This window comes from Lucilia sericata, unplaced genomic scaffold (assembly GCF_015586225.1).
Source record: "Lucilia sericata isolate MDLA Ls3-8-SP2 unplaced genomic scaffold, ASM1558622v1 Contig000079F_arrow, whole genome shotgun sequence".
In the NCBI taxonomy this organism is placed as follows: Eukaryota; Metazoa; Arthropoda; class Insecta; order Diptera; family Calliphoridae; genus Lucilia; species Lucilia sericata.
In genome coordinates, this window is record NW_023994112.1 from 187,689 (window position 1) to 447,088 (window position 259,400).

The 259,400-nt window shown below is 28.7% G+C and overlaps 7 protein-coding genes across 12 annotated transcripts; 3 read left to right on the forward strand and 4 right to left on the reverse strand.

Moving 5' to 3' along the window:
* Positions 1-19,866: 19,866 nt before the first annotated feature.
* Positions 19,867-20,470, forward strand: LOC119599532 (the record flags this gene model as incomplete). The annotated part of the gene is made up of 2 exons (XM_037949310.1): positions 19,867-20,304; positions 20,368-20,470. Coding segments are annotated over 2 exons (453 nt in total), but the record flags the coding sequence as incomplete, so codon positions are not given.
* A 64,041-nt stretch (positions 20,471-84,511) lies between these two features.
* On the reverse strand, positions 84,512-86,522 carry LOC119599534 (E3 ubiquitin-protein ligase RNF113A). The gene is made up of 3 exons (XM_037949313.1): positions 86,338-86,522; positions 85,560-86,283; positions 84,512-84,777 (listed from the first exon to the last, which is right to left on the reverse strand). Exons 1-3 carry the CDS (start codon positions 86,441-86,443, stop codon positions 84,606-84,608), a joined length of 1,002 nt encoding a protein of 333 aa, XP_037805241.1. The 5' UTR covers positions 86,444-86,522; the 3' UTR covers positions 84,512-84,605.
* Positions 86,523-87,407: 885 nt separating this feature from the next.
* LOC119616558 (S-formylglutathione hydrolase) lies at positions 87,408-88,600 on the forward strand. The gene has a single exon (XM_037972980.1). It carries the CDS (start codon positions 87,543-87,545, stop codon positions 88,398-88,400), a length of 858 nt encoding a protein of 285 aa, XP_037828908.1. The 5' UTR covers positions 87,408-87,542; the 3' UTR covers positions 88,401-88,600.
* On the reverse strand, positions 88,436-90,454 carry LOC119616557 (zinc finger protein OZF). The gene is made up of 6 exons (XM_037972979.1): positions 90,121-90,454; positions 89,661-90,059; positions 89,278-89,600; positions 89,086-89,220; positions 88,908-89,018; positions 88,436-88,844 (listed from the first exon to the last, which is right to left on the reverse strand). The coding sequence occupies exons 1-6, from the start codon at positions 90,256-90,258 to the stop codon at positions 88,658-88,660; spliced, it is 1,293 nt and encodes a 430-aa protein (XP_037828907.1). The 5' UTR covers positions 90,259-90,454; the 3' UTR covers positions 88,436-88,657.
* Positions 90,455-93,962: 3,508 nt separating this feature from the next.
* LOC119616553 (zinc finger protein 771) lies at positions 93,963-95,691 on the reverse strand. The gene is made up of 5 exons (XM_037972970.1): positions 95,383-95,691; positions 94,601-95,325; positions 94,404-94,538; positions 94,236-94,346; positions 93,963-94,175 (listed from the first exon to the last, which is right to left on the reverse strand). Exons 1-5 carry the CDS (start codon positions 95,539-95,541, stop codon positions 94,013-94,015), a joined length of 1,293 nt encoding a protein of 430 aa, XP_037828898.1. The 5' UTR covers positions 95,542-95,691; the 3' UTR covers positions 93,963-94,012.
* A 2,750-nt stretch (positions 95,692-98,441) lies between these two features.
* LOC119616554 (probable 39S ribosomal protein L45, mitochondrial) lies at positions 98,442-99,801 on the forward strand. The gene is made up of 2 exons (XM_037972971.1): positions 98,442-98,618; positions 98,687-99,801. Exons 1-2 carry the CDS (start codon positions 98,574-98,576, stop codon positions 99,701-99,703), a joined length of 1,062 nt encoding a protein of 353 aa, XP_037828899.1. The 5' UTR covers positions 98,442-98,573; the 3' UTR covers positions 99,704-99,801.
* A 5,260-nt stretch (positions 99,802-105,061) lies between these two features.
* Positions 105,062-201,733, reverse strand: LOC119616555 (limbic system-associated membrane protein-like). 6 transcript variants are annotated; one of them, XM_037972977.1, is made up of 6 exons: positions 201,416-201,733; positions 160,634-161,112; positions 109,794-109,948; positions 109,500-109,710; positions 109,123-109,380; positions 105,062-105,963 (listed from the first exon to the last, which is right to left on the reverse strand). In XM_037972977.1, the coding sequence occupies exons 2-6, from the start codon at positions 160,716-160,718 to the stop codon at positions 105,674-105,676; spliced, it is 999 nt and encodes a 332-aa protein (XP_037828905.1). In that variant the 5' UTR covers positions 160,719-161,112; positions 201,416-201,733; the 3' UTR covers positions 105,062-105,673. The 6 variants fall into 6 exon arrangements, with proteins under 6 accessions (XP_037828905.1, XP_037828903.1, XP_037828902.1 ...); XM_037972975.1 differs by having other exon boundaries at positions 160,634-161,246; XM_037972974.1 differs by having other exon boundaries at positions 200,868-201,733.
* Between the last annotated feature and the right edge of the window lie 57,667 nt (positions 201,734-259,400).

Sequence of the window (259,400 nt, forward strand, 5' to 3'; positions counted from 1 at the left end):
TCATTATAAACTTTGTGTATTTTTATTAGCTTCAACATTTGTATTTCAAACTATTAAAATAAAACTTTTATCATTAACCCTAAAACCTGATTTCTGTTTTTTTTTTTTTTTTTTTTTTTTGTAAGCAATCCTATAATTTTAGCATTATTCCTGTTACTCCTGATTTTTATGTTAATTTTCTCTTTCTTTTTTCCCAAATGCCTTTGTAAACCATCAATTTATGTTTATTTTTTATTTGTTTTTTTACAATTTACCATTTTATTATTATTAGTATTCACAACTTTGAAATTTTACTAATCCCTTAAGGTATACTTAACTTTTGTTTCATATTATTATACCATAACATACAATGTTATTAGCGAGAAAATCGTAATTTTCCAAAGCGTGACAAATACTGGTAAACTTTTGACTTTTTAATCTCTATGACAAATGCAGTTTACTCTGATTCCAATGCACATTTTTTAATTTGATGCTATAAATTATGTATGGAAAAAAAATAAAAAAAAAAAAATATTAAAATGCTGCAATTATAACATAAAGAGGATTTTACAACATGAATTAATTAAAAATTGTAAAATTAATTGAAATTATAAAATGGATTATTAAATAATAGGTAAGTTTTGTTGTTAACTCGCAAAAAAACACAATTTTGTAATTATCAATTTGGAGAAATACATAAATATTAAAATTTATAAACTAATTAAGCTTTGGGTTTATAAATCATTAAAATATTATTAAAAACATAATACTTTAGTATTTGTAGTTTAAAGCTTAAGCGTTTCTCAGGGCGTATGAGTTACAAATTAATTATGGAATATTAATCATATACCCTATATGCACTTGATATTGACTTCTATTAGCACAAGTCAATTGATAAGTAGTTAGTTATTTAGTAGTTAGTTAGGTAGTTAGTTAGTTAGTTAGTTAGTTAGTTAGTTAGTTAGTTAGTTAGTTAGTTAGTTAGTTAGTTAGTTAGTTAGTTAGTGTTAGTTAGTTAGTTAGTTAGTTAGTAGTTAGTTAGTTTAGTAGTTAGTTAGTTAGAGTAGTTAGTTAGTTAGTTAGTTAGTTAGTTAGTAGTTAGTTAGTAGTTAGTTAGTAGTTAGTTAGTAGTTAGTTAGTTAGTTAGTTAGTTAGTTAGTTAGTTAGTTAGTTAGTTAGTTAGTAGTTAGTTAGTTAGTTAGTTAGTTAGTTAGTTAGTTAGTAGTTAGTTAGTTAGTAGTAGTTAGTTAGTAGTTAGTTAGTTAGTAGTTAGTTAGTTAGTAGTTAGTTAGTAGTTAGTTGTAGTTAGTAGGTTAGTTAGTTAGTAGTTAGTTAGTTAGTTAGTTAGTTAGTAGTTAGTTAGTTAGTTAGTTAGTTAGTTAGTTAGTAGGTAGTTAGTAGTTAGTAGTTAGTAGTTAGTTAGTTAGTAGTTAGTTAGTTAGTTAGTTAGTTAGTTTTAGTTAGTGTTAGTTAGTTAGTTAGTTAGTTAGTAGTTAGTTAGTTAGTAGTTAGTTAGTAGTAGTTAGTTAGTTAGTAGTTAGTTAGTAGTTAGTTAGTTAGTTAGTTAGTTAGTTAGTTAGTAGTTAGTAGTTAGTTAGTTAGTAGTTAGTTAGTTAGTAGTTAGTTAGTTAGTTAGTTAGTAGTTAGTTAGTTAGTAGTTAGTTAGTTAGTTAGTAGTTAGTTAGTAGTTAGTTAGTTAGTTAGTTAGTAGTTAGTTAGTTAGTTAGTTAGTTAGTTAGTTAGTTAGTAGTTAGTAGTTAGTTAGTTAGTTAGTTAGTTAGTTAGTTAGTTAGTTAGTTAGTTAGTTAGTTAGTTAGTTAGTTAGTTAGTTAGTTAGTTAGTTAGTTAGTTAGTTAGTTAGTTAGTTAGTTAGTTAGTTAGTTAGTAGTTAGTTAGTTAGTTAGTTAGTTAGTTAGTTAGTTAGTTAGTTAGTTAGTTAGTTAGTTAGTTAGTTAGTTAGTAGTTAGTTAGTTAGTTAGTTAGTTAGTTAGTTAGTTAGTTAGTTAGTTAGTTAGTTAGTTAGTTAGTTAGTTAGTTAGTTAGTTAGTTAGTTAGTTAGTTAGTTAGTTAGTTAGTTAGTTAGTTAGTAGTTAGTTAGTTAGTTAGTTAGTTAGTTAGTTAGTTAGTTAGTTAGTATTAGTTAGTTAGTTAGTTAGTTAGTTAGTTAGTAGTTAGTAGTTAGTTAGTTAGTTAGTTAGTTAGTAGTTAGTTAGTAGTTAGTTAGTTAGTTAGTTAGTTAGTTAGTAGTTAGTTAGTTAGTTAGTTAGTTAGTTAGTTAGTTAGTTAGTTAGTTAGTTAGTAGTTAGTTAGTTAGTTAGTTAGTTAGTTAGTTAGTTAGTTAGTAGTAGTTAGTTAGTTAGTTAGTTAGTTAGTTAGTTAGTTAGTTAGTTAGTAGTTAGTTAGTAGTTAGTAGTTAGTTAGTTAGTTAGTTAGTTAGTTAGTTAGTTAGTTAGTTAGTTAGTTAGTTAGTAGTTAGTTAGTTAGTTAGTTAGTTAGTTAGTTGTTAGTTAGTTAGTTAGTTAGTTAGTTAGTTAGTTAGTTAGTTAGTTAGTTAGTTAGTTAGTTAGTTAGTTAGTTAGTTAGTTAGTTAGTTAGTTAGTTAGTTAGTTAGTTAGTTAGTTAGTTAGTAGTTAGTTAGTTAGTTAGTTAGTAGTATGAGTTACAAATCATACATTACATATTACTCATACGTCCCATATACTCTTGGCATTGACTTCTTACAAGCTTCTATTGTCTTATATCAAAACAAGAACGTATGTATGTATGGTACATCATGTATGGTACATGCCTTTTTGGTAAATTGATGTTTTATTATGCTTTAGAGAACAAATTAAGTAAATTATTAAATTAAGTTAAAACAAAATGATCATAACAAGGATTCATAAAGCAAAAGTCTATAACATACAGCTAATAACTAAGTTTCTAAATAAATCGATTACATTCCCTAAACCATTAAGCAACTACAGACAATGTTGCTAAACAGTTTAACTAAAATCTGCTTTTGGGTCATATCTTTGCTTCTCAGTATCAATTTCATATAGAAGCATATAAGCACTAAACATACAAATAGAAAATTTGTCTTATACTAAATGGTTTGTAAAACAATTGGCTGAAACCACAATATTTTAACTTAGAGTAAAATCTAATAGAACATAAGCTAATTGTAAGCTTTTCATGCATTCCAAATATGTACTATAAAGGCAATAAACGTTAAGTGGCAACACTGGCGCCACATGTATAACATAGAATCCTTTAAAAATATACATGAAATTTTCCTCTAAAAATCACATACATATTTTTAAATACAACAAAATCCAGTCATACACGCGCAAACATAAAACAACAGCAACTAAAGAAAATTCCACATATAAAATGGAATAAAACAAAATACATTACATTTTAACTATGATTCCTTTACACAGACACACACATATATAAAGAAAGTACCAACAAAAAAAAAGACATTCAGCAAAATGCTGCTTAATGGGAAAACTTAAAACAAATAAATTTTACGAATTGAAATGAACAAAAAATATAAGGAATGTAGTACATACAAACATATTGTATGTATGTATATGAATTTGTATACAAACAATTCCTTACATACCAATACAAAAATACTCAAATACACACATCAAAAAAAACCTTTAAAATGTTGTATGTATCGATAAACGTTAAGAGAACGAGAGCGAAAGAAAAAAGGATTAAAAAATAATAATTTCATTTTGGTACACAGCTGGAAAAATGTTTTATATCCAATCAAACATATGGGGCCAACATATATTACATTTTTTTTATATACTAACACAATTATAGCGAAACACATATACACTAGCACTTTTGTATTTTTTTTCTGTTTTTTGTATAAGAAATAAAAAACGACAAGATTTTTCGTATTCTGAACATTTTTATTCGTAATGGTCATACGTTAAATTATAATTGATCACATAGCTTATGAAAAATAACGAAAAATGTTGGAGTAATAATATATATTTGTTTTTAAATCGGCATAAGAAAATATTTATGACCCCTAACCGATCAGTGAATTACAAAGTTTTATGAAAATAAATACATAACGATCAGTAATTGAAAATTTTGTCAAAATGAAAACTAATTGATCACAACCTAAGTTTATCCTGGAATGAATTAAGAGCTATTGCAAATAACCGGGTCCGTTGGCAGTCGGCTGTTATTGCCGCCCTATGCTCCAATGGAAGTTATATATAATTGATCACAAATTGAAAATTTCACTAAAGAATAAATTTCATATAAAGAAATCCATGATCGCACACCTCACAAAAATTAAAGTTTTGATCAAATGAAATAGATAGATCATTGATCGAGGAATGTGTTATTGAGATGAAAATTATAATAGGGAAACGAAATTAACTAAGGATCAGTAAATTAAAACATTACTCAATCATAGATATAGTAAAGAGAAGGTGTTTTGATATACATAATATTTACCTTCACTAAACGAAGGAAAATCAATTGACCGATTAGCAATCATCAAATTTTGCAATAGAAAATAAACCGATACATCAGATACAAAAAACTGTTTGTCTATGAAGCACAAATCCATTCGTTTTTCGCAATTCCAAATGTAGAGCTAGCAATTTGTTGGTCAAGGAATTTCAAATAGATTTAAAGAGTTTTTCAAATACTTCAATATGAACCAACGTTTATTACTCTATTTGTGCAAAGTACTACATAAATACATACATATAAATAAATCTTTGATTTTACACACTTACACCAAACCATAGAAAAAAATTGTCTACAAATATAAATGTCTATGTAGTGAAATGTATGTATGTGTAAAAAAGGGGTGTATTTTTGTAAAACACATATATACAACAGCAGCAACATAACAGCAAAAAAGTAAACTCGTTAAGTGACAACATTTATTTTAATGGGTTCATGGGTACACAAGTTGTTGCTGTGGCAAGGTAAATCACAGCAACAACAAAAAACACAAGTCATATAATGGTAATTGCTATTGATTTTATTTCCGACTTTACGTTTTATTTTTATCATATACCTAAGCCTTACTCCTTTATCCTATATAGCTAGCAGCTGTTACCAATAAAGGCGAGACTATAGAAAATATTTAGTCAATTGTGGAAATTAACAAAAATTGTTCTAATATTTAACACATGTTGTTACAACTGGAAAATTTATTAATTTTTATCGAGTTTTTTTGTAACTTTTTTTGCAAACACGCTTTTAAAATATATGAACTTCTATAAGGATTCCATTAGTTGTTCACATAAATAAAGTTTATTTTTATGAACAACATTTACTTTTAATGTTATATTATTTTTTTAACCAATTTGTTAGTATTTTTGAGTTGCTTATTTTAAAGTATAGAGTATGTTTTTAATGTTTTTACCAAAAAGTAAAATTCTTAAGCAAATTGTCATAAAATCAAAAAGTATTTTCAAAACTTACTTCTGTTACTTTCTTAAAGTAACTTTAGATTCATAAAGGAATATAACATGTTATGAAACCAACAAAAGATTTAATTGATATATCGGCGATCAATGATCTTAATATTTGAACGAAGTGAAAATTTATCAGAAATCGGAAGTTTAATGATTTAATGTTTGATTAATTCTAAATAAAATTATGCTAAATTATAAATTGATCAACGATCAATGATCCAACTCCTTACAAATGTAATGAATATAATGTATGAACGATTACAAAGTTACAACGAAATGAAAACTTTACGATCGTCTAAAGTTTAATTGATCAGTGATAGAACAGCTGAAAAAAGTTGATGGATCAATGATTAAGAAATTTTGTCAAAAGGACTAAACTGATCACACACCTTACAAATGGGATGCGCGATTACAACGATTTATCGAAATAGAAACTTAACGATCAGTAAAAAATTTTTCTAAGTTTAATTGAGTAGTTATAGTACATTTGACAAAAGTGTGTCGATCAATGATTCAGAAATTTCATCAAAAAGACTTTACGATCAGTAAACACAAATTTTACTCGAAATGTGATTGGAAGTTTAATCAAAAGATTGAATCAAATCAAGTAAACTGATCAGTGATAACACTCTTGGTGATGAAGCTAATGCATGAGCGATTACAAAGTTTAATCGAAATGGAAACTTAACGATCATTAATTGCAAATTTGTCTAAAACTTGATTGATTAGTGACAGTACAGTTGACAAATGTTGGTCGATCAATGATTAAGAAGTTTTGTCAAAAAGACTTTACGATCAGTAATTAAAAAATTTTACTACAGATTTAATCGCATGTGACCATCTCACACGATAATTTTTTAGTTAAAACAGTCTTGCAGTAAATGAGCAATATGTATAAACGGTTTTTGTACACGTATGACTACATTTAAATAAATTAATATAAATATACTTTTCCATTAATATTTTTGTATGCGAATCCCCCAAAATAAAGTCCACTTAACAAGTGACCATAATGACCCTTTTATATTTCGGTATATGCTGGTGTACATATGCAACAAGAACAACTTTTTAGTAATTTTTGTTTTACATATTTTTTTGTCTGGTATTTGAAAAACTTTTATTTTAATTTATGTTAAAATTGTTAAAAATTTTATTTACAAAAATACTTTTGCAGCCAGCGAGTAGTAACAATTTTAAAATGTATTTGTCTGTTGACAAAAATTATTACTGCATGTGTTAATATTTAATGTTTCTAATGGAAGTTTAAATTACAAAAACATTATTTTTAAAAAACAAGAATAATAAAGTTTCAAATAGAATAATTCAACAAACTTAAAGCAAAAATATGAAACTTGCACTAAAATTTATTAAAATTAAGTGAAATTTTTAAAATTTAAAAAAATATATATTTATACACATATTTTTATTTTCTTTAATTTCATTGAAATAAAAACCCTTTTCAAAGTAATTTGTAAAATTTATTTAAAACAATTTAAGTTGCCATTAAACTCATTATTATGCATTTACTTTCCACTTTTTTTGTTTTATTTTTAATTTACATTAATTTCCTTATAGCTCCTCTGTTCATTTAGAATAAATTAAAACTTCTCTACTAAAAGAAAACCCACGTGTCTTTGAATAACTTAAAAAAGTCTCATTCCTTTAGAAAATTATTTAAATGATTTCCAAACATTCCGCTATTTATTTCCGCATTTAAACAACAATGCCCTACATAAACTCTGAAAGAAAAAAACACACACACATACATAAAAATCTATAAATAAATTATTTGAAATTAATCAAGGTAGAAATTTAAATTTATTAGAAAATTGACTTAAATTATTCTGAAAGTGACACGATTGATTCTTAAGCCAAGTAGAAAAACAGCATAGTGTTTATTTCTAGTCCAACAAATTCTTTGAATATTCATTATTATTAATATTATTTTCATTTCCTTCAAGTGTTTTATATGATTGTATGAACTTCTAACTAGAAAATGCTTGTTGTGTCTGTCTATTGGCATATACAATTATTTTATTAATAACAATTATAATAAAATTTCTTACAAATTCATTAACGTGTGAATGAATATTGTTTTCAAATTACTTACATTTTAATTATTTTCTAGTTTATGTATGTATATGTAAAACTAATGAAAGACATTCATTAATTATGTTATAAATTTGAAATAATTTCAAAATATCTTCAAAGACTTAAGCTACGTTCAGACCTGTAAAATATTTGGTCCAAATATTTGTTATAAAATATTTATAAAGTTGCGTCAAACAAACGCAATATTTATTTCATGTTCAGACTTGAACAAATATTTGATGGTATTGTTTTATCAAACAGTGCAAAAATAATTTGGTTCAAACACACACATGTTTTGCAGCCACAGTATATCGTATATTTTCATGCAAGAAAAAAACAATTTGGCAATTTGTTTTAATTTTAACTATTTTTATTAGGTTTAAAATTAAATTTTTATAATAAAAGTGTATAATATTAATATATAACACTATTGAAAAAACTTTGTTTGTCGAATCTGAACATAAAATATTTCATGTTAACAAACAGCAATGCGGATGATTTTCATAAAACAAATTGATTTGCTGGCAAATAAATATTTTCTCATTGTTTCATCAATGTGAACACCAAAAGTCAAATAATTTACGTCATTTTGGTAAAATAATTATTTGATCTTGCAAACCAAATGTAAGATCAAACAGCGTCAATGACAGCTGTTCTTTGTTTATTTTCTGAAAATGAGTGTTATCACCTCATACAAAAATGTAAATAGTCGCTTATATGACTGGTTTTATTTTATTTTTTATAAAATATAAATCTGAGACAAAGTTGTGACATTTAATTGAAATTCAAGCAATTGCGTAAATTAATGATAATTATTATTTTTGTTGTTTGTTTTGTTATTTATTGGTTGGTAACAACATACTATATATAGTTATGTTACATAATATATGCATCTATAGTCTAGTTTGCAGTCTAGTCCAACGGTTCCCAAATTACAATTAAATAAGAGATACTGTTATCTCGGAGTATGAAGTTAGGCCACATTTCATAATTCAAGGACAAGCTTATCACAGATTTAAGTTTGTCAAATTGTAAACAAAAGTGTTCTTGTTTGGAAGGACTAAAATAATATATTTCCGAAACAGAGGTGACTCTTTATTCGTTTTCAATACGTTAATCCAGGTAATTTTATATATAAATATTCCATTCCGACGTGATACACAGATTTTAACTTAATTTTGTTGACCAATATTATTAAATTAACATCAGAAAATGCGTAAATAGTCAAAACCATGCAGTAAAATTCACAGTACTTTCGCAAAGAGTTCAAGTCATATATTATGCGGATAACGCATTCCGCAACAATATCGAAGAAGTTCAACTTTCTTATATTATTTTCCCGAAAAATTAGCTAACATACTTAGTTCACCCGTCTGCAATCGCAAAAAATTTTTGCAACATGACTCTTTAAGCACATGTCGACGATATTTGATGAAGAAACCTTTTCGTTACTTTAAAGAAAAATGAACGTGAAAGATCTCACGATCATAAAATTAAACATCATGTTAACATTTCAACAATGAAGTCATTCTATCTTAATAAACAATTCTCTATAATTTTAAATTTTATAGATATGTAATTTAATGAAAATTATTTATAATTTGGTTATTTCCGGGCTTATAGCGATTTTTTTGAAATCGCTATAAACCGTTCCAAACAACCAAGGTTTTTCGCTACATTGACTATACTAAATAGCAACAACATGACAGTAAAGATCCATTATCTATCTCTTTTCCACTTGCACAAGGTATTGAAGTGTAACTTCAATACGTTGTGCAAGTCTATCTATGTCTTTTCCACTTGCACAAGGTATTGAAATGTAATTTCAATACCTTGTGCAAGTCCATCTATCTCTTTTCCACTTGCACAAGGTATTGAAATGTAATTTGTATTTTTTTGTTGTAAAATTTTGATGAAAAACAATATTAAATGAAATTTTAGAATATATAGAAGTTATTATTCAATGATATAGCTTTTTAGTAAATATAAACACATACATATATTTTTGGCTTTTGGTTTGGTTGCGCATTAGCTGTTCTTGTTGTTATGTTCCTCTTTGCCTGCAAACAAAATCTTGTTTTTTTACTGTTTTATCCGTCAATTGTTTTACGAAATTATTTGTTGTAATGTGAACACCGGGCAAACAAACTTTTACTATTTGTATTGAATTGTGTTTGGCTTTGTTTCTTCAAACAAAACGTCAAAATAGAAATACTCATTTTAAGCACATTATGAAATAAAAATGTATTTAATTTTTTGTTTTTAGGCAGAAATTTCTATGAAATCGTAAAAAATATTATTAAATAGTTTTTTTAACGTTTAACAAAAATGTTTCATGTTTGGTGTTCACATTGTGTTCACATTAAGAAAATATTTGTAGGTTGACATATAAAAATGTTTCAAGAAAAACAGCTGATATTTTGTTTGCTCTTCAAAAATATTTTGTGTTCACATTACAGCCAACAAATATTTGATAAAAAACGTCAAATATTTGATAGGTGTGAACGTACCTTTACTCATATAAATTGAAAATAATAAATACATTTAAATGTTTTGGTATTTTACACAAACTTCCATTTGAACTTTATTTGAGTTGATATTTATAAGATAAATTTAATTTAATTAGTCCATTGTGTAGTAATAGTATAGTCTAGTCTATAGTCTAGTCTATAGTCTAGTCTATAGTCTAGTCTATAGTCTAGTCTATAGTCTAGTCTATAGTCTAGTCTATAGTCTAGTCTATAGTCTAGTCTATAGTCTAGTCTATAGTCTAGTCTATAGTCTAGTCTATAGTCTAGTCTATAGTCTAGTCTATAGTCTAGTCTATAGTCTAGTCTATAGTCTAGTCTATAGTCTAGTCTATAGTCTAGTCTATAGTCTAGTCTATAGTCTAGTCTATAGTCTAGTCTATAGTCTAGTCTATAGTCTAGTCTATAGTCTAGTCTATAGTCTAGTCTATAGTCTAGTCTATAGTCTAGTCTATAGTCTAGTCTATAGTCTAGTCTATAGTCTAGTCTATAGTCTAGTCTATAGTCTAGTCTATAGTCTAGTCTATAGTCTAGTCTATAGTCTAGTCTATAGTCTAGTCTATAGTCTAGTCTATAGTCTAGTCTATAGTCTAGTCTATAGTCTAGTCTATAGTCTAGTCTATAGTCTAGTCTATAGTCTAGTCTATAGTCTAGTCTATAGTCTAGTCTATAGTCTAGTCTATAGTCTAGTCTATAGTCTAGTCTATAGTCTAGTCTATAGTCTAGTCTATAGTCTAGTCTATAGTCTAGTCTATAGTCTAGTCTATAGTCTAGTCTAGTCTAGTCTATAGTCTAGTCTATAGTCTAGTCTATAGTCTAGTCTATAGTCTAGTCTATAGTCTAGTCTATAGTCTAGTCTATAGTCTAGTCTATAGTCTAGTCTATAGTCTAGTCTATAGTCTAGTCTATAGTCTAGTCTATAGTCTAGTCTATAGTCTAGTCTATAGTCTAGTCTATAGTCTAGTCTATAGTCTAGTCTATAGTCTAGTCTATAGTCTAGTCTATAGTCTAGTCTATAGTCTAGTCTATAGTCTAGTCTATAGTCTAGTCTATAGTCTAGTCTATAGTCTAGTCTATAGTCTAGTCTATAGTCTAGTCTATAGTCTAGTCTATAGTCTAGTCTATAGTCTAGTCTATAGTCTAGTCTATAGTCTAGTCTATAGTCTAGTCTATAGTCTAGTCTATAGTCTAGTCTATAGTCTAGTCTATAGTCTAGTCTATAGTCTAGTCTATAGTCTAGTCTATAGTCTAGTCTATAGTCTAGTCTATAGTCTAGTCTGTAGTCAAGTCTATAGTCTAGTCTATAGTCTAGTCTATAGTCTAGTCTATAGTCTATAGTCTAGTCTATAGTCTAGTCTATAGTCTAGTCTAGTCTAGTCTAGTCTAGTCTATAGTCTAGTCTATAGTCTAGTCTATAGTCTAGTCTAGTCTAGTCTAGTCTATAGTCTAGTCTATAGTCTAGTCTATAGTCTAGTCTATAGTCTAGTCTATAGTCTAGTCTATAGTCTAGTCTATAGTCTAGTCTATAGCCTAGTCTATAGTCTAGTCTATAGTCTAGTCTATAGTCTAGTCTATAGTCTAGTCTATAGTCTAGTCCATAGTCTAGTCTATAGTCTAGTCTATAGTCTAGTCCATAGTCTAGTCTATAGTCTAGTCTATAGTCTAGTCTATAGTCTAGTCTATAGTCTAGTCTATAGTCTAGTCTATAGTCTAGTCTATAGTCTAGTCTAGTCTATAGTCTAGTCTATAGTCTAGTCTATAGTCTAGTCTATAGTCTAGTCTATAGTCTAGTCTATAGTCAAGTCTATAGTCTAGTCTATAGTCTAGTCTATAGTCTAGTCTATAGTCTAGTCTATAGTCTAGTCTATAGTCTAGTCTATAGTCTAGTCTATAGTCTAGTCTATAGTCTAGTCTAAAGTCTAGTCTATAGTCTAGTCTATAGTCTAGTCTATAGTCTAGTCTATAGTCTAGTCTATAGTCTAGTCTATAGTCTAGTCTATAGTCTAGTCTATAGTCTAGTCTATAGTCTAGTCTATAGTCTAGTCTATAGTCTAGTCTAGTCTATAGTCTAGTCTATAGTCTAGTCTTTAGCCTTCTCTGCAGTCTAGTCTATAGTTTAGTTTAAAGCCTACTCTATAGCCTTGTCTTTTTGTTGTATATTTTATAAAGTAGAATAGTCCATATCTATAGTCCGGACTATTTTCTAAGCTATGGGCTTGACTATAGTCTAGTACATATGTAGTTTAAACTATAGTCTGGCATATTTAATTGAAAAAAACATTCTGCTGAGTCAAACAATTTTTACTACCTTTTAAATATTTCAATATCCTCTAGTAAATTTATCAAATCAATATAAATGTTAATGTTTCAAAAAAGAACTTAATTATGTATATTTCACTTCTATACTTTATAGCTAGAGTAAAAATAACACTAAACAATTGTAAGTAATTTTATGATAAAAAAAAGAAAATGTTACATTTCTCCCAAAAACAAAAATACTCGAAATAATTTTATAGATACTTGACGTTTTTTATGACCCCAAAGAGCAAAAATAGTTCAAGTGTAATGGAAAATTGTAATTTATAGTAAATTTTATTGCTAAGAAATTTGAGAGCAGTATATAAAAATGTTAATGTAATTATTTTATGGCACAAAAAATACAGGAAATGGTTTTATGAGGCTTTTTTTATAACATAATTTGATACCAAATAGTTTATTGAAATTATTAATATTAACTTTATTTTTATTTAGAAAATAATTGAAAATTTACTTTTTTCTGTGAAAAATGCTTCTTAAGTTTGCAACATATACTGGAAAATTTTGTCTTTAGAGAAAAAAATACTACCCACTTGATTAAGACTTTATCAGCATAAAGATTAATGTGACAAAAATGTCTTGTATTAGAAAAATAGAGAAATGTTGTAAAAATACAAAAATTTTAAGCATGTCTTTTCATGTTTAATTTATTCATACATTTGAGTTAACAGTGTTTTATGTCGGTATATTTATATTTATGTCTACATATATTATTTCATATGTTCTATATGTTTGTGTGTGTGTGTGTGTGTGTCTATGTGTAATAATATTGACATGTGTCAAAATAAATTTTATACATTGAAAGTCATTAAATTACATGTGTCATGTAATCGTCTCAAGTACAACATATTTTTGTTATTTTTTGTATAATTTAATACAAACCATACATACATATGTATGTATATGTATACTTAAATGGAAAAAAAAAGAATTTAATTTGCTCTTTTGCAAGGATCTTATTAAATTTGAATTGTTTTGTTTGTTTTTGTGTTCAGACTAAATAACTTTGTGCCTAAATGCTGTCAATATTGTGAAATTTAAATCAGAATTATTTATGTATATAGATATCGATTGCAAAAGGAAAATTTTATTTAATCAGAATATTGATAAATAATTTTGATGAAAAAAATTGAACAATATAATTTGACAATTTATAGCCTTATCTGTAATTTTTTTTAAATATACTTAGCTTAAAAAGTTTTTTTGTTTGCATTTTAATAAAAACAAAATAGTTTATTTATTAAAAAAAATTAAATAAAAATTATTTTCGAGAATATTCCAAGAATTGATTTTTCTATTGTAACTAAAATTCAATGTGCATGAAACTATAGTATAGTTTTATTTTAATTCCTTTTGAAAAGTATATGTAATTAATACCCAACATCTAAAAGTTATTGCGACACAATAGCAATACTAAACCTGATTATAGTCTGGACTATAGATACGACTATAGACCAGATTATAGACTAAAAATCAGACTTTAGACTAGCCTATTGACCAGACTAGAGATCAACATGTAGTGCAAACAGCAGTCAGTCTAAAGACCGGATTATAGACCGGACTAAAGTTCAAACTATACAAAAGGCTATAGATCAATTTGTAGTCCATACTATAGATCAGGTTATAAACAAACTATGCACCAGACTATAGACCAGACTGTAGACCAGACTATAGACCAGTTGGAGACCGGAATATAGAACAGAATAAAGATCAGGCTACAGACTAGCCACACTGTAGCTCAATCTGTAGTCGAGACAGCAGCAGTCTGTAGTATATATTATAGACTATATATAAGCCAGACTATAGTCTAGACTGCACTAAAGACCTGGCTCTAGACCACACTAAAGGCCAATCCATATACTAGACTATAGACCAGACAGAGTGTATTATAGACGAGTCTAAAGCTCAGACTATAAGTATGATTATAATCCAAACTATTGTCCAAATTATAGGCCAGAGTAAAGTATAGTGGAGTTTATACAAAAGTACAGACTATAGGCCCTATAATACACCAGACTAAAGGCTAAACTATAGTGTCAACATCAGATTATAATAGTACTACAAATATACCAAAATATGTTGCAGTTTCTGGAGAAAAAGATTATCTTCCCATTCGCAGGTTTCCTCTTACTTAAAGAACAAAAATTTAAATTATATCTTTCAAGTTAAACATTTGAAATAAATGCATTAATGACAATTTAGGAATGTAAATTATATTTTATATTAAAGCATTGATTTTTAAAACATTTGATTTAAAATGTTTGCTGGGTAATTTGTTATGAATAAAGCAATTGCAATTGTACTTTTTACAATCTTCCATATTTTTCTAAGAATTTCAAATATCACTAAAAAACCAATAAATTTTTTAACAATTTTCAGTATTTTTCACAAGAATTTTAACCAAAAAATATTTAATGCTTTTTTTATAACTATTTAAATAACTTAAATTATTATTTTCCTGTATTTAAGCAAATACTAAAATATTTATTTCTTTTTAAATCTATAATTTAAATGTATTTTTTATATTTGTTTTCTGCTTGAACAGTTAAATTAAAATAAATAATGTTTAAAAGAAAACTTAAAATAAAGAATTTTGTTAAAAAAAAGTAAATCATGGTAAATAAAAAATATATAAAAGCATATTTTAAATTACATTATTTCTAAAAAAATTCTATTTAAATTTTATTAAAAAAATAAAAATGGATTTTTTATGGATTTTTCATAACTTCAATTGTAGGTCAGCATTAGAATATCAATTTATTTAAAGTTTTCTTTTCAATTGTATATTGTGCAACAATGATAATTTTAATTGCAACATAGAACGTGTTTTTGAGGCACACACAACTAGTAGTAAATACATTCATACATACATATCTACCTAAATAATCAAACAAAAGAGAAGTAAACTAGTACAGTTAGTACCCTTAAGGCTTCCCAATGATTGTATTGTATTGTTATTTTACTTCGTTAGTTTCAACATGACAGTGATGGCTATTCCATAGTCATATTTGTTGCAATATGTTAATATTGTTGTATGATAATGCTGCAGCAGACTTATTGCTTGCAAGTAGTATGTATTTATGGGCATTTTATGTTTGATGTAATTGTTGTTCGGTGTATTAGTTTGTCTGCATTGCAACACAATTTGCAATTAGATCCTGGCTATACTTTCGCATTCAGTCTATATTTGAAATAGCTAAAATATTTTACTTTATGTGTTGAAATAAAATCATAAACAGCCAATGAGATCATGGTATATTCACACTTTACTCACCATATGTAAGTATAATGAAGTTTTCTAATTACAACTCTTTGTTATTTTGAATTTCAAAAGAATGTACAAATCAAACAGAGTTTGAAAAGTGGTAACCTTGTTAAATTGCTGTCTTTATTTTTTTCTGTTTGCAACTACTTATTATCAATTTTGTGTTTTTAACATAAATAACAAACATTTTTGCATATAAATTTATTAAAATATTTAACAAGTTGTTAGACAAAGTGACAAACAGCCGACAAATACTATACAAATTAGCTAATAATGTTTTCAACATGTTTATTTGATGTTGCCAATTTTGTTAATTTTACATTAAAATTTTAACTACACCCACAAGAAAATTTTAGTGAGCAAAAGAAGTTTTTGAACCAAAATGTTTTAACTGGAACAAAACACATTTTCATGGGCTACAGACATATACAGGTTTATTTTGACACTAAAGACTGGACTGTAGTCCAGTTATATTGCTCAGATTATTATAGAACAGTATGTATGCCAAACTTTTGACTGGACTAGAGATAAATACGTAGACCAGACTGCAGACTTTAGACCACATTATAGAGTAAACCATAGACCAGACTATAGACTAGGCTGTAAACCAGAATATAGACCAGATTTTGGCCAGAACATGCTGTAGAGGAATTTTTACACCAGACTGCACCGTCTGTAGACTAGACTACAGACCCTACTATTAATCACACAAGGGTCTAGACTATTAATCATGCTATATGTACTATGTACTATATATATAGATCAGTCTATAGAACAGTCAATAGACTAGACAAAATAACAGAATATAGACAGGACTGGACTTAAATTAGACTATATACCAGACAAGTCTATAGACTGTAATATAGTCTATTCTATAGACAGACTTTATACCAGATAAGACATAACTTAGACTAGACTATAGACCAGAATATAGGTGGGACATTGGCCAGACTGTAGATCAGACCAAACTAAAGATAAAGTTTTTATTTAGACTGTATACTATTCTATTGACCCAACTACAGTTCAGACTATAGACTATACTTAGACCATAAACCATAAACCAGACTACAGACTGGTCTATAGACCAGCCTATAGACCAGTCTATAGACCAGTCTATAGACCAGCCTATAGACCAGCCTATAGACCAGTCTGTAGACCAGACTATAGACCAGTCTATAGACCAGTCTATAGACCAGACTATAGACCAGTCTATAGACTAGTCTATAGACCGGACTGTAAACTTGCCTATAAACCAGAATATAGACTAATCTATAGACCGGACTATAGACCAGTCTATAGACCAGATTATAGACCAGTATATAGACCGCACTATAGATCAGTCTATATCGGACTATAGACCAGTCTATAGACCAAACTAGATCAGACCAAACTAAAGATAAAGTTTTTATTTAGACTGTATATTATTCTATTGACCCAACTACAGTTCAGACTATAGACTATGCTTAGACCATAAACCAGACTACAGACTGGTCTATAGACCAGACTATAAACCAGTCTATAGACCAAACTATAGGCTAGTCTATAGACCGGACTATAGACCAGTATATAGCTGACTATAGCACAGTCTATAGACCAGACTATAGACCAGTCTATAGACCGGACTATAGACCAGTCTATAGACCAGACAATAGACCAGTCTATAGACCAGACTATAGACCAGTCTATAGACCAGACTATAGACCAGTCGATAGATCCGTCGATAGATCAGAATATAGACTAGACTATTGGCGAGACTACAGATCGGACTACAAACCAAACTATATAAGAAACAATAGACCAGAATATAGACTAGACTAATTATATTTTCAGGAAATAAAATTTTCATATTAACCAAATAAAATCCTATACACAAATATTTTTATTCCTAATACCACAAGAATGATGATGTTAATAATAATAATATTGTTCCCAAATAAAATTTTATTAGTTACAACAACATCTAATCAAATTATAATTATTTTTAACGACAAAAAAATCAACAATAATAAAATTAACGTAATAACAAGCTAAACAAATTCTAACAAACAAGAAGACAGCAGCAAATGACACAAATAAAAATAAAAATAATTTGAAACAACAAAACATTTGTTAGTGTTCAATATGCATTTATTTATCATCATTGTTTTATGTTTTAATAGTACAACAATAACTGCCACATATTCAAACATACCACGTTTGTATGTAGATAGAAATTTGTGATAATTGGTATATCTTTAAAAATATAACTACTACTAATTCAAACAAAAATGCTTTCAGTAAAATCATTGGTCGTCACAGATGGAAAATTACTTGTTACACTTTCTGAAAAAATGTCTGCACCAAAGAGTTTTTTAATCTAAATCTGCAGATTAAAACTTTTTTATAGTGATTTCGTAAATAACTGATGTTTTTCATTCCCTTTTAGTTATAATTGCTGACCACTAAAGTGAACGTATGTAAAAGTATGACGTAGTAGTTTTAGTGTTATTGTTATAACACATCTATGTATATATAAACTAAAATTACTGTGAACGCATACATACATACGTACACATGTTTATTACATTAACCACTATTATGTATACTTAAACACGTATGTATGGATATTAGGGGAGAAACTTTTTGCATGCATCTAAGAATCTTATATAAAGTGTGTTTAATATAATATACATATATAATATAAATAATAATTAAAAATAAATTTTTTTTTTTTAATTTTTGAACTTTTTTATTTTTCCCATCCCTGCATAAATTCTCATATACAATGATTTTGGCAATATCAAAACTAGAATAACATACAGCTTCGTACGTAACGTGTTGTTTTTGCTCTGTTTAGTATTTTTAGTTATTTATTTATCGTTTGATAATAGTTCAGCCAATCATTAGTCGTTTATTAGTTTTAGAGTTTAAAGTAGAGCCGTTACTTTTGTACATTTTCATAACAACTTCCTGTCAAACTTTTTTCGCTTAGTGTTCTCATACATTTCAATTTGCAATTGTGTACATGTTTGTCAAATTGTAAGTAACCACACATAGTTGTAGTTATATTTCCCATTATTTTTCACATTTTAGGACATTTTATTCTTTTGTTATGTAATTACTTATGTTTTCATTCATTTCATTTCTGTTTTATTTTGTTGCTATTTTTGTAGTTGCTGTTGTTGTTTGGTGTATGTATGTGGTTGTTTCCGTTACGTGTTAAATGTTGCAACACATAAAAACACACAAACATAAAGATAAAACATAAACAAATATACATAAATATTAAAACATTTACAAACACATGCTCAAATTCTATGGACATTTCCATGCGTATGTATATGTGTGTGTGAAAATGTGTTTATAACCATGCCAATCCAAACATAGAAAATATCCTTCTTATACTTAAAACAAATAGTTCTACACGTAGGCAAATAAATGTAAATGCGTTGGTTTGTGTGTTTGAAAGTGTTACAATAATATTTACCATACAAAATTTACGTATACATATGTATATGTATGTCCTTTTGTGTGTTTATTACACACAGAAAAATGATTGGTTGGAAATCGGTCACAGTTGCAATTATTTATTTACTATAAAAGAATATTAGTTGTAGTTATTAAAAAACAATACTTTCAACATATTTTATATAATTACAACTGAAAAAACAAAACTGTAATCGAACTAAGGTACGCGTAACTATACATTCAGTTAATCTAACCAACTTGAGCTTTATAAACGGTTATTTTAATTATGTCATTTAGCAAGACCGAATTAAATATACAATTATTTGCTTCAACTGTTAATATCAGTACTTGTAATCACAATTTTGTTTACATCTTTTTATTAATGCCAAACATTTGTTTTTAGTTGTGGCACCCACATACTTCAATTAAAAGTATAGAAAGTTCGGTTATATTAATAAAATAGAGAATAATTCGGTACTTCCAACCGAAAAAATCGATATTTATTACAATAAAATCTAATTCGGTATTTCCAATCGAATTCAATATACAAATGGTTAGTTTACTTGACATTTAAAAATATTTAGTACTAAAATAATAAAGAAATAAAAAAGAACAAACATTTACAAATAAAATAAAAAATTGAAAATAAATAGAAGTTTTGCAGATTTTTAAAAGAAATTGTAAGTAAAAATTGTTTCCATGTATAAAATTTAAAAAAAACATCACATGTTTAATTTCAGAACGCTGTGTGTCCATACCTACAATCATTTTTTAAATATTGATAATCTTAAATTTCAAAGCCAACCGAAAAACCGCTGCCAAGCCTGGTGATAAGAAACAAGAGAAGAAGGCTTCGGCTACTACTTCTGCCGCTCGCAAAAAGGAAAGTGCAGCAAAGCCGGATCAAGCTAAAAGGTCTGCTGCTGCTACTAAAAAACCAGTTGTCAAGAAAGCCACTCTTACACAGAAAGTTGCCTCTAAGGCTAAGCCAAAAACTAAGAATAGCAAAAAGAAGGCTGCTGCTGGTAAGAAGCACAAATTCTCCTCGAAGGCTAAGGCTGTAGCTTTGCTAAAGCCTAAAAAGCCCCAGAACAATATTATCAAGGACGCTTTAAGTACCCGTGTACGTAAAGTAAGAACAAACGTACATTTCCGCAGACCTACGACCTTGAAATTGGCCAGCAACCCCAAGTACCCAAGGAAGTCTGTACCCAGAAATCGCATAGACGTTATGGTAAGAAAATCGAAACTATTTCTTTAAAAAAATTTTTAGAAAAATCCTTTGTTCTGTTTTCAGATACTGTGCAGATAATGTTTGATACAGTTTCGTCGTACATTTGTATGAGGGCATAATTTGACCATGCAGTTGGCAAAAATACAGGATGAATTTAGTAAACAAATTTCAAGATTATTTCAAACATCAAGATGTACATATTTGCATTTATTTTAGGAAAGCGGTAAATTGTATATATTAGTACAAGTTGCTTGATGATGTAGCCAATCACAAGGAACATATAACAGCTTATCACATATCTCTGCAAAATATGTATATATTCAAGATATATTCATATGTTCATATATGTGTAATTCAATTTATCGATAATATTTATACAATAGTAAATAAACAGTAAATACAAAAAAAAAAAACATAAAAAACATGTATTTTAATTGGTTCTTAATATTGATAGTTTCGGTTCCTATGACCGAATTGTTTTTAAAAATTAGTAGTTACGCTAACTAAAATTTCCCTGGCTTCAATTGAAAATTCGGTAGTAACAACCAACCTTTGTTCTAAAATGTAGTGTTATGGAACGAAATTTTCGATAATTACAATAAATTTTTGTGGAAGTACATGCAACCGAACAAATTCGATTGGAAACAAATTCGATTGTGACAACGAATCTGTTTTCTCTGTGTACCATATAATATTTCGATTTCTAAATAGTTACGTGTGTGTATTTGTAAATATTTAGTTACACATAAAATACATTCATATTTCTCTATTTATGTTTTAATTTTCAATACTTATTCTTCTATAAATGAACAGTATACTTCTTTCTTATTATTTTTGTGTCTGTCTGGTCTAAAATAATACTCGTAAATAGGATAAAAGCAGTTTTTTACTTATTTTCACACACACACTGTTCTATTTACATATATGTATGTATATGTATTTTAATTTATTTTAATGTATTTCTCATTTTGTATGTGTAAATGTAAATGCAAGTGTCCTGTGTTTAGAGCTGTATTTATTATGATATTTTACTATTTCCTTGTTCTAATGGTTTGTGTCCTTAATAAATTATAATAACTTTAATTCTTAGACAATTTTAAGGGACTATATAAACATTTGTGTAAACACGTTTACGTTTTTATGGTTGTATGTATTGCAGACTACTTTTAATTTGAGCATTTTGTTACAGCTGCTACATATTTTTATTTAAGTCTAAATGGAAATTTCTATAAAACTTAAACTATAGGAGAGCATGCATAAATAAATATTCAAAGTAGTCATTGGAATGAAATATTTGCTAAATTATAGGAAATCAAATTAATTAACAATAGGTTTTATCATTATGCTAGGGTTATTTATGAAATGTAAATTATAAAACTACTCTTCAGATACAGTTGGTGACATTTCATTTCAAGTCTGTAATTTATCAGAAGCAATATGTTTGCTGAAGATAGGAGAATTTCGGGAGAGTTCCAAGATCAAGGGAAGGGCTTGCCGTAGCTGAGGGGGACTAACTAACAACGAACTAACACTAACTAACGAACAAACGAACGAACGAACGAACGAACGAACGAAACGAACGAACGAACGAACGAACGAACTAACTAAGAACGAACGAACGAACTAACGAACGAACGAACGAACGAACGAAACGAACGAACGAAACGAACGAACGAACGAACGAAGAACGAACGAACAACGAAACGAACGAACGAAACAACGAACGAACGAACGAAACGAACGAACGAACGAACGAACGACGAACGAACGAACGAACGAACGAACGAACGAACGAACGAACGAACGAAAACGAACGAACGAACGAACGAACGAACGAACGAAACGAACGAACGAACGACGAAGAACGAACGAACGAACGAACGACGAACGAACGAACGAACGAACGAACGAACGAACGAACGAACGAAACGAACGAACGAACAAACGAACGAACGAACGAACGAACGAAACGAACGAACGAACGAACGAACGAACGAACGAACGAACGAACGAACGAACGAACGAACGAACGAACGAACGAAACGAAACGAAAAAAACGAACGAACGAACGAAAAAAACGAACGAACGAACGAACGAACGAACGAACGAACGAACGAACGAACGAACGAAAAAAACCGAACGAACGAAAACGAACGAAACTAACGAACGAAAAGAACGAACGAACTAAAACGAACGAACGAACGAACGAACGAACGAACTAACTAACTAACTAACTAACTAAACTAACGAACTAACTAACTAACTAACTAACTAACTAACTAACTAAACTAACTAACTAACTAACTAACTAACTAACTAACAACTAACTACCTAACTAACTAACTAACTAATAACTAACTAATCATGGATCCCAATTTAGAGCCACCCATGTAAAAATGATAAATTTATGATATTATGAAAAAATATATTTTTAAAAGGTGTCTGGGATGAAACGCGGATCAATTTCCCATACCTTTCAATTTAAATATCAACCACAGTACGTATAAGTAATATCAGTATAAGTCTCATGAAAATATCACTCATACGTACAAATACATATTTAAGAAAAATTTATTACATTCAGAGAAACTTATAATTATACAAGTAAGAGTGTTATATTCGGCTGTGCCGAATCTTGTATACCCACCATCAAAACATTGCCGAAAAGAAATGCTTCCTTATAAATAAACTTTGATATTTAAGAATCGATGCTTTTGTTATTATCAAAATAATTTTCTCATTCATTACATCTATGTATAATTTTACCATCATACATATTATGTATATCGATAGTATTTATCAATTATGGACTGATCCTCCTAAAATTTGGTAGAGAAATTTGTAACAAATTTTGTCGCTGTACTTGTATTTTTAAGGTAGTAAAAAGCGTTAAAGTCATTTTCTGAGAGGGACCTTATTAGGGGAGAGGTTTGTTCAATTATGGACCGATCCTCTTCAAATTTTCTAGAACGATTTTAGTTAAGGCTAGTAATGAACGTTAAAGCCATTTGTGAAGGGGACCTTATATGGGGGGTAGGGTCAATTATGAACCGATCCTTATAAAATTTTACAAATTTAGGTTCTCATAAAATATGTTCATGTAGAATTTCATCGCTATAGATGCTTCTTTTGGACAGTTATGAGCGTTAAAGACATTTTCTGAAGGGGACCTTATATGGGGGTAGGGTCAATTATGGACCGATCCTTATAAAATTCTACAAAGATTTTAAGGCTCCTATAAAATATGTTCGTGTCGAATTTCATCGCTATAGGTGCTTCTTTTAGTCAGTTATGAGCGTTAAAGTCATTTTCTGAAGGGGACCTTATATGGGGGCTAGGCGAAATCGTGGACCGATATTGCCCATTTTCAATACCAAACGAACTAGAAGTATCTATGCAAAATTTCAGCTCTCTAACTACTTCGGTTTGGACTCTATCGTGTTTTCAACAGACAGACAGACGGACAGACGGACAGACGGACAGACGGACGGACGGACATGGCTAGATCGTCTTAGAATCTAATAAGGACCCAGAATATATATACTTTTATGGGTCTCAGACGAATATTTCAATGTGTTACAAACGGAATGACAAAAACAATATACCCCCCATCTTTTTTGATGGTGGGTATAAAAATAATTATATCAATCACTGTACGTATGATTGATTTCAATATAAATCCCATAAAAATATCACTAATACGTCCGATTTTTTTTTTTTTTTTGCCTATTTAACAAATTATAAATTATAAAAAAATTGGTCAATCCCCGCTAACAAATATATAAAATTAAAATTTTTATTATTATTGCAAATTACTAAATCTTCAACATTTATAACTAACACAAGTGATTAACAACCCTGCTTTTTTATAGGGCAAAGAAATCTTTTATAATTGCAAATACTTTTTAACTGATTTCTTAATAATATTTTTAGAAAATCTACCATGTTTTAGTTAATTGTAATCCCTTTTTTTAAAGCCGTTTTACCTCCAACCCCTACTTATTTCATCTTATATTTTAACCCCCTGTCTTTTCCTATTTAAGACTATTTCCTTTCTCTATAGTTATTATTAAAGCTAAGTTTATTTTTTACTTACGTTCTCAAAGGTTTATAATGCCCTCACCAACTTTATTTACAACTAAAATCCTTTAACTTAATAAAATTAAAAAGAAAAAGAACACACATACAAACAAACAAAATAAACTCTTTTTCTTCCTTGAGGTTTTACACTTGGACACTTTTTGCTTGCCATGCCAATTTTCCATTTTCTATGCCCAACCGCTACGTAGCAACAATCTAATTCCTTGAAAAGGAAGCTTTCAAAATTCTGTTAAAGTTCTGTCATTTCCTTTAATAATAATTTTATGTGCGTATACTAGAAAAACAAGAAGAAGTAAGTAGTATTTTTGTTATTGTTGAAAAGTATCATCATAAAATGTTAAACTTATTCATTCATTCATCATTTGACATATTTGCCTTCGATATTATTTCCGGCTTTAGTTAATGTTTTTTTGTTTTTCTTGCTGTAGAGTTCTTTTGTGATGAATTTTCTTTTAAGTAAAAACTTGCTTACACAAGCATTTATAGAATCCTTTTTTTCATTGTAATTTAATTACCAGGACATTTTTTGGAGAGTAAACAGAAATGAGTAAACAAAATTGTAAATAGTACGAGGGTTGGGAACCCTAAGATATCAATGTTATCAAAGCACTTATCTTAAAGGTTCTAATTCATAAACTATTATCGATGGTTTATAAAACTAATTTTCCAACAAAATTTGTTCTATATGCCTTTGATAATTGTTTTGAATAAGGCAGAAAGTATTTAAAAATTATGATTTAAACAGTGACTGAAAAAACTAGTTTCTACTTTTTGTCCTACCCTCGTTTTTCGGACAGTAAATAATAAATTGCTCTTAAATTAGTGGGAAAAATTTGTTGATGATAAAAATATTCAATGTTGTAAAAGTTTTCCTTTTATTTCTGTTAAATGTGAATGAATTTTCAAATAAAAATACGAAATTTTTATGTTTTTTTAAGTTTTATTAGAGAAGCTTTTTTAAATAATAATTATAGTAAAAAAATTAAGAACTTTGGCTAAAAAGTGGAAGGACTATAAAAAGAGCATAATAAACAAGAAGAAGTTGTTACCAATTAAAGTTTACGTTGAAAATACATAAGTATTGAACATAAACAAACATATTGTATGTGATGGATAGTATTAAAATGTTTTTTCGTTAGAATTATAAAAAGTTGCACAATGGGTAAGAATAAAAGAAATAGAAATTGCACGCAAAAGCTTTAGAGAATATTTTTAGTTAAAAAAACACGAATCGGATACCCTGTTCTGAAGTAAAGCGTATCGCAGAGGAAGCATAATGCTTTCTATGGTATACAAGGCAAGGCCTGGACTACTTGTTTCTGGCTGTATATTCTGTGCGTTTTTCGCTAAATGCTCGCTTGGATTCAGTTTCTCTTTGATGATATGGTCATATCTTAGCAGCTCATAATTGACAAAACCCTTTTGTTAATACCAAATGGAGATCATTGACTTTGCATTTTGTATATTTGGCTTTGGTATTGATTCGACTACTTGGCAGGACTTTACATATGCTTCAGGTTATTAAAATGGATCAATTTTTCTTTGCAAGTAATGATTCAGTGCAAAAATGATTTTCTTTTATAGCTTTCAAATAGTATTATTATATGTAAGTGCAAAATCGTGATTTAAGGTCCTTCAGTTTCAATTCCTGTGCTGCCCAATTTCCAATTTTACTCAAACTTTTTGAAATTATTACATGAGTAGCTCCCAATGATTTTGCTACCTCTTATTGAGTTTGACAACAATATTTATGCAGTATTATCAGCAATTCATTAACGTATGATTGGACTTTCAGATGACATAACAAACTTTAAAAACAAAGGCCACTATACGCAGTTATAACGTCTCAAATAAAGCCAAAAATGGAATTTTCAAGCTTTAGAATTATATCGTATACTTGATGTGATGAAAGGTAGTATTCGGATTCAACTCAGTCCTTAAGATTTTGTTGACCTCTGTTATTAATTTTAAATTTGCTTTGCCTTACTTTATAGACTAACTAGACTATAAACTACAACATTCTTGAACTAAAAAAGTTTTCACATTCAAATAACCTTTGAAATTTCCAAACTATTCTATGGATTAATTGAAAAACTTCTTTTTGTTATTAATCCTTTTCCATTTCGAGTTTTGCTTGAATAACTTTTTTCAAGTCAAAACATTTATTAATTGTTTGTAATTTATAATTTTATCGTTAATGGTTTCTAACATTCATAATGTTCGAAAATTTACATAAAAACTTAAGATTTTCCTTTCCACCAAAAACGTAATTTTAACAATTAAGTTTTACACTTTCAATAGTTTTTATCAAAAATAAAAACTAAATATCAATTCATTATTCTGTTTGTAACAATTTATGAAGAGCTCTTCTATTTTCAAATCAGGTCAAAAAAAAAATTTGCTACTCTCTGCCGATTCCAACTTTAAAGCATGGATCTAAAAACTTTACATGGAATTCAAAAAGGTTTTAAAACAATCTCAAAAACTCAATAATTTTCAATAATTTTTTTACTCAACTTAAAAGATTAGTTAAAGTATATCTAAGATTCCGTATAGCCGATTATAATACCCTTCCTTATTTATTCACCTAATAAACTTGACTCATTAATGACTGGCTGTCAACTTTGATAAGTTCTTTACAATTTATTGAGTTTTCATTGCAACTAAATAAAGTTTCTGTGCAAAGAAAACCCATAATAAAAATAATGAAAACTTAACAGATCATTAATTATAAAATTTTATTATTCTATAGTATATTACAAAAACAACATAAATAAATAACAATGCAGTAAGCTTTACAAAAAGATATTAACGCCTGCTGTAAAACAATACTTGTACTCGTATTTCCATTTCCGTTTCCGCTTGACAACCTCTACGTTTTGGAATTTTTTTCTTGTTTTGTAAGCATTTGTTTTCATCAACAACTTTATTATTATTTTAGTTGTTGTTGTTGTTGTTGCTGTTATTTTCCAAAACTAATTTGCAAATTGATGACCAAAGACTCCTTTATTCATTTAGTACCAGCAACTGTTACCAACAACAGCAACAAAACAAAAACAAAAACAATGCATGAATAATAAAATATAAATAACTAAATACAAAAAAATGGAGAGAAAAAAAAGAGAAAAGACCTCAAAATAGTTGTGGCTTAATGTTACAATTTTTCATCTGTTTTGTTCGGTTTCACATTGACACTGTTAATTGAATTTCATTGATTTCATTAAGGCTTTTTTGACGTTATTTACGAGGGCAGAATCAAAAGAACACTATATGACGTTTTTTTCTCACTGAAACACATTAAAAATGTGTTTAAGTAATAAAGGACACTTAGCAAAATAAGTGAAACCTTTTCTAAAAAGTCTTTTCAGCTCAATTTCGTTTATACCACCAACAAGGGGAGTGAGTAAGCCATCAGCGGAGTGGGGAACACATTTACAGTTAAGGCTTATGGAAAACTTTATAGGTGTTTTCCAACTGTTTATTTGTTATATTGCTGAAGTAGGAGTGAGTGAGTATGATGATTGTAATTTGTTGTCAAAGTATGAGCAGATGGTTTTTGTATGTCTGTCTCATGCTCTCAGTGTGCTTAAGTGTTTTTTTCTTTTTATTTTCAACATTTAATGATTGTATGTATATGTGTATGTATGTGTATGGTCATGTCAATTGCTAAATTAAATTAATCGATTTTCTTTTTGCTTACAAATAAAACTAAATATAAATAAAAAAAATAAACAAAATCCTGCAACCGCGCTAAATCCCAATACAATGTCACAATATGTATCCACAGTAGCCAAAACAACAACAAACACACACAAAAACCTTTTCTGACAAATAAATTAATTTGTTATTTTTGTTAATTTGTTTTCACCAAATAATGACAATAATGATGATGATTGTTTTTTGTACTAAAAATACCACAACAGCAGCAACAACCACAAGAGGGGAAAATTATACAAACAAATAAAAAAAAAAAACAAAAGATTTAATTAATTAATCTTCTTATTTGTAAAAAATAAAACAAGTAAGCATTTGTTAAATATAATACAAATATAAATGAAGGATAATTGAAGGTCAGGATTAACTAATTTTATAAATTTTAAGAAAAAAAAATTTATGGAAATTTGACAAAAGCTTCTGGTAAGGCCATTAGGCCTAAGTTCAAATCCCAAACTGGGGAACACTTCCTTTTTACTTATGTTAAGTTTTATTCAAATCAGATTAACCGTTTAGATGTTACGCTGTGCAATCTAGCCATGTCCGTCCATCTGTATGTTTGCTGATTCCAAGGCGTTTGATAGAGTGTGGCATGGTGCACTTATATCAAAACTTATTACATTGGGTGTCGATAATAATTTCTCTAGATTTATTTTGAGTTTTCGGAGTTTCGGACTTTTTTTGTCCCGGTTATTGGTAAGGTCGCTTCAGGTTATGCGTGCTCGTTGTGGTTTAAACTTAAATTTGCGGGAGTAGAATGATGTACGGTAAAGTCTATAATTCGGTATAAGTTCGGTGATTTTGCTAAAACAACAGATACCCCATAGAGCAGTGACTGTGAGACTAAAAGTTGGAAATGGTTTAGTTTTAAGTCTATATGATATGCGGACCTTACCCACCCGTATACCTAGAGAGAGTGTGTCAGATGTTTTTTTTCAATGACTGTGCCGGATGAATGAGAAGTGTGCTGGGTTGAATGGTGATGGATGTAATGTACCATTGAAATTTCCTTCCTTGTCTGGGTATGTTCAGGGTTTACTCTGTTTATTCTAGATTTACCACAGAGTGTTGTAAGAACATATGAGTAAGAACAAATACTCGGCTTATTTGATGATTCGGTCTACCGATTACGGCTCTAGGTGCTGTTGCCGACTCAACAGAGGCCATCCTATTGGCATAGTTGTAAACGGAAGTGATCTTTTAACATTTCGGAAGTTAAGCGACGGGACAGCAATGTTCAGAGATGAGATGGGATCCCATCAAACGAATTCAAGATTAAATCAGGGGTACCGCAGGACTCCGTTCTTTCCCCTACTCAATTTCTTGTTTTCATAAACGACCTTCTATGTCAAACTTCCAACACTCTATACTCTTTTGCCAATGACTCTATTGATTCTCTGGAGCAGCATCGCAACGTTAGATGGATTTCATTGTTCCATATTACAATGGTATGTATTCCTCTGAAATTAGCTAAGTTTATCCTGATACCCGTATATTTTTACGCAACACATGTGTTTTATCAATAACATACATATAGCCAGTGGACCTCACAACACATTTCACAGTAAAGAATTCAGCCGCACCATTTGTATATGGAACAAACTTCCTGCAGAAGTATTCCCTGACAATTTCGATGTAAGAAGATTTAAATGAAATTTACACAAACACTACTCTCGCTATCCTCCCTCCCACCACCTCTTTTCCTACTTCCAACAAAATGCACTGCATAAGTAGGGGTCATGCCCTGAATGATGGTCGAATTCTGAAAATGTTGGTCCAAAATTGACGCAAATTCCCACAAAAGTACCGCTTTCGAAAATCAGCTCGATGCTCATATCAAAGTATTGATGATGGGTACATAACATTCATAATACTTGATGTTCAATCTTTTTTGGATTTTTTTAAATCTGTTTTATACAATTTTTTTTTTTTTAATATTAAAACTTTTAAACATTTGTATGCTCTTCTTTCTTTTTATGGAAATATTGATTGGAATTACATTTTTCGTTCTATTCATTAAGCAGTTTTGCAGCAATATCCTTTTTAGACAAAAACCAACCTTAAGTAATTTTAATCATAGTTATTTCAAAGAACTATTTTATTGATATATTCGAAAATACTTAGTAAATTTTTCCCTTGTTCACTGTAATAGTAGAAGTAGTTTCCTGCTATTGTTTTTCTAAACTTTTGTTAACACTCTCTCTCTTTCCATCTTTTATATAATTCTCCCAGTATTTCCAACTAAATATCAAAATTATATTTTTTTTTTTGCCCAAACATTATCCTTTGTTTTATTGTCTTATGATTGTCTTGCTGATTTCTCTAGTCTTTTGTAGTTGTTTCTTGTTATTTTGTTGTTCTTTTTTTTCTTCATAGTTTGGTCTTTATTAAAGCGATACAGTTTACACGGAAATTGTTATTATTTCCGTTAACAAGGCCGGAAGCATTAACTAGAACTATGATAATGTTGATAATGATGATGATAATAATGATTTAAAACTTAAGCATTACATTGCTTATTATACAGCTTAGTTTACAAAGCTAAGAAAGTTTGTTTAAAAAAAATAATTCTTTTTGTTATATACCAGACTTTAAGAAAAATACAATCTTTATATATTAAAGTTTTTCTTAACACACATAAGTTCACTTTAAGATTTTTATGGTTTAATTACAGTATTTTAGTTTATGCCTTTTTTTCTGCAAAAAAAAAAACCCTTAACTAATTCCTGAGAAAACAAATTGTTTTGGGTATGAGCATGTGAAAATAACCACCATTAGGTAAACAAACAAAAAAAATGTTTTAAGACAATTTATTTATGACCATGAAGAAAAAATAACTAGAACCATTACTTGTACTCATATTTCCCAGCAGCAACAACAACAACAGCCAACAAATTCAAAGGTATAAAAATTTAGAAAATGTAACTGTAGTAGTTGTGTAGTTTAGAGTTTTGAATATAAATTTAAACCAGCTCGTTTATTAAAGGTAATACAAGGCATGCAATTTCATGATTTTAACCCATTAAGGTGGCAAAGTTTTAAAAAGGAAAATTATACAAAGTTTTTGATTTCAAACAGATATCATTGAAAAAAAAACAGTTTCCAAATGAAAGCTTTCTTCTGTGAGAGAATATGTGGACTCTACCTTATTAGCGATTTCCTAAGAGAAGTATATATATTTCCTTATGTCCGCCTTATAAAGAGTTAATGTAAAATAGTGGTTAACAAACCACTTAAACCATATAGTGTCCTATAGTCAAATTCCTTGTTTTAAGCAGGCTTTCTACTTACGCTCCAACAAACATTAACAGCGACACGCTACTCATACATTTCAAAAACAGTAAACAGAGTTAGGGCACTTACAGTCAAACTTAAATACCATGTAAATTTACCACTGTAGCTGCAACATTTTAATGTTCACATGTGGCATTTATTTGGGGCATAATATGCATGCTTTCAGTAATTGATTATCAAAAATTCCGCATACATTTTCACCAACCACATACCCCAAACACATTGCCATGTATTTTAGAGGTTTAAAGCATTTCTTCTTTCATAGTCATTTATTCTAAGTTGTTGCAAAAAAAAAAAAACAAATGTTTTCCAAAAACTACAATTTTAGTCTAAGCCTTAAACCGACCTTATACCCGAGATTTTTATTTATGACGTCTATGGCAACATACAACATTAGGAAAGCAAGTGTTTAACATGTGTATGGATTTCCCTTTTTAATAGTATTTTGTGTATTTTACAAAAACGTGCAATAGTTTTTTTTTTGTGTTAAATGTATTGTATTACTTTTTATTTAGTCTAATAGTTTTTTTTCTTTTGGTTGTTATTGTTACTAGTTCGTTATTATTTTTATGTTGGTTACAGCCTTATTTTTATCTTTTTATTTACTATATATGAAGATATATTTTGACCAAAACCCTTTTTTGTCGATTATTTTCTAGGTTTATGCTTTTTGGTGGTGTTAACCTCATGCTATTCACTCATATATGAAAACTATTCAAATGTCTCTATATATGTGTATCTAGATATAAATGTTTCGTTTATTCACAGCGATATGTGTTTGGTGGATATATGTATATTTATATAGTAGATGTTATGTTTGTATGTATTTATTTTCATATTTATACGAGAATAGTCTCAGAAGGACCACAAAAAATAATTTAATAAATAATAAACTCTGCGTTAGTTGAGTCCAACCAAGTGGAACCTGCATTTCACCTTCTCCAGGATTGACCAGCTCGGCTGTTAAGAAGAATAGAGTCCTGAGCAAATGCATAATATTCAACCAGTCTCAACAACATATGAAGATGTCTCGTGTGATCTAATACCACATAATATAATATATCTGACAATTGGTGAAGTCCAAATGGAGGCCTTACTACTCTATCAAGTAGAGTCGTGCGTAGTTAACTACCACGTCAAACAACCAATAAACTCTACATACATACTACGGAACGTATAAGCAATAAACCAATAAACTCTACATACATACTACGTATAAGCAATAAACTTCAAAAATACTTCTAAAATATTACTCATACGCCACCAAGTAAAATAAATGCAAGAAAATGAGAAAAAATCTGTAAATTCTAAACGACCTTCTAAGGATCTGGCATATTAAATGACACTACTTATAACAATTTATCTTGTACAAATCAAATTTAAACCTACTTTTCGCATTGCCTCCCAAACACAAAAATCTACAAAGTGTTTGTGTTTATTACATTAGTAACAAAAAACAATCACACAAACAAATAATAACAACAAAAGCTACAAACTATAACAATAGCTAAACAAAACAACAACAGCAAAATAACCAATATTAGTGGCAATAGGAAATGTTTTGGACAAATGAACGTTTTCTAGTTGTTTTATATGTATATGTTTAGTAATGTTTGTTTATTTTTGTTGCTGCCGTTAGTTTTAACACATATACACAAACAAACACATAACTATATAAACAACAAATGTTTTATTGAACAAATTGTTGTTATCGCTTGTTTTTTTTTTTTTTTTTTTTTTTTTTTGTTTTGTTTTGCAACTTCCGTTCTTTGTTTTTGTTTAAAAGGCTTTACATTAAGCACACACTATAGAAATCAGCAAAAAAAACACACACATATGCCTACATATTATAAATAAATGTATATATGTGTTAATGTGTTATATAAATGTTTTTGTATGTAGTTATGCAAGTGTATGATAGAGTGTAATTTTTGTGTTATATATACGTTACGTATCAAAAATATGAAAATTGCCTACATATGTGTGTATATTTTTTGCTTTAAATTGTGAAAAACAGTTTTTAGAAAATCCTGGAATTTATTTTAACATTTTACACATATTTCAAGGAAAAGCAATTAGCTGGCTGAACAATAGCAACATGTAATGGTTAGAGCTAGAAATTATTATTCATTTTTTGCTGGAAATAAATCAGAAATTGAAAAATGTTAAGTGATTAAAAGGTCACTATTTTTCTAAGAAATTACTAATAAAAACACAAACAAAAAATTCATTAATTAAAATAATTTTGTAGTTTTTAGGTTTATTTAACTTTCCCTTTTGTCTAGCAACTGTTTAAACTAGTTTCAAAAATATATATACTTATATCAGTGTAATTATCTAAAATTAGTCAGCTGTTATCTGTTATTCTTGCTAATTGTAATAAAATCTAAACAATTAGTGTCAGCTAATTTCAAAATAAATAATTATTGCTAATCTTTTTCCCTACGCTCCCCACCCCTTCAAGTAATATTTAAGTTCTGATATTTTGTTCTTTTTTCTTTTAAAAAGACATTAACAATGGTAAAGTGAATATTTAATTAACGTTTGAACAAATTACCCTTTTGTGTCAAAGTTGCCATAAGTTACAGAACTAAAACTGGGGAAATTGTTTAAGGGAAAGAAATTTATTTTATTATTATTTAAATCGTCAACATTATCGTTTTGTCTGAATTCATACATATACATACATACATATATTTTGAACTTCGCAATCATCCGGGCGTATGATAAATTTAAAAAATAATGTTTGAAATATTTATCATACGTCCTGAATATAACTGACCTATGATTATTTAAATTGTCAACATTATCGTTTTGTCTGAATTCATACATATACATACATACATACATATATTTTGAACTTCGCAATCATCCGGGCGTATGATAAATTTAAAAAATAATGTTTGAAATATTTATCATACGTCCTGAATATAACTGACCTATGGTCAGTTCAGCAGGTCAGTTGTCAGTTCAGCTGGTCAGCTGTCTATAGTCTAGACCAGTCAGTAGTCTAGACTATATATTAGTATAAAGTCTGGACAATATTTGTCTATAGTGTTAACTATCCATACTCATGACTATATGTACTGACTGCAAATTTGCCTATAGTCGTGAATATACATATGTATGTGGAAACTGTCTAAATACAGTCTTGAGCATAGGTCAGTTATATTCAGGACGTATGAAAAATATTTCAAACATTATTTTTTTAAATATATTATTCATACGCCTGGGTGATTGTGAAGTTCAAGATTTGTCAATAGTCCAAACTATATTCTCATATATAGTCAGATTATAGACTGCTCTATAGTATATACTATAGACTGATCTATACTATAGACTGATCTTTAGTCAAGACTGTAGACATTCTGTACTATAGAGTAATATGTAGTTTGGACTATAGACTTATATTTAGTCCATACTATGGACTGATCTATAGTCCAGACTATAGGCTGATCGATAGTCTAGACTATAGATTGAACTCTTGTACTGAGTATATACTGTTCTATAGTCCAGACAATATACTCATCTATAGTGCGAACTATAGACTGACCTATACTTTAGAACTGACCTATACTCTAGACAGATCAAGAGTCCATACTGATATATAGTCCAGGCTATAGACTGGTCTATTATAGTCCATACTATAGGCTGATCCAGTTTATATAGTGAATTATAGGCCAAAATATATCCTTATTCCATATTACCACTAGTAGACTGTACGCACGGCTCTTACCTAAAACGGATTGCAAACTCAGAGTTTATCTGGCTACCCAAATTGAACTTTAACGCTGAAAGAAGTAATAAGCAACTCCCAAGAAAATGTGCAGAGTTGGAGAATTACAAATAGCTGGCTAAAAGGGAAGTAAAGAGTGAGTTATAATTTTTAACAACAAATTAAACATAAATAATGAGTTCTGGTCATGATATAGTTAGCTAGCTACCCATCCCTAACAACCCAACGACAAAAGTGATACAATTAAAAAGGAAATGCACAGAAAAAAAAGAAAACAACATTAATGTAAATAAATTAAACTAAAAAAATTATAATTTCATAAACATTCAATGGTTTTAACTTGGAGCAAAATAAACACCCTAAAATACAATACGAAATGATATAATATAATTGTGAGTGTAGATAGCATGCCGACAACTACTAACAATTAATGAGCCAACAGAAAACTGAAATTTTTAACCATACAATTATGTATATGGAGAAAACTACAGCAACAATAATAATTTTTTAAGGCAACAACACCAACACAAAACAGCTAGAGGAACAATAATAAAGGTGTTGCAAACAATGTTTAACCGTATAATATAAGCAAATATATACCAACACAATTATATACTAACACACCTACTCACATACAAACCTTTATTATAACAAATCAAATGAAGAAAATGAGCAAATATGCTCAACAGTATAAGGAGTCCATGTAAATATGTATATTGGAGTGTATGTGCATGCGTATGTTATGTTAGTATGTTAGTTAGCATGTTATTTTACGTTGGTTTGTTTGTGTGTACTGTGTGTGAAGTTATGTTGCAAGTCTGCAGTTAAAAAAGGTGTTTCATCATCATCAATATCAAATGGTAACACCAACATGCAATATGGCTTAAAGTACCATACCAATACTTACAGCACCAACCACCACCATCTCCACCGCTTTTCACATCTAACCAGCCACAACAACACCAATATCATACAGCCAACCCCTCTAAGGTATAATTTCAATTTCAACACTGTGGCATGTGGAAACATTTTGAAACTGCAAAATCTAACAATCTACCAACAACAATACTATTGTTGCTGCTGCCAAAAGCTTCAACATCACTACCATGAACAACATCAGCAGCAACATTTGAAACTTCAACATCAGTAGCAATACATTTATGGCACACATTTTAGAAACTACTTCCACTACATCTAACATTAGTATCGTTGTTGTTGTTATTGTAGCAGCTGCAGGAAGTTTAAGTTGTTGGGTTGGGGGGTTTATGTGAAATTTTACACATTGAATGCATTGCGTAGCATAAAGTTCGTAACGTTGCACAAACATTTATTGTTGATTTTTTCTCTCTGCTACTTTGTTTTCTTTATTTTTCACCTTGGCTGATATTGTTGTTACTGTTGTTGTTTTTGTTGTCAATATAACTCTGGCAATGTAAGTTTTTTTGATGTTACTAATATATTTTCAGCATCACAGAGACACAGTGGTTTTAAGAGAAAATTGGTGTACATAAGTATTAGTTTGTCATTCCGTTTAGTTAGTTAGTTAGTTAGTTAGTAGTTAGTTAGTTAGTTAGTTAGTTAGTTAGTTAGTTAGTTAGTTAGTTAGTTAGTTAGTAGTAGTTAGTTAGTTAGTTAGTTAGTTAGTTAGTTAGTTAGTTAGTTAGTAGTTAGTTAGTTATTAGTTAGTTAGTTAGTTAGTAGTTAGTTAGTTAGTTAGTAGTTAGTTAGTTAGTTAGTTAGTTAGTTAGTTAGTTAGTTAGTTAGTTAGTTAGTTAGTAGTTAGTTAGTTAGTTAGTTAGTAGTTAGTTAGTTAGTTAGTTAGTTAGTTAGTTAGTTAGTTAGTTAGTTAGTTAGTAGTTAGTTAGTTAGTTAGTTAGTTAGTTAGTTAGTTAGTTAGTTAGTTAGTTAGTTAGTTAGTTAGTTAGTTAGTTAGTAGTTAGTTAGTTAGTTAGTTTAGTTAGTTAGTTAGTTAGTTAGTTAGTTAGTTAGTTAGTTAGTTAGTTAGTTAGTTAGTTAGTTAGTTAGTTAGTTAGTTAGTTAGTTAGTTAGTTAGTTAGTTAGTTAGTTAGTTAGTTAGTAGTTAGTTAGTTAGTTAGTTAGTAGTTAGTTAGTAGTTAGTTAGTTAGTAGTTAGTTAGTTAGTTAGTTAGTAGTTAGTTAGTTAGTTAGTTAGTTAGTTAGTTAGTTAGTTAGTTAGTTAGTTAGTTAGTTAGTTAGTTAGTTAGTTAGTTAGTTAGTTAGTTAGTTAGTTAGTTAGTTAGTTAGTTAGTTAGTTAGTTAGTTAGTTAGTTAGTTAGTTAGTTAGTTAGTTAGTTAGTTAGTTAGTTAGTTAGTTAGTTAGTTAGTTAGTTAGTAGTTAGTTAGTTAGTTAGTTAGTTAGTTAGTTAGTTAGTTAGTTAGTTAGTTAGTTAGTTAGTTAGTTAGTTAGTTAGTTAGTTAGTTAGTTAGTTAGTTAGTTAGTTAGTAGTTAGTTAGTTAGTTAGTAGTTAGTTAGTTAGTAGTTAGTTAGTTAGTTAGTTAGTTAGTTAGTTAGTTAGTTAGTAGTTAGTTAGTTAGTTAGTTAGTTAGTTAGTTAGTTAGTTAGTTAGTTAGTTAGTTAGTTAGTTAGTTAGTTAGTTAGTTAGTTAGTTAGTTAGTTAGTTAGTTAGTTAGTTAGTTAGTTAGTAGTTAGTTAGTTAGTTAGTTAGTTAGTTAGTTAGTTAGTTAGTTAGTTAGTTAGTTAGTTAGTTAGTTAGTTAGTTAGTTAGTTAGTTAGTTAGTTAGTTAGTTAGTTAGTAGTTAGTTAGTTAGTTAGTTAGTTAGTTAGTTAGTTAGTTAGTTAGTTAGTTAGTTAGTTAGTTAGTTAGTTAGTTAGTTAGTTAGTTAGTTAGTTAGTTAGTTAGTTAGTTAGTTAGTAGTTAGTTAGTTAGTTAGTTAGTTAGTTAGTTAGTTAGTTAGTTAGTTAGTTAGTTAGTTAGTTAGTTAGTTAGTTAGTTAGTTAGTTAGTTAGTTAGTTAGTAGTTAGTTAGTTAGTTAGTTAGTTAGTTAGTTAGTTAGTTAGTTAGTTAGTAGTTAGTTAGTTAGTTAGTTAGTTAGTTAGTTAGTTAGTTAGTTAGTTAGTTAGTTAGTTAGTTAGTTAGTTAGTTAGTTAGTTAGTTAGTTAGTTAGTTAGTTAGTTAGTTAGTTAGTTAGTTAGTTAGTTAGTTAGTTAGTTAGTTAGTTAGTTAGTTAGTTAGTTAGTTAGTTAGTTAGTTAGTAGTAGTTAGTTAGTTAGTTAGTTAGTTAGTTAGTAGTTAGTTAGTTAGTTAGTTAGTAGTTAGTTAGTTAGTTAGTTAGTAGTTAGTTAGTTAGTTAGTTAGTTAGTTAGTTAGTTAGTTAGTTAGTTAGTTAGTTAGTTAGTTAGTTAGTTAGTTAGTTAGTTAGTTAGTTAGTTAGTTAGTTAGTTAGTTAGTTAGTTAGTAGTTAGTTAGTTAGTTAGTTAGTTAGTTAGTTAGTTAGTTAGTTAGTTAGTTAGTTAGTTAGTTAGTTAGTTAGTTAGTAGTTAGTTAGTTAGTTAGTTAGTTAGTTAGTTAGTTAGTTAGTTAGTTAGTTAGTTAGTTAGTTAGTTAGTTAGTTAGTTAGTAGTAGTTAGTTAGTTAGTAGTTAGTTAGTTAGTTAGTTAGTTAGTTAGTTAGTTTAGTTAGTTGTTAGTTAGTTCGTTAGTTAGTAGTTAGTTAGTTTAGTTAGTTAGTTTTAGTTAGGTTAGTAGTTAGTTGTTTAGTTCGTTGTTAGTTAGTTAGCGTTGTAGTAGTTAGTTAGTTAGTTAGTTTCGTTGTTAGTTCGTTGTTAGTTAGTTAGTTAGTTAGTTCGTTTCGTTAGTTAGTTCGTTCGTTAGTTCGTGTTAGTTAGTTAGTTAGTTATTAGTTAGTTAGTTAGTTAGTTAGTTAGTTTCGTTAGTTAGTTAGTGTTAGTTAGTTAGTTAGTTAGTTAGTCGTTAGTTCTTTGTTAGTTAGTTAGTATCGTTTTGTTGTAGTTAGTAGGTTTTTTGTTAGTTCCACTGTTAGTTCTTAGTAGTTAGTTAGTTAACGAAGTTAGTTAATTTCCTTTCAAACAACCATCGTTACATCTTCAACATTTTTTGATCCACTGTTCCACTTAACTAGTTTAACGAACAGGTAGACAGCAGGATTCTTTACTTCTACCGCTAACATTTAGCTGTACAGTTAATAACCCAAAGGAAATTGCATAAAACTTGATTGTTTTAAATTTGTATTTTTTATATATTTTACGTTCGCAATCCGCATTTTGTTACAGGTAGTTGGAGTACTTTTTTTCTTGCACACAAATTTCATAGAAATGGAAAAATTGTGGATATAAAAAAAGTTAGAGAAGTATATACATTGATATGTATATTTATACCGTACCCCTATATGTGTAGATATTCTTACATGTAAAGCTTTATTCATACAAGTAAATAGCGTTAAGGTATGATAAAAGTTAAGAACGTTAAGAACAAACCAAAAAATAAAAACTAAATAAAATAATGCTTCACATACTCCATCCGAGCGGATGCTTAGTTTTGCGTTTATTGAATATCAACCACAATATGTGTATGTGTGTAGTGCACACAAGTATAACGATGCAAATAGTTATTAAAAGTCACACAGATGTTGTTTATATACTTTTTTTAAACTGACACTTTCTCCAACTATTAACGTATATGTGTATTTAAAAACATTTATGTGTAAAAATGATTAAGTCCACATAATGTTACTGGCCCATTTTCTCAAATGCATCGAAAAAGCATTAAGTGATAATTATAATATTTCACAAATTTTCTATATATATAAAAAATAGTTTGAGTTAATCCATTTGGCAAATTAAACATTTATACAAAATAATTCAACATACTTTATAGGGGTAGCGGACACAGGATATTTTCAAAGTAAATTTTCAAAGGATTTCTTCCAAAAGATTAACTTTGGTCCCTAATAAATCTGCTAATTTTAAATCGTTATGATATTTTCAGGAACACTGTTGTATGAATATCTATGACTTCTTTAATAAATAGATCGCAATTTGCAATTCTGAACTACTAGTGTTTAATATTGCAAAAACATGTATGTTTAAAAATAAACCTGGGTCACCCTGTCTTCAAATATTTGTACTTTTACTTATAAATATTTTGCTTTTAGCTTTAACACTTTTAATTGGCATAAATATTTACGAATTAGGTCAGCGTCAATGAAATAATTAAATTCTGAAACTTTTTCTAGCAAAAAGAACAATTGTTTACATTTTTATTAGATATTTTAAAATTATTAAAAAAAGTTAAATATTTTTTAACCTAATATTCCAGATTTCTTTAAGCCCTCCTAATATACAAATATGTATTAACAACTAAATACATATGTATATATTTCATACCCTTATTGTTACACTTAAACAGCCACCAAATCCAATACTAACACCAACACTAAACACCAATACCGCCACTTTACCACAAACCTGAAATTTTCTGAGACCTTCAGATTTTTGTCTTGAGAGTAGCAGCAACGTCAGCAGCGGTGCCATTATTGTACACAGGTGTTGTAATGTTTTCTACTCTATTCTATAGTCTCGATTTTTCTCATCTTTTGAATCTTTAGTTTTGTTTGTTTGTGTTTTTTCTATATTTTAGTTTTAATACTCCTGCATATAGCAACTTCTATTTTATCTTTTTATGTATTTCTTTAGCACCATTATCGTAACCATCTTTACTTTTGTTTTTATTTCAAGAATCACTTTCGTTCTCTTAAAACGGCTTCAATGCAATTTGCAGTTGCAGGGTGTGAGGGAGCGTTTTTTATTTGATATGTGCACAAAGTATATGGTTATACACGATTTGAAGTTATATAAAGAAGTACCAATTGTAAATTTTGAATAAAGTTATTATTCATTTTAGATTTAAAGATTTTTAATCAAAGTTAATTAATTTAAAAATTTGTTCAAAATTCATTGAAATTTCAGATTTATTTGTTATTTTCTTATGTAAAGTACCATATTATTGTATGCATTTATAGTACGTATACTTAGATGTGTATAAATTTATTTCTGTTTGTGTATAATGCCAATTGGTGACAATTTAGCGGATTTTCTACAAAAGTATTGAATTTTAAAATATATGTAGGTATTTTTATTATATGTTAACAAATTACTAACTTACTAAATACCAACTTACAATTACCGAAGGACGATAACTGGAAGAACGGACCAACGGACAAACTGAAGAACTGACAAGGGCGGACGAACGGACGAATGGACGAACGAACCGAACGAACGAAGACTAACTAACTAACTACTAACTAACTAACTAACTAACTAACACTAACTAACTAAACTAACTAACTAACTAACTAACTAACTAACTACTAACTACTAACTAACTAACTAACTAACTAACTAACTAACTACTAACTACTACTAACTAACTAACTAACTACTAACACTACTAACTAACTAACTAACTAACTAACTAACTAACTAACTAACTAACTAACTACTAACTAACTAACACTAACTAACTAACTACTACTAACTAACTAACTAACTAACTACTACTAACTAACTAACTAACTACTAACTAACTACTAACTAACTAACTAACTACTAACTACTAACTAACTAACTACTACTAACTAACTAACTAACTAACTAACTAACTAACTAACTACTACTAACTAACTACTAACTACTAACTAACTAACTAACTAACTAACTAACTAACTAACTAACTAACTAACTAACTACTAACTACTAACTAACTAACTAACTACTAACTACTAACTAACTAACTAACTACTACTACTAACTAACTAACTAACTAACTACTAACTAACTAACTAACTAACTAACTAACTAACTAACTAACTAACTACTAACTAACTAACTAACTAACTAACACTAACTAACTAACTACTAACTAACTAACTAACTAACTAACTAACTAACTAACTAACTAACTAACTAACTAACTAACTACTAACTAACTAACTAACTACTAACTAACTACTAACTAACTAACTAACTAACTAACTACTAACTAACTAACTAACTACTAACTAACTAACTAACTAACTACTAACTACTAACTAACTAACTAACTTACTAACTACTAACTACTAATTACTAACTTACTAACTTACTAACTTACTAACTTACTAACTTACTAACTTACCAACTACTACTTACTAACTTACTAACTTACTAACTTACTAACTTACTAACTTACTAACTTACTAACTTACTAACTTACTAACTTACTAACATACTAACTTACTCTTACTAACTTACTTACTTACTAACTTACTTACTAACTTACTAACTTACTAACTTACTAACTTACTAACTTACCAACTTACCAACTTACTAACTTACCAACTTACTAATTTACTAACTAAGTAGCTTACTAACTTACTAAAAAGTTTTAGCCTACTTAACTTTTGTATCTAAATTTACGTTTGTTGATGCTTTTCAACATTAGCAACACTTAAAATTTCTCAACTGTCTCTCTTTCCTTCACCACATTTAATGTCTTTAATACTTCTTATACTAAACACTTCCAACAATAAAGTACAATATTTAGGTAAACAGCTACATCTAAACAAACAAACAAATAATGAAGGCAAACATATTAACAATTTCCATATTGAATTTTTGCATTAAACTTTCGTTAGTGTTTGTTTTTGTTGTGCTAGTTCTGGTGGCAGTTGTTGTTTTTGTTTCTGTTGGTGTTGCTATTTAGTTTTGCGGTTTGACGCTATTAATGCGGTTATTTCTATAAAACTTTATAACTTTAGCTTTACTTTAGTTTAGTTTAGTTCAGTTTAGTTGTGCACACATTTTTATACTCTTATTCAGTGTAAAAGTCTAGTGATCTGTTTGGTTACATTATAAACACAATATTCTTTATACTGCATAGAAAAAATTAAAACAAAAACAACCATAAGAACATTAGTTTCCATTTATTTTATTTCCGTTTTTTTGTTTTTTTATTTAACTCCCTTCTATTTTTCCTCTTGTTGCTGCTGATGGTTGTTGGTTGTAAACTTTAGTTGACTGGTTGTTTGGTTCGGTTGGTTTGTTGAATGAATGAACGGTGACTGTTTGTTTGTGTTTTAGTTATTTAAAGATTTACTGTTAGCGATAAAGTTGCAACACTATGTTGTTGTTAAGTTGCTGCCATTTAAACTCATGCTTTTGTGACTTGTCTGTATAATGTTGCCGCTTGCTACACTTTTGATTGTATAAAATAGTTAAACTAAAAAGTAGAAACTAGAAAAAGTACAAAACACCAAAACAGAAGCCAGGCGAGGCAAAATACACCAACAGAATACCATTTGCTTTGTTTTTCTCTTGACGCATTGTAACATGTTGTAAAAAACTTTTAATGGGAAAGACATTAAAATATTGTTGCAAGCACATTTTTATTTAACTGCATTTGTATTAAAACGCTATATAGTTAATTTGTAATTATAACCAAATTTTAACTTTACTAATTTTCTTTTCTTAAACATCTTACGTAGCGTATGAGTATTATTAAATAGTGTAAAATTAATAACACTTATACGCGCTCATGAAGTTGTCAACAAGAGTTGTAAAAAAATTATTATTTGAATTGCTTTTTAATGTTAAGAGCACATGTAGGAAATGTGTGTTTTGATCTAAGAAGAGGGCGAGATAATCAAATTTGAAATTTGATGAAATATTTTTATAATATCATCCTAATTTGATAGAAATTCTATAATTTCAGTTAAAATTTAAAAAAAAAAAAGATTTTTAGTTGAAAAATGTTGAATCCAATGTTTATTGAACCAAAAACCTGTGGTGTAGTCTTTTCATAGAAAAGTTTGGTGTAAAAATAATACTTAGCGATCAATGCTTTCATATAATTATCTTTCAGAAACTCAGTTTTATGGACATAGTTAGTAGTTAGTTAGTTACCAACCTGAATTTTTTACCTCTTAATATATTAATGTATTTCAATTTAATTTAATATTTTCAAATTAAGTTTTAAATATGTATAATGATTCATAAAATAATTACTCTCTACAAAATTTACCCCAACTTCTCACAACTTTCATACTAATTGACCCAAATTTGCACTTAGTAAGAAAACATTACAATTTCCATAAACTCTACTGAAATATCTGTTTACTTTTTATTTATTTTTCTTACTTTAGACATAAATTGGACCCTAATTTATACCTGCCTTAAAACATGCTTCATATTTTAAATATTATAACATACTTACAAGTACATACTTACATACGAGAATATTACTATGTATTTATGTATGTGAGCACAGCATAGGACATGAATCTTTTATAATAATTTATATTTCTAGGAATATGATCGTTGTTGTATTTTACTCCACAAGTTCCAACTGTGTATATTAGGATAGCCCCTATAAACATTCTTAAAAAACGTTTAAACTAAGCTACTGATCAAATTTTAAGCTACAAATTTAACCATTAAAACAAATTAGAGTTATGTTTTGGAAATATCACTTTAATACAAGCCACTCTTTTTTTATAACACCCCTAATATTTTCTATGCAAAATAAGATTGATTTCATTATGTGTATATGGGTAGTTTTACAATGTGTCTGTTTAAGTATGTGTAAATGTGGGTGTATGTATACATATGAGAGTGTGTTTGTTTTAACTGTAAATGTATCTAGGCTTTATTATATTTTATTTTTCTTTAATATTTTTGTATTTGTTTCGTTAACTTGATAAAATATTCAACAATATAATTTGTTATTTTTTATGACAGGCAAAAAAATAGCGTACACATTTTTTTAGAACAGCAAACATTTTCAACATCAGCCAACACCACCAACACTGCTGCCAACACCTCAGTTACATTTTTATGAACACATTTAACAGAACGACACTCAAAAAAAGTAAAACATTAGAAAAAGTTACAACAACATAAACATATACGACAGGCCTCTGAGTTTTAAATAAAATCATCATATATCACAAAACGTATGAGCAAATAGACGAGGGTAATCTTAGAATTAGATTTAGAAGTATATATTTATTAATTTTCTTACTTTTTGTTTAAAATTGAGAGTCTATTAAACGTTTCCAAACTATATTTCAAATGAACTAGTACCAAAAGAAATTGAATTTATTCTTATAACATTTTTAACATTTCTTCTCTTTACATCCATCTGGGCGTATGAGCAATAAATTTAAAAATATTATATTTGTAATAGTAAGTATACGCCAATGATAATATTGGTTATTACTTGATTTATAGCCTATTAACTCTTCTAATAGGCATAGTCCATACATAGTCCTGACCATGGAATTATCTACACTCCATACAATAGAGAGGCCTGTACTGTCCCATAGTCTGTAGTCCAGACTATACTGGCCTATAGTGCCGAATTTAGACTGATCTATATTCCAAACTATAGACTGGTGTATAGAACAATGTATATAATGGGCTATAGACAAATATATAATCTTGATTATTTACCAATACTCAAATTTCATAATTTGTGTCAAAATCTAAGTTATTTTAAGTTGTCCTTTTTTCTTTAAGCCACCTTAGTACACATACATGTATACAAATACTCGCACACATTAACATATCAAAAAAAAAAATATGTACATATCTATAACCAAATCTACAATAGACAAACAAACACCCACATGTTTTGTTTAAAACAACACATACATACCCCCAAAAATCTCTCATACTCATCATTTATATAAACAAAATATTGGTATAAACGGAATATTGGTATGTATGTAAGTATGTGTGTATTATAATTGTATGTAAGTATATGTGTATTATAATTGTATAAGTCTCATTGTTATTATTTTTTTCCTATGACAGTTAAAGGTTCAATGACTTTCTATCTCTCACTATTTTTTCATATTTTGTTATTATTTCAAAACCCGTTGTTTGTACTCTCATAAACACACATGCACACACATAACGACACAATTATATCTCTACCGTTATGGTTATATGAGTATTAAATACTCCTACTCATCATAGTGACTCCTTTACCTTTTGTCTCTTTAACTTCCTTTGTTTTGGTTTTCATAAATATTTTTTGTTGTCTCTTCTGTTCTATTGTCGCCGAAAAAGTAGTAAAAAAAAATACTCAAACGAAAAAAAAGAGTGTTTATGACAAAAAGTATTGTCACATGATTAATTTAAACACATGTGCTTGACTGACAGTTGGAGTCTTTTATAATCATATTTTTTGTTTATTTTTTTTTTCATTCGTTGTTGCTGGTTTTTATTGTTTTTCTCTCCCACTTCGTTTTTTTATTTTTTGGCTGAAATATGTATATAATAATGCAATGTTTTTTTTTCTATTCAGAGTTTGTTATATTTATTTGTCTACTTTGTTTTTATGTATTTCTATATATTTATTTGTGCCAGTGCACCTGTGGCTAGTTAAGAATTTATAATATTAAATATGTTTACTTGTGTATGTGTGTGAGTTTTCCATGTTTTTAATAAAGAATTTATATTTATTTTGGTTTAATGTTTAACGTGTTTCTCTTTATGAGGGCCAGACGTCTATTAGTCTATTTGTAAATGTTTATTGAAGTGTAGCTAATTTAACATGTTGTTGTTGTTGCTATTTTATTATTTAACAATATGTCAAACTTGTATACAAGAATGTCTTTGTTATTGTTTATCTTTATCTCTCTTTGAGTTCTTTAGCTTAATTAAGCTTTTTGCTATAAATGTCATTAAATTGATATTAAAAGTATACGTTATTTAAAATTAACTTATTTTATCTTTAAATGTTAAAAGAAAATTGTTTAATAAAATTCAAATACATAAAAATGTTGGAGATAAAGAAGTGTAATCTGTTGTGGGTTGTAAAAAGTTTTGTATTAAAAAAAAATACAAAATTTAATTAAAATTTTACTCATATACTTTATTGTATGCATTTAAGTTACTCTTTAATAATTTGTTAAGTGTATTATTCGAAAAAATGCGCTAGTCTATAGACTACAAGCTATAGACTACAAGCTATCAATAGATTAGACAGCAGACTAATAAATGAACTATTTTACTGCCTATTAGTCTATAGACTAATCCCTACACTACAGATTAGTCTATAGACTAGTCGTAAACTAATTAATGAACTAATAAATAAATTATTTATATAAAAACTAAACTAGAAAATAGATTTTCATCACAAAACCGTTCTTAACGAAAATATTTTTCGCAATAATATTGTTTCTATGTCACCTTAAAAATTAAGATTTGTAATGAAATAAAGAAAGTAATCATAAAAACTAATTTCTCTCCCAGAATCCTATTTTATACTTAATTAAAAAGTTTTTCATCTGTTATTTATAGACCAATTTTCAGATTTTACATAGGAAACTTTTTGAAAGCATGCCTGACAGAATTATTAAAGACTTGGATCCCAAAGATATCTGAGGACAGACAGACAGACAGACAGACGGACATGGCTTTATCTATAAGGATCCGGAAGATTTTTGTAAAATTATATTAGAGAAACTGCAAACGGAATGGAAAACTTCTGCATATACTTCTCACGAAGGTGAACAGTATAATAATCAAGTTTTAATAGTTTAAACCAAAATATCGAAATACCAAAAACCACATTTTTGTGACAAAATCAATTTTTCACAGCAGATTAAAATTTTTACCAAAAATTAAAACTTTCAACACAAACTCGAAATTTTAATAAAAATCTAAATTTTCATCATAAAAACAAATTTTTATGAAAATATTAAAACTTAAAATTTTTTACCAAATTCTCATGACAAAATACAAGTTTGACCATAAACTCAAATTTTTACCTCAGAATAACATTTTAAACATAAAATCAAACCTTCATCTTAAAGTCAAATTTTCATCACACAATAAAAGTGTTTCTATAAAATCAAATTTTTAAGTAATTTTTTCATCACAAATTAAAGAAGTTAAAATCCGAGAATTGAAAGCAATGCTTCATGAAGATTACTGTCAAATCCAATAAGAGCTCGTCATATAAAATAAGGAAAATGTATACCATTTGAATTAAAAAGATGATTTTACTATTCCGAAGAAAATAATTTGTTCACCGAATCGGTACGGTTACAATAACCCAAAGAGTAAGGGATCCACAGGAATCCACAGGAATCCACAGGATCCTGTAACGCAACTGATTGCAGCGGTTATTGGTCTTAAAAACGCCTAGAATATGCGGTCACATATAAAACTGTTATTTTCCATCATGGCAACGCTGACAAAGAAAAGATTGTAAAGTTTGGTATCACCCGATTTATAGGCCAGACCTAGCCCTATCCGATTACGATGAAAAACTCTCTCTCTCTCTCTCTGGGATACGTTTCACTTCAGAGCAGGGTAATGTAAATAGGCTTTATTCTCAGATAGAAAGATAGGAAAAGGTCTATGAACTATCAATTTCCAAAACTTAAATTTATTTCTCATTCAATTGAAGCCACCCTAATGTATTCATATGCATTTGTTAGTACCATACACGTAACAAAATACATAAATTAATATTGACCAGGAGCACGTACTAGTTGATAACAATAGTTTTTTGATTGGTTATTAAATATCGATTATTGATGAGAACCTGTACTAACAAATAATAAAAAAACAAAACAAAAACCGAAATAAAGATATGAAACTAGCAATTATAGATTTAATTACAACTTGTATTAAAAAAAGAAGGAACATGTAAATAAATATAAACTTTTATAGTTTATTTGAGTTTAATTAAATTTGTACAATAGCTTGTTTTAATTGATATTAAATAACGTTTTATTTAAAATTAACTAGAATTATTCAAATCTAAGGGGGCGTATGAGTAATTTTTGCAAACAAATCATACTGATATTAACTATACGTACCAAAGCACATATTTACTAATATTTAAAGGTTATTTAAAAAATAACTTGAAAATCTAAAAAAAGAACTTAATCTAAAATTTAAGATAATTAACAATACATTATTAACGAATTAGCTAACATAATGTTAACAACACATTAAACAACCTTAACATTACACAAAATGAAATTTAACAAAGATTGATGAAAAATTTTGTTTTAAAGGCCAATTGAAATTATTTATTTCGTGTGCCCATGAGATGGCAAATTAGTTGTACATTAACTTTTATATTGCTTTTCCAAAAATTGAGAAGAAAAAAAATCTCTTAGCTAAAATGTCAAGGCAGTCTGTCTGTCAAATGATAAAGCATAGCAAATGAAAAACTTCTAAAAATATGTTTAAATTAAAGTTTCATTTTACTACAACTCTTTAGACATTTGCCTAATTAAATGAAAAGTGCTTAAAGTTTGTGACAATAACCCTTAAAAACTAAGAAATTTCTCTACGGATTTCATTATAATTAAAAATTTTAATTTGTATTAACTTAAGCATACAAATATCTATAGAGAAATACTTATAGCTAGATATGTATTTTACTCTAAAGGCATTAACCGCAAAACAGTTGTTTAACCCCTTTTTACTTAAAAACCCTTTTACAAATAAAGTTTTTAAATATTGACTGGCATTTTAAAGGAAAAGTAAACCATCTACTTAAAGTAAAAATATATAACATTAAAGGACCTAGATATTTTTTATAATAAAAGCAATATAACATATATTCCTACTCCCAAAATCCACTTGTGGTTGCTAAACTAAAAGCGCAGGTTCCAAAGCAAACAAGTGGATTGTATTACTCTTAATTCATGCTCTTAATCAAATTCCAATCCAAACAATAGAATCCTCTTAGTCCTACATTTCAAAGCTAATTTATGGATTTTTATTGTGGATTTTATATTAAGTATTAAGTTTCTTTAGTCATGGTTATACATTCCTCTTCCTTTATTATTGTTATTATTTATTCATGAGTATTTTACACAATATTTGTATTTTGTGTTCTTTGGTTTTTCTTGTTCTAATATTTTAAATTAGCATCATCATTTAATTGTAATTGAAATGGCAGATTTACATCGAAGGTCAATTGTAGGTAAGACTCGTTTAATGACTGCTGTCTAAATTTATAAATGACCTTGTTATGCCAACAATGTTTTAACAATTATTATTTTTTTTACATTTTGCCTCCTTTCCTTTTAGTTAAATAAACGCCTGTGTCTGTGTGTCCATTTCCATTGCGATGTCTGTGTGTGTGTATGTGTTAAATTCAATTATTGTGTAATTTAACCTAAATTTATTGCCAATATCAATTAAGAAAATTAACAGTTTAAACTTTAGTTATTTACAATACAAATAAACATTCGAATAGATACTGATTAAGCAGACAAACCGAGCGACAGTTAGACAAATTAGTCTTGTAGGGGGTTATTGTTTTGTTTTTGAGAATAATGTAAACAAACTTGTTATTAACATTGACATGTCAATTTTTGACATTTGTTTAATGTTTACATGTGCGTATGTATATGTTTTATCAAATAGATTTATAAACACATACTAATAGACATACGTGTATTCATACATATGTACATAGTCACTTCGTTATGTTATTGTAGAGGGTGTTCCATTTTAGGTGAAATAATATTTCACAAATTTAAAACGGTTTCGTTTAAACATTTATTAAAATATTTTTAATAAACATTTTCTAAAAAAAAGATTGAAAATATTGTGATTCGCGAATATTCCGAGAATTTCATTTCTTAACTTAACATTTGCATTCAGAAACATTTCCCTTTAAAAAACAGTTTTTATAAAAGCAGAAAAAATATTTTTAAAAGCATGTTATTTTTCCAGAAAAGCTCTTCCACATATGACCTTTTGGGAAGACAAAAAGCTTTTTTTCACAAAAAAAAGCTTTTATTTCACAAAAATGCTTTTTCTTCAAAGATTTAAAACAAGACTTTAATAAAAAGCTTCTTAACTAGAAAAGGTTAAAAAAACTAGAAAAATTAAAAAAATAGATAACTAAGATTTCATTCTTTACAAAAAAGCTCATAAAAAGCTTTCTCCACATTTTTTTTTTCGAAAAAGAGCTTTTTGTAACAAGATATTAAAAAGACTGTTTTTCGCAAAAAATCATTTGCATTTCAATACTTTTTTAATTTTTTCTACCCAAAAGTTTTCATTATAACTTTTTAGATAAAAAGCTTATTCCACTAAATTTTTTTCGAAAAGAGATTTTCATAACACATAATTAAGAAATCTTTCTTTACCAAAAGGCTTCTAAAAAGCTTTCTCCACTAAACAATATTTTTCGCAAAAGAGCTTTTTTATAAGAAGATATTTAAAAAGCTGTTTTTCAAAAAGCTTTTTGTTATTTTGTAAATATTTTTTTCAGTTTTCCCAAAAAGCTATTTTCACCAAAATATATTCCCAAGACTTTTATAAAAAGCTTTCTCCAATAAACAATTTCTTAAAAAAAAAGCTTTTTTATAAAAAAATCTTTGTGAAGTTTTTATAAAAAAAGTGTTCTTACCAACCTTTTAAATACCTTAAAAAAGGCTTTTGTGAAGAAAGCTTTTTAATCACATTTTATTAAGATTATTAAATACTCTTTTAAAAGAGATTTATTGAGCAACATTTATTAATTTTTTTATGAAAAGCTCTTTTTCGAAAGCTTTTATTTAAGAAAGCTTTTTTTCTCCAAAGACTTTTTCAAAGAAAAGCTTTTGATAATGTACTTAAATACAAAACTCTCCCCATATAAAATACTTAAATACATTAATGGAGTCTTTTGTTACACTATCGTATTTCCCAGCTGAGTCCCGGTATGCACAAAATCTACAGAACTATTTATCTCAACATGTGCGTGTATAAGTTTCAATATGAGAATTTAAGTTAATATTTGCTACGCATTCATTACATTGACCTTTTTACAAGCGCGCGTGTAAATGTGTAGATTTACCTTTAACATACATACGAGTAAAACAGTTATTATGTGTGAGAGTTTGTATGCTTGTGTGTTTGTATTTGTGGGTTTATAATGTTAACAATTTGTTGACAATTTTAACGTCAACTTTTAACCATGTTGTTGTTATTGGTATATGTTCTTGGCGGTAACATCTCCAATTATAGACCTCGGCCCATTTAGTGTTAAATATATGGTCTTACACACATCCTCCCCTATACATACATACATTTTCACACTATGATTTCTACATTGAAAATGAGTTTAACCTCAGAATTGTTAATATTTTGTTATTATTATTTTTACCTTTTAATTTAATACGACTTGTAGATTTAAGTAGCTTTATTACAACAACAACAAAAAAGAAACTGCTAGTATGTGTGTGAATATTTATTTATTACGCTTGTGTTGTTGCTATTGTTGTTGTAAATGTTTATAACCTTTAAATTTGAATTGGTTGGTGGTATGTGGGTTAAATACACAAACACACGTACACCACGATGTCCCATAAAAGTAGCAATTTTTTCATATGACTGAATGTATTTTGTTTTCATGTTTATAGTTTTTATATTGAGTTTTTCATACCCACCATCAAAAAAGATGGGGGGTATATTGATTTTGTCATTCCGTTTGTAACACATAGAAATATTGGTCATAGACCCACAAAAGTATATATATTCTGGGTCCTCATTAAATTCTAAGACGATCTAGCCATGTCTGTCCGTCTGTCCGTCTGTCCGTCCGTCCGTCTGTCTGTCTGTCTGTCTGTCTGTTGAAAGCACGATAGAGTCCGAATGGAAAGAGCTAGAGGGTTGAAATTTCACATAAATATTTCTTATAGGTAAGGTTTGTTTGGTATTGAAAATGGGCAATATCGGTCCATGTTTTCGGATAGCCCCCATACAAGTGGCCCCTCGAAAAGCAGCTTTAACAGCCATAACTTGTTTAAAAATACGAATATAGCGATGAAATTCGATATAAGTAAGTTTCTTATGATCCAATATCAATATGCGAAATTTTATGAGGATCGGTCCATAATTGACCCTACCCTACTAAGCCATTACTGGCTTAAAAATACTAGTATATAGATGAAATTCGACATAAGTAAGTTTCATACGAGTCAAAATCTATCTAAAAAATTTTATGAGGATCGGTCCATGATTGACCCTACACCCATATAAGGTCCCCTTCAGAAAATGACTGCAACGCTCATTAATGGTTTAAAAATACGAGTGTAGCGATGAAATTCGACACAAATAAATTTAATACGAACCAAATTCTATCTACCAAATTTTATGAGGATCGACCCATAATTGACCCTACCCCCCTATACATGGTCCCCTTCAGAAAATTACTTTAACGCTTATAACTGGCCTAAATATACGAGTATATAGATGAAATTCGACATAAGTAAGTTTCATTCGAGTCAAACGAGGTTTGATGGTGGGTATATAAGATTCGGCATAGCCGAATATAACACTCTTACTTTTTCTTTTTGTTTTTATTTTATGATGATGACCATGGCGCTTTTCGGTTCACTGTTGCTGTTGAACGTTTATTAATTGTTCATGTTTTTCAGCAGTAATTTACATTTAAATTAAAAAGAATAAAAATTCCGCAGACAGTGGTGTGCTGAAAGAATAATTACAAGGCAATTTCTGGCGCGGTAAACATTTCTGTTCAGTTGTGTTCACCATAGTTTAGATCAGTTTAAGTTAAGTTCGCTAGTGGCAACTATTATTGTAGATTATAATTTACATGTGTATATTTTATATGCCTCAAGTGGCAGCTAATTAGTCATTTAGTTTATTTCTTCTTCGTTTGGGGAAAAATTATATTTGCTTTTTTTTTGTACTTACGCAATTTTTTTCTATTATTTCACCTAAGGGAAATGGATTTTTAGTTTTTTTTGTTGTGTGTATTCGAGTAGTTTATTTTACTATTTGAAAAATGTTTGTCGTTTTGTTGGGTTACGCTTCCTAGTCGACATTAATCATGGCAAATAGTGGAAAATTTTTAGAGGTGGTTTGGTTATATAGTTTGATTTATAACTTATTTTATGGCCAGATTGAAATCATTTGAATAATTGATAAGTGAACAAGTTTTGTGTAAGCTTTGAGGAAATTTTCCGTTGTTGTTGGAATGTTAGAAAAATGTTGAATTTAATGTTTGGAATTGGGCTGTAAACTTACTTTTTAATTTAACATTTTTATAAATTGAAAAGAAAATAATATTATTGTTAATTTTTCACCAAAAATTTTTTAACGCACAACATATTCCAAAGGCTTTTATAAAAAGCTACCTCCACTTTTTTACCAAAATGCTTTTACCTCTAAACTTTACAAAAAAGATTTTACAAAAAGCTATTTTTTCTTAAAAAACTTTCTTTACAAAACAGCTTTTACTCTACAATCATATTTTATTTTTGAAAAAAAAAACAGTTTTTACAAAACAGCTTCTTTTACTAAAAATAGTGTTTTCACAAAAAATTTTCTCTAAGCTTTAAACTCTGAAAAATGTTACTTCGAAAAAATGCTTTTCATAACAACATATTTTTGATAAAAAAGCTATTATATTAAAAAGCTTTATGCTTCTTTTTAGAGCTTTAAAAAAATCCTTTTTAGTTAAGAAAAATTGTAAGCTTCTTTAAGAGTTTTTTAAAAAGCTTTTTTGTACAAAAAGCTCTCTAACTAATTAACTAAAGAACCAACTAATTTGAATAAGAAAGCTTTTTCGAGGAAGCCTTTTTGTTAAAAAAACGTTTTATAATTTTTCATAAAAAAGCTTCGTTAGGAGTTTTTGTGATGAAACTATTAACGCTTTTTTTGTAAAAAAAGTCCACAAACTAATTAAAGAACTAACACTAACTTCAGTGACAAAGGCATTTTTGTTTAAAAGATTTTTAAGCTTTTTTACTACAAAGTTATTTTGTTAATAAGCTTTTTCCAAAACAAAAACTTTTTTAACAAACTCTTCCTTAAAAAAAGTTAAAAAAACAAAAATTTCTTAAATGGCAAAAAGTGAAAGATATTTTTTTTAAAAAAGCTTTTCCGTAGCAAGTTTCTTTTTTTAAGTTTTTATTACAAAGCTATATTAAGCTTTTTGCAAAAAAGCTTTAGAAAACAAATATTAGTTTTTAAAGTTTTTCTTAAAATAATTATTTTTGTAAGGAAGTAACTTATGCTTGTTTAAAAGCTTTTTTCTAAAAAGCTTTTTTAAGCTTTTCCGTAAATTAGGAAATAACCAATGAACTTAAATAGAAAGGCTTTTTCATATGAATTTTTTTGTTTTAAATAAGCTTTTTATGCTTACAAATTATACATAATTTGTTAATAAGCTTTTACTCAAAAATTAATCTTAAAACGTTTATGATTCTTTGGAAAAAAGTTTTTAAGTTATTAAGAAACTTTTTAAGCTTTTTTAATTTATATTTTTTTTCTTAAGAACCCTTTAAAAAAACATTTCCTTCTTTAAATGCATTTACTTAAAAAAAAAAGCTTCTAAAACAAAATTCTGAAAAATTAGAAAAACAATTTCTGGAAATGTTTCGACTCATTCTAAGTATTCCTTCTAATCAAAAAATCGAATACACCACTGTCCATTAATTCTTAAATATGCAGTCAATGTTTATGATTGTCAGTCACATCATTAGCTTTACTAAAACCCTTATCCATACTATCTATCACTTTTTCATCATGGTGCATACATATCGCAATAACTACAACAACAAAAAAGTACTTAAACATTTCTCCTCTTTTTAATCATAATTTTATGTTTTACATGCTCATTTCGTCCCTAAATACAACATCAATTCATTTTGCCATTTGGCCACTTTAATAAAGTGTTTTGACCAAACATCCAACAATCAGCCTCTCTATCACTATCATGGAATCGTTCGGCCATGTTGTTTATTTTCCATTTGTTTCAAAAAAACAAAAAAGGAAGAAAATTCAAATTTATGTCTAATTTGGTGTTAAATTGCTGTTGGCTTTAAAATTTATTGCATTTTAGCACTTTGGCTAAAAACAAAGTTGTGTCAAAGTTTGTTTTCTATTTCTGCTACTTTTGAATGAAAGTGTATGTGAGTCTCTCTGGGTTATTGGTTGTACTAAAGAAAAAAAGTGCTGGAATAAGCATCAATAAAGTGATAATGTCATCAACAAATGAAACTGTAGCAATTGTAAGAACAAGTACTGTGTAGAGTACACTTGAAAATTGTACAAAAGTCAATTGGGGTTAATTACACGACAACAGCAACCAACTCAACCATCACCACTTTGCATTAAAATGCTGTGAATCTTTTAAAGAAAAATTATTTCTTTAGTTTTTTTTTTTTTTTTGTTTAGCTTTGGAAAATGCTAAGAAAGAGAAAAGAAATTGCCATTGGCCTCTCAGATCCTTTTATGATGTTAATTTATTTTAATTAACTTTGCTCAAGAAATATTTTCCATTAATTTGCAAATAACTTTAATTCATATTTATACAAACTTGCAACTTTATGAGCATTTATCGTTCTCTTCCCCTTTTTTCCTTTGGAAAAAAATATTCATAAATATTTAGGGTCATTTAGTTGCCTTCCTCTGCCAGGCTTGTACTTATTAACAATTATATGAAATATGGTTTATAATTTGTAGACATTAATTAGTTGTATTCCCAGCTAACGAATTGTTTTAGCCATTGTTAAATAAACTTTTAAAATGTTTTAGATTTTAAGATTTTTTTTCTATTTCTTTGGACATTCTTTAATTTTGTGTTTGTTTTATTAATTTTTACACACATTCCTTTAAAGTTCACAGAATTGTTGCCTTCATTAAGAAACAAAACAAATTCATAAAGTTTTAAATAAGAACTTTATGAATTTCATCAAGCCCATGACTTTAAGTGAAAATAATAAAGAAAAATAAACCCAGACGTCAAAGCGACCAACCAACCGACCAGTCAACATCTGTTTATTCATGGTCTTTCGATAACAACAACAACAACAACCATCATTTCGCCTTTACTTTAAATACTTGATTGCCTACTGCTTTTAACTACAAACCCCCTCCTAAAAAAAAACCAACAACATTATTAGCATTCCTTTGAAAAATTTAAGAAAAACCAAAAAGAAAAGGGAAAAATATGCCAAACATTAGTTAAGCTTTAATTCATTCCATATGTAGGTTTTGGTAGGAGCAGTAGTTGGTAATATAAGTAGTTGTTAGTTCAAATGTTTAGGCATAGAAGAAGATGTTAACAATACAAATATTTCAACCATGTCCTGCCTGTTATTAAAACAAACAAAAAAACCCAAATGGCAGAAGTACTTAAAAAAATATCGAGTAAAAAAAAAACGAAAAACAATTTATTTGTTTTAGTCAACATAACTCGTAGTACCTCTTGAAAATGTTGGCAATTTGCCATTAAAAACTAAAAAAGTGAATAAAGTAGAAATGCCTAATAAATATAATTTAAACGAATAGTTTTTAAGCTACAATCGAAATAAGGAAGCTTATTTACCAAAAAGCTTTTAAAGCTTGCTCACAAAAAAAGCTTTTTAATAAAACAACTCTGTTCGTAAAAAAATATTTTTTAAACTTTTTCATAAAAAAAGCTTTTGTCGTAATAAAGCTTTTTTATACTTTTGCGTAAGAAGATTTTTAAGATTTTTCACAAAAAACCGTCTTCAAGATATTTTGTTGAATTTTTTTTTAACAAAAGCTTTTTTGCAATAAAAAACTTTTTTAAGATTTTGCGTAAAAATGTAATTTTTATTAAAAAAAATGTTTTTTTAAGAAGCTTTATTGCAAAAAAAAACACTTCTCGTCGAAAAATTTCAAAAGCTGTTCGTAAAAAGCTTTATTGCAAACAAAAATTTTTAAACATTTTATTAAATCTTATTCAAAAATAAGCTTTTTTGCATTTTTTCGTTAAAAAAAGGGCATTTGAAAGTTTTTCCAAAAAATGTTTTTTATTAAAAGTATTTCCTGTTTTGATGAAATACCCACTAAATGCTCTTTTATTAAGAACATGAAAAGCATTTAATATTTTACATAAAAATTATTTTCATGAAAAACGGTTTTTCATATAAAAGCTTTTATGTAAAACAGCTTTTTCATAAGAAGCTTTTTTAGGCTTCTCCGTAAAATAGATTTTTATGCTAAAATTTAATTTTTATTTTTATTATAAAGCATCTTTTTTAAAGAGCTTTTCCAATAATAAATAAAAATTCTATTTACACTAAATTGTTTACACTAAAAGCTTAACAAAAATTTTTTTAGTTTAAAATTTTTTCATTAACAAATTTTTCGTTAAAAAATTTAACTAATTTTCAAAAGTATTTTTAAAAAATAGAAACATTAAAGCTTTAAAGAAATTCAATAAATATTGTAACGTTTGAGAATATCAAAGCTTTCCTATAAAAACCTTAATATGCCTAAGATTTAAGATTCAATGCTTCTAAACGTAATTTCTATATTTTTTTTTTTTTTGCTTTTTTTTCAATTTAGATTTTATACTCGAAATTGCAATACTTATTCAAATACATTTTGCTATTTTTTCTAGTCTTTACCAATACTTTTATAATCTGCCGTTTGATATGCGATATCCTTGAATTATAGTTTATGTACAAGGCAAACCTCTAGTCTTAGTCTCTTAATACCCTTTCGAAAAATGTACAGCCTAAATGAAAAATACAAGAAAGGAGCTGAATAAAAAAACGAAGCAATGCAAACGGATATTTGCTGTTTTTTCATTTTTTGTCTTTATGCTTTTTATCTCTATAAACTTTGATTTTTTCACACAAACAAATACTCTAGCATTCTGATTATATATACATATACATACGTATATACTCAGCAACAATAATAATAACAACAACTATAAAATTTTTACATTTGTAATAATGTTGATAAATGTTCCTCTTTACATTTTGTCGTTTTGTAGCGATTTTTTTTTTGTTCTACCTCAACTCAAGAGACTTTGGGCTGTTTTTTTAAGAGGAACAATGTTTTATTTGTAGTTGTTATTATATTCTCTATTTTACTTTATAAAAGCTTGAATGTGTATTTGTATGTAACAATGTTTCCACTTTTCATACATGATTTGTGGTAAATGTTTTTTTTTCGCTTATATCCTTGCTTTATAAATGTGTCTGTGTGTTTTATATAAGGATGTGCTTTTTTATATTTGTGGTTGTGCTTGTGTGTCTGTATAAGTGTTTAAGTTCAACAATGTAAGCATGATATTGTCATGTTGATAAAAATTATTGGTTTGTCAATAGGCAAAACAAACAGTGATTCGTTTTTATTATTATTTTTTTTTTTGTTTTTATTATACCCTACAGCACTATGATAGGGTTACTGTAATAAGTTTGTAACACTTATTACACCTTAAAATAAAACTAAATTGGATCAATTTTTTGTTATTTCGCGATATCCATCTGAATAAGTAGTATGAAACTTATGAAGCTTGTGAATTAGGCCACTATTTTAAATATTTTTGAAATGCTTACAAAAGTAAGATTAATTCAATCAGATGGTGCTGTAGGGCACCATCTAGTCGGACTTTACGTACTATTTCTTCTTACTTGCTTATATTGTGTTTCTTTTTAGTTAGTTAGTTAGTTTGAAAGGAGGATGTATATACATCAAATCCGAAGAAATACACCTAGGCCTCTATCGGGCCTGTTGTGCGCTCCTTAACCAGTGCCTCAGGTGGGAATCGAACCCACCACCTCCGGTCTACCAGTCTAGAACACTAACCTACCGGAGGCCACAGTATTTATTTATTTAAGTCGTGTTTCTGAGAAGGATTTTTTAAATAATAGTTATCTAAATGAAAAAAAACTTAATAGAAAAGTCGTTATATACATTTTTTTGTTAAGAAATTGAAGTAAGCTAAAGTTAGTTAGTTAGTTAGTTAGTTAGTTAGTTAGTTAGTTAGTTAGTTAGTTAGTTAGTTAGTTAGTTAGTTAGTTAGTTAGTTAGTTAGTTAGTAGTTAGTTGTAGTAGTTAGTTAGTTAGTAGTTAGTTAGTTAGTTAGTTAGTTAGTTAGTAGTTAGTTAGTTAGTAGTTAGTTTAGTTAGTTAGTTAGTTAGTTAGTTAGTTAGTTAGTTAGTTAGTTAGTAGTAGTTAGTTAGTTAGTTAGTAGTAGTTAGTTAGTTAGTTAGTTAGTTAGTTAGTTAGTTAGTTAGTTAGTTAGTTAGTTAGGTTAGTAGTTAGTTAGTAGTTAGTTAGTTAGTTAGTTAGTTAGTTTAGTTAGTTAGTTAGTTAGTTAGTTAGTTAGTTAGTTAGTAGTTAGTTAGTTAGTTAGTTAGTTAGTAGTTAGGTAGTTAGTTAGTTAGTTAGTAGTTAGTTAGTTAGTTAGTTAGTTAGAGTTAGTTAGTTAGTTAGTAGTTAGTTAGTTAGTTAGTTAGTTAGTTAGTTAGTTAGTTAGTTAGTTAGTTAGTAGTTGTTAGTTAGTTAGTTAGTTAGTTAGTTAGTTAGTTAGTTAGTTAGTTAGTTAGTTAGTTAGTAGTTAGTTAGTTAGTTAGTTAGTTAGTTAGTTAGTTAGTAGTTAGTTAGTTAGTTAGTTAGTTAGTTAGTTAGTTAGTTAGTTAGTAGTAGTTAGTTAGTAGTTAGTTAGTTAGTTAGTTAGTTAGTAGTTAGTTAGTTAGTTAGTTAGTTAGTAGTTAGTTAGTTAGTTAGTTAGTTAGTTAGTTAGTTAGTTAGTTAGTTAGTTAGTTAGTTAGTAGTTAGTTAGTTAGTTAGTTAGTTAGTTAGTTAGTTAGTAGTTAGTTAGTTAGTTAGTTAGTTAGTTAGTTAGTTAGTTAGTTAGTTAGTTAGTTAGTTAGTTAGTTAGTTAGTTAGTTAGTTAGTAGTTAGTTAGTTAGTTAGTAGTTAGTTAGTTAGTTAGTTAGTTAGTTAGTTAGTTAGTTAGTTAGTTAGTTAGTTAGTTAGTTAGTTAGTTAGTTAGTTAGTTAGTTAGTTAGTTAGTTAGTTAGTTAGTTAGTTAGTTAGTTAGTTAGTTAGTTAGTTAGTTAGTTAGTTAGTTAGTTAGTTAGTTAGTTAGTTAGTTAGTAGTTAGTTAGTTAGTTAGTTAGTTAGTTAGTTAGTTAGTTAGTTAGTTAGTTAGTTAGTTAGTTAGTTAGTTAGTAGTTAGTTAGTTAGTTAGTAGTAGTAGTTAGTTAGTTAGTTAGTTAGTTAGTTAGTTAGTTAGTTAGTAGTTAGTTAGTTAGTTAGTTAGTTAGTAGTTAGTTAGTAGTTAGTTAGTTAGTTAGTTAGTTAGTTAGTTAGTTAGTTAGTTAGTTAGTTAGTTAGTTAGTTAGTTAGTTAGTTAGTTAGTTAGTAGTTAGTTAGTTAGTTAGTTAGTTAGTTAGTTAGTTAGTTAGTTAGTAGTTAGTTAGTTAGTTAGTTAGTTAGTTAGTTAGTTAGTTAGTTAGTTAGTTAGTTAGTTAGTTAGTTAGTAGTTAGTTAGTTAGTTAGTTAGTTAGTTAGTTAGTTAGTTAGTTAGTTAGTAGTTAGTTAGTTAGTTAGTTAGTTAGTAGTTAGTAGTTAGTTAGTAGTTAGTTAGTTAGTTAGTTAGTTAGTTAGTAGTTGTTAGTTAGTTAGTTAGTTAGTTAGTTAGTTAGTAGTTAGTTAGTTAGTTAGTTAGTTAGTTAGTTAGTAGTTAGTTAGTTAGTTAGTAGTTAGTTAGTTAGTTAGTTAGTTAGTTAGTTAGTTAGTTAGTTAGTTAGTTAGTAGTTAGTTATTAGTTAGTTAGTAGTAGTTAGTTAGTTAGTTAGTTAGTTAGTTAGTTAGTTAGTTTGTTAGTTAGTAGTCTAGTTAGTTAGTTAGTTAGTTAGTTAGTTAGTTAGTTAGTAGTTAGTTAGTATAGTTAGTTAGTTAGTTAGTTAGTAGTTAGTTAGTTAGTTAGTTAGTTAGTTAGTTAGTTAGTTAGTAGTTAGTAGTTAGTTAGTTAGTTAGTTAGTTAGTTAGTTAGTTAGTTAGTCAGTTAGTTAGTTAGTTAGTTAGTTAGGTTAGTTAGTTAGTTCCACCCACAAACAATTTACATTGATTTGCACAAAGCCCAAGTGTACATAATTAAATTGAAACCATTCGTTAAAAAATTTTCAATAAAACAAAAGTAAAATTTAAAGGATACAAATATGTATTTTAGAATTTAAGAAGACTAGCTGCCACATAAATATGTGCAAATTAGTTTCGGCTCACAAATAGAAAAATATGCTTACAATTATGTTGAATTTTAATACCTTAACACTCCAAAAACCCACACAGACAACACACTGATGAGAACATCCTTAAATAACCCATCAATTTTGTCAACAAAAAAAGGTCCTACATAAAAGCTGGAGAAGCAAAACCATACACAAATAGTGTTTTATAGACAGTATATATATGTCTTTGTGAATATTTTTCATACCCATACATATTAATAAAAGCTTCCGGGTTTCAAACAATCGAGAACACCTGTGTGCAATTGTAACGTTATTGTTTTGATTGTATCCTGTTTTTGTTTAGCTGTGTATGTATGCGAGTGTACATTGTTTGTTTGTATTTATATTTTTTGGGTTACTGCTTCTCTGATTTTCTTAGTTTGTCTAACAAAACCGCTGGCAAACCATCTCAATGTACCAAGTTTTTTTTTATATTTTGAAGGCAAAATAAGGAAAAAAAATATTAAAGAAAGGATAACAAATTTTTGAAGAAAATTTATAAAACTTAGAAATAAGGAAATAAAAACCTAACCAACAGTGGTATAAGTTAAAATAAATTTATGTACAAATAAATATTTTCTTTTTACATTTCTTTTACTTTTTATAATTAGAGATTAGGTTATTATTATACATTAATTATTATTCTAGAAAAAAACAATGGGAACTTTTGATAAAAATTTATAGTTTTACAAAAATATAATTTTCAATGAAAATAAATGGTTTCATTGAAAATATTTCGATAATTATAAACGGCGGCTTTTCTCAAAATGTTTAACCCTAATCAGTTATGTTTCACTGTCCATTTAAAAATTCTTATTCTACTTTTAACACAACAGTGGCAACATCAAAATTTTTTGTTTAAGTAAAGTTTTAAACAAAATGCTTTTTTTATTTGTTGGCGGTGCACTGTTGTTGAGAGATATAAAAAAATAAGAAAAAAATAAAAGAAAGAAAACATTTCATATTTATGAAACATTGAAAAGCCTTTGTTAACCTAATTTATAAATAGGAATACAACAGAAGAATAACAACAACACAATTTTAACTGAAAATAAAAAAAATGGAAAAAGTTAAACTTGTTGTTTTCTTAACAAACCTCTTCCACCTTCAATATTTTTTTATTTTCTGCCATTTTTCCTAGAATACACATTTACTGTTTATTTTAAATTGATATTTTTAGATGACGTTGTCTTCGTTATATTCTTTTATAACTTCGTTTTACCTTCAATATGTTGACACTACTACCATTTGTCCCAACTCTTCTTTTCGTATTTCCATTTAACCATATTTATTTGTTGTTTGTGTTTCAGTTATCAAAACTTATGTTGGTGTACTTTTTTTTACTTTGCATTTTCTTTTAGGTTTTGAACTGTTAGCAGAGTTGTTGTTACTGCTGTTGCTACTCCATCATCTTTTCAGTTCCTATTTCTCTCTGTTCGGCTTGTTACAAACAAACGTTAAGTTTTGTTTGTATATTTAGGTGTTGTTTTCGTTTCTGTTTTCCATAGCATTTTCCACTTTAGTTTACTTGGTATTTTCTTTCTTTTATGTAGTTTCTTTAATAGACAATTTTGTAATAAGAAAAACAACTTAACGAAAGTTTTGTATGTTTTTAACGACTAGTTTGCATTTAATGTACATATATTTGTTATCATTACCGTTAGAGGAAATAAGGTTGTCATTAGAAATCCAGGAATTTAGAAATCCAGGAATTTTAAAAAAAGTGTTGTTGTTGGCCTATTATGAACCTGAATGAATTATGAAGGAAACTTGCAAAATTTGTTAAAGAATTAAACTAACTAACTCACTAACTTAACTAACTACAACTAACTAACTAACTAACTAACTAACTACTAACTAACTAACGAACTAACTAACTAACTAACTACTAACTAACTACACTACTAACCTAACTAACTAACTAACTAACTAACTAACTAACTAAACTACTAACTAACTAACTAACTAACTACTAACTAACTAACTAAAAAACTAACTAACTAACTACCTAACTAACTAACTAACTAACTAACTAACTAACTAACTACTAACTAACTAACTAACTAACTAACTAACTACTAACTAACTAACTAACTAACTAACTAACTAACTAAACTAACTAACTAACTAACTAACTAACTAACTAACTAACTACCTAACTAACTACTAACTACTAACTAACTAACTACTAACTAACTAACTAACTAACTAACTAACTAACTAACTCTAACTAACTAACTAACTAAACTAACTACTAACTAACTAACTAACTAACTAACTAACTAACTAACTAACTAACTACTAACTAACTAACTAACTAACTACTAACTAACTAACTACTAACTAACTAACTACCTACACTAACTAACTAACTAACTAACTACTAACTACTAACTAACTAACTAACTAACTAACTAACTAACTAACTAACTAACTACTACTAACTAACTAACTACTAACTACTAACTAACTAACTACCTAACTAACTAACTAACTAACTAACTAACTAACTAACTAACTAACTAACTAACTAACTAACTAACTAACTAACTACTAACTAACTACTAACTAACTAACTAACTACTAACTAACTAACTAACTACTAACTAACTAACTAACTAACTAACTAACTAACTAACTACTAACTAACTAACTACTAACTAACTAACTACTAACTAACTAACTAACTAACTAACTACTAACTAACTAACTAACTAACTAACTAACTAACTACCACTAACTAACTAACTAACTAACTAACTAACTAACTAACTAACTAACTACTAACTAACTAACTAACTAACTAACTAACTAACTAACTAACTACTACTAACTAACTAACTACTAACTAACTAACTAACTAACTAACTACTAACTAACTAACTAACTAACTAACTAACTAACTAACTAACTAACTAACTAACTAACTAACTAACTACTAACTAACTAACTAACTAACTAACTAACTAACTAACTAACTAACTAACTAACTACTAACTAACTAACTACTACTACTAACTAACTAACTAACTAACTAACTAACTAACTAACTAACTAACTAACTACTACTAACTAACTAACTAACTACTACTAACTAACTAACTAACTAACTACTAACTAACTACCTAACTAACTAACTAACTACTAACTAACTACTAACTAACTAACTAACTAACAACTAACTAACTAACTAACTAACTAACTAACTACCTAACTACTAACTAACTAACTAACTAACTAACTACTACCTAACTAACTAACTAACTAACTAACTACTACTTACTACTTACTAACTTACTAACTAACTAACTAACTAACTACTAACTAACTAACTAACTACTAACTAACTAACTAACTAACTACCTAACTAACTAACTACCTAACTAACTACTAACTAACTAACTAACTAACTAACTAACTAACTAACTAACTAACTACTTACTTACTTACTAACTTACTAACTAACTAACTAACTAACTACTTCTGCATTTCGGTACTTCCAAATGTTCTCTTCTAAATCTTAATGTTATTTAATTAATAACATGAATTCATTGCTTCTCGCTCTATAAAACTACTTGTTAAAAATATTGTATTTATTTTTCCAACTTTAATATTTCTTAACGTGTGTTCTCTTCAGCTCTTTCTACTTCAGCAGTTAAATTTTCTGTTTATCTAGTATTTACCTAGTTGTTTTAGCGTTATTTGTAAACTTATCGAAAAACAACAATAAAAATAAAGGAGAACTGAAATAAAACAAAAAAAAACACCAGCAACCTGATAAACATAATAAAGTTCTTATTAATAGCAACTCACAACAGTAACAATTTGTGGTATTTTTGAAATAGAAATAAACTCCCCAAAATTATTAAAAATTCAAAACTGAAGTGTTGTTGTTTTTTTCCACAATTGTTAGAAAAAAAATACCAGCAATAACTGCAAAACAAACAATTTGTTGATGTGGTGTTGAAAAGGCTTTGAGTAGTATGTGTTTATATGTTTCTCTATGAGCAATGCACATACTTCCGTTTTAGCAGTTTTTTTTTTTTTTTTTTTGCTTTGAAACATTAATAACACGTCTTGTTTAAAGACGTGCTTGTGTTTTGATATTATTGCATATTATGTTTCCCTCATTTTTTTGTTTTTGTTATTATTATGATTATTGTTTTTTTTTTTTTTTTGCTACTTTTACCGCTTATGTTTTGATTTGAGGTTTAAAAAAATCCTAACAAATCAACACATAAAAACCTGAAATTGTTACGTTGATTAGACCACAACAACAGCAACATGAACGGCAGCAGATGTTGTGATAATGATTTGTTGATAAAAAGACAAAAAAAATAAAAACAATTTGTAAACATAAAAACAGTAACAAAAAATTCTGCATATTTTTTTAATAGACCATTTAGCTTTTAGGCCCTTTTCCCGTTTTTACGCATCTAACGCTACAGTTTACATCCGTTTTTTTTTAAGGTGGCTTCGTTTTTGTTAAGTGATGTCAATTTGTACCCTACAAACCGAATAACCATTGAACATTTTAGAAGATACCGGTACGGACAGTGGAAAAATAAGATTAGAAACTTAATCTATTGGTATACTATATGGAGGTCTAACAGCTATGCTTTATAAATATCGCCACAAACGATTTAACCAACCCTTTCGAAGAGGTATAGGATATAAAAAAAATCATCATGCATAGCCAGACAGACGAACTGACGTTATTAACTCGACTCAGAAAATTATTCTAAATAGATCAATAGTTTTCTTAATTAAATTTCATGAGATAACTACATATATAAAAATCATTTAAAAATATTAATCTTCAAATTTCTTTTCTAGACATAATTGCCTCAAGAAATTTTTTACGGAAAACATTGTTACGCCTTAGGATATGCTGTCAAAATTGTTTAACTTAACGCCTTGAAGTGTGTTTAAACTTCGTTTAAATCTAGACGTAAATCATGTTTTTTGTTTAACTTTGAGGTCATTTGCAAATGCTTTTTTTTCTAAACTTCTCTGCTGTGCTAATCGCCGTGTTCTCGATATTTATAAAGTTATTTTTTCTTTGGAAATTTTCTGTTACATTCCCATCTCTATTTCAAACATTGTTGCTTCAATGTTGAAAATAACGTGCCACAATCACGTCACGTAGCAATTTGATTGAATTTTGTTTCGCTTTCTTTTTTCATAACATTACGCTTTACTTTACAACCAACAGAATTAGCTACAAACTATGTAAAAAACAACAAATTTATTTTTAAAAGATTTTATTAAATGATTTTTTTCACAGAATTTTTACACAAAATTCCATTAGAAATTGAATTTATATTTTCAACTACGAGATGAAAGGGTTTTTTTCAAACACTATAATAGTTTTTTCTGAAAACTCACACTTTTATGCTGTTAGTGATCAACACGATTATAATTGAAAAAAATCCCAAAAAATAGTATAAAGGAAGAGAAGGGGTGCAAATGCCATAAACTGCATAAAAGCAACATGAACAAAAATCTAAAACAAATACATACAAATCAAAATGCACACACACCTTAAAACAATCACACATTTTATAACCGTAAACGAAATCCATGGCAGTCGTTTAGAAACAACAGCAGAAACAATTTTCAATTTTTAGTCAGAGTAAAACAAATAGAAGACAAAAAAAAACGGAATTTGATTCTAAAAAATATAAATTCAGTGACACCTTTTTCGGTGAGGCGCATAAATACACACTTACACATGAGTGCACACATGGGTATACACACGCATACATACATATTCCAACAATTTATGTGTGTGTGTGTTTGAAGGAAAACTTATATAAGCATGCAAATAGAGGAAACAATACATCAAATATACCAACACATTTATACACAGACACAATAATATTTAGACGGTATAAATGAATTTACACACATGAAAACTAATACATACATATGTATGTGTGTTTGCAATACTGCATATACTCTTGGGCCAACAGATAGAAATACAATTGCAGTCAGAATCGTTTGAATAGGGAATGACATTATAATACCTCATATAAATGACTTTTCCAAAGCAGTCATTTTAGTATCCATGAGTCAGTCTATAGAATAGTTCACAGAGTAGTTCATGAAGTAGACAATTGACCTGTCTTTGCACTATTAAGGACGATTTTCCGATTTAGACCAACAAATACATATTCAGTGCGTATGATCAATATTAGTATAAGTGAGTTACAAAATATATCACTCATACGCCACAAAAGGGTGCAATTTTTAGAAAAACTACAATTTTTAGAAAAACTACAATGAATTTCAAAATAAATTTTAAATTATTTTTTTCCTTTCATCCTTATTCAATTCTTACGCACTGTGTTAAAATACGAAAAAAATATAACAAAAACGTAATAAATACAAACAAAAAAAGAAAGAAAAATCTGATCTGTTGATTTGAAAAAAAAAAAGAACACACATACGCAGGCAGGCATAGTCATGCAGCTGTAGCTGGGAATACAAAACAGTTCTTCAACTAAAATGACTTAATGGTTGCCATTCAAGATATTGCACACATACATCAACTACTCACATACATTCATATGTATATACACATGAACATACGCAGTGCATAAATGTATTCCAATGAATGTATTTCATATTTTATGAGAGTATGTGTGTGTGTATGCAGTGAGTTGTACTGTTACGGTTTCAATTTTCAGGGAAAAAATAATATATGTATTTCAAACTCAGTTTTTTTACGTTACATTTTCTCTAGAGTGTGTCTGTCTATCTTTTTGGTTGGTAGAATATTGTTATTTTTGTTTTTTTCCACTTTTTACCCTGACCGTAGTCCGCTGCTGTTGTGATTGTGCGAATGTGACCAAAATTGGTTTTAATATTATTTCGTTTTTTCACTCTCCATGTTTTTCCTTTGGTCGGTATGAAAAAACGGATTGAAAGAGAGTTAATGGGGAGACCCTCCATCTTTTTTTCTTCCTTGCGCTTGGTGTTTTTATGTGTAGTACGTTTGTTTATTGTTTTTGTTATTTTGCATGTTTTTTGTTGTTTTTGCTATTTTCAATTTTACATTTTTCCTGCAGGCCATGAAAATTGCCAATTTTTGGCAAGAAATTGTTTCATTGTCTATAGTTGATGTTGTTGTCATTATAGCAGTTTTTTTGTTTGTTGCTTTTAATTTTTTTTCTGTCATTGTTGGTGCATGCATATATTCATATGTATGCATTTTAAACGGCCACTCAGGTGTTAGTTTTTATATACATTTTTTATTAAATAATAAATTTATAAAAGTAATACCTTCAACAATTAATTTGAATTGTTATTAATTAATTAAAACGCACTTGCAGCATTCAACATAATTTTTAATTTATTATTTTATGTATAAATCTGCTATTACTAGGGGGAGTATATCAAAAATATTTGCATATCATTTGTAAATTATTAATATTATTGCTGCGTTAAGGGTTTCAAGAGATTTTTGCAATCAATTATTGTAAGGCCTTGGATATGACAATTATTATAAGTACGCATAATAATTTTGAAATCAACTTTAAAAGGAAAATATAAATATAATTACAATTCGAGCTCTTTTTTAACTTTTTAACGAAGCTTTCGCAAACATTCTATTAAAATTGAACTCTCATAAACTTTCATTATTTAGTACCGAAAACTCCCAAATTGTTCCCATATATAAAATTCCCTTTATTTGAAAATACCCCATTGATTATTTAGCAGCTAAACACTTTTGATATAACAAATACCTACATTTAAATTCTAGCCAAACCTTTATTACCAACACTTTAACTAAACAGGCCTCTAAAGGTGTGTTAATAGGTATTTTATGGAAATTACTAGAAATTTCAAAAATTTCCCCAAAAAAACGGTCCCCTTAAACAGATCAGTAACAACAATAAAATTAATGAATATGATGGTTGCCAGTTAAAACAGCAAAAGCAAACAAAATAAAATTAACAACAATAACAATTCCAAGACCAATTCATGTTATAAAAATCAAATAAAGTTTTATTGCACCCACAAGAGTGTAAGTAACAAACATAGTTACTATTTCCGTTTCAACCGTTATTGTTTAACTTGTCAACTTGTCAATGTGTATTTGAGAGAGAGAACAAGTTAAAAGAAGCAGTGTGAGTGTATATGTGTTAATGTTTGTCAGCCAATATAATAACACTCACAAAAATGGTTAATTGTAATAAGAATTGTTATGCGAAAAAAGGAAAGTAATGTCAATTATTGTGTCAAAAACGAAGTTAACATTAATAAAAAAAGAGAACAAGTAAGAGTGCTATATTCGGCCGTGCCGAATCTTATATACCCACCATCAGTCAGGTGTCTTAAATTTCAAGTGAATTTCGGAAAATGGACTATATAATTAACCTATGTTTTTGCTACCACAATTTAAACATCTATTGGATTTTTTCTGAACCAGTTTATCATATATAAATACATAGTAATATAGTTAGGGTGATGGTAGTACTTATTTTATCATATTTAATACATTTTTTTAATGATTTGATTTCCTGTAAATTTATTTAAGGTCAATTTTGAACCGATCCTTCAATGATTTTACAAAGATTTTATGTGGAATATCAATGCTTTCTAAGCCTTATATGAAGGCTTTGATACAATATGGCCTGATGCTCATAATATTTGACAGAAAGATTTTAGATCCTATAAAACTAGTTCATGACGAATTTTATCGATATACTGGTACTTTTGAGCCAGTTATGGCCGTTAATGTCATTCTATGAGAAAGGCCGTTTATAGATGATAAGGTCAATCATGGACCGATCTTCAAAAAACAGTTAGAACAATGTTCCTATAAAACCTGTTTATGTCGAAATTCATTGCTTTACTATAATTTTGAAGAAGTTCTTTATGTCGAATTTCGTTGCTGAATTTCGTGGTTTCCATAAAATTTTAAAGCAAACTATGAACTTTAAAGTAATTTTCTGAGAGGAACCTTATATGGGGGGTAAGGTTAATTATGGGCCGATCTCCATAAAATTTGGCAGAGAGGTTTTAGTTCTCCGAAAACTTGTTTATGTCGAATTTCGTTGATTTACTATAATTTTGCAGCAAGTGATGAGGGAACATTTTATCGGGGGTAGGTCAATTATGAACCAATATAATTTGGCAGAGAGATTTTAGTTCCTCTAAAACATACTTATGTCGACTTTCGTTGATTTACTGGGATCTTGAACAAAATTATGAGCTTCAAAGTGATTTTATGAGGGGTGTAGGATCCATAAAATATGGGGGAGTTATTTTAGTTCCCCAAAAACTTGTTTACCTTGAATTTCGTTGCTCAACTATCATTTTGAAGTAAGTTATAAGAGTTAAAGTCATTTACTGAAGGGGACCTTATATGGGGTGTAGCGTCAATTATGAGCCGATTTCCAAAAAAAAATAGCAGAGATATTTACGTTTCCCTAAAACTTGTATATGTCGAATTTCGTTACATTGCTATCATTTTGAAGCAAGTTATGACCGTTATAGTCGTTTGAAGATGTGATTATGTAGAATTTCATTGACATACTTATGTTTCTAACCCATCTGTTACTGTTTACACTGTTTTCGGGGGGCCACATGTATGGGGGCTATGCGAAAATATGGACCGATATGACCCATTTTCACCACAAAACAAACTGCGTCAATAGAAAATATTTATGCAAAATTTCAGCTCCTTAGCTCTTCTCGTTCCAACTCTAATGTGCTTTCAACACAAAGACGGACGGACATGACTAGATCGCCTTAGAATTTAATAAGGACCCAGAATATATATACTTTTGCGGGTCTGTGACCAATATTTCGATGCGTTACAAACGGAATGACAAAAACAATATACACCCGATCTTTTTTGATGGTGGGTATAAAAATAAGCTTATTTTGTGATCACTCATATTTTCCCTTAAAAGTCGATTTTTTGGTTAAACAACATGAGAAAACTAAAATCGGTTATAGCTTCGTTAAAACACGTTTAAATGGAAAAATAAGCTTATTTTGTGATCACTCATATTTTCCTTTTAAAATCGATCTTTTTTTTAGCAAAAATCTTAAGAAAACTAAAATCGCTTATAACTTCGTTAAAACACGTTGAAATGGAAAAATAAGCTTACTTTTGTGATCACTCATATTTTCCTTCAAAAATAGATTTTTTTAGCATAAATCTTAAGAAAACTAAAATTGCTTGTAACTTCGTTAAAATACGTTTAAATGGAAAAATAAGCCTATTTTGTGATCACTCGTATTTTCCTTCAAAAATCTATTTTTTGGTCAAAGAAATTAAGAAAACTAAAATCGCTTGTAACTTCGTTAAAACACGTTTAAATGGAAAAATAAGCTTATTTTTTGATCACTCGTATTTTCCTTCAAAAATCGATTTTTTGGTCAAAGAAAATAAGAAAACTAAAATCGCTTGTAACTTCGTTAAAACACGTTTAAATGGAAAAATAAGCTTATTTTGTGATCACTCGTATTTTCCTTCAAAAATCGATTTTTTGGTCAAAGAAATTAAGAAAACTAAAATCGCTTGTAACTTCGTTAAAATACGTTTAAATGGAAAAATAAGCCTATTTTGTGATGACTCGTATTTTCCTTCAAAAATCGATTCTTTGGTTAAAGAAATTAAGAAAACTAAAATTGCTTGTAACTTCGTTAAAACACGTTTAAATGGAAAAATAAGCTTATTTTGTAATCACTCGTATTTTCCTTCAAAAATCAATTTTTTGGTCAAAGAAATTAAGAAAACTAAAATCTCTTATAACTTCGTTAAAACACGTTTAAATGGAAAAGTAAGCTTATTTTGTGATCACTCGTATTTTTCTTCAAAAATCGATTTTTTGGTCAAAGAAATTAAGAAAACTAAAATCGCTTGTAACTTCGTTAAAACACGTTTAAATGGAAAAATAAGCTTATTTTGTGATCACTCGTATTTTCCTTCAAAAATCGATTTTTTGGTTAAAGAAATTAAGAAAACTAAAATCGCTTGTAACTTCGTTAAAATACGTTTAAATGGAAAAATAAGCTTATTTTGTGATCACTCGTATTTTTCTTCAAAAATCGATTTTTTGGTCAAAGAAATTAAGAAAACTAAAATCGCTTGTAACTTCGTTAAAACACGTTTAAATGGAAAAATAAGCTTATTTTGTGATCACTCGTATTTTCCTTCAAAAATCGATTTTTTGGTTAAAGAAATTAAGAAAACTAAAATTGCTTGTAACTTCGTTAAAATACGTTTAAATGGAAAAATAAGCTTATTTTGTGATCACTCGTATTTTCCTTCAAAAATCGATTTTTTGGTTAAAGAAATTAAGAAAACTAAAATTGCTTGTAACTTCGTTAAAATACGTTTAAATGAAAAAATAAGCTTATTTTGTGATCACTCGTATTTTCCTTCAAAAATCTATTTTTTGGTCAAAGAAATTAAGAAAACTAAAATCGCTTATAACTTCGTTAAAACACGTTTAAATGGAAAAATAAGCTTATTTTGTGATCACTCGTATTTTCCTTAAAAAATCGATTTTTTGGTCAAAGAAATTAAGAAAACTAAAATCGCTTGTAACTTCGTTAAAACACGTTTAAATGGAAAAATAAGCTTATTTTGTGATCACTCGTATTTTCCTTCAAAAATCGATTTTTTGGTTAAAGAAATTAAGAAAACTAAAATCGCTTGTAACTTCGTTAAAATACGTTTAAATGGAAAAATAAGCTTATTTTGTGATCACTCGTATTTTTCTTCAAAAATCGATTTTTTGGTCAAAGAAATTAAGAAAACTAAAATCGCTTGTAACTTCGTTAAAACACGTTTAAATGGAAAAATAAGCTTATTTTGTGATCACTCGTATTTTCCTTCAAAAATCAATTTTTTGGTCAAAGAAATTAAGAAAACTAAAATTGCTTGTAACTTCGTTAAAACACGTTTAAATGGAAAAATAAGCTTATTTTGTGATCACTCGTATTTTCCTTCAAAAATCTATTTTTTGGTCAAAGAAATTAAGAAAACTAAAATTGCTTGTAACTTCGTTAAAACACGTTTAAATGGAAAAATAAGCTTATTTTGTGATCACTCGTATTTTCCTTCAAAAATCGATTTTTTGGTTAAAGAAATTAAGAAAACTAAAATTGCTTGTAACTTCGTTAAAATACGTTTAAATGGAAAAATAAGCTTATTTTGTGATCACTCGTATTTTCCTTTAAAAATCTATTTTTTGGTCAAAGAAATTAAGAAAACTAAAATTGCTTATAACTTCGTTAAAACACGTTTAAATGGAAAAATAAGCTTATTTTGTGATCACTCGTTTTTTCCTTCAAAAATCGATTTTTGGTCAAAGAAATTAAGAAAACTAAAATTGCTTGTAACTTCGTTAAAACACGTTTTAATGAAAAAATAAGCTTATTTTGTGATCACTCCTTCAAAAATCAATTTTTTTAGCAAAAACATTAAGAAAACTAAAATCGCTTATAACTTCGTTAAAACACGTTTAAATGGAAAAATAAGCTTATTTTGTGATCACTCGTATTTTCCTTCAAAAATCTATTTTTTGGTCAAAGAAATTAAGAAAACTAAAATTGCTTGTAACTTCGTTAAAATACGTTTAAATGGAAAAATAAGCTTATTTTGTGATCACTCGTATTTTCCTTTAAAAATCGATTTTTTGGTCAAAGAAATTAAGAAAACTAAAATCGCTTATAACTTCGTTAAAACACGTTTAAATGGAAAAATAAGCTTATTTTGTAATCACTCGTATTTTCCTTCAAAAATCGATTTTTTGGTCAATGAAATTAAGAAAACTAAAATCGCTTGTAACTTCGTTAAAACACGTTTAAATGGAAAAATAAGCTTATTTTGTGATCACTCGTATTTTCCTTCAAAAATCGATTTTTGGTCAAAGAAATTAAGAAAACTAAAATCGCTTGTAACTTCGCTAAAACACGTTTAAATGGAAAAATAAGCTTATTTTGTGATCACGCCTTCAAAAATCAATTTTTTTAGCAAAAATGTTAAGAAAACTAAAATCGCTTATAACTTCGTTAAAACACGTTTAAATGGAAAAATAAGCTTATTTTGTGATCACTCGTATTTTCCTTCAAAAATCTATTTTTTGGTCAAAGAAATTAAGAAAACTAAAATTGCTTGTAACTTCGTTAAAACACGTTTAAATGGAAAAATAAGCTTATTTTGTGATCACTCGTATTTTCCTTCAAAAATCGATTTTTTGGTCCAAGAAATTAAGAAAACTAAAATCTCTTATAACTTCGTTAAAACACGTTTAAATGGAAAAATAAGCTTATTTTGTGATCACTCGTATTTTCCTTCAAAAATCGATTTTTTGGTCAAAGAAATTAAGAAAACGGTAATCGCTTGTAACTTCGTTTAAACACGTTTAAATGGAAAAATAAGCTTATTTTGTGATCACTCGTATTTTCCTTCAAAAATCGATTTTTTGGTCAAAGATATTAAGAAAACTAAAATCGCTTGTAACTTCGTTAAAACACGTTTAAATGGAAAAATAAGCTTATTTTGTGATCACTCGTATTTTCCTTCAAAAATAGATTTTTTGGTCAAAGAAATTAAGAAAACTAAAATCGCTTATAACTTCGTTAAAACACGTTTAAGTGGAAAAATAAGCTTATTTTGTGATTACTCGTATTTTCCTTCAAAAATCTATTTTTTGGTCAAAGAAATTAAGAAAACTAAAATTGCTTGTAACTTCGTTAAAACACGTTTAAATGGAAAAATAAGCTTATTTTGTGATCACTCGTATTTTCCTTCACAAATCGATTTTTTAGTCAAAGAAATTAAGAAAACTAAAATCGCTTGTAACTTCCTTAAAACACGTTGGAAAAGTAAGCTTATTTTGTGATCACTCCTTCAAAAATCAATTTTTTAAGCAAAAATGTTAAGAAAACTAAAATCGCTTATAACTTTGTTAAAACACGTTTAAATGGAAAAATAAGCTTATTTTGTGATCACTCGTATTTTCCTTCAAAAATCGATTTTTTGGTCAAAGAAATTAAGAAAACTAAAATCGCTTGTAACTTCGTTAAAACACGTTTGAATGGAAAAATAAGCTTATTTTGTGATCACTCGTATTTTATTTCAAAAATCGATTTTTTAGTCAGAGAAATTAAGAAAACTAAAGAAAAAGAAATTAAGAAAACTAAAATCGCTTGTAACTTCGTTAAAACACGTTTAAATGGAAAAATGAGCTTATTTTGTGATTACTCGTATTTTCCTTAAAAAATCGATTTTTCGTCAAAGAAATTAAGAAAACGAAAAATCGCTTATAACTTCGTTAAAACTTCGCTTGTAACTTCATTAAAACACGTTTAAATGGAAAATAAGCTTATTTTGTGATCACACGTATTTTCCTTCAAAAATCGATTTTTTGGTCAAAGAAATTAAGAAAACTAAAATCGCTTGTAACTTCGTTAAAACACGTTTAAATGGAAAAATAAGCTTATTTTGTGATCACTCGTATTTTTCTTCAAAAATCGATTTTTTGGTTAAAGAAATTAAGAAAACTAAAATTGCTTGTAACTTCGTTAAAACACGTTTAAATGGAAAAATAAGCTTATTTTGTGATCACTCGTATTTTCCTTCAAAAATCGATTTTTTGGTCCAAGAAATTAAGAAAACTAAAATCTCTTATAACTTCGTTAAAACACGTTTAAATGGAAAAATAAGCTTATTTTGTGATCACTCGTATTTTCCTTCAAAAATCGATTTTTTGGTCAAAGAAATTAAGAAAACGGTAATCGCTTGTAACTTCGTTTAAACACGTTTAAATGGAAAAATAAGCTTATTTTGTGATCACTCGTATTTTCCTTCAAAAATCGATTTTTTGGTCAAAGATATTAAGAAAACTAAAATCGCTTGTAACTTCGTTAAAACACGTTTAAATGGAAAAATAAGCTTATTTTGTGATCACTCGTATTTTCCTTCAAAAATAGATTTTTTGGTCAAAGAAATTAAGAAAACTCGTATTTTCCTTAAAAAATCGATTTTTCGGTCAAAGAAATTAAGAAAACGAAAAATCGCTTATAACTTCGTTAAAACTTCGCTTGTAACTTCATTAAAACACGTTTAAATGGAAAATAAGCTTATTTTGTGATCACACGTATTTTCCTTCAAAAATCGATTTTTTGGTCAAAGAAATTAAGAAAACTAAAATCGCTTGTAACTATGCCGAATCTTATATACCCACCATCAAACCTCGTTTGACTGGAATGAAACTTACTTATGTCTATACATCTATATGCTCGTATATTTAGGCCAGTTATAAGCGTTAAAGTAATTTTCTGAAGGGGACCTTATATAGGGGGGTAGGGTCAATTATGGGTCGATCCTCATAAAATTTGGTAGACAGAATTTGGTTCGTATTCAATTTATTTGTATCGAATTTCATCGCTACACTCGTATTTTTAAGCCATTAATGAGCGTTGCAGTCATTTTCTGAAGGGGACCTTATATGGGAGATAGGGTCAATCATGGACCTATCAACATAAAATTTTTTAGATAGATTTTGACTCGTGTGAAACTTACTTATGTCGAATTTGATCTATATACTAGTATTTTTAAGCCAGTAATGAGCGTTAAAGTCATTTTCTGAAGGGGACCTTATATGTGGGGTAGGGTCAATTATGGGCCGATCCTAAAAAAAGTTGGTAGAGAGGTTTTGGTCAGTAAGAAACTTACTTATACAGAATTTAATTGCTATACTCAAATGGTCAGGTCAGTAATAAGTGCTAGTCACTTTCTGAAGGGGACCTTATATGGGAGTAGGGTCAATTATGGACCGATCCTAAAAAAAATTGTAGAAAGATTTTGGCTCATATGAAACTTACTTATACCGAATTTCATCGCCATACTTGAATGTTTAGGCCAGTAATGAGTGTTAAAGTAATTTTCTGAAGTTGACCTTATATGGAGGGTAGGGTCAATTATGGACCGATCCTCAAAAAAGTTGGCAGAAAGATTTCGGCTCATATGAAACTAATTTATGTCGTATTTCTATACTAAACTCGAATGTTTAGTCCAGTAATGAGTGTTAAAGTCATTTTCTGAAGGGGACAGTATATAAGGAGTAGGGACATTTTACTAAAATTACAGCCTATTTAACTAATTAAGCAAATTTTACTCTATTAAATGTTAATAGTCTTTAAAACAGTATAAATTAGCTAATTTTAACATTCCCCCATTAATTTTAAACAACCAATTTAACCAAAACTAAGACGATTTACTATGAAATGTCAGTTATTAGCAAGATATTTTCTCAATTTCCTTATTTTTTACATTGCAGATTTGCTGTTTTAAATTTTGTATTTCCCGCAAACATTGTTTTTGTATGTACATAATTATGTATAAGCTTAATTTTTTCAAGTATTTTGCACTATTCTTCCTTCGCTGCTTGTAGTTTTCTTAAATTTCTATATCTTTAAGTGGAATATAGACGAAGGAATGAACACTAACATTTAGTTTCAAATTCTATTAACCGTTATAATACACATGTTGCTAATGTGTGGTTAAATAAGTGTGTAAGCTGAGTGTGAGTAAATGTGTATGTGTGTGAAAAAGAGAATGTGAGTAAGGGTGTGTATGTATGTATATATAATAACCAACAATCAAGCAAGCACATAAAATGTTGTTAACTACTTAAGTACAACTTACGCTTTACCAAACAATTCACCAGTAAATTTCCACACACACACACTTGCTCATATACTCATTGAAGTATACAGTTACCAACCAGAAGGGATGTAAAAATGGAATGCAATACAAGTTAGTTTTTATAACAAATAAGAAATATCTATAATATAGTAAAGAATAGAGAGGTTTCTTAATATTATACCCACTAGTTAGACTATTACTATACATAGTTAAATACAAACATTTTTTATGTAGTTAGATATATATTTGTATTATATATTGAAAGCATCTCTATTATTTTCAGTTTTAGCAAATGTTTATAAGTTGCGTGTAGAAATAGTTGCAGGAGAAAAAGAAGTAAATGCTGTTTAGGTTCATATCAACTGATAGTTTTTCCTGTTTCTTTTGTTTCCCTTTTTTCAACTTTTAAAAGAAAATTCACTTAAAATATAAATAAACTTGTAGATTTAAAGAAACATATGGAATTTAGCAATATACAAACATATTCAATATAAAAAACAAACATTTATATGTCTGCAGTTAGTTTCAAATTTCTTCTCTTTACCCAAAAGATTTCAATATATTAGTTGTATTTAGCTGTTTATAGGATGTGAATTGTTGTAAGAAAGGAATCTCTGTAGAACCCTTTTTATGTACTTAAGAATTTTTTTTATATTTTATATATTTTTTTTAATTATATACACAGTTTTTCCTTCGTTACAACGTGTTGCAATAAAAAAAAAAGTATTTTCTAGTTTATTTATAAAAAATGTTTAAAATAAAAAAGTGATCACCCCTTATTTTGTTTAAAAAATTCTTAGCAATCTATAAATTCCATTTAATTTTAAATAGAAGAACAAAAATAATAAAATTCTTACTTATATGAGAGAAAAGAGAAAAAACTTGTTTAATGCATAACATGAATAAATAAATTGAGAGTAAGAGCAAACAGCCGTTAGTGGAACAGTTACAAATGAATATGAGTATATGTATTTGTATTAGTGTGTTTTTGTACTGTTTGTTGTTTATTGTTGCTTTTTATGTCTCTTGGTATTTGTGTTAAAAGTAAAAGACAACAGACAAATGCATTTCAAGTTTATTAAAACCTTTTCAAATGTTGAAATTTATAAGTAATTGTTTTAGATTTATTGTTTAATATATCATAGTAAAAGTTTTGTTTTTATTAAAAATTTTCAAGAAAATTGCCATTAACTTTAATTAAAAGTCTTACTTTGCGTATACGTAATGTAAAAATATAAGCCGGCAATTAATAATAAGTATACGTGCTGTAGCTCTAAGGTACACAATCAAACATTTTAGAAATCATTCTGCCACTGCAAGTTGGTTGTTGCGATTGACATGAAACTTCATATGGACATTAGAGGGATGTATACAAGTTTAAGTTTTAAAGAAAATTTTGACAGAGAAATCACAGGCTGTGCTATAGGGTCTTGAAGTGAAATACTTCATTTATAAAAAATTTGAAAGCTTTTGCAAGAAGACAATAATTTTTGTTGAATTTGTATTGCTGTTTCTATTTCAAATGTTTAATATTATCTTAAACTCTATTTAAACTAACATTAACCCAAAATTGTTTTGTTTTCATATTTTTTGTCATTTCATTTTCGATTTTCATTTTAGAACGTGTTTTATCTCAATTTATATTTCCAATAAACAGTAATTAATCAAATTATCATTTTGTAGCTACTTAGATTCAATATATATTCGTAATTTATTAATAAAACTGTCATATACAGCAAGTACAATGTTATTAGACAACATTTTCTTTGCTTTAGTTTTTTAACATTTTTTGTTTATTTTTTCTAAAATGTTTTCTGTTTTAATAAAATCATCATCATCATCATAAAATTATTATTATCGTCAGAAACACTTGTGTCTTAAGAAGAAATGAATAAGTTGTCTTCTGTGTACTACATTAGCAAAATTTTTTCTTCTTTTTTCTAAATAAAATTAAAAAACATTAGCTAAAAGTATGTTAATATTTATAAAATATTTTTAACTAAATGATAACGAGACAATGTAGGTATTATGAACAAAATGAGAGGCAAATTGTGGAATTTAACTGCTAGTTACAGGTTGAATTTCTACACTACTACAGTGAAGTTTGGTGATGTTTTTAACGATCCTGTAGAATTACTTTCTGAAGTGATTTAGCTATACTCTTCCGTATGTCCATCCAGGTAAACTTTTCAATCAAATTTTAGGTTGAATTTAATTCAATGAAATTTGGTATATGCAACAAGTATGAAATCTATATAACATGTTTTATATAACACATATGTATATATCTATATAAACCTAAATAATACTTCTGATTTTCGTAATGATCGGTCTTCATTTACCCTAGCCTTCATACGAGGACGCCTAAGGAAACAAAGTCCATAATTGACTTATAAACACTAGTATCACGATATAATTCTGCTGAAATAACTTTGAGCAAAATGATTAGACAGTTTTGTAATTTATTGAATATGTTTGTATCTGCCTTTGATTGATATAAACTGCCTTTGATTGATATAAACCGCCAACGGCACGTATACTTATTATTAATTGATCACATACATTTTCTCACTACGTATACGCAGTGGTCAACCACACAATACACAAATTCATCATTAACATGTGATTAAATAAAATCAATAACCCTTTCATAATACAATCATTGCCAGTCAAAATATTGTCTGGAAAACAGAAATGATTAATGAAATTCTTAAGTCAACATTTTAATTGTTTTTTCTCTGAAAAAAAAACAAACTTTAATTATTTCTCTTACATCTATTTGTAATTGTAATTAAGACCATAAGACTACGACATGCTCGTTAAATATGTTCTCCAATAATTTTCCACTTAACTTGTTACTAACATCGTTTAACAAATCGGGTCAAGAAGGGAAATTTTGGCTTATTTTTTCGTTTATGCCAAACAAGTAGTGTTGGTTTTTCTGCATGCAAATATTGTGACACAAAACTAACAAAATTGTCAACACCCCGAATACCAGCATAAGAAAAACTATGTATAATAGTGATAATAAAACAATATGGCCCATGTTAGAGGAGAAATTAAAAAAAAAGAAAGACTTCGACAACATTTTAATAGTTATTTAAGTTTCTATTGTACATTGAAAACAAATATTTTTCTATATTATTGGCCAGCAGCCAAAGAAATATTTACAATAACTAACAGCTGAAAAAAGCCCAACCAAAACCTCGTACATCACTTGTATGAACAGACAGAGAAACGTTTTAGTTAAATGTTGTTTTCATTTTGAAAGTTCAAGAAAAAAAAGACACACACATAGAAAACAGCAGTAGAGGACACAAGGTATTTAAACCTGGTGACTGTTTTTAGTTGGAAAATGTTAAACGGAAATTGTTAACACAAATGAAAGTGTTAAAATATAAATTTTAAAAATTGTCATTACAAGAAAAATGTGAAAAGAAAAGGAAGAGGAAGCAAAAAATTTAAACATAAATAATAGAAAAACAATAAATATACTTTTTAAGGAAACTAGAAGTAATTAAGACCAAAAAATTTAATTAAAATATAAACTAGAAGAACTTCTTAAAGAAAAATTAAGAGAATTAACAGAATTAAAACTAAAAGAAACAGATTTTCTTCAAATAGTACAACATTTTTACAGAAATTTAAAATATTTTCCAAAATGGCAAAAATTTCCAGATTATTTTATAAGAAAAATATTAGAATTTAAAAAATATACAAAAAATATAGTTTTGAAAGCTATAAAATTTTAAGGCAGATTTCTGTACTGTTCTCACAACTATAGTCTTTCACTGCGTATACGTAATGTCAAAATATATACAATCATGTAATAATACGTATACGTGCTGTGGTACAAAGAGACAAACAAAAAGTTTTAGAAATCATTTATAGCTGGCCAATCCGATTCATGTGAAATTTCACACGTGGATAACAAAAATATAACAATTTTTTACGATAAATCCAAGAAGATCTATGAAAATTAAGCACCTCAGCCTAAAGTTTAATAATTTTTTCAGTCAAAACGATTACTCTACAAAATTGTCCATAAACTATTTAATACCCTAGTCCATAGATTAGTGCTGGACCATAGGATGGTCCATCAATTTGTACGTAGAATAGTCAATGAACTAGTCAGAAGACCTGTCAATTGATTAGTTCATCGGGTAGTCAATATACTTGTCGATAGACTATTCCATAGAATATTTAATAGAGAAAATAGGCTAGTCAATAACCTTGTTAATAGCCTGTCCAAAACTAGTTCATAGATTAGTTAACAGACTAGTCTATACACTAGACGTCACAATAGAATAGTCCATATACTAGGCAATATTCGCTCTTTATAAACAAGTTTTAACTAAGTCCCTTACGATTTTATATTTTAACAAAGAATCGATTTTTAAGGAAAAAATCACAATTCAAGTTCTTTTATATTTTTCAACTTCGCAAAAAGGTTATAATATACTTCTAAACATGTCAATGCGTTTGTAATTTTCACAATTATGAGTACAAAAATATTCTCAAAAAATGTATAACATTCTTAAAGATTCTGTACTAATAAAATTTTCTTCTGTCTATAGAAAAAATTTAAGATTATTTGTTATTTTAAAAAAAGAATTCTATATTAATTTCCAATTTTCGTTATATATGTATACATTTATTTGATTTTATTAATACAACAAGTAGTATATAAACAGCATTGTTGGTTTTATTTGCTTTTGTATAATTTTTATCACAGCCCTGTTAACAGTTAGTTTTCCTTTTCCCTTTCAATGGATTGGTAACAACACAATCAAGCACTTAAACACACATACATACTTCCCCATAAAAACAATGGAGCTGCCGAGGGAAAACAAACAAATACACAACAGTAAATGTTAGTATGTATTACATAAATACAAACTTACTTACAATTATAATGTTGGTATGTACATTTATGTTTGTAAACTATAGTTTCCGTATATTGTTATTGTTTTGTTATTAAATGTCATGTTTGTTACTACATACAAACAAAGAAGATATGTATTTCTCTCTCGTTTTCTATTTGTATATCTCTGTGTTTTATGTTAATGTCGGTTGTTGTATTGTATGCATTTCCGTTTCTTATGTTCAACAGGAGTGTGGTATAAGAATACTACATTTCATGTTTATTATCTCGAATGAATGAATTGCGAATTGTTGTTGTTATTTTGTAGTTGATATTAGAAAATGTTAATGGAGAAGTAAGACCCTTCTCAATAGACTCATTCAAATATATAAATTCTTAACATTACTTTTTTTAAAGAAATTGTAAGAAGAAAGAAAATGTAAGGAAAATATTTTCACACCAACTACATCATATTGCAGTGTACAGGAATTGACAACAATTGCAAATGACAGTTATTTAAACCTAGTTGCCAGTAGATAGCTATTTAAAATTGAAAGGTAAGTTACAATTTCATTTTTATAAGCAAAAAAAAAATAATAAAATGAAATTAAAAAACAATGCTCAATGGGTGAATTTCGAAAAGGAAATAAATGTACATATAAATTTCTTATATTTTTATATAAATTTTGATAAGTTGGTTACCTGAATTTTTAACTCTTTTCATCCTTACAATTACAGTAAATTTATAAAAATTCTTAATTAATTCTTCTTTTTATATTTAAAAAAGTCAAATTTATTCCTTTTAAACTTTAGCAGCTAAAAAGACAACGTAATAAATATAATGTTAAGCTTTTGTACAATTTTAATGAATTTAATCACTATCGGCAGCATCACTGTCCTCGGCTTCAGGATGAGTTTTTAGTCTGGCAATTAATTCCTTTGCCGGGTTGAATATACCATTAGTTTGTTGTGAGCAAATGAAACAACGTTGGGATTTTTTATAATTTTCTAAAGCGCATTTTTCACAGAAATAATGTTTGCATCTAAAAACGGAAGAAAATAAAATTAAATGTTTTTTAAATTATTAATTGATATATCCTTCCAGAAGTATAAATTCGCAGACCAACAAATGTTTATCTGACCTGAATCCGAATCTGGTCTCATAATTTTTTCATCATAAAGTTTTCGAGTTATTGTGTCCCTAAAATCGAAAATCTCCGTTTTTTGCCATTTTTTAGACGTTAAACAGCGCGAAAATATCTTTATTTATAAAATTGTGTTTGGTTTTGCATGCTGTGAAAGACGTGGGTCCTTTTACTCCTTTTGGGATAAAATTTTGTTATGTCATCTAAAAATCCAATGTGTCGATCTTAAAATTAAGGTTTAACCTGTTATATTTTCTAGAAGATTAACAGATTTAAAAGTCGACAGATTAGACTTTCAGATGACACAACAAATTGTATAAAAAATGTCTTCGCGCTATTAGAACGTCTCAAATAACAGGGTTTTATGTTGTTGTATAAATAACACCCAGAAACGAAAGTATATTTTTCTTAAGGATTAAGCATCGTTAAATGTGAATCTGACTCCAGGATTTCTCTATCACATCAGGTTCCTGGAATATAGTGCTCCAGGAAACGTGAATGAATATGGTCAAATTCTGAAGCCAGATTCGGATTTGGCACTTCTCAATCTGGTCGACCTTTTTCAAATTTTGTTGTCCTAAGTAATTTAATACTTAAGTTTGACTACAATTTTCAGAAGACAGACAGACAGATTAAAAAAGTGATTCTGGTCTAAGTGATGTATAATTTTCTTAACTTACTTAGTAACAACGGGATTGACAAAACTTTGCCGACATATAAAGCATTTAAATGGCAATGTTTCCTCATCGGAGTGAATTTCATATTTGCTATCATCCTCATCCGATTCACAATCACCTTTCTTATGTGATGCATAGTCCATTTCAAGTTGCCAGCCGGCCTTGTAATCACTGCGATCATGTAAGAATTTACAGCTGTCACCAAAACCACAATAACCCGTTTCCTTATAATCTTTACAGATATCCGGCTGATAATCCCATCTAACGGTGGCTCGCAAATGGGCTGGCGCCCGAATAGGTCCTTTACGCACCATGCCTGAACTAGCATTACCGGCAGCTGTATCCTGTTTTTTATAGTATTGGGCATAATTATTAATGCCACGATAGATTTTATCATCAGCCTTGCCCTCTAATTCTTCATTAATTTTTAAGGCCTTTTCATGTATAGCCTGGGCATCACGATCCAGTTCAGTGTCAACTTCATTGATGGAAGTGGCACCTTGATCGTGCGGTCCATTAGGTTGTGCCGTACGTTTGGATTTGTAAGACACCGTGACTTTGGCATCATCATCACTTTCCCCACTAGACGAGGAATCGTCTTTATTTTGTCTTTCCCTTTTGGCTGTCAAGTGCTTTGTACTTTGAAAATTGGGATTTGTGCGTTTACGCTTCTGTTCAGCTCTAATTACTGAAGTGGTAGTTTGTTCCTGGTCACTTTTATCTTTATCTAGAAGGAAATTTGTTAGTTATTTTTCATCCGTATTAGTATTTCTATATTTACCAGACTCTTCACTGGATTCCTGTTTTCTTCTAAAAGCCGGTTTCTTTATATTTCTTTTTTTAAAGCCAAAGCTTGTTTCATTGCCGGTTGCTGCTTCCTGGGACATTTTTCCTAAACGTTTTTCGAATGTGTTCCTGCTGCTGCTTGTTGTTTATATTTGCTTTTTTCATTTATTTTGTTTTTGTGTTAAGGTTGCCAGACTTAAATATTGAATTGAGTTTTTCAATTCTTGATAGGGTTCTATAGTTAAAACAAAAAGTCGACTTTTGTATTTAAAGTCTTAACTTTGTGTTTTTCGAAAAGACGACTTTTTGAATTTGCGACCTTTTTCCACTTTGAACAATTATTTAACTTAATTTAAATTGTTGGAAAAAAACACAAATTTTCGACTTTTATCGATTTTTTTTTTTCGTCTTTTCAACTTTTTTACTTTTCTCGACTTTTTCCGACTTTTTAACTTTTTTTACATAATTGATTCTTTGACATTTTTCTTACAAGATCGGCTTTGCTACACAAAAATTTCGACCTTTTACGAGAAAATTCGATTTTTCGATTATTATAACGTCGATTTATAGACACCCTACTGATAACTCAATTCAGTGGTGCTGCCACTTTTTGCAAATTATTATTTGGCGAGAAAAAAAAATTCCATTACTTATTAATTCCAAAGTAAATTTATAAAGTAGACTCATTTGAACAGCTGACTATTTTTTTTAAACTTGCTATTTGTGGGCTTACTTGTCAAAAATGTTTATGTTGCCATATTTGTTTTAATTTTAACGCGTGCTTTTGTACAAATTTCTGAGTAATTTGTTGTATTTAATGTGAAAAAGTGTATTTTAGGTGTATAATATTTTTAAAAATGTTCTAATTTTTAAAAAATAAAGAAAACTCTGTGACTTTTAATATAAATAACAACATATTTTTGGAAAGCGCACCAATAATGCCATATTTTCCATTAATAATTGGTTCAATTTTGTAAACAAATTTTGACAGTTGAGTATTTCGAACAAAAACAAATTGCCTGTGGTTTTTGTAGACGTTTGTTGTACAACAACTCGTGTCGCTACTTTATTAATTTACTTTGATTAATTCTATGCCGGTGCAAAAAGTTTTGTCATCAGATAACACTTCCGCGTGAAAAATCTCGAAGTTTTTGGGTAATAATTTAGTATTTTTCTAAAATTATTAAAAATATACTCAACATGTCGCTTAAACTTTTATCGACCAATAAATGTTTCGAAGGCGAACAGCGTGTATACAGTCATGAGTCCAGTACATTGGGCTGTGAGATGAAATTCGGTGTTTATTTGCCGCCTTGCTTGTTGGAAGATAAAACCGAATGTCCGGTATTGTACTTTTTAAGTGGATTGACCTGTACCCACGAAAACTTTATACACAAGTCCGGCGTTCAACAGTATGCTGCCAAGCATGGTTTGGTAGTGGTGAATCCTGATACTTCTCCTCGTGGCCTTAACATTGAGGGAGAAGATGATGCTTATGACTTCGGTACAGGAGCTGGTTTCTACGTTAATGCTACTCAAGAACCTTGGTCTAAGAATTATCAAATGTTTTCTTACGTTACTCAGGAATTGGTGGAATTGATAAATAAAAACTTTGCAGTTGTACCCAATAAGAAGGGTATTTTTGGCCACAGCATGGGTGGTCATGGTGCCTTGGTTTGTGCTTTAAAGAATCCTGGCCTATACCAGTCGGTTTCAGCTTTTGCTCCCATTTCAAATCCTATTGAGTGTCCCTGGGGTCAAAAAGCTTTCAAAGGGTATTTGGGAGACGACCAAGAAGCTTGGAAACAATGGGATGCTACTCATTTAGCCAAGGATTATGCTGGTACCCCTTTGGAATTGTTTGTTGATCAAGGCAGTGAAGATGATTTCCTTAAACAGAAACAACTACTTCCTGATAATTTGTTAGCCGCCACTGCCAACAATGATCATTTGCAAACCATTTACAAATTGCGTGAGGGTTATGATCACAGCTACTATTACATCGCCTCCTTTATAGGCGAACACGTTGCTTACCATGCCAAATTATTAAAACAATAAATTAATAATTAAAAATGAAACAATTGAAGAATTTAATTTCAGAAAATTTACTCATTGAGATTGTTTATTTTACAACTTAAATGAAGTAAATGTCCAAATACATAATTTTAATATTAAACTATATTTTTTGTATAAAGTTAAAGCTAAACTAAAAAAAGAAAAAATATATATTTAAATGAATGTTCCATAACTTGCAATAAGTAGAGTGTAAATTATTTAAAAAAAATTAGTGTTGTAATTCGTTTCTTACTAAATATTTAGATTTCCAGCAGCTGTTGTGCAGCTGCTTCTACATGGACATCATGATAGACGGCCTCGTGCTCCTGATTGACATCGGATTTGGGTACTTCAACAACTTCCAGTTTGATACCTTTTCTCTCGTGTATCAATTTATGGTTGCGCAACTTGTAGTTTTGTGGAAAACCTTTGCCACAAATATCGCAGCTGCAAAAAATAAATATAGGTATAGCAACATAAAAATATAAACAAAATATGTTTACAACTTACACGAATGGCTTTTCACCGGTATGGATCATTTTGTGGAATTTCAAAGTATTGGTATAGGTAAAGCTCTTGCCACAAACATCGCATACATAGGGACGTTCATTGGTGTGAATACTAGAGTAAAGAAACATATCAGTATTTCTCTCATTTCTACGAATTTTGATTATAATCCATTACTTACCGGTGATGCTTGTTTCTTGTAGACAAATCAGCAAATGCAGCTGGACAATAACTGCATTTATAGGGTCTGTTACCCGTATGGGTGTTCATATGTCGAGCCAATTGTTGGCCCTGGGCAAAGCAATGACCACAGATTCTAAAAAAACAATTATGATAAAACAAAACATCTTTCAAGTTAAACAATTGCACTTACTCGCATTCATGAGGCTTAATGCCTTTGTGCAACTTAATGTGTTCTGTTAGTCTACCCTGCGAAGGATATTTGTTGCCACAAAAGTCGCAGATGTAAGAGGTTTCCTTAGGTTTCTTTTCTTTGGGTTCTCGTTTGGCACGTTTTGCTGCTGGGGCTGCTTTACGGCTGGTAGAAGCTTGTGCAGCAGAACGTTTTGCTAAAACTTTTGACTTTTGTTTGGCGTTTTCCTTTTTAATAAATTCCTCATCATCATCCGATGAAGGCAATTCTAAATCTTCTTCCAACTCTAGATATTCCACATTATCCTGGCTGTCGGGTAAACTCTATAAACAAAAAGTTAATTAATTACTTTGAACACACACAAACCCATTTAATTTCCATACATCATTATCGAAGGTATCATCTGCCAGTTGAAAAACTTCCTTTTCTTCCTCTTCAGTCATGGGTTCATAAATCTCTACAAAATCATCATCTTCCTCCTGTATATGTACCGTATATTCTTCTTTTACCATACCCGCATTTTCCTGCTCCAATTTGACCATCAAACCTTCGTTAGATTCTTCTACAACATAACCATCTTCCGTTATTGACAAAGCATTTCCTACCGAGTCATTTTCTTCTTCAAATTCATTCTCAGTACGCTTTTCAACCTCGACAGGAGCTATAAATTTACTCAAATGATTGTGAGACCTTTGGCAGGTTAGACGAAATTTATATGCCACTTGCAAATATTTGTGACATTTGCTGCAGATTTTATCGGGATAATGATCAAACTGTTTTATCTAAATTATTAAAAATACAATTTTTTTTAAAACATTTCAATAAGATTTTTAAAATACTTACGGGCACTCCACCGCATTCCAATATCATACGCGTTAAATCTTTTTCAGCATTTTTATCAAATATTGTTTGCATTTCTTCTTTGGGCTGCTTTAAGCAGATTCTACACACCAGCCATTTTTCATTTAGACCCGATTTCATTTTATTGGAGTTTTTAGGCAACTTAAAGACTTTAATATAATAGCAAAATATTTGGAGAGATAATTTCTTTTAGTTTTTATTATTTTTGCTATAAAATTTTCTATTTATCTTAAAACTTTTAAGAAAATTTCACTGTAAAATATGACGCTTGTTTTGTGTTGTTGCTTTTGTTGTTGATATGTCAAATTTTAATCAATGTGTGGTTTGTGTCAATGTTGTTCAAATGCAACTCTGATAAAATGTCATACATAGTGATGCCACGTTGACAAATTTTGTTGTATGAAAATTAGGATTCTATAAATCCACTTTCGAATAATCGAACAATCGACTTTTTGTCGAAAAGTCTAGAACTAGAACTAGTAACAGAACTAAACTATAACAAGAACTAAGTAGACTAATCTGTCAAAAGACTAGACTTTCGACTTGTTTATCGGATAGACTCTCGTCAAGTCTAAAGACTAAACTTTCGAATAGTGCATGAACTAGACTCTTGACTTATTTATAAACTATAATCTAATACAATTTATATGATTCTTTCCAGACTGCTAAAGCCGAAGAACCAGAATCTCGTTATAGTTCCTCCTCCAGTTTAAGTAGTAGCACTACACCCGAAATAACGACCAGTACTATGCCTTTAAGTAATACAAATACCAATACAACTGACTGGTCAGAAAATGTAAGTCTTGCAATGTTATGATTGTTATAATAATAAAAAAAATACTAAAAATACTTTTATACTCTTCAATAAACAATTAATGTTATTTCCAAATTATATATATTTTATAATTTTTTTAAAAGAATTCAAAAAATTTCAAAATTTAACACGTTCTACGCTTGTTACAAATGTATGTAAAATAACAGAAGATCAGATAAAGAATTTGCAAAAATTTGCGCGAAAACATGCAACTGCGCGCAAAAAATTGCAGAATTTTTCCTTCAAACAGATTTTGTTTGATGTCCCATTTAAATACATTTGTTTGACGATCTAGGAAACTCTGGTTTGTCAAACAGCGATGTATTTTTCTATCTCGTGTTTGCTAGACCTGGTCCACAGTAGGAAACTTTTGTTGAGAAACTTTTTGAGAAACACATGAAAACTTTTGTTTCAGAAACTACGTATTAATTGCACTGATTTGTTGTTGTAGGAATGAGAAGAATAACAAAACAAAACAAGTTTCCGAATACGGGAAACTCCGTACCGCGAGAGAGATGAATGATATTCTTTCTCTTTCTCACGCAAAATCAAAAGTTTCCCAAAAAAAGTTTCCTAGTGTGGACCGGCAGCTACAAACACAAAGTGTTTGAAGTAAAAGCAGCGACTCGAATTAGGCGCGTAAACACGAAAATATCTGAGGCGAAGCACATACATCGAACGATGAGCAAAGTTTTACAACGGCCAAATTTCAACGAGCGGCTTATTTTTAGATAAAAGAAAACTTGCTAAGCAAGTTTTTTTTTTTAAATGAAAACAAATTAATTTTATATTGTAAAATTCCATAAATTTAGCGAAAGTGTTCTGTAAATTATACAAAATGTGGCGAAATTTTCAAGCCTACGGTATTAAGCTGAAAAATTTTCGCCGGCGGCGGCTTTGACATTTTGTTCGGCGGTTAGGCTTAAGCCGAATCGGCGCAAGTCTCGCGCTTGTTTTGTGTTGTTGCTTTTGTTGTTGATATGTCAAATTTTAATCAATGTGTGTTTGTGTCAAAAATCTTCAAATGCAACTCTGATAAAATGTCATACATAGTGATGCCACGTTGACAAATTTTGTTGTATGAAAATGTATTAGCTGTGGTGAAATATGTTGCAAGTGGTGAATTTATTTTAGTTAATTTTAATTTTAACGATTTATTTATTTTTAAAGTGGATTTGTCAGTAATGCAACAATGTATGTATTTTTAACAGTGTACACAATCGACACGGGATTTTTTTTTAAATTGTATATTTCAATTTCAGACTTTAAAGTATTTATTATTAATTTTGTGTAAAATAATAAAAATTTCATAACAATTCCACAATCAAATGTAACAGCTTTTTGTTATTCGCAATTTTACCACGGGTTTAACAACTTTAATGTCCGCTAAAACGTTATTGTTATTGTTGTGATCGTATTTTTTGTAGAGTGCAGAATCGTAATAGATTTTTTTTTGCAATAAATTTGGTAGTAAATTTTAAAGTGCTAAAAGTGAGGTGTTTTTTTCTAAAAATTAAGTTTTAAGTGTTAATAAAATAAAAAAAAGTGTTAGAAATGATTAGTTTAGAGTCTAAACTTTAGACAGAAAAAAGAGAGTTAAAAATTTTGTGTGGTGTTCGACGCGTCCTTTATTTTTTGCAATTAAAGGGAAAAAATGCAAATTCATGGTATGTACCTATATTTTTTAACAATTTTTATTTTACATTTACACAAATGCAGTAACATTAGTATATATTATTTCATAACGTCCGTGTCCAGGCTGTGGCACTTGGTGTCTAAACTTTGGTTAAGTCTTCGGTGAAAGGTGAATAAATATATGTAATAATGTTTCCCTTAGCAGTTGCAATTAGTTTATCTGCTAATAACTTTACCAAACAATTCGTGACTCCCGCCGTTAAAAGGTGTCGCTTTTCTTCTAGTTTGTGTTGTTTTACCTTGGCCGTAAGAAGGCCAAGAAGGTGTTTTATCTTGGGCGGAAATAGGCATCTTGGACTAGTATCTAGACAAGAGTATTCAAAAGTATTGTTTGATAATTCGTTGTACTATTACCGAGAGAAACATTGATAATCTTTCACAGAGAATGATTTAGGTCATTCCAGTGTGAAAATTCAATCAACTGTTAACGAGATTTTTTCAATAGAGACAAGAGCATTGGAAGGGAAACTTACTCCAAGTACTACTTCCACATAGAGTATAAAAAAGTACTTTAAAGATGTATATCACTTTCACCCAAGCGTTAAGACAGTTTCCGGTCAAATTTTTTAAAGTTAACGGTATTTGATCTAAATAAAATTTTTAATTTATTAACATAAAATTGAAAATTATTGATATAAACAAGTGTCATTGTTTGGCCCAAGACATTTGCATGGAATAAAAGCAAGGATAGGAACTGCGGTTTATCTCTCTTACTATTATGTCATGCAAATTTGTTTGTGAAAGGTTTTAGAAAATCGATTTTCACCAAAATGTAGCGAGTAATTTTTATTCCTTATTAGGACACTGCTTGCTATCACATATTGACAGAGCCTAATTTTGGTTATAATCAAAATGTACATAGAATACCATAGAAACACATATTTTTATCACAAAGTATTTAAGTGAATTAAATGTCCGACATTTACCCCCTAATTTTGTAAAACACTTCACCTTGCGTTGAAAATATTTTCATACAAATTTTTGAAAATACAAAAACAATTTATATGAAAAATGAAGTGAAGTAAGGTGAAGGGATTTAAAAAATAACCCCCTTAAAGTTTATACATCGAGCATTGAAATTTAACACTCTCTCAGACCCGTCAGCGACTGACATCTTCAATTTTCTCACCTATCACATCTCAGAAAACCTATTGTCGATTTTTTTTCTTTTGCATAACAGATAGCGCATCATGTTGGTGTTAGGAAATAATAAATTGACTGGTCTATGGGTTAGTTTATTGACTAGCTACTTTAATAGTTTTATGCATTAAACATTCCCTGTAAATAAATTTATTTATTTAAAACTTGCTACTAACATAATATGTTAAAGCAAACAATAACTTTTATTTTTTATTTATTACAATTTCAAATAATTTCTTCAATTTTATATCCTTTCAATTCATTCTCCTCTTCCATATATTCAATGTCAGTTGGATTATGCACCATTACCATATTAACAATCCTATGACGTTTTTCGTGGGCATTTTTATGATGCAATTGAGAGAAGCTCTTGCCACAATAGTCGCAACTGAAAATAAATGTTATTTTACAAAAGTAAATATTAAAAGTTAAAAAACATTAAACTTACGTGTGAGGTTTTTCTCCTGTATGAGTCATCATATGTACTTTTAAAACATTGGAATAGGCAAAGGCTTTATCACACATGTTGCATTTGTACGGACGTTCGTTTGTATGTATTCTGCAAAAGTTGTGTTAATTAACAAAAAACTCTTTAAATAGTTTAATATGGACAAACCTTTCATGTTTTATCTTAGTCGAAGGGTCTCCAAAACGAGCCTCGCAAAACTGACACTTGTAGGGTCTATTACCCGTATGAGAATTCATGTGTCGTGATAATTGCGGGGTGGTGGAAAAACGTTTTTTACAGATTCTGGAAAATAGTTAAAATTTTAACATTATTAATTTATAAATAATATTTTTTTCAAAACTTACTCGCATTCATGAGGCTTATCCTTAATATGTATCTTCATATGATTATTATATTTAGTTTTCTCCGTATAGGTATTTTCACAAAATGCGCAACTATATACACCATTAACAGCCTCATCCTGGCTTTGTTTTCGTTTTCTTTTTGCTGCTGGTTTCTTGTCGTTAAAACGTTTAAGGTTAATTTCCTTTTCAGGATTTTTGGGCATCTCTTCAATAATTATATTATCGTTATTAATAGTTTCTTCATATTTATAGGCGGCTATAACATCTTCATGTTCCTCGTTTGTAAAATGTTTGGCATCGACTTCTTCCAACACATATTGGGAACCTTCATCACTTAAACTATGTAGTTCTTCTGCCTCATTATCTTCAATACTTGTGATATAAAGTTCATTTTTATCTGCTATGTTGTTGTTGTTTAAGTTAGATTCCTCAGACATGTTATAGTCCTCCTCTTCTACATTTTCCTCTACAACATAGTCTGCATCTTCCGATGTCAGCAGCACATTATCCACTTCTTCTTGGACCTCGGCCTTTTGTTCTTCGGCATCTGAATCGAAATTTATTTCGAGAGTATCTCCCTGATCCTCCTTTTGCGGTAGTGTTACAATAAATTGCTGCAGTTGATTTTGAGACTGTTGGCATAAATCACGAAATTTATAAGCAGCTCGCAATAATAACACGCAACGATTACAGATTCTATTTGGTAAATTGGTCTGATGATTAAGCTGCAAATATTAAAAACAATCAAAGGAATGTTTTCAATTGTTTACTTATTAGTTTACCTTTATAGCTCCACATAATTCTATTTTGTCCTGCAGTGTTGTGCCCAGGTCTGTGAGTTCCTCTTCACTGATAGGCTCAAATATGTTGTATAATTTTTTATTTTCGCCTTTTAAACATATTCTACATATTAACCATCGAGTATTTAATGTTTGACTCATTTTTTAAATAATATTTAAATCTAATTTGGATTTGTTTACTTTTTTTGAGTTATCAACAGACAAAAAATTGAATTTCCTAAAAAAATAGTTGGCAAGCGAACACAATCGTCAATAATAAAAAAATTCTTTGACATCTGGTTCCACAAATGTTAGTGTTGCCACCCACTAGAAATGCCAACTATGTGTATTTGATGAAAAAAAAAAACAAAAGAGAGTTAACGGTGTCATCATTGTAGCGTTTTATAATAGAATATATTGTTTTGTTTTTTTGCATTATTTCTAGTGGATACCTTCAAGTTTACAAATCATCATGTATTTCGCAAGTCTAAAAATAAAAGTTTGAAAATAAATTAAATAAGCGAAAAAGAGAGCAAAAAAAAAAAAAATAAAAGACTACTTTTTGTTTCAACTATATAACATTTAGAATCAGCTGCGCAATCTCTAAACTTCAAAAATGTGTTTAATAAGAAAAAAATATTAATCCCAAATGATGATGTTTATCCAAATTCTGTTTCGATTCCTTCCATCATAAATTGAATTCAAAAAATGTTCAACCATTAATTTAAAATTTATTTTGTTTTGTAATTTAAAATCATTTAGAATGTTTAAAATTGAATTACAGTACATATTTTACTTTCCATCATAAATTAAATTTAAGAAACATAATTGTTGATATATTTTTTGTTTAACTTGTTTTTAACAGTTAGTCTCCCACCAAATGTATCCAATAAGACGGGACTTTTGGAAATTCGATTTTTTTTTGGGGGTTAAAAAAGGATAAAAAGGTAAATTCGGTAACCTCAAATCTTCTTAACTAGAAAAGTTACAAAAACAGTTAACGCTTATCGTCGTTCATTTAAAAAAAGCGGACAGGTGTCAGGTAATTTTTTCAAATTCGGCCCCTTTGGGGAATAAACGGGTAAAAACTGTAATTCGGTACTTCTTTTGCACCCCATGTATCTTTTAAACCAGAGAACATTAAAAAAATATTTTTTAATCCTTCATAACTTGACGAACAAATAAAAATATGAATTTAGTACTTTTTGGATATTCGGACGTTTAAGAGGTGAAAATTGTACCTATTTTTGGTACTTTTTTATAAAACATTGTTTTTGTTTAACTTATACATATGAATACATAATAACGGGCTCCCAATACGATGTTGCACTTTTTGGAACAGAATTTTTATTTCGTTAATGGGGAGGAAAAAAGTACCAAAAGAAACACTAAACATGCTAATGGGGTGTTATTTGTATCACCATATCACCAAGTGATATTTTTTGCTACTTTTTCATTCTCCAACTGGTACTTTTTGAGTTTTCTATGATATTGAAATCGAAACATAAAATTAATAATTAAGGTACTTTTCGGAACTTTTTCGTTCTTTGACTGGTACTTTTTGAGCTTGCTACAAAATTTGAACCTCGAAACATGAAATTAAGCACTTAGAGTCTGGAGTAAATGAGAACCTATAAAAGTGGAACTTTATCGTACTTTGACTGGTACTTTTTGAATTTTCTAAAATATTGAATATATAAACATAAAATTAAACACGCAGTATATATGTACTAATTGAACGAACATTTATCTTGCTTACGTCCATTTTGAAAAAAGGTCTTCTTCAGAAAATGACTTAAACGCACATAAATGGCTTTCAAATGTCGATGTCGTTGAAAAAAAAATTTTTAGGAACCGAAACCTACATTTATGAAAAATAAAATTATGAGGATCGGTCCGACAATATAAACCTCTTACAGAAAATCAGTTTATAGCTAATACATCATTCCAAAAGTTATCATTATTATAGATTTATGGTAGAATTAAAAAAAAATACTTTAAATTATAGAGAACTTTGTCCATAATTGACCCAATTCCACATTTAAGTCCCTAATCCGAAAATCACGGTGACGTTCTTATTAATCTAATGATCAAAGTCCATATATATGTATATGACCACTTCCGAAATTTGATATTTTACGACAAATGATTTGCCGAATATAACACTTACTCCTTACTTATTTTAATCATAAAGAAATTACCGCTAAAATATTAATGATCTGCCTTTAGAGTTGCGAGTTTTCATACACTCTAATAATGTTTTCAAAGTGAAACTTTTGGAATATTTTTAAATTTCTTTGTGATCCCTTTAAATGATGTTGTTCTGGAAGAACTTTAACATCCATGTAAACATTTTGGGTAATAAATTGGGGGACTACCAATGACGGGAGCGGAACCTCTCATATGAATTAAATACAAATTCGTTTATCTGGGAAACTAATAGAACTAAATTCTTCAAATTTTGCACGAAGAACTTTAATATTCATCTGAACATTTTGGAGAAAAAAGGGCGGACTTTCATCTGGGGGGCTTGGAACTCCCATATGAATTAAATAGAAAAATTCGTATATCTGAGAAACTAATAGAGCTAGAGTCTTCAAATTTTACTGAAGAACATTTAGAGAAATTGCAATCATTTGCGTGGAATCTCCCATAACAAATTGTATATCCGGAAAACCATTGTAGTTAGAATCATCAAAATCGTTAAGTGCTTTTAGGGTAGCACAGCACACTGGGTATAACTAGTAAATAAACAAATAAAATATCTTTGTTTTTACGTTTTATATGGAGGATAGGGTTAAATATCGGCAGATCCTCGTAAAAATTTCTCCAAGTTTGTTTTTAATTTTTAAGAATTTTTTATTCATCCCTGCAAATTTCTCACACAACTTTTGAGCTTGCTCTGTTTTGTTGTTATAAACAATATATTTGCTTCCAAAATCCCACTTTCTGATCTCTCGGATTCCGTTTTTATTTAAAATTTAAAAACTAAACGTAGTTGAAAACTTAGCCGGCTTACAGTCGATTTTAAGCCGCCGCCGACATATTTAGTGTTAGTCGCCGCCGCCGTTAATATTTGTCGGCGCAGGGCTCTGGCAGCAGCTGAGGAAGAATTGGTTGTGTAAAGTGTTTTCAGTGGCTAAAAAGAAATTCCAATATTTTCCTTAATTTATCACTTAAAATCTTACGTAAATATGGAAATGTTAGCCTCCACCAGAAACTGCATCAAATTCATGCAGGTATTTATAACAAAAACACCAATTACAGTCAAACTTATTAATGACATGTGTGTCTGTTGTCCAATTAGTGTCTGCAGCCGGGCATGTTGACCCCAGGTGTACAGGCTTTAGTGCAAACCCAACAAGTACGTCACCGTCAAACTAAACATTGGGCTCCTAAATTCAAACGTTTGCGGAAATTGAAATTTGTAAAAATGGATTTGCCCGATTTTCATGAGAAACCCTCTGAATTGCCTCAGGATGAGTTGAAAAAGAGAATGAAAGAGCGTGGTTTTTATCCACCTAGACCTTGGCTAGAAAGACCTTTCCATATCAGTTGTACTGGTGGCATCTTTGAGCCTTATGTTCCTCCAGAGGGAGATGGTAAAAAATCGTTCATTTCTGCTGCCGGCGCTAAGCAAAAATTTGAATTTTTGGAAAAGAAATCCAAATCTATGTTGGCTGTGCGTAAAATACGCTCCTATGAAGAGGAATTCGATACTGATGCTTTCCCAAGCATTGCACAAGATGTGTATATTGAGGCTCACAAATTTATGGCCGAAAAGAATAAACATCAGTTGCGTGAATTTGTAAGCGAACGTGCCTACCCCGAAATGATGCATAATGTCAAAGATAAAACCATTCACTGGAAATTCCTTAAATCTCTAGAACCACCCCGTGTTGTACATGCTCGTGTTACCGATATTATTTCCAAAGAAAATCTCTATGCCCAAGTCACTGTACGTTTCCACACCCAACAGATGTTGGCGATTTATGATCGTTTCGGTCGTCTCATGCATGGTAGTGAAATTTTGGCAAAAGATGTTTTAGAATACGTTGTATTTGAAAAACACATTTCCAATGAATACGGCAAATGGCGTTTGCATGATAAAATCATACCCGATTGGCTGCCACCTAAACAACCAGCTCTCATAACCTACAAACTTATTGAAGATGCTGCGCCTGAACAAATCGCTGCTGGAGAAGAGACCAAACAATTGGAGGAAGGTGAAAAGAAATTAGATGCTGGCTCCGAAGCGGAGCAATTGCCTGTTGCTGCTACCACAGAGAAGGCTGCGGCGAAACCTAACGCGACGGCCATTTGATTGTATTATTTATTGTTAGGTTGGCATTTTAAACGTATGCGTTTAAATCCGATTTAATAAATTTAAATAAATTTTTTGTTTTCTTTTTTTAAGTTAGAGATTTTTGGTTTTTATTGTTGATTATTTTCCGTTAGAAAAATTCTGTAACTCGGAAAGAAATTTTACTTTTTTTATGAAAAACATTTAAAAGAGATTTTTATATAAATTTATAAAATATCCATTCGAGAAACAGTTAATATTTTCGAGTTAAATTTTTAGTGTTGTTTTGAATTTATATTTTTTATTATTTCAGAGCATTATCTTTAAATTTTTTAATTTTATTTTATTATATTTTTATTATAACCTAAACATAATTGGTGCTGAGGGCTTCAATATATTTCAGCGCTGCTGTTATCTTAGCAAATACTTATTACTAAGTAAACGAGTAATAATATAATAGTATTACCGCCATACTCAGTTTTAAACTTGATCAGATATCATGAAATAATAAATTTAAAAGTTGATTATGAATTAATAAAATACATATTTATGAGTAGATTTCGGTTAACATCTGAAATTAAATGAATTAATAATATACATAATTATGAGTAGATTTCGGTTAACATCTGAAATTAAATAAAAACATTTGTAAGTTGACTTAAAATATCAAAATGTTTTAATCTAGGATATAATTATGGACAAAATTAACTTAGAGCAAAACTATAGCCGAACTTGAACTTAACTAGAACAGAACTAGAAGTGAACTAGAAATAAAATAGAATTGATCAAGAATGGTACTAGTTTAGTACTGAACTAGAACTAAACTAGAATTGAAGTAAAACTGTACCGACTACAACTAAACTACAACTGTACTAGAACTGAACCAGAACTAGAACAGAACTAGAACTGAACTAGAACTAAACTAGAAATGAACTAGAACTAAACAAGAACTTAAATAGAACTGAATTAGAGCTGAACTAGAATTGAACTATAACAGAACTAGAACTGAAATAGAACTGAACAAGAACTAGACTTGAACTGAACTAGACCCGAACTAGAACTGAACTAGAACTGCACTAGAACTGAACTAGAACTGAACTAGAACTGAACTAGAACTGAACTAGAACTGAACTAGAACTGAACTGGAACTGAACTAGAACTGAACTAGAACTGAACTAGAACTGAACTAGAACTAAACTAGAAATGAACTAGAACTGAACTAGAACTGAACTAGAACTGAACTAGAACTGAACTAGAACTGAACTAGAACTGAACTAGAACTGAACTAGAACTGAACTAGAACTGAACTAGAACTGAACTAGAACTGAACTAGAACTGAACTAGAACTGAACTGGAACTGAACTAGAACTGAACTAGAACTGAACTAGAACTGAACTAGAACTGGACTAGAACTGAACTAGAACTGAAATAGAATTGAACTAGAATGAACTACAACTGAACTAAACTAGAACTGAAGTATAACAGAAATAGAACAGAACTAGAACTGATTAGAAATCAACAAGAACTGAATTAGAATTGAACTTAATCTGAACTAGAACTTAACTAAAACTGAATTAGATCTAAAACTGAAATAACATTAAACTAGTACCGAAAATTTAATAATAAATTTGTCTTGAGAAATTAAATAAATAATAAAATTATTGAATAATATAAACTGATTGATCATTTAACGCAAAAGGTCAATTTTCAGTTTGAAAATTACCCATTATCTAGAAAAGTTATAAATCGTTAAAAGGGCAATATTTTCCCTTTCACGCCCAACATTCAAAAGAAGACTTAATTGAAGAACATATTCAAATATTTATTATATTTTTCTCAAAGAAAAGGAAATGTGTTTCCAGTTTTGATTTACAACACTTTTATTGTTATATAAACATATACACGCACATATTGTCTATTTTCAATATTGAAATTGCTTATGGACATTGACTACAATCAGTAGTACCTTCATAAGTTACTCCACCTCCAATTCAAATGCAAATTTCATAAGCATTTAGAATATTTATGGCTCTAACGATAAATAGAAGAGTAGTACATATTATATTCGTAGGACTCCCGCCCTTATCACTTACAGCTGTAGAACTAGTAGAGGTATTTGTATTAAAGGAATAAACAATGCGAGGGTGTATGAATAACATTTTTACCCTTTAACCATATTTACGGAATTTGTTTTTTTTTTTTAGTTTGTCATTCTTTGTTTGTATGAAGAATGTCTTTAATCTTATCAGTCTGTTTTTTTTTATATTTTTTTTTCATTTTTTGTGTTAATCCTATTGACCCAGAAAATATGTTTTCTTGTCTCCTACTTCATCATCAACATAAGCAACAATATTCTCCTCCTCCAACTCCTTAGCGCCTTTTCAATATGTTGTTAAGCTTTTAAAATGTACCGTTATTATATTTTATTTTTATACACTAAAGCTTAAAACCCTTTTTGTAACAATAAATAAAATTTATCACTCTGTGTGTAATCTCTACAACTGCTACTTACTACTACTACTACTACTGCTGGCTGCTATAGTTTCTAGTACAGGGTGAAGGAATAATTGCTTCCACCACCGACTTTGTACCAACGTTACCACAAATAACAACAACAAGAATAACAATACACAAATACAACAACTACTTATCCAAACTCAAGTAGAGCAATTATTTAACTAAACTATAGGGGGGATCTGAAAGGTCAAGGTCAAATACCTCTTTTTAGCTTTATGCTGCAGCCGAGTCGGCAGCCAACCATCAGCCAACTCAGCACGAATACAAAGAATTCAATTTGAATTCTTTTTACAAATTCAAAAAGTTACTAAATTATTGTACGATTATACATAAATAAAGATTGAGAAGAAACAAAACAAATTAATAACTAAAAAACCCAAAAGACCGACCGACTGAACCTAACAATCGACCCCTTAGAGTGTTCAACAAATCAGCTTCTGCTGTTTTATTTTATTTAGATTTTTTTCTTTGTGCAAATAGAAAATGTAGTGATTAATTTTCTTTCATTTATTCTTTATTATTTTATCATCTTTTATAATTTTTTTTGTCTGTTTTTTCTTTATTTTTTTTTTGGTTTTCTTACCACGTATTATTTATGTGCTTAAAATTTATTTAAATAAAATTTTATTGAGGTTTAACCAAATGGGTTTAGAACAAAATTTTTGCATAAATAATAATAAAGTCTAAGAAAATTAAAGCGAAAAAAAATCGTTATTAATAAATGCAGTGAAGATTGAAATTGATAAAAGTACTTTTTATTGGTACAAAGTCGGATGGAAGAGTATAGCTAACTAATCTTTATAAAACACTAAATACAAAGATCAAGATACAAATGTTTCTAGTTTACAAGAGATGCCGCATTCAGTCTAATTATCTCTAAATATTAAACAAGCCATTAAGTCTGAACTGAATTTATCAAATTTTAATAGTAACTTTAATTCTAAAGAATATGATTATTAATACAAGACGAATTTGTATTCTCCAATGTCTATTATCTAAGAAAGAATAAGTACTTAAAATAGTACAAAAAGAAAGTACCATTATCTTTAATGTTACATCTCCGTTATAATGGTTGCATTTTATATCACTTATTTTACTCATCTCTTTCTCTTTTTAATTGTTATAAACTAGTACTTATTCTTTCGTACTCAATACAGTACATATAATTAATTTGATATTAAATACCATTTTACATAATTAAGTACTCATACTAAGAATTAAATTAAAACTTGTAATAATACAAGTGTTCGTACAAGGATGGATATTTTATGATGTTTTTCTAAGAAATGAACTTTATGAAGAAATTTTACTTTAAAGGGCTTTGTAAAATTATTCAATAAAAATCGTGCTGTAATTATTTTTAATTACTAATAAGATTTATAAAAATTAAGTTGTTTCAAACTAACGCATACTTTGTTCAAATAGGTCGGACTTTTAAATCTATCGAAATATGTACATATCTACTTGAGTTTATATTTGTGGACTGGATTTTCACATAATAGATATTTATCATGTTATTTTGTTCGTAGCCACCAGGTACCGAGAACAATTAATTGCAATGAATTATAACAGAACTTGAACAGAATTAGAACTAGAACTAGAACAGAACTAGAACAGAACTAGAACAGAACTAGAACAGAACTAGAGCAGAACTAGAACAGAACTAGAACATAATTAGAACAGAACTAGAACAGGACTAGAACAGAACTAGAACTAGAACAGAACTAGAACAGGACTAGAACAGAACTAGAACAGAACTAGAACAGAACTAGAACAGAACTAGAACAGAACTAGAACAGAACTAGAACAGAACTAGAACAGAACTAGAACAGAACTAGAACAGAACTAGAACAGAACTAGAACAGAACTAGAACAGAACTAGAACAGAACTAGAACAGAACTAGAACAGAACTAGAACAGAACTAGAACAGAACTAGAACAGAACTAGAACAGAACTAGAACAGAACTAGAACAGAACTAGAACAGAACTAGAACAGAACTAGAACAGAACTAGAACAGAACTAGAACAGAACTAGAACAGAACTAGAACAGAACTAGAACAGAACTAGAACAGAACTAGAACTAGAACAGAACTAGAACAGAACTAGAACAGAACTAGAACAGAACTAGAACAGAACTAGAACAGAACTAGAACAGAACTAGAACAGAACTAGAACAGAACTAGAACAGAACTAGAACAGAACTAGAACAGAACTAGAACAGAACTAGAACAGAACTAGAACAGAACTAGAACAGAACTAGAACAGAACTAGAACAGAACTAGAACAGAACTAGAACAGAACTAGAACAGAACTAGAACAGAACTAGAACAGAACTAGAACAGAACTAGAACAGAACTAGAACAGAACTAGAACAGAACTAGAACAGAACTAGAACAGAACTAGAACAGAACTAGAACAGAACTAGAACAGAACTAGAACAGAACTAGAACAGAACTAGAACAGAACTAGAACAGAACTAGAAAAGAACTAGAACAGAACTAGAAAAGAACTAGAACGGAGCTAGACGATTTTGATTTCAATACGAAATTAAAGAAAATATTTATTTATTTTTATTTTGCGGAGATCGCTATTATATCCTTGACTAGGTGCCACCCTAATGTATTATTAATTAATTTATTTTTAAAGTATGTATCCTTAAGGCATCCTTTACTAGGTGTCACCCTAATGTACGTATATAAAATATAATAAAAACACCAATTTTCATTTAATAGAATTTTACCTAAAACTATTTAGTAATAAATAGTAAATACTATTTACCTAAACTAAATCCCAAGAATTAATAAAAAAACAATTATAATTATTTATTATTATTTATCTTTGGTTTTTATTTTATTTTTACGTTTATCTACTTAATATTATGTCATACATAATTAAAATCTTTTTTATTATTTCATTATTTTTGGTTTTTTCTCTGTGTTTATTTATTTTTTTAACTTACTTAATTATTTATTTATTTATTTATGTAATAATTAATAACTATGAACAATATAAACAAATGCAAAGTTTACTCTCTTTTTTTTTGCACACACAATTAACGTGGTTTTGCAACAGTTTTGACCGCCATATTTGTATTTTGCTTTCATTTTCAATTTAAATATTCAACACCCTTATAATCACCCAATTAGGGAGAAACTCAGATGTTTTTCGGTTTTTAAATATGTTATGCTTTTAGGCATCGCTACCATTGGCTGTTGCTGCTTGTTTAAAATTTAAAAAATAAATAATAAAACGTGTGTCGTTTTTTGTTAAAACTTAAAAATTAAAAACATCTAATTGAAGTTAAAACGATCAAATCGCTTAAAGTCGAAAAAACATCCATTATTGTGGTGTTGAATGGTGATTTTTTGTTGTTGTTTTTCTTATTGTTGGTTTTGTTGCTGTTGTGAGTGTTAATGATGTTGGGCAATGCATTAGATTCGGCCAATGCCGAATATTTCCCACTTGATTACAGTCACCTGGTAATACAGCGCGGCAGTCGACCATTATGCACAAGGAAACACTGCGATACGGTCATGCCCAATAACACTAGACAACAATTTGTTGTAATCATTAAATCAACTATGGATGAGAATATATGATGCAGGGTTGACAGATTGACGAATGCCGAAATGAGGGCATCATACGATAACGATCGCATGACTATACGAATTGATTGTGTCAGAGTTGAAGCACTATTGTTGCCATGTTGCATGGCTGCTGGATGTTCACCGTTAATGACATGTACTACGACCGATGCGGAATCTATAAATGAAAGAATAAATATTTAAAACTTCGAATGTTATTTCTTCATTTACTATGACGAAAATTGAATCGAAACGGAACTGGATTTAACTTAAAGAGACTTTACTAGAACTGAACAAGAACTGAATTAGAACTGAACTAGATCTGAGCTAGAACTGAACTAGAACTAGAACTGAACTAGAACTGAACTGAACTAGAATTGAACTAGAACTGAACTAAAACTGAACTAGAACTGAACTAGAACTAACTAGAACTGAAACTAGAACTGAACTAGAACTGAACTAGAACTGAACTAGAACTGAACTAGAACTGAAACTAGAACTGAACTGAACTAGAACTGAACTAGAACTGAACTGAACTAGAACTAGAACTGAACTAGAACTGAACTAGAACTGAACTAGAACTGAACTAGAACTGAACTAGAACTGAACTAGAACTGAACTAGAACTGAACTAGAACTGAACTAGAACTGAACTAGAACTGAACTAGAACTGAACTAGAACTGAACTAGAACTGAACTAGAACTGAACTAGAACTGAACTAGAACTGAACTAGAACTGAACTAGAACTGAACTAGAACTGAACTAGAACTGAACTAGAACTGAACTAGAACTGAACTAGAACTGAACTAGAACTGAACTAGAACTGAACTAGAACTGAACTAGAACTGAACTAGAACTGAACTAGAACTGAACTAGAACTGAACTAGAACTGAACTAGAACTGAACTAGAACTGAACTAGAACTGAACTAGAACTGAACTAGAACTGAACTAGAACTGAACTAGAACTGAACTAGAACTGAACTAGAACTAGAACTGAACTAGAACTGAACTAGAACTGAACTAGAACTGAACTAGAACTGAACTAGAACTGAACTAGAACTGAACTAGAACTGAACTAGAACTGAACTAGAACTGAACTAGAACTGAACTAGAACTGAACTAGAACTGTACTAGAACTGAACTAGAACTGAACTAGAACTGAACTAGAACTGAACTAGAACTAAACTAGAACTGAAATAGAACTGAACTAGAACTGAACTAGAACTGAACTAGAACAGAACTAGAACTGAACTAGAACTGAACTAGAACTGAACTAGAACTGAACTAGAACTGAACTAGAACTGAACTAGAACTGAACTAGAACTGCACTAGAACTGAACTAGAACTGAACTAGAACTGAACTAGAACTGAACTAGAACTGAACTAGAACTGAACTAGAACTGAACTAGAACTGAACTAGAACTGAACTAGAACTGTACTAGAACTGAACTAGAACTGAACTAGAACTGAACTAGAACTGAACTAGAACTGAACTAGAACTGAACTAGAACTAAAATAGAACTGAAATAGAACTGAACTAGAACTGAACTAGAACTGAACTAGAACAGAACTAGAACTGAACTAGAACTGAACTAGAACTGAACTAGAACTGAACTAGAACTGAACTAGAACTGCACTAGAACTGAACTAGAACTGAACTAGAACTGAACTAGAACTGAACTAGAACTGAACTAGAACTGAACTAGAACTGAACTAGAACTGAACTAGAACTGAACTAGAACTGAACTAGAACTGAACTAGAACTGAACTAGAACTGAACTAGAACTGAACTAGAACTGTACTAGAACTGAACTAGAACTGAACTAGAACTGAACTAGAACTGAACTAGAACTGAACTAGAACTGAACTAGAACTGAACTAGAACTGAACTAGAACTAAACTAGAACTGAAATAGAACTGAACTAGAACTGAACTAGAACTGAACTAGAACAGAACTAGAACTGAACTAGAACTGAACTAGAACTGAACTAGAACTGAACTAGAACTGAACTAGAACTGAACTAGAACTGAACTAGAACTGAACTAGAACTGAACTAGAACTGAACTAGAACTGAACTAGAACTGAACTAGAACTGAACTAGAACTGAACTAGAACTGAACTAGAACTGAACTAGAACTGAACTAGAACTGAACTAGAACTGAACTAGAACTGAACTAGAACTGAACTAGAACTGAACTAGAACTGAACTAGAACTGAACTAGAACTGAACTAGAACTGAACTAGAACTGAACTAGAACTGAACTAGAACTGAACTAGAACTGAACTAGAACTGAACTAGAACTGAACTAGAACTGAACTAGAACTGAACTAGAACTGAACTAGAACTGAACTAGAACTGAACTAGAACTGAACTACTAGAACTGAACTAGAACTGAACTAGAACTGAACTAGAACTGAACTAGAACTGAACTAGAACTGAACTAGAACTGAACTAGAACTGAACTAGAACTGAACTAGAACTGAACTAGAACTGAACTAGAACTGAACTAGAACTGAACTAGAACTGAACTAGAACTGAACTAGAACTGAACTAGAACTGAACTAGAACTGAACTAGAACTGAACTAGAACTGAACTAGAACTGAACTAGAACTGAACTAGAACTGAACTAGAACTGAACTAGAACTGAACTAGAACTGAACTAGAACTGAACTAGAACTGAACTAGAACTGAACTAGAACTGAACTAGAACTGAACTAGAACTGAACTAGAACTGAACTAGAACTGAACTAGAACTGAACTAGAACTGAACTAGAACTGAACTAGAACTGAACTAGAACTGAACTAGAACTGAACTAGAACTGAACTAGAACTGAACTAGAACTGAACTAGAACTGAACTAGAACTGATCAAGAACTGAAATAGAACTGAACTAGAACTTAACCAGAACTTAACCAGAACTAAACTAGAATTGAACAAGAACTGACATATAATTTTAGGCTCACGTGTTACAATCTTTACAATGATCTAATATAGACTTATTAAATCAATTAATTTCTGTCAATATTGTCAAAATTTTCTGCTATTTTTTCCGTTACCAATTCCTAAAAGCTGACAAATAAAAGCAGTTTTCATAAAGTCCTTTTTCGCATAAAAATGTTATCAACTAATTCTCATGTACTACTTTGGTTGGTGGTACTTAAATTGTTTTCATTGCATTTCATCGTTAATAAATTAATAGTGCATATTCAAATTGAACTGTTATTAGAAACAGCGTGTTTGCAATGTTGCAGCTATTTTGTATTTGTTGCTGTTGCAGCTGCCTTATGCGAGCATGCATGCGTGCAACAAAATAATGTCTGTCTAATTACATACCAGAACTACTGGGAGAACATGTATAATTCCCAGAATCTGCTGATGTTGCCTTTGAAATCAATAATTTACTTGTGCGTGTTGTTCGTTCGGTTATAACGTTGATGCCACCACGTTGCGAATAGTTCATTAGACGTTTTCCTTTGTACCAATAAATAAACGAAGGCGGAATGGGTGATTGCATAGCAAGGCATGTTAAATTAATATCACTGCCACTTTTGATAAACAATTCAGGATTACCAAGTATTTTCGCTCGAGACACTTTAAAAGGCAAAAAATTATAGAAAAGAGAGCAAAAGGAACAAGATAAAAAAAAAGAAAAGGTAAAATGTTAAAATGAAATAATGTGTGTGTGGCGTATAAATGTGGCATTAACTTACCCACAACATTCAAACGGAAACCTTGGCTTATTTTTGGTTCAGTTGACACCTGACACTCGTACGTGCCGGAATCTCGAGGTTGTGGCGATGATATTCTCAATGTCCATTCGTCTGAACCTTCGGTGTGCAAAGATTGAAATCGTTGATCATTGGTGTATGTTAATATGCCTACAGTCAGTATGTGCAAGTCACGTTTGCGTATCCAGGAAACCTGTGGATGTTTTTGTGTTTTTTTGTTTTGTTTAAAAATGTTATGTTGAATTGTAAGTAATTGTTGGGTTTAATTTAACTTACCGCTCTATCACCTAAATTTCTAACTCTACATTGCAGCAATGCTGCTTGACCCACTATGGAAGTGACTTCTCGTCTGGACGAGTTGTCAAAATAGGGTTGAGAATATGGAGTTTCCCAATAATGAGAGGATACATCACCGTATATTATACGCATCTCTGAAAAAAAGATTTAATATAAATTATGAAAATGTATGTATGTATTTGTATGTGGTTTTTATTAAAAAAAGTACAACTTTAACTTTTCGTTAAAATGCTATAAAAAATTAAAAAAGTATGGTCGCCGACTATATTATACTTTACAGTTGTTTGTTAGAAATATATGGATTGCTTTTACAGGTAATTAAACTAGGACTGAACTTAATCTGAAGTAGAACTGAAGTAGAACTGAACTAGAACTGAACTAGAACTGAACTAGAACTGAACTAGAACTGAACTAGAACTGAACTAGAACTGAACTAGAACTGAACTAGAACTGAACTAGAACTGAACTAGAACTGAACTAGAACTGAACTAGAACTGAACTAGAACTGAACTAGAACTGAACTAGAACTGAACTAGAACTGAACTAGAACTGAACTAGAACTGAACTAGAACTGAACTAGAACTGAACTAGAACTGAACTAGAACTGAACTAGAACTGAACTAGAACTGAACTAGAACTGAACTAGAACTGAACTAGAACTGAACTAGAACTGAACTAGAACTGAACTAGAACTGAACTAGAACTGAACTAGAACTGAACTAGAACTGAACTAGAACTGAACTAGAACTGAACTAGAACTGAACTAGAACTGAACTAGAACTGAACTAGAACTGAACTAGAACTGAACTAGAACTGAACTAGAACTGAACTAGAACTGAACTAGAACTGAACTAGAACTGAACTAGAACTGAACTAGAACTGAACTAGAACTGAACTAGAACTGAACTAGAACTGAACTAGAACTGAACTAGAACTGAACTAGAAACTGAACTAGAACTGAACTAGAACTGAACTAGAACTGAACTAGAACTGAACTAGAACTGAACTAGAACTGAACTAGAACTGAACTAGAACTGAACTAGAACTGAACTAGAACTGAACTAGAACTGAACTAGAACTGAACTAGAACTGAACTAGAACTGAACTAGAACTGAACTAGAACTGAACTAGAACTGACTAGAACTGAACTAGAACTAGAACTGAACTAGAACTGAACTAGAACTGAACTGAACTAGAACTGAACTAGAACTGAACTAGAACTAGAACTGAACTAGAACTGAATTTAAACTGAACTAGAACTGAACTAGAACTGAATTTAAACTGAACAAGAACAAAGACCGTATTCAGAAAGACATTTATATGAACCCTATCTTAGCTTTCGGACTGTGTTAAGGCGAACTTAGTTTAAGTTTACGAATTTTACGTATTTTTGTATTTTATGAACCGATACATAATTTAATACGTAATAAATAATATATAAAACACCTTGATTTCTAATGCAGACATAAAAACACGTTTCAAAAGATCTAACAAACTAACTGGTACTCATGTCATGCTTAACATCATCATCAACTTGATAGTTGTTGTTTTTTCTCATATTTTATCTTTAATGTTTTTATTATTTTTTTCATATTTTCCTCAATTTAATAACTCAAATTAACCATAATTTCCACTTAAATTCTTTTTATTTCTACGTGTATACATGTAAACTTGTGTATTTAGTAAAATATGTAAAAATGTAGTGTAGAAAATAAAAACAAAATGAAAATTTTTCTATTATTTAGTCTAGCGAAAATACACAGAGAAAAGCAGAAAATGAACCTTTTTATGCTCTTGTGTACATTTTGCTTTGACTACCTTAATGTGACCCTGTTTCAGTTCAAAATTTTACAATTTTTTTATGTATGTAACTGTTTTTTTTTTTATTATTACACCAAACTGAACAACAACAGCAGAAACTAAAACTGGAAAAATAAAACTACAACAACCAAATGTTCTTGAAGTTATATCTGATATATACTATTTTATGACCTCATTAGAGTATGAGCAGGGGGTATCGTACTGTACCGTACCGTACATACTCTCACTCTCGTATGAGGTGTAAAAATGTTAAAATAAAATTTTCTTGCTAAACTAGAAAAAACAAAATTAAATGAACAACTGAAAACTTTGCAAATTTTTTATTTCCAATTTTAGTTTCTTTTTTCGAAAATGAACGTTAGGAAACCAACAAAACTACAAAAAAATCCTATTTACAGATTTAAATAGATTTTAGCCCAAAACGGCAAGCGCACAAGAAAAGAATATAAATTTGTCTTTAGTCACTTTTAAAAGTTATTAATTATTCACACTTGCATCGAAATCTATTATTCACAATTTAGCTGTAAAATCTGATTTTGTGCTTTTTTGTGACAAAATTTTCTTTTTTATCTCCTTTTAAGTTTTTGACAGTTTGCTAAAACTTGTTTGACATTTAAGACAAGTCGACATTGAAATTGTCATTTAAGGCTTTAAGGCATTTTTGTAGATGTTCAAATTTGAACATGTTTATTGGTAAAATTAAGTTGAATTCTGTATTTATGTTTATATACATACATATACGTATATTTATTAGGGTGATCGATTATTCGACATTTTCCAAAAACCGGTTTTCGAATAGATCGAATAGTTGACATTTAAAAAAAACCGGTTGAAATTTTTCAAATACAGAAAAAACCGGTTAACCGGTTTTTCATTATAAAAAAAAATATATTTTAATTTAAAAAACTTAATGTTTATGTTTAAATTTGATTAATAAAACATGGCCCGAAATGATTTTTAACAGTTTAAAAGATTATAACTTTAGATCTAGTCGTCTGATTTACATTATTTCTTTAATATAAAAAAAATTAGGAAAAAAGTGGGACTTCTGTTAAACATAAGGTACTTTGTAATCCTAGCTTATTTTAAAAGCCCTGTTTAGGAAATTTGCATAGGCATTCCAACACTTCCATAAAATTTCAGCCGTAAATTTATTATTGTAATTGGAATATAATCTTAAGATTGATAAAATTTTATCAAACAGTTATCAATTTTACAAATAAATTTTTTTAATTAATTAGGAAAAGAAGTTTAACCAAAGGAGCTGTAGAAAAATATACGCTAGTTCCTCGACTCGAATATTTTTAAAATTTAGACGGGCTGTATTATAATTTACTTAAAAATTTCATTTAAATAATCTTTGAATACAAAGCAAATAAAAGTATTCGAAACCGGTTTTTAAAAAGTGAAAAAACCGGATTATTCGATATTCGAAAAATCAACATTAAGAAAAAACCGACACTGGTAAAGCAGAAAAAACCGGTTTTAAAACCGGTTGAAAAATCGAGTCGATCACCCTAATATTTATATACTTGATTTTCGCTTATGTAATAAGGCAACGAAGGTAGTGCCAAAAGTAGGGTAAAATTAATTTGCAAATTTGTTCATTAAGCAAACCAAATCTTTATTCTGTATTGGTCCTTTTAGATTTCTTACAGATTTTTTAATTAGGTTATTCTAATTCAGTTCTAGTTCAGTTCTAGTCCAGTTCTAGTTCAGTTCTAGTTCAGTTCTAGTTCAGTTCTAGTTCAGTTCTAGTTCAGTTCTAGTTCAGTTCTAGTTCAGTTCTAGTTCAGTTCTAGTTCAGTTCTAGTTCAGTTCTAGTTCAGTCTAGTTTAGTTCTAGTTCAGTTCTAGTTCAGTTCTAGTTCAGTTCTAGTTCAGTTCTAGTTCAGTTCTAGTTCAGTTCTAGTTCAGTTCTAGTTCAGTTCTAGTTCTAGTTCAGTTCAGTTCTAGTTCAGTTCTAGTTCAGTTCTAGTTCAGTTCTAGTTCAGTTCTAGTTCAGTTCTAGTTCAGTTCTAGTTCAGTTCTAGTTCAGTTCTAGTTCAGTTCTAGTTCAGTTCTAGTTCAGTTCTAGTTCAGTTCTAGTTCAGTTCTAGTTCAGTTCTAGTTCAGTTCTAGTTCAGTTCTAGTTCAGTTCTAGTTCAGTTCTAGTTCAGTTCTAGTTCAGTTCTAGTTCAGTTCTAGTTCAGTTCTAGTTCAGTTCTAGTTCAGTTCTAGTTCAGTTCTAGTTCAGTTCTAGTTCAGTTCTAGTTCAGTTCTAGTTCAGTTCTAGTTCAGTTCTAGTTCAGTTCTAGTTCAGTTCTAGTTCAGTTCTAGTTCAGTTCTAGTTCAGTTCTAGTTCAGTTCTAGTTCAGTTCTAGTTCAGTTCTAGTTCAGTTCTAGTTCAGTTCTAGTTCAGTTCTAGTTCAGTTCTAGTTCAGTTCTAGTTCAGTTCTAGTTCAGTTCTAGTTCAGTTCTAGTTCAGTTCTAGTTCAGTTCTAGTTCAGTTCTAGTTCAGTTCTAGTTCAGTTCTAGTTCAGTTCTAGTTCAGTTCTAGTTCAGTTCTAGTTCAGTTCTAGTTCAGTTCTAGTTCAGTTCAGTTCTAGTTCAGTTCTAGTTCAGTTCTAGTTCAGTTCTAGTTCAGTTCTAGTTCAGTTCTATTCAGTTCTAGTTCAGTTCAGTTCTAGTTCAGTTCTAGTTCAGTTCTAGTTCAGTTCTAGTTCAGTTCTAGTTCAGTTCTAGTTCTAGTTCAGTTGTAATTATTCCACAAAAAAATTTCGTAATCAAAATTAGTTTTCTGCAATAAAATAATCATTTCTAAACATAAGTACTCGTTCGGGTGGGATTAACGATATGCAAGAATAATTTTAAATTTTATAAATTGTTTGTGTTTTGTTTTAAAAGTAACAAGTCTGCTGGGAGTTCTGGTCAATTTGACCAACTTTGTTTTTTCCTTATTTGTGTGTTACTGAATTAGTTAAGTGCATAATTGTAAAATTTTTAATTGAAGTTTTTGTGTCAAACATGTATACATACATGTGTTTTAATTCAATTAAATTATATTGTATTTTTTCGTAACTTTATTTAAACTTTTAAAAAGCTTGATTTTTTTTATTGGTTTTTTCATAAACTTGAATTGTATGAAATTTTAATTTAATTTACTCTCTCAAAATACCAAAAATTCCTTAAAAGTTTTTCGCCCAAAAGAATTTCAACTTAAACATTTTTAAAAATGTATTTTATTAAGAAAAAAGAAATATAAATTCTAGGAAGTTCTATGTACATACATACATATGTATATAGAAAACTTTTAAAGAGATTTCTTAAATACATACAGCATTTAAAAATTATATGTAAAGACAAAAAAACACTTATTCAAATATGTACACCCGCAATTTAAATCATACGCTGTATATCCCAGTAGTGCTGATAACTGTTCGCGAATAAGTTATCAGAACTAATTTATAGAAGAAAATTTACTTTACTAACAACGCACTCATTAGCTCTAAAGGAGTTCTCTCATTTACTTTCTAACTTATATTCATTTTAAACTTTTTACTGTTTCAACTGATTACATTCATGTAATTGACACTAAGCTAGTTTACCGTATACATACATACATACATACATACATACATACATACATACATACATACATACATACATACATACATAAATACATACATACATACATACATACATACATACATACATACATACATACATACATACATACATACATACATACATACATACATACATACATACATACATACATACATACATACATACATACATACATACATACATACATACATACATACATACATACATACATACATACATACATACATACATACATACATACATACATACATACATACATACATACATACATACATACATACATACATACATACATACATACATACATACATACATACATACATACATACATACATACATACATACATACATACATACATACATACATACATACATACATACATACATACATACATACATACATACATACATACATACATACATACATACATACATACATACATACATACATACATACATACATACATACATACATACATACATATTTAGGAGAATAAGTTTACGACTTATTTTGTTGAATTTTATAATAAAAATTGATAAATTTATTTTAACAAAATATCAAATTAAAAATCGAAAACAACTAAGATTAAAAATTAAATTATGTAAAACGAAGTGTCTCCACATATACTCCCCTTCCAGACTAGCAAAGGTACTCACAGCTAGTCGGTTGAAATAGGTAAGAAAGCCGGTTTTAAGCGATCTATTGATATATTTCGAATTTTTCCATTGATGTTAACTTGGAAATGTTTGTTGTTACGTTTTATAACCAAAAAGGGTCCGTTGTATGGTGGAGTAAGTGATGGTTTAATTCCATCATTTCTAACAAAAACATGACTAGATGCAGCAAGTTCAGGATGAATAAATGGCTTTTTAAGTGTATGATGTGAGGTATCAACAGGACGAATAGAATTCATTTTACTGGCCAGCATCTTGACAAAATCGTTTTGTGGGATAAATTCGGAGTCCATAAAAAATTCTCCTGGTAATTTTAAAGTTGTACCAAACACCATTTCCGCAGGTGAAGAACATAAATCAGGTTTAAATGTTGTTCGTAATCCCAAAAGAATTAAGGGCAAACAAGTTGTCCAATTATCTGCGTTATTACACATTAGAGAACTTTTTAGAGTTCTATGCCATCGCTCCACAATTCCATTTGATTGAGGATGGTATGCTGTTGTTTGTAAGTGATTAATTCCAAGAAGTTTCGATAATTCAGTGAAAAGTGTTGATTTAAATTGAGAACCCTGGTCAGTTGAAATTCTATTTGGGATACCAAATCGAGATACCCATTCATTAATAAGAGCTCGAGCGATTGTTTCCGCATTGATATCCTTTAAGGGAATAGCTTCGGGCCATCTGGTGTATCGGTCTATTATGGTTAAACAATAACGATATCCATTAGACGGCGGAAGTGGACCTATGATATCAATGTTGATGTGTTCGAAACGTTGGGAAGGCAAAGAATATTTATTTAAAGGTGCTGATACATGTTTGGTTATTTTTGAACGTTGACATAAAATACAACTTTTTACGAATCTTGCAACATCCTTCTGCATTTTAGGCCATACATATCTTTCGCGAACAGAGTTAAAAGTTGCTCTTACACCAGTATGCGCGATATTATGGATTTTAGAAATTATATTTGCTCGACAAGATTTCGGTATAAATGGTCTAACCAATGTTGTTGAAAAATCACAAAATAGAATTTTATTCGAATTCGTTAATGGAACTGGTTTAAGTTTTAAAGATGTATTTGGTGATTCAAGAAACTCTTTAAGTTGTGGGCATTCTTTTTGTTCTTCAGCTATAATTTGGTAATCTATTATTTCATTATTTGATTGAAGAGCATTTATACGTGAAAGGGTATCAGCAGTAATATTACTTTCCCCAGGAACGTGTAATATTCGTGTAGTGAATTGACCGATAAAATCCAACTGTCGGATTTGACGTGGTGAAGATGAATCATGCTTTTTCGAAAATGCGAAAGTAATTGGTTTATGATCTGTCCATACTTCGAAATTGCGTCCCTACAGTGCATATCTAAAATGTTTGATTGCTAGATATATAGCTAACAATTCTCTATCATAGGCACTATATTTTGACTGAGCATCCGTTAGTTTTTTTGAAAAAAATCCAAGTGGCTGAGGTTTATGATTAACAATTTGATGAAGAACTGCCCCTACTGCAATATCACTTGCGTCTGTACATAAAACAAGATCAGCATTTGGTTTTGGATGAGCCAATAAACTTGATTTAATCAGTGCTTCTTTGCATGCTTCAAAATGTTGGATAGTATTGGAAGTCCACTGAATTAAGGTTTTATCTTTTTTCTTATTTCCATTAATAAGTTTGTTTAAAGGAGCTTGGTCTTTTATTGGATTTCGGATAAATCTACGATAAAAATTTATCATATTTAAAAAACGTTTCAGTTCAAAAGCATAAGTTGGTAGAGGGTAATTTTTTATAGCTTCGACTTTTTTTGGATTGGGACTAATGCCATTTTCATCAACAACGTGGCCTAAAAATATAATTTGTTGTTTTCCAAATTCGCATTTTGAAGGATTGATGGTTAATTGATGTTTTCGAAGTCGCTCGAATACAATTCGTAAATGTTGAACGTGTTCCTCAGGTGTTGAGGATGCAATGCAAATATCATCTAAGTAACAAAAAGTAAAATCTAAATCTTTTAAAACCTCATGCATATGTCTTTGAAAAGTTTGGGCCGCATTACATAGACCAAATGTCATATGTGTAAATTCAAATAATCCAAAGGGTGTGATTATTGCCGTCTTTGGAATGTCGCATTCTCTTATTGGAATTTGATTATAAGCCCGGTTAAGATCAATTTTGCTGAAAATTCGTTTGCCATGCATAATACTTGAAAGGTCTTGAATGTGTGGAAGCGGGTATTTATCTGGAATAGTTTGCGCGTTTAGAGACCTATAGTCTCCACATGGGCGCCATGTACCGTTAGCTTTACGTACCATGTGAAGAGCTGAGGCGTATGGACTCTTTGAAGGTCTACAAATACCCAGTTTCGTTAAAAAAGAAAATTCGTTCTTAGCTGCCTTAAGTTTTTCATCGCAGAGTCGTCGAGGTCTAGCTGTAACAGGTGGACCATTTGTTTCAATAACATGTTCAACTGAAGTGGATGTTAATAGTGATGGGATTTTATTTATTTGTGTGATATCTACAAATTCTGATAATAACTTTGAATACTGAGAAGAAGTATCATAAGTTTTTATTGAAGGAAATTTGGATATTTGTATAGAGAAACAATGAGAATAATGTTTAGTTTTGGAATCAATAATTTTTCTGTTTTTAACATCTACGATTAAATTATAGTGTTTTAGAAAATCCGCCCCAATAATATTATGATTAGTATTAGCTACAATAAAATTCCAATCTGTTTGTTTCCGGATACCAAAATCAAGTGAAAGTTGAGCAGTTCCATATGTTGAAATTGTAGAATTATTAGCAGCATACAGCATGGGTGATGACTTCTTAAGTTTAACTTTTTTATATAAATTAGAACTTACCAAAGAAACATCAGCTCCGGTATCGACAAGAAATTGATTACCAGTTGAACGGTCAGTTATAAAGAGGCGTGAAGAACAGTTAATAATGTTTTGTTTGATTTGATTATCGGCGACTTTATAATTAGTCGCCGAGCTAATTAGTTTTTTGAAAAAAATGTACAAGGTTCTTTACATTGTTTAGCATTTTTGCCAAACTTGAAATGATACCAGCATACGTTATTTGTGTTAGAATTTTCTTGATGGGGTTTGCGTTTTTGTTGATTTGAAGTTGATAAAGTTTTCAATGATTTTTCAATTCGAGAAATTGAATCTTCTAACTTTGACAGACGCTGATTAACCGTTCCTGTATTTCGAACAGCACATATATCAGAATTTGATGGTTCTTCAGAAGTTTCTGTTACATCACTGTTACCATTTCTTAAAGAGTCAACAATTTCATCAGCAACAATAGACAATTCGGTAAATGATATATCTGGTTTACTTCTCATCATACCAGCTAAAACAGCGCGTGCTGTGGAAGGTAAACGTTGTAACCAGAAATCGCGAATTATGTTCTTGTCTTGTGTTACATTAGTTCGTTGTAGTTTAGTGAGCAGATGGCTTGGTTTGGTATCACCCAATTGTATACGTGATGCTAATTGCTCTAGTCGTGATATTGATGAAGTGGCAAATTTATTTAAAATTACATGTTTTAAAGTAACAAATTTGTCATTCATTGGTGGATTGGTGATAATTTCGAAAGCTTCATCATACAAACGCTCATCCAAATGAACTATAGTAATACTGAATTTCTCACTATCGCTGTTTATATTTTGCAAATTGAAAAACGCCTCTAAACGAATAAACCACGATTCAATGTTATTGGAAGAGTATCCTTGCAGTTGTGGTATTTGCACTTTTGATGAGTATGAAAGTGTTCCCGGAGAGGATGTGTCAGCATTATCATTTTGATTAATATATTGTGGTGCTTCAACGAATTCTTCGTTATCGTCCATATTGTTATCATTTTCAGCAAGAGACGCTTGTGCTCTTGTAACGCTTCTTGTTGTTGGCCTATTGTTTTGCATGTTATGGCTTTTGTCGGGGTCACCAGTTTAGGAGAATAAGTTTACGACTTATTTTGTTGAATTTTATAATAAAAATTGATAAATTTATTTTAACAAAATATCAAATTAAAAATCGAAAACAACTAAGATTAAAAATTAAATTATGTAAAACGAAGTGTCTCCACACATACATACATACCTACTATACATACATACATACATACATACATACATACATACATACATACCATACATACATACATACATACATACATACATACATACATACATACATACATACATACATACATACATACATACATACATACATACATACATACATACATACATACATACATACATACATACATACATACATACATACATACATACATACATACATACATACATACATACATACATACATACATACATACATACCATACATACTACATACATCATACATACATACATACATACATACATACATACATACATACATACATACATACATACATACATACATACATACATACTCATACATACATACATACATACATACATACATACATACATACATACATACATACATACATACATACATACATACATACATACATACATACAATACATACATACATACATACTACATACATACATACATACATACATACATACATACATACATACCTACATACATATAACATACATACATACATACATACTACATACATACATACATACATACAGACATACATACATACATACATACATACATACATACATACATACTATACATACATACATACATACATACATACATACATACATACATACATACATACATACATACATACATACATACATACATACATACATACTAACATACAGACATACATACATACATACAATACATACATACATACATACTACATACATACATACATACATACCATACATACATACATACATACATACATACATACATACATACATACATACATACATACATACATACATACATACATACATACATACATACATACATACATACATACATACATACATACATACATACATACATACATACATACATACATACATACATACTAATACATACATACATACATACATACATACATACATACATACATACATACATACATACATACATACATACATACATACATACATACATACATACATACATACATACATACATAAAAATACTTAAGTAACAAGTCATTCATAAAAAATATATAGTTACTCGCAAAAATTGAAGGGATTTACTCTAAAAACAGACAGTTAGAGAGCGACATTTTAACATTTACATGCAAAATAATTTTAACTTTAAAGTTGCTTTTTAAACTTCTATAATATTTTGTTATTTTTTATTTCTAACAAACATTGTCTAATCAAAAGCTGCTTAAAGTATGATGAAAAGATTTTGACATTCTGTTTTTGTTTACGTATTTTTTTGTGTTATTTTTCCAACAACATCAACAAAATAACAGCATTTGTTTCAAAACTCTCGGAAAAGTTTCATACTTTTTTTTTTGTAACAAAAAACTTTTTACATATACTGGAACTCAAAGTCTGTGTTTATATTGTACACCCAGAGAAAATTATTGTTCAGTTCTAAATCTGTTCTAAAGTTCATATTAGTTTAAATTTAACATTTAAACTCTGTTGTAATTATTATATGATTACAGCAAACAAATATATGTTTGTCGCAATCATTGCAGAAATTGTTGATACATCGTAATACGTTTGGTGCAAAGCAACATACTTATATGATTGCGTCTGTCATTTCAGTGATAAATTAAACATAATATGGTTGGGACAGTAAACCTTTTATAATAATGTTTCTATATAATTTTTCTGCGTGTAAACAGTACTGTAATTTAGTTTTACTGTACCGTTTTGTGTTTTATTGTGAGTTAAAAAAAATAAAAGCCATTTCATTTTGTTTTACTTTTTTATATCATATTCTGTTTAAAATTTGTTATATTTTGTTGTTGCTGTTGGCTTTATCACAAATGCATTTTGTGAAAAAAAAATCAAGTTGGTTGGCTGATAAAAAAATAACGAATGAAAGAACTACTGTCAAGTTTTGACGTTTTTATTTATATTTTTTTCTTTACATTATTATTTTCTGGCAGTATGCTTTTTTGTGCAAAATACTAAGGCAATCAAATAAATAATGATAATTATTTTTTTTTTGCTTTGTTTCTTTAAAATGTCAAATTTCCAAAAAGTCAAATTTTATCATTTGCACAATTAAATTCCTACAGACTAATAAGTCTTAACAAAAGACTCACAAATTTTACAATTTACACAAATTATAACAAAAAAATATTAATTTTTAATTTGTATTTTTTTTTTTTTGGAATGTCAATTAATGTCTACAAGATAAAATTAAAACAATCAAAAGACAATTAATATTTAATATTAACACATGGCCTAAGGGTCTTAGAAATATATAAATATTTAAAGTAAATATTGTAGATTTTGTTGCAAAAAAATAAATACAGATAAATAAAGTAACAAATACTGGAATTTTAAATGTTTTTTTTTTTTAATTAAATAAAAATAAATTTTTAAATTTAGTTTTATACAATATTATAGACTACAATACTAATCTAAGACTGGACTATAGACTAGACTATATACTAGACATAGAGTAGTCTATAGACTAGACTATAGACTAGTCTATAGACTAGACTATAGACTAGACTATAGACTAGACTATAGACGAGTCTATAGACTAGACTATGAGACTAGGACTATAGACTAGACTTAGACTGAGACTATAGACTAGACTATAGACTAGAGCTATAGACTAGACTATAGACTAGACTATATGACTAGACTAGAGACGAGACATAGACTATAGACTAGACTATAGACTAGACTATAGACTAGACTATAGACTAGACTATAGACTAGACTATAGACTAGACTATAGACTAGACTATAGACTAGACTATAGACTAGACTATAGACTAGACTATAGACTAGACTATAGACTAGACTATAGACTAGACTATAGACTAGACTATAGACTAGACTATAGACTATAGTCTAGTCTATAATCTAGTCTAGACTATAGACTAGACTATAGACTAGACTATAGACTAGACTATAGACTAGACTATAGACTATAGTCTAGTCTATAATCTAGTCTAGACTATAGACTAGACTATAGACTAGACTATAGACTAGATTATAGACTAGACTATAGACTAGACTATAGACTAGACTATAGACTAGACTATAGACTAGACTATAGACTAGACTATAGACTAGACTATAGACTAGACTATAGACTAGACTATAGACTAGACTATAGACTAGACTATAGACTAGACTATAGACTAGACTATAGACTAGACTATAGACTAGACTATAGACTAGACTATAGACTAGACTATAGACTAGACTATAGACTAGACTATAGACTAGACTATAGACTAGACTATAGACTAGACTATAGACTAGACTATAGACTAGACTATAGACTAGACTATAGACTAGACTATAAGTAGACTAGACTATAGACTAGACTAGACTATAGACTAGACTATAGACTAGACTATAGACTAGACTATAGACTAGACTATAGACTAGACTATAGACTAGACTATAGACTAGACTATAGACTAGACTATAGACTAGACTATAGACTAGACTATAGACTAGACTATAGACTAGACTATAGACTAGACTAGACTATAGACTAGACTATAGACTAGACTATAGACTAGACTATAGACTAGACTATAGACTAGACTATAGACTAGACTATAGACTAGACTATAGACTAGACTATAGACTATAGTCTAGTCTATAATCTAGTCTAGACTATAGACTAGACTATAGACTAGACTATAGACTAGATTATAGACTAGACTATAGACTAGACTATAGACTAGACTATAGACTAGACTATAGACTAGACTATAGACTAGACTATAGACTAGACTATAGACTAGACTATAGACTAGACTATAGACTAGACTATAGACTAGACTATAGACTAGACTATAGACTAGACTATAGACTAGACTATAGACTAGACTATAGACTAGACTATAGACTAGACTATAGACTAGACTATAGACTAGACTATAGACTAGACTATAGACTAGACTATAGACTAGACTATAGACTAGACTATAAGTAGACTAGACTATAGACTAGACTAGACTATAGACTATTGACTAGTATATAGACAGCACTATGGACTCAATTATATACTAGTACTTTTGACTTTGGAGAACATACACACATATGTACATAAATATTTACATCATTTTATCCGATTTATAAAAAATTACTGTCAAATTTGCGCAAAAAACATTTTGTTATCTATTAACACTTTCATAAGATTTCCAGAAAGTGCTCTTGGCTGTCTTATAGTATAATATGTATATCATATGTAAAATATGTCAGCTCAAATTAATGTCATATGATACATGAAATAATAAATGTAATACAACCAAATACTTCAGGTGCAAATAAAACAAAAATATTAAAAATTATTACTACTGCAAACAAAATAAGAATGGTTATAAATCAAAACGACAAGTAAAGCCCAAAAAGTAGACTTTTTGCTTACTTACTAAACTTTTTTTAAAACCCTTTTACACTGATTGTTTTTATTTTCTCCTAAGCACATAATAAATCATAAATAGCGAGTATCCATGTAGTCAGCTTTTATTAAATTTTTTCCCTCCCTAAAACAATCTAAATATCAAGAAACTTTTAAATGGACTTAACTCAATTCGATGTAACACATACTACATATACATACATACTTGTTTTTTATCCAAAAAAAAATTTAACTTTATCCAGCTAAACTTTTTAGTTTAATTTTAAAGTTTAAAACAAAGACTGAGTGGAAAAAAATACTTAATATACAAAAAATTAAATAAAAGTAATGAAAGAAAACAATGTTGTATGTGTTCGACATTTAAATAAGTTTTATTTCAATTTTGTTTTGTTTTTGTTGTTTTCTTATTTTGAATTTTATACCAACTTACAAGCCAAACATTCGTTTTCTTTATATTCGAACAGTATGAAATGCTCGAGGATATAAGTGAATCTCTCTCTCTGAACATTGTTTTTTATGTGTTGTAGTTTTAAACATTTATAATTTGCACCCCACAATTATTTTTAATAAAACTTTTAACTCAAAAAATAAGAAAAAATTATAAGAAATTTGTTTTAATGTTAACTAGCAAATTTTCTCATGTTAATGTAAAGTTTAATTTGGAATTTTTTTTGGTGATGACAATACTTAGGCGTATCCAAATTGTATTAATGTAAACGAGTAATTTCTGGCAGAAACTTTTTTTTAGTTTTGGCAACAAAAATCCAGTTTGAACACTTGATGTTTTTGCAAATATTCTTTATTTGCTTTCTCAACGAGTTAACAAGTAATTATTAAGCGAAAAAAGGGAACTGATAAAGAATTTGTCATGTAATTAGTTTTTTCTTTTGCTGTTTTATATCGTTATACTAAATACAAATAAAACGATATTTCCTTTAATTAAAATTATAAATTAAATGTCCATCTCGTTAAAATTATATATAAAACTAAAGGGCACTTCAGGTAAATGTGGCAAACATTTGAAGAAATACAGTAACCACTAATTCTTTGAATGAGATTATAACCCGCTTTATAAACTAGACATCGACGTTACTATATACGAAACTATAGACTGCACTAAAGACTAGGCTATAGAATTGACTATAGACCAGACTATAGAATTGACTATAGACCAGACTATAGACTAGACTAAATACTATACTATAGACTAGACTATAGACAAGACTATAGACTAGACTATAGACAAGACTATAGACTAGACTATAGACTAGACTATACACTAGACTATAGACTAGACTATTGACTAGACTATTGACTAGACTATAGACTAGACTATAGACTAGACTATAGACTAGACTATAGACTAGACTATAGACTAGACTATAGACTAGACTATAGACTAGACTATAGACTAGACTATAGACTAGACTATAGACTAGACTATAGACTAGACTATAGACTAGACTATAGACTAGACTATAGACTAGACTATAGACTAGACTATAGACTAGACTATAGACTAGACTATAGACTAGACTATAGACTAGACTATAGACTAGACTATAGACTAGACTATAGACTAGACTATAGACTAGACTATAGACTAGACTATAGACTAGACTATAGACTAGACTATAGACTAGACTATAGACTAGACTATAGACTAGACTATAGACTAGACTATAGACTAGACTATAGACTAGACTATAGACTAGACTATAGACTAGACTATAGACTAGACTATAGACTAGACTATAGACTAGACTATAGACTAGACTATAGACTAGACTATAGACTAGACTATAGACTAGACTATAGACTAGACTATAGACTAGACTATAGACTAGACTATAGACTAGACTATAGACTAGACTATAGACTAGACTATAGACTAGACTATAGACTAGACTATAGACTAGACTATAGACTAGACTATAGACTAGACTATAGACTAGACTAGATAGACTATAGACTAGACTATAGACTAGACTATAGACTAGACTATAGACTAGACGATAGACTAGACTAGACTAGACTATAGACTAGACTATAGACTAGACTATAGACTAGACTATAGACTAGACTATAGACTAGACTATAGACTAGACTATAGACTAGACTATAGACTAGACTAGACTATAGACTAGACTATAGACTAGACTATAGACTAGACTAGACTAGACTATAGACTAGACTAGATTAGACTATAGACTAGACTATAGACTAGACTAGACTATAGACTAGACTAGACTATAGACTAGGTTAGACTAGACTATAGACTAGACTATAGACTAGGCTAGACTATAGACTATAGACTAGACTAGACTGGACTAGACTGGACTAGACTGGACTAGACTAGACTAGACTGGACTGGACTAGACTATAGACTAGACTGACTGTTTTCTGCCCAAAATAGTGGTCACGCTTTTAGTAATTATACTATATATAGTATGTATAGTAATATGACAGTGACATCAGATTAAAATTCCTTTTTAATATTAATAACATAACAAGCATAAACTGAAAACTGTAAAAACAGAAACAGTTACTTAAACGACTTTAGGAGGAAATAAAACGAGGGAGAAAAATTGTGTCATAAATGTAGCAAAGATAAATGTAATAAAAAAACAGCTGTTAATATTTTTATATAATTGCACTTAGTTAATCAAATAAGTTTTCAGTTTAAATATGAAAGTACATATTACAAACCTAAATATACTACATTTATTTCATTAGAATTTTGTCTTTTTTTTACAGGTGTGCTTGAACAAAAAAGCTGTAAAGCTTAAGATAGAAGAGGAAGAGGAGAAGGTGCTGATGGTTGGTAAGTAAAGCTAAACAATTTTAATTCCTTTTAGAAAATAAACCCACTTTAGTAGAAGTATTTATACTTATAAAGGTGGTTTTATTTTTTCAAAATTCTTAAAATAATATTTTCCAGAAATTGTGTGTATGAGCAAATATTCACTTAAGAAATTTGTTTTCATTTTTTTATTTTATAACAAGGTTTTTACTTCGGCCTTGTCCTTACAAATAATAAACTAATAATTTTTGTCCTTGATTGTGTTGTATTGTGAATCCATAACACAAATTTTCAATGGAAAATTATTAAGTCTTAATGGTTTACAATTTGTTATTAACTATTAAAAGAAGAAAAATCATTAATCAAATAAATATTTGATTGTTGTTGTGGCTGGTCTATTGAGTATGTTTGAGTTAAGTTTTCGTAATAAACAAAATCTATGTGTATTAAGGAACAATTAAATAAAATAGTTATGATAAAGTAATTATTAGATAAATTATTTATTGTAAATAGGAATGTATGTATATGAAAACAGACATATACCCATTTAATAGGAAATGTATATATTTTAATGTGTATGTATTAATCATGTTGCATGTTCAGTAATTAATAAAGATTAACTATTTGTAGCAATAAGTATTTAAACAGTGTATGTACAGAAACAAAAAAAGAACATGAACAAAAATTATTCGATTGTCTGACCTCTCCACTGTGACAATTCGTTTTAATCTGTCGTCAGCAATTGTTGCACGCAACATGATTTACATACTATTTAATTGATACTTCTTCCACTAGATGTGGCATGCTCAAATACAGAACATATAAACAATCAAACAAACACACACTTTTACGCACTTATTTTATTTTAATTTTCATTATTATTATTTTATTTATATTTATTGCAAGGTAAAGTGTTTTTATGTGAGTATTTAACAATTTTTTTTGTTACCTCGCCAAACTGATGAATTATCTGGGATTTTATACAAGTGCCTTTTTTTGTTTAATTTTTTTTGTTTTTGTATTTAAGTACTTTATGCTTAAAATGTTAAGTTTTTAATCAATTGGTCATTTTTTTCTATATTATTTAACTCAACAAGTTTTCTCTTTAAGGAAAAGTTTTTTTGTAATTTCTTTTTTAAACATCTTTATTGGTCAAGCATTTTATTATGTATAAAAAATGGGCAAAATACTTCAATTAACAACAGCTAATCGCTGTTGTTTTTAAAGTTTAATAATTTTAATTATTTTGGGATTTATTTTAAATAACCTAAACTTTTAATAGAACACTATTTCTTTGGAAAGACAGGTCAGTTAGTGGAATATATTTTTAGTGAAAAACTTAATTCTTCTCTTATCTTTACTACCAATTTTAATATCTTGTTAAAAACTCTTACTAAGGTAGACTGTTTTCATATAGAAAATGTCTTCCCAAGGAAGTGTGTTTTCATATAGAAAAAGTCTTCCCAAGGAAGACTGTTTTAGTATAGGAAAGGTCTTCCCAAGGAAGACTGTTTTCGTATAGAGAAAGTCTTCCCCAGGAAGTGTGTTTTCATACAAAAAAAGTCTTCCCAAGGAAGACTGTTTTCGTATAGAAATAATCTTCCTAAGTAAGACTTTTTTGTATAGAAATAGTCTTCCTAAAGAAGACATTTTTCGTATAGAAATAGTTTTTCTAAGGAAGACTGTTTTCGTGTAGAAATAGTCTTCCTAAAGAAGATTGTTTTAGTGTAGAAAAAGTCTTCCTAAGAAAGACTGTTTTCGTATAGAGAAAGTCTTCCCAAGGAAGTGTGTTTTCGTACAGAAAAAGTCTTCCCAAGGAAGACTGTTTTCGTATAGAAATAATCTTCCTAAGTAAGACTTTTTTGTATAGAAATAGTCTTCCTAAAGAAGACATTTTTCGTATAGAAATAGTTTTTCTAAGGAAGACTGTTTTCGTGTAGAAATAGTCTTCCTAAAGAAGATTGTTTTAATGTAGAAAAAGTCTTCCCAAGAAAGACTGTTTTCGTATAGAAAAAGTCTTCCCAAGAAAGACTGTTTTCGTCTTTCCAAGGAAGACTGTTTTCCTAACGAAGACTGTTTTAGTATAGAAAAAGTCTTTCTAAGGAAAAAAGAAAAGGACTTTTTTCGTATAGAAAAAGTCTTCCCAAGGAAGACTGTTTTCGTATAGAAAAAGTATTCCCAAGGAGGACTGTTTTTGTATAGAAAAAGTCTTCCCAAGGAGGACTGTTTTCGTATAGGAAAAGTCTTCCCAAGGAGGACTGTTTTCGTATAGGAAAAGCCTTCCCAAGGAAGACTGTTTTCATATAGTATTAGTATTCCTAAGGAAGAGTCTTTTCGTACAGAAATGACCTTTTTAAAAATCTAAATCTGAACTTAATCTTGACGAGCTCTATGATAAAAGGTCTTGACATTTGACAAGCTCTTCAATGGCAACATTAATTCTTCGTATTTTATAAAGTTTGTTCAAAGTAAAAAAAAATAAACAAATAAATTGTTAATACTCATCATACTTGTGTATTTATATAGATTTCCAATTGTTACTCTTGTTAGTCATTATTAAGTATTATTATCATTATGATTATTTTGTATTGTGTTCTATGTGAATTGGGCTTTTCAATTTGTTTTGTTTGTTGGGGGAAGTGGGTGTATTGGACAATTTTCTTTACAAATACACACAATATTTTTATATTTGTTATTAAAGGCGCTTTGTTTAATAACAAAATACTTAAACAAAAAGACTAAAAATATTTTTTTCAAAATAAATTTTCCCACATTGATGATGTATTCTTAGAAAAATTACTTTGGTAGTTATAAAATGTAGAGACCAAAAACAAAAACAGCTGCCTGACCTCCCTGCCAGCCCTGCCCTCTTAAAAAGACTTTATAGACTAGCAGCCATATACAAACAGACAGACAGATTAGCCCCTGTGGCAAATAAATAAATAAAAACTTGTGTAGGACGTTTCAAAAGTGTGTAAGAAAAAGTATGTAAAATTTATAGAAATAGTAGGTGTAGAATATCTATTCAGACATATACACATACTCACTCACTTTATCACTCATTTACCTCCCAGCAAACAACCAAACAAAATAAATAAAACAACAGACTAACAAATATTGAAAACATTAAACCCATAGTGCGGTGGCATAAGCGTAGCATGAAACAGAGAAGACAAACCTGTTATAAAATAAAATCAATATCGACGACTTATGATGTTATCCATAATGTGACCAGCCATTTAGAATTTCCGGAAAATTTAATTATTATTCCTATTATTTTATTAGAATTTACTTATACACTTTGTATAACTAATGTCCGTCCGTTTTAAATTGATTGCCAACAACAAATTCAAGTACAAATTTAACAAATCAATTTTGTCATTTATTTGTTATACATACTATAGTAGTTTAGCATAGATATTTGTTCGTTCATGAATATATAAAATTCATTTGTCTGCAACCCATTGAATTTCCATTCATTTAGTTTTTTTCAGTTTTTTTCATTCAAGAGCAATGAAGCAAAACCCAACTAACTATGAAATTTTATCCGTTATAAACTGTATTTTATAAATTGTGAATTTTTCTGTTTGCATATTTGAATAGTATTCAATTAATTTTTCAAATTTAAATTTATTATTTTTCCTTTTTACAATAATTTTTATTTATTTGTAAGTTAGTTTTTTGCTTGTAATGAAAAAAGAAACCATACTTTTTTATTTAATTAACAAAACACCATTTCTAGTTGAATGTCGAAAGTTTTTATTTGTAATTTAGAAATTCAATAAAATTTGAATTCAAAAATTTTTAAATTTTTCTTCTTAAGGAAGACAATTTTTGTATAGAAAAAGTATTCCTAAGGAAGACTATTTTTGTATAGAAAAAGTCTTCCTAAGAAAGACTATTTAGAAAAGGTATTCCTTATGAAGACTGCTTTTGTGTACAAAAATACTTAGTAAGGAGGACTCTTTTTGTATAGAAAAAGTATTCCTAATCAGAACTATTTTTGTTTAGAAAAAGTCTTCCTAAAGAAGACTGTTTTGTATAAAAAAGTCTTCGTAAGAAAGAACCTTTTTGTATAGAAAATGCCTTCCTAAGAAACACTATTTTTGTATAGAAAAACTCTTCCGAAGGAAGACTCTTTTTGTATAGAAAAAGCTATCCTAAAGAACACTTTTATATAGAAAAAGTTTTCTTAAATAAATTATTCCTAAGGAAGACTATTTTTGTATAGTAAAAACCATCCTAAAGAACACTTTTTATATAGAAAAAGTTTTCTTAAAGAAACTATTCCTAAGGAAGACTATTTTTGTATAGAAATATACTATTTATGTATAGAAAAAGTCTTCCTAAGGAATACTCTATTCGTATAGAAAAAGTCTTCCTAAGGAAGACTCTATTTGTAAAGAAAATGTCTTCCTTAGGAAGATTCTTTGGATAGAAATAGTCTTACTAAAGAAGATTCTTTTGTATAGAAAACAGACTCCTTTTGTATAGAAAATATACATTTCTAAGAAAACTCTTTTTATAGAAAACTCTTTTCAATAGAAAATTCTTCCTAATGAAAACCATTTTCCTTAAGAAAAGGTCTTCCTAAGGAAAACTCAAAAATTCCTTTACTTGTTTCAAATACGTCACAATAGTATTTTGCGAACGGTTTAACTTCACAAAGAATTCTTTACAACTAATTTTGTTTTCAGGACATGTCCCATTAATTTCCTAAACATTTCTTATAACATTCTTAACCAACAATTATTTAATTTGTTACCAGGTAAACACAGTTGGTCACGTTAAGTCACCACCCAACTATACAACACAAACACCTTCTTTTTAACACAAAGAACACGTCGTATAAGGTAAATGCATGCTGCTGGAAAAAGGTCTTTTTTCAAAAGTTAAATAAAAATGTTAAACATTTTTCAAAATTTTGCACGAACTTGAAATTATTTACTCTAAAACACTTGAGTTGCTTGGTACACAAAACAGACACACACTCGCACTTAAACAGCAAACGGCTATGAGTACGTTTAAAATGCCAGCGTAGCAAGGAAAAGGCAAAAAAAAGAAAGAAAAAAATGAACGATTACGTTTAAGTACCCCAGTAGTTCGGGGGGTGGCTGGCACTCAAATAGCAAACGACTAGGGTTACGTTAAAAGTAGCATCGTAGCAAGTAAAATCCAAAAAAAATAATGGAATGAACGAAAGTTTACGTTTAAGTACCCCAATAGTTCGTGGGGTGATTGATGATTGACTACTAACCAGATTACTTAGGGGCAGTATAGTAATGATAACTTCCTTTCATGTTAAGGAGCTTAACCAAAAAGTTAGTGGAATGGAAGAAATACTATTTAAAAGGGATTTATTGAATCTATGTTAAAAAATATACCCATTCTATAGTAGTGTGAGTAACTATGCATCAATGTATGTATGTGTGACATGCTGTGTATATGTAAGCGATTTAAATATCCTAGTTTTTTCTCTACAAGTGTATGTTGCAATCCTTTAAAAACTGACACAGCATTTTTAAAAAATATTTATATTGTTGTAAAAGTTGTAGATGTTGCAGTTGATAGTTTTTTTTTCTGTCTCTCCTCTTACATTTTATTAAACTATAAACAAGAAAATATTTACCAGAGTATGTATTTTATTCTCATAGTTGTTTTGCATTTCACTCTCAATATGAGCAATAAAAATAAAAATAAGTATAGGAAATATAAATAAAATTTATAAAGATTTAGTTGAAGTACAATTATTATGCATCTTATTATTATTGTTGTTGTTTTTGTTGTTATTATCGTTTATTGCTTTTAATCTTTTGTTGAATTCTTTCACAAATACTTCAATCTTATTCTACCGTATACTGATTGCTGCAATTTAATTTTAAATTTACATAAAATTTAATTGTTTCATTCAAATAATTTATGAGCAATTACTTTTTAGCCTTCAACAATGAAATCTTTTTGAAGTATTTTTATCAGAAATAAATTTTCCAATTAAAATTTAAATAAATACTTAAATTAGTTAATAGCTTTCTGCAAACATAAAGTTAAATACAATCTTGTGTTGGTAGTAAATATGAAGACATACATAAATTCAAGGTACACTTAAGGGCAGAAAATAAAGTGCGGTTTTAAATCCCTTTTTAGCCTCAGCGTTAAAACTTTCTTTCCTGCTATCTTTTGTAACTAACTAACTAACTAACTAACTAACTAACTAACTAACTACTAACTAACTACTAACTAACTAACTAACTAACTAACTAACACTAACTACTAACTAACTAACTAACTAACTAACTAACTAACTAACTAACTAACTAACTAACTAACTAACTAACTACTAACTAACTAACTAACTAACTAACTAACTAACTAACTACTAACTACTAACTAACTAACTAACTAACTAACTAACTAACTAACTAACTAACTACTACTAACTAACTAACTACTAACTAACTAACTAACTAACTAACTAACTAACTACTAACTAACTAACTAACTAACTAACTAACTACTAACTAACTAACTAACTAACTAACTAACTACTAACTAACTAACTAACTAACTAACTAACTAACTACTAACTAACTAACTAACTAACTAACTAACTAACTAACTAACTAACTAACTAACTAACTAACTAACTAACTACTAACTAACTAACTAACTAACTACTAACTAACTAACTAACTAACTAACTAACTAACTACTAACTAACTAACTAACTAACTAACTAACTAACTAACTAACTAACTAACTAACTAACTAACTACTAACTAACTAACTAACTAACTAACTAACTAACTAACTAACTAACTAACTACTAACTAACTAACTAACTAACTAACTACTAACTACTAACTAACTAACTAACTAACTAACTAACTAACTAACTAACTAACTAACTAACTAACTAACTAACTAACTAACTAACTAACTAACTAACTAACTAACTAACTAACTAACTAACTAACTAACTAACTAACAACTAACTAACTAACTAACTACTAACTAACTACTAACTAACTAACTACTAACTAACTAACTAACTAACTAACTAACTAACTAACTAACTAACTACTAACTAACTAACTAACTAACTAACTAACTAACTAACTAACTAACTAACTAACTACTAACTAACTAACTAACTAACTAACTAACTAACTACTAACTAACTAACTAACTAACTAACTAACTAACTAACTAACTACTAACTAACTAACTAACTAACTACTAACTAACTACTAACTAACTAACTACTAACTAACTAACTAACTACTAACCTAACTAACTAACTAACTAACTAACTAACTAACTAACTAACTAACTACTAACTAACTAACTACAACTAACTAACTAACTAACTAACTAACTAACTAACTAACTAACTAACTAACTAACTACTAACTAACTAACTAACTAACTAACTAACTAACTAACTAACTAACTAACTAACTAACTAACTAACTAACTAACTAACTAACTAACTAACTAACTAACTAACTAACTAACTAACTAACTAACTAACTAACTAACTAACTAACTAACTAACTGACTGACTGACTAACTAACTAACTAACTAACTAACTAACCAACGATAGTACCTCAGTCAATACGCTGGTCTTTCAGCTTAAAGGACGTTACAATCAGGATTAAGTCATTATTGCAGCAAACAATCAATAACACATAATTAAATAGGTATGTGTGTGTGTGTCAATAAATAGACTTCTTATTTACTTATATTTATTTCAAATTTAGTTTGAATAAAAAATGAAATACAATTACTTTTCAGCACACAGGTGCATTTTATATTTTGTACTTGATAAGTAAGTAATAAATATGTCTCCAACAAAGCCTTATATGCAGTCAACCCACTGTCGTCATTATAAATTCTGATGTATCTCTTCATTGCTTATTTAGTCAAGTCAAATGACATTAGCATAATATACACAACATAATACGATACATTATATTATACCTTTTAATATTATTAAATAAATATGAATGAATGAATGAATGGATGTGTTAAAAGACACTCACTCTTACTTACTTTCTTAGTCACTTATTTAGGTGATAATAAAATTGTAAGGACTTTTTTTGAATTTTCCCTAAGGCCTTAAGGTATGTAAAACACAATGTATATTAAATTAAAAAAGATTAATTTCATCAAATTTTATTTTTTTTTTTTCCTAAAAAAAGTATCAGCTGACATTAAAAACACCCTGTTCAAATGTCCTTGGACAACGTTTGTATATTTTTCTTAGAAAAAAAAAGAATAACAAACACAATTTTCCACAATATTTTCCTTCGATTTCTTTTTGCATTTGCTGTTGAAAAATTGTACAAATTGAATCAACAAATCGAAGGTGAAATTAAATTAAGTTTTATTTTCGTTCACTCACTTTTGTGCCCTCAAAGTATAATTAATTTATCTTCCTTGTAGTTCCAGGTATGTATTTTGCAAATTAAAGATTTAACTATAATGGGACCATTAAATGTTTTCATTAACACACTGTATTTTATTCATTCATTCTTATGCGCGCTTGAACGTTTAATTTCATTAATGTACTTTATGGGTGACAGTTACGAGGGTAGGACATATAGAATAATAAGAAGAAGCTAAAATAAAAGTTATGAGTAGTGTCAAAGAACAACGTTTTTAATTAACATTACAATTAAATCTAAAGACTGAGACTTCAAAATTTATGAGAAATATTTTATTTATGTAGTTGATTAAACAATTATTTTAAACAAAATATTTAGTAAAATTTCTTGACTGGGGAAGTTTTTAATACATATTTAAAAGTTGTTCGGTTTTGTAAACTCTGACAGAAATTTTAACATTAAACATTTATTGTAAAAGTTTAAAAACATAAAATTGTTGTAACCCTCCCTTATAGAGCCAATTCCATCCATAAGGTTTAAATGAAAATTTTTAAGAAAAAGTTATAAATTGTATTTCTGCATTTTAAATCATTATTTTAAAACATGATGACATTGGAGGCAAGTACTTACCACGTTCGCTTACAAGTAGTGAGTTTGGTAAGTATCTACCTGTAAATATGGAGTTAAGCAAGTAGTTTTGTTTTGAAAAACAAACTGCGTCTACTACTAATTTTGACAATTTTTATTTAGTTTTTGTAAAAAAGTAAGTACTTACGTATATAGTTATTTTTAAGTCATTACTAGACTACTTTTAAGTAATGTAGACGGTATATAGTCGTCATGTTTTAGCTAGGTTGTAACATCAAAGCATGGTAATGACATGTACTTTCTCTGAAACATACTTTTCAATGACTAATACATACGCCTGCATTACATAGAAGGAGTCTAGTAATGACTTTTAAATAACTATAAACGTAAGTATTTACCTATCCTACCACATAACGACACAAATTGGAAAGCATAAAGACGGATTTTTATTGAAAATTTGGATTTTTTGTAAGAACTCGGATTTTTTTTTGAAAATTTGATTTTTTCAAGAAATCGAATTTTAATGAAAAAAAATGGGATTTTTAATAAAAATTGTCATTTTTATTGAAAATTCGGATTTTTTATCGAAAAATCGGATTTTTTATCGAAAAATCGGATTGTTATTGAAAACTTGAATTTTTATTGAAAAATTAAATTTTTATTGAAAACTTGAATTTTTATTGAAATTTAGGATTTTTAGTAAAAATTCGAATTTTTATTCGGATTTTTGATCGAAAAATCGGATTGTTATTGAAATTTAGGATTTTTAGTAAAAATTTGATTTTTTAAGGAATTGGACTTCTCGTGAAAAAATAAATATTCGGTAAAAATGGAAGTTTTTATTAAAAATTTAAATTTTTATTGAAAATTCAGATTTTAGTTAGTTAGTTAGTTAGTTAGTTAGTTAGTTAGTTAGTTAGTTAGTTAGTTAGTTAGTTAGTTAGTTAGTTAGTTAGTTAGTTAGTTAGTTAGTTAGTTAGTTAGGTAGTTAGTTAGTTAGTTAGTTAGTTAGTTAGTAGTTAGTTAGTTAGTTAGTAGTTAGTAGTTAGTAGTTAGTTAGTTAGTTTAGTTAGTTAGTTAGTTAGTTAGTTAGTTAGTGTAGTTAGTTAGTTAGTTAGTTAGTTGTTAGTTAGTTAGTTAGTTAGTTAGTTAGTTAGTTAGTAGTTAGTAGTTAGTTAGTAGTTAGTTAGTTAGTTAGTTAGTTAGTTAGTTAGTTAGTTAGTTAGTTAGTTAGTTAGTTAGTAGTTAGTTAGTTAGTTAGTTAGTTAGTTAGTTAGTTAGTTAGTTAGTTAGTTAGTTAGTTAGTTAGTTAGTTAGTTAGTTAGTTAGTTAGTAGTTAGTAGTTAGTTAGTTAGTTAGTAGTTAGTTAGTAGTTAGTTAGTTAGTTAGTAGTTAGTTAGTTAGTTAGTTAGTAGTTAGTTAGTTAGTTAGTTAGTTAGTTAGTTAGTTAGTAGTTAGTTAGTTAGTTAGTTAGTTAGTTAGTTAGTTAGTTAGTTAGTTAGTTAGTTAGTTAGTAGTTAGTTAGTTAGTTAGTTAGTTAGTTAGTTAGTAGTTAGTTAGTAGTAGTTAGTTAGTTAGTTAGTTAGTTAGTTAGTTAGTAGTTAGTAGTTAGTTAGTAGTTAGTAGTTAGTTAGTAGTTAGTTAGTTAGTTAGTTAGTTAGTTAGTTAGTTAGTTAGTTAGTTAGTTAGTTAGTTAGTTAGTTAGTTAGTTTAGTAGTTAGTTAGTTAGTTAGTTAGTAGTTAGTAGTAGAGTTAGTTAGTTAGTTAGTTAGTTAGTTAGTAGTTAGTTAGTTAGTTAGTAGTTAGTTAGTAGTTAGTTAGTTAGTTAGTTAGTAGTAGTTAGTTAGTTAGTTAGTTAGTTAGTTAGTGTTAGTTAGTAGTTAGTAGTTAGTTAGTAGTTAGTTAGTAGTTAGTTAGTAGTGTTAGTTAGTTAGTTAGTAGTTAGTAGTAGTTAGTTAGTTAGTAGTTAGTTAGTTAGTTAGTTAGTAGTTAGTTAGTTAGTTAGTTAGTTAGTTAGTAGTTAGTAGTTAGTTAGTTAGTTAGTAGTAGTAGTTAGTTAGGCTTAGTTAGTTAGTAGTTAGTTAGTAGTAGTTGGTAGTTAGTTAGTTAGTTAGTTAGTTAGTTAGTTAGTTAGTTAGTTAGTTAGTTAGTCTTTTTATCACAACAAGTCTTAAGCTTAATTAAACCAAATTCATGGAATATTCGTGAAAGATTTAACTTTTGTTGAGACCGTAGTAAAAATTGTAGTGACGAGTACATAGATTTTTTAAACTACTTATTACATTACTAACAAATTTAACGGGGTACTCTTATATGTTTCTTTCTGACACCTTTAATAAGTGTCATACTTAAATAATAAACCACATGAATCTTTAGCGTTAAAAAACATTTTTTATATATTTTTTTTTGTGAATAATCCTAGTAAAACATATCGTTCCATGCTAAAGCACACATATTCCTGAAATTACCTTTGGGCTGTGCTTAAAACCTCAACTCAACACATACAAACAGTAACAACCGTATATTGTTAAAATGACCCTTGGTGTATAAAATAATAAAATAAAATCTGAAGTAAATCTTTTGAAAATATAAGAATTTTTGTATGTAGTACATATAAAACCATTTGGTAAAGCATAACCTATAAATGGGCATATAAATAATATTAATAAATATTTTTTGTTTATAACCGTGTATACAGATTACGTTATTGGTGTTGAAAATGTCTATAATGGAATATTTAATGGCATTATTGTATAATATAGTCAAATAAAAATTCAAATATATACATCATAATACTCATACTTATAGAATTTTTATATTTTATGGCAAAATTTTTCTTTTTAATTATTTAAATTTCTATAAAATTTAATGGTTTCCAAATCAGATGAAATATTTTTAAAAAATTAAAATATGTTAATTTGTTAAAAAAAATTTTATTGATTTTTTAATTGTCTGTAACAGACTTTTTTAACATAAATTTTTTTTTAACAAAATTACAGAAAATCTCTTACAGCTAAAAGCTTATTAATGTGTCATTAAACGTGTTTTATATTTTTGCTTATAAATTTTAAAATTTCCCTAAAATACCTCAACAAGCTTTTGGGGCAAAAGTAAATGTATGGAGGAAAAATTGTTATTTTATGATTACTCACACTAAAGCTGCTGTTGTTATTGTTATTTTTTTCTTTATTTTGATTTCACTAAATAATTGATTTTCCATATGAAAATACGAAAAAAAAAAAACGCAAAAAATCTTTTAAAGCGCTAAAGTTTTGCGTTTATTTGATTATTATTTTTTTATTGTTTTCATCGATTACGTATGAGAAATTTCAAATATAGAAATGCGCAAAAAACGTACACAATAACGACGTTAATTTGATTTCAGTTTTCTGTTTGTTTTACGTTGGTTGATAGGGTTGGTTTGGTTTGGCAGGAATGAAACAATAAGTATGAGTAAGTAATTGCTAAACGGAAGTCTCTTAAGAGGGGGGAGTAAGTTTTTCTTTTTTACACACACTTATTTATTCAGTTAAAAACAAGAAAAGTGTTTTATAAGTTTCAACAATTTCAAAACTATTTAAAGTGTTTTATTTAATTGTGGCAAATAAAACGTACTCTCATTACAAGCGTTTGTAACTTTGTTTATAAATACTCTACACTTTTAACACTATTTCCTCTCATCATAACTAACTGATTAATAATGATTCCTTAACGATTTTTATGGCGATGTAGAGGGACGTTTAATCGCCTTATCGATTACGAGAAAAAGTCAATTTGCCGTTTCTAATTTATAGTCGCACCATTAACAATAGTGTTAAATTTATTACCCCTAATGTATAGGAACTCTTGTTTGTTAAAGAAAAAAATTTGTTGCTTCACATGTTTAACAAGAAAGAAATGAACAAAAAAAAACATGAAAAACTAACTCAAACAGTTATAGAAATGGGTTAAAAATAAAATTTTTTTGAAATCTCAATTTTAAGCCATAAAAATAAAAAAAAAAAAAATTCGTTACGTTTGTTAACGTACGTATTTTTTCACAGTTTGACTATGGTTTTGGTTTTCTATAATAGAAACGTGTTTCATTGCAGGAGGAATATTAATAAAAAAAATACAACAAAAACCAATAATAAAATAAAAAAACACACTCTCAGAAATAGTAAAATAGCACGTAAACAAACAGACATGTAATTTTTATTGAGTATATTACACTCACACACAGCTAAATGCATACAAACACACACATGCACAAGGTGTTTTATATAAACTGTGAAAAAACACACACTCACAAATACTCTGGAGTCTAATACCCAGTGTGCAGCTAAAATAAATAAAGAATTTTAAAATAAATTCATTCGCTTAGACAGAAGGACGGACTATACTGTCCATCTAACTGTCAATTATGTACGTTGCTAAATTGTCCCTAGATAGTCTGCAGGAATTCATATTTGTTACCTTTAAGAATTAATAAAAGAAAATATTTTATAAATTGAAAGTTTTGAAACAAATTCTAGACAGAAATTTGGTTAGTAACCAGTTTCTTTACACAAAAATTTGGCCAGAAATTGGCTCAATTCAGAAGTTTAAACAGAAACTGGCCAAACTGTCTAAATAGAAATCTAGTTAGGAATCGGCTCAATATTTAGACAGAAACTGACTTAATTTCTAGACAATAATCTAGCCAGTAACTGACTCAATTACTGAACAAAAATGTATTATTGGCTCAATATGTGGACTAAAATCTAGCCCGAAACGAACACAATTTCTATACAGAAAACTCTCTAGAAATAAGTTCAATATTTAGATACATATCTAGCCTGAAACCTCTCAATTTCTAGACACAAATCTATCCTGACATCGACTAAAATCCAACCCGAAACTGACTCAATTGCTATACAGAAATCTCTCTGGAAATTGGTTCAAATCTAGCTAGAAACACTCTCAATTTCTAGACACAAATCTAGCCTGACATGGACTAAAATCAAGCCCGAAACTCACTCAATTTCTATACAGAAAACACTCTGGAAATTGGTTCAATATTTAGATACATATCTAGCCTGAAACCTCTCAATTTCTAGACACAAATCTAGCCTGACATGGACTAAAATCTAGCCCGAAACTGACTCAATTGCTATACAGAAATCTCTCTGAAAATTGGTTCAATATCTAAATAGATACAAATCTAGCTAGAAATACTCACAATTTCTAGACACAAATCTAGCCTGACATGGTTCAATTTATAGATTGAAATATAAAGAATAATAGTTCAATATCTAGACAGAAATCTAGTCAGAAACCAGTCAAATTTTTAAACAAAAATCTAGCCAGAAATTGGCTCAAAATATAGATAGAAATGACCCAATTTCTAGACAAAAATCTATCGAGAAACTGACCTATTTTCTAAACAGCAATGTTGCCATTATCTGGAAAGAAACTGATCCAATTTCTAGATAAAAATCTAGCCAAATACCGGGCGAATTTCTGGACAGACAAAACACTAGACAAAAACTTTGGACTGAAATCTATCCAGAAAATTTTTAAACAAAAATCTAGCCAGAAATTAGCGCAATATCAAGACAGAAACTGACCAAATTTCTAGACAAAAATCTAGCGAGAACATAGCCCAAATTTTAGACAGAAATCTAGACAGGCATTGGCTCAATATATAGACAGAAAATTACCCAATATCTAGACATTAATGTAGCGAGAAACTGGTAAATTTTCAATGCAGAAATTTAGTTAGAAACTATACACACATCTAGCCGAACATAACCCAATTTCTAAAGAGAAATGTTGCCAGAAATTGCCTCAATATCTAGACAGAAACAGGACCAACTTTTAGACAAAAATCTAGCCAAACATCAGATGAATTTCTGGACAGAAATCTAACCAATAACTAGCTCAATTTTCATAGAAATGTGACTTAATTTTTAGATACAAACAAGACAGTAACATACTTCTAGACAGAAATCTAGTCAGACCCAATTTTTAAACATTAATTTGGGCAGGGCTAGCAAACCTGCTCTATAACATTCCTATCATGTCTCCAATTGTGACAGCAATTTATAAAAAACGTATGTATGCAGTTATAACTAAATTTTCTTTTCGATCAAAACCCACTGTTTACTGTACGACGTACGTATAAGTAATATTTGAATTGTGAATGTAAGTGTTCATCACTCATACGCTCTAGTCCCAACATAGCAGTGTTTGTAGAGATGTGAGTAATATACACATTTATATTATATTCAGACACATACACACACACACTTTTCATAACACAAACAAACACTCATACACACACACACTTACTCACATTCATAACTATACATATTTGTTCATAACTCATACGCTTTGGTGGTTTTATAGTATTTTACGGGTAGAGTATTAAAAAGAAAAGTTTTTGACCAAAAACATTTTTGCTTTGCCTTGTTGTTGTTATTATTCGAATTTTTTTATGAATATTTACCCTGAAAACACAATAAACTCTGGCTATAGAAAACGAGTGAAAAAAGGACATGAATACATAATCATACTTATAGTTTAGTTAAAAATTCTGGTTGAGTAATACAAAAATAGCAAACTAGTAGAACAACAAAAAATTAAAAAAAAAAAACCTGAACGTGTAAAATAAAACAAGCATTAAACTTTGATAAATGTATTTTAAAGCCTAAAATCGATATTAAAAAGAAATACAATTCCCTGTTATGTTATTTTTTAGGTTTAAATTTTCTAAAGCAATTAGTTAAAATATAGTAATTAATAAGACACACGTTAGCCTCTAGCAGAACACAACAGGATTTGCTTTTATAAACAAATTGCTTTTCATGGAATAAATATGTAATTTGTCACCTTAATATGTGTGTCGTTGCTTTAAATAGCATTTTTTTTTTTTGTCTTAACAGTTGAGCTAATACTTAATAAAGGAATAGGGATTAAAATTTTTCTTTATTTTGTTTTATTTTGTTCATTTTCTTTGAGTGTTGTTAACAATGCCAGTTGTCGTCCTTGACTAAATATTAAGCACACATATTTGCTTTTCGGATTTTGTATTCAGAGTTGGTTTTTTTCTTTCTTATTTATTACAATTTCATTAACTTGCACAATATTTACTGCTAATCAATGTATTGTTAAAGTATTTTTTTTTCTTTTAGTTTTGGTTTAGGATTTTTAATCCAATTATTTGATTAAACCAATAAAATAAAGCTTAAATTTGTTGTAATTAGTAAAATCTTGGAAATTATAAAGAATGGAAATTTTGGTAAAAAAAAACAAATTTGAGTAAAAAATTAAGTAAAAAACTGGTTCAAAATCTAAACAGAAATTAAGGCCTGTATTCAGAAGCAGTAGAAGTGTCAGAGTAGCAGGCATGGGGGGTAATGAATGCACAAAGTAATACATTACATGGTCAATTACAATTACTTGTAATGTGTAATTGAGCAATAACCAATTACAAATAGTTGTAATGTGTAATTGAGTAATAACCAATTACAAATACTTGTAATTGTAATTGAAGTTTTTCCAATTACAATTACTTGTAATTGTAATTGAAGTTTTTCCAATTACAATTACTTGTAATGTGTAATTGGCCAATAACCAATTACAATTACTTGTAATTGTAATTGAAGTTTTACCAATTACAATTACTTGTAATTGTAATTGAAGTTTCCAATTAAAATTTCTTGCAATTGTCATTAAGGTATTACTAATTATAAATTACATGTAATTGTAAGGAACAAAATTGTAATTGTCAAAACTTCAATTACAATTACAAATAATTGTAATTGGAAAAACTTCAATTACAATTACTTCAAATGTAATTGTAATTGAAAATGTAGTCATTACCCCCCAACCCTGCAGAGTAGTTTTCATAAAAATTAAAAAAAAAAATTGTTTTCTTTTCTTCTCTCTGAATTCGGACATTAGTCGGTAATTGACTGGAGTCGAAACTGACTCCAGTTTTAGGCAGGATTTGGTACAGTAAAACACTTAAGTTCTAGACAAAAATTTTGTCGTAATCTAAATTAAATTTAAGACGAAAATTTAGTCGAAATTTATGCAAGTTTCAGACGATAATTGAGGGTATAACTGATTCAAATTTTAGATAGAAATTGAGTCAACAAGTGTCTCTAATCTTAGTTAGAAATCAAGTCCTTAACTGACTCTTTATTTTAGGGTGATATCGAGTCAGTAATTGGCTTAAGTTCCAGACGGAAATAAAGTCAAATTCAAGACGGAAACAGAGCCGATAACTGAATCGAAATCCAGATAGAAATCGAGTCTTTAACTGGAGAGACTAGTAGTCAGTAATTGGCTCCAGTTAGTCGGTAATTGGTTTAATATATAGAGAGAGATTGAACTCGAAACTGACTCCAGTTCTAAGTAGGAATTGGTACAGTAAAATACTCAAATTCTAGACAAAAATTTAGTCATCATCTATCTTAAATTTAAGGTAAAAATTGAGTCAGTATTTGACTCAAATTCTAAAAAAAACGACTCGAATCCTAAACAGAAATCGTGTCGGATTTTTGGAGAAAAATTTAGTCGAAATTATGCAAGTTTCAGACGATAATTGAGTCTATAACTGATTCAAATTTTAGATAGAAATTGAGTCAACAAGTGCCTTTAATCCTAGTTAGAAATCGACTCCTTAACTGACTCGAATTTTAGGCTGATATCGAGTCAGTAATTGGTTAAATTCCAAACGGAAATAAAGTCAAATTCAAGACGGAAACAGAGCTAATAACTAAATCGAAATCCAGATAGAAATCAAGTCTTTAGGTGATTCCATTACTAGGCAGAAAAAGAGTTAGTAATTGGCTCAAGTTCTAGAGAGACTTGTAGTCAGTAATTGGATCAAGTTCAAGATCGAAATTGTGTTAGAAACTGTCTTGAACTATAGACAGAAATAGAGTCAGATAGGTATCGAGTCAGTAACTGACTCTAGTTCGAAACAGAAAATTAAACAGTAACCCACTCAAGTTCTAGACAGCAATTAAGCCAGCTATAGACTCAAGTTGACTCGAAATTGTATCAGTAACAGACTCAAGTTCAAGATAAAATATTGTATCAGTAATTACTCAAGTTCCAGATAAATTTAATATCTGAACTGATATTTATCTCAAATTCTAAAAATAACTAATTTTAAGCAACATTTTTGTTCATAAAATTAATACGTAAAATATTAAACAATTTTAATTTTTAATTTCAATTTTATACATTAAAACTCTTTATATAAAAAAACCCCAAAATAAAGTTAACCTATAACCTATTTACATACACATCAAAGAGAATATAATTTAAAACAAATTCCAATTAAAATTTATTTTAAAAATATTTACAAAATAAATGGTACTTGTTACATTTAAATACCAAACAACATAATTTTCCAGAAACTCTTACAATAAACAATCATTTTAATTACAAAAAAAAAAAAAACAAGTACAAATCTCATATATACAGACCACAAGTTTATAACTAAAAACATGATTACTTCTATTAAATAAATAACAATAAAAATATATTTAAAATTTCCAAGAAATTTCTAAAGTAATAATAATTAAAATGAAATAAAATACAAAAACAAATGAGAATTTAATTTAAAACTTTAACAATAGTTTATAGCAACATCACTAAAATAAGCAAAAAAAAAAACCCAAGTTTGTCACTTTAATTTGCTGCTCAAGGTTTAGTCTGCTGTTGCTTGCTGTTGACATACAAATCATCGGAGTAAACCTCCAATAGAACAACCTCTGCTTTCATTATTTAATCACGAATTCCTGCTCATTCGTTTTAACTTTAACATCAAACAGTTTTGTTGCTTTTTCTTTTCGTTTTATTTTGCAACCTGAGAATTAAATCGAATTTTCGATTTGAACAAACCATTGTCAGACCTTTTTATCTTGCTAAATTCCCCTCTAACAGCCCACCTCATGCCACTAACACTAGTCTGTGCAATTTTAACTTCTATTTAGAGCATTTCACAACATGTTGCACTTCAAATGCCTCTTTAGTCGTATTTCCTTCATGGCTTTTATGTTCTTGTCAGTTCTAGTCCGTAAGGCATTTCAAGGCTTTTATTTCAACAACAGTAACAAAAACAACAACAATAATAAAAACAGTAAAAGCATCATCATACATCCTCAACTCATCTTGTAATGTTTCGTCCATAAACATTACATTTAACGTCATAACTGATCTTATTGTGGTGCTTTTCGTTTCAGTTATATATTTTTTTTTATTTCTTCATTTTATGTTCTCATTCATATCGTTTGGAAATACATACTACTACTACTACTACAACACATGTTGGCTTAAAATGTGTTACTTAAAATTTTATTGACCATATAAACGGTATTTTGTTTTAAAGCTTCAATTATCAAAATTTCTTTAGCATCAGCATCAGTATCATTGGACATTCATTTAGATACGAAAAGAAGAATTTAAAATCTCATTTTTTAGTAGTCTGTTTTTAATAGCTCGACTTATTACACCACTACTACTACTATTTATTTGAGATGTTATGGAAAAATTGGCAGTCGACTGACCGATTAGGTAATTTTAACTAAAGTTGTTTACATTTTTCTGCTGAAAATTTGGGTCATTTAGTTTAGAAGGTCATAAGTCAAACATTTTCTTTAACAAATCAGTGTCCTTTACATTGGAACAACATCGTTTTGGGACAAAATGTTCTATAGGGAATCATTGTCTTATTTGTTGGGATACACATATGCTATAGAAAAAGTATGTCCCATTAGTTGGGACAAACATTTTCTATAGAAAATTAATGTCCCATTAGTTGGGACAAACATATTCTATAGAAAATGTATGTCCCATTAGTTGTGACAAATATTCCTACATAAAATTAATATGACATTAGTTGGGACAAATATTTTCTATAGAAAATTAATGTCCCATTAGTTGGGACAAACATTTTCTATAGAAAATGAATGTCCCATTAGTTGGAACAAACATTTTCTATAGAAAATGAATGTCCAATTAGTTGGAACAAACATTTTCTATAGAAAATTAATGTCCCATTAGTTGGGACAAACATTTTCTATAGAAAATGAATGTCCCATTAGTTGGGACAAACATTTTCTATAGAAAATTAATGTCCCATTAGTTGGGACAAACATTTTCTATAGAAAATGAATATCCCATTAGTTGGGACAAACATTTTCTATAGAAAATTAATGTCCCATTAGTTGGGACAAACATTTTATATAGAAAATTAATATCCCATTAGTTGGGACAAATATTTTCTATAGAAAATTAATGTCCCATTAGTTGGGACAAACATTTTCTATAGAAAATTAATGTCCCATTATTTGGAACAAACATTTTCTATAGAAAATTAATGTCCCATTAGTTGGAACAAACATTTTCTATAGAAAATTTATGTCCCATTAGTTGGGATAAACATTTTCTATATAAAATTAAAGTCCCATTAGTTAGGACAAGCATTTTCTATAGAAAATTAATGTCCCATTAGTTGGGACAAACATTTTATATAGAAAATTAATATCCCATTAGTTGGGACAAACATTTTCTATAGAAAATGTTTGTCCCAACTAATGGGATATTCATTTTCTATAGAAAATGAATGTTCCATTAGTTGGAACAAACATTTTCTATAGAAAATGAATGTCCCATTAGTTGGAACAAACATTTTCTATGGAAAATGAATGTCCCATTAGTTGGAACAAACATTTTCTATAGAAAATGGATGTCCCATTAATTAGGACAAACATTTTCTATATAAAATTAAAGTTCCATTAGTTAGGACAAACATTTTCTATAGAAAATTAATGTCGCATTAGTTGGGACAATCATTTTATATAGAAAATTAATGTCCCATTAGTTGGGACAAACATTTTCTACAGAAAATTAATGTCCCATTAGTTGGGACAAACATTTTATATAGAAAATTAATATCCCATTAGTTGGGACAAACATTTTCTATAGAAAATTAATGTCCCATTAGTTGGGACAAACATTTTCTATAGAAAATTAATGTCCCATTAGTTGGGACAAACATTTTATAAAAAATTAGTTAAGACAATAATTTTCTGTTTCTAAAGTTTAATGACAAACATTTTCTGTATAAAACAGCATAGCTGTTGTTGGCACAAACATTTTCTTTAGGAAATTTTTAAATGAAAGCTTTAACTAAAGATATCAAAAGAAAAATCCAATACCAACCACTAGAAGCACATTTCTGATACTTGTCAAATAGTTAAACGTTTCTGTTGTCTTTGTCAGTTGATGGCATAATTAAGATAAGACTCTCTAACATCCTACCAAAGAGCTGTTAAGTATTTGCATGTTAATTCATTTAAATTAATAAAAAAAGGGTTGTTAAGCATTTGTATGTTAATTTCTTTAAAGAAAAAACTAAAAATTATAACAAAATGTCGCCCTTAGCATATTGAGATTTTAAACTTAAAATGTTAATAGCAAAATGTTTATTATTCCCCACAACATAAACACTTAATCAATTCATTCTAAGAAAAACTAAAAAGCTTCCGCTTCCATACACATGTGATTACACTTATTAAACATATCAAAGGTTTTGTCAACGAAAACGACATTTCGCTAAATAAAGCTTTATTAACTTTAAAGCGACAACAACAATCATTTGTGTATAACTGGCAGGCTTTTGTCTTTCCATTTCCCAACAATTGAACTTATAAAAAGGGAAATTTTCTTTATTTTACAATTGTCTTTTGTAAAAATTCTTAGAAAAGGAAAAAAAAATATAAAAAAGTGTGTGAAAAACTGTTTTTAACACGCTTAAAGAAATTAGAACAATTCGAAAAACAATTGTAACATAGTTAGAATTCTTTTATTTAATCTCAAACTAAAATTTTTGAAGAATGAGTGCAAGGAGGTTTTTTTTCCATCAAATTTTCCTTTTGTATGTAATAAACCCCTCAATACATATTTTAATTTGTATTTGACATCTAATGTATAGAGAGTAATTTTATGTGATCTGAATGATATGCTTATTTTTCTACATTTTGTTTCTTTATTATATATTTTGCTTTGAAGTATTTATGTATTCTTTATTACAATGCTACAAGTCATGGTTTTATGGCATTTTTAGGATGATGATATGAAAATAGCATTATCATACTTAAATCATAAAACAGAGAAAATTTGTTGCTAATCGAATTTTACTATCACATAAATCTTTTTTGAATATTGCTAAATGTTTTATTTTCTTTATAAACGACATTTTGAAGTAAATGGATAAGAAGAGGGCTTCTTAATTGATGGACCAGTTTTGTCTGTGTTTACTTAATGTCTGGTTTTAGCAAAAATCCTTTATGTTTTTAAACCTAAATTTAAACTTTTCAAGTTTTTTTTTGAATAAGGTTAAAAAAAATTTTGTATAATGGATGGCACTTAATGGAATAGGATTAAGTGTTAGAAATTTTCTTTAATTTTACCTTTTTTACGAACTTTTCTAAGTAGCTATTATTGTTTGTATACTTTTTGGAAAAAAAGAAATTGTTTACAACAAGATATTATTTGTTTATATTGGTTAAAGTAGTTAAATTTGTTCTAAAAGTGAACAGAAAGCAATATTTACAATTTGACGTTAGTTAGTTTAGTTAGTTAGTTAGTTAGTTAGTTAGTTTAGTTTAGTTAGTTAGTTAGTTAGTTAGTTAGTTAGTTAGTTACGTTAGTTAGTTAGTTATAGTTAGTTAGTTAGTTCGTTCGTTCGTTCGTTCGTAGTTCGTTCGTTCGTTCGTTCGTTGTTCGTTCGGTTCGTTGTTGTTCGTTCGTTCGTTCGTTCGTTCGTTTCGTTCGTTCGTTCGTTCGTTCGTTTCGTTCGTTCGTTCGTTCGTTAGTTCGTTCGTTCGTTCGTTCGTTCGTTCGTTCGTTCGTTCGTTCGTTCGTTCGTTCGTTCGTTCGTTCGTTCGTTTCGTTCGTTCGTTCGTTCTCGTTCGTTCGTTCGTTCGTTCGTCTTCCGTTCGTTCGTTCGTTCGTTCGTTCGTTCGTTCGTTCGTTCGTTCCTTCCTTCGTTCGTCGTTCGTTCGTTCGTTCGTTCGTTCGTTCGTTCGTTCGTCGTTCTTTCGTTCGTTCGTTCGTTCGTTCGTTCGTTCGTTCGTTCGTTTCGTTCGTTCGTTCGTTCGTTCGTTCGTTCGTTCGTTCGTTCGTCGTTCGTTCGTTCGTTCGTTCGTTCGTTCGTTCGTTCGTTCGTTCGTTCGTTCGTTCGTTCGTTCGTTCGTTCGTTCGTTCGTTCGTTCGTTCGTTCGTTCGTTCGTTCGTTCGTTAGTTCGTTCGTTCGTTCGTTCGTTCGTTCGTTCGTTCGTTCGTTCGTTCGTTCGTTCGTTCGTTCGTTCGTTCGTTCGTTCGTTCGTTCGTTCTTCGTTCGTTCGTTCGTTCGTTTCGTTCGTTCGTTCGTTCGTTCGTTCGTTTCGTTCGTTCGTTCGTTCGTTCGTTCGTATCGATTCGTTCGTTCGTTCGTTCGTTCGTTCGTTCGTTCGTTCGTTCGTTCGTTCGTTCGTTCGTTCTTCGTTCGTTCGTTCGTTCGTTCGTTCGTTCGTTCGTTCGTTCGTTCGTTTCGTTAGTTCGTTCGTTTGCCACGGCGGCTGTCCCCTTCTGCAGCCATCCACCTAGGCCTCTCTCGGGCCTGTTGTACGCTCCTTAACCAGCGCCTCAGGTGCGAATTAAACCCACCTCCGGCCTACCAGACTAGAATACTAACCACTAACCTACCGGAGCGCCACATTTTGACGTTAGTCAAAAGAAACTGAATGATTGTAATAACTAAAACCAAAATATATAAATTTTTTAATCGGTTTTTTAGTAAAAATTGCGTCTGATTAGAGCACAAGTTTTCTATAACAAATTGCTTTAAAAGATAAGATCGGTGATTCGATCAGTGTTCAAGTTTTCCGCAGAGTTGAGTTTTCTATAAATATTTGACCACTGATCAAGCTTTCTATAAAAATTTCATCAGTGATCGATTTTCTACAAAAGTTTTAACAGTTATTAACAGTTTTCATAGAGATTTCTTTAAATATTTGATTTGTGAGTAAATTTTTTCTATGAAGCTTTATCAATGATCAAGTTTTCTAAAAAAAAATTTATAGTGATCAGGTTTTCTACAAAAATTTGATCACTGAACAATTTTACTTTAAAGATTTCATCGGTGATCAGTAATCAAGTTTTCTATAAAATTTTGATCACTGATCTAAACAATTGATTGATGAGCAAGTTTTCTTTACAGACTTGATCGACGATCATGTTATCTATAAATATTTGATCTGAGATCAAGTTTTCTATAAAAATGTGAGCGGTGATCTCATGCCATAATTGTTTGATCAGTGTTCACGTTTACTTTAAAGGTTTGTTCACAAATACATGTATTTTTCTATAAAGATTTGATCACTAATCATGTTGTCTATTAAAATTTGATGACTAATCGCGTTTTCTATTAAAATTTTATCAATGATCAAGTTTTCTAGAAAAAATTTTATCATTTTTTCTATAATTTAAATATTGACCACTGATCAAGTTTTCTTTATAGATTCAATCAGTGATAAAATTTTCAAATTTGATCAGTGATCAATATTTTTGTGTAGAATTGTTTTTCTATAACTATTTTCCATAAAGACTTGATCGGCGATCATGTTATCTAAAAACATTCGATGTGTGATCATTTTTTCTATTAAAATTTTATCGGTTATTATGTTTTTTTGTAAAAATTTGATCAATGACAAACTTCTTCTTGATAACGGATCAATTTTTTTGATAAAAAATTGCTCAGTGAACAAGTATTCTTTAAAGATTTGATAGCTGATCAAGTTTTAAGCGATCAAGAAAATTGTTTGACTCGTGTTAGTGTCTAACCTATGCATTACAGATAATAGGATTTATAAATTCTTATCTCATTAGTAAATGTAATAAAAAGTTTTTTTTGACATTTTTTGAAATGTTTATAAACAGTTTTAAACAAATTTCTTGTTATATATAAATATTTTATTACTTGTCTAATGGACTTTCTAATTCTAACCATATTAATTACATTTATTTGTTTGTTTTATTTATTCTTAATCACATTCTAACTACAATGTTGTTGTTACAGCTAAAAGTAGAAAATGACAAGTCCTTTTTTTTTGTTGCTTGTCAAACACCTACATCTAATATTCTAAATAAATGCCAGTACATGTTAATACCAAATTACCTTTATTTAACTAACTAGAAATTTTAGTTTTCGCCCCTATAAAAAAACAAAACTATTAAGGCTTTGTTTGTCTAGTTTTTTTTTTTCTACAAAAAATTTCTTAATACGTCATCGACATGACAAATTAAGAAATGTCGTTCTTGTGGGTTTTTGGTAAGAAAATTTGATTGTGTCGTCTGGTAAGAAGTGGGTAATTTTACAGTTATAGAAGTTTTTTTTGGTAATGTTAGGGTATTTAGGAGGGTGTGTTTTTTGTATGTCATAACATATAGTATAAATTGTATAAACATACGAAAAAAAAAATAATCATATTGAATCCGGTAGATTTTATAAGCTTCATCAGTCAATGTATTCCTTTTCTTAAATGTCTAACTATTCGTTTGATATGAATATGAGTGAAAGTGTAAGTCAAGCATCTATTATGTATATCAAATATCAGGATCAAGTTTTCTGTAAAAAGTTTGTTGGTAAATAATTTTCTATAGAATTATCAACTTTTCTATAAAAAAAATTCAAGTTTTAATTAAGTTTTCTATGAAATTATGATCAGCGGTTGAGTGTCTAGAAATCGTTGATCAGTAATCAGTTTTTCTAAAAAGTTGATCAAGTTTTCTCTAAAATTTGCTGAGTCATCATGTTTTCTTTAAAAAATTGGTCGATGATTTTCCACTTTTTATAAAATTACCATAATTAATCAAGTTTTTAATAAAAGTTTGATCAGTGATCGTGACGTGATTTTTACAATCAAATTTTTAGTAAAATTTCTATCAGTGATCAAAATTTCTATAAAAAAAATCGATGATCAGTAATCAAGTTTTCTATAAAAGTAATCAGTTATGAAGAATTTTAAAAAAATTTTTATCGTTAAGCAAATTTTCTATTAACGTGATCATATATTCATTAAAATATGATCAGTGATAAAATTTGATCAGTGATCAAGTTTTTTATTTAATTGTGATCAAATTTTCTATAAAATATTTTATCAGTAATCAAATTTTATACAAAAATATGATCATTAAGTTTTTTTTTCTTATAAAATGTTAACTAGTGATCAAATTTTCTGCAAATATTTTATCGATCGAATTGTTTGATCGATTTTTCTATAGAAACTTAGCCATTGATGAAGTCTTCTATTGATGATTTATATACTTAAGTTTACATTCAGTGATCAAGGGATCTATAAACAGATGATCAGTTATAAAGTTGTTTTATGAAAGTTTGATTAGCAGGGAAACCAGAATATGCAAATGCATGTTTTTTGTGTTGCGTCGTATGGACTAATGGATAAGATATTTACACGTTTCAGACCAATTTTAGAATTTTGGCGTCGATTTGTTAGAGCATATTTTTGCATATTTTACCCATAAGAGCACAATTTTGCATGATTTGACTTTTGTAGCATATTTATGGCATATTTTCGAGTTTTTAGAGCATATTTACTCTTTTAGTGCATATTTTGAAGTTTTTAGCTCTTTTTCATTTTTGTACATTTTTTATTTAAAAAAAATCAAATTTAATTTTTTATACCCACCATCAAAAAAGATAACATAACTTGTTTAAAAATACGAATATAGCGATGAAATTCGACATAAGTAAGTTTCTTATGATCCAAAATCACTATGCAAAATTTTATGAGGATCGGTCCATTACTGGCTCATTACTGGCTTAAAAATACTAGTATATAGATGAAATTCGACATAAGTAAGTTTCATACGAGTCAAAATCTATCTAAAAAATTTTATGAGGATCGGTCCATGATTGACCCTACCCCCCATATAAGGTCCCCTTCAGAAAACGCTCATTAATGGTTTAAAAATACGAGTTTAGCGATGAAATTCGACACAAATAAATTTAATACGAACCAAATTCTGTCTACCAAATTTTATGAGGATCGACCCATATAAGGTCCCCTTCAGAAAATTACTTTAACGCTTATAACTGGCCTAAATATACGAGTATATAGATGAAATTCGACATCGGTATAGCCGAATATAACACTCTTACTCGTTTATTTTTTAAAGCCTATTTTTTTAGCCTATTTTAAAATTTTGAAAAAAAATTATTTTTGTTTGTAGAACTTGAAAACTGCAAAAAATACATTAGTCTCATGAAAACCAATGTTATAGTTTTTTATTCAATAAAGCATTAAATTTTAAATCGAACATAAAACCGATTACTTTGGATTTCATGAGACCAATCCATTTTTATCGTTTAAAAAACTAGTATTGATAACACTGCACAGTGGTATAGGAAAAAAAAAGAGGGAAATAATTCGGTAACTTCTAAACGGTTAATCCGATTTTAATGAAATTTGGTATGCACAAAAAGGAGGTGTTGTCGAGTTTAGGTTTTGAATTTGAATTTTAATTTTAGATTTTGAGTAAAAAAATCTACCTAACTGTAAAATTTCATCAAAAAATATTCATAAATAAAATTTTTATTGCAATTTGAAAAATTTGTATCTTCGCAAAAACTGAATAAAAAACATTTTTTAATTTTTTTAAAAAAAGTATTCCGCGAATTTTTTAATTTTCAAAAATTATATACAGTTTTGAAAAATAGACAAAATTACCTTTCCATTGATATATAACATGCCTACCTAATGTTTTTTAAGTGACAAATTAATTAGGGAAAACTCAACATCTTTTAGAGAATTTACCTAGTACTATTATTTTCATCCATACATTTGTTAGGCATGTTTTACTACCTAAATTTTTATGAATTTTTACAAACACTTTTTTTTATCCCTAAAAAAAATTAACAAGTATTTATTTTATATAAAAATAGTCTTTATTTATTTTTTTTTATAAATTAATATAATTTTGTAAAATAATCGGTATCACAGTAGTCCATATCTAAAAGATAAAGTAAATCTTTAAATTCATGAATATTTTCAAATGCTAACGTTTTGTAGCAAATCCAACGTTTCCTTATAGTAGATAAAACAGGATCAGAAGATAGAATCAGATTATTAAAAATATCTTCATTTTGAGACTGCCTAGAACACTTCCTTGAGCTAAACTGATGAATATGCTTAAAGTCTCTATTCCTCGATTCTTGGGGTTCTTCTGTAAGCTCTCCTAAAGGCAGAATATTATGTTCTATGATGACCTTTCCATGACATAATATCTTGTGAACTGTAGGTGTCATTTCTTTCCAGGGATATAATTCCAAAAGTAATTTAGAAACTTTTGTAGAATACTCTCCAAATTTTGTTGCGTTCACTTTATGCTTGCTATTTATCGCCATTAGAATAATATTGACCTTTTGCAGTAAATCCATACTAATTCCGGTTATTTCGGAAGTAGTTTCAAAATGTTTAAAAAAACGTCTAGCGGTATTACCATCGTTTGTGCTTCCATATCCTGTGAGTGGTTTATCAATATTTAATCCCATCCGCTTTTTAAATTCCTCTTGAATTCTTCGTTTCTCACTGGCTCTCATTTCCATTAACTCCTTATTGTTATTTGCACTTTTGTTTGCATTTTCCGGTATGCTTCTGTACTTTAAATCATATGCTAAATGTAGAAAATGTTCCAGAAATCGTATGCGAGCATGTAGGGGGGATATTCCAAATTGTAATGTTTCCTCATTTATTGATCTTTGCTTGGAAATATTCGAAAATTCTGATTTTTTATCACCACATATGTAGCAGTACCAAGTAGATGATGTTCCTGTAATGGCATTTCCAACTTTCCCATCAATCATTGTAAGTTTTAAATCATAGGACATGTTAAACGAATAATTTTCTATTTCGATTGTTATAGGTTCCAAGTTTTTAATTTCTGCTTCAATACGATTTATCAAATCTTGCGTTGTTGTTTTGGATTCCTTTATATACTCAAAGCTTATTGGCCTACAAAAAGCTTTGGATCCTGGAGTCGAATTCTTCCAAATATCATCGAAACTGGTTGATGGAGAATCGCTGTCAGCATACTTTCGAATTCTTAATGGAACTAGCGATGCCATAAATACACTTTTATACTCGGAAGATGATTCACTTGTGTTGATTTGTTTATATTCCGAGAGTGCTGATAATCCATCACATCCCCACTTACAAATGAGTTGAAGATCACAAGAATTTATTTTTTTTAGTTGGTCTGAAGAAAAGTCAGAAGCAATCCCTAAAGCAGTATTTTCGAGTAGAGCGCCGAGTCCAATAACAGCCTTCCGATCAGTTATTTCAATAGGAGGTGGTATAATGCTTTTCTTCTTTTCATTTATTTTGTCATATGATGGTAAAACATCCACTCCTTTTTCAGATAGCGCCTTTCTTAACGTTATGTAGTTATCACGACTTAATCCCAGCTGCAACATAAGCGCAATAGCTTCTTCCTCAGTGAACGTTGTATCAGATGATGGTGTGGGTATACTCTTTACAATTCTTTTCAGTCGTCTTGGTGATGCGGTTGGAAGAATATTTGCAATTTTTATGGCATCCAAAGGCTGTTTTTCTTTTCTTAACATTGCTTTAAAAGTGTCCGAAACTTCTTCGTTAGATAAGGTTTCTAGTGAAGTTGATAACCTTTTCCTCTTAGATTTTGAGCTCAAATCCTCATACTGCTTACAGGGAGCACCAACAGTTGATACGCAAATAGCAACTTCTACACATTCATCCAGCCAATCAGAAAATTTCGATCGAAATTTAGCAATGGAATACCGAACACTCTTCAGTTTTATATCAACTGATTTTATAAAATTTTCAATTTTACATATATCAGTTTTATCCACTTTATTTTTATGTGCAGTTTCAATATATTTCAATAAGAAGTTCACTTTATCTTGAAAAGGAGCTGAAGAGTGTTCAAATAAAATGGAGCACAAATCATTTTTTTTTAGTACGATCGCCATGGTTAGAAAATTACAAATAATTACAAACAGATATAAACCTGTCTTATATATTAATTACAGGTACTTAAATTAAATTATTTTTTAAAGGGTTATGATATTCTACCTAATATGTCTAACGTATCCTTATGTAATGAATTTTTCCTCAATAGGTCACTTTAATAAGCTACCTATTAAAGTGACCTATAGGGGTAAAAATCATTACAGTTTAAAAAATAATACCTGAAAATTTTTAATATATGTAACAAATTTAAGAGTTAACGTTATGGATGAAAATAATAGTGCTAGGTAAATTTTCTAAAAGATGTTGAGTTTTCCCTAATTAATTTGTCACTTAAAAAACATTAGGTAGGCATGTTATATATCAATGGAAAGGTAATTTTGTCTATTTTTCAAAACTGTATATAATTTTTGAAAATTAAAAAATTCGCGGAATACTTTTTTTAAAAAAATTAAAAAATGTTTTTTATTCAGTTTTTGCGAAGATACAAATTTTTCAAATTGCAATAAAAATTTTATTTATGAATATTTTTTGATGAAATTTTACAGTTAGGTAGATTTTTTTACTCAAAATCTAAAATTAAATAAAAAGTTCGAATTTTCTTATTAGAAATCCCGGAATTCCCAAAAAAGTTTTAAAAAATCGCAAAAATGGGATTTTTTGGTTTTTTGCCTATTATATCCATACCAGGGGCGGGGTTATCGAAACCCGTTACAAAATGATTAAGAACATATTGGGTCATATAAAACAGGTCACTATAATTTGATATCGACTATGCGATTTGAGAATTTATGCTCATAATTGAATTTTCTATAAAAAAATAGGGTTTTTTGGATGGACCTGGTCCCCTCGGTATCAAAAATTTTTAGGTTTTGTTTCATTTATCGTATTTTATGTAAAGTCAGCTTTTCAAAAAGTATAAATTCTATATACATCTTCTTAGAAACTTTTTAGATAACTTAAAAAGAAAAAGATACTTTTTTCCCAAAAAAATGGCAAAAAATCGCCTTTTTTTAATTTTTTAAATTAAAATGCCTATAACTTTGGACTCAGTCATGATTTTTACATAATTCTTTCACTGCTTGATATATAACTTGTTGTTAAGCGAATAAAAAAAGAAATGGCGAAAATCGGGAATATTTGGACCCGCTATTATCAAAAAACTAAAGTAAGAACGGTAAAAATTTTAAAATTTTAATTTTCAAATGCGAATATCTCCTAAACTATAAGAGATAATTTACTGCTATGACGACATTTTTTATAGTGCTCGATGAGGAGATTCTATATACGAAATTTTTTTTAAATCGGAACTCAAATGAAGAAATAGGATCGTTTTAAAAATTTAACATAGCCGAGGTGTCCTAATTTGAGGACCCCCCGCCGGGCCCCTGGTTGGCCTATAAGGTCCAAATTCAAAACCTAAACTCGACAACACCTCCTCTTTGTGCATACCAAATTTCATTAAAATCGGATTAACCGTTTAGAAGTTACCGAATTATTTCCCTCTTTTTTTTTTTCCTATACCACTGTGCACTGTAAGTATGTCAAAAAGACACAGAAAAACCCCGAGACACCTAAACTTAATTTTTGTTCGTAGAATCTAGTGGCTTACTCCGTTTTTAAGAGTTAGGTCAAAATCGGGAGATATTGCGTTTTAAAGTATGAACTGTTTATGAGGTGATTTTTTATTTTTTAAATTTTGAAAAAGTTTTCACGCATAGACATACGAACTAATTATAAAAAAACTAAATATATATGCATAATTAATTGAAATGGACTCTAGTTTCATGTATTTATATACTTTTCTATACGTGAAAGTTTTTTTTTTTTAATTTAAATAATTAAAAAACACCTCAGAAACAGTGTATACTTTAAAATACAATATCACCCGATTTTGACCCAACTTTTCAAAACGGAGTATGCTACTAGATTCTACGACCGAAAATTAAATTCACGTGTTTCGGCGTTTTTCTGTGTCTTTTTGAAAGTTGAAATTTTAATTACAGTATAATTATTGGTTTTTATGACAACAAGGATTAAAATTTCAGTTTAGAAGCTATGAATACAATTGGAAGAAATGTGTCAAACTTTGTCGTTTAAAATATGTTTTTTTTTTGGGGACCAAATGGCCTCCGGTAGGTTAGTGGCCTCCGGTAGGTTAGTGGTTAGTGTTCTAGTCTGGTAGACCGGAGGTGGTGGGTTCGATTCCCACCTGAGGCACTGGTTAAGGAGCCCGATAGAGGCCTAGGTGTATTTCTTCGGATTTGATGTATATGCATCCTCCTTTCAAACTAACTAACTAACTAACTAAATGGCTTCATGCTTTTTCATTACAATTTCAGTGTTTTTGAGATTTTCAATGTTAAAATAATTATTTTTGGAGCATATTTTTTAATTTTTAAGAGCATATTTTAAGTTTTTTACGGCATATTTAAAGCGCTTAAAACACTTTTTTAGAGCATGTTTTCGGGTTCCCTGTTGATCAGCAAAAAAGGTTATCAAAAAGAAATGGTTTGGCGAACAACTTTTCATAAACGTGATCAAGTTTTCCATAAAAATATGATCAGTGATAATGTTTTCTATAACAATTTCATCTGTCACCATAATGTGTTAAATTCTATAAAATGTTTGATCAGTGATCAAGTAAAAACTGATCATTAGTAAAGATTTATATAAACAATTGATCAGAAATCTGTTTTTTTCATAAACACTTCCTATAAAAGCGATCATAATTCCTATAAAAAAAAATGATCTCTTCTTTATAAAAGTTTGATCGAAGATCGAGTTTTTAATTATTGAATTCTATAAACATATGATTTGCGATCAAGATTTCTATTAACGTACGATCAGTGATTAAGCTTTCTAAAAGCTTTGATCAGTGATCAAGTTTTTTACAACTGAGATCGAGTTTTTAATTATTGAATTCTATAAACATATGATCTGCGATCAAGATTTCTATTAACGTACGATCAGTGATTAAGTTTTTTAAAAACTTTGATCAGTGATCAAGTTTTTTACAAAAGTGTGATCAGTGTGCACAATATTTGCAAAAATGAAATAAGTCAATTGATCAAAGTCAATTGTGCATATTCAATCAAAGTGACCTGAACAGTCACTCAGAACTGCTGGGTATTTATTTATGTAAATAGACATACATGACTAAAATATTATCTATAACCATTTATTCAGTCAGTCACTTGTACGTTTACTCGCTCGCTCATTAATTTATTTATTTGCTCACTCATGCCTTTAGTGGTGACTGAAATCATTCATTCCCTATTGCTTATCCTATTTTTGGAATATTCATACATACAGTCATACAATTATAATAGTACTTTTGATAATTTATTATTTCACTTACCCAATAAGATGAGAAATAATAGCTGCATATTAATCAAACTTCCTATACGATGATGATAATGTTGATGATTTATAGTTAATAACATGTTTTTTGTCGTTATTACTTGATGTTGTTGTTTTTTTGTCGTTAATAATTTTTGTTTTTTTTTTTTTATTATTATTATTATTATTATTGTTGTTATTTTATATTTTAATAGTTGTTGTTGCTGCTAGAGCTGGTGTTGACGTTGTTGTTGATGTTTTTAATGGTCGTCTTCTGTTTTTAAGGTTTTTTTGATGTTTTGCATATTGAAATTTGAATTGACACTCATTTACAATTGGCTTCATATTTTTGTTAATATTTATGTCTCCTCAGTTTATTTTTTTTATGTATATTTAGGTATTTATTTTATTTTACTTTTTATGTGTGTGTGTTTTTTTTCGTAATATTTATAAATATCAAATAATAAATGTTGCTGCTACTCTGCTGATGTTGGTTTGCTGTTTTATTTATTTATTATTATTCTTTTTTTGCTTGTATAGAATTTTTTTTTTTCATTCATTATTATTATTTCGTATATGTATTTATTTATTTTTGTATATTTTTAGTATTAAATGGATTTCATAGAACGACCCTTATAGTATTTGAAAGGATTTTCACAATTTACATTTTATACATACACAAGCATACAGAGACATACTCACATATACACACAGATTCACATTCGCATATATTCTCATATAATAATAATGTATATTTTTTTTTTATTCTCCTTCATTTTCTTTTTATTTTCTGTATAAATTGTGTCTGTTTGGTTAAATGTGTTTGTGTGAGTGAGTGTATAAGTGTGTATGTATATTAATCTTTTATTTTTTTATGCTTTTTTATGACCGTGTTTCTTTCCTTTTCATTGGTTACAAAAAAAAATAACACACAAAAATAAATAAAATGTTTAATAAAAATTGTATAAGAAAAAGTAAAACACATGTATTCGCATCATCGTACTCCTACACACATACTTATGAATGTATTCGTTAGCATGGAAATGTATAAGTGTGTTTATACATACATATAAGGGATTATATTTACATACATATAGTATTTATGTTTACACTTGTTAACAGAAAAATAGGTGAAATTTTTAGATCGTGGGCTCGATTTCCTTCAAAGACTTCTGATGTCGGTGTTTGTAACACAGTAATCAAGTCAGATCTTTTTTCAAGTTTTTTTATAAAAATTTATTCGGAGAGCAAGTATTCTATAACATTTTGATCTTTGATTAAGGCTTGTATAAAAATTTTGATCAATGATCCAGTTTTATAAAAATATAGGGTCAGTAATCAAGTTTTCTACAAAAGTGTGATCAGTGATCTAGTTTTCTATAAAAGTTTAATCAGAAATCTACACAGAGGGAAAAAGAAATATACACGCCTGGTACCAAATTGATACGAAACTGTTTATAATTTTTCAATACCATCCGTTGTCAAAGTATATATATATGTACAATAACACTATGTAATGTTGACAACATTGCAACAATTCGTTCGTGGTAAGCTATTGACAAACAATCCGTTTCCAATAGTGAGCTTACTACCGTTTGTTAACATTTAGACAACGGATGTAGAAAACATAATACCCATATTTAGAAAACATAATACCCTGATCAAATTTATATAAAACTTGATTGAAATTTAATAGAATTCTTAATTATTGATCAAAGTTATATAAGAAAACATTATGACATTTTCACGGATCAAACTTTTGTACAAAACTTGATCACTGATCATTTGTTTATAGAAAAAAGTTCAATCAACAGTTTTATAAAAAACTTGATCACTTATCAAACTCTTATAGAAAACTCTATCAATGATCACATTTTTTTAGAAAACAAGATCACTTATTAAACTTTTACATAAAACTTGATCACTGATGAAAATTTTGTATAAAACTTTTGTAAACAAATCACTGATAATTTTTTTTAGAAAACTTGATCCCAAATCGAAATTTTTTTAAAAATTAAATTTACTGATCAAAAACTTGATCAATAATCAAAGTTTAATAGTATAATCGATCACTGAAAAAAATTATAGAAAAATCATGATCACTTTTAAGAAAAACTTAGTTATAGATCAATCTTTTATAGAAAAAATTATCGCTGATAAAAAAATATATATAGGAAACTTGACCACTGATTAAAGTTTTACCGAAAACTCAATAACTGATCATATGTATTTATAAAACTACACAGAGGGAAAAGGAAATAACACGCCTGGTACCAAATTGACACCAAGAGTTTATAATTTTTCAATAAAATCCGTTGTCAAAGTATATACATACGTACGACAACAATTCGTTGTCAAAATCTAAATTTTATACACATCCGTTGTCTAAATATTAACAAACGGTAGTAAGCTCACTATTGGAAACGGATTGTTTGTCAATAGCTTACCACGTTTTGTCCAAAATTTTATAACTGTCCATGTTTTCTGTAAACATTTAGTCAGTGATTAAATATGCTATAAAAGTGTATTAAGCTTTTAACAAAAGTCTTATCACTGATCAAATCTTCTAAAAAACGTTAGATCATTGATCTAGTTTTTCTCTTAAACGGTTTATTTCTCAATTGTTTTTGTTATTTGGGTAGATTTGCGTTTATTTTAAAATAAACGCAAATCTCCTATTTTTCCAACCACATGTGTATCTCTGTGTATATATTCAACTACAGAGGTACTTACTAACACAAATTGTCTCTGGTAGACCACACCAAGTTTTCGACAAATCATTAAGATAAACAAAATTTGTCTTGGTTTTTACCATAGTTGTTTTTACGGTATTTATCAGTTAGATTTAATGATTTTAATCAGTTGATAAAAGTTGAAGTACTAAGGGAAACCAACATTTTATGAAAACCGCTTTGAAAATAGGAAATGTTTGCTTAAAATTCCGGCTAAATCTTAAAAATCCTACAACTATAAAAATATATTTGAAAAATAAGGGAAAATAGAAAATATGTTTTTCTTAAGATTGTTATAACTTAAACTACTACAGAAGAGTTTCGTGTTAAAGTTGTTTCTTCTTGCTCAGAATTACTTATTTTTCAGCTGTAGTGTTTCCTCAATTTATCTCTAAGTTCTAAGTATTTTTCTAATACTTACTAATATTTTCCAGGAAAATGCAGCCTGTAAGTATACCACATTATTGTGTACACTTAAGTTGCATACTAATAGTGAAAAATTGAATAATCATTTTTAAAATGAGAAGACAAATTCTTGGAATATTTGTAAAAAGTTTTAGTATATCTTTGTAAATAAATACTTATTAAGAATTTACTATTTTTATAGCTGCCTAAAGTTATACTTGCAATTATCTTGAAATCATTTCTAAGCCAGCAGAAAACAAATTTTTGGAAAATAATATATAAATAAATAATTTTTGTGAAAAAAAATGTTTATTTGTTTTTGCTTAAAATTTTAAAGAAAATTTATAATTCAAATATAAACGTCAGTCACATGTCTTATTTATAACATCATTGACCGAGGTCTTCAACAATTGTATTATAAAATTTATCTTACACTCCTTTGTTATAACTTATTCTTTTTAAACATTAAGTTATCGTATTTTAAAAAATTTTGTTCATTGTGAACATTTATGTACCTGCATTGACATTTTCATATAAAACAAAGTCATATCTTATTTTTATTAGTCTACTGTCCATAAACAATATTTATTATTTGCTTTTGTCAAATTTCTTGTAAAAAGTATTATTTAGAACCTCTTCGATTTTATTTCCATAGTGTTGAAATTGTTATGCTTTGTAGTTTAATCTTAGTAAAAGTTGTCAAAAGCCTGCATATTTAATGAATATTTTTCACTTGATGTGTCTAATAACCATTATTTGTATTGTCGATTTTAAGCCTAAAAACAAAAACATACCAAATGGTAATAAGTTTACCTAGACTATTGTGTTTGAAATACATACATACCTGCCATAAATTGGGGATTATATTGATTTTTTTCAACAATTGTTTTCAATGTAAAGTTAGATTTAAATAAAACAAAAGTTGATAAAAAAAAACCTGTAATTTTGAAATCATGTTTTTAAAATTTAACTTTGACATTTAGGTTTTCTTTCAAATAGTTTTAATAAAATATGTGATAAAGTTTTCTATAAAAATGTTGAATCGCATATCATCAGAAGATGAAGAACTGAACTAGAACTGAACTGAACTAGAACTGAACTAGAACTGAACTAGAACTGAACTAGAGCTGAACTAGAACTGAACTAGAACTGAACTAGAACTGAACTAGAACTGAACTAGAACTGAACTAGAACTGAACTAGAACTGAACTAGAACTGAACTAGAACTGAACTAGAACTGAACTAGAACTGAACTAGAACTGAACTAGAACTGAACTAGAAGTGAACTAGAAGTGAACTAGAACTGAACTAGAATGAACTAGAACTGAACTAGAACTGAACTAGAACTGAACTAGAACTGAACTAGAACTGAACTAGAACTGAACTAGAACTGAACTAGAACTGAACTAGAACTGAACTAGAACTGAACTAGAACTGAACTAGAACTGAACTAGAACTGAACTAGAACTGAACTAGAACTGAACTAGAACTGAACTAGAACTGAACTAGAACTGACTAACTGACTAGAACTGAACTAGAACTGAACTAGAACTGAACTAGAACTGAACTAGAACTGAACTAGAACTGAACTAGAACTGAACTAGAACTGAACTAGAACTGAACTAGAACTGAACTAGAACTGAACTAGAACTGAACTAGAACTGAACTAGAACTGAACTAGAACTGAACTAGAACTGAACTAGAACTGAAACTAGAACTGAACTAGAAACTAGAACTGAACTAGAACTGAACTAGAACTGAACTAGAACTGAACTAGAACTGAACTAGAACTGAACTAGAACTGAACTAGAACTGAACTAGAACTGAACTAGAACTGAACTAGAACTGAACTAGAACTGAACTAGAACTGAACTAGAACTGAACTAGAACTGAACTAGAACTGAACTAGAACTGAACTAGAACTGAACTAGAACTGAACTAGAACTGAACTAGAACTGAACTAGAACTGAACTAGAACTGAACTAGAACTGAACTAGAACTAGAACTGAACTAGAACTGAACTAGAACTGAACTAGAACTGAACTAGAACTGAACTAGAACTGAACTAAACTGAACTAGAACTGAACTAGAACTGAACTAGAACTGAACTAGAACTGAACTAGAACTGAACTAGAACTGAACTAGAACTGAACTAGAACTAGAACTAGGAACTGAACTAGAACTAGAACTAGAACTGAACTAGAACTGAACTAGAACTGAACTAGAACGGAACTAGAACGGAACTAGAACTGAACTAGAACTGAACTAGAACTGAACTAGAACTGGAACTAGAACTGACTAGAACTGAACTAGAACTGACTAGAAACTGAACTAGAACTGAACTAGAACCTGAACTAGAACTGAACTAGAACTGAACTAGAACTGAACTAGAACTGAACTAGAACTGACTAGAACGGACTAGAACTGAACTAGAACTGAAACTAGAACTGAACTAGAACTGAACTAGAACTGAACTAGAACTGAACTAGAACTTGAACTAGAACGAACTAGAACTGAACTAGAACTGAACTAGAACTGAACTAGAACTGAACTAGAACTGAATGAACTAGAATGAACTAGAACTGAACTAGAACTGAACTAGAACTGAACTAGAACTGAACTAGAACTGAACTAGAACTGAACTAGAACTGAACTAGAACTGAACTAGAACTGAACTAGAACTGAACTAGAACTGAACTAGAACTGAACTAGAACTGAACTAGAAACTGAACTAGAACTGAACTAGAACTGAACTAGAACTGAACTAGAACTGAAACTAGAACTGAACTAGAACTGAACTAGAACTGAACTAGAACTGAACTAGAACTGAACTAGAACTGAACTAGAACTGAACTAGACTAACTAGAACTAGACGAACTAGAACCGAACTAAACTTAACTAGAACTAAACTAGTTCAGTTTGCTATACGCAAATATTTTTTGTATAGAAAACTGTATACGGATTTTTTTTATAGAAAAATTTAAAGGAACTGTTATACACAAGAAAACTGTAAATCACAAATGTTTATTGTAAGACATTTCTATAGAAAAATATGTAATATACAAAATTTTCCATAGAAGAAGGCTGCTATAAAAAAATGTTCTATAAAAACTGTTATATTTTTTGTTGAAAAATCAATTTTTCTTTTTTTGAGAAAAAATGTTATAGACACATCATTTTTAAGGAAAAACAATATGGTAGAAACAATATTTTTTATTGACTACAACTATTAAGCATAATTTTTCTATAGAAAAAAATGAATAACAAAAACTATAAAAAATACCAAAATTTTATTTTAATCTTTATTATTCAAAATGAGATTTCCCTGGTTAGACCCCCCGCATATGTTTCAAAGTATGTATTAATAAACAATACTACAATACACCAATAAACCCTATCAAGAAAAAAATCCAAATATACCCTGCCAGCAACTCAACTAACTTTAAATGCATTAAAAGCCGACTTTTCATCAACTAGTTATGGTTGATTCTTGGATTATTTTTAATGGAGCCAACTGACTATTTTAACATGGCGATGTCCTACGCAGTAGTCAATTGTCCGACTCTGCATGATTTTTCAACTAGCTTAAAGTTAGTTACTAAAAAATTAGCTTAAAGGTAACTCTTTATTAACTAACTTAAAGTTAGTTGCAGAAAAGTCAAGTAATAGTTTTCTTTTGTATTCCCTACTGTATTAATTAATTACATTTTAATTAAATATATTTAAAATTTAACTTCTAGTTATCTAAATTACATTTCGCTTTAATACAAGTTATGATATTAGTTCGTTAAAATTAATAGATATCAGTTTTCTGCAGGGGAACTAATAATAACACCGGTATCCATAAAATTATGAATGATTTGTTCATTATTTCCATGATTCCCATTGACCCAAATCTAAAATAAATTTTAAAATGTTATGTATAATGTTAACTGTTGATGTATTATATTTACAGTATTAATCAGCAGAATTTAGAATTTAGGGACCGAGTTTTGAAATATTTAACCTTTTATAATTAATTGTTCCAATTTACTGATTTTAATTTCACAACGTATACAAGAAAATGACAAAAATGTAAAACAAAATTCCAAATAATAAAGAAACATGAGAAAACATGTCGAAACAAAATGCTCTCCAGATAATTTTGGGGTACTCCCGCATTATATGATAGTTAGCTTGTAGCTAGTCTTTAAAAGTCGGTTGTTTACGTTAATAAATACAAAATTTTGGAACATTTCTGCATTACATTGTTGTTCGTTTATAGTCAGTCTACTAAAGTTAAGAAATAAAATCATAATAATAGAGAAACAAGAGAAAACATGTTGAAATACAATTAATTCTCTCCAGATAATTTTGAGGCACTTCTGCATTACATTATAGTTAGCTTGTAGTTGCCAAATACAAAATTTCGGGACAGCTCTGCATTACATTGTAGTTAGCTTATAGTCAGTATGTAAAAGTAAACTAGAAGTGAATTTTTTTCGTAGTCGACTACAAAATTGCTGGCAGGGTACACAAAGGTATGAGTATTAACCCACACACAGTTACATATACAAGCAAATAAATACATATACACAGAAAAACAACGTTACAATAAACTCTTACTCGTATAATTTGAATTTAACATGAAAAACTTTAAACTATTACGAGCTTAAAAAGGATTAAATTGCAAACAACAACAATATAAAAATATTAAAAAAATTTTATGCAAAAAATATACAACACACACATACATACATAGTAGATAGATGTATTTATGTATGTATACATTTTTTATAATTTATTTTTATTCATATGTATATACATAGTTTGTCATAATTCTATTATAAATATGTATGTATGTATTTTTTTTTTTTTTGCGATGAGTTTTATCCCACAAATTTACCTAAATAACACGTTCACATGAATAGAGGAAAATAAATATAAAACATATTCAAAGAAAATACAGACTTAAAACCATTTTACATAATAGGGCTTAGAACTAACTAAATAATACCACTGTGAACCTATGAATAAATCAACGAATGAGTATTTGAATACATGTTTATAATAACAACAATAAAGTTAAAGCCCTAAAAACTTTTGTCATTAATTATTTCTAGTTATTGTTGCTGTTCACTACTACTGCTGCGGCTGCTGTTGTTGGTGTTTAAAATCATCAATAATATAATAGAAACTAAATTAGTAGTGGTATAGACTAATTGTTTTTTAAATTTAAATATAAGCTTTTATCCCCTATTAAAAATGCTAGTCATTTTTTAGGTCTCTGGGTATGTGTTTAATTTGTTTTAAAACGCTTATTAATGGTTGTTTTGAAATATTAAAATTGAATTTAGGTATTGCTAATAATTATGTAAAACAAATAATTATGAAAAAAAAGATATAAAAAGTTTTTATTTTCTTTTTTTTACAGAAAAACCCAATTAAATAATTACTTGGGGGTTGTTATTAATAATTATAAACCATGAAAAACATAATGTTTTTCTACTTATTTAACTAATTACTAAAACAAATTAATAAAAATATGTCTATAATTTTCCTACTAATCACAGTTTTGAAGAAAAATTTAATAATAATTTCTGCTAACAATTTAATTCAAGAATATTCCTGGAATTTGTTTGTTTATTATTGTTATTAGTTGTGTATTTTCTTTTAATTTGTTTTTAAATTACTTAAAATTATTTAAACTAATTTTATGGTTTTCCGTTGCTATAGTAACGTTAAAAAAATATTTTGTTCATCTTTTTCATGGCTATTTTTTCGGCGTATGCCAGTAAGTCAGACATCAATTAAAAAAATAAATAAAATTGTCATCGTTTGTTACTAAAACTTCTGTGAATAAAAACTAACGAAAAAGCTGCTTCTTGGTGAGTTTTATAAATGAAATACTGTTTGTGCGATTAACCAACAACCATCTGTGCTATTTTTGGAGATAAAACTTAGTTTATTGCAACACTTTTGCTTGTTTAGAGTTCTAATGAAAAACATTTAATAAAATTTTTCGAAATTATAAAATTATTGTGAAGTATTAAATGGCATGTAATAGGTTAGGGGTTAGGAGATCGTGGGTTTGATTCCCACCTGGGGCACTGGTAAGAGAGACCGCGAAAGGATAGAGGCCTAAGTGTATTTGTTCGAATGTGAACAAACAAACTAACTAACTAACTAACTAACTAACTAACTAACTAACTAACTAACTAACTAACTAACTAACTAACTAACTAACTAACTAACTAACTAACTAACTAACTAACTAACTAACTAACTAACTAACTAACTAACTAACTAACTAACTAACTAACTAACTAACTAACTAACTAACTAACTAACTAACTAACTAACTAACTAACTAACTACTAACTAACTAACTAACTAACTAACTAACTAACTAACTAACTAACTAACTAACTAACTAACTAACTAACTAACTAACTAACTAACTAACTAACTAACTAACTAACTAACTAACTAACTAACTAACTAACTAACTAACTAACTAACTAACTAACTAACTAACTAACTAACTAACTAACTAACTAACTAACTAACTAACTACTAACTAACTAACTAACTAACTAACTAACTAACTAACTACTAACTAACTAACTAACTAACTAACTAACTAACTAACTAACTAACTAACTAACTAACTAACTAACTAACTAACTAACTAACTAACTAACTAACTAACTAACTACTAACTAACTAACTAACTAACTAACTAACTAACTAACTAACTAACTAACTAACTAACTAACTAACTAACTAACTAACTAACTAACTAACTAACTAACTAACTAACTAACTAACTAACTAACTAACTAACTACTAACTAACTAACTAACTAACTAACTAACTAACTAACTAACTAACTAACTAACTAACTACTAACTAACTAACTAACTAACTAACTAACTAACTAACTAACTAACTAACTAACTAACTAACTAACTAACTAACTAACTAACTAACTAACTAACTAACTACTAACTAACTACTAACTAACTAACTAACTAACTAACTAACTAACTAACTAACTAACTAACTAACTAACTAACTAACTAACTAACTAACTAACTAACTAACTAACTAACTAACTAACTAACTAACTAACTAACTAACTTAACTAACTAACTAACTAACTAACTAACTAACTAACTAACTAACTAACTAACTACTAACTAACTAACTACTAACTAACTAACTAACTACTAACTAACTAACTAACTAACTAACTAACTAACTAACTAACTAACTAACTAACTAACTAACTAACTAACTAACTAACTACTAACTAACTAACTAACTAACTAACTAACTAACTAACTAACTAACTAACTAACTAACTAACTAACTAACTAACTAACTAACTAACTAATTAACTAACTAACTGACTAACTAGCTAACTACCTACCTACCTTACTAACTAACTAATCTTTGGTAGGAGTAAACTTTCACTAATAATAACATTAAATATCTACTAAAATTTATCGAAAGTTTAATATTATTTTCAAATTAATTACAACGTTAAACCATATTTTTTTCACATAGTGAGTGCCCTTTAGTAATTCTTTATAAAATATAAATATTTCCACTTTCATCGTATACAATGTAATTTATTTTTTTGTTTTTACACGTTCTCATAGTATAATTTCAAATGAATTTTTAATAATCTATATTTTTATAACAAAATGTTGTAGTATGTGTTATTAAATGAAATCTAAAATATATTTTTATAATATTTAAGTATACTGCAGTTTTTTTTTTAAGTTTTCAAAGTAAAGTTTTCTCTTTTTTCACTTAAACTACATATATTTAGATTTGTAAATGCTGTAATATTGAGAGTGGTCATTTTTTAAAGTGCTTTTAGATATGTAGACAATATCTAAAAGCACAAAGGATTTAACTGGAAAATATTTGAGAAAATGTAGCATATTTTAGTAATCATTATTCTATTTAAAAAGTCATTATTATTATAATAATTATTTTTCTCATGAAAATTTCTTAATTTAAGGAAATTTCATTATTTTAATGAAAATAAAATTTTTAAATTTTTAACCCAGAGACCAAAGTATACTTTTCTAAAGGATTGGGCAGCGTTTAATCCAAATCTAACCTGAATTTATCCGTTTTTGGCCATATTTGAGACGCTATAACCGAGCGAAGACACATTTATTTATAAGATTTAATAAGTCATCAGAAAGTCCAATCTGTCGTCTTTTAAATAAAGTCCCAAACTCTGTTATATTTTCTTTCTTTTTCTGCTATGTTGGCTCTTTCGTTCACATCTAAATAATACTGATAAATCAACCATTAGCATTAGTACTTTAGTATATCGATTATCAAAAAACTTTTTCTTTTTTATTAAAACACATAATCCAGAAATATTCATATTCAAAATAACCACAGGGTATGAGTATTATATACATACATACATACATACATACATACATACATACATACATACATACATACATACATACATACATACATACATACATACATACATACATACATACATACATACATACATACATACATACATACATACATATGCATATTTTGATTGACTCAATTTAAACAAGCGCATTAAATCACTCAATCTTCCATTATCAAATCAATCTTCATTCTAACTACCATCATCTTTCAATCAAGTGTTTAACATACAAATGGAAAAAAATTGTATATAATTTAATACGGGCCAAGAAATGAAAGCAAACAAATTTTGTACTTAGGATGCCACTTACTTGCTACTGTATTAAAGCAGGACGTATGATTGATATTTACTTATATGCAGTAATAATGTTTATCAATCATACGCAGAGGTTACTTAAATAAGTATAAATTAACTGATACATAATATCTTATATGTATTTTATATATAAAAGCTAATGCTAATGCCTTAAAATGTAAGTAAATAAATTAATTAAAACAGATTAATTAGCAAATTACGAAATACTGCTGAATATTTAATATTTTTAAGTTTATCTAAGATATGAAAGCTTAAAAGTCAAATGTTTAAATAAAATCCCTCCTTGCCCTTTAGCTGTGGTTTCTATTTCCAAAGAGAGAGTTGGGGAGTTTTTGGTGACACTTAAAACCATTATTTATGACATCAATAATTAGCACAATGATTTTAAGTTGCACCTACTAATACATATTTGTATAAAATCCCAGATGGTTATTTTAAATGTCTATACTAAAATTAAGGAGAAGTCAAAATATAATTTATTTCTAAACTCCCCAAACACTAAACATGAAAGGAAAAAGTAGAAAAAAAAAAATTAATATTCAAGTTATTTTCAAAGTCAGCCATGTTTTTATTTCTTCCTCTTTGTTTGTTTTGTGTTTGTTGTTGTACATTTCCGGAAATCTGAAAATTGATTAATGACATTTCGCGGTTAACAAACGCTAATGCCCGTATTATTAACAGTGTTAAGTCGTATAAATCACCCAGAAAAATACAATACAATCAATTTCTGCTTTTCTTCTCCTTTTCTTATGCTTTCTTACACTTCGTTCACTTCTTTCTAATTGTTAAGTTCACAGCGAAGGTTTCTAACAAAACAGAAGGCTCAAAAACTTAAATTTTCTTTTTTTTTTGCTTAAGTATAGAAAATAAAAATCTCTTTAATATGCGTATTTATCTAAAATCATAAAACAAGGGATTTTTATTATTCCTACAAGTTTATCACATAAAAACAAAAAGCAGCAAATCTTTTGCTGATTTTCAATGGGTGTCCTTTTAAAGGGAATAAATATGCACACCCCCCTACTTAACAATTGCTTTTTACTACTGCTGCTGCAAAATAAGTAAAATTATTCACTAACATCAGCAACAGCAACAACTCAAATGGACTTTGATTAAAATGTTGAAATGTTTATTGGGTTTTTGTGTATTTTGATTATTTTTAGAGAGCAAGAAAAAAAATTACAGATTCAAATCTTTTACTATAAAATGTAAGTTTTGTTTAGTTCTTGTTATATTTTATATATATCTTTATATTTTTATTATATTTGTACAATAGCAAAGAAATGAGTAGAGAGATAACTTACTCTGATAAAAAAAATACATGTACACACAGACACACTTTTTAGTAGAAGGAATACAGTGCATAATAAAACAACACAAAGGCAAACAATATAAATTATTAATGACCCTGACAAGGAACTCGTATAAGACTACTACTGATAACTTTCTTATATTTCATACTTTGTGCATAGACAAAAGCATATGTTTGAAAAAGGTCTGAGATAAGTCAAAATTTCATATTTTCTTTAAAAAAAAGTCATCATTTAAGAAATTATGATTTTCTTTAAAGTAAAATATTAAAAAGAAAGGTTTCACATTAAAGCTTTTTAATGAAAGCTTTTTTGGGAAAACTTTTATGTAAATCTGTTCTGTGAAGAGCTTTTACCAAAAGCTTAATACTTTACATTAAAGTTCTTTAAACGTTTATATCGAAAACTTTTACAAAAAGCTTTTTCATCGACAAAACTTTTTTTAAAAGTTTTTTTTTTTTTACCGAAAATCTTTTCTACTGAAAAGCTTTTATATATAACAAACCTTAATAAAAAAAGAAGGAAAAGTTTTTACCCAAAATCGTTTTGTGAAGTTTTTAATTAAAAGCTTTTTAACAAAAAAAGTTATTTACAAGTTTTTTTTCACAATAAAGCTTTTAATCAAAAAAGTATTTACATTAAAGCTTTCTAATGAAAATTGTTTACGAAAAGAAATTATATACAGCTTATTTTGCAAAAACGTTTTTCCTAAAGCTTTTCAATAAATCTTTCTCATACTAGTTGTTTATAAGAAAACTCTTTACACAACAAATTTTCACAAAAACAATTTGATATAAAAGCTTTTTCATAATAAAGGTTCTAAAATTAAGTTTTTTTACAAAAAATTTTTCTCATACTTCTTGCAAAAAAGTCGTTTAAAAGAAATGCTGTAAAAGCTTTTTACAATAAAGAATCAAGACAAAAGCTTTTTCAGAATTAATCTTTTAATTATAAGCTTTTTAACAGAAATTGTACAGATTAATGTTTTTTTTTTAAAAAAAAGATTTTCCGAAAAGCTTTTAAATAACAGCTTTTTATCCAAACATTTCTATATAAAACTTTTTCTGAAAAGCATTTATATAAAAAGTCCTCGAAGTCGAAGAAATGTTTTTACATAAAAGCTTTTTACCATAAAGATTCAACATAAAAGCTTTTTTCAGAATTAAGCTTTTTGACAAAAATTATACACATTAATGCTGTTCAACAAAAACATTTTTCGCAAAGTTTTTAAATTAAACTTTATTATAAAGCTTTTTCCAAAAAGCTTTTATATAAAAACATTTTGAAATATTTTGTCGTTAAAAAAAATGTTTTCGCATTAAAAGCTTTTTCAAAATATTTTGACATAAAAGTTGTTCAAAAGAATTATTTTTACGTAAAGATTCAGCATAAAAGCTTTTTCAGAATTAAGCTTTTAATTATAAGCTTTTTAACAAAAATTAATTAATTAATGTTTTTTTAACAAAAAAGGTTTTTCGAAAAACTTTTTTCCCAAACATTTCTATATAGAACTTTTTCTGAAAAGCTTTTATATAAAAAGTCCTCGAAGTCGAAGAAATGTTTTACATAAAAGCTTTTTACCATAAAGATTCAACATAAAAGCTTTGTTCAGAATTAAGCTTTTTGACAAAAATTATACACATTAATGCTTTTCAACAAAAAACATTTTTCGAAAAGTTTTTAAATTAATTTTATTATAAAGAAATGTTTTTACATAAAAGTTTTTTCTGAATTATGCTTTTAAGTATAATTTAACATAAAACATTTACCGAAGAACTTATTAGCAATTTAAAAAAAAAAGTTTATATATTTTTTTGCTAAAAAGCATTTTTACCTTAAAACGTTTATACATATGATGCTATTTTATAAAAAGCTTTAATGAAACGAATTCTTGCAAAAAGTTTTATCGTAATTAAAAAAAAAAATACAAATAAACATTTCCACAGAAAAGACTTTTCATACTAAAGCTTTTTACAAACAATCTAGTTCATAAGAAAATTCGGAAAAATTGTTTACAAAAATAGTTTATTATTTTAATACAAATTTCCAATTTACCTCACTTCCCTCCTTATAGGTACATACATATGTATATATGTATGTATAAATGTCTATGTAAATATTTATGTATAAGTATTTATACATAAATTTATATTCAGGATATTGCAATTTTAAAAATATCATCATACATTATCTTTTTTTCCTTTCTTTTTACTTGTTTTTATTTGTTTAAATAAATATAAGTAATCAAATAGACAACCCTCACCCAAACCCTGTTTTTCAATGAGCCCCACCTACTCTAACCTTTTAGTTTAAACATTAATTTATATAAAAATCGATGAAAGAAACATTATAATTTCCAATTTTTCATTTAAAAATAATCTTGGACAATCTCTTTCGGAGTATTCTTCTTCTTTTACACGTATGTTGGGAAAATGTGTCATTATGGAGTTTCTTTTTTTAAATTCTTTCTTCTTTTGTTTGCAAAAGTGGTAGAAGGAGTACAATATTTGTTTTTATTTTACCAAATGTTTGTATAAAATTGTTTAAGTTTAAATGATAATGGCTGGGAGGGAACTAGGTAGGTTGGTAGATAGAAATGTAAAATATAAGATACACGCACATGTTACACAGCTATATGTGTGAGTAATGAGTTAGTGTGTGCGTATTCAAGCACGTACGTGTAAAAGATTATTTTTTAATGTCGTTTTTCTGTTTCCTGCTTCAAATCTCTTACCATTTCATATTTAATTTTAAGTTTGTTTTTTCTCATACAATGTTTGATTATTGTTTGAGTTTGAGTTGTGGGTTGAACATTCTCATTCTTGGGTATTTGAATAATTAATTTTTTTTTCTTGTTTGATACAAATTTTTTTAGTCGGAAAATACTAAGTATTTAAAGTGCATTTTAAGCTGGAAAAAGAATAAGGATTTCTTGTTTGAAGTGTGTCTTTTTTTGTGCATAGTAGTTGCTCATTTGCATTTGAAAATGTTTCCCCGAAAATAAACGAGATATTCAATGTTTTCTCTTGTGAGTGAAATGAAAAGCTTTAGTATCTTTCTATTTTATTTTTTGTCTTTAATGAAAGAGACAAGTTTTATGATATTATTATGTATTTATGAAAGTGTTATTTAAAAGGGGTACAGTGGGATATATTTAGAAAAATATAAAATTTGTCAATTTTAAAATAAAAGTTTTTATATAAAAGCTTTTTCATAAGACAGCTTGTAAATAAAGCATTTTTTTATAATAGAACAGCTTTTTCATATTAAAGCAATTTGCCAATAAAGCTTTCACATAACTTTTGAACATAAAAGCTCCCACATTAAATTGTTTAAGAAAAAGATTTTTACGTAACAGAGCTTTTAAATAGAAGCTTTTCATACAAAAGTTTTTAAAAAGAAGATTTTCGACCAGAAAGCTTGTAAATAAAAACTTTTTCTCAATTATGCTTTAAATAAATGGTTTTTCTGAATAAAGCTTTAAAATAAAAGCTTTTTCTTAATAAAGCTTGAATATAAAGGCTTTTTCTCAATAAAACTTCCATATAGAAGCTTTTTCTCAGTAAAGTTTTCAAATAAAAGTTTTTCCCAATAAAGCTTTCAAATAAAAACTTTTTCTCAATTAAGCTTTTTCACAATAAAGCTTTTTTAGATTTCACAGAAAAACTTTTTAACAATAAAGCTTTTATTAAAATCGTTTAAGAAAAAGTTTTATTGATATTGAAGCTTTTAAATAGGAACATTTTAATGAAAATAATTAAACTAAAAAAAAGCTTTTTAATATAAATGTTTTTATAAAATACTTAAAAAAACAATTTTTTGCAGAAAAATTTTTTTTTTCATATAAAGCTTTCAAATAAAAGCTTTTTCCCAATAAAGCTTTCAAATAAAAACTTTTTCTCAATAAAGCTTTCAAATAAAAACTTTTTCACAATAAAGCTTTTTTTTAGATTTTACACCAAAATTGTTTAACAATAAAGCTTTCATATTTAAATCGTTTAAGAAAAAGTTTTATTGATATTGAAGCTTTTAAATAGGAAAATTTTAAGGAAAATAAGCTTTTAAACAAAAGCTTTTTTATAATTAAACTTAAAAAAGCTTTTTGATACAAATGTTTTTACAAAATAGTTTAAAAAACTATTTTTTGCAGAAAAAAAAGTTTTTTTTTTATTTTCTCATAAAAATCTTTGTAAAAGCTTTAATTTGTAAAAAGCTAGGAAATTACACAAAACCTCTAAACACAGCTATCCATATTTCATTAAATCACTTGTCCCACTGTTACATTTAGTTTGAATACAATCTAGAAAGATTTCTAAGACCATTTTATTGACAACAAATTTGTTTGTCACATTGAAATACTTTCATCCGTGTTGTTAGTTACCAGGTTGTTTTCAACTAAAATGCTATAATTAATAAATTTTTCACAAGAAAATATTTCATTAACTATTTTCTTTCACTTTATATCTACAAACTTGTACAATTATTATCACTTTTGAAAAAAAAAAAAAAAATACTTTAAAATCTTTTTCTTCAACACTATTAAAACCTTAAACAAAAATTAGATACAATATCATACCCAGAAGTTTTAATAGATTTAATCAAGATAAATTTTATTCAAATATTTATTAGTTTTTTTTCAGAAACTTTACTAAATTTAAAAGAAACAGATCAAAATGCGTAGCAAAAAAATATTAAAATTTCTTAAATCTGTTTTTCTGTAGTATTATAATACCAACATAATATTATTTAAATTTTTTCTCATAAAAATCCAGATTTCTTTTCTTTATATACATATATATTTTTTGTGAAAAAGCATACATAAAGCAGCGCAAAAATCAGTCAGTGTTGAAGATGATGCATGCGAAAAAGCAAAAACTGAAACATTTGTTTGGAATATTAATTTTAAGTTTGAATAAATCAACAATACGAATAAAGAGTATAATTTACGTTTGTTTTTCAGTTTCTGGGTTTCTGTTTTTTTTTTTTTTGCTAAAGCATAAAGTAAAAAATTCTATGTACTTTCTTTGTAAGATTTTCATTTTCATAAAATAACTTTCTTTAAATTTTTTTTCGCATTTTTATGTGATTGTTTTCCCAGGGGTAATAGTGTGCTACTGGCTTTGGTCAAAGAAAAATTATACTTAAATGTTTTTTCTGTTAGCTTACTGAAAATGTTGAAACAATTTTGTTCATAATTTGTAAACTTAAAATTTTGTTAAAGAAGAAAGTACAGAAAATAGAATTACATTTCAGCATATTTTTCAAATAATTAAATTTAATAAAAGGTAAAATTTAAAAAAAATCCACTTTCAAAAGTATTTTTTACAAAAAAGCTTTCACATAGAAGTTTTATGACAAAAAAGCTTTCCCATAGAAGATTTTTAACAACATGTTTAACAAACAACATTTTCAGCTATCCAATACAATATTAAAACTTTTTTACCAAAAGCTTTCTCATAGAACTTTATTAGGAGAAAAACATACATATATTATAGAAAACTGTTATATAAAGCTTATCTACAAATCTTCTAAATAAAGCTTTCTTTACCAAAAGCTTTTTCATAGAACTTTTGTATGAAAAATATATTATAAAAAAGTTTTATACACAAAATGTTGGATAAAACATTTTATAACAAAAAAGCTTTTATATAAATTTTGATATTTCTATATGTTTAAGGTTTTTCCACAATGTAACTTTTATACATACATATAAAGCATTTTCTCAAAATACTTTTATACATAGCTTTGTACAAAATTATTAATAAAATTGATTTTATGTAAATATTTCTAATAAAAGTTTTTTACAAAAATGCTTTCGCATAAAGGTTTTTACAAAGAAGCTTTTGTATAAAGCTTTTTAACAAAAATGTATTTTCTATAAAGCTTTTTATAAAAAAGCTTTCATATAAAACTTTTCCATAATAAAAACTTTTAAAAGATCATATTGTTGTATTGAAAACTTATGTGTCAAAGCTTTTTTCATAAAAAGCTTCTATGTCAAATTTTTATTGTAAAAAGAACTACATCAATGTGTTTATAAGCTTCTATATGAAAGCTCCTTCCCAAAAATCTTTGTTATAAAGCTTTTTCACAATAAAAGCTTATTCTTTATTTTTAAGTTTTTTCTCAAAAATGTGTAATCCTATAAAGCTTTTTTAAAAAAATATTTCATATAAAGCTTTTCAACAATAAAAGCTTTCATATAAAACTTTTCCACAATAAAATCTTTTAAAAATTCCTATTGTGGTATTAAAAACTTATATGTCAAAGCTTTTTTCATAAAAAGCTTCTATATCAAATTTTTATTGTAAAAAAACTACGTCAATGTGTTTATAAGCTTCTATGTGAAAGCTCCTTCTCAAAAATCTTTCTTATAAATTTTTTTTCAATAAAAGCTTAGTATAAAGCTTCTTTAGTAAAAAGTCTTTCTTTTTAAGTTTTTTCACAAAAAATGTGTAATCATATAAAGCTTTTTCAAAAAAGTTTTTCATATAAAGCTTTTCAACAGTAAAAGCTTTCATATAAAGTTTTTCTTCAATTAACGTTTTCATAGAAGTTTTTACATAAACTTTGTATAAATCCTTTTCATTAATAACGCATAAATAAAGAGCTTCTTGAGAACAACTTTTTCATAAAAAAGCTTTTTCTCAAAAAAGTTTTTGACAAACAAAAGTTAAGTATTTCTCTAAGAAAACATATGTTAACTTATCAAAGGTAAAGTTGAAAAAAGTCTTAATATTAACAGAAATCTGATAGGTTTTTATACTCTGCTAATAAACTTCTAGTTAAACACAACTTTGCTTAAAATAAATTCCCCATTTCATAATCTGTTTTACAAAGCTGTAAAACCAGTACCAACAGAATTCAAACAACATACACATCTATGGTAAATATTTGAAAATATTGCTTAACTATATGTTGCATATTGAAAAACTCATTTGATTTATCTGGAAACATCACTTTTGCTATATCAATTATGATAAAAACACAAATTGTTTAAGACACAAACAGATTATACAGTATGATATTGGTATTGTGGAAAATAATTGGGTCACATTTTGTTATAAACAACCTATTTACTCTAAACACACATAGTACATAGATATAAATATGTTTCTAATAATTATCCTTCTCTCTCTTTTAAAGTTTTACACACTCATACACATTCATAAAAGCTTGCAATATTAAATACTTAATTAAAGGTTAAATGTTGAGGTAATTTATTTCTTGTTGTTACTAACAGAAATAAAATAATCTACATCTCTAACTCACTCTTTCTTTACTTAACTCAATAACATTTTAATTAATTAATTTAATTAATTATGTTTCTACTTTCCAAATATATTTACCTAATTAGATTTGACAGATACAAAATAGTTGTAGCTTTAATTAACTAATTCCCAGTTTAAATTGCTAATACTACCACCTACTCTCTAAAAAAAAGAAGAGTATTAAAACAATTTATGTTTGTATGTGTGTGTTTGGATGAGAGTTTAAAACAAATACTTAGATGAATGTTATTCAAATTAGCAAAAACAACTACATACCGGAAATATTTTTGAAAAAATAAAAAACAAAAAATCCTTAAAGAAAACTTTTGCTTAAGTATTTGTTCTGTATAATATTATGTTGTTACCAAAGTTAGGGATAAATGTCAGGGAGTCAAGGAGTATAATGATGCCAGGGAGTCATTAAAAAATTTTTAAACTTTTACTTTATTTATGCTATGTTTGTCTGTGTGTGTGTGAGTTTGTCCATAATTGTGTTTGTATAACAGTGGTAAAAATAACACTTATTTAAAAAATACTAGTAAATAATAAATGTGAGAGAAATATTAAAAGGTCATTAAAGTTTTTAAGTCAAAATTTGTTTACTGCCATTTTTATTATTATTATTTTATTAAATATAAATTAAATTGACTAAATTAAAAACAAATGTGTACACAATCATACGCATATAGTTTACACAGAATAATAATAATGTTTGTACACTGGAGAACATAAATGAATGAAATTTTTTAAAACTAACTAAATATACACAAGTTCTCTAGTCGATAGACTAGTCAGAAGACTAGTCAGTGGACTAGTAAATGGGCTAATCAATAGACTTGGCAATAGAGTAGACAGTAGACTAGTTAATAGACTAGCCAGGAGGCTAGTCAGAAGACTAGTCAATAGACTAGTTAGAATACTAGTCAATAGACTAATCAGTGGACTAGTAAATGAGCTAGTCAATAGACTTGGCAATATAGTAGTCAGTAGACTAGTTAATAGACTAGTCAGCAGACTAGTCAACAGACTAGTCAGTAGGCTAATTTATGGAATAGTCAATAGACTAGATGGATTAGTCATTAGACTAGTCAGTTACTATTTAATAGAATTGTCAATAGACTAGTCAATACACATGTCAGTAGGCTTGTCAATAGTCTAGTCAATAGACTAGTCAAAAGATTAGTCGGTAGACTATGTAATAAACTTGTCAGTATACTAGTCAGTAGTCAATATACTAGTTAGTAGACTAGTCAATATACTAGTTAATAGACATGTCAGTAGACTAGTCAGTAGAGTATGCAATAGAGTAGTCAATAGTCTAGTTAATGGACTAGTTAATAGACTAGTCAGCAGACTAGTCAGTAGACTATGTAATAGACTTATCAGTAGACTAGTCAATAGACTAGTCAGTAGGCTAGTTTATGGAATAGTCAATATATTCAATAGACTACACCATTTCAAGTTTAAATTGAGAAAATACAAACTCATATTGAGAATTTCAATTTAAAATTTAGAATATTCAAATTAAAGTTCAGAAATATAAATTAATATTGAGAAAACCCCATTTGAAATTGAGAAATCCAAACTAATATTGAGAAATAATAAAATTAAATTAAGAAATGCAAATTCATATCGAGAAAAAACAAATTGAAATTCAGAATCCCAACATTATATTAAGAAATTACAAATTGAAATTGAGAAATTAATAAATGAAAATGAGAAATTTAAAATTTGTATGAAAATATTTTTCTTATAAAATGTTTAAATAGGATATGGATTTAAAATAATATAAATTTCAATACAAAATTAGGTTTTCTTAATATCATTTTGTATTTTGTCAATTTCAATTCGTATTATCTCAATATTAATTTCGACTTCTCAATATCAATTGGTTTTTTCTCAATATTAAGTTGAAAATTCAAATTTCAATTTGTTTTTTCTTCATATCAATTTTGATTCCTAAATTTAATTTGGTATGTCTCAATATTAAATTGGATTTCTAAAATTCATTTTGGTGTTTCACAATATAACTTTGGATTTTCTCAAATTAAACTTGAAATGGTGTAGTCAATAGAGTAGTCAATGGATTAGTCATTAGACTAATCAGTGGCTATTTAATAGACTAGTCGGTATACTAATCAATAGACTAGTCAGTAGATTAGTCAATAGACTGCTCAGTAAACTAGTCAGTAGACTGGTCAATAAACTAGTCAGTGGAATTGGCAATAGACTAGTTAGTGAACTAGGCAATATACTAGCCAGTAGACTATTCAGAAGACTAATTAATAGACTATTCAATAGACTTGTCAATAAATAGTCAATGGATTAGTCATTAGACTAGTCAGTGGCTAGTCAATAGACTTGTCAATAAACTAGTCAGTAGACAAGTCAATAAACTAGTCAGTAGAGTATACAATAGTCTAATCAATGGACTAGTTAATATACTAGATAACAGACTAGTCAGTAGCCTATGTAATCGACTTGTCAGTAGACTAGTCAATAGACTAGTCAGTAGTCCAGTTGATATACTAGAAGACTAATTAATAGACTTGTCAATAGGCTAGTCAATGGATTAGTCATTAGACTTGTCAGTGGCTAGGCAATAGACTTGTAGCTAATCAATAGGCGTGTCAGTAGACTAGTCAATAGAGTATACAATAGACTTGTCAATAGTCTATTCAATGGACTAGTCAGCACACTAGTCAGTAGACCATGTAATAGACTTGTCAGTGGACTTGTAATAGAATAGTCAGCAGACTAGTAAGTATACATTTCAGTAGACTAGTCGGTACATAGTCAGTGGACTTGTAATAGAATAGTCAATAGACTAGTCAGTAGACTAGGCAATAGATGAGTCAATAGACTAGTCAATAGACTAGTAGAATGGACAATAGATTTGTCGTAGACTCGTCAATAAACTTGACAATAGACAAGTCAATACACTAGTCAGATGACTAGTCAATAGTCTATTCCATACATTAGTCAATAGACAAAAATTTCAAAAAGTTTTATAATTTAAATTTTCCATATCTGATCAAAAAAAAAGAAAATAATTATAAGTTTTAATAAATTCTCCACTGTCCGACGTCAATAAGTACTTTTTAATTGCTGTAAACATATCATCTATACATAATTGCTTCCCTCTTTGTTGTTAACTTGTTGTAGTTTTTTTTTGTAAATACTTTTGGTAACTACTTACTTTTTTAATTCCTAGTAACTACAATGTTTTCGAAACTTTTTCACAAGGATATGGGTGGTAATATTATCATCAACATAATGATGTTTATGTATGTATTTGTTGTCAGAGCTTGTTAACATAATTGAAAGAAATACATAATGAAATAAATTTCCATTATATTTACAACACATACACACACACTCATACATACATAACAATTATGTCTTTTAGTTTATAGTAACGGAAGTTTTTGTTGAAAAAGTTAATTTTTTAATGACATGTTTTTTTCCCCTTTTGTTTTTATGTTTTCTGTTTATCAACATTTTTTCTTTTAGTAAATATTTATAAAGTAAATTAACTATTTTTGATGTTAAAATCAATATGAATTGGCGCATTAAAATTGTTATTCAAATTTTTTTGTTCGTTAGTGTTTCATTATAGTAGATAGAATAACGTACAATGAAAACACATTTCTGTTTTAATTATTATTTTTAATATTAATTCATATTTTCTGTTGTTGTTGTTTTTTGTGATTTTTTTTTCTCTTTTTTTGGAATAATAAAAACATGTTTATTTAACTACAGACACACACATACACAAATTCCTGTACGTTTTGCTAATAAAAACAAATAATAAAAAAATGGCAGGAGGTAATTGAGTAAATATTATTATTATGGTTTTTTGCATATTTTTAACTAAATAACATGTATAGGCAAATACTCGACACACATATACATACAAATATTTTTATATATAATTTTTATATACATTTGTAGGTAAATACGAGGGTGGAATTCCATTCAAAGGGAGACACTATTCTACAAGAAAACTGTCTACAAGAGAAGACTATTTTGTATAAAAAAAACCCATCAAAAGAAGATCTCGAGGCACTATATTCAAAAAGTGCCTCGAGAGTTATTTTTTGAATATAATGTCTCGATACTTTTCTATAAAAAATAAACTTCATTAAAAGAAGATACTTTTCTATTATAAAACTGACTTTAAAAGTAGACATTTTTATGAAAAGAGAAGACTGTTTTCTATAAAAAACTACTTTCAAAAGAAGACACTTTTTGTCAAGAAAACTATATTAAAAAAAGACACTTCGCTAGAGAAATACTGTCTTCAGAAGAATAAACTTTCTAAAGACTTTACTGACTTTAAAAGAAGACTAATTTCTATATAAAACTATATTAAAGCAAGACAACTTTCTATAATAAAACTGTCTCCACAAAAAATTTTCTTTAAAGAAGATAATTTTCTATAAGAAACTGTCTTCAGAGACAATATTTCTATCTTCAAAAGAATACACTTTTCTGAAGACTTGTGAGTCTTAAAAAGAAGATTATTTTCTATAAAAAAAAAAAATATCTTAAAAGAAGACAACTTTCTAAAATAAACTGTTTTCATAAAATTTTCTATAAGAAACCGTCTTCAGAAGTAATTTTTCTATAAGAAAAGTGTCTTCTCCTATAAAGAGTAAAGTTATCTATAAACTTTGGGAGTTGTACCTTATGAATAAATAGCGGAAATTTTCGTCCATATATCACCTTTGATGATATGAATTTAATGTAATGAATAAAAGCTAAATATATTGGCCTAAAAGTATGCTACAATATCGAAGAGAAAACTTTTTAAATTCTTGGAATATTCGCGAATAGTTTAAAACTTTCGCATAAATAGATCAAAATAACTAGAAAAAATTTCATTAGGATCCGGCCAAATGTTTGAGTTTTCCTAAATGACTCCAAAAAAGTTTGAGTATAACGTTAAATGAAAAATTGAGCGATGTCCTGGTTATAACTGAATTATGAGTTCAATGTGATACCAATGGTGCTATATTTTCTCTTACGCTCAAGGAATCAGTCTCGGTGCTACTCCAGTAGAACTACCAGATCTATTCCCTCTTGGAACAACAATTTTCTTTGTAAATATTCAGCAAAAGCTTTTGCTTTTCGAACAAAATTGAAATTTGCCTGAAACAATATAAATTATGTCTATTTCCACGTTTTAAAACCCCAAAAGAACATCTATACTAGAGGTTTTAAGCAAATAAAGCGATTTTCTATACCTAAAAATTGATGTTTTAAACTTCTCTCGTAAATATAAAAAAAGAAAAAAAATTGAAATACATAGAAAAAGTGGAATTTAAATATCTATCTATATGATACATATGTATGTGTGTATATATAACATCAGTAAATGAAAATATATATATTTTTTTGAGTAAGAGTAGGTAAGTGAGTTGGTTTTTATGTACATTTAAGAACACCGTTTATTTACACGATATAAAACATGTGTATGTAATTATTATAATTTATGATGATTTATTTTTTTTAAAAACACAATATTTTCCTATAGATGTGTAAATACTACAAAAAAGCAAACATACACACAACCATACTTTCAACATTTTACACACCAGTAAATGTTTATGTCATATAAAAACACAATATACCAAACAACAACAACGGCAGCACCAACCACAGATACAGCAGATATGTACTACATATGGAACAAACTCATATACTCGAATTTATTCACACAGATACCCATTAACACTCCTTTTAATAATAATTTTTGTATGTTTTTTGCTGTTGTTGTTATTATGTTTAATATCATTGTTGTTTTTGTTGTTGGTAGTGAAGTAGTGGTGGCAGTAGTATTTATTCTTGTATTATTATATTTTTTTATAAATACAGATGTAGAAAAATAAATACAAAACAACGAAACAGAAGAATCATTTTCTACACATCCAAATGAGTACAAAGTTGTTTTTATATTCTATTTGAACTATTGTTACCATTTTATCTACATTTACACAATAACAATCATACACTCTCACATTTATAGCCAAAGGAGTATGTGTGTGTGAGAGTATGTGCAACTTTGACATGTGTGTCATTTGCGAATGTTGCCCATAACCGAGTGTAGTTATATGGGACTCTATGTGTTTTATATTTTAATATCCATTAAGGAAGTCTGTTTGTCTACAAAAACAACAACAACGTCAAAGCAACAAGAAAAAAACGTAGAACCGTTAACGTTGCACGTATTAACAAAATGGTTTGTTCTTTTAAACTGTTACCTTTGTAATTATCACTACAAAATGTTGACCGTTGTTGCAGCAAGTGCACATGTATAATTTCAGCACACAGCTAAAATACAAACACATTTACACTATAGCTTCAGCATACTGGCACACATGCATATTCTATAAAGAGAATGAGAGAGAGTGCAACAAAAAACTATACCCACTTGCTCAATTTTTCATTCTTTTTAACACTAAACTACATGTGGTGTTTTTTATATCCTTCACCTTCGTGAAAAGGGTATAAATAAGTTGGTCATTCCGTTTGTAATGTCCACAGTATTATTGTCCGACCGATTAAAGTGTATATAGGTATTCTAGAACCTTATATGTAGATAGTGAAGAGGATTCAGTTATGTCCGTCTATCTGAATAAAAAAAATTTTTCTGTAAGACAACTACATTCAAATGAAGACACATTGTTCTTTATAGAAAAGGGCATTTAACAAAGCTCCCTTCAAAAAAAGACATTTTCTATAAGAAAACTCCTTTCAAAATAAGGCACTTATCTGTAAGAAACCCGCCTTCAAAAGAAGAGACTTTTCTATAAGAAAATTCTATCAAAAGAAGACACTTATCTTTATAAAAACCATCTTGAAAAGAAGAGACTTACTGCCTTCTGCTATAGGAAAACTGTCTTTAAAAGTATACACGTTTCTGAAGAAAACTGCCTTCAAAAGAATACTCTTTTCTATAAGAAAACTGTCTTCAAAAGAAGACACTTTTCCTTAAGAAGTCTGTCTGCAAAAAAATACTTCTTTCTAAGAAAATTGTATACAAAAGAATATACTTTTCTATAAGAAAACTCTCTTCAAAAGAAAACTGTCTTTAAAAGAATACACATTTCTGAAGACTTTTCTGTCTTCAAAAATAAACTATTCTTTATAAGGAAACTGTCTTAAAAGATGACAGAATCATATAGCGTACACAGAGGGAAAAAAATATATACGCCACGTACCAAATTGACACCAAACTGTTTACAATTTTTCAATAACATCCGTTGTCAAAGTATATACATACATATGACTACACTATGTAATGTTGATAACATTGCAAAAATTCGTTGTCGAAATCTAAATTTTATACACATCCGTTGTCTAAATGGTAACAAACGTGGTAAGCTCACTATTAGACAACGGATGTGTACAAAATTTAGATTTCGACAACGAATTGTTGCAATGTTGACAACGTTGCGTTGTCATCATTACATAGTGTTGCCGTACGTATGTATATACTTTTACAACGGATGTTATTGAATAGTTATAAACTCTTTGGTGTCCATTTGGTACCATACGTGTACATTTCTTTTTCCCTTTGTGTATGTTTTATTAAATTGTAATTAAAAAATTAGGGTATATAAGATTCAACACAGCCGACTACAACACTCTCACTTATTTAAACTAAAACAGGAAATAGTGAGAGTTTTCTACATCACAATTGTTAAACAAGAGAGTATTAGTATTAGTAGTAAGAGAAACACAAGAGAGTTTATTTAAAATTACAAACACACACACACACACTCATTTATTTTTTATATTGTTACCCTAAAAGTATTATTTACTTTTTTTCTTACTTTTCTTCCTTCTTTTACGTTAAAAGTAAAGTTAAAGCTTAAAATATTCTTTCTTTTTCAAATAACAGAATTTGTGTGTGTTTTATTATTTTATTTTTAATTTGATTTATTAATGTTTTACTGTTTTAAGACAGTTTCTTACCAGCACAAAACAGATCATCTTTTTTTAATAAGGGCTTTTGCCATAATCACAATTATTTTAGGCATTTTGTTAAAAAATAACATTTTTTAAATTGAAAAATTGTTTCCTTGTTGGATAAAATTTGTTATATTAATGTAAAGCATATTAAATTTTAAAAGTAATTGAAGAAATTGTTAAAAATAAGCAATTGTAATAAATCTTTAAGGGGATTAAATAAAAAATTTGTAAATAATTTTATATTAAAAAACTCCCCTCTTAGTGCGGCAACAAAGCTGATCGAATATTAGAAAAAATTATTTTGCCATTTTCTGCTTTGTTTAAAAAAATAGAAAAAATGTCATTTAATATAATGTAATTAGCATTAGCTAAAGGTCACATTAAAAGTTCATTCATCAGTGCATAATACATATAATGTCATGTTAAATTTATTCAATTAATCAATAAAAATCAAAGCATATAAAATTTGTTATAAATTATACATACATAGCTAAAAATATCTAAATCATGTTAATTATCACATTATTATGGAAAAATAAACTAAATGAATACTCTTCGTTTTTATTAAAAACAAGAGTATTTATTTAAATTTGACATGGCGGAAAGGAGGGGGAAAAATTGTGAGGATTAATAAATATATATTTATATTATCACATTTTTAATTCTAAACGTATGCTACAATTTCAAATAAAATAACAAGTTTTTGGAATAATCTCGAAATAGTTGTAGAGTAGTTGTATACTTGGTACCTCGCAGACTATTGAAGACATTATTTAAATTCGATCAAAAGTTAAGATTAAATGATAACTGTTGAATAAAACAATTAAAAGAATTAAATACCTAAAAGTATGCAACAATTTCAAACAACAAAATACAAATTCTTAGAGCATTCTCGAAAAAATTTTAGGAAAACATTTGAATAAAAAATTAATAATTACAAATGTCTAAAAGTATACTACAATTTTAAATAGAAATCAAAAAATGTTTAATATATTCTGAAAAATGTTTAAGAGAATAGTTAAAAAGTTATAAACGCCTTAAAGTATGATACAATAACATAAATAACATACAATAACAAAAACAGCAAACTCATTGACAATTTTCCAAAAATTGTAAGAGAACGCATTCGAATGCTTTTACGAAATATATAAAAATAAATAGACATTTAAAATACCTAAAAATATGCTACAATTTCAAATAAAATATAAAACTCTTGGAATATTTTCGAAAAATATAATTTTTTTACAACTTTCGCGGAAAAGTTAAGTTCGATGAACGTTTTTAATTTTGAAAGAATATAATTATGGACCTTATGCCTAAAAGTATGCAATCATTTCAAACAAAAAACTACAAATTCAAAGAATATTCTCGAAAAAATTTTAAGCGAACATTTGGATGGGTTTAGGGAACAGAATAATTTGAAGAAAAATTAATACTTACAAATGTCTAAAAGTATACTACAATTTTAAATAAAAATCATATAACTCTTGGTATATTCTCGAAACATTTACGGAATAGATAAAATTAAATAAAAATTTCAAATGTCTAAAAGTATGCTACACAGTTTGAAATAAAACATCAAATTCTTGGAATATTCTTGAAAAATTTTAATTTTTTTACAAATCTTCCCGAAAAAAAAGAGTTCGTTAGACGTTTTCAATTTTGAAAGAACACTGGCCTTCAAATTCACTTGATGATAGATTACCCGTTTTAGGAGCTAGTTTAATATACAATTTTGTTGCTATATATCTATCTGTACAGATTTTTCATTAATAAAAATATATTTTGGATACTCTTTAACCATTAATGATTAATACATATGTACTTTCTAGAGATACATACCCAAACCTTGAAATCTATTTATAAAACCCGCAAACTCTAATCGGAATTTATATAATGCGTGTTATTTTTAAGCAACTAGGAAATATTTCTATTATTAAAATATACAAATCGCTAACGTGTATTAAAATATGTAAAACTAATTAAAATGTATAAATTAAACGTTGTAAACGTGTTAATTTTCCACAGATTATAGATAATGCAAAGAATTTTTACACAGAAGTAATTAAAATTGTTTGTTGTCATGGACAATATGATTTTGAAATGCATGTACAATGTATGTAGATGAAAAGGCGTCAAATTAGTGTCAAAAATATCCTATGCTTAGCTCAGCTGAAAACATGTGGTTGCAATTTTTTATGAATTATTTATTATAATTTTGAATTTCATGGACATTTCTATTTTTGGAAAATAAACAATTGTTATTCTCTTTTACCATTTTCTTCTTTCCTTTGCCTGCAGTTTTGAGAATGTATTGCGTCTTTTGTAATCTAGGGAGTATTTACTTGTCTGCTTGTTTTTTTCTTTCTTAAGACTAAAAATTACTTTCGAGAATATTCCAGGAATTTATGTTCGCACTAGAAAAAATTTCATGTTAAATTTTTGCATTTCTTTTTTTTTGGCAGTATTAGAAAAAAAACCCTATCAGAAATGTAGAGAAAATGAATTCTAAATTTTTTAGGAATATTCCAAGAATCAATTTTCGTATTAATTTATTTTCGAATAAAATTCACAATAAATTTGAGGCACACTTTTAGGCAGTTATAAAAATATTCATTAAATTAAATAGAAATCATTTATTTTAAATGTCTATTGATAAGAAATCCAAAAGACAGCTGTCACCTAAATCGATTTGTAATCCAAAATGTAGTCTATTTATTTTCTTTTAAATATGTGGACGAGTTATCTTGAACTGCTAAATTGTAACATAAAATAAATAATTAATATATTTATTATCTTTTTTCCTTTTAGCATAAACAACCTCCACAATAGCACATGGTTGACACAAGCACAGCAAATTAATATAATTATGGAATAATTATACAAATTATTTTTAAATGCATCTTTACGTTCTTAAAATGAATCAACAATATTTTCTACCCCAATTAAAATACGTTACACATAAGAATTTCAAAAAGAAACAACGGAAACTCCTAACATTTCCTTTTAGTATCACATAATATACGGTAAGTATACATTAATTTAAATATAAATAGGCTTTAAAGTTAATTAGACATTTTAAAAATGCTTTCATATGAAATAATTAATAAGATTACAGAAAAACTGAAGTGCTAACTTTAAAAAAGAAAATCAAAATTCTTACATCTTATTATGTGTTGAATCATAGTTTAATTAATATTAGAATATATTTCCGAAGCATTAAAAAACTCCCAAACACGAACACTCTGTTTAGTTTATACAAGAGATATTTTAGAAAAACCAAAACCGGATGTCTTTTTTACCAAGGGCCATTTTAAGTTTCCTCATAATGAAACATTATTATCAACAGCATACATAAGACTAGAGTGAAACGAAAAGAAATGCTGAAGTTTGTTTTGTCTTGTCATTTTTTTTTTTTTTCAAAATTTTAGCTAGATATATTTTAAGGAAAATTAACTTAAATAAGGAAATCCTTTTTATGTTATAATTTTCAAGGTTTTTTTCTATTTTCACAGTGATTATAGACTTTAGAGGAGGAAGAGCTATACGTTTTAAAATGAAGTGTTTGGCAGGAATAATTTGAAAAGTCATGGTTGACATAAGTAAAAGAACTTAAATTAGGGACTTATCCTTTAGCAAACAGTAATGAACATAAGGTTTTGAAAAAAAAAATACCCTTAAAAGTTTTCTTGTATTAATTAAAACTTAAAGAAGTTTTGTGTTTTAGGCAGATAATTAAATTTATACTTTTATATGTTTTTGTACTAAATTTAAAAAATAGTATATTTTTGTGAATATTCCTAAAACCCATGTTCGTAAAATTTCTAAAAAAAATAGGCATACTTCAGGCTATTTTATAGTGTGATCATTTTATTTGTTAAAATTAAATCTAAAATATACATTATATAACTGGACTATAAAGACTATAGGCCAGACTAGACTATAAACTACACTATAGATTAGACTATAGACTAGACTATAGACAAGACTATAGACTAGACTATAGACTAGAACTAGACTAGACTATAGACTAGAGATAGGACATAGACTACTAGACTAGACTATAGACTAGACTATAGACTAGACTTAACTAGACTATAGACAGCTATAGACTAGACTTAGTAGACTATAGACTAAGACATAGACTATACTATAGACTAGACTATAGACTAGACTATAGACTAGACTATAGACTAGACTATAGACTAGACTATAGACTAGACTATAGACTAGACTATAACTAGACTATAGACTAGAACAATAGACTAGACTAGACTATAGACTAGAACTATAGACTAGAACTATAGACTAAGAACTATAGACTAGACTATAGACTAAGACGAGAGACTAGACTATAGACTAGACTATAGACTAGACTATAGACTAGACTATAGACTAGACTATAGACTAGACTATAGACTAGACTATAGACTAGACTATAGACTAGACTATAGACTAGACTATAGACTAGACTATAGACTAGACTATAGACTAGACTATAGACTAGACTATAGACTAGACTATAGACTAGACTATAGACTAGACTATAGACTAGACTATAGACTAGACTATAGACTAGACTATAGACTAGACTATAGACTAGACTATAGACTAGACTATAGACTAGACTATAGACTAGACTATAGACTAGACTATAGACTAGACTATAGACTAGACTATAGACTAGACTATAGACTAGACTATAGACTAGACTATAGACTAGACTATAGACTAGACTATAGACTAGACTATAGACTAGACTATAGACTAGACTATAGACTAGACTATAGACTAGACTATAGACTAGACTATAGACTAGACTATAGACTAGACTATAGACTAGACTATAGACTAGACTATAGACTAGACTATAGACTAGACTATAGACTAGACTATAGACTAGACTATAGACTAGACTATAGACTAGACTATAGACTAGACTATAGACTAGACTATAGACTAGACTATAGACTAGACTATAGACTAGACTATAGACTAGACTATAGACTAGACTATAGACTAGACTATAGACTAGACTATAGACTAGACTATAGACTAGACTATAGACTAGACTATAGACTAGACTATAGACTAGACTATAGACTAGACTATAGACTAGACTATAGACTAGACTATAGACTAGACTATAGACTAGACTATAGACTAGACTATAGACTAGACTATAGACTAGACTATAGACTAGACTATAGACTAGACTAGACTAGACTATAGACTAGACTATAGACTATAGACTAGACTATAGACTAGACTATAGACTAGACTATAGACTAGACTATAGACTAGACTATAGACTAGACTATAGACTAGACTATAGACTAGACTATAGACTAGACTATAGACTAGACTATAGACTAGACTATAGACTAGACTATAGACTAGACTATAGACTAGACTATAGACTAGACTATAGACTAGACTATAGACTAGACTATAGACTAGACTATAGACTAGACTATAGACTAGACTATAGACTAGACTATAGACTAGACTATAGACTAGACTATAGACTAGACTATAGACTAGACTATAGACTAGACTATAGACTAGACTATAGACTAGACTATAGACTAGACTATAGACTAGACTATAGACTAGACTATAGACTAGACTATAGACTAGACTATAGACTAGACTATAGACTAGACTATAGACTAGACTATAGACTAGACTATAGACTAGACTATAGACTAGACTATAGACTAGACTATAGACTAGACTATAGACTAGACTAGACTAGACTATAGACTAGACTATAGACTAGACTATAGACTAGACTATAGACTAGACTATAGACTATAGACTAGACTATAGACTAGACTATAGACTAGACTAGACTAGACTATAGACTAGACTATAGACTAGACTATAGACTAGACTATAGACTAGACTATAGACTAGACTAGACTAGACTATAGACTAGATATAGACTAGACTATAGACTAGACTATAGACTAGACTATAGACTAGACTATAGACTAGACTATAGACTAGACTATAGACTAGACTATAGACTAGACTATAGACTAGACTATAGACTAGACTATAGACTAGACTATAGACTAGACTATAGACTAGACTATAGACTAGACTATAGACTAGACTATAGACTAGACTATAGACTAGACTATAGACTAGACTATAGACTAGACTATAGACTAGACTATAGACTAGACTATAGACTAGACTAGACTAGACTATAGACTAGACTATAGACTAGACTATAGACTAGACTATAGACTAGACTATAGACTAGACTATAGACTAGACTATAGACTAGACTATAGACTAGACTATAGACTAGACTATAGACTAGACTATAGACTAGACTATAGACTAGACTATAGACTAGACTATAGACTAGACTATAGACTAGACTATAGACTAGACTATAGACTAGACTATAGACTAGACTATAGACTAGACTATAGACTAGACTATAGACTAGACTATAGACTAGACTATAGACTAGACTATAGACTAGACTATAGACTAGACTATAGACTAGACTATAGACTAGACTATAGACTAGACTATAGACTATAGACTACTATAGACTAGACTATAGACTAGACTATAGACTATACTATAGACTAGACTATAGACTAGACTATAGACTAGACTATAGACTAGACTATAGACTAGACTATAGACTAGACTATAGACTAGACTATAGACTAGACTATAGACTAGACTATAGACTAGACTATAGACTAGACTATAGACTAGACTATAGACTAGACTATAGACTAGACTATAGACTAGACTATAGACTAGACTATAGACTAGACTATAGACTAGACTATAGACTAGACTATAGACTAGATTATAGACTAGACTATAGACTAGACTATAGACTAGACTATAGACTAGACTATAGACTATACTATAGACTATACTATAGACTAGACTATAGACTAGACTATAGACTAGACTAGACTATAGACTAGACTATAGACTATACTATAGACTAGACTATAGACTAGACTATAGACTATACTATAGACTAGACTAGACTATAGACTAGACTAAAGACTAGACTATAGACTAGACTATAGACTAGACTATAGACTAGACTATAGACTAGACTATAGACTAGACTTTAGGTTAGACTTTAGGTTAGACTTTAGGCTAGACGTTAGACTATACTATGCACTAGACTATGGACGAAAAAATCTCCTTCAACATAATGATTTTTTTCATGACTGCCTAAAAGTATGCTAGAAATTTTATACAAATATCTTAGTACAAAATAATATGAAAATAAATTCTTGGAATATTCCCGAAAATAATAAGTTTTGTTATATTTATATTACCAAAATAATATTAGTTCCAAATAATTATATAGAAAGGCCTTGTTAAAATTTAAGCAAATTTTGTAACTTTTTTCATATTTCAGCAAAATTTCTTCTTTTATTCTCCAACTTATAGTTTCCTTCTTTTCCTGTTGCTTATTTATGCTATTCCTCTTAAAGTTATTTATATAAATCAAAATTAATTAAATCAAACAAATTAGTCAATTATCTTTATCTAGCGAAATTACTTAATTATATTATATTTATTTATGTATATGTATATGAATGTCTTTGTACTTGTTACTTACTACTTACTATATGCTTCCTATTGTCAAAGATTTTATTTAATAGAAATAATGGTTAATAATACCTGTTGGTTTATAACTAATTTATCACTTCTCTACGTTTTTCCTGTATATTTTGCATACGTGACTTAATTAGACGAGCACAAGTAATTTTACTACTTCATATGTTTAGATTTAATAAAAAAGAATACAGAATTGTTAAAATGAATGTAAGATTTTATAACCTGCAATACCAACGAAATGTTGCTATAGAAAGTTTGGTAAAATATACATAGAAAACTGTATAAGACGGTTGGTTTATGTTCGTGTGTGTAAGGAAAACATGTTCACTTTCGAAAGAATAATAATGATATAACATTTTTTTTCAAGAATATTTCAGGAATATATTTCATTATTTTGTATTAATAGAAAAATTTACAAAAAAAAAAAAAAATACTTATCTGTGGCATATTTCCAGGCAGTTATAAAAAATATGTGTTTTATTATTTCGGAATTCAATTCAATTCTATTCTCATTTTCAGGAATATTCCAAGAATTCCTTTCCGTAAAACCATTTTCTTTGAATTTGTGGTATACTTTTAGGCAGTTATGAAAATATTCATAAAATTGAGGAAGATTTCTTTCATTTAACACTATTTAAAAGAAAAGTAATTTGCTCAAAACTTATCTAGTAGCCCTCGTATTACATATTTTCTTTTCAGTCATCTCTAGTGTTTTTTTTTGCTGACCCTCTAACTTTTTTCTCCAAATTATTCTTTGTCTTTAATCTAAACTAATAAGTATTTCCTTTGCATAATTTTTGCCGAAATTTTTGTTTTCGGTTATTTAGAAAAAAAAAAATTGCAAAAAGAAGCCCTTATTATATCCTTCTGGCAACCCTTGACACAAAAGTAAGAGTGAAATAACAAATTAGAGGAGTAGTATGTGTACCACTGGCTGGCTGGCTGCTTGGTTCTTTGGTATAAGAGTTTATTTCTTTCGTTCATTCCCATTGTGTTGTTTAAAAATAAAATATGAACAATATTTTTTTTTAAACATTATTTTTTTTTATTGTGTTCATAATACATATGAAAATATACTAAGTACATGAAATAATATATACATATACACGAACATAATTACATACATACATGCATGCATATGTATGTATGGACTTAGGAACATATATGTATGAATTATTGTTATTATTATTTTCTTCACACACAAGGTACTTAAATTACATACTAATTGCCCCATTCACATTTTATATAAATGCAGGCAGGGTTGGTCAATTCTAATAAGATTTTAAGTCTTTTTTTTTTTGAGACTTAATATAGTTATTAAGCAGATAATGATGTTTAGTGATTCAGTGTTCCAATTTGCCAGTTGCTGGTGTGGTAGTTCATTAGATTTGGTGTCTTAGATAGTCGATTCCTATAGGAAATTTTGGAGGATTTCCCTAGAGTTAATAAGTAACATTGAAAACTTAAGGTTTTAGTGATTAAATTTTGATAGATAAATAATTGTAAATTGTCTTGTATTAGGATCATAGGATGAGCCACTATTGCGCTTATGTTCAGAAGGTTAGTTTCCTAAGAAATTTCCAATCAGTGTTCGTGAGCGATGTTATATGCATAATAATATCGCTACCAAGATAATTTGAATCTAATTTCGACAAAAGCCGGGTAATAACACATAAAGTGTTCCAGATTTTCACGGAACACTTCGTCTCTACATGCTCTATATTGTTTTGTACTCACTCGTCCAATTTCGTGCAGTTTTAGCCATAATCCTAAGTGATCACTTAGAATACATAACATCTCGGATTTGCTCATTTGGAGGCGGTTTCTTTTGTTAAAGTTACAACATGATATCTTTGTGGTTCTATGCTCTGTTTCCTTATTTCAATTGGCCTTATGGAATTCGTCAGCGTTGCGTCGAACGTTTTACATTCGTCAGGTTAATTTTATCTAGTTTCCTTCCCTTTAAAGGCCTTCCCTTCCATTTATTGCCCATTATTCCCGAGTGGCCTGGTATCCATATGAAGCAAATATTAAATCTTGAACACTATTCGGTTAATGCTCTCTTACAGTCTAATATGTTCTTAGATTTAAACTTATCACCCGATATCGCCATAATTGTCTTCTGGCTTTCAGTAAATGTATTAACCCCAGTCGGCACCATCTGCCAGTTTACACATTTCGTTATTTCCGCTTAAGGCTAATGTTATGATTAGATAGACGGTAGTATACATTTCTAATTCTGGATTTTCAATGTAGAACCCCATGCCCGTTTTGTTCCCCAGTTTAGAGCCATCCGTGTAGCAATGGTATCTCACGGGTAGTTGTTCTTATATTGCGCTTTACCATGATATTCTGTCTGGAATCGGTGTTTCGAAGTTCCCGAAGGGGTGTTTCATGTCAAGTAAATCAAATAATGAAAGTGATGTCTTTCGATCGGTTCCGGTTTCAAAAGTTGGGTCACTTGATATGAAATCTCTAAACAGTAAGAAAATATAGTCGAATTATGAAGGTTTTCAATTATGGAACGATTCTCACAAAATTTTACATAATTATTTCATTAATTACAATACGATACGATTAGACTGAGGTTTAGAAGCGGGCCTTTATCGGGAGGTTTGGGGCAATTATGTTGCAAACTGTACAGAGTTTGATAGAAAAATTATTTCTTAATCTAAATCATCTATACGATTTTATTCCAATATCGATATGAATACAAATTGAATTTCGAAAGGTGAGTTTATATGAGGACTAGGGCTACATATGGACCGATCCAAATAAAATTTGAAAAATAAGTAACTTATGTTTATCGAATTCCAACGCTTTACGAGTCAAGTGTAAAGAAAAGTAATTTTCTGAATAGGACTTTGTATTAGGGCTAGGGTCAAATATTGCCCAATGTTCACCATATCAAAAGTTTTATTTGGTTGCATAAAACTAACTTGTTCCGAAATTGATTATTAACCTTACGTAATTAACATATTTATGAATGTTTAATGAATATTCTGAGAGGACAGTTGTATGGGGGATTTACGAAAAAATGGACCTATCTTGAGCCAATAGTACTGTGTGTAACGAATTTCTTTGAATTTCGGCCTATAGTTTGATTATAGGTAGCAGATGGACTAATATGACTAAGATTCTAAGCCGATTGTTATGGGCAAAGGACCCTTATATTTGAGTGTTACAAACATCAGCATAAATGCATAACAACCTCCGCTCTATAGTGGTGTTGGGTATATAAAATACTTATGATTAAGTAAAGTATATGTTAAGAGAAGTTTTAGAACATTTTAGATTGTTCAAATAGAAATTAGACACACTACCCGAATTCGACAAGTTTAAAAACTAAGTTTCTTTATCAAACAAAATACCCCTTTTCTAATAAAATTCACAGTGTTACAACTTTTCCAACCCTGTAGTTTAAGTATATTATTTGGCAATGTACGAGTGAGTGAATATATGATGGATGTATTTATGTTTGTTAGATGCATGTTAGAGTGTATGTATGTACATATGTATGTTTGTTTGTTGTAGTGTAGGCACCATACATACATATAAATATAATAAATGTGTATAGTCATATATTACAGAGTTCATAAATGTAAATATTATTTAGACTATAATTATATTTAAACACTCTGCAACGGTTATTTTTCTTTCATAATGGCAAAATAATTGACCTTTAAAAAAAATAAAAAAAAAACTGCGAAGGCAAAACATAAAAAACACAAAATACTAAATTATAAATGTTTTAAACAAAGAAAGGAATTAGGGTTTTGTAGCGTAAAAAAAAACAAAATTGATTTGGCAGTAACATAAGTGAACTGGGTTTCTTTTTGGTAGTAAAATTTACAACTGTTACTTAAAAATGTTTAAGGGAAAATGGGACATTAATTTAAATTATTTTTTTTTTTTTTTTTTGAGAGGGGAAAACAAAGCATATAAGAGTTTAAACTGGCAGTTGTTGTTACTGCAGCAAATATTTTGGTGTTATAATGTTATTTTTAAATTAAAAAGTTAAATTAAAAAATATTTCCTTAAGTACGTGACTTTACGTTTAATGGCAAATGTAACAACTATACTATTAGCGTATTTTGTTGTAATTTTTTTTTATTATTTTAGCGTTTTTATAGTCTAATCATTAAAATGTGTTAATGTGATTTCCTTTGCCTTCACTACTCACTCTCTTTCTCAGATACTTTACACGTCTCTCTAGTTTGTTGTATGTTTTATTTAATTTTTATGATTTTATATGCTTTTCTGCTGCTGTTTTTGTTCCATTTGCACTTCATCTAATTACATACAAATGATAATATATTTCTTCTTTTTTATTGTTTTAAATTTATGTGTATGTAATGCAAAAAAAAACACACACATACACACTCACACATTTATATAGAGACATTCATACTTGTAACACTCGTATAATATGTATAAATACACTCATATAAAAACTCATAAAAATTCATTCTTTACATCTACACTGTTGTAATTGTGTACCCGAATACAAGTGTATTCTGTGTGTACTTGTATGTATGTAGTTATTTTTTTGTCGTTTTTATTTTATTTTTTTTTTCTATTTTATATATTTTTTTTGGTGTATTTTTTTTTTCTTTTCTTTAATTTTTTTTCTCACATTTAGGTGAGCATACAATTTATCTTTTATCGATTTTCTTTTTTTTATTCTTCTTCGGCTTTATGAGTGTGTTGTTGCCTTTATTTTTCTTTTACTTTTTCCAGTAGTTTAAACCTTTTTGTTGTTGCTGCTGTTGTTGTCGTTTTCCACCATAATACATTAACACGCACAATTTCCGTTTTTCTTTGTAGTAAAAAAGCTGTAACCATATTATTTCTTAATCATTAATTTTCATTACTTGCTTGTTGTTTTTATTTTTGCTGTTGTTGTTGTTTTTTTTTTGTTTCCATTTGTTTTTTGGGGCTACAAAAATCAAGACTCTTTTCAACATTTTTGTTCCAAACTTGTACACTTCACTCACAACTACCGTGTATTCACATATTGCGTTTCAAAACGTCCTGGTCATGTCAAAACCCAAATGCGACTGTATTGCTCCAGCAGTATCCTTCGCAATAATATGTTTAGTGTCATAGTAAAGTAAAAGGAAACAATAAATACTCTCTATATCCTTCTCTCTGTCTCTCTTTTGCTCTTTAAGTTAGCCTTATACTACTCTTATACTGCTGTAAACTCTTATACAAAAATTTTAATAAAATCCTTAATAAAAACTGTGACAATTTTTAAGCATTTAGTGCAGAATATATATATGATTTGTATGGCTACTAAATGTTCTGTTGTTCGAAGAGATTATGACGTATTACTTATGAAATATCTGTGTTTATGGCTGCCTGAAGATGTATGAATGAGTATGAGTGTAACTGTGTGTCAGTGTTTGCATTAGTATACATGTAAATCACAGTGATTTGTTAAAAGTTTAGTTGCTTTTTATGTCATTCCATTTAGAAACGTTGATGCTATGCAGCAGTAGCTGTGGTAGCAGCAGCAGCTTAAAATAACTGAAATATGTAAAAATCCGTTTAAATCACAAAAATTTTAAAAACGAATTTCAATTGAACACTTTTATCTATGAGCACTTTCTACCAATACAAATAACATTACTTTACAAATATTTATGCAGCAGTAGTAGTAGTGGCAGTAGCAGGACTTAAAGTTTCTATGCAAACATTCTTTTTTAAGAAAATAAATAAATCTTTTTACAAAAATTTTGTTAGCTTAAGCAGGGATTATAGGGATATTTAGGTTTTTTTTTCATTGATATAACAAATTAAAGTAAAAATTATCAATTCAGTTTTCTTTTTTTTAATATTTTTAAGCAAGAATGTTAAAGATATCTTAAGGATTTAATATTCAAATTTAAATATTACGTATACGTAACGTATAACTTTACATTAATTTAAAATAACGAAGTGTTAACGATAAGAGTGTTGTGTGTAGGTTTGTGAAAGTAGTCTAAGTCATAAAACCATTAAATTGAGTTTGTGATTTGACACTTTTATGTCTTTGTCTTGTCTTAGTTGTTAGTTATAAATAAACCTTATTTGCATGCAACAAATGTAGCGTTAAATGACATATTGTTAGTTTAGTGGGTAAAAGTGTTAAGTCCAATTTTTTCTAAAAACTATTTAAAGAACTAAATGTGATTTTTTATTTACTTTTAACAGTGAAATGATTACAGATTATTGTTACTTTTTGGATTGTATTAAAATTTAAGAAATTTAAGTCGTTTCTAGGTTTAGAATTCCACGCTTGGCCGTAAATTCGTTTGTTGTTTAAGGTTAAGGTTGTTGTCAATTGGTTCTTCATTTTAAAAGGCTCTGTTCTAAAACCTTTTCCAATTTAAGTAAATTTCTATTGTAACTTTTAAATCTGTTACATAGTATTTGACGGCAATTTTTATGGTAATGACTTGTACTTACTCAATAACTTATTTTTAAATGACAACTAAATACCGCCTGCATTACTTATAAGGAGTCTAGTAATGACTTTTAATCTCATAGATTAGTACTTATTATTTGATCGCTAGTTAACGTTTCAATGACGACTACTTACCATCTGCATTATTTATAAGGAGTATAGTAATGACTTGTACACGAATGTCGCTCTACCACGCGCCCGTGAATCCTTCTATGAAGAACTCAGGTAGAAATTTTTGTACATGGCTGAGCAGGTCCATGAACAAGCTCTTTGCTGAAGAACTAGAGCTATCTAATCTCTTGCCATAGTAGCCCCGTTGCGGAATGACAGGCAACATGGGATCAATCCCAATGCAAACCCCGACAAGGAAAAAGCAATCAGGTAAAATCAATCTTCCGGTATACCGGAAGGTGGTCACCCTTATGATGTCATGCAAGATTGCATTATTTAAAATGCAATCCCCATCAACTAATGACACATTCCAGTGCATTCCTTAACCTCTTAAAGACCGCAACCGGCCATTATATGGTACTCTGGTTAGACCCCATGTATAATCATTCCAAGGAAAGGCCGAGGATACATTTGATCATCACCAGTTTATAGTCTCGGCAGACTAGAGGTATTGGTAGCACCTTTATACCTCGGGATTGCAATACACCAAGATGGAGTTTTTCATCAAGGAAACATGCCCCGGGGGGAGTAATGACTTGTACAGTGCAATATGAAAAAAAAATATAACCACTACTTGATAAAAAAAAAACAAAAATAAACCCGTGTCTTCCAGTCTTACCCTTTTTTATAAGCTGCCAAAGATTTTGGGCCTCGTTGTTATTTTTTGCAAAAAAGTGATAATTTTGATTTAGATAGTTGTAGCTATTATCATAAAAAACAAAAATTGTAAACATATAAAATCAAAAAAAAAATTCATCTTCAAGGTCAAGATCACAAAAAACTTAAAAAAATCGATTTTTATTTACTTCATGTGCTTCTCCAAATTAGGCGTATACTTAATATTTGTAATAAATCAATAAATCATTAACACGTATACGTATAGGTGTCGTTAATAAAAGGAGTGCAATTTCATAATGTAAAACTTTTAACTTGAAATTAAAACGATGAAGTTTTTTGATTTTATATGTTCACAATTTTTGTTCTTTATGACTATAGCTACAACTGTGCCTCAGAGAGTAAACAAAAATTCCGAACGGTTTTCAAGATATAAGTCTGAGAAAATTATATATTTTTTTTGCAAAAATGACAACAATCATGATATGATCAAAATATAGCATGTTTTTGTTGCCTTGTTTTCATTTTACACAAGATCTGTCATAGTTAATGGCTGACATCAGCGGTGGGAAAAATTTATGAATGAAATTAGATTTTTTTTTAAACAAAATTTAAAATTAAATTTTCAAAAATTTTAAAAAATAAAATTAAAAATAGGAAAAATTAAAACAACATGATGGAGATACAACCAAATATAGCCCTCTTACTCGTTTTCAATTATTTTTTAAATAAAAAAAAATATTTTACTAAACAGTTTTTTCATAAAAAAAATTAAACAATATTTCATTAAAAGTACTGATTCTTGTTCTTTAAAAATCATTCAAAATTTTATAAAAATCCAGCTTTTGAAATGTTTACTCAGCTGTACATTACTCGAACATTGACAATCTAAAGTGACTTTGATTAATAACAAAAACAAAAAACATACCTATTTGAATGTTCGTTGCGTAACATTCCAAATCCCCGAACAAAGATTGTTAATTCCTCCCTGAAAATTGTATGTAAAACTTTAAAATAATTTCCTTATTCAAAACGAACTTTAGCAGACTAATTGGAGGATTTTTATTTCTTGTTCCTTTGAAAAGTGGATTAATTTGTTATGGATTTATGTTGCCTTGTTGTTTTAAGTCTTTACACATTCAATTAGATTTCGATTATGTATAAAGTTATAAAGTATTTTTAGCATGTTTTAATTTTGTATTATTATTATTTTAATTTATTTTATTTTATGCCACCCAGCAAAAACTTACATTGAAATAAATAATATTTAAGTCATTATGAAGTCATCAGGAAGGTAAGTACTTACCATGCTCGCTTACAAATAGGGAGTTAAATAAGTATTCACAACGATAGCTTACTGATAAGGGGTAAGCTCAAGTAGTTTGTTTATGAAAAATAAAAATAGTCGACAGGATACATCCACTATAAGTTTTCACAAAAAATTTATAAACAAAATGTCACGGCTGAAATGTAATTACATACCTATAACGTTATTTGTAAGTCATTAGTACATAGAGGGAAAAAGAAATAAAAACGCCTGGTACCAAATTGACACCAAAGAGTTTTTAATGTAATGTTGACAACGCAACGTTGTCTACATAACAACAATTCGTTGTCGAAATCTAAATTTTATACACATCCGTTGTCTAAATGTTAACAAACGTAGTAAGTTCACTAGTTAACGGATTGTTTGTCAATAGTGAGCTTACCACGTTTGTTAACATTTAGACAACGGATGTGTATAAAATTTAGATTTCGACAACGAATTGTTGCAATGTTGTCAACATTACATAATGTTGTCGTATGTATGTATGTATATACTTTGACAACGGATGGTATTGAAAAATTATAAACAGTTTGGTGTCAATTTAGTACCAGGCCTGTATATTTCTTTTTCCCTCTGTGTAGACTCCTAAGTAATGCAGATGGTATTTTTGCTGGGCATTTCATTGGTTCTATAAAATCAATTTTGTAACCAGAACTAGTTTTGTATTTTTAGAGAATTGTTCCGAAAAATGTATGATATTGAAACCAATTTTGATTTTCGCAGAATTTTCATCATTATATGTACGTTTACTGAAAAACGTTTAATACCTGCTATTTGAGTTAATTAAACTGCAGCTGAACGTGACATTTTTTTAATTGAATATTAATTTTCATTTGATGCATAAGCAATCTGCTGTACACAGTTATAAATACAAATTAAATACAATTAATTTTTGCATTTCAAATTAAACACATTTTAATATTTTAACTTTCTTTTGAAAACAATTAGCAGATGTTATTTAGTAATCATTGTTAATAAAGTGGTAAGTAGAACCAAGACTTGTTTCTATTCATGCAACCGTTGGCATTAATTTTACCATGAGTTAAAAATAAGTTACTGATAACTTTTTTTTGGTTTTTTACTTAAATTATTAATTTTCTTTTAAATTTTTAGTTAATATTTTTTACTACTTACCGTATATTTTATTGCTTTAATTACGCTTTTAAGTAATAAAAAATAACTTAACATTTTTAAACTCTTTTTTAAATTTTAAACAACCTTTTGAAATAATAAGATTTTTCAATTACTTTTTTTTAATATTCCACATTTTTTTTGACGAACATTATTCTTGTAATAATAAAAAAAGAAACGAAACCCAACAGATTGTCAAGCCACCTTAAATAATTTATAATTTAATATTTTACTACTACTCTACTGCTGCTGCTGGTGCTTCTGCTCTTCTTGGAAAGCCTTAATTGTATGTCTGTTGTAGATGTTTCTTCAGCCACCTACCTACAATTGCGAACACGTTTTGTTGCTCACACATTTGACTTCACATCTTTTTGTTTTTTAATTATTTTAACACTTGACTCTTCATTTTGAAGAAAAAGGCAAATAGAAGCTGACTGATAAATATTTTTGCTTTCAGTTTTTTTTTTTTTTTCTGGCAAACACTATTGAAATTTTCAGATTCTCAGTTGTATCGTTTCGCCTCAACAATTTAAATTTTTAATTTAATTTTGTTTACCAGAAGTTGTTTATAAAAATCTTGTGTCTGTGTGTGTATGAGTGTGTGTGCAGTGTGGTGTTAGTGTTGTTGTTTTCTGTACTTTTTTTCCATCATACTTTCATCATTTAAACTTGTCCATAAACACTGCATAACAAATAAAGTCATTAGAATCCAGCAAAGCATCCTAGGAAAGTGAAAATAAATACCAGCATTCTACATATACATAGATACACAAACGCAGTCACACCAACATTAAGGATCTAAAGATGCTCATACAAACAAGTGTTTGTTTTTTTATTCCTTACTCTCTGCTAAAATATATTTTAAAACTCACATAAAATAATAATCTCACACACTAACTAACTTTCTTTTTTTTAATTCTCTTATACCTGGCAGTAATATTTTAAACACACGACATGCGCTCTTTTAAACAACTTTTTTTCCTTTAAAAGAAAATTTCAATTTTTTGTACAATTTTTCCTTTCGTTTCTTTTGCTCCAAAAATTACTCGAATACTGGTAATGAGATGACAAAAAATATGTAGAATTTAATAAACAAAGAAATTACGCTTAGTAAAGAATCAAGAGGTTTAAATTTAACTAAAAACAAAAGAAGCATGAACTAGCAAAAATATACAATTCACTAAAAACTAACAAAAAATGCGATAAAATTTTAAGCTTAAACGAAACTAAATTAACAAATATTAAATTTTGTAGGAAAAATTGTTGGAAATAATTCAAGTAGGTATTTACTTAGCACAAACGAAAAAAAAGTTGTTTTATTTCAAAATTGAAATCTAATTGGATGTCTAAATAAAGCAACAAGGCTACATAAATCCATATCAAGTTAATCTGCTTAACAAAAACAAAAAAAAAAGAAAGAATAAAGCGTAGAGCAAAAATAAAATCCACCAATAAATACAAAAAAATGGCACACGTACCGCAACAACACAGACAACCAACATACCAACCAGCCAAACAACATACAACCATTCATACCTGTCTCTGTTGCTGCTTCAATGTTGAAAAAAAAATATTAAACGTTTTTTTATAAACTGTTACACACTTGCACACATAGACACACAAATATTAATATTACATGTATAAATGTTTAATAGAAAACATTTAATATACAAATATTTGAAATCTAAATATTATAACAGATTGTTATAATTGTAATTCAAAGTCTTGAGGAAAATCAACAACAAAGGGGAATTACATGAATACTCCTATACATACAGACACATACCCTTGCACACTTACACACATACATACATATAGTTAAAAATAACTACAAGTGTAAGTGTTAGTAATCCCCCAACAGCAACAGTAATAGTAGCAATGGCAGCAGTAATATAGCAAAGCAGCAGCAGCATCATCATCATCAAGAAAATATTTTTATACATTATATGCATTTCTTAAATGCAGGCAGGTGTTTAAAGGTATGCTATCGTTTATAGAAAAGATAATATTTCTTAAAGTAAATTTTTAAAGAAATTATTAGGGGAAGCTTAACAGTAAAATGATTTTACGACAATAACGCCTGCCAAAGTTTTCAAAATTTTGGTATAACAGTTTTTTTCTAGAGATAAGTTGTGTGCAATCTCTTTTTCTGTAAAAGATCTAAGTATTACAGATTCGATCTACATTTATAACAGACTTGATCTTCTGTATTTGTAATAGATTTGAGTTATTTTATCTTATAGAGAGATCTAACAGTTTTACAGTTTTTTCTATAAAATTTATTTATTAGTATAGTGCAAACAAATTTTGTCAGTATAACAGGTTTTTCTACAGAATATCTTTGTATTTTCTATAAAAAACTGTGTATAACAGTTTTAATAGTTTTTTTTTCAATAAAAAATCTGTTTATAACAATTTTTTCTAAAGAAAATTCTATGTATAACAATTTTTTATAGAAAAATCTGTGTATAACTGTGTTTTTTCTAAAGAAAATTCTAGGTATAACAGTTTTCTAGAGAAAAATTTGTGTATTACAGTGTTTTCTATCGAAAAATATGTGCATAACAGTTTTTCTATAGAAAAGTATATGAAAAACTGTTTTTCGTATAGAAAAATTGATGTATTATAGTTATTTCTAGAGAAAAATCTGTGTATAACAATTTCTTTCTATAAAAAATTCGTGTATTTGAGATTTTTCTATAATATTCATTTATAACCGTTTTTTCTACAGAAAAATGTGTATATAACAGTTTATTTTTTAAAGAAAAAATGAGTGTATAACAGTTTTTATATAAAAATGTGGGTTTAACAATTATTTCTATAAAAAATATGTGTATAACAGTTTTTCTATATAATAATGTAAACACATTTTACATTATTCTAAAGAAAAATTTGTTTATAACAGTTTCTTCTACAGAAAACCGTTTTTTCTACACAAAAATGTGTGTATAACAGTTTTTTTTAAAGAAAAATTAGTGTATAACAATTTTTTATATAAAAAAATGTGTGTGTAACAATTATTTCTTTAAAAAATATGTGTATAACAGTTTTTTATATAGAAAATGTTTTTTCTATATAATAATGTGTTTACAACAGTTTTTCTAAGGAAACATTTGTTTATAACAGTTTTTTTCTACAGAAAAATCGATGTATTATAGTTATTTCTACAGAAAAATCTGTGTATAACAGTTTCTTTCTATAGAAAAATGTGTATTTGAGATTTTTCTATAAAATTTATGTATAACCGTTTTTTTTTACAGAAAAATATATGTATAACTGTTTTTTTCTAAAGAAAAATGAGTGTATAACAGTTTTTTATATAAAAAAAATTTGTGTATAACAGTTTTTTTTATAGTAAAAATGTGTATAACAGTTTTTTATATAGAAAATGTGTGTATAACAGTTTTTTATGTAATAATGTGTTTAAAACAGTTTTTTCTAAAGAAAAATTTGTTTATAACAGTTTTTTCTACAGAAAAATCGCCGTGTTATAGTTATTTCTAGAGAAAATCTATGTATAACAGTTTCTTTCTATAGAAAAATGTGTGTATTTGAGATTTTTCTATGAAATTCATGTATAAGAGTTTTTTCTACACAAACATGTGTGTATAACAGTTTTTTATATAAAAAATGTGTGTATAAGAATTATTTCTATAAAAAATATGTGTATAACAGTTTTTTTATAGAAATCAGTTAACAGTATAACAGTTTTTTCTACAGAAAAATTTGTGTATAACAGTATAATTGTGTAATATTGTGTATAAACATTTTTTCTATAGAAAAAAGTTTTTTCTGTAGAAACATTTTCGTATAACAGTCTTTCTATAGAAAAATTTGTTTATAGCAGTTTCTGTGTTTAACTGTTATTCTGTAGAAAATGTTTTGTATAACAGTTTCTTCTATAAGTTGTCTACAAAAGTACAGAATACTGTGTGTATTGTCCATTTTACATGGAAAAATGTGTGTATAACAGTTTTTTATACAGCAGTGAAAATTTAGTATAACAGTTTTCTTGAGATAAAATTTTGTAAATTTTTGTACAAGCTTTTTTATAGAAAAAAATCAAATTTTTCGTCATTTTTGGGGAAAACATTTTATATAGAAGATTTTTCTACAGAAAATTTATGTATAACAGTTTTTAGTCGTTTTAAAAGAGACAAAAGTCCTTCATTAAACGTAGAGATGCAGTTTTCCTTTTTTGAATTTAGTTCTTCTCTTTAGAAATCGAAGACTTGATTAAAAGAGAAGATGGGCAACGTGTTTTCTTGTTTTTATTTTCCAATGTGTCCCAAATCTGCCATGGAATTCTGAACCAGCAATATACATAAATTCCTGTAAATTACTCACCTCTTCCTTCAAAGAAATGTCTATTTACAAAATTTTATTTAAACAAATATGCGCAATTGTTCAAATAAATCTAAACTCTAAACAAACAATATGTTGCAATAAAATTTTAATAATTGCTTAATTTTTCTATAAATAAATATTTACATATCATTTCGCTGGAAATCAAATTATATAAATAATTTGTAAATTATCGCATTATGATATTATTAACATTATTTCTGTTCCGTTGGCCTCCAGCTAATTTTGGGTAGTAGTGCACATTGATTTTATTATTCCTTTGGGGGAAACTCATAGAATTTATTTTATGGCAGCATATTTTATAAAATATAAATTTATATAGAAAAAAAAATATGTTATTAGGTGATTGCGTGAATATAAATTTAATGTGGCTATATTTGTTTACATAATTAACTTCATTATTTAACAATTGCAATGGAAATAAACAAAAACGTTTATAGTAATTTTTCGAAATAAAAATATCATATTACATTTAATTTTAAAATTCTTAATAACAAATATTAGAAATGCTAGATTTTTTGAAGGAAATTGTTTGGCATCCTTTACAAACTGCTGGCACATGAATTTATGAATTAATTTTATTATAAACTTTCCTTCTATTGGGTCTTGTAATGCAACCAACCAACCAACCCAAGCACCCACACACATATTCTATTCTGACTACAGCTTATTCAAACACAGATACTTAAACACTCATACATACACACACACACATACACAAACACTCTTTAGTAAAATACATCAGCTAGCAGCAGCAAATAGTTGTTGGTTTGTATTTATGAGAAAAGGTGCACTGCACAAAATAATGGCATAAAATCGTTAATTCTAATATTTCACTGTCAAAACTTCTATAATTGAATTTCTGCATACACAAGAATTTACTACTATAGTTTTTGTTCATGTTTCTTTAACATTTTTTTTTTATTTTACAACTATATGTATAACTATTTTAGCTCTTTTTCTTGTTCTTGATTTCCTTTCATTCTTTATTTCCTTTCCTTTTCTTTTGTAAGAAGAATATAAACAAACAGAAGAAAAACAGCAGCAACACTAACACCACCAACAACAATAATAATAATAAATGAAATAAGGAAAAGTTTTGACTATACTCGTACCTTGCAAACACTTTAACTTTTCAAGTCTTACAACGCCAAAAAAAAATACCAATTTCTTTTCTGTTGCACTGCAACAGCTACAACTTCATATATAGTAGATACAACAACTACAACTAATACAGTAGCAGCAGCTACAGCAATACTTTGTACTTTTCTTAAAATTTTTTACATTGCCAACGCTAATTCCTACTATATGTTGTATGTTGAGATGTTGTTATTGCTGCTGCTGTTGTTTGTCTTATTTGTAATTTTTTTCCTTGCTTTCAGAGCGAACACCTTCGTCCTATTCTGGCGCTTTATTCTTATTTTTTATATGTATAAGTATATAAAGCATTAAAGTTTCATGAAAATATGTGTGTGCCTGTGTATTAGTACTAACAATATTTATAATCTAAAATAGGGATGCATTTATGTATGTTTGTTACATGGGGTAAAAAAGTACAATTGAGGGATATGAAAGCTAAGTAAACAATCCCCATTTATGTTCTGGGTTATATTTGGTTAATGTAGGAGGTTAGTCAAAACTGGAATAACAAACAATTTTTTTAGGCAATTGTTAGTCAAAATCTACCTTGGTTCAAATTTGTTATCCATTTGAAATAAACATAGCTATGTCTATACTTCGGGTAGAATTTGTTTCAAACCTTTTCTTAAAACTATCTTTAGATTTGTAAAGTTGTCTTTATTATTAAAAAATCATCAAAGCGGAGTTTGCTTTTGTTAGTTAGTTAGCGTAGTTAGTTAGTTAGTTAGTTAGTTTCAGTCGTTAGTTAGTTAGTTAGTGAGTTAGTTAGTTAGTTAGTTAGTTAGTTAGTTAGTTAGTTAGTTAGTTAGTTAGTTTAGTTAGTTAGTTAGTTAGTTAGTTTAGTTAGTTTAGTTTAGTTAGTTAGTTAGTTAGTTAGTTAGTTAGTTAGTTAGCTTTAGTTTAGTTGTTAGTTAGTTAGCTTAGTTAGTTAGTTATTTAGTTAGTTAGTTAGTTAGTTAGTTAGTTAGTTAGTTAGTTAGTTAGTTAGTTAGTTAGTTCGTTAGTTAGTTAGTTAGTTGTTAGTTAGGTAGTTAGTTAGTAGTTAGTTAGTTAGTTAGTTAGTTAGTTAGTTAGTTAGTTAGTTAGTTAGTTAGTAGTTAGTTAGTTAGTTAGTTAGTTAGTTAGTAGTTAGTTAGTTAGTTAGTTAGTTAGTTAGTTAGTTAGTAGTTAGTTAGTTAGTTAGTTAGTTAGTTAGTTAGTTAGTTAGTAGTTAGTTAGTTAGTTAGTTAGTTAGTTAGTGTTAGTTAGTAGTTAGTTAGTAGTTAGTTAGTTAGTTAGTTAGTTAGTTAGTTAGTTAGTAGTTAGTTAGTTAGTTAGTTAGTTGGTTAGTTGGCAGACTAACTAGTCGACTTTCCGACTTTTTCCAAATTTATGAATTGTCGATTTTTTAATTTAAAACGTCTACTTTCTGATATAAAAGTCGACTTTTCCCATTTTGTAAAAAGGATTTTTCGAATTTTCACTTTTATGAAAATTTTATTGTAATTCCATGATCTTCGTTTTTAGACTTTTTACAATTTTGATATCATCCACTTTTCGAACTTTTTTTAATATCTACTTTTTGACTTTTTTCGTCTTTTGTCTATATTGTTTTCTTTTTGAATTCACTTCCAATGTTCATGTTTTAGCGCTTGAAATTATTGAGAAAACCAATATCATAATAATTACGAACTTTTCTTATTGGTTTTCTCAATTCATACTATTTATTACTAAATTCATTCCAGTTATGAATTATTTTTTATCTGTAAAGCTATGTCCGTCCGTAACAAAACCAATCGGGGTTTTAATCATTTTTCTATTTCTATGAACAACTTTCATTTACAAAATCTATTATACAACTTTTTTCTTACAATATAGTCAATAAGTAAGGACAAAGTAGACGACAACGACTTTTTTGACTAAAAGTCGATTGTTCAAAAGTCGACTAATTAAATTCTAACACTAAAAGAACATATGTTTTAATTTATGCCAAATTTTTAAGAAACATAATAAAATGGCTATTTCAAAAAGGCAATTAATTTGTCATTCAAAAAGGTACCAAAAAGTCTAAAAACTTTCAATAAGTACCTTAGTATCATTTATTTCCCCAACAATTATCCACATTCCTTAACCTAAATATTGGCCAAAAAAAGCACAAAACATATTTAACAAATTTTATCCTGCATCCCTTTTCCTTACAACTATGCTACGTGTAAGTGCATTTAGCTGGTAGATGTGGGAAACGAATACGAGTTTGTTCATGTTTGTTGCACTTGTACACGAATAGTTTATGGTTTGAACTTGCATTGAGAAAAAATATATATATAGTTGTAGTTATATTTTCTGGCTCTTGTTCAGTCGTTCATTCCATTAGGATAGTAAAGAAAAAAAGTTTTCTTCATTCTTTTTTTTTTTTTTGTTCCTTCTCTTGAGATTCTAAGAAATTGTTAAGTAAGCTAAAGAAAATAGATGATGAAGAAGCGAAAGGATTTTGAAAAAAGAAACTTCAATATTATTAGAAATTATAATACTCATTGTTACGCTTAATATGTTTTTAGTTATTTGAAATGCCATCAATTAAAAATTGAATTGCATTGTATTGTTTGTATTTGTTGAAAACAAAAATAAATTCAATAATTTTGGTTAAATGCTTAAATACTCTATAGGCGGTATTAGAGTTGATATTTGAGTTTGTGTACTAAAGGGAATAGTTGAAGAAATTTTACATTTATTTCTATGCAATTTACTACTGCAAACAATTGTCCGCATGTAGCTTTATCTTTAACAGAACTAAACTAAACTTCTTTCTCTAAAATAAATCCCCAACTCTTAAGAAATTAACAAATTTTCATTCCTGTATTCCCACTCTCCAAAAAAAAAGGAAAACCAAAACCAAACTGCTGGAATGTTAGCCACAAATAAAAAATACCAACAACAACTTGAAGTTGAAGTATTCTTGGAAAACATAATTTCCATAAAAAAATTTGAATGACAACTCAACGACTCACTGACTGAATAACTTGCTGTTTGTTCAAATATGGGGAATTTGGTTACTAGTGTTTTTTTTTCAAAACTCTGAACACAATACACTTGAACAATATGTTGTGACAAGTGTTGTTATTTATTGCAAATAATCCATACGTCAATTTTTTTCAACACCTCAAGTATGCGTTTATAAAAGTTTTGGCAAAAAGATTAGTGAAAGTTTGTTTTTTTGTTCGTGCCGTTAGGGGCTGGTAATGTTAAAGTTATATGAAGTGGCTGTGACACGCAAATGTTTAATGTTTTTATGTTTAATTTGATTGTTTTGTGTTTAATGTATAATAAATGTAATAAAAAGTTGTTAATATTGCGGGCTTTAGTTATTAACTTAGTTTTGCGTTATCTTTTGTTTATTTCATACATTACTCAGAAGTGGTGTTGTAATGTTTGGATTATAAATTAAGACTATAGACAAGATTATAGACTAGACTATAGACTAGAAAATAGACTAGACTAAAGACAAGTCTAGCCTATAGACTAGACTATAACCTAGACTATAGAGTACACTATAGACTAGAATATAGACTATGAATATATATATGTGGACTAGACTATAGACTAGACTATAGACTAGACTATAGACTAGACTATAGACTAGACTATAGACTAGACTATAGGACTAGACTAGACTATAGACTAGACTATAGAATAGACTATAGACTAGACTATAGACTAGACTATAGACTAGACTAGACTATAGACTAGACTATAGACTAGACTATAGACTAGACTATAGACTAAACTATAGACTAGACTATAGACTAGACTATAGACTAGACTATAGACTAGACTATAGACTAGACTATAGACTAGACTATAGACTAGACTATAGACTAGACTATAGACTAGACTATAGACTAGACTATAGACTAGACTATAGACTAGACTATAGACTAGACTATAGACTAGACTATAGACTAGACTATAGACTAGACTATAGACTAGACTATAGACTAGACTATAGACTAGACTATAGACTAGACTATAGACTAGACTATAGACTAGACTATAGACTAGACTATAGACTAGACTATAGACTAGACTATAGACTAGACTATAGACTAGACTATAGACTAGACTATAGACTAGACTATAGACTAGACTATAGACTAGACTATAGACTAGACTATAGACTAGACTATAGACTAGTCTATAGACTAGACTATAGACTAGACTATAGACTAGACTATAGACTAGACTATAGACTAGACTATAGACTAGACTATAGACTAGACTATAGACTAGACTATAGACTAGACTATAGACTAGACTATAGACTAGACTATAGACTAGACTATAGACTAGACTATAGACTAGACTATAGACTAGACTATAGACTAGACTATAGACTAGACTATAGACTAGACTATAGACTAGACTATAGACTAGACTATAGACTAGACTATAGACTAGACAATAGACTAGACTATAGACTAGACTATAGACTAGACTATACACTAGACTATAGACTAGACTATAGACTAGACTATAGACTAGACTATAGACTAGACTATAGACTAGACTATAGACTAGACTATAGACTAGACTATAGACTAGACTATAGACTAGACTATAGACTAGACTATAGACAAGACTATAGACTAGACTATAGACTAGACTATAGACTAGACTATAGACTAGACTATAGACTAGACTATAGACTAGACTATAGACTAGACTATAGACTAGACTATAGACTAGACTATAGACTAGACTATAGACTAGACTATAGACTAGACTATAGACTAGACTATAGACTAGATTGTGGATTAAACTATAGACTAGACTAAAGACTATAGACTACACTATACACTAGAATATGGACTAGACTTTAGACTAGATTTTAGACTAGACTTTAGACAAGACTATAGACTAGACTATAGACTAGTCTATAGACCAGTCTATAAACTAGTCTATAGACTAGAATACGCAAACAATTTTAATAAGAAAACTCAAAATACTCATTATTCCACACAATCCACACAAAATTAATAACTTAAATCTTTTCTATACATTTTTTCAGCAAAAGAATTTAAAAAAATACCTTGCTAAACTTTTCAAAAACGTTATATTACCCCCCAAAAAAAATTTTCGCCAAAAAAGGTCATGACCCAAAAATTTAACAAATTTTTTCGAAAAAATTTCTTTATAAACTCACTGTATGTACTACTAAATTGCCACATTACATTTGTGTTCGGCCTTTGAGCCAAATTATTATTATATAAATTTTTTATAACCAGCCAACCGTTGTTATTTTATGTAAATTATTATAATAAAAGGTAACTGTAATAACGTTTCCTTTTTCAGCAATTTTTTGCTGTTACTTTTTTTTGTAGATTAATTATATTATTTTTTTAACGTTCTTCTAAATATTCATAATCTTTCGCTAAATTGATTTATAATTAATTTCCGCCTCTTTTTTTCGAATATTTCATTTATTATTCGTAAAAAATATAAGCTCACACATAAAAGTCTAACTATGCATATTTAGTATAAAGACATGTGTGGTTAGAAAACTAGGTGTATTTACTTGTTATTTTTACATATTATCATATTTATACATTTCTTTGTAGACTAGACTATAGACTAGACTAGACTATAGACTAGACTAGACTAGACTAGACTAGACTAGACTAGACTAGACTAGACTAGACTAGACTAGACTATAGACTAGACTAGACTAGACTAGACTATAGACTATAGACTATAGACTATAGACTATATACTATAGACTATAGACTATAGACTATAGACTATAGACTATAGACTAGACTAGACTAGACTAGACTAGACTAGACTAGACTAGACTAGACTAGACTAGACTAGACTAGACTATAGACTATAGACTAGACTAGACTATAGACTAGACTATAGACTAGACTAGACTATAGACTAGACTATAGACTAGACTATAGACTAGACTATAGACTAGACTATAGACTAGACTATAGACTAGACTATAGACTAGACTATAGACTAGACTATAGACTAGACTATAGACTAGACTATAGACTAGACTATAGACTAGACTATAGAATAGACTATAGACTAGACTATAGACTAGACTATAGACTAGACTATAGACTAGACTATAGGCTAGACTATAGACTAGACTATAGACTAGACTATAGACTAGACTATAGACTAGACTATAGACTAGACTATAGACTAGACTATAGACTAGACTATAGACTAGACTATAGACTAGACTATAGACTAGACTATAGACTAGACTATAGACTAGACTATAGACTAGACTATAGACTAGACTATAGACTAGACTATAGACTAGACTATAGACTAGACTATAGACTAGACTATAGACTAGACTATAGACTAGACTATAGACTAGACTATAGACTAGACTATAGACTAGACTATAGACTAGACTATAGACTAGACTATAGACTAGACTATAGACTAGACTATAGACTAGACTATAGACTAGACTATAGACTAGACTATAGACTAGACTATAGACTAGACTATAGACTAGACTATAGACTAGACTATAGACTAGACTATAGACTAGACTATAGACTAGACTATAGACTAGATTATAGACTAGACTATAGACTAGACTATAGACTAGATAGACTAGATTATAGACTAGACTATAGACTAGATTATAGACTAGACTATAGACTAGACTATAGACTAGACTATAGACTAGACTATAGACTAGACTATAGACTAGACTATAGACTAGACTGTAGACTAGACTATAGACTAGACTATAGACTAGACTATAGACTAGACTATAGACTAGACTATAGACTAGACTATAGACTAGACTATAGACTAGACTATAGACTAGACTATAGACTAGACTATAGACTAGACTATAGACTAGATTATAGACTAGACTATAGACTAGACTATAGACTAGATTATAGACTAGACTATAGACTAGACTATAGACTAGACTATAGACTAGACTATAGACTAGACTATAGACTAGACTATAGACTAGACTATAGACTAGACTATAGACTACACTATAGACTAGACTATAGACTAGACTATAGACTAGACTATAGACTAGACTATAGACTAGACTATAGACTAGACTATAGACTAGACTATAGACTAGACTATAGACAGACTATAGACTAGACTATAGACTAGACTAGACTATAGACTAGACTATAGACTAGACTATAGACTAGACTATAGACTAGACTATAGACTAGACTATAGACTAGACTATAGACTAGACTATAGACTAGACTATAGACTAGACTATAGACTAGACTATAGACTAGACTATAGACTAGACTATAGACTAGACTATAGACTAGACTATAGACTAGACTATAGACTAGACTATAGACTAGACTATAGACTAGACTATAGACTAGACTATAGACTAGACTATAGACTAGACTATAGACTAGACTATAGACTAGACTATAGACTAGACTATAGACTAGACTATAGACTAGACTATAGACTAGACTATAGACTAGACTATAGACTAGACTATAGACTAGACTATAGACTAGACTATAGACTAGACTATAGACTAGACTATAGACTAGACTATAGACTAGACTATAGACTAGACTATAGACTAGACTATAGACTGACTATAGACTAGACTATAGACTAGACTATAGACTAGACTAGACTAGACTATAGACTAACTATAGACTAGACTATAGACTAGACTATAGACTAGACTATAGACTAGACTAGAGACTAGACTATAGACTAACTATAGACTAGACTATAGACTAGACTATAGACTAGACTATAGACCTAGACTATAGACTAGACTATAGACTAGACTATAACTAGACTATAGACTAGACGATAGACTAGACTATAGACTAGACTATAGACTAGACTATAGACTAGACTATAGACTAGCTATAGACTAGACTATAGACTAGACTATAGACTAGACTATAGACTAGACTATAGACTAGACTATAGACTAGACTATAGACTAGACTATAACTAGACTATAGACTAGACTATAGACTAGACTATAGACTAACTATAGACTAGACTAGAGCTAGACTATAGACTAGACTATAGACTAGACTATAGACTAGACTATAGACTAGACTATAGACTAGACTATAGACTAGACTATAGACTAGACTATAGACTAGACTATAGACTAGACTATAGACTAGACGATAGACTAGACTATAGACTAGACTATAGACTAGACTATAGACTAGACTATAGACTAGACTACTATAGACTAGACTATAGACTAGACTATAGACTAGACTATAGACTAGACTATAGACTAGACTATAGACTAGACTATAGACTAGACTATAGACTAGACTATAGACTAGACTATAGACTAGACTATAGACTAGACTATAGACTAGACTATAGACTAGACTATAGACTAGACTAGAGACTAGACTATAGACTAGACTATAGACTAGACTATAGACTAGACTATAGACTAGACTATAGACTAGACTATAGACTAGACTATAGACTAGACTATAGACTAGACTATAGACTAGACTATAGACTAGACTATAGACTAGACTATAGACTAGACTATACTAGACTATAGACTAGACTATAGACTAGACTATAGACTAGACTATAGACTAGACTATAGACTAGACTATAGACTAGACTATAGACTAGACTATAGACTAGACTATAGACTAGACTATAGACTAGACTATAGACTAGACTATAGACTAGATTATAGACTAGACTATACTATAGACTATACTATAGACTAGACTATAGACTAGATTACAGACTAGATTATAGACTAGACTATAGACTAGACTATAGACTAGATTACAGACTAGACTATAGACTAGACTATAGACTAGACTTTCTACTTTAAAATACATAGTGTATTTATTTTTCTGCACGCAAGTGTAAAATATGCGTGTATGAGTGAATTTGTGTAAATTGTTGTAAATTTAGTACATTAAGGTGCTACTTTAGTCCCTTTTGTCTATTTAACATACTCACCAATATTACTAACACACACACACACCCACTTACTCACGCTAACTATTCATACATACTTACATAAATACAGTTATCGCAATGTTCCGTTATATTCTGCATAATAATAATCATGACGATAATGATGACAATGTATGTAAGTATGTTTGAATTTAAGTTTAGTTAGTATGTATGTTCTGGTACTCTAATGACACTTTAGCGGATTATTCTCATTGCTGTAAATGTAGTTGTAAGTAAGTATGTAAGTGAGTGAGTGTGTTAGAGTACGAGTATGCATGTAGAGTGAGTTCTTGAAATTTTTTATTATAATTGATTTGTTCATTGAGATTCTATTTTATTATTTTTCATTTTTTTTTGCTCCTTTCGTTTATAGTTTCCTTTCAGTTATAGTTTGTGTGTGTATGAATGTGTGCACGTTGCAACCAAATAAATAATAATGCTTAAAATAGAAAGTTAAGAGAGCACTAAGAGCAATCTGTAAGTGTGTTTGTACTTATAGCAAAGTTTTTATTCATTTACCACTCATATATAATTTGTGCTTTTGAAGTGTTGTAATATTTAATTTTAATTTAATTAAATCATTTCTATTGAAAAAATAATTGGAAAATAAAAATTGTTTTTACTAAAGAATTTAAAATGCCAAACTAAATACTTATAATAATCTTTTTAATGAATATGTATTTTATATGCATACATTGAACATAACAATATTCTTTATAACTACATTTATAAGTACAAATATTTTGTATAACAGAACAGAAAAAAACTTTTATGTGAGAAAATTAATTTCTTGTAAAATTTTTTTATATATTTTTAACAGATTTTTATGTTGTACGTTTCATCGATTTTATAAACCATAATTGTTTAAGTGAGTAAGAAAATGTTGTTAAAACTTTTGCCTTATCGTATAAATTAAATGAAGAAACCGATATTGTTTTATGCCTTTAAAGTAAACTTTGTTTTTTTATGTACATACATATGTATGTAGATTGGGGCATTTGTTTGTAGAGAATTTATAGATATTTTTTGGGAAATGTGAACATTTTTGGCCTTTAAAATATTTAAGGGTTTATTTTAAATTATTTACATACTTTTAAATATTTTAAGTTGTTAACAAACACCAAATGAAATTTCCATACATCATTTTAAACTGCGCTGTTATAAATTATGTATGTTTGTACATTGCCATCAATCAAATATTATGACTAGGCAAAGTTTTGCCTTTTAGCAGTCTATGTTTTATTAACTTCAGAATCAGTAAGAATATTTAAAAACAAAAAGTCATTAGTTGAAGATATCAAGTGGGTTGTATACTCCCATCATGAAAAAGATTTCATTCCTTTTATAACATATCAAAATTTTGGTATTAGCCCCCCATTTAACTGGTAGTAGGTCCACTTTTGAGTCTTTATAATATTCCGTGATAATCTAGCTATGTACGGCTATCATTTCATCAGCGCCCCTGTCCGTAGATCTGTCTTTTATAAACTTCAAAGAGCTCAAAAGAAAATACTTGAGATCTAAATTTTTAGAAATAAGTTGTTCTATAAAACGACCTATCTTTGCATGTCCAACCATCAATCCATACATTTGTCTATATGTACGTCTGTTGAAAGCTCGATAGATCCTACGCCGGAGAATTTAAAGAGATGAAACTTCCCACAAATATCTCTGTTAGTCTATAGTCTAGTCTATAGTCTAGTCTATAGTCTAGTCTATTAGTCTAGTCTTATAGTCTAGTCTATAGTCTAGTCTATAGTCTAGTCTATAGTCTAGTCTATAGTCTAGTCTATAGTCTAGTCTATAGTCTAGTCTATAGTCTAGTCTATAGTCTAGTCTATAGTCTAGTCTATAGTCTAGTCTATAGTCTAGTCTATAGTCTCGTCTATAGTCTAGTCTATAGTCTAGTCTATAGTCTAGTCTATAGTCTAGTCTATAGTCTAGTCTATAGTCTAGTCTATAGTCTAGTCTATAGTCTAGTCTATAGTCTAGTCTATAGTCTAGTCTATAGTCTAGTCTATAGTCTAGTCTATAGTCTAGTCTATAGTCTAGTCATAGTCTAGTCTAGTCTAGTCTATAGTCTAGTCTATAGTCTAGTCTATAGTCTAGTCTATAGTCTAGTCTATAGTCTAGTCTATAGTCTAGTCTATAGTCTAGTCTATGTCTAGTCTATAGTCTAGTCTATAGTCTAGTCTATAGTCTAGTCTATAGTCTAGTCTATAGTCTAGTCTATAGTCTAGTCTATAGTCTAGTCTATAGTCTAGTCTATAGTCTAGTCTATAGTCTAGTCTAGTCTAGTCTAGTCTATAGTCGTCTATAGTCTAGTCTATAGTCTAGTCTATAGTCTAGTCTATAGTCTAGTCTATAGTCTAGTCTATAGTCTAGTCTATAATCTAGTCTATAGACATAGACTAGACTATAGTCTAGTCTATAGTCTAGTTATAATCTAGTCTATAGTCAGTCTATAGTCTAGTCTATAGTCTAGTCTATAGTCTAGTCTATAGTCTAGTCTATAGTCTAGTCTATAGTCTAGTCTATAGTCTAGTCTATAGTCTAGACTATAGTCTAGTCTATAGTCTAGTCTATAGTCTAGTCTATAGTCTAGTCTATAGTCTAGTCTATAGTCTAGTCTATAGTCTAGTCTATAGTCTAGTCTATAGTCTAGTCTATAGTCAGTCTATAGTCTAGTCTATAGTCTAGTCTATAGTCTAGTCTATAGTCTAGTCTATAGTCTAGTCTATAGTCTAGTCTATAGTCTAGTCTATAGTCTAGTCTATAGTCTAGTCTATAGTCTAGTCTATAGTCTAGTCTATAGTCTAGTCTATAGTCTAGTCTATAGTCTAGTCTATAGTCTAGTCTATAGTCTAGTCTATAGTCTTCTATAGTCTAGTCTATAGTCTAGTCTATAGTCTAGTCTATAGTCTAGTCTATAGTCTAGTCTATAGTCTAGTCTATAGTCTAGTCTATATAGTCTATAGTATAGCTTATAGTCTAGTCTATAGTCTAGTCTATAGTCTAGTCTATAGTGTCTATAGTCTAGTCTATAGTCTAGTCTATAGTCTAGTCTATAGTCTAGTCTATAGTCTAGTCTATAGTCTAGTCTATAGTCTAGTCTATAGTCTATAGTCTAGTCTATAGTCTAGTCTATAGTCTAGTCTATAGTCTAGTCTATAGTCTAGTCTATAGTCTAGTCTATAGTCTAGTCTATAGTCTAGTCTATAGTCTAGTCTATAGTCTAGTCTATAGTCTAGTCTATAGTCTAGTCTATAGTCTAGTCTATAGTCTAGTCTATAGTCTAGTCTATAGTCTAGTCTATAGTCTAGTCTATAGTCTAGTCTATAGTCTAGTCTATAGTCTAGTCTATAGTCTAGTCTATAGTCTAGTCTATAGTCTCAGTCTATAGTCTAGTCTATAATCTAGTCTATAGTCTAGTCTATAGTCTAGTCTATAGTCTAGTCTATAGTCTATCTATAGTCTAGTCTATAGTCTAGTCTATAGTCTAGACTATAGTCTAGTATAGTCTAGTCTAATCTAGTCTATAGTCTAGTCTATAGTCTAGTCTATAGTCTAGTCTATAGTCTAGTCTATAGTCTAGTCTATAGTCTAGTCTATAGTCTAGTCTATAGTCTAGTCTATAGTCTAGTCTATAGTCTAGTCTATAGTCTAGTCTATAGTCTAGTCTATAGTCTAGTCTATAGTCTAGTCTATAGTCTAGTCAATAGTCTAGTCTATAGTCTAGTCTATAGTCTAGTCTATAGTCTAGTCTATAGTCTAGTCTATAGTCTAGTCTATAGTCGAGTCTATAGTCTAGTCTATAGTCTAGTCTATAGTCGAGTCTATAGTCTAGTCTATAGTCTAGTCTATAGTCTAGTCTATAGTCTAGTCTATAGTCGAGTCTATAGTCTAGTCTATAGTCTAGTCTATAGTCTAGTCTATAGTCTAGTCTATAGTCTAGTCTAGTCTAGTCTATAGTCTAGTCTATAGTCTAGTCTATAGTCTAGTCTATAGTCTAGTCATAGTTAGTCTATAGTCTAGTCTATAGTCTAGTCTATAGTCTAGTCTATAGTCTAGTCTATAGTCTAGTCTATAGTCTAGTCTATAGTCTAGTCTATAGTATAGTCTATAGTCTAGTCTATAGTCTAGTCTATAGTCTAGTCTATAGTCTAGTCTATAGTCTAGTCTATAGTCTAGTCTATAGTCTAGTCTATAGTCTGTCTATAGTCTAGTATATAGTCTAGTCTAGTCTAGTCTATAGTCTAGTCTATAGTCTAGTCTATAGTCTAGTCTATAGTATAGTCTAGTATATAGTCTAGTCTATAGTTAGTCTATAGTCTAGTCTATAGTCTAGTCTATAGTCTAGTCTATAGTCTAGTCTATAGTCTAGTCTATAGTCTAGTCTATAGTCTAGTCTATAGTCTAGTCTATAGTCTAGTCTATAGTCTAGTCTATAGTCTAGTCTATAGTCTAGTCTATAGTCTAGTCTATAGTCTAGTCTATAGTCTAGTCTATAGTCTAGTCTGTAGTCTAGTCTATAGTCTAGTATATAGTCTAGTCTATAGTCTAGATAGTCTAGTCTATAGTCTAGTCTATAGTCTAGTCTATAGTTAGTCTATAGTCTAGTCTATAGTCTAGTCTATAGTCTAGTCTATAGTCTAGTCTATAGTCTAGTCTATAGTCTAGTCTATAGTCTAGTCTATAGTCTAGTCTATAGTCTAGTCTATAGTCTAGTCTATAGTCTAGTCTATAGTCTAGTCTATAGTCTAGTCTATAGTCTAGTCTATAATCTAGTCTATAATCTAGTCTATAGTCTAGTCTATAGTCTAGTCTATAGTCTAGTCTATCGTCTAGTCTGTAGTCTAGTCTATAGTCTAGTTATAGTCTAGTCTATAGTCTAGTCTATAGTCTAGTCTATAGTCTAGTCTATAGTCTAGTCTATAGTCTAGTCTAGTCTATAGTCTAGTCTAGTCTATAGTCTAGTCTATAGTCTAGTCTATAGTCTAGTCTATAGTCTAGTCTATAGTCTAGTCTATAGTCTAGGCTATAGTCTAGTCTATAGTCTAGTCTAGTCTAGTCTATAGTCTAGTCTATAGTCTAGTCTATAGTCTAGGCTATAGTCTAGTCTATAGTCTAGTCTAGTCTAGTCTATAGTCTAATTATAGTCTAGTCTATAATAGTCTAGCTATAGTATCGTCTAGTCTATAGTCTAGTCTATAGTCTAGTTATAGTATAGTCTATAGTCTAGTCTATAGTCTGTCTATAGTCTAGTCTATAGTCTAGTCTATAGTCTAGTCTATAGTCTAGTCTATAGTCTAGTCTATAGTCTAGTCTATAGTTAGTCTAAGTCTAGTCTATAGTCTAGTCTATAGTCTAGTCTATAGTCTAGTCTATAGTCTAGTCTATAGTCTAGTCTATAGTCTAGTCTATAGTCTAGTCTATAGTCTAGTCTATAGTCTAGTCTATAGTCTAGTCTATAGTCTAGTCTATAGTTCTAGTCTATAGTCTAGTCTATAGTCTAGTCTATAGTCTAGTCTATAGTCTAGTCGTCTATAGTCTAGTCTATAGTCTAGTCTATAGTCTAGTAAGTCTAGTCTATAGTCTAGTCTCTAGTCTAGTCTATAGTCTAGTCTATAGTCTAGTCTATAGTCTAGTCTATAGTCTAGTCTATAGTCTAGTCTATAGTCTAGGTCTATAGTCTAGTCTATAGTCTAGTCTATAGTCTAGTCTATAGTCTAGTCTATAGTCTAGTCTATAGTCTAGGTCTATCGTCTAGTCTATAGTCTAGTCTATAGTCTAGTCTATAGTCTAGTCTATGTCTAGTCTATAGTCTAGTCTATAGTCTAGGTCTATAGTCTAGTCTATAGTCTAGTCTATAGTCTAGTCTATAGTCTAGTCTATAGTCTAGCTATAGTCTAGTCTATAGTCTAGTCTATAGTCTAGTCTATAGTCTAGTCTATAGTCTAGTCTATAGTCTAGTCTATAGTCTAGTCTAGTCTAGTCTATAGTCTAGTCTATAGTCTAGTCTATAGTCTAGTCTATAGTCTATAGTCTAGTCTATAGTCTAGTCTATAGTCTAGTCTATAGTCTAGTCTATAGTCTAGTCTATAGTCTAGTCTATAATCTAATCTCTAATCTAACCATGGGAAGCTCGATAGAGAGATTAAAAGAACTGTTGTCTATACTTTTGTATCAAAAATCATTAGTAACACTGTTCATTTAAACTGATTTTCCAGCAATTTCATTTTAATTTTATTTGTTGTGCTTGTTATTGTTGCTACTCTTGCTATTGTTGCTGTTATTGTTATTATTTCTATGTTATAATATTAAGTTTCATTTGTATACTTTTTCGAGTACCTCAACACAGCAACATTCTCACATACATACATATTTACCACTTTTATCTATGCAAATGTTGATAAATGAATATATGTGTAAGTATGTAGATACATATGTATATACACACTCAGATATTTAAATTTCCATACTCATACGTATTAAGTATTATGGGAGAAAAAAGAAACGAAAGACCATAAACATTCTATAAAATACTTTTTACTTTTAACACACACACACATCTAAACGAACACATACTGAAAAACAAAATTTTACTTTTGAACTTGATTTTTGTTCGTAATTGAATCACAAAAAGTATTAAGTTTTGTTGCTGTTTTCCTTGATGTTGTTTTTGTTTTATTTTAGAAAGATTTACAACACAATCCAACAATAAAGTAATTGTTGTTTTATAATGTGAAAAAAATGTTAAATTTTCTCTTGCATGCCATGAAATAATTCGAATTTCCTTTGTTTTAGGCTTCTGTTCTGTTGCTGTTGTTTGGTTTGGTTGCTTTGGTTTTTTATTTTAAATATTGTTTTTTGCTTTTTTTTTTTTTGAAACTTTTAAATCACTTTAAACACCACATGCTAATATTCGTATAAATTTATATGTTTAAGTTTTTAAGCATATCTACATATGTATGGATGTGTATCTGTCTGTCGGTATATCTATTTGAGCATTGAATACGTATGAAGCCTGAACTGGGGATGTGGTTTGTTCCCATTTTACATGTTTTAACTCCAGCCGCTGGCATGTCAATAAAATAAACTCTATTTACAGTTGTCCTCACATAATGTCCTCGCATCATTGTGCAATTGAAACTTACACTCAGCACACAGTCAGCGGCCAACACACAGCAGACATTTTATAATCTACATAATTATACAATAAAGTTTGAATAAAAATTTTCAGTTAAAAAAATGTGTTTTCAGATTATACACGTGTTTTCAAAGTATGCTAAATTTATACATAACTCTGTCTGTTTGCACCCTGCTTTTTGGTTATTTTTTGTTACTTCTGGGGGGGGACAACCTGCTGAGTCCAAATGACAAGATGATGTGCTTAACAAAGCAGAAATTACTTTCAAATGTTTACTACCGGTATTTATTGTTGTTTGTTACAGAAAGAAACATAATTTTATTTAGTTACTTTTTTGTTTTTATATGAGCTACTCAACTCAACTTATACAATATTTCATGAGTCTGTGTGATATAAGTATGTTACTTAGAAACAATATATAGCAAAAACTGTTCATAAAAACATTTCTAATTTCTTTTGAAACATTAGCAAAATTAAAAATAAAAATGTACTTAATTCACAATAATCATTTAAGATCCTATAAAGTTAGTCGTTGCTAAGCGTATAAAATAAGTTGTTTGTTTTTGTTATAATTTTACAAATAACTTTCTTTAATAACTTCCAAATTGCTCAACAAAACGCAGTTTCATAAATAATTATATTTGTTGGGACTTTTGCAAGTAATTTTGGTAAATCATATAATTGTTTACAATGGACTATAGACTAGACTAGACTAGACTATAGACTAGACTATAGACTAGACTATAGACTAGACTATAGACTAGACTATAGACTAGACTATAGACTAGACTATAGACTAGACTATAGACTAGACTATAGACTAGACTATAGACTAGACTATAGACTAGACTATAGACTAGACTATAGACTAGACTATAGACTAGACTATAGACTAGACTATAGACTAGACTATAGACTAGACTATAGACTAGACTATAGACTAGACTATAGACTAGACTATAGACTAGACTATAGACTAGACTATAGACTAGACTATAGACTAGACTATAGACTAGACTATAGACTAGACTATAGACTAGACTATAGACTAGACTATAGACTAGACTATAGACTAGACTATAGACTAGACTATAGACTAGACTATAGACTAGACTATAGACTAGACTATAGACTAGACTATAGACTAGACTATATACTAGACTATAGACTAGACTATAGACTAGACTATAGACTAGACTATAGACTAGACTATAGACTAGACTATAGACTAGACTATAGACTAGACTATAGACTAGACTATAGACTAGACTATGGACTAGACTATAGACTAGACTATAGACTAGACTATAGACTACACTATAGACTAGACTATAGACTAGACTATAGACTAGACTATAGACTAGGCTATAGACTAGACTATAGATTAGACTATAGACTAGACTATAGACTAGACTAAAACAAAATCTCTGTTTTCACAAAACAATATATTTTCTGCGCCAAAAATTATTTTTTCCAACTAAACATTAATTTTCACAAAAAAAGCTATTTTTTACACAAAAACTACGTTTTTAAGCAAAATCTCAGATTGCACTCAAACCAAATACACTTTACATTTTTTCTAAAATCTCTCATTAATATTACTTAATGTACTTTCAAGTGTTGTTGTTTTTTTTTACAACAAACTACTTTTTCACAAAAAGACTTAGCACCAACGATTATAACATTCCAACATAATTTTTCATTTAAAATACTCCTGCTAAGATTTGCTAAAGAAAAGCTCCATTACAATACAAGTATGTCTAAACATTTTTAGTCAAACAAATAAGAAAAAATTACAAAAATTCTTTAATAAAATCAATGATGCTATCAAACACATCTACCCACCCCGTTCCGCCTCCTGTCCCTTAATATTTCATACTAGTCTTAGTAGAAATTCTTAAATAACAATTACAAGTACATTAATTCTACCCACAACATGTTAGTACTTCATTAATGTAGTTGTACCCACATCATTTAAAATATTAAACAAAAAAGCAGAACAGAAAAAGCATTTAATGCGTACAAAAAAATTAACACCCCACAAACAAGATTCCGCTTAAAGTGAATGTTTTGACAAGATTTCCTTGTTTTAAATGTCCGATAAAATAATTGTGCCAGAATTACTTTGATGTTCGTTCTTTAGTTCATTCATTCTGCTTGTTGTAAGCCGAGACAAAATTAAAGAAAAAATCATGATGTTGTTGCTGTTGTTTTTTCGTTTTGGTTGCTATTTTCTTCTACATCTCTTACTGCTTCGTAATTTTTATATAAAAATTTTCTACTGTGACTATTTCTTATATTAAAAAGAAAAATCATTTCGCAGATATCTGTGTAACTACTAGAAATGAAGAAGAAAATAATCTCAATTTTTGTATGACACACTGAGACATTAACTTCTTACAAAAGACTTTGCCAGCAGATAAATAAACTAAATGTTGTCCTACATTCCTAGAAACAATTAAGGCCGTCAAATGAAGTATACATACACTTAATACACAACATACACAAACACACATTTATATGTATATTAAAATACATACTTATATGTATATGTTTTGCAATACAGGAGAGTATGTGTATGTAGATCAGGGATGCGTACTAGAAATTAATAAAAACAAAAATCTTGTACCAAGGTAATTGAACAAATTGTATGTACTTTTTGCAGGACATTAATTGCAACAACAACAATAACAGCAATTCGTTCAAGTGTTGTGTTTTTAAAGTTAAATTTAAATTTTTTAATCCGATTATTTTGGATTATTTTTATTACAAGTATTTACATTTCATATTACAATATCTGGCATATAATTATAGATTTTGTTTAAAATCTCTGTTTTTATACAAAAAATAATTTTTACACAAAAACTTTACACAAAAGTTTTTACACAAGAATTTTGTTTACACAAACTCAGTTTTTACACATAAATTATGTTTTTACACAAACTGTATTTTTGCACAAAACTTTAAAAACTCAGTTTTTGCACAAAAACTCAAGTTTAACTCAAAGTCTCAGTTTTTAAACAAAAACTCAGTTTTACACAAAAACTCAGGTTTTACACAAAAACTCTGTTTTTAGTCAACTTTCTCTTAACTCACTTTTACTCAACTCACTTTTTACAGAAAAACTCGGTTTTTACACAAAAACTCTGTTTTTATACAAAAACTCTGTTTTTACACAAAAACTCTGTTTTTACACAAAAACTCTGTTTTATACAAAAAATTCTGTTTTTACACAAAATCTCTGTTTTTACACAAAATCGTTGTTTTTTATATAAAATCAAAAACTCTGTTTTTACACAAAAACTCAGTTTTTACACAGAGACTCAGTTTTTACACAAAAACTCAGTTTTTACACAAAAACTCAGTTTATACAAAGTTTTACACATAAACTCTGGTTTACTCAAAACGCTCTTTTTACATTAAAACTTTGTTTTCACATGAAAACTCAATTTGTACACAAAACTTTGTTTTTACATAAAACTCTGTTTTAACACGATTTTACTCAAAACTCACTTTTTAAACAAAAACTCTGTTTTTACACAAAAACTCACTTTTTTTACACCAAAACTTTGTTTTTACACAAAAAGTCTGTTTTTACACTAAAACCCACTTTTATTACACAAAAATTCACTTTTTTACATAAAAACTCTGTTTTTACACAAAAACTCTGTTTTTACACAAAAACTCTATTTTTACACAAAAACTCTGTTTTTACACAAAAACACTCTTTGTACACAAAAATTCCGTTTTAACACAAAAAATCAAAAACTTAGATTTTAGACAAAAACTTCTTGCATTTCAATATTCAGGTTTTACACAAAAAACGTAGTTTATTCAACAAAAACTAAATATTTACACAAAAACTCAATTTTAAAGAATATATCAGTTTTTACACAAAAAAGTTATATTTAGACCAAAATAGAATGCAACAATGGTCAATATTACCACTTGTTGAGGTACTTTTTGAAAACTCTAATTGTACCAAAAACTTTCCCGAATTGTTATCCCGACTTACACAACAGCTATTAAAAGTATAACAAACATACTCTCACTTCTACTTACATACATAAGTACATTTGGGTATGAGTTAGTATGTGTTTACGTATTTGTATCACTTTTATGTATGTGAGTGAGTGTGTTGTATGTTTGTGTGCATTTGTATATATGTATGTATGTATAAGTGGTATGTTTATATGCATTTATACTTAATATAGATAATTTATATCACATGTACATTTGTTTATATGAATCAATGTATTGTTCTACATAACTGTCATTTACAGTATTAACGATGCTTTCCTATCATACTGTGTAGATACATACAAACATATGTACAGACATACATACATATATATGTATGCATATACATATGTGTGTGTGTATATTTGTACGAAATAATACACATAATCAATACATATATACAAATGTACATATGTATGTATATGAACATAGGCCACACACTCACGTATGTATATACAAAAGGATATACAAACTTATAGTTATAAATAAATATAATACATTTCTGATTGTATGTAGAAATATAATTTTCATATACATATCTACATACACATACTTACATATACATTTTAACATAAATACAAAAATAATACACACATACGTTTTTATGTTTAATATGTAATATATTAAAAGTTTTTCCAACATTTTTATACTTTTTCTTACTTGGAACTTTACTTTTTTTGTTCCTTCCTTTTACTCACTCACTTAATACTTATTCGTTTATTGTAAAAGTACTTTTTGGGTTTGTGTTGTGTAAGTTCATATGTACATACAGATGTACATATGTATGTAATTTTTTAAATTTGTCTTTTTTTTTCATATGTATGGATGTATGTATATGGATATGATTGTGATTGTGTGATCATAGTTAATTCTTATAACTATAACTTTAACTTATTCTTCTACATACAATAACGCCTTACACAAAAAGGTTATAAACAAAAAAAAAAAAACAATACATACAAACATGCTTACATTCATACATAAGTTTGTATAGTAGTATGTTTATATAGTTTCCTGTGTAAATGTATGTCTATTTGTTATAAAAGTTAAGTTTATGTTATTTTTTCTTCTTTATTCGAGAAAACAATTGCGAATAGTTTATTGCATATTTATGCATACACATATAAAATTTGTATCTGACTAGTTTTGCACTACACTTGGGCACAGTGTTTAGAATTTTTTCTTCTCTTACATACATGTGTATGTACTTATGTATACAATTCGTATGTAATGTATATATTAAGTATATAAACACCAGTTTGTTAATTATGAAATATTGTTTAAAAATTATTTAAATCTTTTTCTTTAAATTGTGTTTATATTCTAGAGATTTATAAAGATAAATAAACATAAATACAGGCCTTACTTTGGTTTTATTAAAAAAAAAACATGTTTGTAACTATTATAGAGCAGGACATAAGCTTTTAGAGAATTAAAATTGTTAACTTCAGGTTTATTTGGAAAATGGACCACTGGTGATAAATGATAATAAACTTTATGGTGATAAAAAGACAATAAATATTTATAATTTATAAAAAATGGCATGACTTAATAACTTAATAACTGTAGAAAAATTTATATTTTTCAGAGAGACTTTTTTCGTATAAAAATGTCTCTCAAGAGAGACTGTTTTCATATGGAAAAAGTTCTCTCTAGAGAGAATTGTTTCGTATAGAAAAAGTTCTCTCTAGAGAGACTGTTTTCATATAGAAAAAGTTCTCTCTAGAGAGACTGTTTTCATATAGAAAAAGTTCTCTCTAGAGAGACTGTTTTTATATAGAAAAAGTTCTCTCTAGAGAGACTGTTTTCATATAGAAAAAGTTCTCTCTAGAGAGACTGTTTTCATATAGAAAAAGTTCTCTCTAGAGAGACTGTTTTCATATAGAAAAAGTTCTCTCTAGAGAGACTGTTTTCATATAGAAAAAGTTCTCTCTAGAGAGACTGTTTTCATATGGAAAAAGTTCTCTCTAGAGAGACTGTTTTCGTATAGAAAAAGTTCTCTCTGGAGAGACTGTTTTCGTATAGAAAAAGTTCTCTCTAGAGACTGTTTTCGTATAGAAAAAGTTCTCTCTAGAGACTGTTTTCGTATAGAAAAAGTTCTCTCTAGAGAGACTGTTTTCGTATAGAAAAAGTTCTCTCTAGAGAGACTGTTTTCGTATAGAAAAAGTTCTCTCTAGAGAGACTGTTTTCGTATAGAAAAAGTTCTCTCTAGAGAGACTGTTTTCGTATAGAAAAAGTTCTCTCTAGAGAGACTGTTTTCGTATAGAAAAAGTTCTCTCTAGAGAGACTGTTTTCGTATAGAAAAAGTTCTCTCTAGAGAGACTGTTTTCGTATAGAAAAAGTTCTCTCTAGAGAGACTGTTTTCGTATAGAAAAAGTTCTCTCTAGAGAGATTGTTTTCGTATAGAAGTATTCCTGTCTAGAGATACCGTTTCGTATAGAGAATGATCTCTCTGATTCGTATAGAAAATTATCTCTCTCAGAGATACTGTTTTCGTATAGATATAGTTCTCTCTAGAGAAACTGTTTTCGTATAGAAAAAGTTCTGTCTAGAGTTACTGTTTTCATATAGAAAATGTTCTCCCCAGAAATACTGTTTTCGTATAGAAAACGTTCTTTAGAGAGAGACTGTCTTCGTATAGAAAACGTTCTTTAGAGAAAGACTGTTTTCGTATAAAAGTGTTTCTGTCTAGAGATAGAAAATGTTGTCTCCAGAGATACTGTTTTCGTATAGAAAAACTTATTTATAGTGAGACTGTTTTCGTATAAAAAAGTTCTCTCTTTTTTATATAAAAAAGTTTTTCTCTTTAGACAGACTTTTCGTATAGATACATAATCAATTTCGTAGACAGACTTTTAGAAATAGGTTCTCTCTCTTAAAGATATTTTTTCTTATACAACGCTTTCTCGAATTCTTTTTCCTATAAAAATGTTTATCTTGCTTAAATTTACTTTTCTGAAAATATGTAGCAATATGTATTTTTGCAATAATTGTTAAAATATATTATCTTAACTTCACTCCACATAAATATTTTCCAACAAGTTAATTTTCATGCCATATTGATTTATTTTCACAAAATTGAACTACGGAGAACTTATTAAAATTTAAATACAACTCACACAATAATACTTTAAGAATAAAGCCACCTCTTGCATAAGTTTTTGTGAAAATAAATCGCTACTGTTTTATGAAACAACAAGTAATTAATTGAAATCTTTATTAATCTGCAACACTGTGCTCAGATCATTGAGTGAAAATCTACAGACATAGTACACGCATACAGACTCATGTATATTATAATAATATTGCTGAATATTTGTATGTCAGTTTGATTATGTGCTCAGGCATACAAATGTAATCTTTGCATATAATTTAGGGATCGGCAAGCATAGTAAGCAGGAGTCGAGTGCGATTAAACAGATATAAGCCAAAAGTTAATGCACAGTTGACAATATATGTATGTATACGTTGTGTTTTTTTCATTAAATGTGTTTTTGAAGAACTCTTTAAGTCCACCACTGCTGTAAATATTTCTAGATATAAATGAGATTATTGCATGTGTGTAGTGTAGGAATGTATTTCTTCTACATATTCTCACTTACTTTTAACATTTAAACACCAGAAGAGTTATACATACAATCATATTGTGCTCATCGCTGTTATCAGTTTCAGGTGTCAGTTACATACAAATACATGCTATACTCATATTTTCTTTTATGTGCGAATGTTTAAATATGTGTTTTTAGTATAAATTCTTTACAACAACTTTGAATGCATAACCATGGATTTGCGTGAAAGAGCGTATGTACATAAGTATGTATGTATATATGTTTGTCTATATCTATCTATTTTTATACACATAAAGTAAATGTATAAAGATTTAAGCGAACTTTGCATGTGGAATCTTATTAAACTCTAGCTAAAAGAACTTTATAAATTGTACCTATCATCGCCGTAAGTTTTATTTCTTTTGTTTTCTTCACCAGGTTTTTGTTTTTTTTTTCTTTTCATTGACGCTTTAGATTTCTTTTGTTTTAACACTTTCTGACACATTTGTGTGTCAGTTTGTGGCGCTTAGGTTGTTTAGTTGTTGTAGTTTCTTTGCCAAAACTCTAGTCATTTTTGCCAGCATAACAAAGGGTTAACTACAAATTATACAACCAGAAGGGAACAAGTACGAGAAAAAAAAACAAAAACGAAAACAAACACACACTCAAGCTCCTTGATCTACTTATTTGCTAGAAAATTTACCACGATTTATTGTGTGCAATTAATTTGTTAAAATTTCACGAAAAAGGAAACAATGCTTGTCTAGAACCTCCTTTACACATACATACACATAGTTATGTATATAAATTTTAAGTGAAAGACACTTGAAGAAATTGTTTTTCTATCGCTAAGAGGAACTTTTCTCGTTGAGAATAAAGCTTTTTCGTACAAAATAAAGTTTCCTCTTCATAGTTATTCGTATAGAATGGAGTTTTCTCTTAAAGAGACTTTTCGTACAAAATAAAGTTTCTTCATAGTTATTCGTATAGAAGAGAGTTTTCTCTTAAAGAGACTTTTTTCGTACAGAAAAAAGTTCTCTAAACTAAAGAGAAGTGTTTCGTATATAAAAAATTAGTATACAAAAGACGTTTTTCTCTAGGAAGGACATAAAAAATCTCGCTCCAAGAGAGATTATTCTATATATGATAATTTTTCTCTCTAAGAGAGACTTTTTTCGAACAGAAAAAGTTCTCTCTCTCTCTCTAAGAGAGACCTTTTTGGTATAGAAAAAGTTTCCTCTAAGAGAAAATTTTTGGTATAGAAAAAGTTCCCTCTAAGGGAGACTTTTTTGGTATAGAAAAAGCTTTCCCTAAGAGAGATTTCGTTCAGAAAAAGTTCTCTTTAAGAGAGCCTTTTTACGTTTAGTAAAATTTCTCTCTAAGTGAAAAAATTTCTCACTCTAAGAGAGACTTTTTCCGTTTTCTCTGTAAGAGCTACTTTTTTCATAGAGAGACATTTTTATAGAAAAAGTTCTCTCTCTAAGAGAGACTTTTTCATAGAAAAGGTTCTCTCTCCAAGAGATATTTCTCTCTCTAAGATTGACTTTTTTCTCTCTAAGAGATACTTTTTATAGTTCAGACATTTTTCGTATTAATTAAAGCTTTCTCTCTCTAAGAGAGACATTTTTGTATAAAAATAAATTTTCTCTCTCTTTTTAATATAAAGGTCTTTCTCTTTCTAAGAAAGACCTTTATATTAAAAAACAAGTTTCTACCTCTCAATTCGTATGGAAGAAATTCCTCTTGCTTTAGGAAAGTTTTTTCTTAAAGTGTACCGTATCATCCCCTATATATCTCTAAATCTATTGTTTTACTTCAAACACTCACTGGTATTTATTCATTCTCTTGTATATCACTTGGTATTTAAAATGTATCTATGACTTCAATTGCCTCGCTGTAGCTGAAAGTGAGTAAGTCAGTGTATCTGTGTGTGTGTGTGAACACAAACAAACACATGCATTTAAGCTAAAAGATAGTATAATCAATTTCAATTGAAAATTGAATTAAATTTTTGTGCAAAAATAGAAGAAAAGAACACATGAAAAAAACATTAATTGATCCATTTGTTTTGGTAAAAATCCACGATTTAAAAAAAAAAACTAGAAATAAATACAAAACATGCAAGATAGATTTAGCTACAACAACAGCAATAACAATCATACAGCTCTAAAAAATTAAGAATTAGAAATACACGAGTGAAAAACGAATAAATAAAACACGTTAAGAGTGGTGAGCGTTGTTGCTGTTGTAGTTGTAGTTGGGTTTTTTCCTCTAACTACAAGAGGAATCTAAAGCAGTTGATGTTGGAATTTGTTAAGGGAATGTATGTATGTATGTACCTATATTCTTAAACACATATATATATAATAAATATTTAGACATACTTGCATGGACATATTTCTAAACATACTTCACCACAACATAACTTATGCCACACAACACATACATACACACAAACAACTAATGTACTACTAAATTTTACAAAAACTGCAAAAAAAACACAACAAATTAACTAAGTGGGCTAAAGATCAAATATCAGGTTAAATTATAATTTTTTTTTGCATTTTCTGAAAATATTTATTTCATAGTTTCAAAGTTTTAACAGCTTAAATTGTTAAAAAAAAAACGTTAGGTTTTATGTTTTACAAAAAAAATAAGTTAAATAAATTTAAATGCGGGTGAAAATTTATGACTTATTTAAATAAATAAAATACATATACATATTTGATAAAAATAGTGACAAAAATAACATTTATTTATTAGATTTAATAAAAACAACCAAAAAAAGTAGTTAAAACATATAATAATGAAAACAACTACCAAATGCTGTAGGGCGTATGAGTATTTTTAATGTTATACAATTGTCAAAAAATCACTCATACGTCTAGGGGAGACAATAAAGTGTTTGTAGATCGTTTAAAAAATGAAGAAAATTAAAACTTTTAAACTATTAGTCTGATGAAAATATCTTTTTATAGGGAAATTACAGAGCAGTAGTTAAGCTTTAAGAAAGGGTTATCAAATATGGCTTAACATTTGTTAATAATTTCTTAAACTTTTTCCACTTTAATAAATTATATCACTTTACTTTCCCTAATTAAATATTAAATTTAAACATTTGTTTTTTTTTTTTTTTTTTGTGGAAAAAAAAATAAAGATTAATTCTTTCTTATTATACAAAAAGATGTCTAAAATTTCTTACCCACATGTCAAATAAATGGCAACAAACTTAAACTCATGCGTAAAATTGGACTTGTCATTTATATTAGATATGTGGAAAAAAGAATGAAAATTTAATATACTTTTCCAAAAATTTATAAGTAAATTAACTTTAAACGTTTTAGTGTATATACACTATTCTTGACTATTCTATTGACTAGCCTATGGGCTATTCTATTGACTAGCCTATCGAATACCCTATTGACTAGCCTATGAACTAATCTCTGAAGTATCCTATGGACTAGTCTATTAAATAGACTATTATATTGACTAGGCCATGGACTACAATATTGGGTAGCCTATGGACTAGTCTATTGACTAGCCCATGTACTAGTCTATCGACTAGCATATGGATTAGTATATAGACTAGTCTATAGATTAATATATTTACTAGCCTACGGACTATCCTATTGACTAGCTTATAGGCTGTTCTATTGACCTATTGAGCCAATGGAATAGTCTATTGAATAGTCTATTAATTAGCCTATAGACTAGTCTATTAACTAGCCTGGACTAGTCTGTTGACTAGCCTCTGAACTAGTATATCGACTGGACCAGTCTATTGACCAGCCTATGAACTAGAATATTGGGTAGCCTATGGACTAGTCCATTGACTAGCCTATTGACTAGCCAATGGGCTATTCTATTGACTAGCCTATCGAATAGCCTATTGACTAGCCTATGAACTAATCTATGAAGTATCCTATGGACTAGTCTATTGAATAGCCTATGGACTATTATATTGACTAGGCCATGGACTACAATATTGGGTAGCCTATGGACTAGTCTATTGACTAGCCCATGTACTAGTCTATCGACTAGTCCATGTACTAGTCTATCGACTAGCATATGGATTAGTATATAGACTAGTCTATGGATTAGTATATTTACTAGCCTACGGACTATCCTATTGACTAGCTTATAGGCTATTCTATTGACCTATTGAGTCAATGGAATAGTCTATTGAATAGTATATTAACTAGCCTATAGACTAGTCTATTAACTAGCCTATAGACTAGTCTATTAACTAGCCTATAGACTAGTCTATTAACTAGCCTATGTACTAGTCTGTTGACTAGCCTCTGAACTAGTATATCGACTGGACCAGTCTATTGACCAGCCTATGGACCAGTCTATTGACCAGCCTATGGACTAGTCTATTGACTAGCCTATGAACTAGAATATTAGGTAGCGTATGGACTAGTCTATTGACTAGCCCATGTACTAGTCTATCGACTAGCATGTGGACTAGTATATTGATTAGTCTATAGACCAGTATATTTACTAGCCTAAGGACTTGCCTTTTGGCTAGCTTATAGGCTATTCTATTGACTAGCCTATGAACTAGTATATTTACTAGCCTATGGACTGGGATAGCCTATGGACTAGTCTATGAACTAGTATATTAACCAGCCTATAGAGTAGTCTGTTGAGTAGCCTATGAATTAGTCTATTGACTAGTCTGTTGACTAGTCTGTTGACTAGTCTATTGACTAGTCTATTGACTAATCTATTGACTAGTCTATTGACTAGTCTATTGAATAGCCTATGGACTATTATATTGACTAGTCTAAGGACCAGCCTATGAAATAGTCTTTGAACTAGCCTATGGACTGGTCTATTGACATGCCTATGAACTATTATATTGGGTAGTCTATGGACTAGCCTATGTACTAGTCTATCAACTAACCTATGGGCTAGTATGTTGACTAGCTTATAGACTAGTCTATTGATTAGCCTATGGACTATTATATTGACTAATCATTTGACTAGCCTATTGACTAGTCTATTGACTAGCCTATTGAGTAGCCTATGGGCTATTCTGTTGATTACCCTATGGAATATTCTTTTGACTACCCTATGGACTAGTCTATTGACTAACCTATAGGCTAGTATGTTGACTAGCTTATGTACTAGTCTATTGACTAGCCTATGAGCTTTTATATTGACTAGCCTATGGAATAGTCTATTGACCAGCCTATGGCCTAGTCTAACCTATGGACTCTTCTATTGATTAGTCAATTGACTGGCTATTCACTAGCTTATGGAATAGTCTGCCTATGGACTAGCCTACCGATTAGTCTCTTAACTAGACTGTTCTATTGACCAGTCTAATTTATTGACTGGTCTATTGACTATTTTATTCACTAGACGCTAAACTAGTATATCGATACCCTATATCAAAAAAGCTCTAAAGTGCTATACTAGTCTAATTTCTGCAATAATCAAACCAAAAAGCATAGAATTGTTTGAAGAAATTTTTAATCCATTTAACAAAAGTTTATTTTAAATTTCAATATTAAAGAAATAAAAATGTTTCTATTTGAGTATAAATTCAGCAAAATTTAATAATCTGGAGTAAGATGTAGCATTAATTTAACATCTAAATTCGAAAAATTTATTAAGTGAAAAAAATTGCTTAAACAAATTTCTACATTTGCACATTGTTTAAAACCCATCATCCGACTCTTGTCCAGCTCTTCTATAAAATCACACATAACTACTATATATAATATTTTTTTATAAATTTTATTTTAACAAAACAGCAACATGTCAATTCAATTATTTGACCGCTTATTGTTTTTCATAAAACATACGTAAAAATACAAAATACAAGTCGTCATCATATGAAAACATAAATGTCAGGGTCTGTGTGTGTGTGAGTGAGTGATTGAGATAGTGTGTATTGTTTTTTTTATTTCCAACAACAGAGTAACAAAAAATTTTTAAAACATTTCACATTATGGCAAAACATACAAAACACATTTGAAATGACGAGTTTGACCACAATCACCTTTATTTTACTCATGAATAGTCAGCCACTTTTGTGGTTTGACTCCCATTTTAGTTTGTAAATTTAATATTTGAAATGTATTGTTGTATTATAACATTTGTGGCATAAACACTCTGGCTTACAACACACACACACACATAGAATTTGTATGTGTGTGTGCAACAGCAACATCAAATCCGCCACACAATTCCATACAAGTCAAATCATATTATGTCAATCATGACTTTTTATGATTCGCACTTTAATGTTTTTATTATATCATTTACTAACTAACTACTCTGGTTACTAGTGGGTGCTGATTTTTTTTCAAGTTTTTTTTATAATTTTCCCCTTATACCCTTTTAGATGTGTGCGTGTATGTATTGTGTATTGCGTTGTGTGCGTTTTATCACAAAAAAAAGTCTACAAGGTGCGAATATGTGTCATAATCCAGTTAAATTTCTATTTGAAGGACGTTTATGATCCCCGGTTGACATTTATTGTTGAAAATGTTAAAAAAGATTTTAACTGACAAAATATAAGAAACGTAAAAATTGTGTTTACAGGGTATTTAATGAATTATAATTTTCTTGTTAATTTATAAAAATTTATTAAATTATAGGGGTGTTTAAAAAAAAGGTCTTAAAAGATTTTAAAAGGCATTTTATTTTGTAAAAGTTTCGGTTAGAAGGTTTTTATAATTCTTTTTATCCTGGTTATTTTATGGTAATTATTTTCGAATTTGCGCAAAGCTGTTATAAAACTATGTTGAAATAGAAACATTTCAACAAAATAAAAGTTCGATATTCGACACTTAATGATGAAGTATATTGTAACTTAAAAAAAATAACGACAAAATAAAAGTTATTCACTCAACTAAAAAAGGTTCGTCTGTTCATAATACTTTCCTTGATTCAGAAACACCATTAACCCTCCCTTTTTCTATTACTAATATTTCTTTAAAATTTATTCACGTTTCGCCAGAACAGATACACACATACATTTGAAAGTTTCTTTACTTAGATGAAACTATTTTTACTTGAAGAAAGTTTTTTCACCAAAAAAGTATAACAAATGAAACATTATTAACTAAAGAAGTTTGTTTGCAAATAAGTTTGAGCTCATAAAAAGCTTTTTTGCAAACAAGTTTTTAAAAATTGTTTAATTTTATCTAATTCACCAAAATAAAAAAATAAAAAATTTTCAAAAAGGGTTTTCTTTAATAACTTTTTTTTACTAATGAAAAAGAGCTTTATTTTTTTAAGAACTTATTTTCTTAAATAAAAAATAGTGTTTCTCCAAAAAGCTCTTTGTGCAAAAGCTTGTTAACGTTTCTTTGTCTTTTAAAATATCTTTATTTATATTAGAAATCGTGATTTCACGTTCTTTTAAAAAGTTTTTTTAAAGCAAGTTTCTAATTAAACAAACTTTTCCACAAAGCTTTCCAAAGAAAGCTTTTTCATAAAAAATATTTTTACAGAAAACATTTTTCTAATAAGCTCTTTCATATTTTCTTCAAAAAAGGACTTTTTCAAAGCTTTTGCAAAAATTTTTTTAAAAAGCTTTCTATCAAATAAACTCAAAAAAAGCATTTCCAAAAAAGCTTTCAATAAAAATCTTTTGTATTAAATTTATTTTCCAAACTGCTTTTGCAAAAAATCAGTTGCAAAAAAGCTTTTTTAAAAAGCTCTTAAAACAGAATATTATTTTGAAAAAATCATTTAGAAATTTAGCTATTGCAAAAGCTTTTTCATATTTTCTCAAAAAGGGGACTTAAAAATCTGTTGCAAAAAAGCTTTTTTAAAAAAAGATTTAAAAAAAATTGAAATTTAGCTATTTGCAAAAGCTTTTTGAAAAAAGCATTTAGAAATTTGGCTATTTGCAAAAAGCTTTTGATTGATTCTATACAAAGCTTAAAGTATATCGATCGCCTGAGTCCAGTCCGGTTGTCCGGTAATTTTCAAAATAATTTAATGAAAATGTTAATATTCTAAGCTTTTTTGGTTTTTCCAGTTTTTTGATGATCAGACGTTTTTTATGGAAAGGCTTTTTTGGTTTTTGAAAAAGTCCTCCTTTTGAGTAAACATGAAAAAGCTTTTGCAAAGATATAAATTTCTAAATACTTTAAAAAAAAAAAATCTTTTTTTATAAGAGATTTTTTTAAAAAGCTTTTTTGCAATTGATTTTTAAGGAAAGCTTTTTTTGCTAAATCGTTTGGAACTAGCTTTTTGGATTTTAGAGTTTGTTTGATGATCAAAGCAAACGTGTTTTATGTAAAAGCTTTTTCATATTTTCTCAAAGAGAGGACTTTTTCAAAAAAGAAAAAAGCTTTTACATAAAACACGTTTGCTTTTCAAAAACCAAAAAAGCTTTTCCATAAAAAACGTCTGATCATCAAAAAACTGGAAAAACCAAAAAAGCTTAGAATATTAACATTTTCATTAAATTATTTTGAAAATTACCGGACAACCGGACTGGACTCAGGCGATCGATATACTTTAAGCTTTGTATAGAATCAATATTTCATTTTAACGTCAGCACAAGTCCTATACAGTCGTGTAGGGTATAAAAACTTACAAAAAAAGCAATAAATGTTTTTGCTGTTTGTGACTTATAAAATCCTTGAATTGACAGCTACAACAATATTTCCTTTAAATATTCAAATGAATTCGCTGAAGTATGAGTAATGACTAATTACAACGACTAATAAATATTAATCATGCGTTCCAATTTAACAATTACTGCAATTTTTTTACTAAATAAAATCTTGTAATAAAACGCTAAAAATTTTATATTTTTTATTAAATTATGCTATTTCAAAAATAAAAACTGTAACATATTTTTTATAAAAAATAAAATGAACTAAGGCAACCTTTTTGCCGTGTTTTTTTTTTAAACCCCTGCATAACAACCTCTTATAAAATCCAATATCCCTGTGGAATTCCTTCCGTTTTTCCTTTGTTCTAGCATTACGTTTAAGTGAGAAATAGAGTTTTGCAGTTTGTTGTTGTTGTTGTTTTCCTAGTTTTTTCATAAATATTCTTATTTAGTGTAAATTTGTTGTAGTGCTGTGCAATTGTTAACTTGAGTTGAGTACTTAACCCCACAATTTTACTTTCAAACTCTAGTTGCAGTGTACAAGTGAAAGCCGTTCAGGTTTTTTTCTTTGTTTTCAATTCTAGTTCTGGCGTTTTTTTAGATTTTTGCTCTTTTTTTACCCTGGTAGTTTTTTTCTCGAATATGGCCCCTAGTCATAAAGTTTTACACCCTGTATTTAACACTGTATCGTATTGTATTGTATTCGTAGTCGCACTTGTATTTGTGGATTTGTATAAAAAATGTTTAAAACAAAAAGTTACTTTTGTTTAATGCAAACCAATATTGTATTGCTGTTGTTATTGTTGTTGCTGAATTCTAACAACATTTTTGTTGCTGTTGTATGTATGTTTGTTTTTTCTGTTTATTTCTGACTTTTTTTGTGAAAACAATTAAAACAGTTTTACATTCTTTCTTTGTGTTTGTTGTAGTTGTTGCTGATTTTCCCCTTGTTTATACGAACAGCAACAACAATAACAATAAGAAAAATTATATGTATATATTTTTTGTATACTTTACTTTTCACTCTATGTATTTTTTTTTTAATTGTTTTATTTTTGTTCTTTTTGTTTCCGCTTTTGCAATTGTCTAGTGAAAAGCAAAGACTTTTCATCGTTAGCCAGTTTAACTTAATGTTAAATGTGAAAATTAGTTTTGTGTAACTGTATGGGTTACTATTTTATCTATGTTGTATACGAATGTTTACTGTATGAGTGTGTGTGTATGTTTGTGTTTGTTAGAATAAATCGCTACAATAGTAATCTATGTCTGTACGCGCTCAGTTCCTTAATGGACGCCTATTACAACCAGAAACGGAAGTAAAATGTAAAGCAACGTCAACAACACGAAATTAAATCACTTTGTTTTTTTTTTTGTTTGCCTCTCTCCTTTTATTTATTTTTTGTGGGTTTTTGTTGTTGCCATTTTTTTTTTTTGTTGTTTCTGTTTTATTGTTGTCGTTGTTGTTGCTGGTTTTTTTTGCCATTCTTACAGCTGTTAATTAGAAGAACTCACGCAAACAAATGGTAGATTTTATGCTTCATTTTACCTTTACACGTTACCACTACAAATGTTTTACGTTTTACAAATACACCCATTAGAAAAACTTAGTGGAAATGGCAACGTTTAATGTAAAATCTCAGTTTTTAGTTCAATTTTATGTTTTTGCTGTTTTTATACTCCCTTTCAAAGAAGTAACAATTAATAATAACAGTTTATGACATATTTAATAAATGATCTTTGAAGTGCACACAGGCTAATGTAATTAGTAAGATGATCCATGTATGTTTTCGAAACACAGTGGGAGATAAATAAGGGATATTGTATAATTGTTAAAGAGTGCTTGACTTAAAGTTTTAGAGATTCATGGAATAGATTTACGAAGAAAATAATGAATTAAAAACAATTTTATATCAGAAAATTCGGGTAATATTCTTGGTTTAAATTAATAAAACTACATAGAAAGAAATAAATAGAGAGACATTCTAACAGTTACAGATACATACATATGTAAGTCTTTTGTTTCTATTCTCATATATATGTATATACATAGCTTATTTTATAAATACATTTACAACATTAAGGTATTTGACAAAAGATTTACTAGACTAGTCTAGTCTAGTCTAGTCTAGTCTAGTCTATAGTCTAGTCTATAGTCTAGTCTATAGTCTAGTCTAGTCTATAGTCTAGTCTATAGTCTAGTCTATAGTCTAGTCTATAGTCTAGTCTATAGTCTAGTCTATAGTCTAGTCTATAGTCTAGTCTATAGTCTAGTCTATAGTCTAGTCTATAGTCTAGTCTATAGTCTAGTCTATAGTCTAGTCTATAGTCTAGTCTATAGTCTAGTCTATAGTCTAGTCTATAGTCTAGTCTATAGTCTAGTCTATAGTCTAGTCTATAGTCTAGTCTATAGTCTAGTCTATAGTCTAGTCTATAGTCTAGTCTATAGTCTAGTCTATAGTCTAGTCTATAGTCTAGTCTATAGTCTAGTCTATAGTCTAGTCTATAGTCTAGTCTATAGTCTAGTCTATAGTCTAGTCTATAGTCTAGTCTATAGTCTAGTCTATAGTCTAGTCTATAGTCTAGTCTATAGTCTAGTCTATAGTCTAGTCTATAGTCTAGTCTATAGTCTGGTCTATAGTCTATAGTCTAGTCTATAGTCTAGTCTATAGTCTAGTCTATAGTCTAGTCTATAGTCTAGTCTATAGTCTAGTCTATAGTCTAGTCTATAGTCTAGTCTATAGTCTAGTCTATAGTCTAGTCTATAGTCTAGTCTATAGTCTAGTCTATAGTCTAGTCTATAGTCTAGTCTATAGTCTAGTCTATAGTCTAGTCTATAGTCTAGTCTATAGTCTAGTCTATAGTCTAGTCTATAGTCTAGTCTATAGTCTAGTCTATAGTCTAGTCTATAGTCTAGTCTATAGTCTAGTCTATAGTCTAGTCTATAGTCTAGTCTATAGTCTAGTCTATAGTCTAGTCTATAGTCTAGTCTATAGTCTAGTCTATAGTCTAGTCTATAGTCTAGTCTATAGTCTAGTCTATAGTCTAGTCTATAGTCTAGTCTATAGTCTAGTCTATAGTCTAGTCTATAGTCTAGTCTATAGTCTAGTCTATAGTCTAGTCTATAGTCTAGTCTAGTCTAGTCTAGTCTAGTCTAGTCTATAGTCTAGTCTAGTCTAGTCTAGTCTAGTCTATAGTCTAGTCTATAGTCTAGTCTAGTCTAGTCTAGTCTATAGTCTAGTCTATTGTTTAGTTTACAGTCTAGTCGTTTTTTAATTCCAATAGTTTTTAATCAACTATATTTCGCCGAGTGTAGTTTACATAGCACCTTTACAAACGTAAGTATACCTTAAAATAAATCTAAAATATAAATAAAACGAAAAACAACTTTTGAATGTTTCCAACATACGCTTTATTTTCAACTCAATAGGAATAAAGTAAGTAGTATTTTGTAGTGAATGCATTTATTTCTTTTATACGTTTTCACTCACGTACATATACTTTAAATGATAATGAGAATTTAATTAAATTAAATTTAAACAAAACAACAACACCAGTAACTACCAAACAACCAAAATATGTTTAAACAGGAATACATTGATATAAAACTAATTAAATTAAAATAAAATTAAACAAGTAAGAGTGCTATATTCTGCCGTGCAGAACTTTATATACCCACCGTCAGTCAGGTGTCTTAAATTTCAAGTGAATTTCGGGAAATGGACTATATAATGGACCTATGTTTTTGCTACCACAATTTAAACATCTATTATATTTTTTCCGAACTGGTTTATCATATATAAATACATAGTAATATAGTTAGGGTGATGGTAGTACATATTTTATCATATTTACTAATTTTATTTAATGATTTGATTTCCTGTTAATTTACTTATGGTCAATTTCGAACCGATCCTTCGAAGATTTTACAAAGATTTTGGTTTCAGTAAAACTTATTATGTGGGATATCAATGCTTTCTTAGCCTTATATGAAGGCTTTGATACAATATGGCCTGATGCTCATAATATTTGAGAGAAAGATTTTAGATCCTATAAAACTAGTTCATGACGAATTTTATCGATATACTGGTACTTTTGAGCCAGTTATGGCCGTTTATGTCATTCTATGAGAAAGGCCGTTTATAGATGATAAGGTCAATCATGGACCGATCCTCAAAAGCAGTTAGAACAATGTTCCTATAAAACCTGTTTATGTCGAAATTCATTGCTTTACTATAATTTTTAAGAAGTTCTTTATGTCGAATACTTTACTATAATTTTGCAGCAAGTGATGAGCGTTATTATTTTATGAAAAAATCTTTATATAATTTGGCAGAGAGATTTTAGTTCCTCTAAATCTTATTTATGTCGACTTTCGTTGATTTACTGGTATTTTGAACAAAATTATGAGCTTTAAAGTAATTTTCTGAGGGGATCCTTATATGGGTGTAGGATCCTTAAAATATGGGGAAGATATTTTAGTTCTCCAAAAACTTGTTTACCTTGAATTTCATTGCTTAACTATCATTTTGAAGCAAGTTATAAGAGTTAAAGTCATTTACTGAAGGGGAACTTATATGGGGGGGTAGGGTCAATTATGAGCCGATTTCCAAAAAAATTAGCAGAGATATTTACGTTCCCCTAAAACTTGTATATGTCGAATTTCGTTACATTGCTATCATTTTGAAGCAAGTTATGACCGTTGTAGTCGTTTTCTGAGAGGAACCTTATATGGGGGGTAGGGTCAATTGTATGGGGGCTATGCGAAAACATTGACCGATATGACCATTTTCAACACGAAACAAACTGCATCAATAGAAAATATTTATGCAAATTTTCAACTCCTTAGCTCTTCTCGTTCAGACTCTATTGTGCTTTCAACACACAGACGAACGGACATGGCTAGATCGTCTTAGAATTTAATAAGGATCCAGAATATACAAACGGAATGACAAAAACAATATACCCCCGATCTTTTTTGATGGTGGGTATAAAAATAAGCTTATTTTGTGATCACTCATATTTTCCTTTAAAAGTTGAAGTCGATTTTTTGGTTAAACAACATGAGAAAATTAAAATCGGTTATAGCTTCGTTAAAATGGAAAAATAAGCTTATTTTGTGATTACTCAACGTTTAAATGGAAAAATAAGCTTATTTTGTGATCACCCATATTTTCCTTCAAAAGTCGATCTTTTGGTCAAAAAACCTTAGAAAACTAAAATCGCTTATAACTTCATTAAAACACGTTTAAATGGAAAAATAAGCTTATTTTGTGATCACTCATATTTTCCTTCAAAAATGGATTTTTTAGCATAAATCTTAAGAAAACGAAAATCGCTTAAAACTTCGTTAATACACGTTTAAATGGAATAATAAGCTTATTTTGTGATCACTCATATCTCCTTCAAAAATGGATTTTTTGGTCAAAAAACTTAAGAAAACTAAAATCGCCTGTAACTTCGTTAAAACACGTTTAAATGGAAAAATAAGCTTATTTTGTGATCACTGATAATTTCCTTCAAAAATCGATTTAAGAAAACTAAAATCGCTTATAACTTCGTTAAAACACGTTTAAATGGAAAAATAAGCTTATTTTGTGATCACTCGTAGTTTCCTTCAAAAACCGATTATTTGGTCAAAAAACTTAAGAAAACTAAAATCGCTTATAACTTCGTTAAAACACGTTTAAATGGAAAAATAAGCTTATTTTGTGATCACTCGTATTTTCCTTCAAAAATCGATATTTTGGTCAAACAACATGAGAAAACTAAAATCGCCTCTAACATCGTTAAAACACGTTTAAATTGAAAAATAAGTTTATTTAGTGATCACTCATATTTTCCCTCAAAAATCTATTTTTTTTTAGCAAAAATCTAAAGAAAACTAAAATCGCTTATAACTTCATTAAAACACGTTTAAATGGAAAAATAAGCTTATTTTGTGATCACTCATATTTTCTTTCAAAAATCGATTTTATTGTCAAAAAACTTAAGAAAACTAAAATCGCTTATAACTTCGTTAAAACACGTTTAAATTGAAAAATAAACTTATTTTGTGATCACTCGTATTTTCCTTCAAAAATCAATTTTTTGGTCAAAGAATAAGAAAACTAAAATCGCTTGTAACTTCGTTAAAACACGTTTAAATGGAAAAATAAGCTTATTTTGTGATCACTGATAATTTTCTTCAAAAATCGATTTAAGAAAACTAAAATCGCTTATAACTTCGTTAAAACACGTTTAAATGGAAAAATAAGCTTATTTTGTGATCACTCGTAGTTTCCTTCAAAAACCGATTATTTGGTCAAAAAACTTAAGAAAACTAAAATCGCTTATAACTTCGTTTAAACACGTTTAAATGGAAAAATAAGCTTATTTTGTGATCACTCGTATTTTCCTTGAAAAATCGATATTTTGGTCAAACAACATGAGAAAACTAAAATCGCCTCTAACATCGTTAAAACACGTTTAAATTGAAAAATATGTTTATTTAGTGATCACTCATATTTTCCCTCAAAAATCTATTTTTTTTAGCAAAAATCTAAAGAAAACTAAAATTGCTTATAACTTCATTAAAACACGTTTAAATGGAAAAATAAGCTTATTTTGTGATCACTCATATTTTCTTTCAAAAATCGATTTTTTGGCCAAAAATTTTACGAAAATTAAAATCTCTTATAACTTCGTTAAAACACGTTTAAATGGAAAAAAAAGCTTATTTTGTGATCACTCATATTTTCCATCAAAAATCGATTTTATGATCAAAAAACTTAAGAAAACTAAAATCGCTTATAACTTCGTTAAAACACGTTTAAATGGAAAAATAAGCTTATTTTGTGATCACTCGTATTTTCCTTAAAAAACCGATTTTTTGGTGAAAAAAATTAAGAAAACTAAAATCGCTTATAACTTTGTTAAAAGACGTTTAAATGGAAAAACAAGCTTATTTTGTGATCACTCATATTTGCCATCAAAAATCGATTTTGTGATCAAAGAACTTAAGAAAACTAAAATCGCTTATAACTTCGTTAAAACATGTTTAAATGGAAAAATAAGCTTATTTTGTGATCACTCGTATTTTCCTTAAAAAACCGATTTTTTGGTGAAAAAGATTAAGAAAACTAAAATCGCTTATAACTTTGTTAAAACACGTTTAAATGGAAAAATAAGCTTATTTTGTGATGACTCATATTTGCCATCAAAAATCGATTTTGTGATCAAAAAACTTAAGAAAACTAAAATCGCTTATAACTTCGTTAAAACATGTTTAAATGGAAAAATAAGCTTATTTTGTGATCACTCCTATTTTCCTTCAAAAATCGATTTTTTTAGCAAAAATGTTAAGAAAACTAAAATCGCTCTTAACTTCGTTAGGGTTAATTACCGCCACATTCCGGATGAAATTCGGCAGCAAGATTAACGTTCGTATAAAAGTTTCTTATGTCGAATTTCATAACCGTATTTCATTACTCGTATTTTTAAGCCAACAATGATCGTTTAAGTAATTTTCTGAAGGGGACCTTATGTGGGGGTAGGGTCAATTATGGACCGATCCACATACAATTTGTTAGAGAGATTTAGGCTCGCGAGGAACTTACTTGTGTCAAATTTTATCGCTATACTCGTATTTCTTAACCAGTAATGAGCGTTTAAGTCATTTTCTGAAGGGGACCTTGTATGGTGAAATATGGACCGATCCTCAATAAATTTGGTAGAGAGATTTTCGCTCGCATAAAACTTATGTGTGTCAAATTTCGTCACTATATTCATATTTTTAAGCAAGTAATGAGCGTTGTAGACATTTTCAGAGGAGGGCATTATATGGGGGTACGGTCATCTATAGGCCGATCCTTAACAAATTGGTAGAAAAGATTTACCTCGTAAGAAACTTACGTATGTCGCATTTTATTGCTTTACTCGTATTTTTAAGCCAGTAATGAGCGTTAAAGCCATATTCTAAAGGGGGCCTAATATGTGGTGTAGAGTCAATTATGGACCGATCCACATAAAAGTTGTATTGCTATATTCGCATTTTTAAGCCAATAATGAGCGCTAAAGTCATTTTCTGAAGGGGACGTTGTATGGGTGGTAGGGTCAATTATGGACCGATTTGATGGAGAGATTTTGGCTCGCATAAAATTTATGTGTGTCGAATTTCGTCACTATATTCATATTTTTAAGCCATTAATGAGCGTTAAAGTCATTTTCAGAAGGGTACCTTATATGGGGGGTAGTTGGTAGAGAGGTTTTGGTCCGTAAGAAACTTACTTATACAGAATTTAATTGCTATACTCGAATGGTTAGGTCAGTAATGAGTGCTAGTCACTTTCTGAAGGGGACCTTATATGGGGAGTAGGGTCAATTATGGACCGATCCTAAAAAAAATGTAGAAAGATTTTGGCTCATATGAAACTTACTTATATCGAATTTCATCGCCATACTTGAATGTTTAGGCCAGTAATGAGTGTTAAAGTCATTTTCTGAAGGGGACAGTATATGAGGAGTAGGGTCAATTATGGACCGATCCTCAAAAAATTTGGTAGAAAAATTTTGGCTCACATTAAACTTATTTATGTCGAATTTCATCGCTATACTCGTACTTATAAAACAGTTATGCCCCATTTAATGCTGTTTTTAGGAAGTCCACTTGTATGGGGGCTATCCGAAAACGTGGACCGATATTGCTTATTTTCAATACCAAGTAAACCTTAGCAATAGAGAATATTTGTGCTAAATTTCAACTGTTCAGCTCCTCCCGTGTGTGGTCACTTGTGATTTCAACAGACAGACAGACAGACAGACGGACGAACAGACAAGCAGACATACAGACATACAGACAGACAGACGGACGGACGGACGGACATGGCTAGTTCGTCTTAGAATTTAATAAGGACCCAGAATATATATACTTTTATGGGTCTATGACCAATATTTCGATGTGTTACAAACGGAATGACAAAATCAATATACCCCCCATCTTTTTTGATGGTGGGTATAAAAAAAATAAAGTGAGAAAACAACATGGAAAAAATGTTATATTTAATTGCATTTAATTTTTCTGTAATTATACAATAAAATATATGTCAATGTATAAAATATACAATCTCATTGCTGTTGCCACAGATAGACAAACGTACAACAGCCTTTTAGTTTTAATGTAACTTTTACAAGCAAATACACACAGGTAAATACATGTGAACAATTTCTATATGGTTAATGGAACTGCAAAGGGTCCCATCAAACAAAAATACTGTATTTCAAAAGAAATTGATTAAAAGTCTAGATAAAATGTCAAATATATTATTAATTACATTTTGTTTAACTTTACATATCTGTATGTTTAGTTAATGTCCTTTTAATTATCATGTTATTAAAAAAAAGCTTTTATACTTATTAAGAGCTTTTTACTTGTTAAGTTTCTATATTTAAGTCGACATTACAAATGCATAGAATACCGTTAAATTCAAAAAAACACACACATACTCATCTTTACTTACGCACTCAAATGCGTGCATTGTATGTGAATGTATGTATATATGAATATATGAATGAATACATCCGTGTAAGTTACATTATTAATATTTTCGTACATTCATACATTCTACGAATAACTTCATCTAATTACACATACATAATTAATAATCAGCTACCATGTGCGTATATATGTATGTATATAGGTTTAAATACCTATATATGTATGTAATGATTTTGTATGTATGTATGTGTGTTTGTATGCATGTGTGTGAGGGTGTGTAACTGTTGTGATAAGTAGTAGTAGTAGTAGTAGAGCAGCAAATGAAGTCTTACAATATAATTTCGCTGTCATTTGTATAATAATTTACCAAAAAGAAAATAAAGATATATTTATGAATATGTATTATAATAAATATGTATATGTATGTAGTATATGCTGCTATACTTGCTGATGATATGAGGGAAATTTCATATTAAATAATAGATATTTTCCTTTTATTTTCATTAATATTAAGTACTTGCTTCCTATTGGTAAGGAAACGTATGAAAAATGTTTCATAGCTTAAATGAACACTTATCATGTTTTTCATAAAATATATTTCTTATGCAAAAATTTTGTTATTTTATCAACTGGAGCCTTTTTTTCAAGAGATACAGCCGATTTTACAACATAATTTTTTATGGAAAATATGACTGATCATAGAATTTTATTATTTTCTCCATTTAACCGCTATTTAAGAATCTTTAATCGTTTTTAAACTTTTTCTAGGAAAATTTGAGTGATCAGAGCTCTAGAGCCAATTTTATGTTGTTCATAAAAAATCGATTTTTAATAGAAAATTTCGAAATGCCGATTAAATTTCTCATATAGAAATCGATTTTGCTATTTTCTTAACTCGATCGTTATTTAATGATCTACAACCGGTTTTAAGTTTTTCATAGAAAATCGATCTTTAATGGAAAATACCAGTGATCACATATTATTGCTATTTTCTTATTTGGAGCTTTATTTAGCGATCTATAATCGTTTTTACACAAAAATCTATTTTTTTGGAAAATGATTGATCATATTCATCATAGATTATGAGGTTAATTCTTGATTATGGATCTACAGCAGATTTTATAGTTTTCATACCAACATCGAGGGAAATGATGACTGATCATAGATTTTTGCTATTTCCTTGATTAGAGCGTCATTAAATGATCGATTTTCAGTGGAAAATATGAGTGATCACAGATATTCGCTATTTTCTCAATGGGAGCGATATTTAAGTTTCTAAAGCTGATTTTAAATATCACAGATTTTCTTTATATTCTTGATTGCAGCGTTATTTAAGGATTTACAGGCCATTTTATGTTTTTTAGGACAACTATAAGTGATCGCAGGTTTTGAAAAAATTTTATAGAATACTATGTATGGCCTCCGGTAGGTTAGTGGTTAGTGTTCTAGTCTGGTAGACCGGAGGTGGTGGGTTCGATTCCCACCTGAGGCACTGGTTAAGGAGTGCACAACACGCCCGATAGAGGCCTAGGTCTATTTCTTCGGATTTGATGTATATACATCCTCCTTTCAAACTAACTAACTAACTAACTAACTAACTAACTAACTAACTAACTACTAACTAACTAACTAACTAACTAACTAACTAACTAACTAACTAACTAACTAACTAACTAACTAACTAACTAACTAACTAACTAACTAACTAACTAACTAACTAACTAACTAACTAACTAACTAACTAACTAACTAACTAACTAACTAACTAACTAACTAACTAACTAACTAACTAACTAACTAACTAACTAACTAACTAACTAACTAACTAACTAACTAACTAACTAACTAACTAACTAACTAACTAACTAACTAACTAACTAACTAACTAACTAACTAACTAACTAACTAACTAACTAACTAACTAACTAACTAACTAACTAACTAACTAACTAACTAACTAACTAACTAACTAACTAACTAACTAACTAACTCACTAACTAACTATGTATATATGAAAGATCACACATTTATAATTTATATTTTTAGTTGATTATCTACTTTATTGGGTTGCATAGTTTTAGGCTGCTAAATTTTAATATTATTAAAAGTCTTCGATCTTCAATTTACACTGCTTTAAATATTACATTTAACCATTTCCTCCCTTTCATTAGTGAAAGTTTTAATATTTCTTTATGCTTTAAAATCCTTTACAAAACCTACCTTATGTATAATTAAATGTTCTACAAATGCATGCCGGCAATATTGTATCTATGTATAGCTGTAAATGTAACTAATTGTATATGAATCAAAATATACCTCTATAACTATAACTATGTAAGTAATACGTGTAACTATGTATGTATGTATGTATTCAGCTATAATATTATCAGAATATACCTTGAACAATTTTCATAGCTAATTAATATTAGGTTCTATTATCATGCTTTTTGTTGACGTCTTCTAGTGCTTCTTACTCTTTTTCCATGTAAACGTTGTCATCGTAGTCGTTGTCTTTAAATATGTATGTATGGCTGTGAGTTTATGTATGTTCATAAATAAATGTACATAGGTATGTAAGTGTGGGTATGTCTATGTTTGTATTTAAGTTAGCGAGAATATTCATTTATTTAAGTATATTCCGTATATTTTATGCATGCAAAAGTATTTTCATTTGTTTGTTTGTACATATTTACATATGTATGTAAGAAATCTGTTGAAGGAGTTACAAAGTAACACAATTCCTAGTCGCTGCCCTAACCCACCTCGACCCTCTCACACTTAATGACCAACCATTTTAGCAACTGTCCCCCTTTCCCTCTAAACTGTATGATACTCTTTCACTTTTGTATTTTATTGTGTGTTCATTTAAGTGGAGATTTATGAGCAGGTCACACTATAGGAAAATTAATTATTTTTAAGAAAATATGCATGTTTACGTGATGAGAGAACAAAATTGTTATAATTCTTTTGTCATTAGTTATACACACAATTTTACATTACATACAAATAATTACTTACTTACACATGTATGTAAGTATGTATGTATGTAGGTAAGCATGTACTTTACTTACAATATTACTTTTATGAGTGAATATTTGTGTTTATTCATTCATGCACCAATCGTTTACCTTTTAAACGCCAACTATTACAACAACCACAAGAACGACAACGACAACTATTAGCAATAACAATAACATTAGCTATAATTATAATAATAATAGAGGAAGTAAATAAATGAATAAATTTTTCTTCAAGCCATAGAGACTCCCCCTGTTAGGCATAGTTGTATGAAAAAAAAACTAGTTAAACCATTTTTTTTCCTATTTGAGACTTTAAAATGCAAACAAGGTGTTAATAAAGTAGAATTTCCGTTTCCGTTATTCAAAGCGGATGTTATTTTTTTCTTATCGTTTTTTTCCAGTCCTACGCATTATAAAAAAAACTAACATTGTTTGAAGTTATTTAAACAATGGAGTTGTAGTTTTTTAAGATAAAATAAAGTTGGAAATATAAATTTTATGTAAAAAACTAATAAATTAATTAAGAAGATAAAAAAAAGTCGTTCCTAAAAGAGGTAAATATTATTTTAGTTTCAAATTAAATATTCATAATACTGATGATAGATTGACACCACCGATACCAATCGATTTCTCCTTAATCCTGCAATTATGTTCAAAAAACGTTTTAGTTAAGGAAAATAAGAGTTTTCACAGATTTAGACTATTTTCTTGATTTGAACGTTATTTAAGGCTCTACAACCGATTGATTATTCAGGGAAAATATGATATGATTTTTGCTGTTTTCTTAACTAGAAAAGTTTGAGCTTTATTTAAGGATCTACAGCTGATTTTATGTTTTGCCAAAAAAAACCTATTTTTTATGGATTGTAGCCTAATTTAAGGATCTACTGATGTTTTTAGGTTTTTCATATAAAAATATGAGTGATAGCAGATTTTTGCTATTTTCTTCATTTTAGCGTTATACAGACAAATCGTTATGACTTTGATTATTGTCTTAAAAAATCGTATGGTCATTGTATCTTGATTGGATTATTTTTTGCTCTTTTTCAAATTAACTGCCACTTCAGCATTCTTATTAAGTTTCCGGCCGCGCCCTCTGTTATTCAGTAGTTGAAATAGTTTAATGCAAACAAAACATTGCAAGCAAACTGTTGAAAGAATAGAAAACGAAAGAAAAACAAAGTAATTGTCAGTTAAACATTAATATGTTGCCACACTTCCGAAAAAAGTTACTATTATTAAAAGTACAAAATACAAGCCTAAAATAGGATAATGCAGTGTATCGATAATGAAGTACATTTATAAATAACGGATAATATTACAATATTATCGAAACTTCCAAGAACTTTCACGTGTGCTAACTTTGTCGAAATGATATGATTTCCAGGATATGAGAACATTCCGTGAAATTAAATTGCCAAAGAAAGAGCAATTAACGTGACGTCCTTTGACACACTGTTGCTGCTAGTCATATGCTCCTGTTCTCGCTAAAGGTCCAACTTCTTTCTAAGAATATCCCGGTTAAGACCTGTAAGTGAATTTCGTCCATCTCCACATGAATAAAGTTAGTCTTAACAAGCAAAGGTGTTATATATTATATCATTATAAAAATCTTGTTGTAATACCTCTTGATATTAATATGAACATTAGAGTTATTTTTCAGAAAAGAATTTATTATAGGGACTTGGGTCAATTACACGCCGATCTATTCAGAATTCGATAGAACATTTAGTTTCTAATAATAAATCAGTTTTTGACGAATTTTTATCTCAATTCCAGCATTTATGGAAAATTTCCTGATTATAGATGCATATGTATGTAAGAGGTGTTATAAGGGGGTTAGGGTTTATTATGGACCGATCTTCATTAAATTTGTAGAAAGATTTTGGTTCCTATAAAACTTGTTTATGTCGAATTTCATCGCTTTACACGTTTTTTAAGTCAGTTATGAGCGTAAAAGTATTTCCAATATGGACCTATTCTCATAAAATTGACAGAGATCATTTAATTCTCATAAAATTTGTTTTTATTGATATACTCTCATTTTTAAGCCAGTTTTGAGCGTTAAAGTCATTTTCTGTATGGGTCATTATATGGAGATTATAGGCCGATCCGATTTTTATTCCTATAAAACTTGTGTGCGTCTAACATCGTTGCTGTTCTATTATTTTAAGGCCCATTATTACAACTTGGCAATAACTAAAGGTAGGATTTTATAATTGTTTCTAATTGTAATAATTGAACTTAAGTTAAAGGATATCGACAAAGCATAAAGAGACCTTTCCGCCAACTTATCATTCCGTATACATATAATAACGGGAAACAAATTATCGGCATTATAAAATCCTAACTTTAGTTATTAGCAAGTAGTAATAATGGGTCTAAAGCTAGTTATAAGCTTTAGACTCTTTCTGTAAGGGACCTTTTATGGCGGGCAGGGTCAACAACGAAGTGATCCTCATTGAATTTGGTAAAAAATATATTGGATCCCAAATTATCTGAAGGGAGACCTTAAATGGGAGCTAGGGTCAAATGTGGGTCGATTTTGCCAATTTTCAATACCAAGCTAACTCATCAATAAGAAATATTGCTGAAAAATTTCTACCACCCCCCCGTTTAGGAGAGGTAGATGTGTTTTCAACAGACATTAAGGCTGATAAGCAGAGTGGCAGACGGAACGGCATGACAAGATCGTCCAAAATTTTCAATTGAAATAAATAAGTTTATTTTA

Bases quoted from the DNA above. Each gene is read 5' to 3' on its own strand.
- LOC119599534 (XM_037949313.1), bottom strand. From the start codon at position 86,443: ATGTCCCAGGAAGCAGCAACCGGCAATGAAACAAGCTTTGGCTTTAAA. The intron at 86,284-86,337 runs GTAAATATAGAA...ATTTCCTTCTAG, and splicing joins GGAATCCAGTGAAGAGTCTG to ATAAAGATAAAAGTGACCAG. The intron at 84,778-85,559 runs GTAAGTTAAGAA...TTCCGTTTTTAG, and splicing joins GTCAATCCCGTTGTTACTAA to ATGCAAACATTATTTCTGTG.
- LOC119616555 (XM_037972977.1), bottom strand. From the start codon at position 160,718: ATGTTATTAACTATAAATCATCAACATTATCATCATCGTATAGGAAGT. The intron at 109,949-160,633 runs GTAAGTGAAATA...TCTTTTTTTCAG, and splicing joins ATTATTTCTCATCTTATTGG to AGATGCGTATAATATACGGT. The intron at 105,964-109,122 runs GTATGTAATTAG...TTTCATTTATAG, and splicing joins ATGTTCTCCCAGTAGTTCTG to ATTCCGCATCGGTCGTAGTA.
- LOC119616557 (XM_037972979.1), bottom strand. From the start codon at position 90,258: ATGAAATCGGGTCTAAATGAAAAATGGCTGGTGTGTAGAATCTGCTTA. The intron at 90,060-90,120 runs GTAAGTATTTTA...TTAATAATTTAG, and splicing joins TGGAATGCGGTGGAGTGCCC to ATAAAACAGTTTGATCATTA. The intron at 89,221-89,277 runs GTAAGTGCAATT...TTGTTTTTTTAG, and splicing joins ATTAAGCCTCATGAATGCGA to AATCTGTGGTCATTGCTTTG.
- LOC119616558 (XM_037972980.1), top strand. From the start codon at position 87,543: ATGTCGCTTAAACTTTTATCGACCAATAAATGTTTCGAAGGCGAACAG.
- LOC119616554 (XM_037972971.1), top strand. From the start codon at position 98,574: ATGGAAATGTTAGCCTCCACCAGAAACTGCATCAAATTCATGCAG. The intron at 98,619-98,686 runs GTATTTATAACA...TTGTCCAATTAG, and splicing joins ACTGCATCAAATTCATGCAG to TGTCTGCAGCCGGGCATGTT.
- LOC119616553 (XM_037972970.1), bottom strand. From the start codon at position 95,541: ATGAGTCAAACATTAAATACTCGATGGTTAATATGTAGAATATGTTTA. The intron at 95,326-95,382 runs GTAAACTAATAA...TAATATTTGCAG, and splicing joins AATTATGTGGAGCTATAAAG to CTTAATCATCAGACCAATTT. The intron at 94,539-94,600 runs GTAAGTTTTGAA...ACTATTTTCCAG, and splicing joins GATAAGCCTCATGAATGCGA to AATCTGTAAAAAACGTTTTT.